Source organism: Micromys minutus (assembly GCF_963924665.1).
Source record: "Micromys minutus genome assembly, chromosome: 1".
Lineage (NCBI taxonomy): Eukaryota > Metazoa > Chordata > Mammalia > Rodentia > Muridae > Micromys > Micromys minutus.
In genome coordinates, this window is record NC_137969.1 from 122,255,031 (window position 1) to 122,504,463 (window position 249,433).

At 45.0% G+C, this 249,433-nt stretch overlaps 2 protein-coding genes and 2 pseudogenes across 4 annotated transcripts; 1 reads left to right on the plus strand and 3 right to left on the minus strand.

Moving 5' to 3' along the window:
- Positions 1 to 2,938: 2,938 nt before the first annotated feature.
- Positions 2,939 to 3,748, minus strand: LOC308440163 (HAUS augmin-like complex subunit 8; annotated as a pseudogene). The gene has a single exon. The product of its transcript is annotated as an HAUS augmin-like complex subunit 8 (transcript).
- Positions 3,749 to 52,481: 48,733 nt separating this feature from the next.
- On the plus strand, positions 52,482 to 64,347 carry CHRNA9 (cholinergic receptor nicotinic alpha 9 subunit; the record flags this gene model as incomplete). The annotated part of the gene is made up of 5 exons (XM_080933782.1): positions 52,482 to 52,545; positions 52,818 to 52,963; positions 54,274 to 54,428; positions 59,462 to 59,994; positions 63,806 to 64,347. 5 exons carry the CDS (start codon positions 52,482 to 52,484, stop codon positions 64,345 to 64,347), a joined length of 1,440 nt encoding a protein of 479 aa, XP_080789908.1.
- A 298-nt stretch (positions 64,348 to 64,645) lies between these two features.
- On the minus strand, positions 64,646 to 64,911 carry LOC308426056 (small nuclear ribonucleoprotein E-like; annotated as a pseudogene). Its single transcript has one exon. The product of its transcript is annotated as a small nuclear ribonucleoprotein E-like (transcript).
- A 40,760-nt stretch (positions 64,912 to 105,671) lies between these two features.
- Positions 105,672 to 226,949, minus strand: RBM47 (RNA binding motif protein 47). Its single transcript, XM_080939324.1, has 7 exons — positions 226,577 to 226,949; positions 174,575 to 174,656; positions 128,709 to 128,835; positions 112,290 to 113,449; positions 111,302 to 111,508; positions 109,206 to 109,411; positions 105,672 to 106,518 (listed from the first exon to the last, which is right to left on the minus strand). The coding sequence occupies exons 4-7, from the start codon at positions 113,416 to 113,418 to the stop codon at positions 106,288 to 106,290; spliced, it is 1,773 nt and encodes a 590-aa protein (XP_080795450.1). The 5' UTR covers positions 113,419 to 113,449; positions 128,709 to 128,835; positions 174,575 to 174,656; positions 226,577 to 226,949; the 3' UTR covers positions 105,672 to 106,287.
- Between the last annotated feature and the right edge of the window lie 22,484 nt (positions 226,950 to 249,433).

A 249,433-nucleotide genomic window follows, 5' to 3' on the forward strand; every position in this document is an offset into this window, starting at 1 on the left:
AAAGAAAACTCCCATCCTGCCACAACAGAGTTTTGGATTGTCTCTGCTTTGATGCTGAGGTCTTTGATTCTCGCTGGTTGTTTTCAAGTTGGGGTGGGGTAAGGAGAGCTTGTGAATGTCCTGTTCTAAGACCTGACATGGAGCAGTCTACCTGAGGTGAGGAAGTGCAGGCCTACATACAAGCATTAATATATAGCAAGCAGGTTCTGTTTAGGAATGTAATTGTATGTATATGCACATATTGTATGCTCGAAATACAATGAAAGACACCATGACATTGAAGGATAAGAAGGGTGTATGTGGGAGGGTGTGGAGAAAGGAAAATGAGGAAAGAGAAGTTATGTCATAATCTTCAAAAGGAAAGAGACTACAGCTACTATCGGGACAGAAGTTTGCTTGTCGGTTCTGTGATCATTTGGTTTAACTGTGAAGGACCATCCTTTTTAAACTTACAGTCATGGCAGGTGGGTGCTGTTGAAAACCACACTACCGGGAGCCTCCCAGTCTGGAGAGGGTAGTGGCAGGGAGCGGGACTCTGGTGTGGCTTTAAAGTCTGAGGGTCTCCAGACATTCTAGCTCTGTAGCTGTACGGAAATGCTGGTGGTAACTTCTAAAAAGTCCTAAACTTTCTTGCTCTTTCTGAGGGCAAAAAGCTGCTGGCTTAGGCGATTGACACCTGTAGCCTAATATGGGGGGGGAGTGGGGGGTGTTGTTGGGGGATGGGAGATGGTATTAAGGTGACCTTTGTTCTAAATTGGCAGGGACTGGGCAGCTTTAGTTTTCAGCCTGCTAGTGGGAAGTCACAGGAAAAGGAACACTTTGAGAAGTGATTGCAGCAGCTGTTACTAAGTTGTAAAGAGTCTCCCATGAAAGCTATCTTAAAGGAAAAGTGGAAAGATCCTAAGTGTGGGAAGGGCAAAATTCTACTCTAAGCAGGAAAAGGGGGAAAACGTTTTTTTTTTTTTTTTTCTTATCTTTGTCCTCAGTACTTACACAGCTTTCAGAATACATGTTAAACTCATCAGTTTCACACCAAAAATTAAGTCATAAGTTGAAATACAAGTTTACAACAGAATGTTTACATGCATATCCATTAGGAGTAATTACCTGGCTAAAACATCCACCACCTGTCTCAGCTCCACAGGTTCACTGAGGGTTTAAAACCATAACTAAGTTACTAAGTTATTAGTGAAGTTTTGTGTAGATAAACCTAGTCAATATTTTATCCTGTCTTGGCACCTTTGTTTCCTTTTTATGACCTTTGGTTAATTGTTTTACAACCTCTTGGAGTGTGCTGAGTAGGAGAAAGCCTGGTTACTAAGGAGTGTAACTAACTGGTGATACTTGGGACACTGACACTTGCAGTTTTGACTGTCAGAAATGACCTAATAGCAGTCCACTATAAAAGATCTTAATCACTGGTATAATTTCAGGAATTCTTATGGGATCATTAAGACTTAAGAAGTCGTATGTCTATATAGCATCACTGTAAGACCGTACATCTTCGTACATCTGCAGAGATCTGCTCAGAGGGTGGGCTAATACCTAGTGGTGGTTACATATGTTTAATAGTAACAGGGAAAGCATATTAATAGCATGAATCTTTCCTAAAATGAATTATCTTAGGCCTTACCTATAAGAGCAAATATGTGGCCAATTAATCTGAAGCAGAACATCTCGGGAAGATCACCTGCTAGTTACTAGCTTGTCCTGTTATGGCTCCTGACCACTGACTTGCGAAAGGAAAAGAGGACTAAGAATAGGAATGGGAGAAAAGACAAGTCAGTTTTCAAAGATTGTTAAATTCAATAGATGGTATTTTGCTGCTGCTAATCATTTGGAATGTGCTGCATTCTTCCTGTCTGGGCTCCACACACTCTGCCATAGTCCTTCTGTGCAGACTGCTGAACAGGACCATCCTCAGTCTAGCTAGACCTGCTCACCAATGATGGTTGTAGCTGGGCTTTTTGACCACTGAGTTTCTTCTTGGATAGAAGCACAGAGGGTAGGGGAAAGAGTGTTGGTCCATCTAATTACTGAGTGTTGCGTTTTCATTGAATGGGTTTATTTGGGTTGAAGTGGAAAATGCAACAAATTGGTGATTGGGTTAAAGGATATTGCAACAATACCTCCTATGGACCACGGTGGGATGGCTGAGTCACAGACCAGGCCAGCAGCAGCAGGGATGTGTTCTAGAGGCCCACCAAGCCTGCCCACCACCTGCAGCAGTGGGGAAGGCAGAACCCACTTACGGTTTTGACTCTGCAGCTGTGGCTCAGGTATAGTTCTGGGCTGTCCTTTGAGCCTGAGACTGGGGTTGAAGTAGGAGTGGGGAAGGAGGCCACCATATTCTGCCTGGGCTGGTCTCTTTTTGCACAGGAGACACTTATAGAACATTAGAAAATGCCACCCACTCTGGGTACCTTGGCCAGTGAGGGTGTGTGCACAGAGCTTGGCCGATTTGGCACAGGCATGGTTTCAGTCTGTACTGCCCTTTCTGCCTGGAGTCCTGTTGAGGGAGCAGCCTGCACAGTGGTGACTGGTAGCCCTGATGACTGGTCTCGACACTAAGAAAAAGGCGTACGTGAAGAGCTAAGCCAAGGGGGGGATATGTCCTCTTGGCTATGGCTGTAGTATCCGATGGATGAAGGTAAAGATAACGCCGGGAGGTGTTGGCTGTTAGACTTATTTCTGTTCAGCTTTCTTTACTCACTCTAGGACCCAAACCCAAGGGATGGTGCTGCCAAGACTGTGTCTTCCCACCTCAGTGGCACAGTCAAGACAAACCCAGAGCAAACCAAAAAGGTGCACACGCTTTTCAGAGGACCGACCACCAAACTTCAGTCCACGAGGAGGCCTGAGACGTAAATGGGTAGAAAAGGCACCTGAGGCAATCAAGGGTCAGGCCTGCTGTAATACATCCTGTCCTGGGCGGGGACTATGGTTCCTGCTGGCATCTAGACTGAAGAATCCCTGGCTGCACAAGGGAGACATGTGCCTCTTCCCAGACTTCCTGGTTTGTCAGTGCTGCCTCTTTGCTGGCCTGGGAGGAAAGTTCCACCACCTAGCTGCCAAGCATGTTGTAACTCCAGGTCTTTCTCAGTGACCAAGCCCTGCAGTTTCTGCAATAGACAATGCAACTATGAACTGGCTCCAGGCTCCTGTGTACTGTCATCTTGAGAGCAGATGCTCAGCTTGCCCGGGAGCTGCAGGGTGACCTTCAGGGCTGACTCCAGCTCCTCTAAGGAGCTTTCCTTCCACGTGGACAGCCTGCATGGGCAGCTCGTGTCACGTGGTGTTCAGGGCTCTGAACAGTGTCTTGGCTTTGCTCTGTGAAGCGCTCAAACGCTGAAGAGGACATAACCTCCATCTGGGCATCAAGGGCGGTGGCGAGCTCCTGATGTTTCTGTTGGAGAAGCAGCTGCTGCCTCCGCACGTCTGCAGCCTCGCTTCCTGATGGCACATGGCTGCCAATTCCTTCTCCACCTTCTCTAGCAGAGCCACGTGGTTCTCCATCTTCAGACAGCAGGCTCAGCAGCAACACCCGTCCAAGGTCTCCTTCAGATCCCTTCTCTTCTTTCGAAGGATTCTCTTTGCCGCGGCTGGCCAAGGATATGCGGGCTTAGCTTCGTCTGTTTTCCTATCTAGCTGGGGAACCTTCCTGGAGATGCTTTTGTCATTGACTGTGGCAAGGTGGAGCCATGCCATGCCGGTTCAGCATGGTGGACCGAAGGTTGCCTGTCCCCATCATTTGGCTCTTCTCCGCTCCTAGGCCTTCTTCCCTCGCGTGTCTTCTCTCCTTTGGCTGCTGCAGAAACCTTTTTTGTTTTTGTCATACTTAAGGTACTGAGACTCGACCACTCCTCGCACCTTCCTTCCCTTGGTCTTGGGAATAGCACCTGTACCAGTGGCTGCGGGTTTCCCTGCGCCCCGGCTCTGAGAACAGAATAGGTATCTTTCTCCCTCGAACATTGTGATCTGCAGCTGGAGATGTTGGAATTCTATTGTGTCCCGTTTGGCTTTTGACAAGAAGGAGGGAAGAACGTGGATGCGGGAATGGAAGATTTAAGAGGGAACATTATCATACCCTGTCCTTAACGACTCTCACTAAATGGGAAAGTGTATAAAAGGGTCGCAGCATTAGGAAAGTTGAGAAACGGGATGTAGATTGCCCTCTCACGGAGAAACGCTGGAAGCCGAGCACACTAGCAATATCCTACTGTGATGTTCTCTCAATGTGTTAACTTAAATGTAATATTTTACTGACCTTTATCAATACATTTTAACTCTGTCCTGAAAACACATCTTAAGACAATGTTTTTCAAATTTTAAATCATAGTTTTATATTCTGATCATTTAAATATATTTTATACATATATATACAATATAGTATGTTAATGTTATACATGTATGCCTATGTTTCCATAGCATTATTTTTAAAATACTTTTCACATTTCTCCATGGTGATATATTTTAGATGCCTTGTCACAAGATGTGTATACTTTGACCAGAAGGTAATGTTTCTAATTCTCAAAGTTATTTCATATTAAACTGGTTTTGGTTCCCATGAAAGATCTTGGTTTTGTTCTTTGAGACAGGGTCTTGCTATATGTAGCCTTGGCTAGCTGAAAACTTGATATAGATGAAACTAGCTTCAAAAACTCGGATCCATCTGCCTCTGCCTCCTGAGTGCTGGGATTAAAAGCCACCTTGCCCAGCTCAAATACACATCTTGGGACCAAGGCTTCGAGGCCTCCATGTTGAAATCCTCTGGTTTTATGTGCACAGGCAAGTGCTCACAGACCACTACATCCAGAGACCTCAAGGAGAGTCCTGTCCACTGGACCCCGTAACATGCTTCCTCCCAAAACTCAGCCTTGAACTTGTAGGCACCTGGATGGGGATTTATGCATACCACTCAAAAAAAGGACATAAAAGCATTTTCAGCCTAATGGAAGCTGTGGTGAGGCGCTTCCTGCTGAGATGGCTTTTTCTTTTAGAAGTATCTAGAAAACTTTCCTTTGGGTCCACCCTACCACCTGTTTCCACATTGAAACATCTTACTTTCTTAAACCCAGGATGTGTATCCCAGGAGAAAATGGACTTGGTTTCCCATAATTCCTCAGGCTTCCTAGGTGTCAGGGTTTCCTGGTTTATTCATGAGGCCTCCCAGAGCCATCTTGGGGTTGGCACTGTACTGGGTGCTAAGGCAACAATGTGGAGACACATTTGGGTCCTCATGCTACCAGAGCATGAGAAAGGTTCCCTGATGGTGGCTTCCTGTGTTTTCATTTTTTATTATGCTGAAGTTTGAACCCAAGTCTTCAGTCAAACTGGGCAAACCTTGTACTTCTGAGATATACCCCACTTCTGGTTGTTGAACATCAATTCTGTTCTGTTAAAAAAAAAATACAATTAGGTGGGATAACAAAAGTATCTTAAGGCTGTGAGGGTTAAGGGAGGTAATTCCTGAATAAGTTAGCAAAGAAATTAGAAAGCATAGACTTCTACCTCATAGAGCAGATGTCTTATGGGCTGTGAGGTTAGAGCTTCTAGACCGTGGCTCAGTACCTAACAGGCTTGGCAGAAACTGAGAATCGTTTTACAGTGCAGAGCAGGAAACGGGGAGGGCCTGGTGCCAGGCTCAGAAATTGCTTTTCTAGATAAACTGTTTTGTTTTTAATTAAACTTAAGGGTAGGAGATATGTCAGATTGCCTGCTTTAGTGACTTCCAGGCCCCATGGGCAGCAGGTCTTTCTGAAGCCTTGGGCCTGTTTTATGGTGGGAAATTTTCTTTATTACTTGTGATATACTTGGCTGGACCAAAGGAGAACTCTACCAAGTTTATCTGTTTCAGATGTCATCAGTCTTATAGGGGACAATGTAATAAAGGTGGTTGGAAGATGAATCACTGTCTAAAATGAGATTGCCACACAAAATACTTGGTCCTCTGGGTACTAAGTGGTTTTGTTTTACCCAGTGAGGTCTCTTTGAGGGGGAAAGGTCTTTGCAGGCCCAAGGCACAGACAATGGTGTCTTTTCTCATCTCAGAAGCAGCAGATTGGAGGTAGGGGCTCCAGCTGTGCCAACATCTGGATGAGGCAGGAAGATATGATGTAAAACAGATGATGTCCCAGGGTTTCTGTTGCTTCAAAGATACATTATGACCATGGCAAGTCCTCTAAAGGAAACATTTCATTGGGGCTGGCTGACAGTTCAGAGGTTCAGTCCACTGTCATGGCAGGAAGCATGGCAGTGTGCAGCCATGGTGCTGGAGGAGTGAGTTCTCCATCTTTATCTGCAGGCAGCAGGAAGGGACACTGAACAATTAGGCCTGGCTTGAGCTTCTAACACCTCAAAAGCTGCCCTCTAATGATGCACTCCCTCCAGCAAAGCCACACCAACTCTAAAAAGGCTACATCCCCTAACGATGCCACTCCCTACGAACCCATGAGGGACCAAAGGAAAGGAAGTCCTTGGTTTTTGTCTTCTGGGCAAAGTCAGTCAAGAGACACAAAGTCAAGAAATTTATCTAGCAAAGCAAAGTGAAACAAAGTTGTCCAAAAAAGGGGGTGCAACCCCCAAGCAGGATGGCCACACCGTGGGTTCAGTGTTATGGATTTGAGATGTTTTCTCATGAATATGAGGTATGTTACATATTCATGGATAAAGTGAGTCTTTTACCTCTTCCAAATCAGATTTGGACCAGATATTTTTATTTTTAAGGTACTTCTCATGTTCTTACAGAAAAACCCACAAAGGGAAATTTGTGTCAAAACCATAATCTAAAGGATATTATAATAAAACCGACATATACATACACACATACACACGCACATACACATATACAAACATTCACGCACACACGCAGGCATGCACAGAAAAATGCATCCTTTGAGACTGCTCTGTCTTCAGCAGAGAGGCCGTCTGTCCACAGATGTTCTGACTGCAGCTCTTTGGTTGAGTCTCCTCCTGTTTGAGATTGCTCAAAGTCCCATGGCTTATCTCATGACTGTCATGCTATTTTGTTATTTTAAAAACTGAAGCTTCAAGCTGGTGGTGGTGGTGGCCGTGGCAGCAGCCGTGACAGAGGGGCAAAGGAGCAGACCAAAAAAAAAAAAAAACAAAAAAACAAAACACAAAACCATGGAGCTTCATCATGAAATCTGGGGCTGAGGGTTTGACAAAGCTTGCCAGGTGGAGGGAACTGAAGCAGGGCTCCGCCCTCCCTCCTCTACTGCTCATGCCTGTTAACAAGGAGTGCGTCCTTGAGGGGAAGGTGCCAAGGTCAGGAGACAAAGACGAGCAAAATAGAAAACCGAAGGAACAGGAAGCTGGAAGTCCCCTGCCCTAGCCCCAGTTTCCAGGCTTCTGTCTGGGGGCCTGGTTAGGCTGGTGAGGATGCTTGATCCCTTAGGAAAAGGACAGGCCCCAGAAGGTCCTGGATAAAACACCCACTCTAACAGGACTGAGCCCCAGTGGGGTGGCAGAGAGCTGAGGGAGTGCGGCTTGCTTTTAGCACCTCAGGGTGCAGGAGAACACGGTCAGCCTCTCACAGAGAAAAAGAGCACCTCCTCTAACCCCCCCCCCCCATTTAGGCTCATTTTCAGAATTGGTCTCTTTAGTAGGAGCCCTGGGACTGGGTTGCCATGGTTACACTGTTTTTAACAGTGAGGGTAAGTGGCTTCCCTTAGGCCATGAAGCTTTTAGCTACTGATTTCCAATTTTAATTTCTCCTCCTTGGAGACTGGTCTGTAGAGGGCGAGAAACATGGATGGGTGTGTCCTGGGAGGAAGGTGAATTTAATTTGAAATTATACTTTATCTACAGATCAAGGCAGAAGAAGTACAGTGAAGGGGCTTAGAGAGGCTGCACGTGAGGACATTTACCTACACTCCCACTACCCAGGAGATGGAGACGGGGGATCACAAGTTTGAGGCCAGCTGAGTCTATTAAAAAGGGAAGATTGGCTGACTTCAAACCTTAGTCTGAATCTTGGCCTCATCATGTATGACTTGTGTGACTGCAAGTAGGTAGTCTCCTCACAGAAATGGAGACCCTCACAGTGAAGTCCAGAGGATACTGAGCAGGAATGGCCCCACGGAGAGCTCTAGGTAGCCTGGGCTTACTGATTCTTTTATTTCTTTTTTAAAAAATTATATATATATATATATATATATATATATATATATATATACTGTAGCTGTACACACACACACACACACACACACACACACACACACACACACACACATACTGTTGCTGTCTTCAGACACACCAGAAGAGGGCATCAGATCCCATTACAGATGGTTGTGAGCCACCATGTGGTTGCTGGGATTTGAACTCAGGACCTCTGGAAGAGAGCAGTCAGTGATCTTAACCGCTGAGCCCATTAGATTCTTTCTATCCTGCTTTTAGCCAAGAAGCTGAAAACCAAGAAGGTCCCTTTGCTCACAGTATCTCTGCTCCATACAAAGGTGTAGCGGTGGATGGGGGGCATCAAGCGGACTGTGGTTGCCACAGTTTCCTGCCTGCTTTGGCTCAGGTCGGGTCTCCCTTTCCACCGCCAAGGACCGGTAGAGCTGTTGTCCTAACAAAGAAACTTAATCCTTGAATTAGAAGTCTGTTGTCAGCCCTTGAGATTTTTTTTCTTTTTCTTTTTTTTTTTTGTATTGTCATGTGCTTAAAAAAAAAAAGGCACATTGTCATCTTAAGATACTTTGCCACCAAAACACTGAGTGGAGATTCAGTGAAATCCATTGATCTGTAACGTAAACACCCCAACTCGCAAGCAGAGGCACAGGCTGCTCACTGCTGAAAATGAACTGATTTCACACTACGGCCAAGTGTAAAATCTGGATTTCCAAGAAAAATTTTCTTAAGGGGCAGCTGTTACTCCCAGGACTTGAATAACAGAAAGAACTCCGTGGGAGAGATCTCCATGAGAGAGTTTTCCGTGGGAGAGTTCTCCGTGGGAGAGTTCTCCGTGCTCACCTCACCAGGGGCCACCTACTCTCAGCTCAGGACGGCACAAGCGAGTCTCTGCCAAGATGGCTGCCTGACTGCATGCTATTGGGCCAAACAAGTTATGTGGACCAGCCCCAAGCCAACAGAGCAGCAATCAATACCCTCTTCTTGGGTGCGGGGATGCTGTGCGTGTCACAGGCAGGTGTACGTGTACGATCTCATCCTGGGAAGGGAGTAAAGGTTTTAGGACAGTGATATACTTCTCAGAGACCAGTAACAGAGGCTGAATGGCGGGCACACCGATCTCTGAGTGCCAGGCTTTATACAACTGGGACTTTATTGGAAAGACGTGGAGAATTCTTCGAGCACAAGGGTGATGTCGTCAGAGCTGAGCTTCCGGGACTCCCATGGCCATCAGTGCCTGCTCCTCTCCCTGATCCCTCCCACCGTGGAGGATGTAAAGTGGAGTGGAACGGGAAAGCCTTAGCACCCACCCTTTCCTTACCCCTCCTCCTCTTTCCCCAGCTAAGTGGGCCGAGGAGCAAGCGACCCCATTAGTGTTCTCTAGAGAAGCAGAGCCAATGGGGCAGCGACCTACCCATCTACCTTCTTCTCTGTCTGGAGGTGTTTACGTCGCAGACTTGGCCACAGGACTGAGGACGTCAGTATTTTCAGGTAGACAAGCTGTCTGGAGATCCCAGCAAGGCCCGCCACCGAAGTGTGAGCCAGAGGCCTCTGAAGGCCTTGTTATTATTTTCATTTTGGAGATGAGAAAATTGAGACGCACTTGGAAATAAAGTAATTTATTCAACACAGGAGAGTAGAGTCCTGTGCACACGTGTGTCTTCCGTGTTTGTACGTATACTGATATTTACACCACTCATCTGCAGACGTGAGGATGAGGTCAGCCCCTGCAGGCAACAAACACTATGTAGCAGGCAGACGTTTGTAGATCTAAGTGCTTTGTTAGTTTGCAGCTTGTGTGTGGGAACAGGCAGGGATCAAGGCTCTGCCTCTCTCTTAGCTCGGTCCTGCTTCCAGAGACCTTTGAGGGAAAATAATGAAGCATCGAATTGTGCATGGCTTAGAGGTCTAAATTACACTTCTCAGGCTTCAGGAAAATTCATGGAGAGACTCATATATTTTAGTTCTATTATGGGGTTAATTTTAAATAAATTAATAAAAATGATTATTGTGAACCCTAAAAATATCTGATAAGCTTTTGACAAAAATTATACTTCCTAAAAATAAGGGCCAGACTGCTAGTTCTTAAGAATCAAAAGTCATCCAGAGATGGTGGCACACAACTTTAATCCGCTGTTGGGAGGCTGAGGCAGACAGGTCTCTGTGAGTGTGAAGCCAGCCTGGTCTACAGAGAGAGTTCCAGGATAGCCAGGGCTACACAGCGAATCCCTATCTCAACAAACAAACAATGAAACAAAATTGTAAGTATAAACATGAAGCTCATAGAGACCCGTAAGCAGACTGGCTGCGAAGTGTGCCCTGCTATTCTGTTCTATGGCGTATTTAATGTCATAGTGACGTAAGGTAGTGTACAGATCCTCACTGGAGACAAAAACTTGTCTTGTTGACTGGGCTCAGGAAGCACTGATCTTGAGGTGTCTCTCATGATGTTAGTGAATGAAGCTGGGATCGTTCTCAAAGTGTGTGTTCACTAGGACTCTGGGCTTCTTCTGTCCTCATTAGTGAGAAGTGAGAAGCAAGTATCCCACCTTTGTAGTGTGGCTTTGGGAGTCACATGGTTTCATAAGTCTATCTCACAATGGAGGGTAAGGGAATTAGACTCAGCCTCTTTTTTTTTCTTCATGTGATACGTATATATTTATTTCCTTTGATCACAGTCCCCATTAGCCTCGTTCCTTCCTAGAAACCTCTTCTTCACAATAGTCCCCTTACTTCTTCGTGTCTTGTTTTAGTTTTTGGCAGCGACTGCATTTGATCGGGGTTGTTAGCATTAGCACTCGTAGCTGGGTATTTACTTGAGCGAGGACATCTTGCCATTGGCTACACCCCCTTAATCTCCCAGCAGCTTGTTAACCGCTATAGCTCTTTAGGGAGGGGTATGGCTTTGTGAGCCTATAATGGATTATTGAGGGGTCCAGTCTTGTGCAGGCACACATGAGACTAGCAGCCCCATCATGTCTAAGAGGTAGTATTTCCCAGCATTCCTTCCCTCCCTCTTCTATTCATCCTCTCTTCCAGAATGTTCCTGGAGCTTTGTGAAGAAGGGTGTCTGTCGCATTTAGGGCTCACTGCTCCACAGTCATGTTTGTCTCAGCACTTTGACCAGTTATGAGACTCTTCATTACCCATCATCCATTGCAAACAAAAGCCTTTCTCCCCAAGGCTGAGCGAGGGCAGCACTAGGAATGGCTGGCCTATGTCCGATCCAGTCAGCCTCTGCACAAGAGCTGTGATGGGGCTGGGGGTGTAGCTCATAGGCTGAGCTCTTGCTCAGGACAGCGTCAAAGGGTTTGGCAAACTGTTTCAAAAGCATCTACATTAGTTACTCTGCATTTCCATGACCTGGCAAGAGGCAACATAAGGGAGGAAGGCTGGATTACGGCTCACAGTTTAGGAAGGGATATCATCCGTTACAGTGAGGAGCATGAAGCAGGAGTCTGGATCAGTCACATTGTCATCTCTGAGAGGTCAAAGACTGGACTGGAAGTAGGTCCAGCTCTAAAACTCCAAGGCCCATGCCACCAGTAAGGCTCTGCCTCCAAAAGGTTTTCCCACCTTCTAAAATAGTGCCACCAGCTGGCCAACAAGTGTTGAAACACATGAGCCTACTGTGGACATTTCACATTCAAACCACTCCACCTCCAAAAGAACTTTGGAAGACTTACTGTTTCTCACCAAAGAATAGAGATTCCACCGTTTACTCTTCACTGGGGGACCTACTCTTTGTGTGTGTGTCAAGACACACACGGATCTGCACACTCTGGCTTGCTCTAGGAGGTTTCAGGTCCATACCATTTGATAGAAACAGCGCTGGAAGGTCACCTACCTCTTGCACATACACACACACACACATATAAATATATGTATAATATATATGTATGTATGCATGCATGTATGAATAGCCATTGTCTTCCACACTCTAGGAAGGTTCTGAAGGTGCTCTTCGGTGCCTGCTATGGCTTCCTGTGCAGCTCAGAAGGGTATCAGCTATGAAAGAGGATGAAACTATTGTCCTGAGAGCCTTCTCTCCTGGGGATGTCACAGAGGGAAGGCTGGGGTAAAATGTGAAGCTTTTACACAGCTCAGCAGCAGGCTGTAGCTGAACAGAAAAGAGGTGAGGAAAAGGGTCCCTTTTGGATGCCATAATGAGGTTGATAGTCACTCCATTTGTTTGGCTCCTGCCATACTTCAGATCCCATGCCAGATGTGCGTGTTTGTTCCCTTATTTAACAACTCTGTTTCGCCAGCCCCGAGTGCTGGGAGGTGTCTTCATCCTTACTCACGAACTTCTTATAAATAAGAAAACAGCTGGGTGTGGTGGCATACATCTTTAATCAGCATTTGGGAGGCAGAGGCAGGCAAATGAAGCCAGCCAGGGAAACGTAGTAAGACCCTATGTCCGATGAATAAGTAAAACTAATTCATTAAAGAAAACAGGGATGAAAAGACAGCTCAACAGTTGAGGGTGTGTACGGGAGCCCTGAAGCCTGTTCCCTGCGCTCATGTTAGGCAGATCACGGTCACTCTTGCTCAGGGGGGCACCTATACTCACGTGCCTCCTGATGTGCACATAATTAAAAATGAAGCTAATTGTAAACAAAAGAACGAAAGAAAACGGGGGCTAGAGAGATGGCTCAAATGTATAGTCTTTGCCACTCTTCCAGAGGCTGGAGCTCAGATTCCAGTGCCTGTACTGAGTAGTTCACAACCACTTGTGTACACCCACCCACCCACCCACACACACACACACACACACACACACACCACTAAAATTTTTCACAGTGGTCAGGTGACTTTTCTAAAGCCATCCACCAGTAGCCAGAGGCTGGATTTGAACTTAGACATGTCTGACTCCAAAGGCTATAAAGTGGTGGTGAGTTGGTCACAGGAGCTTCGCTATTTCCTTGGGGCGAACTTTGGAAATCAAAACTTCTATATACAGGGCAGGTACTCTACCAGCTAGCTCTACCTCTATCGCCTGCCCATTAAATAATTTACTTCGAGGCAGGGTCTTGCTAAGTTGTCCAAGCTGGGGCAGACCTTGTGAACCTCCTGCCTCAGACTCTCAAATAGTAGGGTTACAGGGTGGGCCCAGCCATTGAAGTGTGTAGCACCCAATAAATGTTGATTGCATCTCCTCTAGTGCTTAAATGTGATGGAGAGGGGGATTTACTCTAAAGAATAATACTGTCAGAAACTCAGAAGTCTAAGAAGGTGCAGGGTGAGAAATCTGCTAGCCGTCTGCATTCAGCCACTCGGAGGTACAGATGTACAGACATCCCTAACTACGTCAATTCTGTCCTTCCAGGACCTTAGGCCGACTTTCACCAAACCCAGAACAAATGATAGCTTATGGGAACTGAATGAGGAGCCCCAATGTGGGAGGGTTGGGGACGACTGTCTGCCTTCCATTCTCTTGCTGGGCTCAATGTACTGTGCAGAGAGGGTTTGGTGAAGTGGCCCGCTGGGTATCATGCTTGTAAAAGGCTGACTACCAAAACCCATGTAAAGGTGGAAAGAGATACTCCACAACGTTGTTCTCTGACCTACATACACATGCCAAGGCATGTACCTGCCTTGCTATCTTATGCATGTGTGAACACACACACATACACGCACGCACGTACACGCACGCACGCATGCACGCACACACGCTACTGGTCGATTCGGAAAGGGGCCAGCCTTTTTATTAATCTTTTCTTCTGAGTCATTTATTCCCTGGACAGAGGAGGTATGACTTACGTCCTTGAGTGTATCTCTTGCTTCTAAACCGATCAATTGCAGCAGGATTTTGGGATGCAGCCCAAGGCAGGGCCTGACAAGAGAGAGGACATATGCTGCTCTACCCAGGTCACCTAGGCCAGATCAAAACTGGCCTCCAAACCAAGAGAGTCTGGCAAGTTTTGAGGAAGGCCCCATTGCACTGATGTGTGTGGTTGAGCCCCCCCCCCAAGGGTTGGTTTGTGAATGTGCCGAACCCTGCTCACCTAACCACAGAGCTGTGTTTTCTTTCTTCACCGGATACACCTGCCCGAAGGCAGGGTTCACTGGGGCTGCAGGCTCTGCTTGGTTTGACTTGTAAGAAGATTGTACCCTCTAGATAAACCAGCTCATGCTACGGTGCACCGAGGCCTGCAAGGCTGAAGAGCAGAGAGCTGATTTCCTTTTATTTTTCTCTTGGGGGTGCAGGATGGCTAATTGCATCTCCCCCTATTTGAAAGGCCATTTGCCACTCCCATATAGTTCCCTGTTTACTAATGTGTGCCATCCATGAGGATCTTACAGACATGCACACAGTGCTGAGCATCCCACAAACACTCACTCTAATCTGCCTACACATATCAATGTGAAAATAAAATTTAGGCTTCAGATCCTGGTTCTTGTGTTAGATACAATGGCCTGTCGAAATGCCATGGTACTCACGTGGACATGGTGATTCGTACCTATAATCCCAACACTCAGGAGGCAGAAGCAGTAAGGTCAGGAACTGAAGGCCTAGCCTTGGCCGTAGAGTGTGTTTGAGGCCAGGCTAGGCTACAAAACACCTTGTCTTAAAAACAAAACTAAATGAAAAAAGTTATAATATTTTGTAAATAAGGTTTGATTATATTATTTTTATTACAAGTACTGTTAGGCTTGTCCTTAATTTATGGCGAGGGATAGAAATCTACCATTTATTTTAAGAATATCATGTATCCTTTTAAAATAAACATTCAAAAATTTAAAATTCAGTTCATTTGTCTCCTTTTTCTCTTTCTGGTCCAATACATTAGGTAAGCTGAAGTCCTATTATGGCCTTCCAGCTTTGCCACCAGGCTGAAGGATGACAAAAAGTCGAGAAAGTTGGCCAAGAAAGACAGAGAGGCTCAGTAAACAAGACTGGAGCAGGACCCAAAGGACGTGGTCCAAAAGCAAAGCTTGAGACAAGCCCAACAGCCTTGTTCCATCTGACAAATTCAGTAAGATGTTCTGTAAGCATCTTAGCCCAGCTGTGGTCTGCAGGAGGCTGAGGATGCAGTTCTCCGGCCAAGGCGATTTTGTAAAGGTTCCTCCTACTAGTTCAACGTGCCAGGCTCAGTGATTTATTCCAGAAAAACTAAGCGAAGTTTCCCCAGCTGCCGGAGAAGGGCACGGACAGGTTCGACCAACTGTGCTTGCTATGTAGTGAGTTCAGAGTTACAAAAAACGATGAGTATAAGTAGGGTGTGGTGACTCCTGTCCATAATCCCCGTGCTAGAAAAATGGAAGCAGTGGGTTCATTGTGAGTTCAAAGCCATCCCGGGATCCAGAGTAAACCCTGTGCAAGAAAACAAAGAAAGGATAACAGCAACGAATCTAGCAGAGACCAGCTGAGATGGGAAACATGATTGTCTCAGTGCTGTCCACAGACAGTCAGGAAGACAGCACGTGGCAACACTTGACCGTTGTGGAGCTGGGAAGTGAGTACATAAGTAGTCAGTGGTGAACCTCTGCAGCTGAGCACATTAGGGTTGGAATCATTGCCTCTTGGAGGATCCCTTTGGATGAGCTTGTTCATACACACGAACTCTAGGGAACTATGTCCTGTTACCTTAAGGGCTGAAAGGCTGTGCTATGTGGTTCTTGAACATAGTAGGTGATCAGTAAAACGCGCCATCTGTTCTTATCATGCTCGCACACGCAATCAGCATTTCGCTCCTGCATACCTCGTTACCGTTTTCGTCATGGCGGAAGAGTGCTGAGGAGACGTAGATGCCGAGATGGTTTTAGGTGTGTTGCGAAGAGGAGGAAGAGGCAGGAGGATGCGGTTTAAACAGTTCTGACTTCTGAGCTGCAGCGGACCAGGAAAGTGATTATCGGCTGTCTCAGGACTAAGGGAAATGCTTGGCCTGACCCAGGAGAGACTGTGTTTTCTGTTTAGTCTCTTGTTGGCCAGGGGACGTGAAGATAGCAGTGGGTCTGGAAGACCAGAGCCAGGTGGCAGTTATACCCCCAACTGCAGGAGACAAAGGGACACCTTTGCATGGTGGCACCCTTTCTATATGTTTTCTCCAATTCAGGCATCATTAGCGAGCTACTCTGCCATTTTGACCCAGACTGAGGTTTGTATTGCTTCACACCTGAAGGTGAAGTTTAATATCTGGAGGATGGAATCATGTTTAATCCACGATTTTCTTTTGTTCCAGTGCCCGACTCGCAAGCCAAGCAAATGACTCGCTGTGGAAGGCTGGTCGGGCTCACAGCGCTTTACTGACCCTGTTTGCCTCGTAGCTCTAATTTTGTAGTTCAGAACTTTGCATTTCAGGCGAGATTTAAGCACAGTTGGCACTTCTGTGCAAATTAAATCTAATACAGAGCCCCAAATGGGAACTCTTGGGCTATGTCCAGTCCACAAATATTAGCTTTTATGGTGCTCTAAAAATACTTTTAAAACATTGTTATAAAATTAGGAGATCTCATTTGGTGGAAGGCTGGTTTTCAACTATTTTGATAAGTTGAGTCTTTGTTGATATTTTGATAAGTTGAGTCTCAACTTTTGCATAATAGTATTACCTAGGCTGAAGGAGGTACTCCTTAAAATGGAGTCCCTAGGGACCAGCAAGGTGTCTCAGTGAATAAAAGAACATATACTGCCAGATGTAATGTCCTGAGTTTGAGTTCCATGTTCCAGATGGTGGAATGAAGGAGCCAACTCTCACAAATTGTCCCCTGACCTATACACATGCCATGGTATGAAATGCCCTAACACACACACACACACACACACACACACACACACACACACACACAATAAGTACATGGATAAATAGATAGATACATAAATACATGTAATTTTAAAAACAGTGCTCTCCAAAGCTTTACAGTTCACCACTATGTAGGGCATGATTCTTTCTTCATACTTTGTAGGATACTGACTTACCTTCTTGTCTTGTCTTTTGGGCAGAGAATGTTTCCTGTTCCCCAACAGTACATTTTTTCCTTCTATTAGTACAACAATAGTTTTAGACTTATGACTTCCCAGATGGGACGACACTTCGAAGACTCCCTTGCAGCTAGGTGTGGACATATGACTAATTTTTGGTTAGTGGAATTCATGTGTGGAACTTTTAGACAATGTTTTTAAAGAAAGGTATGATGACACCTCTTGACCCCTTTCTTCTTGCCAGATGAGATACAGAAACAGTCGTGGAATCTAGAGGAGCCATTTGTCATCTCATGATAAACGCTGTACATTGAGACTTACAGAGCCAAAAGATGGTAGAAACTGGTTCTGCATCACCCTGGATCATCATCTTCATTACCAGATCTGTAAAAAGTTTGTTTAGATTCTCACATCAGAAAAATGAACTCTGGGTCTAGGGTGGTGGTGTTTCAATTGGTAAAGGGCTTGCCTGATATGTATGAAGCCTTGGGTTTGATCCCAGTAAACCGAGCACAGTGGTACATTCTGAAGTTCCAGACCAGAGAGGTAAAGACAGGGACTCATCCTCAGGTACATAGTGGGTTTGGAGTCAGCCTGAGATACTTAAGAAAGAAAAGACTCCACTTATGCATAACCTCAATTGCATCTGTTTATAAAGATTTATTTTTATTCGGGTGTGTGTGTGTGTGTGTGTGATCGAGAGGGGGAGAGAGAAGGAGGGAGGGAAAGGAGGGAGGGAAAGGAGTAGAGGGAAGAGGGGAAGGAGAGGGAGAGGGGAGAGGAAAAGGAAGAGGAAGAAAGTATGTGTGTGTGTGTGTGTGTGTGAGAGAGAGAGAGAAAGAGAGAGAGAGAGAGAGAGAGAGAGTGTGTGTGTGAGAGAGAGAGAGAGAGAGAGAGAGAAGGAGGGAGGGAAAGGAGTAGAGGTAAGTAGGGAAGGTGAGGGAAGGGGAGAGGAAGAAAGTGTGTGTGTGTGTGTGTGTGTGTGTGTGTGTGTGTGTGTGTGTGATCTAGAGAGAAAGAGAGAAGGAAGCAGGGAAAGGAGTAGAGGGAAGGGGGAAAGGAGAGGAAGAGAGAATGTGTGTGTGCGCGCGCACACACACACACACACGCCACATGGGTGGTGGTACCTGCATAGGCCAGAAGAGGGCATCAGATCCCCTGGAGCTGACGTCGTGAGATGACTGGAGGGAGCTGGGAACCCAATCTGAGTTCTCTAGAAGAACAGTAAATGGTCATAAACACTGAACCATCTCTCCAGCCCTTTCATTTGTATTTTAACTAATATATTCCTGTACGTGGAGTCACGGTCCGTGCACTAGACCAAGAAACTTCGGAAATGGTTCACAAAGGAAAAGACACTTCATGGTTCTTCAGATTGTTTCTGCTTCTTAAGGAGACATGGGTGGGCAGCATCAATTGCACAGGGAGCTGAGGTGAGTGTACTTCTCAATAAACGTAGATTGGAACACTCTGCCTTGGAAGCTCTGCTTGATGCCAGCCTATGGCAGCTGGCTATAAACTGGTTTGTGCAAGCGTCACCTAGGTTGCTGTTCCTCACAGCCACATGTCTGAGGTTAGCGGGCCACTGGACCACACACAGTCTCATTTATCTCTTCTTCCACACCTTGTCTTGACAAGCCACACTTGAACGGGCAGCCCTCCTACTGCTTGGAAGTGGGAGGGAGGTAGAAAGTTCTGGGTTGGTACTTTCTGATTCTCAGGGGGTTCAAATGGGAACCCCTGAGGATCCTGACAGTTTCGATCTGAGAGGACCTTGTGCATTGTGGGACAAGTGTTACACTAACACAGAGAGCCAGTCCTAAAAAAAAAAAAAAAAAAAAAAGTGTTACTGTGTCCCCAGAGGCAAGCGCTCAAAGTGACATGTTAGCAATTCCTTAGAGGAATAAGCAGAAGTATAGGCTCCATCGCTAATGTCAGACTATTAAGTATAGTCAAAGGGTTGTCTAAGCCAAGACTACCTGGGAGAAAGAGACTTATCTAGTAAACACTGGGTGTGCTGTAGAGTTTATGTACATTGTCCTATTTAGTTGTGTCAAAAGCTCTATGTGGAAGGACTTCGTAAATGCCTTTTAAGTTACATTTATTTATTTATTTATTCATTCATTCATTCATTCATTTATTCATTCAAACAAACTCTCACAAGGGTGGAAGTAACTGGCTGAAGACAGTTTGTAATAGAAGCAGCAGCAGACTAAAAAAAGAAAGAGAGAGAGAAAGAAAGAAAGAGAGAGAGAGAAAGTAAGAGGAGGGACTTTGAGAACCCCAAACAACTGCCTGAGGCCACCCCGAGTCCCACAGTGCACAGAGGGCTCGCAGGCTGCAGCTGCAGTCTCTGAGGAGAAGGAAGGGATAATGTACGTGGCAGATACAGACTTGCATGGGAGGTCCCACTGACCTCAAGATGAATCAAGCCAGTCAGGTGGCCTCTTCTCACCAGAGCTTTCCCGGGAGACTGTGGAAGCGATACAATGTAGAGAAGGGTTGTAATGTTAGGGAGAAGAATCGACAATTCTGTGTCCTTAGGTAAGTGTGGTTAATGGTTCCTGGAAAAGTCCTTTTGATTCACCCAGGCCTTTCTTTTCTGTAAACAGGGATGATATCCATTCCTAGCATGCCAAAAGGTCAAAGGAGAAACTAATTCCCAAAGCAGGGATTGGAGACACTGAGAGCCATCAAACAGAAAGAAATGTTGTCACCCACCCCCCTTTCATCAGTTCCCCTGAGGGCATCTTTTACCTTTTCCCTCTTTATTTTCATTTAGTGATAAAATAGCTCCTAAGTCCATCAGCACAATCCCATCCCAAATCAATGACCTTCAGATGAGCTAAACTCCGGCTTTGCTGGCCCCTGGGTGACCATTAACCTTTAGCATTCTTTCTACCTCTCTCAGCCACAGACAGCATCTCACAGCTCTTGACGCCCCCATCACTACCCCGAGGAGCTAGACAACACAGCAGACTGTGGCTGTTGGTGACACAGCCTGCTAGGGGTGAGCTGGACAACCCAGGGGCCTGCATTTGAGTGCTAGTTGAGCAAACATCCCCTCCCTCCAAAGGATTAAGCTATTTCTGCAGAGAGAGTCTGGGAAGATTGGATGGAGTCTTTGAGCATAAGGAAGGTAGATATTTGCTGGGAACTGATGGAGCAAATCCTCCAGAGGCTCCTGGACCATGATGAAGTCTGTCCTTGGGTTGGAGGAGGCAGCCTGGAGACAAAGCAGGCATTACAGGAGTTGCCAGTGGTTATGAGGACAGGAGGTGTCGTGTTTTTCTTTTCTTTCCTTTTGTAAAAACGATGTGTATGAGCATTTCGCCTGCATGTTTGTCTGTGCATAAATCTGTGCTCGGTGCCCATGGATGCCAGAAAGGGGTATTAGATCCCCTGAGACTGAAGTTTCAGACGTCTGTGACCTTCCACATGGGAGTTGAATCCTGGTAAAGCAGCCAGTGCTCTTAACCACTAGGCCATCTTACCAGCCCAATACCAGGTATTTAGAAGGCTTCCGCTAGCTGATTCCATTGCACCTACTTTTTTTCTTTTAGAAATAGCCTGTGGCTCAAGATGTTTGGTTTTCCTGATCACAACCCACTTCTTATCCCATAGCTAACATCACATCTTGTGGCGGCCAGTGCGGGCAGTGGAATGGTAGCCACGTGGCTCATGAGAGCGTGGCTGTGTGCTCCACAGGGGCTTAGAAAGATGTTGAGGAACCATCACATGGATGCCAGACAGTGGATGACAAGACACAAGTCTCCTCGGGTGCTCCAATGTAGCGGATGGAAGCAGAGCGTAACCCCTTAGTGCTGTGGCCAACACCTCTCCAGTGCATGGGAGGAAGGGGAATCCATTTGCACCAAGAGCATCCACACCTCTAGCTTGTTTTTCTTGTAAGTCCTGGGATGCTTATGCATGTTAGGGAGTGAGGAATCAGGACTCAGGGATACAGTTCAGGGATACAGGGAGTTGGTCCAGCAGTTTCTTCTTGTCTTTAGAATGAGTCTTTCGCCTTATCTTTTTTCTTTAACCGTCGGGTGAAAAACAACTTACCTAAGTTGACTGGATTCTTAGTATAAATGTTCCTTTTGCTTTCACAGTAGTTTAGAAAATACTGGGGGGCTAGGGAGCTGGCTAAGAAGGTTCGGCAGTTAAGTACAGACCACTCTTGCAGAGAGCTTGAGTTCTGTTCCTCGTACCTACGCCACACACACCTCCATTCCACCTCCATATAATTTTAAAGGTACATTTACACTAGTTTATACTCACATGGGTTGCTGAGACAGGATTGCTGTTCTCCCACAGACGGGGAAGTTAAGAGTGGAGACAGCTCACCCAAGGTCACGTGGGAGCAAGTGGTCGAGTTTAGGGTTTCTCTTTCCCTGGCACCTGCTACCATTATTCTTAGAGATGAGAAGTCACTTTGGCACATAGCACAGGGTCCGGTTTAGCTTGCCAGCCTTCCTCCGGGTTTTTTCCGACAGGTGCTTTGTGATCCTCTGGGCATTTAAGTCATGGTTAACTCCCCGACCCTTTGACATATTTCTGTCCTGGAATTTGCAGCCTTGGCTCATAAGGAATGCCTTTGGGAGTGTTCTTTCTGGTTTAGTGAGACAGACATTCTTCTTCAGCGACAGAAGAGGAAGAAAAGGACGCAGTAGTGAGAGCTCAGCTTTCAGCGAGGAATGTTCTAGCAGGAGTGGGAGTCAGATCCATTTTCCTCTGACCCTGAAAAGCTGGGCACCCCCCTGCCTCCTGCCTTGAGTCATAGTGGATCTGCAAGGCAACCAGTTGAAATATTGGCTTTTGGGAAAATTTTCATGAAATCCATCTAATTTGTTTGAGTATTACTTTCCTGTCTGGAAAATGGAGATGCTAATGTTGTTTTCTGCACTGGATCAATGGGGGATTTAACAGAGTAATTAGCTAGTTGTGGCAATTTAATTTTCTACTGAGAGGTGTTTTCAATATGATAATTTATACATGTATAAATGATCACACATAAGTGATATACATACAATTATATACATGATATATACAAATTATATATACATGATATATACAATGATACATACAAATTATTACTGATTTTAAATCATCGATGACATATCAATTGTCAATATATATCTATTATATATAAATGGTAATAAAATATCAGTCATAACTTCAAAGATCTTGGTGATTAGCACAGAGCTCTAAGAAAACATTGAATATGTTGCAGCTATGACAAGACAGGAAGGAATGTCTGAGACCAGCACATAAAAGCAGTAGACACAGCCTCTTTTGCTCAGGAAGTGACTCCATTTTGACAAAGTCTTGGCAAAATGACTTTAGAGTCAGAAACCCAGGAGACCTGAATCCAGACTCTGAGATCTGAAGTCATGTGCTTAGGAAGATACCTGGACTTTCATCTCCTGCTGCCCTCTGCTGGTCATGGGTGGTTCCTGCATCTTGAGAACAGGTTAGAGAGAAGCTTCCTGGCCCTCTCTTCCTCTTTTTTTTTTTTTCCATCCCCAGGGGTCCCACTTTGTCTTGGCCTACAGCCTTCCAAGTGTCACTTTGTCTGCAGCATTTCTGAAGGTCTCCCACTTCTCCCTCAGTTCTTATAAAGCAGCAGAGGATGCTGGGATGTTCAGGAGTAAAGAACCAACGAGAAAGCTTTTCTGTAGAGTATTTGTTTTAAAGAGCAAACATTTGTTTTAAAGATTTAACCAAGCAAGTGAAGTTTGGCTTAGCAGTGCATGCCTGTAATCCCAGAATTTGGAAAATTGGTCAAACTGTAGGAGTTAGGGCCTAGCTAGGGGAAGGCCCCTGGAGTGGCCACACTCTTAAAAGGTATGCCTTGTTCCTGGCCCCTTAATCATGTTCAGACTCTGCTTCCTGGCCACCACAAAGCGAGTTGCTTTCTTCTGCCATATTCTCCTACCCTGATGGACCGACTTATCACTGTTCCTAAAGCAACAGGGTAAGAGCGACAAACTCAGTGAATCTATAAAACCACGAGTCCAAATCAACCATTCCATGGTTTGTTACAGCCACGGAAAGCTGACTAACATCCCTTATAACTTAACAAAACACTGTGTTGCTATTGTTCACTAAGCAGTCAAACAGGGGATGAACAGACTGCTGTCCCTTCTCTTGTGTGCTGTTTTTCTCTCACTCGAGTAGCCTGAAGTCAGCTGTAGCCCCAAAATATCAAATGCTGTTACAGGACATAGAGAAGTCAAGTCGGAACTGACCTGAAAATTTTCTCCCTGGTGCCTGGCTTTCGTGGTGCTGGAATCTGTGCAGGCTGTGGAGGAGAAAGGCCATCAGTGGTACTGTGATACTGACCTGCCAGGAAAGATGTGCCCACCGGGTCAGTGGCATGCAGGTTAAAGGAGGCAACCAACTGCTTTCTGATTGGATTCAAGACCTGCTCTACCGTAGGGAATTCATGTATGGGATCGTAAATCTGGCCCAAAGCACATGGCTGTGAAGATTATAGACTTTTGGTGGGGCTGAGGTGGGGGTGGGGTGTTTTCGTAGTTTAGTGCTGTGTCCGAACCTGGCTACAGGACCTTCTGGCAGCGTTTGATGCAGAGGCTCATGGTTGGTGAAAGGGCTGAGAAAACGTGGCTTTGGAACGCTCAGTCTTAAGTGGGATCTGTATCAACAGCTCCAAGGCCCAGAGATCGTCACAGCAGAGGGGTTGGGAAGACAGAGAGCTGAGATGCGGTCTTCTGGCGGAACATCATAAACTCAAAACTCAGACGGCATAGTCACTGTGCTCTTAGCTCACTGCAGTCATCGCTACCTGCCTAAGATCAAGCCAACAATGCTCTAGCAGGTGATACTAATTGCACTAGTGGGTCCAAACCTTTAAAAAGGGAGAAGGCATGAAGGTGGGTAGGAGGGACATGTGGGTTGCCTGAGAGAGGACAGCTGGGGGTAGGTATGGCCAGTATCTATTTCATATGTAAGTAAAGTTGTCAATAATGAATAAAAGATAAAAATACTGAATAAAAAAATAGAGAAGATTCACAAATTTCAAATTGACACTGTTCTTAGTATCATAAGAAAATCTCATGCTGGCCCGCCACCCAGGAAGAGAAATGCTTCTTTGTCCAGTGAATCTGCTGTATGTTTCCTGCCCACTGGATACATAGTAGCCATCTTGGTCCCATTATGCATCCTTTTAAGTATTTCTTGCACAATAGCCTAAAGCTATGCTAATGTGATCATTAGGTAGTGTATCCTTTCACATTGCTAGAAGAGTGAATACCAACTAGATTCAGTCATCAGGGCTTGGTGGCTCACTCCTGTAATCTCAATACTCAGGTGGCAGAGGTAGGGGGACCATTCTGAGTCAAGGCTGTAGAGTGAAACCTTGTCACAGAATGGCAAGAACTGTTTGTTTTCCCCAGAAAGAAACTTTATTTTATACTTTTTATTATTGCAGTGAATTGTCTCAGCTGTTCTATTTTACTACCATTATTATGAATTCTTTTGTACTTGATTATAAATTATTCTTTAAAAAATATATGTGTGTTTATCTTTTTAAATTATGCATGGGTATGTGCATGTAAGTGTGTAGACTGCAAAGTTCAGAAGAGGGCATCATCCCCTGGTGCTGGAATTACGAGCAGTTGTGAATCACCCTATGTGGGGACTGGGGACCAGGTTTTCTGGAAGAACTCCGTGTCTCAGCATTTCACTGGAGGGTTAGGGAGAATCGCCTACAGGTAGGAGCGACTGCCGTGTCTGCTTCCTTCTCTTGTGGATGTTAAAGGCTGTGGATACTTAAGAACAGATGAGGGGTGTGTGCTCTCTATTATCCTTTTACCTTGGCATCTTCAATGGCTCATTAACCTCCTGCAGGAGCTGGTTAGACATGTGGATCTGTCTTAGTCAGGGTTTCTATTCCTGCACAAAACATTATGACCAAGAAGCAAGTTGGGGAGGAAAGGGTTTATTCAGCTTACACTTTCACATTGCTGTTCATCACCAAAAGAAGTTAGGACTGGCCTTTGCCACCTGGACCAGCAGAGATCCAGGGACTCAGGCCTGGTAAGATTGCACTGTGAGAAACCAAAGTGCAGAGAAGGCTAGGCGGTGCTTGTGGAAAATGTGCTCCTCTGGCCTACAGTAAGGACCGGCCTTTGGCAGAGGGACTCAGGATTTGCCTGAAAAGCCCATGCTCACGGACTAAACACAAAGGCTCTCTTCCACCTGGACCAGCAGAGATCCGGGGGCACAGGCTTGGTGAGATTGCACTGTGAGTAACCAGAGCACAGAGAGTGCTTGACAGTACTTGTGGAAAAGGTTCCTTTCCAGCCCACAGTAAGTTGTCAGTGGGAACCGGGGTCTGCCTTGGAAAGGCAGTGCTTGAAGATCAGCTCCAACAGACCAACAGACTACAAGAGATGGAAGAAAGAACCTCAGGGACTGAAGACAACATAGAAAACATAGACAAAACAGTCAGAGAAGATGCAAAAACCATAAAGCTTCTAACCCAAAATGTACAGAAGATCCAGGACACAATGAGAAGACCAAACCTGAGAATAATAGGAATAGAAGAGGGCGAAGAATATCAACTAAGAGGCACAGTAAATATCTTCAACAAAATCATGGAAGAAAACTTCCCTACCCTTAAGAAGGAGATGACCATGAGCACAAAAGAAGACTACAGAACTCCAAATAGAGTGGACCAGAAGGCTGGGAAAAACCTTCCGAGCAAACGGCCCCAAGAAACAAGCTGGAGTAGCCGATCTAATATCAAATAAAGTAGATTTTCAACCAAAAGTTATCAAAAAAGATAAAGAAGGACACTTACTCATTACAGAAAAAATTTATCAGGATGAATTCTCAATCCTTAACATATATATTCCAAATACAAGAACACTCATATTCATAGAAGAAACCCTACTAAAGCTCAAAATATTTATTGTATCACACACAGTAATAGTGGGAGACTTCAACACCCCACTCTCATCAATGGACAGATCATGGAAACAGAAACTGAACAGAGACACAGTGAAACTAGCAGAGGTTATGAACCAATTGGAATTAACAGACATCTACAGAACATTTCATCCTAAAACAAAAGAATACACCTTCTTCTCAGCACCTCATGGCACCTTTCCCAAAATTGACCATATAGTCGGCCACAAAACAAGCCTCAATAGGTATAAGAAGATTGAAATACTCCCATGCATCCTATCAGATCACCATGGACTAAGGCTGGTCTTTAATAACAACAAAGACAACAAAAATCCCACATACACATGGAAGCTGAACAATGCTCTACTCAATGATAGCATGGTCAAAGAAGAAATAAAGAAAAAAATTAAGGATTTTCTAAAATTTAATGAAAATGAAAACACAACATACCCAAACCTATGGGATGCAATGAAAGCAGTACTAAGAGGAAAACTCATAGCTCTGAGTGCCTCCAAAAAGAAACTGGAGAGAGCATATACTAGCAACTTGACAGCATAGTTGAAAGCTCTAGAACAAAAAGAAGCAGATACACCCAAGAGGAGTAGACAGCAGAAAGCAATCAAACTCAGAGCAGAAATTAACCAAGTAAAAACAAAAAGAACCATTCAAAGAATCAACAAAACCAAAAGCTGGTTCTTTGAGAAAATTAACAAGATTAATAAACCCTTAGCCAGACTAACTAGAGGGCAAAGAGAGAGTATCCAAATTAACAAAATCAGAAAGGAAAGTGGAGACATAACAACTGAAACTGAGGAAATTCAAGAAATCATCAGATCCTACTACAAAAGCCTATACTCAACAAAACTGGAAAATCTGGAGGAAATGGATGAATTCCTAGACAGATGCCAGATACCAAAGTTAAACCAGGACCAGATAAACATCTAAATAATCCCATAACACCTAAAAAAATAGAAGCAGTCATCAAAAACCTTCCAACCAAAAAAAGCCCAGGACTAGATGGGTTCAGTGCAGAATTCTATCAGGCATTTATTGATGACCTAATACTAATACTCTCCAAACTATTCCACAAAATAGTCAGATGGAACACTACCCAACTCATTCTTCGAAGCCACAATCACTCTCATTCCTAAACCACACAAAAACCCTACAAAGAAAGAACTTCAGACAAATCTCCCTATGAACATTGATGCAAAAATACTCAATAAAATACTTGCAAACCGAATCCAAGAATACATCAAAATGATCATTCACCATGATCAAGTAGGCTTCATCCCTGGGATGCAGGAATAGTTTAATATACGGAATTCATCAATGTAATCCACGATATAAACAAACTCAAAGAAAAAAAAACCACATGGCCATCTCACTAGATGCTAAGAAAGCATTTGACAAAATTCAACACCCCTTCATGTTAAAAGTCTTGGAAAAAACAGGAATCCAAGGCTCATACCTAAACATAATAAAAGCAATATACAGCAAACCAATAGCCAACATCAAACTAAACGGTGAGAAACACAAAGCAATCCCACTAAAATCAGGGACACGACAAGGCTGTCCACTATCCTCCTTTGTATTCAACATAGTACTGGAAGTCCTGGCTGGAGCAATTAGACAGCCAAAGGAAATCCAAAAGGAAGAAGTAAAAATATCACTATTTGTAGATGACATGATAGTATACTTAAGTGACCCAAAAAATTCCACCAGAGAACTTTTACAGCTGATAAACAGCTTCAGCAAAGTGACTGGATATAAAAATTAACTCAAACAAATCAGTAGCCTTCCTCTACTCAAAGGACAAACATGCTGAGAAAGAAATTATGGAAAAGATACCCTTCACAACAGTCACAAACAATACCTTGGTGTGACTCTAACTAAGCAAGTGAAGGACCTGTATGACAAGAATTTCAAATTTCTGAAGAAGGAAATTGAAGAAGATCTCAGAAGATGGAAAAATCTCCCATGGTCATGGATTGGAAGAATCAACATTGTAAAAATGGCCATTTTACCAAAAGCAATCTATAGATTCAGTGCAATCCCCATCAAAATTCCAACTCAATTCTTCATAGGGTTAGAAAGAGAAATTTGCAAATTCATCTGAAATAACAAAAAACCTAGAATATCAAAATTTATTCTCAACAACAAGAAAACATCTATGGGAATCACTATCCCTGTCCTCAAGCTATATTACAAGGCAGTTGTGTTAAAAACCACATGGTATTGGTACAGAAGTAGGCAGGTAGATCAATGGAACAGAATAGAAGATCCAGAAATGAACTCTCACCCATATGGTTACTTGATCTTTGACAAAGGAGCTGTAAACATTCAATGGAAAAAGAACAGCCTCTTCAACAAATGGTGTTGGCTTAACTGGCACTCAGCATACAGAAGAATGAAAATAGACCCTTTCTTATCTCCTTGTACAAAGCTCCAGTGCAAGTGGATCAAAGATCTCCACATTAAACCAGGTACACTGACACTATTAGAAGAGAAAGTTGAGAAAACCTTAGAACATATAGGCACAGGGGAAAATTTCCTGAACAGAACACCAATGGCTTGTGCTCTAAGATCAAGGATCGAGAAATGGGACTTAATGAGATTGCAAAGTTTCTGTAAGGCTAAGGATACCGTCAAGAAAACAAAATGGCAGCCAACAGATTGGGAAAAGATCTTTACCAATACCACATCTGATGGAGGTCTAATAACCAATATATACAAAGAACTCAGGAAGTTAGACTCCAGAGAATCAAACAATCCTATTAACAAATGAGGTACAGAGCTAAAGAAAGAATTCTCAGTTGAGGAATATCGAATGGCTGAGAAGCATCTAAGGAAGTGCTTGACATCCGTAGTCATCAGGGAAATGCAAATCAAAACAACCCTGAGATTCCACCTCACACCAGTCAGAATGTCTAAGATCAAATACTCAGATGACAGCAGATGCTGGCGAGGATGCGGAGAAAGAGGAACACTTCTCCATTGTTGGTGGGGTTGTAAGCTGATACAACCACTCTGGAAATCAGTGTGGCAGTTCCTCAGAAAATTGGACATAGTCCTACCTGAATACCCAGTTATTCCACTTCTGAGCATATACCCCAAAGATGCTCCAACATACAATAAAGACACATGCTTCACCATATTCATACAGCCTTATTTATAATATCCAGAATCTGGAAACATCCCAGATGTCCTTCAGTAGAAAAATAGATACAAAAATTGTGGTATATTTACACAATGGAGTACTACTCAGCTACTAGAAACAATGACTTTATGAAATTTCTAGGAAAAATGGATGCATCTGGAGAATATCATTCTGATAGAGGTAACCCAGTCACAAAAGAACAGACATAATATGCAGTCACTGATAATTGAATACTAGCCCCAGAAAGCTCTGAATACCCAAGAAACAACTCACAGATCATATGAGGCTCAAAAAAAGAAAGAAAGATCAAAAGATAGGAGCCTCAGTCATTCTTAGGGGAAAAGAAAAGCAACAACAAGTGTATAGCACCCACTCAGAGTGGGGTACACCTAGACGTTATATCATTAATAACTCAAGAGCTAAGAAGATAGCCTTGTAGCAATTTTTGATATTTTAAAAATCATTATATTAAACCTATACACACCAAGAAAACTTTGACTATTTTCATGTTATGTTTAGTTTTACTTGTACTTTATGCTTATGGTAACTAGTAAGATTTCAATGCACATTATCAAACTTATAAAAAATCAAGTACTGATAAAAAATATGGTCATATAGTTTTATTCCAAAATGCTCTTAAAATTCTGTACATGTATCTCTTTTCTTTAAATAAAGTTGTAAGGGAAAAATGTCGGGACTGGAACTCAAGCAGGTCAGGAAGCAGGAGCTGATGCAGAGGCCATGAAAGAATGGTGCTTACTGGCTTGCTCAGCCTGCTTTCTTATAGAACCCAGGTCTACCAGCCTAGGGATGGCTCCACCCACAATGGGCTGGGCCCTCCCTCCTTGATCACTAGTTAAGAAAATGCCTTACAGCTGGATCTCATGGAGGCATTTGCTCAACTGAGGCTCCTTTCTCTGTGATAACTCCAGCTTGTGTCAAGTTGACACAAAACCAGCCAGTACAGGATTCTTGGCCAGGACATCCTCTTTGTTTTACCACTGACCCTTTGAAACAGACAGTGTGGAGCAACTGATGAAACCCTCATGGCGGCAGAACCCCTGTTTATATCTGGTGGTAGTGGCTGTGATCATTCATCTCAGACCCTGCGGCCAGCAAGCATCTGCAACTGGTTGGTAAAGAGAGCACCTGCCAGGAGCTCATTGATCTTAAGGAGCTGGGAATCTCAGGGCACCTGGATTGACCAGGGTGAAGGAGCATTTTAGAACTCCTTTCAGCTGCTCACTTACTCAGACTAGCTGTGTTTGCAAAAACGTCTACCGCACCAAGGTGAGAAAGCTTTACCCGCCCAAGTTGCTCAACTTCCTTGAACACAACTCTCCCAGCCACTGAACTTGTAAGAAATGGCTAGGCTGCAAACAAAAGCTATTCTGTGCTTCCTGGGGTCAGTGCGGGAACCTATTGGTGAGTGGTTGCTATGGCAACGAGATGCTGCCTTTTTGCCTCTGTGTCACAGAGGATAGCTGAGCGACAGGAATGGCGGCTGTTCAATACAGGTAGACAGAGCTGGATGACACCGTCCTTCCAGTAGGATATACCTAAGGGTCAAGAAGACCAAGCCTGATTAAAGGAGAAAAGAGCCGAGAAAGTTCTAGAACAAGGCAGAGTCTATCAGAAAACCTGGTAAAACCCTATCTGGCTTCGGGTAAGTGACAGCAGTTTCCTTCCTGGGGGCTGCCCAGTATCTGGCTTCTTGCTTGACAAGTAATATGGATTCTCCGTGTCAGCCAGCTTTGGCAAGGGCCCACCCCTGGCCCGGCCCTCTGACACACCACTACATTAAATTCTAGATCAGTTCAACCACTGGTATTTACTTGGGATTCATAGGTGTCGAGCATATGCTTTTTCTTCTTTCTTATTATTTTCTGTAATTGTGTCTTAGTTTGAGTTACTCTTCTGATGAAACACCATTACCAAAAGCAACTTGGGGAGGAAAGGGTTTGTTTCACCCCCAGTTCCATTGGGCAGTTCGCCATCAGAAGCACAGAGGGCAGGAATCTGGAGGCGGGAGCTGACACAGAGGCCATGGAGGAGGGCAGCTTGTCTCCTATGGCTTGCTCAGCCTGCTTTCTTATAGCACCCAGGACCTCTGTTCCAGGAACACCACCACCCACAATGGATTGGGCCCTCACGTATCAATCACTAATTAAGGAAATGCCTTACAGTGAGAAGTATTTTCTCAGTTGAGGGTCCCTCCTTTAAGATAACTCTAACTTGTGTCAAGTTGGCATAAAGCTAGCCAGCACAAACTGTTTGACAGTGATGGGAATTGAACCCCAAGTCACCACTGCACTACATCTCCAACTCTTAACTTTTGAGAGAATGTTGGCCGGGGTTGGCCCAGAGTAGCCCAGGTTAGCCCCAAACTAATGATATTCCTTGTATCTTTGTATGTAATACTCAGTGTGTTTGTTTTATTTAATCTCATGATTACAATTACTGCTACTTTACAGATCAGGTGACTGACCCAGACTCTCAGTGGCTTTCTTAAGGTCACACAGGCAGATCATCAAACAGCCTATTACTGCCTGGCGCCCATTTTGGTTCCAGAGTCCAGGCTGCCCACCATAGTTTCCTGATGCTTAGGCCTAGAAGGAATCAGGACACACTTGGTGAGAAGTTTGAAGCCTATGGAGGTGAGGTGGAGGTGGGCAGTGAGTCACTCCTGGCCAGGATGAAGTAAGGTTTTGAAGATGTGTATGTTGTGAAATCTTGTCAAGATGTCATGGGGGATGGAAAACAAGAAGTTGGGGGAGAAATACAAAGTCAAAACAGAAAGCATTCTTAGAATAGATGGCAATGTTCCTGTATGGGAAGAACTCACTGAGTGTCCAACAGTGACTTAAATACTTGTATGAACTCATTCGAACATTGCACGCAGTCAGACAGCAGCACCATGGGCGTCCTTGGTGTATAGATGGAGACACAGCTACTTCAGGTAACTTGCTAGAGCCACACTATGAGTGGGAAGAGCTGGGTTCTGATCCAGCTGGTGAGGCGGGGAGTCTGTGCTCTGGATGCTCTTGTGGTGTTCATTCACCATTGGCAGTGTGTCTGTCCCTCTCTTCCTCAGTGCTGAGGCCGGGTGCACAGGCCTGGCCCTCAAACAGATTCAGTAGCTGCACACTCGATCACTGTTCCTCCTTAGAGTCTTCTAGCACAGTGAATCTCATCCTCGAGGGAAGCATGCAAACACTTCCGGAGAGTTCCCCGAAACCAGAGCTAAGAATGGGCCTTTCATTTGGATCCAAACTTTTGAACAATTAAAAGCAAGTACTCGAAAGCCACTGTGAGGAGATTACCAACCAAACACGGCTCAATTTGGTAGCAAAATACTTGAAGATAACAGAGGCCTATGGATTGACTGTCCCAGTATAAGAACCCCCTCGAACATTCCAACTGCAAACAGTTTACAAGGATGGGAGGGACCCTGATTATGACGGAATGTGGGGTGCTGGTTGGCAAATGTGCTAGGACTGTGACATCAGCAATCATCTGAATAAAAACCAACTTATGCAGGACTTAGTTACCACTGACTCCGAGCCGACTTTTGTTCTTCTGGTGACAGAACCCAGGGCCTGGTGCACGGTGCACCACTGAGCCCTGTCTAGCTGTATGGTCCAGAGATCGATCTAAGACAGCCATACTTTAGCCACAAGGATGCCTTATGTGGGTGCTGGGAAATGGACTCAGGTTCTCTGGATGAGCTGTAAGCTGTCTTCCCAGCCCGGTCTTTTTGAATGAATGGGTTTGTTAAGTACACAGGAAGCTGACATAAAAGAATAAGTACCAACAGCAGATGGATGGAGAGCAATACACCACCGTCAAACAAGCATCCAGTGGAAGCCAGCTGAAGATCTCTACTGAGAGTCTCAATGTCCTCTCCCTCCAGTGAGGCCATGGAGAACAAAAGGCAGCGGATGGAGATGACATCACCCAATCCCACTCTCACAACACCCAGCAGAAACACGCTGCGCTGCAGAAGGTGAGGCAATCCCCTGGAGTTCCCACAAGTGAACGTCCTGTCGTAAGGTTTCCACTGCTGTGAGGAGACACCATGACCAAGGCAACTCTTAGAAAGGAAAGCCTTTAACTAACCCTGGCTTACACTTTGAAAGATTCAGTCTGCTATCACCATGGTGGGAAGCATGGCAGAGTTACAGGCAGATGTAGTGGTGGGGAAGGAGCCTAGAATTCAAAGGAATCCAAAGGCAGCCAGGAGGGAACTGAAATTCCACACTGGGCAGAGCCTGAGTTTAGGAAACATCAAAGCCTGTCCCCAAAGCAACACACTTTCTCCAGCAAGCCACACCTACTCCAACAAGGCCACACTTACTTCAATAAGGCCACACCTATTCCAACAAGGCCACACTCACACCAACAAGGCCACACCTCCTGATAGTGCCACGCCCTGTGAGCCAAGCATTCAAACCCATGAGTCATATTCAAACCACCACATTTTCCACAGCTGAACTTGAAGTTTCTCTTTGCTCCTGCAGGAACTTTTGTATCACGAGGTGAACAGTAGTAACCTCCCTTGGAAAGTATTTACCTTCTTTTACCTGTTTTCCAGGACACAATGCTTTGTTTTTCCCTCCTCTGCCCGTCAGAGTTAGAGGCCTACCCCATCCTCCAATAAGGTGTTTCCAAAGACAAAATGAAGGCCAGTACCATTTCCAGAGCCCACTTCTCAGTGAGCCCCCCCAAAATACATGACAATTTACTAATATAACATCGTACCCTACTAAGTGGGAAATTGTGTGCCTGTGTTTACTACATGTATAACCAGGCAGCTCTTATAAAAGAAAGCATTTGATTGGGGGCTGGCTAACAGTTTCAGAGGTTTAGTCCATTATCATCAGAGCAGGAAGAATGGCAGCATCCGGGCAGACATGGAGAAGTAGCTGAGAGTTCTACATCCGGATCCATCAGCAGCAAGAAGAGAGACACTGAGACACTCATGGGCTTTTGAAACCCTAAAGTTCACCCCAAGTGACACACTTTCTTCAACAAAGTCATGCCTATTCCAACAAGCCCACAATTCCTAGGCCCTCTAAAGTAATGCCACTCCCCGATGACCAAGCATTCAAACCTGTGAGCCTAAGGAGGCCATTTTTATTCAAACCACCACAGAGACCCTGCCTTAAAAACACATACCAAGGCTGAGCTCTGGTCTTCATGGGTATGCACACATACACGCACATTCACTTGCATACACACACACACACACACACACACACACACACACACACACATACATACACACACACACACACACACACACACAGAAAGACAAGAGAGAAGGCATTAACATTCTCCAAAAATAGAAGAATTGAGAAAGATACATACAGAACAGAGTGTTTCAAATCAAAGGACACAAAAGTCATGACAGCTAAATGCTGTACCAGACTCTGACCTTAGACCTGCTTCTGTACTAAAAGCAATCAGATGACATTGGGATGTCATTGGGACAATTGGAAATCTAGGGGGAAAAAACAGGTATTTGGTAGCTATTCTATCAATAATCCATCAAGTGAGGCTGCAGACTATATGTCAGTAGTCTTTTTTATGCAGAAAGCAGGGATACTCTCAGAGAATACACACCGGGGGAAATATGAGTGAAGGGGCAGGACATATACCAGCCAGAGAGTTGGCCAACAGACAGGCAGGTGGATGAGGGATGAACAGATAGGTAGACAGTAGAAGAAGGAAATATGTACTACTGTTGTTCCTTTAAGCCTATGAATTCCATTTCTGTGTGTTCAATAAATCACAAATCAAAGTATCGAGGGGGGAATAACCACCCTTGTCTTTTCTGATACTAATATCTTTGGAGAATTCTAATCTTCTTTCTTTGATTTATACGGAACACGCGAAAGGCCTTTTTCTTGTTATGGCTTCCTAAACAACCCATACCGGCTGTTTACACAGCATCCAATTAAATATTATAATCACTCCAGAGATGGTACAGCATGTGGGAGGATTTGTGCATGTGATAGTCAAACACTCTACCGTGTAATTTCAGAGACGTGAACATTCTAAGAGTTTTCTAGACGTGGTGATCCTGGCATCAGTCTCCTACGGATACCAGAGGACAACTGCACTGGGTGTTCAATTACTAGTCCTATTCTTGCTGTTCTATACACTTGGATTTACTCCAAACAAAAGCTCTTAGGGAATAAAACTGCTCAGGAGCTCCAGCATGCTTCAGGGATGCAGAGACTATGGGGGGTAAAGGTCAAAGGTCAGGTGTCACTAAAACAGCACAGGCCAAGGAAAGCAGTGGCTTAGACCAGGTGACAAGATATCAGGCAGAAAGTCGTGAGGTTCTGTGGGTTGTCCTGCAGGTAAGCTGAGGGGGGCATGTTCATAAATTCCAGGTAGGGCCAGGAGGCGGGGGTACACACAGCCTCCACCCGTGAACCTGGAGTTGGTACTATTGAGACGGAAAAGAGGTGGGAGGGAGAGTTTGGGTGGGGGCGATTGGGAGTCAGGCTTTGTACATGGGCCTGATGAATTAAACAGTGTCTAATTTAATTAAGCTAAAGCTCATAGCATGGATAATTAGCTTTAAAAGATTCCTGCAGAGTAACCACAGATCAATAGTATACTTAGTGCAAGCACCAGAATAGTGTGGATTTTATGGATAAGACTCTAAATGTGGTTGAAGACATTCTCCTTCCAATAGGTCTTACATCTTTGGGAGGGGTCTCTTCCTATGGTGACAACCTGCAAGCTCAGTAGCCAAATACACTTAATGTCGGTTCAAACTCCAGGACTATTATGTGGCCAGTGACCACCCTCACACCAAAGAGAAGTGAGTCTCTCTCTTAGCTGTCAGCATCAGCTCTTTAGCTGGGCTTGGGGACTCAGTAACACCTCCCTCATCTTTAACTGTCTTGATCGTGTGCATATGTTGCACGGTGTCACAGCTGCTGTCCACATGTTCAGCAGCGTGTCATGGCTAGAACACAGCCTCTCACGGCGCTCCTCCCCCGTCCTCCAGCTCTAACGTCCTTTCTGACCCCTTTCTTTGCTGTTCCCTGAGTCTGAGCAGAGGTGGGAGTGGGGTTTCAACAGAGATGCCCGTCTACAGAGCACAGTCAATTGCAATGTCTGTCTCAAATATACACACTAAAGACACTTCTCTCTGTAGCCCTGGGTGTCCTGTAACTATCTCTGTAAGCAGGCTGATCTCAAACTCACAGAGGATCTGCCTGTCTCTGTCTCCTGAGTGCTGGGATCAAAGGCATGAACCACCACCACCTGACTTACTAATATTATTCTTATTATATTTTATATAATGTATTGTCAAGGAAATAAATTATTTTAATGTTTCTCTTTTTATCTCTAACTCTGTTTCTTAAGATGCCTTTTTGGGTTTTGTTGTTTTAAAACAAGATTTTCTTATGCAGCTCAGAGTGGTCTGAAACTCACAGCTTTCTTGCTTCAGACTTCAAAGTGCTGGGATTATGGGTATATTCTTCCGTGGCTGGTGATTGTGCCTGCTTTGATGTATTTTTGTCATGTGCATAATATACTTAAAAAATTATGGACGAGTAGAATTCATGAATGAAAAATGTACATGCCTGGGAGTATTTGCTGAAATTTCTAATCAAGAAATACAGAGAATGATTCTCTATGAAGCCTACAGCTCTGTGTATGTGCACATGTGTTGTGTGGATATGTGTGTACATGTGTGTGCACACATTTGTGTGTGTGTAATTATGTATGTAAGTTAATCTTGCCCTAATCATCTTTCTCTGATAACTCATGTGCTTCAATCTATGCTTTAAAAAAAAACTCTTTAATAACCTTCAACTCTCAACTTGGCTTTCAAAACAGAAATGAACAGAGAGGTCAGAAAAGCGTTGACGATCCCTAGGTTAGATCATAATGCTACCTCCAACCAGGTAAGGTTGTTAGCTTTGACACACTCTTCCCCCAGCAAAGGTGTGGCATAGAATGAGAGATGTATTTATTCTATGTAGGTCAGACACACCAGACACACGCATCAGATCCCATTATAGATGGTTGTGAGCCACCACTTGGTTGCTGGGAGCTCAGGACCTTTGGAAGAGCAGTTAGTTCTCTTAACTGCTGAGCCATCTCTCTGGCCCCAGAAGGAACTATGTAAAGCCAGCTCCATGCTTGGCAAGCCACTCGCTGAAAGTAGATCTTGCGTCTCTAGAGTCCTATCTAGAACAAATAAATGGCAGAGCATCGCCCTATGGAATGTTCTATCGCTGTGAAAAAGAACAGGTCTGTTGGGAAATATGCCTGAGACAGAGCAACTGAAAGAAACACAAGGTGGAACCGGGTATGTTGTCAAACAAAGCACATGTGCATGCTTCTATGATCACAGAGAGCCTGTGGTGGCCGTGGTCACCTCAAGGGAGCTGTGCTAGCCAGGGGAAGATGGGGGCTCACTCTTGACTGTGCTGTTGAGACAACTCTTACACATGGGGCTGGAGAGATGGCTCGGTGTGTAAAGTACTACTGACCACACAGATGTGAGGACCTGAGTCTGGGTCTCTAGAAACCACACAGAACAGGGAATCGTATCCCATCTCGGGCCTGCAATCCTCATGCTACTGCAGTGAGGTGGGAGGTAGACACAGGGGGATGCCCAGAAACCTGCTGGCCAGCTAGCTTGGCGCATGCAGAACCGAGTACCTGTCTCAAAGCACACGGACGGGACAGACTGACTCCTGAGGTCCTTCTCTGATCTTCACACGAATGTATCTCATGTAAGTCCCCCTACTCACATATAGGAACTCAGGCTAGTGAGATGGCTTAACAGGTACAGATGAGATGAGTCTGATCCTGGTGAAAAAGGAGAAAACTGACTGCCACAAGCTGTCCTCTGATCTCCACACCTGCCATGACACGACCAGGTGTCCCTACACTGCATATACAGTAAATAAACAAGTGCAGGAGTCACCTCACTCTTCCCTGTACTCGACAAGGGCAGATAAGCCAGGGAGACTGGACACACAGCTCGTGGTAGAGCACTTACCTGCCTGCTGAGCTGGAGGCGTGCTTGTGTCCTCAGTGCTCCTCCCACTCACCACATAGAGTCACAGACACGGACTAGTTTAATATTGCTAAAATGGCTATATAACCCTCGGAGTCTTTGAAATTCTGTGTGTGTGTGTGTGTGTGTGTGTGTGTGTGTGTGTGTGTGTGTGTGTGTTTGACAGTCAGTCATGGTAGCACAAGCCCACACTCCCAATACTAAGGAAGCCCTGCTTCATCCAGAAGGATGACAAGTTCAAGACCAGCCTGGCTACATAGCAGAAGTCTCTTAAAAAAAAAAAAAAAGAACAAAAACTACTTTGTATTTAAAATGATTATGACAGCACTTTCAGCGGCAATAGATTAAAAATATCCAAAACAGCGCTAGCCTTCAGAGATCAGCAGGCAAATAAATAGGCTAGCTATATGTAGATTTTAGGGAACAGGTGGAAAATTTTGTCAGACAGGTAAATTCAGTATTAATCTTAATGTAAATGCCAGAATTATTCTTAAGAATGTTCAAAATTTGGAGGAAGAAAGTATTTCCGGGCCAGAGAGAGGGCACAGAGGTGCTGGGTACAGATGGAAGGGGAGGTGTGACTAGACATGTCTCACTGTCAAATGTCAGCTACATGATGTCCAATCTCTCCCTCCCCATCACGCACATAATCATAACGAAAGACTTGTTTAAAAGAGAGTACCCCCAAAAGGCTGGAAAGATGGCTCAACAGTTCAGAGCACTGGCTGCTTTTGTATAATATTGGGGTTTGGTTTTCAGCACCCACACATTGGCTCTCCTCTGTCTATAACTTCAGGGGGCCCAACATCCTCTTTTGGCCTCTGAGGGCACCAGGAACACATATGGTTCACATACATGCATGCAGACAAAAACAAACAAACAAAAAACAAGAAAAGTCAAAATAAAGAGAAAATGTCCCCAAGAGACAGACAGGGGTTGTCTCTGATAATGAGATTATAGGAGACTTCTTTTTATACTTCTAGATCATTCGTCTGTTTTTATATTTTTCTCATTTTTTTTTTCTAGACTAGGCATGTATTATTTTGTGATGTGAAAGAAGAAAGAAAGAAAGAAAAAAAAAAAAAAAAAAAAAAAAAAAAGCAAAACACAGAGGAAACCATCCCTGCATGGCTGGCCTTAGTTTGTTTAAATTAGTTTCAGAAACAAGGAGTGGTTTCTAGGCAACGGGCTGGAGAAATCGTGGTCATTGCCATTGCTGCTACAGCATGCGTCTGCGAGAACAGGAGAAACGGCAAGGGTGCAGTGTGAGCAGACTCCCGCTGAGGACAAACGAGCTTTGCCACCCAGCTTTGGTCATGGGGACTTAAGTTACTGTGACCCTAGGGGCAGACAGGAGCCAGAGGATTTTATTTTTAAATGCATTACTGATGAATGGCTGACTTAATAAGGATTGCCATGGGCGAGATACCTGACGGAAATCTAAGCCATTACAGAAGGTGTGGGAAACGGAGGGGGCGGGGTAGAAGGGAGCCAAGCAAACGCCCCCACGCACACCACAATAGCTTTGCTGTGAACTCTGGCCGTCAGGGACTGTGCAAGACAGATCGCATCTTAAGACGTGAAAAGATTGCCTCATACTCTCAGGAGTCATTTACTGTCATTATCGGCAATCGGGCAGCCAGAGGGCTTTTAATCAAGAGGAAACACTAAAAACTGGAGCCAGGGTAAAGAAAGCCTTGGCCCTCCCAGCTGACTCTGGAAGGGGGTGGAGCCAAGAGCCTTTCTCGGTCTCTAGGGACTCCGTGTTCTTCCCAAGTGCCTGCAGAAGGCGTTCTTCAGCACAGGAAGTGTATTTTGTTGACCTTGGCTATATTTTCAGCAAGAAAAGATGATGGCCTGGAACTCTCTATGTAGCTGGGAGGTGGGGTGGTGGTGTTGGCCTTAGCTCACTCTATTGCTTCCTTACGCACACATAGTCCCTATTCTTTCTCTTTCTCTCACTGTATGATGCCATCTGCCATGTTATGACACAACATGAGGCTCTCATGAGATGCAGCTGCTTAAGATTCCGGAACTGTGAGCTACATAAACCTTTTTCCTTTATAACTTACGCTGCCCTAAGTATTTTGTTATGGCAAATCAGACAAACAGAAGGACTGGTATTTATCACCTTTCCTTATGTGGTAATTCTTCAAGACAGGCACTTTTCCATCTTGGTAAACAGGGTTTATTGTAAGTGGATCCTACATAGGTTTGTGTTTATCTACTACTATTCTTTTGTTGTTTTTGGTTAGTGATGGAGATCAAGCCCAGGGCCTTCCATATGCTGGGCAAATACTGTATCTCTGAGCTACATCTTCATAGCTTTGAGTGATAAATGCAGCCTGCTACAGTTTGAATGTGGTTTGAGTGTTTCCTAAAGGTTTATGTCAGCAGCTTGGCAGTGAAAGATGGCACAGAACATTTGAAAATAGTGTCATGGGTTGGGGGAGCCATTGATTTACTAGGAGTGATTCACTTGGAGGAGATTGAGGTCACTCTTAAGGTCCCCTTCAGTGGTTTGTGGTAAAAGTCTAGGCCTGACTCCTAAGTCTCTCTCTGGCTTCTTGTCTGGCAGTATATTTGCCTCTGCCATGAGGTCTCTCTAGAACCCAACAGATACACATAGCCTTGAATCTCTAGAACCAGAGAGCTATGATCTCTGTCTCCAGTAACCTCCCAGCCTGGAGTATCATGAACTCCTCCTTCTCCTAGCCTCTCATCTGGAAGATAAATCAACCCCATTTCCCTGTGGTGTGTTCCCACAGCAATACTTAACTCATTTATTATTACTTAGCTTACAAGTATGTCGTTTTTTCCAGACAGCCGTGAGCACATTGACAAAGTAAGGATTCTCTCAGGACGTTGTGCTCTGCTTCCAATAAACATGTTCGGTACAGATGTCATGGCAGAGTTTTGTTTTTGTTTTTGGAGACAGACTCCTACCATGTAGCCCAGGCTGGTCTAGAACTCACAATCTCCTGGCCTCAACCTCTCAAATAAGGGGATTACAGGCCTCTGCCACAAAGTCTGGTTTAGTCTCAGAATTCTTACAGAACTAACTTCCTAGGTCTGTTCACACTGTAAACATCCTGAACCACCTGTCCTGCGACAAACATTTATTCTTATTTAAAAAGGGTCACCACAACCCTTGGTTCCTGTGGTGTGCCAGTTGAAAGAATGCAAATCTAGATCTTCTGCCCAGGAAGTGTATATATTACCCTTACAGTCTAGTGTATATATTATACCTACAGTCTAGTGTATATATTACACTTACAATCTAGTGTATATATTACCCTCACAGTCTAGTGTATATATTATACCTACAGTCTAGTGTATATATTACACTTACAGTCTAGTGTATATATTATACCTACAGTCTAGTGCATATATTACACTTACAATCTAGTATATATATTACCCTCACAGTCTAGTGTATATATTATACCTACAGTCTAGTGTATATATTACACTTACAATCTAGTGTATATATTATACTTACAGTCTAGTGTATATATTACACTTACAGTCTAGTGTATATATTACACTTACAATCTAGTGTATATATCATACTTACAGTCTAGTGTATATATTACACTTACAGTCTAGTGTATATATTACCCTCATAGTCTAGTGTATATATTTCACTTACAGTCTAGTGTATATATTACATTTATAGTCTAGTGTATATATTAACTTGGCTGTTTTTCAGGATTTGATCTAGGGTGGAGCCCAAATCCGTTTAGCTTCTTCCTTTCTGACTGGAACCTGTCAGCTCCGGGGCCAAGCGGGGATCTGCTCTGACAGGCTGTGACACTAATGGGAACAGAACAAGTACCTGGAATCTCTACCAGAGCCTTTACGTGTTTGCACACCTGGCCTCTCATGGCTGCCCTTTAGGGAGCAGGCTCACCACAGATACATGTACAATAGAGTTTAAGTCCTGACGGACAGCTGCTGTGCCCTCCATGGTGGACACAGGGCGGCACCCCTGTTCACAGGACGCCAACCAAGACTGCCTGAGGAGGTGTGCTGTGGGAAAGGCTCTCTGTTGGCACTCTGGTAATCCATAGCTGCGGAGAGAGGAAGAATCAGTTTTCTTTGAGGGTATGGCCCCTGGTTGGTCCACCATGTTCCGGTGGATGACCTTACAGCTAAGAGTATGTGTGTAGGGCAGATTGGACTTGATGAGTTAAAAAAAAAAAAACAAACCAAAACAACAACAAAACAGACTAAAGTTAGCCATGTAAGGAAAAGAGGCTTGAATCTGGGAGGAGTTGGGAGAGAGTAGTAAATATGTTCAAAATACATTGTATACAAAAAATATCTTTTTAAAAAATGGGGGATTAAAAAAAGACAGCATGAAAAATGAGGGTAATATTAAAAGAAGAGAAGAGATGGGGGAAGGGGAGGGAGCAGAAGCAGAAGCAGGGGTGGGTGGGGCCAAAAATGTTCAGAGAATGTACAAAATGGTCAAAAGGAAACCCTAGGTTCTGCATAGCTAATGTGACCCTTTGTGGTAGCAGCTCTCAAACTGTGGGTTTCGAGCCTTTCACGGGGGTCAGTGCTACTTCAAAACTAGTCTAGCTACATTGTGGAATCATAGAAGCAGCAAAGGTAAAATTCTTAAGCTGCAATGGACATTATTCTATGGTTGGGGTCACCACATATGAGGAGCTGTGGTAAAGGGTAGCATTAGGAAGGTTGAGAACCACTGCTCTCTGATTTGAAATGTCTCCCACAGACTCATGCCTTTAATACCTGATCTCCAGTTCGTGATGTTATTTGGGAGATTGTGGCACCTTTGGGAGGCAGGTTTTTGCCGGTCTATCATATCTGGTTCCTTCCTACACACACACACACACACACACACATACCATACATATACACATACACACACCATACACACACACACACACACACACACATACACACACACACAGAGACCACACACACACATACACACACAAACACCACATTGCCACAGAGCCTTTGCCTTCCCTGCTAATGATAGACTTCACACTCTAAATCTTCTCAAGTCCTTTCAGGCACTGTCACAGCAATGGGAAGAGTAATGAATAGATGTTCTAACAACAACACCAACACCAACAAAGTCTATGCAATGAGGGTGTGGGGGAGGGCACAGAGGAGGGAGATGCAGAAAAGCTGTCTGTTCCACAGTGATGCCCCACAGCCGGGGACACACAGCGGTGTCCCACAACCCACCCGGGACGCACAGCGGTCCCCACAGCCCGGGACACACAGCGATGCCCACAGCCCGGGACACACAGCGATGCCCACATCCCGGGACACACAGTGATGCCCTACAGCCCGGGACATACTATCCTCATCCTCCGAGGACTTCAGGAGGTTGGGACTGGATAATGCTGACTCTATCCACGAAAAGATGGGGCAGGAAAAGACAGGCTAGGGTGAGTTAGATTTTGGCCCGTATCTAAAGTGGGGATGTCCAAGTACAGCTGTGCTGGTCTGTGGGGACTGGAGTTCAGGGAAGACACTGAAATGCTGGACCGAGCTTCTCTCTTCCCCGACATTCAATGAACATTGTTTTAAGCCGCTAATGAATGATTCCAGGGCACCGGGGAAGCGGAGCAGGACTGCCTGTTAAGTGTGGATGCTCTGAGTAATGGGATGACGGCTGCAGAAAAGATCGAGCCGAATAACACTAATTTTTCAGCTATGAATAAACCTGCCTCTACAGTCAGGGCTTTTGACATCAACAGAGAAGAGGAATGGTCGCCATGGAAACGAGAAAGAGGGCTCTGGAGAGGCCATATTGTGCCTGCAGGGCAAACATGCTCTCCTGTGTGAGCAGCACTGTGGCGGTCTGGCAGAAAAGACGCATCTGACGCATTGGGTTCAAGTGCAAGCCCCGCGTCTGATAGGGTACCGGGGACGTACAGCGAATGGATGCTTGTCTGGTTTAGAGACACTGTCGCTGTTTAAGATCTTTATGTATGTTCGTGCATTCAGTCTTCAGAACTACCTCAGTGTGTCTTTTACTGAGTCCTTTAGAGGCATGTAAGCTGAACCCGGGTTCCTCTCAGTGTCTCTTAATCACTGTTATTAGCGTCACTTTTTAGAGGGCTTTTGTTTTTCTTACCAGCCCACGGGTTTCAGGATGGGCAGCAGCAGTGTGGCTGACACTGAAGCTCAGTTATAGGTGTATCTGTCCCCTCAAGTCCCTCTCCTGGTTGGTCCTTCAAAGAAACAGCATGCAAAGGCTTGTCCCAATCCTTCTTAGTCCTGTGAGGTGCTGTCCTGCAGAGGGCAGCAGAGGTCGTCAGCGTACCAGACGCCTCCCGGAATTCCTCGCTACTGCTTTTATGGGCTTCGCAAGAAGAGATACCCTGCCCCGCCCCTGTAGTGTGGACATGTTACAGCTCTCTGCGCCTGCTTCCTGCAACTGCTACAACCCTGGAAACCCCACCGTGGTAGGAAGATTACGGTGGAAAACTGTCCCCCCCATTGAAAGTCGTCATCAGAGTCTGGGGACGAGCATTTTAGGAAAAAGGAACTTAAATTTTGAACTGGCAGGAAATGACGTCTCTGCTACAACTCAGCTTTCTCATAAATTTATTAAGCAATTGCATTCCTTTAAGCAGTATTTTTCCACGTACACAGTACGTATATAACCAGGAAAGTGAAATTTGAAGATTAAAAAAAATTTTTTTTAAAAATTTTTCCCTTAGACATTGAGGCCTCCCATTCTATTTGGCTAAAATGGCAACATGTGCACCCTGAACCTTAAATGAATGAGAAATTATAAAAGGCCGAGAGAAGACACCACCTATCATAACTGCGGAAATAATGGTATAAAATTAGTTCTTAAAGGGCTACTGTCAAGGGCTGCAAATCTTGCCGTTGATCTGCCACCTTGAAGCTTGTTCTCTTCCCTCTGCCCCCCCAACCCCGACCCCGGTCCCCTCACAACCGCTAAGAGTTTCCCTGAGTGAACATTGACAGGAGAGCCCAGGACTCAGCCCTGAGAAGCCCAACCCAAGAGAGCGTGAAGACGGGGAAGATTTGCTTGAAAAGTTAGGGGAACAAACAAAAACAGAAGAGATTTTACTGCTATGGAAACCCAGAAAAATGGCCATGCAAGGATACTTTCTGTCAGGTTCTCTTAGTAGGCTTAGGAAGCCCTTGCAGTAGTCTGTGGCCAGGGCCAGTCATTGCTCCGTGGTTCACTTGAAACGGGAATTTCTAAAGCAAGAAGAGACACTGGCTCGGGCAAGCTGGAGAAACAGCCCCGGTGAGGAAGGGTTGCCTTAGTTACTTTTCTATAGCTGTGAAGAGGGCACCATGATGGAGAAAGCATTTAACTGGGGCTCACAGTTCCAGAGGTATGGGTTCATGACCATTTTGGAGGGAACATGGTGTCAGAGCCGTAGCCAAGAACTCACCTCTTGGAAGACAGACGCTAGGAATGGCGTGAGGCTTTTGAAACCCCAAAGTCCCCCTTCCAGTGACACATCTCTCCAACACAGTTCTGCTAATTGGGGACAAAGAGTTCAGACGTGTGAGCCTATAGGGGTCATTCTCAACCAACCACAAGGGTGTTGACCAAGGAAGGGCGTACTCACAGAATGAATTCGGGAAAACGTCAGGCCAGGGAAACAGTGTTAGCCGGACTGGTGTATCTTGTAGGGGCTGGATGACACTGTGAGAGGAGAGGATGAGGAGCCTGCTTGTAGTCAGGTGAGTGTCAGCACAACTTCCCCAGCATCTTGTGTTCAGTCCTTTGCAGAACCAAGTCATACATGTTACCAAGCAAATGCTTTTCATAGCACTCCCATCCTAGAGCTGGTAAATGAATGGCTTAGTGGGTAAAGGCATTTACTGGGTAAGCCCAGAGACCTGAGTTCAACCCCCGGAACCCACTGTTTTGTGAGACAGTTTCCTTGGGGTGTCCAACACACAGACACACACACACACACACACACACACTCACACACACTCATGTTTACTCACCATACAAAGGGAAACCAGGACAGGTGAACTAATGAGTTTTTACTGAGGTGGTTCACAGGAGTATGGCCAAGGGGTTTCTTAAAGAAGCAGAGGTGATTCCAACAAGCAGCAGACCACTGAAGAGCCCACCCCAGAAAGACTGATGACTCATAAAAGCTGCAAGGCTGGATGCCACTCAGCTTGCAGACAGCTTGACAGGCCCGAGACACCCTCTGTAGCTCGGTTGCATGGTCAGCATCTTCTCCCCTAGCAGTTTCTTACCATGTCAATAACCTGGGGGGAGCTCTTCCAAGTTCCTATGTTACCGGATATGTTGAAGTGTTTGTTTCAATCTCCGGAGTCTCAGGAAGCTTCCTCTCTCTTCTGAAGAGAATATTTCAATTCAGAGGAATCTGCTAGGCCACACCTACCTAAAAGTGGACACACACAATACATATGCACACACACACACACACTACAATGCACATATAATACACACATGCAACACACACATAATACACATATGTAATACACACACATCATACACACACAATACACATGCACACACATATCATACATACACACTACACACATAATGCACACATGCAACAAACACACATGCATCACACACACTATACACCTAATACACATATGTAATACACATACACCACACACACACACACACACACACACACACACACACACACACACTACATTTAAATTCCACCTTAAGAAAGTGGTTGAGATACAGTCCTCTAAGCAAAGAATAATAACTGTTCCTCGGATGCTCTTTTAGAATATTCTGAATAGCCTGTTCCAGTCTAACAAAATTGTGTTTTTGTAGGCATTGATCTGGCTGAGGATGAGGAAAGAGAAAGCAGGAATATTCTAGAAAATCTTAGCTTAAATCAATGGATAGATTGTATTGCCATAAGCATTTGACTATTAGCCAGAGATCCTAGATAAATAGATGGATTGCTGTAGACATATTTCAAGAGATTACGTGGCAGGTTTTTGTAGTTTTAACAGCAGGAAGCCTGCAGGGTGTGTACAGCGACACCTGGTGGCTGACCAGGAGAAGTACCTTCGGTCTGTTAGAACATCATGAATTTGAATTCTCAAATTTGGTTTGTTTTGCTTGAGAATTACATCTCTTCCAACTCCTTTATATTATATATTTAAAACAAATGGACTTTGATTCTTTTAGACTATTCCTAGATGGTCTAAACTTAAAAAAAAAGACCATTCATCAGGTGAATGAGCCAGGTCTATATTGAACCAACTAAATCTTATCAGGGTCAGAATCAAAGAAAGACCTGAAGTGGAAATCTAAGGGGTGCAAGAAACCCCTCAGCCATGAATAAAGATGATGATGATGTGATGAACATTTACGATGGCATTTGGTTAGGGTTTTGCTATGTACCCCTAGCTGGCCTGGCCCTTACTATGTTAAACAGGGTAGCCACCAATGCTCAGCAACCTCTCGGCCTCTGCCTCCCAAGGGCTGGAATTACAAGTGTGCCACCACACAGCTTTGCATATCATTTGAGAGGAATTTCTCTCCCTCTCATTCTCCCTCCTTTTCAAGATAGGAACTCTTTACATTACCCAGGCTGGTCTGGACTTTGTGTCCTCAATTAATCCATCCTCCTGCCTCAGCCTTCCATGTAGCCTGGTGAGTGAAGGGCAGCACAGACCTGGGACCCAGTTTCCAACTCTCAGTGGTACACAGCGACCCTGCGTACACAGGAGACGGGACCACGGCAATTGTCCCAGACTCTGCGGTTCCCCACTCCGGGAAAACACAGACTGAGGAACACCCCCCCCCCCATTACAGACAGTGTTTTGTCTCCCCTGAGCGGTGTGCTGGCACTCCAGCACCCCAGTGAGGCAGATGGCAGCCAGGCAAAACACCATGATTGTGGCAACTCTTAGGAAGGAAAACATTTAATTGCGTCTGGCTTACATGACCGTGGGCTAACAGAGGCAGTGAGATAATTGAGAGATTTACATGAGGCTCTGTAGGCAGCAAGGGTCACTGGGCCTGGTTAGGGCTCTTTTTTTTATATAGATTTATTTATTTATTATGTATACAGCATTCTGCCTGCATATATGCCAGTAGGCCCAGAAGAGGACACCAGATCTCATTACAGATGGTTGTGAACCACCATGTGGGTGCTGGGAATTGAACGCAGCCCCTGGCTTGGGCTCTTGAAATCTCAAAGCCACACCTCCTCCAATACTTCCCCCAAGAAGACCACACCTACCCCAACAAGGACACACCTCCTAATCCTTCTAAGCAGTGTTATTCCGAAAAGACTAAGTATTCGAATCTATGATGAGCCTATGGGGCCATTCTTACTCAAACCACCACCTTAGGGAATATACAGTTGAGAGAGTGATTGGGAGCTGGTCACAAACTATCAGGGGAGTTTGGTTTGCCTAATGCTCTCTTGTGTTTCCTTATTTCCCCCCCATGGATTAATAACTTTGGAGTAGGCTGGTCCTGAGAACAAGTGGGGTGGGGAAGTGTCCTCCAGACTTGCCATCTACCCAATGGCTGTACTGTCATCAGAGAGATGGTAATGGCAAACAACGGAGCTATGGGGCAATTGTGACCACACGGTCTGCTGCGTAAGAGGAAATAGATCCAATGGGCTCTCTGCAAGAACACCTGCAACCTGACGAGGTGTCGAGGGTGCGTCCAAGGAGAACCTCTCAGCCTATGATGAGAGACCCCAGACTGTAAAGGGGAGACAGAGGCACTCAACCTACACAACTCTATTCCCTGAGGGCTGCAGGGGAACGGTGTGTGTCTTTTGGCAAAGCATGGCCATTGGATACTGCTGCAGATCACCTGGACAGATCTCAAGCGGGGATCATGTATCCACTGCCCTCCTGACCAGAAACTGCACGGCCCCTAGCAGCTGCTCAGGTCTGTTCATGAACTCGGCTCTTTGGTTGGCAACTCAACTTAGTGTTTGTGGACTCCTGGAGCCTGTGTGGCCTAGCAGGGGATATCAGATTAGCTTCTGTTGACAGCCTGCCATATGCCAAGTGTGTGCTCGGCAATCTGTTTCTCTTGAATCCTCACAATAAACACTGTAGGTGAGCTTGCACTCCTGCATTTGCATTCCTGCAAATGTAAAAACCAAACTTGGGAGTTACTACACACAGATGAGCCTATGACTTGAACATGGACCAGAAGATCTCTACTGTGTCCTAGGGCTCTTTCTCTTGCGTGAGGGCCAGCTCATGCTATGAGATATGGGGAAGCTGCCTCTGGGCCCAACTGTGCACTAATAGCATTGTCCTTGGTGGCGCTTCTTGAGGTGAGACATTTATGATACATGGCTACTACACACAGAACAGTAAAATGTATGTTTATATTCAATTTGCCTTGGCATAGGTCAAACTGTATCACAGCAGTACACTGAGAGTGTGCGGCTAAACAACACCTTAGTGTAAGTGGGAAACAGAAGTGGAGAGAAGAAGGTGGAGGAGGAAGAGAATGAGGGGGAGGAGGAGAAGAAAGGGTTGTTATCTGGTAATCTTATAAATCATAAGGTGGCTCCTGTTTTCCACGTTCCCCCAGTTTTTAATCCCTTAGCTTTCTCTTCCTACTCTACACATGTCTCCTCTGCATAAGTGTAAGCTGGGCAGCACAGAACATGGCATGGTCACTTGGAGACAAATGGTAAGCACATGGATGTGACATACATGTCCTAGGCGTGATGGAAAGGAAAGGCAGGAAATGAGAGACGGGCTGGGGTGCTGCTCAGCAGGGACCAGGACAGGGCTTGGCAGCATGGCAGCTGGCTCAAGAAGGCAGAGGGAGAGGGAGACAGGAGGGTCTGGCCCCTCACAGAGGAGACAGAAAGCCAAACCTGCAACACAAACTCCAGAGCATGTTTGTGGGGCAGCAAAGACGCCACTGAGATGAATGGAGTAGGTGTGTGTGCGTGTTCATGTGTGTGTGTGTGTGTGTGTGTGTGTGTGTAAGGGGGGGAGCAATGGAGCAAGATTAAGTGCTCTTAACCACTGAGCTGTTGTGGTGGTTTCAATATGCTCAGGAAATGACACTATTAGAAGGTGTGACCTTGTTGGAGGAAGTGTGTCACTATGGGGGTGACCTTTGAGACCTTCCTCCTAGCTTCCTGGAAATCAGTTTTCTGTTTGCTTGCAGAACAAAATGTAGAGCTCTCAGCTCCTCCTGCACTATGCCTGCCTGGATACTGCCATGTTCCCACCTTGATGATAGTGGACTGAACCTCTGAACCTGTGAGCCAGCCCCAATTAAATGTTGTCCTTATAAGAGTTGCTTTGGTCATGATCTTTGTTCACAGCAATGGAGACCCTAAGACAGCCACCTCCCCAGCGCTGCCCCAGTCCAACCTGACCATGAACCTCTAGCTCTGGGTACTGTGCCTCTACTTTGAGATGGGTCTCTTTGTTCTTCACCAGAGGCCTATGGGCTCCAGGGAGTCCTCCAAAGGGCACCTCCTAAGAGTACAGAATGACAGATGCTCTTCATGTGGGTGCTAGAGATCTGAAGTCTCCCTGTGCTTGAGGCTAATGCACCACCTGCTGAGCCATTTCTCCAGCCCCCCCATAGTGATTCTTGGAAAGAATTTGCACTTGATCTTAGCCAAGAGACCAGAAACAACATCGGAACTTAAAAGTTTAGTTTGTATTTGTTAGCAGCTTAACCTCAAGACACAACCCCCCCCCATTAAAGAAAAAACAAACCCATTGGCTTAATTAGCATTTTGTTAGCAATAGGAAGTGCCCATCAGCTTTCATCACCATTATTTCTTTTTAATTCTAAGTGACCCACAGAATGAACTGAGTTGACCACAAGTAACCAAAAGCAGCCACGAGGGCTGTTAGTACCAAGTGTTCTCTGAGAGCCCCTTACCAGAGCCTGCTCCAACTGCTGTGGGAAATAAAAGGAACAGGAGGCAAGGCAGAGAGCCTTGTCCTGCAAACAAAATATTGCTTTTGTGCATCCAAAGCCTTACTGTTGAAAACCAAGACAGGCATGTTCCTGTTGTGAGCATAATGGTTTAGGGTAGTTGGCCTGAATCCCAACGCTGGTCACCAGCTGAAAGTAAGCCAGCGTAAGTCTCAGGACCCCGGCTTCCCCACAGAAAAACAAGGTTTTAAACACTGCTCCAAAAGCACTCGAAGCCTTGGAGATCAGAAAGCAGTTGTTTGTCGAAGGAAGAATGATGCTGGGGCCTATATCATTCTTCCTTCAGGGTTTGTATCACTGATGGCCGAGATTGGGGAGTGAGGGAAACAATGTCTTTTTAAAGAACAGATGTGGTTGGATGATAAGAACCCCACTTTGCTGACAGCTTGGATGTTTTTTCCATGTGGAGGATATATTCCTGAAGAGAAATGGGGTGGCTCATTAGCTGCCTGTAACCTGATCAAATAGAGCTATCTGATTTCCTTGCTCTGATCCTAGGCAGCCAAATTATCTTAATTCAGTTTCCGAGGGAGCTTCCCCAGGCAGGAGAAGCATGGCTGCCAGTTCCTAGACTACAGATGCAATTGGAAATTGACGTTTCTGAGTCTGCAAAGCCGAGCAAAGGTAAAAATCACTAGTATGTCCTGGTGCTGTTCCGTTTGCATGGATGTTGACTGGTAGCTTTGGAGAACAGGATTCTCTTTCCCTGGTCAGTCTTGTCCTTCAGGGACACTAAGGATGGCCAGAAAGCTCAAACTTCTCTTCCCATTCAACATACCCTCTCGCACGCGTATTCCCACCCATTTATTCTGCAAGATTCATGTCCGGTGGGAGAAGTAGTCAGAAACAGGGAGTGAAGAAACTCAGCCATCTACAGCCGTTCCCCCTCCCCCCTTCAAATGCTGCTAGAAAGGCAGGGGTGGTCTCTGGTGTCAGCTGTTTCTAGAGTCATTCAGCTTTCCTTGGGTGCTGCCCCCAAGCCAAACCCAATTGTGGGGAGTGTGGCAAGCTCCTCTTCTGCTTACATGGAGGCTCTGGGTGTCCGGTATGCTCTTGGCTCCTGTGTCTACCTTCCCTCCTTTGGTCTAGATGGAGGGTAGCCATTCACTAAGATACCTCCCCAAGAGCGCCCCCCGCCCCCCCATCACGGTTACTGGAGCCACAGTCTCAGCTTACCAGAGGGGAGGGCAGGCAGTCTCCATCTGGTTTGTGACTGTGGCAGTGAGTGTGCTTTGTGTCTCCTTCACAGACAGAAGTGGGAGTCCTCGCTCTCCGGCTGGGACGGTCTGTATGTTGGGAAAAGATGAACCGGCCCCGTTCCTGCATCTCCTTTTGCTGGATGTATTTTGCTGCTTCTGGAATCAGAGGTGAGAGGCTGAGCACAGCGCTCCACACGGGCTTCTCTAGAGCCTTTTCCTTTGGTGAGAAAGGCAGGGCTGACGCGCGTGGCCCTGCCCACACCTCTTTCTGACTCTTGATCCTCAGGATAGGTGAGACCAGCCCTCTCCCCGCAAAAAATAGAGCTCATCCGCTCCTTCCAAAGTTATCCCTAGCTGGTGGGGAGCCACCCCCCCCCATTTATTAATACCGGAGATGGTCTTGTTTTGAAATGCTGATCCAGGTGCTTCTCTCTAAACAGCCGTGGAGACAGCAAACGGAAAGTATGCTCAGAAATTGTTCAGTGATCTCTTTGAAGATTACTCCAATGCTCTGCGTCCGGTAGAAGATACGGATGCGGTGCTGAACGTCACGCTGCAGGTCACGCTCTCCCAGATAAAGGACATGGTGAGTGACATTCGATGGTGACAACTTGGGGAAAGGGTGACAATGAAGCATTTGCTTCTTAAGGGGATGTCTTAATGGATAGGACCTTGGGAGAGAGTGAAGCGGGCAGTCCTGGGTACCAGCTAGCAGGAGCAGGAAGAACCAAGGAAAGGAAGCGCTCTACAGAATGAGTTCTTTCTTGTCACTAAGTGCTCCTTACGCTCACTCCTGTTACTGTCCCCTACAGTTCTGGCCATAAACACTAGTAGTCTAAAACAATGGAAGGAGGACGGTGTTGCATGTGGCATGATTCTAGTCATAAAATGTCCAAAAGAGGTCTGTTCATTCAGACAGAAAACAAAGCATTGGCTTCCAGGGGCTTCTGGAAGAACCAGTGACTGCTTAATGCCTGTAGCCATTCTTGCAAGTGACAGAAATGTCCTCGAGTTAGACAGTTGAGATGATTTTGCAGTGTGGTAGGTGACTGGACTTTATTTTTTAATTCTGTGTACATGTCTGTGTGTTTGAGGGCGTTAGTGCAGTGACCGCAGAGGCCAGAAGAGGGCGTCAGAGCTCCTGAGCTAGAATTACAAGCTGTGGGGAGCTGCCTGACATTGGTGCTGGGCCCTGATACTCTGAAAGAACAGGACACACTTTTAACTCCCGTCCCCTAAAATAGTACTTTGAGTCTATGTGGATTTAATCACAATGTTTTAAAAAAGATTTTTACATATTTATTATGTATACAGCATTCTGCCTACATGTATGCTTGCAGGCCAGAAGAGGGCACCCAATCTCATTAGAGATGGTTGTGAGCCACCATGTGTTTGCTGGGAATTGAACTCGGGACCTATGTGTTCAACTCTGGGGACTGAACTCAGACAGAGCTCTTAACCTCTGGGCTATACCTCCAGCCCTTAATCACAATTTTTAAAAAGGAAGGTAGTATTTTAAAACGACATGGTTGGGTCCCTCCATATACGTGTTTAATTACAAGAGCTATTAGATTTGAACGATATTTTCTTTGGCACCTGGTAGATGTTTCCCAACTCCTGGTTCAAATAAGTATATCATTAGTTGAACCACTTTCAGAGAAAACTGAGCAGTTGGCCCAAGGAAAGATATAGGTAAATGCTGGATTCCTTTACATTTTGTACAAAGACATTAAATGTGGCCTTGATAATCAATCAATCAATCAGATAGAATTTTAAAAGGTCTCATTTTGGGGTCGAAAATAAGTGGGCACTCTTGAGATTCCTGCTATCAAGAATAAGTTGTCCCAAAGCCGGAAGTGTATACTGGATAAAGTGACATCTGGATTCGTTTCTTAGGACGAGAGAAATCAGATTCTCACAGCCTATCTGTGGATCCGCCAAACCTGGCATGATGCATACCTCACGTGGGATCGAGACCAGTACGACGGGCTGGACTCTGTCAGGATTCCCAGCGATCTGGTATGGCGGCCGGACATCGTCCTGTACAACAAGTAAGCACTACCCAAATGAACCTACTGATTTAGTAGAAACTTAACCATCATGGCAAGGGGACATTTAAAACACACGTGGAGTGTGAACCTGTGTCCTTACTCAAATCTCAGATGTTCAGAGCGTCAGGTCCTAAAAAGCCCAGAGTTGGAAGGAGACCATCAGATGCAAAATTGGAGGCAGTTTTGGTAAGCAACATGCACAGACTGGCTGGCTTGAAGAAGAGACACTTGTCAGCTCACATTTTTGGAGGCTTAAAACATATATATTTAAGTGTAAGACTTTGGAAAATTAAAGCATAGATTTGTTTCCACCCGTGTGCTGTCAGAGGAACCTGTTCCGTGCCCCTCCCCCAGCTTCTACTGTTGGGGTCCTCTGTGTCTCTGGAGTTCTAGAAGCATCATTTTGAACTTTGCCTTCATCTTCACACGAGGGTGAGTCCTGAGTCAGAACCCCCTCTCTCGTGAGTAGAGTCCCGATCCAGGCTGAAGTCTCCACCCTGTTCCATCGTGAGCTACGTCTTCACTCACTGTATCTAACCTTTCTCTTCCCTCTCTCCTCCTCTTCCTCTTACACGGTTTTATTTGTTGTTGCTCCTTTGTTTTGAAAGGCGGGATCTTTCTGTTAAGCTCAAGCTCCCCTGGACCTGACAGTCTTCAGTCAGCCTCCCACAGTCTCCACCACTCTAACAGCTCTGTTCCTCAGTAAGTCAGCACGCTAGGACTTCACCGTGAGAATCTTCTAGAGATGCGATTTAATCTGCTCATGATCCAGAGACTGTATAATGTTGCGGTAGATGTTGAAAAAATGGAAAGGTTTATCTCTATATCGGCCCAAGAGGTCTCACCCCCACGGGCGCTGCTTTGGACTCAGTCCAAACCAGCCCCTCCTCCATCTCACTCCTCCCCCAAGACTTCCTTCCCTGGGGATTTACTCCGTCTGCCCTATTGTCTCCATCCCGTTTACCCAAATCCCAACACAAACACAACTCTAAGGCCTGATAGCATTTCATACAGGTTTATATATCAAACTCTCAATCCACAAACCCTCTCCACAAGATTCCATCAAATGGACAAAGATACAAACTGCCCTTCTATATGAGATATTAGACCTATAAAATCCTTAAATGATCATAGCTACTTAAAGCCCACCTGGATCTGTTGTAAGAGTCTTAGCTTAGGATCGCGACCCACAGAACACAATTAGATGATAGACCGCTGTAATAACAAGAGGTTTTTTTCCATGTACATGGGGTTGCTCATCCTCGCAGGGAGAGTCAACTCCGAACTTAAAAAGCACACATCTTTTATTCTTCACACCAGGCAGATTTCAGCAACAGATTAATTGGTTTATTCTCATTGGTAGATCTTAGGACAAAGGATGAGGCATTGGCTAGCCCCCGCTCAAGGGGCTGTTCTTGGATCAGTTAGTCATTTTCTCATCTAATCTATCCCTGTGGTTTGGCCTTGGAAAAGGGCTGGCTTGGAAGGTCCCCCTCAAGGGGGGAGAAACTGGGTGGCAGGGTCAGGCTGACTCCTGGTGGGTTTTTTTGTTTTGTTTTGTTTTCTTCTTCTTCTTCTTCTTCTTCTTCTTCTTCTTCTTCTTCTTCTTCTTCTTCTTCTTCTTCTTCTTCTTCTTCTTTCTTTTTTTTTTTTTAGGAATTTATCACCGGGAGGGGTAGAGGGTATTTTTCTGAGAATAGTCTTAACTCAGCTTAATCAGCATAGCCTGACCTGTCTACTAAAATTTTATTTTTACATTTTCAGAACCTTGTTTATATATTTCAAAACTTTGAGGGGTTTAGGCTGATGATGTTGTATATTCGGACTTTTCTATGAGAACTTGTGGCTGTCAGCCAGATATTCTGTGGGGTTTTGTCCTTGTTTTGGTTCTCAGAATTGGGTGATTAGAGCATGAGTTAATTATGACGTGTCAGGACCCTATCTAGGGCTTTCTAGAGGGTCAGGTGGCTATCAGTCAGTATATTCCGTGGTTTTTCTGAGAATCACTCTGGGTCATTATTTTTATTTGTCAGGCACAGGTGGGATCTCATAGCCTTGGGATGACAGGAAAGTCTCTGAGTCTGACTTTAGTCATTTCTGTGTCTTTAGGGTCTCATATTCTAGTAAATTCTGTCTTTGCCTACTTTCTCAAAAATGGATGTTTTGAAAAAGTCTTAGAGCCCCTAAAAACTTTATTTTTTATATCTCAGATCCAATTCGCCCTTCTCAACCTCCATCTTGGAGCTTCTTCTCCACCTCCCTTCCCCTGCCCAATCACTGGCTCCTTCCTTTACTTATTAATTAAAATGGACAGGTTCTGATGAAGCCACCTGAGTACCTGACTAGGCAGCCCTTTTTGGGGAAGTGGAATTAACATCAAGATACAAATGGCTGCAGGACAATCTACAGTATAACAGAAATGCTTCTGTGGATGGGTAGGATGGGCCACCCGGAATCTGTCCTGTGGGATTCAGACTCAAGATGGAGGGGAGATGCATCTTGGGACTGTTTGGGTTCTTCTCAGAGCAAAGGGCCTTGCACACATTCGCACGGTTCATGTTTCTTGGACTGTAAATCCAAGTCTATGGGAATCACCTAGAGATCTTGGAAAAAAAACCTCAGATTTGAATTCAGTAGCCATAGCATGGGTCTGTATCCCTGAAGCTCCAGAGAGTGGTGGATGTCCCTGGCCTACTGGCTGTGCTCCGGAAGGAGCCAGGTCTCTTGACTAACTCATGCTCAATGTTCCACCTCCTTCCGGAGGTCATGGGAGCTCCTCTGTCTTCATTCTGGAACCTAAACTCCTGTGGATTGAGAGGGGGTGGTTCTTCTATTGTTCAGATAAAAATGGGACCTACTAGGGATGGTTTTCCTGGGCAGAGTCTCCTGGTGGTTACAAAGAGCCCTTGAAAAGGCAACAGCGGTAGATGGCAACCTTGAGTGTGCCAGGCCTTACTCAGAGCCCACCTAAAGGTCTTGACTGCTCTCCATCCTCATTCTTAGTGAGTAGGAGAAATGTTCCATGGGCCTTCCAAGCAAGCTATCATTTAAGATCTAGGCTTTATTACTCTATTTATTATATATAAGTTCACTGTAGCTGTCTTCAGACACACCAGAAGAGGGCATAGATCCCTTGATAAATAGTTGTGAGCTACCATGTGGTTGCTGGGATTTAAACTTGGGACCACTGGAAGGGTAGTCAGTGCTCTTAAACACTGAACCATCTCTCCAGCCCGGCTTTATTACTCTTATCTACCCTTTCTCCTCCTCTTCCTCCTCCTCTTTTTTCTCCTTCTCCTCTTTTCTTCCTCCTAACCTTTACTGTTCTCCCTCCCTCCCCTCTCTCCAACAAGACGAGTCAGGAGATTTATCACCACTAGCATCCACAGAGTGTGTTAGAATAAGATCTGACATTAAGGTTAGAGTTAAGGTTAAGGTTAAGGTTAGGGTTAGGGTTAGGGTTGACATAGATGAGCTCTTTAAGGATTAGGGTTAGGGTTGACATAGATGAGCTCTTTAGGGATTAGGGTTAGGGTTGGCATAGATGAGATCATTAAGGTTTAGGGTTGACATAGATGAGATCTTTAAGGGTTAGGGTTGACATAGATGAGCTCTTTAAGGATTAGGGTTAGGGTTGAAATAGATGAGATCATTAAGGTTTAGGGTTGACATAGATGAGATCTTTAAGGGTTAGGATTGACTTAGATGAGATCTTTAAGGGTTAGGGTTGACATAGATGAGATCTTTAAGGGTTAGGGTTAGGGTTGACATAGATGTGCTCTTTTAGGGTTAGGGTTAGGGTTGACATAGATGAGCTCTTTTAGGGTAAGGGTTAGGGTTGACATAGATAAGATCTTTTAGGGTTAGGGTTAGAGTTGACATAGATGAGATCGTTAAGGGTTAGGGTTGGCATAGATGAGATCTTTAAGGGTTAGGGTTGACATAGATGAGATCATTAAGGGTTAGGGTTGACATAGATGAGATCTTTAAGGGTTAGGGTTGACATAGATGAGATCTTTAAGGGTTAGGGTTGACATAGATGAGCTCTTTTAGGGTTAGGGTTAGGGTTGACATAGATGAGATCCTTAAGGGTTAGGGTTCTCATAGATGAGCTCTTTAAGGATTAGGGTTGACATAGATGAGCTCTTTAAGCTTTGCGTAGCTTCCACCCATTCTCCCCAAGAACAAACAGTATAAACATGGCTCCTGCTTCCTTTAGGCACTGGGGTGAGCAGCATCACCGACCAGTTCTTTGCAGGCAGGCATGCACAGCCTCTCAGTTAAATCTGCTCCAGTGGCTGTGTGCTAGAGAAGCTATGTTCTCATGAGCTCATGGCGACAGTACCTCATGGAGGAAGACTAATTCCCAAGAGGAAAATGGAGTCCTCATACTTAGAAACAGCAGGAAGGGGCTGGAGAGATGGCTCAGTGGTTAGAGCACTGACTGCTCTTCCGGAGGTCCTGAGTTCAATTCCCAGCAACTACATGGTGGCTCACAACCATCTGTAATGGAATCCGATGCCCTCTTCCAGTGTGTCTGAAGACAGCTACAGTGTACTTATATGTAATAAATAAATAAATCTTAAAAAGAAAGAAAAGAAACAGCAGGGACAGATGCTGACCAAGAAAGAGACGATGTCCTGAAAAATAGTGAGCATCTGTAAGATTACAGATGAATGCCTTTTCCCTCTGTTTTTCAAATGAACATTCACACTTCTGATGACAACAATGGGGTCAGAAATGCAGATTTTAGCCTTGACAGGCTCCCCTCATTTCTGATGTTCTGATCATTACTATCATCGAATATAAAGGTTGGAGGGAACACAGAGCAGAGGTGCTTTAAGGGTGTTGTGGGAAATGGTCCAGACCAGTTGCAGAAGCTGGAGGAGAAGGGTGCATGGGAAGTAATCCCAAACTCACAGAGAATGGGGACCCATGGCAAAGATGCTGAAGTGACCGACACAGCTCGCGGTCCAGGGCTGAAGTCAGTAAGGTTCCTCAGCAAGTGCCCACCAGTGTCATTTGTTCCCCAGGGCCGATGATGAGTCCTCGGAGCCTGTGAACACCAATGTGGTCCTGCGGTATGATGGGCTCATCACCTGGGACTCACCGGCCATCACCAAAAGCTCCTGTGTGGTGGACGTCACCTATTTTCCCTTCGACAGCCAGCAGTGCAATCTGACCTTTGGTTCCTGGACCTACAATGGCAACCAGGTGGACATTTTTAATGCCCTGGACAGTGGTGACCTCTCTGACTTCATTGAAGATGTGGAATGGGAGGTCCATGGTATGCCTGCTGTGAAGAACGTCATCTCCTACGGCTGCTGCTCGGAGCCTTACCCAGATGTGACCTTCACTCTCCTTCTGAAGAGGAGGTCCTCCTTCTACATCGTCAATCTCCTCATCCCTTGTGTCCTCATATCGTTCCTGGCTCCGCTGAGTTTCTATCTCCCAGCAGCCTCTGGGGAGAAGGTCTCTCTGGGGGTGACCATCCTGTTGGCCATGACTGTATTTCAGCTGATGGTGGCAGAGATCATGCCAGCCTCCGAAAATGTCCCTCTGATAGGTGAGTGTATACTTGGAGCTTAGCTTTTTAGCAGTTGTGATGGTGCGTGTGTGAACATTGGCCAGGATCTGAGATTCCAATCATTCTAAAGCAGATGCATTTTCTCATATTTCCGTTTAGAATCCGCTAACAGCTGAGCCATCTCTCCAGTCCACAGAATACATTTTAAAAAGTCTACAATAATGTAGCCTGCAGCCAAGGGTTGCAGCTGAGATCCGTCTGCCACCTCTAACACCTCCTGCTATTGCCACCAAGGAGACACCTCTGATCCAACACCTTGGCTTGCTGCTATAGCAGATGCTTGCCAGTGCCAAAGTAAACCTTAGCCCTTTAAGATAGAACACAGAGAAAAATGTCACAGCTCAGGAACAAAGAGAACAACAGTCACCAGGAGCTTGTGGCCCTGTGTGCTCTATGGATTACAGTTAGCCAGTATTCAGACACCACTTTTTATGGAGACAGCCTTTTGTCTTGTTTTTGCTTTTTGAGGAGAGAGGATCACACGTGATCCAAGCTGGTTCTATAACTGAGGTTGGCCTTGAACTTCTGATCCTTCTGCATCCATCCACCTCCCAAGTACTCTGGGGGTTTTCCCTTTTCAAGAAAACTCAAGACACACACACACACACATGCACACACACCTGCACACACACACACATGCACACACATGCTTACATACATGTACACACACATGCACACACATGTGCACACACACATGCATACACATACATATGCACACACATGCACACACATGTACACACATGCACACACACGTGAACACATGCACACACTTTCCCTCTAAAATAAGCACAGGTCTTCTTCCCTGATAGAGAGGCATTGGGACCTTGGCACTTTTATCCTCTAGTTACCTCTCTGGGAACAGAAGGGAGACGCAGCAGTCAGGCCTGGAGGTGTGTGCCTGTCACCCAGCACTCAGGGGTGAAGGGAGGAAGGTCAGGAGTTCAAGGCCTGCCTCTGTACCCCAACAAAAACCAAAACCCAGCCAGAAACAATGGTCTGAAGTGGGATGAGCGACAGATCCCTATGTGTGAGATGACTCATAAAAGTTTGAGAAGCAGTAATCATTCTGGTTCAAAGAAGTGTAATTTTTTTATTTAAAATGTATATACAAGGATTTGGGGAACATTAGTTTTTTTTTAAAAATCACAGCATTTTATTTGTAGCACCTATGAAATGTGCTTCCTGCCTCTGGTTGTCATTGTTATTAGGGACAGCATCTCACAGCACAACCAGGCTGGCCTTGAACTTAGCCTTCTAATTCTCCTGTCTCCGCTTCCTAAGTCCTGGGAAACACAACACCTAGTGGTTTCTCTCTCTGTCTCTGCTTCTCTCTCTTTCCTCAGCCCGTAAGTGGAGACTGTACCCAGGACCTCATGCACATTAGGCAAGAGCAAAAACCACAGCCCCTTTGCTCTCACGTATACAGAAACATGTTTACGTTGTCTCTATGACAAGTTAATCTGGACTTTTAAAACTGAGTAATAAGTGAATGTTAGTCGTGATTATGAATGTTGTTCCGGGACAGATAGCTGGGCTGAACCATCCTAACCGTAGAACAGGGCTGTTTTTACTTTAGATCAACCTGGACTGGCAGCCAGGTCCTGCTGCCCCCCCAGAGGGACTGTCACCTCACCAGGGAGAATAAACTACAACAAGCCACAGCTGCAAACTCTGGGCACTGGCTTACATTTTAAGATGGGAGGCCACACCAAGCCATTTCTGACTCAGTCACTACTTCAAGGCCAGGCTGTTACCAACCATAATAAACCCAGGGACTCCATGACACTGAATGACTCTCTGACTGTCCCCTCAGCTCCCCACTGCATAAAAGCCACCCCTCACCTATTTCTGGTTGCTTCTCTCTCTACCATCTTGCGACTGTGTCTGCATCACAGTAGGGCTAACACACTCTAGTCTGCCTGTCTTCAATGAATTCATTCACGGCTCTGCTGTCACTGGCCTGTCACTGGCCTGAAAATGCTGTCCGGGCCAAGGCAATTACCAAGTGTCTTGTCTCCACTTATAAGATAACTATATACATTTTCTCTTTCACCCGTTAATGCCGTGAATTGCATCACTAGGCTTTCTGGTCTCAAATTTTGTTTTCCTCAACCCAAGCCTACTTTTTTATGATCTATCAAGACACTCTGGGGAGCGGGGGTATATATCAATGAAAGAGCACTGGCCTAATGTGTAGGGAGTCCTAAATTCATTGGAAAATAAATAAATAAAAAGTCACCATGAAGTTGAGGATGTAGTTCAGTTGGTAGGGCTCTTACCTAACATAAAAGAAGACCTGGGTTCACTCCCCACCACCACATATAGCCAATCATGATAATGCATGCCCATAATTAGAGGATTAGAGGCTTATGATCAATCTCAGCGAAGTGAAATATTCAAGGTCACCCTGAGCTAACCAGAAACTTTATCTAAAAAAATGATAAATCAAAAGATGTTAAGGAATTCAATTACATAAAACTTTCCCAAACACATCTGTAAGAGAAACGAGTCACTATCTCTTTTCTTATCAGTTTTTAGGATTAAAGTTTCTACTTTCCTCTCCCATGAGTGACCTTACTAAAGATTTATCAGTTTGCTGGACATGGTGGTATGTGTCTTTAATGCTAAAACTTGGGAGGCAGAGGCAGGCAGATCTCTGAGTTCAAGGCCAGCCTGGTCTACAAAGTGAGTTCCAGGACAACTAGAGTTACATAAAGAAACCCTGTCTCAAAACAAAACAAACAGAAAAAAAAAAAAATGTCAATTTTATTAGTTTCTTTTTTTGAAAGTGGCTCCGTGTTGCCTAAGCTAACCCTTACCTCCTGGGCACAAGCGTCCACATTCTGAGAAACAGACTGCAGATGTAAATCTCTGTGCCAGTCTTATTCCTCTTTTCAAAAGCCTGCCCTTGGCTTTGTTTGTGGAGAGTGAGGGCCAACCCATTCACTCATGTCTGAGGTCATGCCGAGGCAAGAGCAGACCTCCCCATTGCTCTCCATTTTACTGAGTTGTGGCAGGAGCTCTCCCTGAAATGAAGTTCTCCCTCTCAGCTAGGCTGGCTGGTCTGTGAGCCTCCGGGCTCACCACTGCTGGGAGTATAGGCAAGAGGAACCATTTGTGCTTGTTTACTTGGATGCTGGGGGACTCAAACTCAGGTGCCCATGCTTACAGAACATGTGATCTCACCCACAGAATCATTCTCGTCCTTTGGCTTTAATGGCTAGTTTGTTTCCCCTGTTGTTCGGTATTTACTTCATTAACTTGTACCTTCCCAGTGTCTTTCCTTCTCCACTTTTCATGAACATTTGCCTTATGTAACCAAGTCACATTTAAAGACTGTGGTGCTGTCTCCTTTCCTAGGCACTGGTGATTGTTTTCCATAACAATCACACCTGGTGGGATTCTAAGAACCCATGAGAGGAGATTAGTCTGTTCTTTGAGACTGGACTGGTTTTTCATATGCTGGTAAACATTTGTGAACCATTACAGTCCAGGGTGGTATGGAGAACTTGACGGCTTCATTTCTGCTATACCGAACTACACCTCTGTAAGTTGGACACTTGCTACACTTGTTTTATAGAGCACAAAGTCCAACATGATTTTATACTTTGCTTTGGTTCTGAGTCTAGTCGGGGTAATGATGCTGGATTTCAAACTTAGGAAGTCAGATTCAAAAGCCTGACTGGTGACCACCAGGGTAGACAGTTTTCTTCAGAATGGTGTTGGATTCTTTTTCATTGACTATGAAGAGATATAAAAATAAACTTAGCTGGTGTTCTTTTCATTCCAGGAAAATACTACATAGCTACCATGGCCTTGATCACTGCCTCCACGGCCCTCACCATCATGGTGATGAATATCCACTTCTGTGGGGCTGAGGCACGGCCAGTGCCACACTGGGCCAAGGTAGTCATCCTGAAATATATGTCCAGGATCTTGTTTGTCTACGATGTGGGTGAGAGCTGCCTCAGCCCCCGCCACAGCCAGGAGCCGGAAAAAATCACAAAGATTTATAGCAAACTCCCAGGGTCCAACCTGAAAACATCCAGAAACAAAGACCTTCCCAGAAAAAAGGACATGAGCAAACTCTTAAAGAATGACTTGGGGTACCAGGGTGGGATCCCCCAGAATACTGACAGTTACTGTGCACGTTATGAAGTACTGACAAAAAATATTGAATACATTGCCAAGTGCCTCAAAGACCACAAGGCCACCAACTCCAAGGGCAGCGAGTGGAAGAAGGTCGCCAAAGTCATAGATCGTTTCTTCATGTGGATTTTCTTTGCTATGGTGTTTGTCATGACTGTCTTGATCATAGCAAGAGCAGATTAGAAGGGAAGGGGAAGAGTGGGTGGGTAGGCATTAGATATTTGGAGAAAAATCAATAAGTTTACCTATGATCTGCTCCAATGTCTGAGTCCAATTGCTGTTCATACATAATTTAGGGGATAGGTTGCATGTGCTTTTATTCTTTCTTTCTTTCTTTTTTTTAACAAAACAACCTCACAACATTTATTGTCATCTAATGATAATGTGCAAGTAAAATAAGATGAGTAAATGTAGCTCCCAGCAGAAGACATCTTTAAAAACACCAAACAGCTTTCTCAACTTCTCCCATGTTTGACCACTGTTAGTTGGAAACACTCTGGAGCAGAGTAATATTATCTCCTTTTAGCATGAACCGACCCAGTTGGTTTCTTGACTTTGTTTTCAAATGAATTTCTTCTGCATCATCTAATACGAGGTTCATGTACTCATCAAAGCCGATATCCGCATATTCACTCGCTCATACAGCCACACCTGAATTCGAGATCTATTTTGCAAGTATCTGAAGATAAGGTTGATGGGCTACACCATCACCTTCTGTACTTTCTGGCCCTGGCCGCGGTATGCCATGGTGGAAGTCACAACGACCACACGAGTAGGAAGGCTGTGCTTTTATTCTTAACTTCAACCATTATCATAGCTACACATCAAGTTAAATCAAACAGAAGATCCAAGCATTCAAGGGTAAAGGGATGAAGGAAGAAAGTGAGGAAGGACCCTTTTCACAGCCTCCCGTGTGGGGAGTGGTGGGCCTCAGTTGATGTACTTCTCTCTCCCTTTATTATTGCAGACAACAAAACACGGTGTGTTCCTGCTTACAATTTAAAGCAAGAAAAGACAAAACAAATTCATTTCCTCTTAGTCCCTAGTAAAACCTTTTTTTTTTAAACAAAAAGAAATGAATTCTGTAGACTCAGCATGATAGGCACCTCAGGGTGCGCTGTAACCCAAGTATCATGTGGCAAATTCAAGATTTTGTCCTGGCCAGTTTATGGTGACTACATCACACCTGTAATTCTCCACTGGGAAGGTGGAGGCAGGAGAATAACCACAAGGCCAGCCTGGTCTATCTGAAGAGTATAGAAAGATCTTATCTCAAGAAAAATTAAATGCAACAAGAAAGTTGTTTTGTTGTTTTTTGTTTGTTTGGTTGGTTTGGTTTTTGTCCCACAGAAAGCCCAATTTCAGACATTAAAGGGAAAGATTTTATTTTTCCTATTGGGGACAGCACCCTTGTTGGTTCCTTTGTACTCTAAGGATGAGGTCCTTGCTATATTAAGACTCTAATTAAAACAGAATAGCTGGGACTGTACTTGCATTGGGTCTTTTATTCATACTACAGCATCAGCAAGCTGCACTCACTGATCCATCTCCTCTAACCACGGGTGTCAGAGCAGTGCTCGTGCCTGGCCGGTTCTGACCGGTTCTGATGCTGACAGTGCTGTGAGCTAGGCAGTCACTCTTCCTTTTTAGAGAAAGAAACTGGGTCTCTCAGGAGAAGCAAGTGTCAGTGACCTGCCTCTTCAGTGTTCAGCTAAGTGATCCGTGGGCTAGAGTTCCACTCTTAGTACTTTGGTCCAAGTAGGACCAGGCCTGCTAAGGCCATAAAATATTATAATTTAAAATTAAGAAAAGACTAAAAAAATTCCTATTTTCTTTTAATTTGTTGGTTTTTGTTTTGTGTTTCTGGGACAGGGTCTTATGTAGTCCAGGCTAGCCTCAATTTTACTTTGTAGACAGTGCTGACTTTGAACTCCGGATTCTCAAGTGCCGAGTTTGTAGGCATGAATGCCACAGCAATTTCTCACTCTTAACTTTCTGGCCGAATTCACTTTCCTTAAAAACAACACCCCCCCACACACACTTTTAAAACTTTTTGTTTAAAAAACAAAATAAAACAATAGGCCCACAAAAACCTCATGAGGCTTGGCAGCAAGAATTCGTTTACTTTTTTACACGGCGCAGCAGCTTCTCCTTTAATCAAATGTGACTTCGAAGATGGCTGTTCTCTGATCCTAAGAACCTACCAGCTACTTGACAATGGGGAATCAAGATCACTAACTGAGCAACCCTAGGACAGATTTTCTTGGGTTATCCAAATGGTCCCAATAGAATCATCAAGATCATTTTAAATGGAAGAGCATGCAAAGAGAACGACCAGAGGAGATGGTATCCAAAGACACAGACATTGCTGCAGGTCCGGAGAACCAGTAGCCACAGGGTAACAATGTTGAGAAGCCACGGACACAGATTGTCTGACCTGTTTGTTGACCATCACTATTAGCACACCGAGACTTATTCCAAACGTCTGGCCCTCCACAACTCTAGGATAACCTGTGTATCTAAGTGTATGTGTGTGATAATTTATCACAGCAGATATAGGAAACTAATAGTCTGTCTGTGAGGACCACCCCTGTACTCTGGCTTAGATGTGGATTAAATGTGTTCATTTGTGCACGTTTGGCTCCCGGGGTGGTGGTGACACTGGGAAAAGATGGAACCTTTAAAAGGTGTGGCTTACACGGGGATCCTTAATCCAGTTGGGGGCAATACCGGGAAAGGAATTGTGAGACTGCGGTCTCCCTCCAGTCTTGTGCTCGGACATGTGTTCTCGATCTCCTCAGGCTCTCACCGCGGCGTGTGCCGTGAGGTCATGTGGCCAGGGGTCTCTCACCAGAACCTATGTCATGGTTTTTTGTTTTGTAAGCCTTAAAACCCTGAGCTAAATAAACTCTTTATAAAATTTGTCTGCTTTAGGTGTTCTATTGGACTAACACGAAACAACTACACTGAGTTCTTTTTCTGGACATTACATTATTTAGTTGGGATAGACTTGTCTATAGCCAGATTGAGGAGGTCTTGTCAAATCACGTCCTTTTTTTTTTTTTTTTTTTTTTTTTTTTTTTCTTTTTTTAAACAACTTTATCTGAGAAATACTGAAGACCAAAAAAAAAAAAAAAAAAAAAAAAAAACCTTTTAAGCAAGGGGTCGGATGTGTGTTGTGTGATCAAGTGGGCGTTTTGGGAGTAACCTCAAGGTCACAATCAAAAGGAAGAGAGGAAGCAGGGACAGCTGTCGGAACTGTCATTTCCAGGTCAGAGAAGTCATAATGATGGCTTTGGCAACCAGAGAGAAGAGACAAGAAAAAAGAAAGATTGCAGATCACAAAATAATGTTAGCAAGTGTACTGGCTGGTTTTGTGTCAACTTGACACAAGCTGGAGTTATCACAGAGAAAGGAGCCTCAGTTGGGGAAATGTCTCCATGAGATCCAGCTGTAAGGCATTTTCTCAACTAGTGATCAAGAGGGGAGGGCCCAGCCCATTGTGGGTGGAGCCATCCCTGGGCTGGTAGACCTGGGTTCTATAAGAAATCAGGCTGAGCAAGCCAGGGGAAGCAAGCCAGTAAGTGACATTCCTCCATGGGCTCTGCCTCAGCTCCAGCTTCCTGACCTGCTTGAGTTCCAGTCCCGACTTCCTCTGGTGATGAACAGCAATATGGAAGTGTAAGGTGGATAAACCCTTTCCTCCCCAACTTGTTTCTTGGTCATGATGTTTGTGCAGGAATAGAAACCCTGACTAGGACACCAAGAATACACAGATTTGGTGACCGGACTGCCTAAGAGATGTTGTTTGAAGGAGATCGAGGGTGAGAAGAAATGAGTCCAGTCGGGTGCTGAGAAAACTGCTCAATAGTCGCTGGAACTCAGGCTCAAAGGGAGAGAGACCAGGGTAGCATGTAGTTTTACACGGCCACCCTTTCACCTTCTTGGGGGTGCTCTCAGCTGGGCTCCAAGAACAAGCTGTTGCTGGTCCCAATCCAGACACAGCTCCAGCTCCGCCCCCTGGGAGCTGTTATCACTCCTCCAACCCCTCAAGGCTCTCTCTAACCTCTGAGGACCGCCCCACTGTGCCCTTTCTCCTGTCCACCTGATTTGCCGTGGATGAAAAACACCAGACAGCCTTAAAATTGTAAAGCCAGCCAGAGAACACAACAGCTGGGCACAGCATCTATTGCTCTAAACTCACCAGCTATCTTACATTAGAATTCTGCCAGTGCCGAGGCCACCAGCCCTAGCCCCAGGCCTTACATGGCTCATGCTCCTCTCTCCAAAGCCTGGCTGAAAAGCCTGTTTTCTCTCTCCCTCTTCCTCCTGGGACCCGGAAAACCCACCTCTTTGCCCCTTGATTAGCTTCTGCTGTCTTTTTTGACATAATCAAGAAACAAGTAGGGAACCAGATTTCAGTATCAGCCTCTCCCCTACAGGCCGGGCACATTTTAGAAGAAGATGGTAGGGGTGGCTCACACCTTAAATCCCAGAGGCAGAGACAAGTGGATCTCTATGAGTTTGAGGCCAGCCTGGTCTGGGACAGCAAGGGTTACATAGAGAAACCCTGTCTTGAAAAACAAAACAACAGAGGGGGGGTGCTGGGGGGGTTGGGAAATGAGGGAGGGAGAGAAGGAGGGAGGGAGGGAGTGCCACCAGCTACATTGCCAATCACCGTGGTGAGATGCACCAGGGCCTTCTGAGGTCCTGATCTTGGTCTTTCTCCCCTGCTGTCCCCGTGTCTGCTTTTCTATCCACCCAAGGCTCTGACCAACCCTTGCCAACACAGCCATGGGCAAACCTGGCGCGAGGACTGTCTTAGGCAAACTGGAAACACAAGTTCTAAGCAATGGAAGTGAGGCCACTTATAATGTCACAGGAGGACCATCAAGGAGCAGTGTGCCTTTCTTCCTTCTCAGGCTACACCTTTGAAATCGGACCCAGGCGTTAGAGGTTTAGGAGTTTCTCAATAGACCGGATCCTCCCCAGTCCTTGAACAATAAAAGCTAGGACAAAGGTTCCCTGGCCTTTGTGTATCTTTCTCTTCCTCCTTAGCTAAGCTTCCCCTAAGCACATAGGGTTCCAGGGGACAGATGTCATGTTCCGGATAGTATAACATAAAGGGAGTTGAACAAAGGAGAATATCTGCGGAGGTAGAGACACAAAGGGCAGAAGGAATCACAGGCCTGGCAAAGCAGAGCCATGGCCAGGAGGGCCGAGGGGTGGGGGCGTGGCCACCTGGAGGCGGGACTGTGAGCCAAGAGTTCTGATTGAGCGCAAGCTCCTGACCCCATACGAAAGGACTCCGCATCCCCGCTGCAAGCTCCTTTCAAGGCTTGCTGGGGTGGAAAGTTACAGTCCTTAAGCCTGTGGACTTTGCCACTACGTCCTTGGGACAGAGAACTGAGCAAGGGTAGGCAGTGTGTGAGAGATTACACCAAGCATCAGCACCCCCCCACCCCCGCCTTTACTGTACATTTAAGACTTGACTCTTCTCCCTACTCAAGTTTACAATGGGCTGCCTAGTTCCTTCTCAGAACACTTCCCTCTCAGCTTAGAGCGGGCTGATTTCTAAAGTGGCCGGTTTCCCTTGGCTGCCTCCAGCTCTTTGCAGCCAGTGGTGAGCCCCTTCAGTGTTCGGTCCTTGGCTCTCCTCCCCTAGGGTTCTGACCAGCACATCTCTCCTGCTGATTCTAAAACTCTTTGTCCAGCCTTGCTCTCTTGTTCTACTCCAGACACTCCTTATGGCATCTTTATGACCACCCCACACGCGAACAGAGTCTTCAAACTCGACGCATCCCAAATGAGGCTCATAATCTAGACTGCACCCCAAGTCTATCCTTCCTCCTCAATTTTCCGTGTTCAGTGCTCGAGGAGGTGGGGGGAGTGTCTTCTGAAGGCAGGACAGAGAGCCCACGTCCCTGACGACATATGAAAGGACTTGGGGTGATACACACCCCCCTCACCCTTCCTGTACCAACTCCATTATCCAGGCTACAGGACTGGGGCCAAGTCTTCTGGATTCTTATCCAACTAACATCTGACTGATCACTCCGCCTGACTGTACGCCTCTGACAACACCTCATTTCAGGTCTTCACAGTCTTTGTCTCAAAGGTTACACTGTTTTGTTTTGGGTTTTTTTTTTTTTTTTTTTTTTTTTTTTTTTTTAACCCCGTTCTCCGTCCACTTCATCTTCCCCACTCCTGCCAAACTTATCTTGGGATTCTTCCACTTAAAACTTTCAAATGGCAAACTAAGTGCTTACAAGGATAAAAGCCAACTTCCTTAAAGGGACAGTGATTAAAACTGTGGGCTTTGTTTTCTGCGACTCTAAGAAGTATCTTTGAGTTCATCTCAGGGGAGTAGACGGTCTTCTTGGCATAGAAAGTGCCTACCTTCTTACTGTTTCCTCCTACCCTCTGGAGTTCTGAGATGTGGCCGGGAGCAGTCAGGGGCTTTGTAGCTCTGGCTGTTTGCTGGTGGAAGAGAAACAAGAAAACTAGTTTCCCAATCTAGGTTTGTAACTCAAGTTGAGATAGGCACATATGCTTGGCCGTGTGTGGACAAAGGAGTATCAAAGACGGACAAGAATGGGATGGACATATCACAGCCTCTTGCTTGAGAAGAAAGTGGAAGTGATAGAGGGAAAATCAAATTTTTATCAAGGCCAGGCTGGGTGGCTCACATCTATATTCTAGCACTGAGAAATTGAACTGAAGCAGGAGAATAGCTGTGAGTTGGAGGCCAGCCTGGGCTACAGTGAGGCCTTGTCTCAAAGAAAAGTGGGGGGTGGGGGGGGCTGGAGAGATGGCTCAGTGGTTAGAGCACCGACTGCTCTTTCAGAGGTCCTGAGTTCAAATCCAGAAACCACACGGTGGCTCACAACCATCTGGAGTCTGGTGCCCTCTTCTGGTGAAGACAACCACGGTATACTTGTATACAATAAATACATAAATCTTTAAAAAAAGAAAGGAAAAAGAAAAGAAACAAAAAATTGGAATTGGGCTACAAATATACGGCTACCCTAAACTCTGTAAAAACGAAGAGAGAAAGCTAAAAGAAATCTATGTAAGCATTTAACTATGAAAATGAGAGTAATTTAAACCAGTGAAGGGAGGTTAGCTATCAGAAAAGAAAGGAAAGCCAGGACATCGTTTACATTATACACAAAAATTAACTTGAGTGTCTCCCTTCTTAATGCTGTGACCCTTTAATTCAGTTCTTTGTATCACAGTGACCCCCCAACCATAAAATTATGTTCATTGCTACATCATAACTGTAATTTTGCTACTGCTGTGAGTTGTAATGTTAATATCTGATATGCAGCAATCCCCAAAGGGGTCAAGACCATGAGAACAATGGCTCTAAAGCCTCAACTGTGAAAATCAAAACTTTGGGAGCTGGGGAGTGGGTCTTCCTGAAAACTTCCTGCCACACAAGCATGACGAGTTGACTCAGGTCCCCAGCCCCAGGTAAAAGCTGCAGCGGTGGCTCTGGGAGGGGCAGGAGTTACAGAGACAGATACTTTGTTCCTGAATGCAGCCAGCCTAGCTCAGTAATGTGCTGCGGGTGCAGCAAGGGGCTTCTTACTTTAGAGACAACAGCAAGACAGAAGAGACACACGGCCAAAGTTGTCTGCTGAAGCAAAGCTTATAGTATAGGAAATGGCTGACTGAACTACATTAGAGTCACGGCAGGGCATGATCATTGTCGCCCGAAGAAATGTCGAAGAATCTACCGACTGAAGTGGAGGGAGTTCTATAAACCTTTGTTGGAAAAGAAAAATAGTATGACAGGATTTTTGTAAAGTAATTAATAACTACACATACATGCATATCTATAAATATAAGACAGTTTTCTAGAAAAATACGGACTAGGTTATTATAGTTAATGGGTAGAGGGGATATGGACTGCCATGGGTTAGACAGGAGCTAACACAGGGACCCAAGCGAAACGGGGAGAAAGAAATCATTTAACAAAGGCTGGAGTTTTTGTCCAGAAAAAAAAAGTAAGAAATTTAAAAATTCACTTTTTTTGGACAAAGCAGCTGCACGGTACTTCCAGGAGATTTCGTGCAGCACGATCTCAGTGTTCATACTTGGAACATACTTCTGGTCATTTTAAAGTGTCCACCACTGTGTCTTACACTGTGGCCACTTTGCTGAGAGGGATTGGAAGGTTTGGGATTTTTTTGTTGTTGTTGTTTTTGGTTTTTTGTCTGAACTTTGTCTGATGGTTGCTATGACCAAGTACCACCAACCAGTGGCTTAGAGAAACTATAATTTATTTCCTCATGGTTCAGACAAAAGTTGCTGGCACGAGACGGCTGTCTGACATTCCCAGGGGAGAGCCCTTGCTTTGTCTAGCTCCCAACCGTTTCCCATAATCCTTTGTATTCCTTGGTTTTCAGCTTTCACATTCTGGTCTCTCCCTCATTTTTCATACAGTGTGCCCCTTAACACACACACTCTCTCTCTCTCTCTCTCTCTCTCTCTCTCTCTCTCTCTCTCTTTCTCTCTCTCTCTCTCTCTCTTTTTACAAAATTCTCTTCTTATAAGAACACCAGTCTCTAGAAGCAGACTTCATCGTGACTTTATTCTAACTTGGCTGCATCCCAAAAGACCCCATTTCTAAATAAAACCACACTCAAGTTTTAGAGCCTGGAGCCTTCAACATATCTTTTGTATTTTTCTAATAATTTCAAGTTTCATTCCTGTTGCTGTGATAAAAGACTGACGAAAAGCAATTTTATTTTAGCTCAACCTTCCAGGGTATGGTCTTTTACTTCAGGCAGGAGGTTGACATAGTGGATCAGATCACATCCACAGCCCAGAGCGGGGAAACGAACTCATGCATTCCCGCCTGCTTGTGCTCAGCTTGATTTCTCCACTCTCACACAGATCAGGACCCTCTGCTTTAGGTAATGATGCCACCCACAGTGGGCTGGGTCTTCCAGACATGCCCACCCAAATGTACACCACCCTTCATCGATAGTGTACATTCCCAGTAATCCTAGGTTCTCTCAAGTTGACGGTTAAAGGTGATCATCACAGGGGACACAGTTCAGTTTGTATTAGATATACATTGAATGATGAAGTGATTTAAAAAAAATATTTATTTTACGTATGTGAGTACACTGTTGCTGTTTTCCGACACACCAGAGGAGGGCGTCAGATTCCATTACAGATGGTTGTGAGCCACCATGTGGTTGCTTGGAATTGAACTCAGGACCTCTGGAAGAGCACTCAGTGCTCTTAACCTCTGATCCATCTCTCCAGCCTGAAATGATTTTTAAAATGTAATTGAAATCACAGATTCTTCACTAGAAGGAAAAAAGCACAGAAGTTTGAGCAAACAATGAAATCTTTATGATCTGAATAAAAATGTATTAACAAAGCAAAATATAATTATCCACAGCCAGTAATTCAATTGGAATAGTATAATGATGTTAGTAATAATAATTAATAATAATAACAACAACAACAATAATAATAGAGCTGAGTTTGCCAAGCTGGATGTGCCCAGTCTTGCAACAGTGAAAGTCTGTTGCAGGAGTAGTAAATTAATTTCTGATGTGATCTGAGCATTGCTTCTCAGGAGGGATTCACACCCAATATTGCAAAGCTGGTCAGAAGGTCGTGACTGGGGCAGTCATAGGACCTAGTGGGGAAACTATTACAGTTGTTTTGTAAAATGGACACGATGTGCCCATCAAATTGCTTTTGAAATAAATGCATTTATATCCAAGACTAGTGCTGCTGCCGGCTTTGGCCAAAGAGCTCCTGTTTTGCAATGAGCAGTGGTAACCACAGAAACTCATAACTCATCAAAGAGATGCAAATAAGTGACCGCTGAATGGTTAGCCATAGAGGAAGATCGTGGGAAGAATCTAAGAGCCAGAGGAAGGAGCGTGCGACTGTGAAACCCTGTCTTCTGCATGACGTGGCTGTTGCACCTTTGAATTCACAATGGCTCACGATCACCTTCTCAGGACCTACAGTAACCTGGGACCATCAACAGTGTATTAGTGAGCAGGGAGGGGTCATGAGGCCCCATCCTTCCCTGGGGCTCTGTAGGCAATGAGTGGTTGACAGAAGACTGGAGAGAGGGTTTCTTCAGTGATGTAGCTGCCTGCAAGGTGTCTAAGTTCCTGTAAATAACCAACCCCTCACTCATGCTCATGTAAGCAACTCCAATGAAACCTGCTGGGCCACTGGAGGAAAAGACAGGGAGATAGAAGAGAAATCTGAGAACGGGGAGTCAGTAGGAAGATAAGCTAGGGCCATGGGAGATAAATATGGTCAAAATACATTATATGCATGTATGACAGTGTCAGCAGTGAGCCCATTATTATGTTCAGTCACTGTCTCAGTTAGGGTTTTACTGCTATGAACAGATGCCATGACCAAGGCAGCTCTTACAAGGACAACATTTAATTGGGGCTGGCTTACAGGTTCAGAGGTTCAGTCCGTTGTCATCAAGGCAGGAAGCATGGCAGCAACCAGGCAGCCATGGTGCAGGAGCTGAAAGTTCTACACCTTCATCTGAAGGTTGCCAGTAGACTGGCTCCTAGAAGGAGGAGGATTTTAAAGGCCACGCCCAAAGTGATACACTTCCTCTGACAAGGCCACACCTCCAAATAGCGCCACTCCCTGGACCAAATATATTTAAGCTGCCACATTAACACATGATTTTTTTTTTTAAGTATAAGGCTGGAGAGACGGCTCAGCAGTTAAGAGCACTGACTGCTCTTCTAGAGCTCCTGAGTTCAAATCCCAGCAACCACATGGTGGCTCACAACCATCTGTAATGAGATCTGATGCCCTCTTCTGGTGTGTCTGAAGATAGCTACAGTGTACTCAGATATAATAAATAAATACATCTTTTAAAAAAGTATGAGGGATGTAAGGATGGGATAATGAGAGAAATAATAGAAAATGTCTCCTCTTTTTATTAAGAAACAAATAACTCACCACATGTTGAAAGGGCAAAGGTTAGTGAAGGACCTTAGGGGCTTTCACCAGCCCTACACCCACCGCCTCAGGTCAAGACAAGACCAAGCCCCATTCTCCACCCACAGCTCAAGGGAGGAGTAGGAACGTTCTGGAAAAACTGCAGAATGTACTGAGAGTCACCTGACCCTCTGGTCCCAGGTAGAGTTCAAGTGCCTGTCACATGCTTGCTAACCAACAGATTCAAAGGCCAAAATGCTTAGCCAATAAGTTTAAACTGTAACCTTGCGGATGTAACCTATACCCCTAAAAAGTATAAAAACTGCCTTTTGGGGTCGACTCGCCTCTGGATGTGGGCTACCCTGGTGCACTGAACTAATAAACCTCTTGCTTTTGCATTGATCCTCAATGTCTCCTCTCATTCGTGGGAGCCTCAGATAGATAAGACTCAATTTGGGTCTTATAGTTAGGATTATCAGGACGTCAACATTCTCAAGTCAAAAGAGACCCATCAGATAGAGGAATTGACTTTGGTTTAGAAAAGCATATTCCATATTGCTATGATTTTCATTAATCAGACTCTGGTTGGTAAAAATACAGAATCCAGAGTGTGAGAACCTTGGTGAGAGCTGGAATCGAAATGGAATGAAGGAGGAACAGAAGGAGAAGAGAGAAGAGCAAAACATTGGGCAGAGAGAAGGAATGAGGCCGTGACTTAAACATGTGAACTGTGAGCAGTTGAGGATTTTCATGGACACAGTGGAAGACTTTCTTTGTGTTTGGAGAACAGGAGTTAGACGGTCTCTGCCTGGCGACTTCCATTTCTGGCCGAGTCTGTGCTGTGTCTGTCCCGAAGAGTGTGGCTTGAGCCTCCTTACCCTGGATCCCATCTGTAGACTAGGACACTGCAGGTCCCAAGGTGAGAAGGTTGATGAGAAGCCCAAAGCAACTGCCACCTTGTTTGAAATCTTGGGCCTCTGACGTGTGATATGTGACTCTGGAGGCCTGTACCCTGAGAGTCCTGGGCCAAGGTGGATGTCACCATCTCTGTTCTCTTAACTAATTGGATTAATAAGTAGTCCACTGTGTGGCCATGGACTGTGAAAGGCATCCTGGTTCCTGGTTGAGAGAGGCTTGAGACTCTGGTGACCCTAAGGGACAGTAAGAGTCTTGCTTTACTCCCGAAACCAGGCGCCCATCACTAGCCACAGCCCTCCATATGTTTGTGGCCATCAGTCACATAGGGCAATGCCCAAAAGCTCTCCACAGGCAAGGACGTGACCACAGGTCATGTAGGTTCAAGACAGATCTTCATTATAATGAGGAACCTAAAGGCCTGGGGGTTTAGCCAATTAGCCTTTCTTCCCAAACACTCTGCCCTGCAAAGGTATTTAATCTGAGACCCACCCTGAGAAGTCGGGTACGATTTTACTCATCTACTTTCCTCCTTGACAATAAACATCTTAAACCCATGGAGAAGGGCTTCGCCTCCAGAGCCACAGCCCAATCTCCAGTAGACGGCCTCCCTGTTCTGGCTACGGCTGACACCAAACCAAGCGTACAGTCAACTGCCACAAGACAAGGACCCTCCCCCAAGGGACCAGCCAGATCTCTTTTTTCCCCCTCAGCCCCAGGCTAGATCCCACCTTCAGCCCCCCTCTCCGTTCTCAGCTCTTCTTTGGCATCCAATGGTGCTTGGGTGTCCAAGAGCCTGGGAACCAGACGGCCCTTCAACCCGCCTCCCCGAGCGGCCCAAGCCCTGTGATGGAACAGAAGCACACACGATCTGCCCCACGTTTAACCCAACAGTGCACAGTTGAACAATGGCAGGGGTTCAGATATAGCCCATAGAATGTTTTCCCAAATGCAGAAAACCTGCGTGCAGAAAGGGAGGTTTTTTGCTCTTTGCCAACTATCTTGAACTATTTTTTCATTTTTTCTGCCTGCCTGCCTGCCTATCTATCTATCTATCTATCTATCTATCTATCTATCTATCTATCTATCTATCTATCTATGGTTTTGTTTTGTTCTTTAAGACAGGGTTCCTCTGCACAACAAGCTCTGGCTGTTCTGGACTCCCTCTGTAGGCCAGGCTGGCCTCAAACTCACAGAGATATGCCTGCCTCTGCCTCCCGAATGCTGGATTAATGATATGTGCCACTGCACCCAGACAATGTTGAATTCTTCAATCAAACACTCTTTCAACTGAGCTGTTTTGACCATCTGTGTTTGGTTTAGAGGGAAGTAATTTAAACCACAGCATTCTGAGTCTTCAAACCCAATCTGGCTTTAGAAAAGGCAGCAGTTGAGATCTTCACCTCAGAATATTCAGGGCCTAGCAAGGGAGATTGCCTACACCCAAGTATTCCTTAACCCTCCCCTCCCCCAGTGGACTCTGAACAATCTTATTCCTGGTTGGGCAACAGTTATGGCACCAAAGTTACAGAACCCCAGGAGTCCTGTCTTTCTGCAAAAACCAGCCTAACATTTAGCTCAACATTCTTAAAGACAATTATTCAGAAATATTCTGCAAGTCCTATTTTAAAAAATCGTGGGTCAGGGAAACGACTCCTCCTAGCTACATAAGCAGAGTCCCAAGTACAAGGCCTGGAACATAGCAAGACACTTGTGTCAGAATGCAGCTGTGATCCCAGGACTCCTACAGTGACCCAGGAGATGGAGATGAGGGAATCTGGAAACCCAAGGGCCAGCTGGTCGGGAGGATGCACAGCCATGGAGAAACAATGCAAGCCTGCCCAGTGAGGTGACAGGTGAGGGCCGAGTCCTAAAGCTTGTAAATAAATATTCCATAAGTAAGCACACAACTGAAAAATAAAATTGAGAAGTGTCTTCAAGCAGGGGTGGCACACACCTGTAATTGCAGCACTCCAGAAGTAGAGGCATGGAGTCCTACGTCTGAGGTCAGTCTGGTTTACAAAGTGAGACCCTCCCTGTCTTAAAAAAATAATAATAAAGTTGTTATATGAAGAAGTATACAAATGCTTCCTACTTTAGTCAAGAAACAAAATTTATCCCAGAAATTCCATTGGTATTACTTTTATATCTCTTCAGCTAGTGTTTGGTCACATACACTTCTAGGCCAATCACGTCCTTCCTTAGTTAGCATCCCTGGGGCTGATGGAGAGTGTTCTTTCCCTTATCTGGACAACATGAGCCATGGGAGATATACACTGACTGACCTCATTGGGAAAGAATCAAAGAGCCATGTTACCCCGTCCTTTCAGGTAACAGTGCTTGCAGAACACTCTCCCTGTCTTACCAAAGGAGATACAACTCTTGAGTGAGAAGCAAAAGTCTTCTCTGGGTTCATGTATGTTACAAGAAGCCCAGTCACAGGCCTGAACACCAGCTCTGAGATCAGCCAGCCAGTAAAGCAAGCTGTTTCCTGGGGCAGACTGAGAGCCACAAACTTAACTCGTTTTCAGTTTTCCTCCATAAAGTCTCCGGTTTAAAATGTATAAATGGGTTTAAAGGGGAGAAAAACATAAATTTAAATGCAAAGAAACACAGAAATTTGAATAGAAAGAGCAAAGCAAACTTAAGAAAGGTTGAAGAGGGCTTTGAGATGACGCATAATCGCCGCGGATGACTGTGCATGATCAAATACTCAAGAGAGACAAAAATAAGATGGACGTCACTCCTGCAGAGACTGAAATGTTGACCTGTGCGTAATGTGGGGGGTTCACTCTCAGTTTGAAGAGAAGTAGGTATGTGGATGATTGTGTCATTTTAGTCATAGAAAAGTCCATTGGTCTAGGCCCGGTGGAATGTGCCTGTAATCCCAGCACTGGGGAAGCTGGGGCAGGAAGGCTGAGGTCGGCCAACACTACATAGAGACTGTCTCAAAAACAAAATTTCCATTTCTTTTGCTCCCACCACATAAATAAATACCTACTGAACAGTGCTTTTAAAAGGTGCCTAGCGTCTGCTCGGGGAAAGCCCCTGTGCTTGGACTGTCAGAGAGATGGAGGTGAACATGACAGAGGTGCTGGAGTTAAGACTCTGGCCTTGACCACAAGCTCAGCCCTTCTCCCCACTGTGAACTTGACTGACCTCCTTACTCTCAGCTCCTCTCTTATACATGCTCGGTTACAAATGGAAACCACCTCTCCTAGATTATCTGTGCTTAGTCATAGATACAGAGTGTGGTGGTTCGAATAGGAATGGCCCCCATAGACTCAAGTTCAAATGCTTGAACCATAGGGTGTGGCACTATTAGGAGGTGTGGCTTTATTGGAATAGGTGTGGCCTTGTTGGAGGAAGAGTGTCGCTGTGGGGTTGGCTTTGAAGTTATATATACTTCAGCTACACTCAGTGAGGAACAGTCTCCTTCTGTTGCCTGTGGATTGAGATAGAGAACTGTCAGCTCCATATTGAGGGTCCCAGTCAAAGGCAGAGAGCAACTGAGGAACACACTCAGCATTGATTTCTGCTCCCCTCCTCTAGAACCACAGGATCTATCCATACACATGTACACAGCAAAACCAAAACCAAAAGACATTGAAATGTTACCCTCATAGCTGGTGATGTCATGCTTGTAACCCCTGCACAGGGGGAGCTGAGGTAGGAGGACTATTCTGAATTTCAGACCAGCCCCAACCCCCCCAAATTAATTTTAGGGTATGTATATTTTACTACAATAAAAATAAAGGGGAACAGAACTGGAAAGATGGCTCAGTGGTTAAGAGCAATTGATGTTCTTGCAGAGGACCAGAGTTTGGTTTCCAGCAACCATATAGTGGTTTACAACTGTAATTCTAGTTCTAAGGAGTCTGGTGTCCTCTTCCAGTCTCCAGAGTGCCAGACACACATGTGATGTATATACATGCTTACAGGCACAGATGTATATGCATAGAATAACATTTTAAAAATCTAAAAATTAGACCCGGGATAGATGGCCTGGCATAGTGGTGCAGGCATGCCTTTAAACCTGGAACTTGAGACACAGAGTCAGGCGAATCTCTGAGTTTGAGGCTGAAGGACCCTTTCTCCACCTCAGATCAAGACTAGACCAAGAATTAGCTTCATGCTAGGTCAAAGCTAGGCCAAGTTCCATTCTCCACCCGCAGTTCATGGGAGGAGCAGGAACATTCTTGAAAAACTGCAGAATGTACTGACTAATTAATAATCACCTGACCCTCTGGTCCCAGATAGAGTTTGAATGTGTGTCATACGGTTGCTAGCCAATAGATTCAAAGGTCAATATGCTTAGCCAATAAGTTTAAACTGTAACCTTGCTGATATAACCTGTATCCCTAAAAAGTAAAAAAATTTCTTATAGCTATCTGGGTCACCTTGCAGACACTCGATAGGAGGGGCTTGACTGAGGGTCGACCCTGACGCACCAGAAAATAAACCTCTTGCGTTTGCATCAAATTCTGTTCCCGTGTCTCAGTTAGGGGGGTCTCCTGGTAGTTAAGATTCACTTCAAGTCTTACAAGGCCAACCTGATCTATGTAGCAAGTTTCATGCTAATCAGGGATAACAGTAAAATCCAGTCCCAATAATAGTAACAGCAATACTAATGTTAGTAGTGGTAATAAAGTATAAGAAGTAATGAATATCATGGTGTATAGATTGGACCTGGCTGGAAAGGATATACAAAAAACAAATGTTTAAAAAAAAAAATCTCCCTGGGGGCCAAGGATATAGCTCCATGTGAAGTCTGATTACCATGTACGCGCTCCAGGTTTGAGTGTGATCATAATATTAGGAAGGAAGGGCGTAGAGATGGCTCCATGGTTAAGAACACTTCCTGTTCTTCCAGATGACCAGAGTTCAGTTCCTAGCATCCATATCAGGTGACTCACAATCACAGCTTTAGGGGCTCCAATGCCTCTGGCAGCCTCTCCAGGTACCACCCCACAATATGCTACACAGCCATCCATATTTTTAAAAGGTAAACTATTTTTTTATCTTTAAAAAAAAAAAATCCCTTACTTGTCAGTGCAGACAACAGTCTAATCCTTGTCCTGGGTGTTGATCGTTGATCCAGTTAAAGCTGGATTTATAATATATAAATATTATATATATATATATATATATATATATATATATATATATATAAAGCTCCTCATTTACACACCTTTATTACTTCAATATATATGTCCCAATAAAAGAAGCCAAGACAATATGTTGGATAATGAACACTTAAAATTAATCACCCACAGGCTATACACCTTCCTCAGAATAATCACTATCAATTTTAGATATTTTTTTCTTTTCTCCTTTGCATATACATAATTGTGTGCATATGTATTATTTATTCTTCTGGGTTTGTTTTATAAGACAGATCTTTGTCTTGTATGTAACTCCACCTGGTCTTGAATTTGCTTCATAGCCAAAACTGGTCTTAATCCTCCTGCCTTAGACTTCCCAAGCTCTGGATTCAGAGGCATGCTCTACATCTGGCTTATTCAGCATTTACATAGTGTGATTTTAGGAGCTGGACTATGTATTGCTCAATAGAAAATTACCCTGTAAACTTAGGGCTTAACAGGGCGAACACGTTTGCTTGTTTGTTTGTTTTTTAATCAGTTTCTGCAGGTCAGGGATGCACAACTTGCCTCGGTGCCTCTGACTCTCGGACTCTCAGGAAGTTTCGGTCAGAGTAGACTGCAGCCTCAGTCATCTGAAGCCTCGGAACGATGAAGACCAACTTCCAAGCTCCCCGGCCGGCACTGTCCTGAGGACCTTTCTCCTACGTTGGCTGTTGTCTGGAAGCCTTCAGTTGTTTGGTATATGGTATTTCCAGGAGACTTACTGGTCTCTACCCTTAAAAAATCTAGAATCTATTCTTTTTTAAAAAAAGATTTATTATATATAAAAGTACAGAGTAGCTGCCTTCAGACACACCAGGAGAGGTTGTGAGCTACCATGTGGTTGCTGGGATTTGACCTCAGGTCCTCTGGAAGATTAGTCAGTGCTCTTAACCACTGAGCCACCTCTCCAGCCCTAGAACCTATTTGTAAGTCAGCAGTGTGATTGCTGCTGGCTGTGATCTCAATTGTGCCCCCACCCCACCAATGTCACTGCACTAAGAGGTAGAATATTTGAAGAGGAAGTCAGGCTCGATAATGCCATCAGCAGGGTAAGTCTAGTCTACTACCGTTTGCATATTTATAAAAAGGGGAAACAGGCTGGATATTGTGGCGTATACCTTTCATCCCAAAACTTGGGGGGCAGAGGCAGGCGATCTCTGGGAGTTCAAAGCAAGCCTGGTCTTCAGAATGAGTTCCAGGGGAGCCAAACCTACATAGTGAGACCATGTCTCAAAATGATAAAACCAGCCAACCAACCCAAATCCCCCCAAAAGTGTGTGATATCTGGGGTATGACTCAGGGGTAGAACACTGGTGGAGCTTGCCCGAGGCCCCAGGTTTCAGCCCTGGCACTAGTAAAAGAAACTAAGGATTCAGGAATGTACAGGAAAGACCATGCAGAGCCGGCACACCTAGGAGTGCCCTTTGTAACATCCTGGTCTGGGGGGTGGGGGAAACAGCAAGGCCTGCCTGGGGAAACACTGTCAAACTTAGAGTGTATCTCAATCGGTCACATTTTATCTTTTACTAGGAAATTTGAGGTGGTGCTTGATTCCTACCTTTCTTTATTTCATTTTTCCTTCCTTTTTTCCTTCCTTCCTCCCTCCCTCCCTCTCTCCCTCCCTTCCTTCCTTTTTTAAGATAAGATCTCATCTTGTAGCCCAGGCTGGCCTCAAACTCAGGATCTTTTTGCCTTAGCCTCCTGAGTGCTGAGATTATAAGCTTGGACCATGTCTGGCTGATGTCATCGTCTTATGCAGTGTCAAAGCATTTTCTAGGTGACTTTGTCCAGCACTGAGGGGGGGTTTAGGAGACATGAGCATTGTGTACAAATGGGATCTCTTTTGAGAGCAACAAGGTACTGTCTTCAAAGTACCTTCAAAACAGTCATCCATTTGGGTGCACATTTTGTTGTCTTGAGGGATGGGGTGGGAAGTGTTGCTTTTTTAAGACAAGATATTATGCTGTGGCCCAAGCTGGCCTAGAACTCAGCATGTAGTAGAGGTTGGCCTTGAGCTCAAGGTCATCCCCCTGTCTTAGTGTCCTGAGTGCTGAGATTGTGGGTATGAGCCACCACCGCCAGCTCAGTTTTTCCTTTTTGAGATAGGGTCTTATATAAAAACCAGACTGGCTTTAGAGGCTCATGGAAGTTCTGCTGCTCTATCCTCAGTGCTGGGATTAAAGGTCTGCACCACCATGCCCAGCTATCCTACGGAAATGATTGGAAATTCAGCCAATCAAAGGGAGGCCACTGTTTTTATTTATGTGGGTGACAAAAAGCACCCAAAAGGCCTATAAGGAAGAGTTAAGGTTGTAGCTCAGTTGTAGCTAAGAGGGTTTGCCTGGTATTCATAAAGCCCTTGGCTCCCTTCCCAGTCCTGGTGTCATGATACATTCCTATAATCCTAGCACATGGGATATAGGTACAGGAGAATCTCAAGGTTGTCCATGAATACTGTGTAAAGTGGAGGTCAGCCTTAGCTACAACAATCCCTGTTTCAGTTAGGAAGGAAGGCTGTAAGGAAACTAGTATATACTTATGTATGTGTGTATATGTCTCAATAGGTCTAAGTTCATTTTTAATAAATGTGTGTGTGTGTGTGTGTGTGTGTGTGTGTGTGTGTGTTTGAAATTGCAAACTAAATACAACATGACTTTTAAGGTCCTCTGGGTAAGCCTGGCCCCAGACCATTGACCTATCTGACTCTGTTGCAGCCCACAAGCTACACAAGCTCTTTAGTGTTGCTTGCATACATGTATTTTCACAGCTGACCACTTGGCATTGGAAAACCAATTTAAGAGCTCATCTCTGGGGAAGACTAATTCTATCTCTCTTGGCAGTCATTAATTGCCCACAGATCTTCTTTTAGGCACTGGGTCCCCTGAGATTTCCCCTTCGAAACATGAACCTTACACCAAATATTCTGACATGTGTTTATAATCCTTTACTCAGGAGGCTGGGACTGGAGGACCACAGGTTTGAGGCCAGCCTGGGCTACACAGAGAGTTCCAGATAATACTGAGTTATATAATGTGACTGTTTCTCTTGAAGAGCTTCAATAGTTTTACAAGATTATTAGCAGAGGTAGGACTGAGTCCCCATGACAAGCTGGTGTAGAACCAACAACATGAGATGTCAAGTTCCACCTTGTGTACTGCTACTCTGATGCCTTTGTGATTCTAGGCAATGTTTCCATTATCTGATTCTAGACACACCACAGGAGCATCAGTGGCCAGAGGTTAGCTTTACTGATTTCTTTCCACATATAAATGGTGTGATACTTAGTTTCAAATGTCAGCTTGTCACCACTCCCTTAATTTGTTTATCTCTGTGAAGGAAGGATTCAGCTCCATTCTACTTCCTGGTGTCCTTTTATTATTTGAACCACACATTTTGTATTTTTCCTTTCTAAGCTTGCCACACTGGATTAAAATGCTCTTCATGAGAGTAAACTCTTTATGGGAGTAAAACATATCACAGAGTCTAAACTGGGTTGCTCTGAGACCTCCTTGGTCAATGCAGTTAATCTGGGTCTCTTCACCTTAGCCTGAAGGCAGGCTTTTCAGACAAAGGCAAAAAGCAGCCATGTTCTTCACCAAAATATCACAAAAACAGTCTCAAGGCCACATACTAAAAATCTCTGAAATCTCTAGAGCCAGGCTTCCACAGTTGAAGTCATCACCTACCAATGCCTTCAATATTCCTATATTTCTGCTAGGATGGCCCGTTACACATCACTTAAAACATCCCAATGCTTTCTAAAGTCCTGAAATCCACATTCCTCCAAACAAAACAAAACATGGTCAGACTTAGGTGATCATTTGCAGAAATCAGAGATCATGACTCTGTATCTTTCTCAGCAGAGTTTATAGATCCCAGGGTGGCTTGTTTCCCACACTTCCATCAGGAAGAATCTTCAAGCTCCAGCCCTCAGTGCATGACAGGGGCTTATGGGACTGAGAATGTTCTTGGTGCAGATTTTATAATCAAAGCAAGACCTTTAGCATCTTGGGCACTGTCCCAAAAGCTCCTTCCCTTCTCAAAATTTTAAAACCCAATCTCCAGCACTTCTGGACACTTGCTCCCTGGCTAAGCAGGTGACCCTGGCCTTGACTTGAAACTTCTGAGCACAGTTCTGAGCTCCATGGCACACAGCAACCTAGGACTGCAGCCATTTGGTACCTGTTTGTCCAAATCTCCCTCCCAGCATTGCAGAAGCCATTCTAGCAATTGTGACAAATGGTTTTGTAAATGTGTTCCTGCACATGGGACGTGTGAGCTTTTTCACCTTTCATTGAGTGTGTTTTCCTCCATGGTGAGGCCTTGGCTTCTCTTGCTGCAGGTAAGACTGAGCCCTTGTCAACCGTGCTGGCTACTGGTCAATAATGATAGAATAGGAATTTATTCAAGGCTCGCCCTCAGAATCAGTAAAGAAACATAGAAGCAACTTAGAAACCAAAAGAGGAAGAGGGCAGACATGACATGTTCAAGATACTGCCACCATCACCAACCATGGACACCATCTTCGTTCAAGAGCTTACTTTTTTACTTTTGACACAGGCTCTTGCTGGGTATCTAATGCCAGTGGCCACTGATCTTCGAGACAGAACACTCCAGACTTACATGATTTCTGCCATTTTGCAAGGATTTCTGCCTTTTACCTTCTGAACTGTTTATGTACTGGGAGACAGAGAAGTGTGTAAGTGTGGGGTCTCTAGCCTCATTCCTGAGATCCTGATGCAGGAACAAAGCTCAAGCTCAAGTTAGAGAAGGGTTGAGATCCTGGCCAGCTTTTCCAAACAAGCCCTTAGCTCTCCAGCTGGGGTTAGGCCTGCCTGAATTCCGCCATGCTTGAGTACATGGGCAGGTGTACCTGGTCCCTTGCAGCACCTGGAGGGCTGCCACGCTTGCTCAACGTCACCTCTTCCACCCCCAAGGCTTCTCCTGGCCGCAGTTCTTGGAGTCAGGTTTCTCTCCATTTCGTGGATCACCTCAGGGTTAGCTAAGCCAATTGAGCTCTTGAGATGTGGACAGAGATGACCTTTTTTCTTTTTCTTCCTGCTGGACTCTTTCTCTGAGGTTCTCCTTCCTCGTCCCTGGGTATAGAAAGAGGGTTTAATTGGAGGTGGGCCATCTAGCCTCATCAGCTGTGGACCTAGGCAGGACTCTGCCTTCACCATCCACTGGGTCTGTGTCTGGAAGGAGGAAGGGTATTTCAGTTAAGATTTACCCAGCTGCAGTGATCAGGACTTCGACGCCATTGTCTTTTTCCCATTCTGCTTCCCTGTCCCATGGCTGTCTAATTTCTGATTCTGGCCTGTCTTACTCTGTCCCAGACATACTTGTGAGGAAGCTGAGGCAAGAATGGAACATTTCTACTCTGACCAACCAGGGCTCTTCCAATCACAGACATGGTCATAAATCACTCAGACCAAAGCTGGACACTTCTGGATCAGGGGAGCCCAATAGAGGGGCTTTGATCCTCAGCATACAGTGGGAAGCCAAAAGGTTCTTGCCATGTTTAGTAGGAACCAGGATCCAGTCAGCATATGTTCCCTTCTGACAGTGTGGGTTGCAACACTAGAACTGTATCTTTACTTCCTCTTTTACCCAGAAGGAGGAAAAAGGCCACACAAAGCCATCTTTTGTTTAGGTTATATACCAAAAGGTCCACTCACTGGTTTTTCTGCTTTGCTTTCCCTGGGTGGTTTTATCCCTTTGGGGCTTTTGGTTTTAAGATGGAGCTCATAAAATGGGCACAATTTATCCCTAAGCTGCCAGGTGGCAGGATTTATGTTAGACTTGTGCAATGCCCCCTCCCCCAAGTAAACCCAGGAGGGAGGTACTGAGAGTCTCTGTCCACTGCAGAGGAAAATGAGGCTTGAAGAAACCTATTGGCCATTTTCTTTAGAAATCTAACAGGCCCAGGAAATGACCAGCAGCCCCTTGGTAGGCACAGTCCACTCTAGGAGATGTCCCTTCAGCTTTCAGAGCTCCTGAATCACCAGAGGCTGAGGAATATCATAGTGTCAGCAGCCCGTCTGTTGGCAGCCTCTCTGAGAAGGCTGGAGTTATAGAGGAACCAGGGAAGCCCTGGCACCATAGTATTATGTTGATCACAGAGACCACAAACCAAGTGCAGCCTCAAGGGAGGCAGGCTCATGAGCTGTTGACCACAAGCTCAGACCAGACTCCAGAAAGAGGGCTTCATGGTCATAGCTGGCCTTTTTGGGGCAGCCTAGGAGCAGGCGGTAGAAGAGATATGTAGAACACCCCGACTTCACCTCTTCATCTTTGATATGGCTACGGTCCTTCTTCACACACACACATGCCCACACCGCTCAAAACATTCCCCATTTCTTTCTTTTTCTTTTTTTGTGTTTAAATGTGTGTCTCACTGTGTGGACCTGCAACTCACCACTGCAAAGAACACACTGGCGTTGAATTTGGAGTAATCCTCAGACATAGCTTCCCAAGTGCCTTACCATACACAGCTCCGTTTCAATTAAACTGAGTCTTCTTTTCTCTACACAGAAGAATAAAAGGTAACTGATTTTTTTCCTTTGGGTATTAAGTTTCTTTTTTTCTTTTCTTTTCTTAAAATAGGTTAAATAATTGTTTTAGAGATTTGACCTTGTGTGTGTATGTATATATGTATGTATATGTGTGTGCATGTGTATGTGTATGTATGTATGTATGTGTGCATGTATGTGTATGAGTGCATATGTGTGCATATGTGTATATATGTATGTGTGTTTTGTATATGTGTGTTTCTTTCCCCTGTATTGGCTAGATGACCAATCTGCTGATGGGATCACAGTGGTTGATGACAAGCACCAAAAGTGAATTAGTATTCTTTTTTTTTTTAACACTATAAACAAGGCTTCAGAGGAAAACAACTTGAACATAGATTTGCTGAAGGAGAAGCAGGGAATTGTTTGTACACATGAGGGTTGGTGTAAATGAAAAAAAATACAATCTTGGTTTATTACAGGACAAGCTATGTGGTGGAAAATGCCATGAGGTTGGTCATTTAGCAGAGACGTTCTGGCTGGGAAGGGGACCCAAACCTCATGAATTGCCATTTAAAAGCCTGGGTCTCAGACCCTTCTTATTGAGCTCTCTCAGCTGCAGAGTAGAGCCTTGACTGACAGAAAACAAATTACAGTGGGATGTCAAGGGTATGCCCAAATAAGTCAAGAAAAACTGAAAAACAAAACAAAAAAACCCACAAAAAAATCAACCAACCAACCAAACCAAAAACCCCACCACACATCATAGAAAATGAGCCCTACACATAGTCCCAATTTTTCCAATTAAAAAAAAATCTTTTGTACAGCTGCATTGGCCTAAGATGTTCCAGAGCCTTGGATGATGCTGCACTAGTGAGGCCCAGGCAGGTGGATCTGTTTGAATTCAAGGCCATCCTGATCTACATAGTGAGTTCCAGGACAGCCTGAGCTTCATACTAAGACCCTGCCTCAAAAAGAAAAGAGAAGGGAAGAGAGAGAGAGAGAGAGAGAGAGAGAGAGAGAGAGAGAGAGAGAGAGAGAGAGGCAGAGAGAGACAGAGACAGAGAGAGAGAGAGAGACAGAGAGAAAGAGAGAGAGACAGACAGAGAGAGACAGAGATTAATTCTGGTGATGATTCAGCCTTCCTCAGGGACAGTCGGAAAGAATCTCCCCAGGCTTTTAGCTAAGGTCTAGTGTAGTATACTCAGTGTTCAGACTGCATTCCATTGCTGAGTTAGGGACGTCAGGGCAACCTGGAGAATTACTCCCATCAGCTTTCAGTCTATCCCTTCATCTCCTCTAGCCAGAAATCCTAAGCATTGTTTTGAACCACCCATCTCTCACTTTAGAACAACCATTTACAGTATCTCTTTCCTTTTTAAGAAAAAGTGTTCAGAAAAAAAAGTTATCTAGGGGGCTGGAGAGATGGCTCAGTGGTTAACAGCACCGACTGTTCTTCCAGAGGTCCTGAGTTCAATTCCCAGCAACCACATGGTGGCTCACAACCATCTGTAATGGGATCTGATGCCTTCTTCTGGTGTGTCTGAAGACAGTGACAGTGTACTCACACAAAATAAATAAACCTTAAAAAAAAGTCATCTTCTGAAACTGGTGTGTGTGTGTGTGTGTGTGTGTGTGTGTGTGTGTGTGTGTTTTCACCACACCCAGCTCTTGCTGCCTGGAACTCTGCCTTCTTTTCTAAACCTGTGCTTGTCCTACAGCTTTGAAATTCAGGTCACGGGGTGGGAATGACGAAGTCTTCTCAGCTGTCAAAGGTCTTTGCTATCTGAGCATTGCAAAAGCAAACTGTCTAATCTCCGTGTAGATAGGGACACAGCGCAGGGCAGAGAATCATGTTTATCATGGAAGAACAGAATGATCGAACCGGATGCCTCTGAGATCTTCCAGCCCAAGATACACAAAGGAGGAAACTAAGATCCAGAGAGATGAGTCCAATGTCACACAGGCCTGTGCAATACCTGCAAGTTACTTAGCTATTAAATAATTAAGCAATGCAACAATCTTGCAGGATACCAGGATTCACAAACAAGAAGTGGAAGCCAGGTGCCTAACCCTGGTATCCCCTAGCTAAGCAGGAAGCCAGGGTTCGGAACATACTCTTAGCTACCCCTCCGGTAATCATGAGCCTACCTCACACGAGTTGTGAGCAGACCGGATTGTCTGTGTCTAAGGCACGATTGGCAGTCAGCAACTGGTGTGATCAATACACTGGGTGCCTGGGCAGGGCGGAAGGGAGGGGGTTGGGGACGGGAACGACACCCGGGCTCCCCAGAGCAAGAGGATTGTGTTGCTGGACTATCTTTCCACGGGCCTCTCCAAGGGGGCTGGGAAATGTTGACAAACGAGTTGGGGTTGGATCAAGTGCCAGTCACCTGGCGTTTACTTCCCGATTCACCATATCCCTGGCATTTGCGGTGGAGGACACAAAAGAGCGAGGGTGTGAACATTCTCACAAAATGGTATAAAATCCGAGCTCCAGAGCTCCGAGGAGTAGGATAGAAGAGGGGTCCGGGTCCTCAGCCCCTCTCCCTAATGCCTGCCATGTCTTTCCCTCTTTTTCCAGCAAAACGGTTGCCAGGTCTTAACTTCCTTCCGTCCCATTAAACGTTCTTTTCTGCAGACCGCTCCCTGCCCCAGAGGCTACCTGATTAGCTGATTCCTGTACAGCGCTAACAGGAAACCCTTAAAGGTCAAATCATCACGTTTCCAAGCAGTCTCAGGACACGTGTGGGAAGCCAGGCAAGGGGTCGCACAAACCAAGGCCGGTTTCCCAGTTCCTAGGGTTGTCGGGAGTCTGCTCCTCCTCCGAAGCCCTGAGGAGTTCAGCCCATGCAAAGTATATATAAAGTGAAACTTATTTGCATCTGGTTCTCAAACAAAAGCCATACCTGCAGGACACCGGATAATTCCCAGCCCCCCCCCCCCAACCCGGAAAGACTGAGGTCAGGATTAAAGCTGCGGTGCTATAGGTTGGGTGGGGGTGGGGTGAGGACTCAGGATTGAATGTTTCCAGGTTCTTTTGTTCTATGACATACAAGGCAAAGTAGTAGGAACAGAAGCCTTCGATCAAGAAAGGCAAAGCAGTCCTAAGAATGGGAGTGGGTTAGTGAACATAAAACCAGCTCTGTGCCAAGAGGACCCTCCTCCCCTAGGAGACTCTTGGACCTTCAGAGGGCATTTGCTTAGCACCCAGATTTCCCATCTTTGTGCACTGGGCTCTTCTCACACTTACTCGGGTTGTAATGTGCAGTTCAGACGAGGACAGGGTCCCAGTCTCTTGTCAATTAGCTCCTTTTATGTTAATTTTTCTTTATTATAAAACCAGATTTTGTGTGTGTGTTCTTTCCATCTACCATATGGATTCTAGGGGTTGAACTCAAGTACCTCACTAGCCCCTGATGTTAAATGACGCCACCCCCTATTCCCGTCTGCAAAAACACCTGGAGAGATTGCTAACCCCATTTCAGGACACTGGTGAAGGAACTGAGCAGCCAGCCTGCCTGAGATCTCACACAGGAAGTCAGAGAGAGAGGGGAGAGAGGTCCGGCTGACCCACTGCCTCCGCTCTGCCTTTCTCACAGCCCCAGCTCCCAGTCTGCCGCTGGCCCACACGAGGCATGCTAGTTGAACTTTCGGAAGTCATCAGATTAGTTATTAAACATATGGACGATTAATACAAACAAAGTCATGAGGATGGAGAGGGTTGGACGGCTTGGTGTTTAAAAGTGTCTGATGCTGTTGCAGAGAATGGGGGGGGGGGAGGTGGGTTGTCAGCACCCGTTTGGATAAGCCCAGTTCCAGCGGCTCTGATAGCCTCTTCTGGCTTCTGAGAGCAACATGTCCACACACACACAGTCAACATACCGACATAGATTAAAATAAATCTTTTATAAAAAACGTTCTGCCTGGCAGTGGTGGCGCATGTCTTTAATCCCAGCACCCCAGAGACAGGCAGGCAGATCTCTGAGTTCAAGGCCAGCCTGATCTACAAACATGAGTTCCAAGACAGCCAGGACTACACAGAGATATCCTGTCTCAAAAAAACCCAACAACCCCCCCCCACCAACCCCTCCTTCACCGAAACAAAGAAACGAAACAATGACACAAGCTATATAAACTTTAAACAAGGTGAAATATATTTAAAATAATGTAATAAATACTTACGACTCACCAGTATGATTTATATAATTAAATAACTAAGGTCATTTCATCTGCTTGCTAGAAGTTCAGTTCTGTGACAGACCACTGCATATATCCACGCGTGTGTCATGAGCTCTCCACGTGTGTGTCATGAGCTTTCCATGAGTGTGTCATGAGCTCTCCATGCGTGTGTCATGGAGTTAGCTGTGAGGAAGCATTGCAGTACAGAAATTAAGAACTGCTCAAGAATCAGGGTTTACCTCCACAGAAGCTACTTGTTAAGGCACTACCGGAGAGGTAGTGGTTCTCAACCTGTGGGTCACGACCCCTTTGAGGTTGGACATCCAACAGTGACATCACGATTCATGACAGTAGCAAAATTAGTTATGAAGTAGCAATGGAATAATTTTATGGTTGGGGGTCACCGCCACATGAGCAGATGTATGACCTTGGCTATTCTGGCTGGACTCACTCTGTAGACGACGTTGGACTCGAAGTCACAGAGATCCACCTGCCTCTGCCTCCTCATTGATTGCTGGAACTGAAGGCCTGCACCTGGCAACCCCTTTATGTATGTATGTATGTATGTATATATTCATTCATTCATTCATTCATTTACTTATTTTTGAGTAAGCTGACAAATGAAATGAACTTTAAATGGATACTCCAAGCATACAGAAACCAGATGCGTTCCTTTTACCTTAGGAATGGATGATTCAAACCAGAAGTTTACAATTACATTTATAACCACACCAGGAAGAAAAAAAAAAAAAAAAAGGACCGAACCTAAGCAAACAGCGCTGGTGCGAAGGCCTGGGTATCAAAGACGTGGAGTTCTGACAGGGTGCAAGCCTTGCGGCCAAGCAGTACAGCGCCTCACCGAGATGCTGTATAAATAGAGTATGTGAGACCACACCAACTTCATCTTGGGTCAGGGCTTCATCTTAGAGAACCTGACCTAATGTTGAACTCGAGTTACACCCCAACAAGCCTACACCCAGGACTGGTTACCCTCTAACAAGCCTGGCCCCGGCACCTCACCACCAACCAGGAGGAAAGCAGAAGTTAGGGTTAGGGTTCAGCTCCCAGCACCAGCCAATTCTTTTAAAGGGCAACAAAATTCTATAACAGCCCCCCAGTCAGATGTGTGCCAGGATAGAAACCCCTTGCTTGTTTGCTTGCCTCTATAAATGCTTGCTTGAAACTGGGTTCAGGGCTTCAACTTTCTGTCCTACTGAGCATCAGGGTTGGCCGTCAAGCTGGAGCTCGAATAAAAAAACCCTAAGGAGACAGTATCGGAGGTGGCTCCTTGGTGGTCTTTTGGGGTTCTTGAATGGGCACAACAGCAAATGCTTAGGAAAGTCTTCATAGCCTTTTCTACAGTAAGAAAGCTGATCCTACATCCCATGTGGCCTTGCAGAGCACTCCGTGCGAACAGCTCTGTAAAAGGACAGTTGTGAGCAGGACTGTAGCGATAAAGGCCAGAGAACTGAAACCAGCCTGGTTCTGTGGCCACTCAGTCAGAGGAAAGGGGGACTAGACCATTCGGTGTAGGGGGTTCAGGGGGAGAATAATCTTCAGCACAATGTGTTGAGGCAGTGGAAATGCTTCAAGGATGAAGCTGAGGCCTCCTGAGTTTACTGTCAGCAGCAGAGGCTGAGTTTAATCCCCAGCAACGAGACATCGTGAAGTGGAAACTCAATCTCGCTGCACTGTAAAGAAGAGGGACATTTGAGGTTTGATTGGGATTAAATAAAATCTTCAGGGTGCGCCCCACCTGGTAGCTTTGTAAGAATGCCAGAGACCAGACCTAGACGTGTGTACTTACTGTCATGGGGTGCCCCAACTGTCTTGGGGCTCTGCCTGCAAGAAGGCGATGGGGAAGGTTTGGCTTCTTCATCATGGGCCAGAACTGTGAGCCTAAAAAAACTTCTTTATAATTTACATAGTCTGTGATACGGTGTTATTCACAGCAGAAAACAGGCTCAAGCAGGCATCGATCTCACACCATATGTGAAAAGTAGTTCAAATAGGAATATGGTTCAGATGTCCAAGGTTTGTGTAGCATGTGCAAGATGCCGGGTTCCGGGCTGGAGAGACGGCTCAGCGGTTAAGAGCACTGAATAAAACCCAGCAGATCAAAGATCAAAGAGTTGAACTCTTAAAACTCTAAGAGTAAAATATAATCTTAAAATCAAGCATGAATTTTCAGCATGATGCCATCAAAACTAAGATCTTTCATGAGTCAGGGGTCACAAATGAAGAATGGAAAAAGACAACCGAGGAGACAGAGAGTATACGTGTCTGAGATGTGTTTGCTGTCCAGATCATATGAATGACTTCTGCAAAGCCAGGAATGGTACAGCACCTTTGTAATCCTAGTGCTTGGAAAGTTTGGACAGAAGACCAGAGTTCAAGGTTATGTTTGACTACAGAGTTCCTCTGGGGCTAGCCTGAGCACTAGAAGAACCAAGGTCCTAAATAGAGAGATAAATAGATAATTACATGATAGATAAATGAAGATAGATGGCATATAGGTAGATAGATAAAGATGGATAAGTAGATAAATAGATGATAGATAGGTAAATAAAGATAGATTAATGTAAATAACTTTTATGCATCACAAGAAGACAATCCAATAAAAAAAATAGACAAAGGATGTAAACAGATTTATCTCCAAAGTACAAAATTACCAACAAAATTCTAAATGCAAATAGGGCCTGTGTGACTTTGTGGCTCAGGGCTTGCCTAGCACATCATTAGTGACTTAGTCAGGGTTTTACTGCTGTGAAGAGACACCATAACCATGGGAACTCTTATAAGAGACATTTAATTCGAGCTGGCTTACAGGTTCAGAGGTTCAATTCATTATCAAGGGGGGAACATGGCAGCCTGTAGGCAGGCCTGGTACAGAAGGAGCTGAGAGTTCTACATCTTCATCCAAAGAAAGCCAGGAGCAGACTGGCTCCCAAGTAGCTAGAAGGAAAGTCTCAAAGCCCATACCAACAGTGACACACTTTCTCCAACAAGGCCACACCTCCTCCAATGAGGCCACACCTCCTAAAAGTACCACTCCCTGGCCCAAGCATATTCAAACCACTACAACTGGTCAGAAGAGACATAGACCAAACCCACAATCAAATGCCACTTTCTAGTAGCACTAAGAAGACGAAATTCAGGAGAAGCATTAAAAAGAGAACACAGACTGAGAAGGAGGTGGAGAAACCAGAAGGCTTCTGTACCAAATGGAGCAGCTAGTTAGTAAAATATGTTGTCAGTTCCCTGGAAGCCAAACAGAGAACTTTTAGATCACCCCACAAACTACCCTCCAATAGAAAAAAAAGCACGTGTTTAAATAAAAACTTGTACAGGAATATTGATAGCAACGGTATTCACAAAAGTGGAAGCAATATAGATTTCTATCAACCATAAGTTAGATATATAAAATGGGCTACCATGCAATAGAATACGGTTAGCCATAACTATTAGTGAAGAAGCAGACACATGCAGCAGATGAACCCTGAGAGCCTCCAATAAGGGAAAAATCTGCTCAAACATGCTTGCACACTTAGACTATTTACACGGATGCCTTGATAGACAAGTGCATACAAACGGAACATGAAATAGCAGGCACCAGCAGCCACGGCTAGAGGATCTAGGAGGGCTTAACGGATGTGAGGTTTCCTTTGGGAATGGATGATGAAAATGTTGGGCAAGTATATGATGATGATAGCTAGACAGAAGAATAAATAAAAATGAACTGTGTGCATTCAATAAAGTAGTAAGATTTATGTCAATTCTATTTCAATTAAAAAGGAAGCTATGGCGCTACCGATGGGGGAGATTGGGAGGAGTTGGGGGTTGGTCAGCACAGTGGGGAAGTGAGCTCCAAGAATAGGCAGTTACTCCACTTTGTCACAGAACACACGGGACCTAGGAAGACTTAAGAGGGAGAACTGAGAAAAACCAACCCACTGTGAGGCTTCCTCTCAAAGGCAAGGATGCCCAGTGACAGGCTAAATCTTCTCAGTCTGACTACATTTGGAATCACAGGGATGAACATCCCCAGCTATATCCCTGAGGGCATTTCCAGAGAGGGTTAACTGAAGAGGGCGGGCCTGCCCAGCGCGTGGACAGTATTACCATCAATCCGGTGGGGGCCTGGACCAAATACAAAGGAAAAAGTGAGCCAGCCAGGGACTAGCTCATGCCCGCCCCCTTCCTAACTGTAGGCACAATGTGACTGGTTCCCTCACACGGAATTTTTAAAGATCTATTTATTTTATGTGAGTACAGCATCGCTGTCATCAAACACACCAGACGAGGGCATCAGATCTCATTACAGATGGTTGTGAGCCACCATGTGGTTGTTGGGAATTGAACTCAGAACCTCTGGAAGAGTAGTCAGTGCTCCTAACCACTGAGCCATCTCTCCACCCCCCCCCCTCACGCTCTTGACACCACACCTTCAAGATCATCATGGCCTGTGACCCAAAATAAGCTCCCCTCTTCTTAAGAAGTTCTGATCTTGAGTTTTTGTCAGTGATGGGAAGGTGACCATTAGGGTATCCCCAAATGCATCCATCAGGGTGGCACATTAGGGGGGGGAGTGGGAAAGTAACAGAGGTTTGGAATCCTCCTTACTTTGCCACAAAAGGAGTTCTTGCATAAAGGAGAGCATTTCCTCACTGATCAGAGGTAAAGTCAGGTGTGAGCCAGAATAGTCCCTTCTGTTTACATGGATGGGTGCATTGCTTGTGGAAATCATGAAGCTATATGTGATCTGTATACTATTTTGGATTTTTTTTAAAAAAACATTTTATGTTGTATGTGTATTGTGCATGCATGTGTATCAAACCCAGGTCCTGTGAAAGAGCAGCCAATGCCCTTAATTGCTGACACATCTTTCCAATCTCTCAATTTCTTATTTCTCAATATAAAGAAGTTAAAACAAAACAAAACAAAAAACAAAACAAAACAAAACAAAAAACAAAACAAAACAAAACAAAAAACCCAGGACCAGCGAGGAAAGCAAAGTGCTTGGAATTAAGTCTGAAGACTTGACTTGGTTTGGTTTTGATTCACATGAGGAAAAGAAGCAATTCCTAAAAGTTGTCTGTTAATATTTGCATGTGCAGACAGATAGACAGACAGATGGACACACACACACACACACACAAGTACATTTTTTTTAAGTTTAAAAATTATTCATATGGGCTGGAGAGACAGCACAGTGGTTAAGAGCACTGACTGCTCTTCAGAGGTCCTGAGTTCAAATCCTAGCAACCACATGGTGGCTCACAACCATCTGTAATGAGCTCTGATACCCTCTTCTGGTGTGTCTGAAGACAGCTACAGTGTACTTATATATAATAAATAAATCTTTAAAAATAATTCATATAAAATACTGTTGTAAGTATCCTATCACATAGTAGGTACTGTGAACCGAGAAGTATTGTTTGGTGAGTGGACCACCTTCAGATTTTTAACATTATTCTAAACGTCCAGGGAAAAGGGGACAAGATAAGGAAATGTTCAAGGGAACCCTTGACTAAGCCTCCTGATCCCTTGGATAGCTGTACTGAAGGGCTGGGAAGTTATGCTAAATAAATTATTTTTGTCCATGTATCTTATTTTCAGACAATGTTCCTCTTCTGTAAAGGCTAGACCATGTTTAGAATCAAGTTTCATCTCCCTCCCTCCTTCCCTCCCTCCCTCCCTCCCTCTCTCTCTCTCTTTCTCTCTTCAGTGTAGCCTGTTATATACAATTAAGGAGGTGTCAAATGGACAGATATTAACTGGGCTAGAGATGCTGGAGTTAATGGGAATGAGAGCTTTGTCTCACGGTGCCACCAGATTTTCAATAAAAGTGCCAGGAAAGAGTAAGAAAAGTTCCAGCCAAACAGAACTGGCAAGACCTTATGTTCTAATCCCAGAGTTCAATGCATGCTGACCTCCGCAGCCTCCAGTGGCGTCCTTTCGGGAACAATTAGTCTTGAGACACGTCCTTCCTGCCTCAGAACGACGAAGGCAGAGTTAAACCTCATGGCTGGTTAATCAGTAACGAGATTTTTTTTTTTTTTGGACAAAGTAAGGCAAGCCTAGAAATAAGGTGGCTTAAAAATTAGCTGGGGAAGGTGGTATTTCTTGCAAATACAGGATCTGGTACTGCTTTTAGGTGTGATGTGTGTGATGGGGAACTCATGAGCCAGTACCGAGGAAGCCTGAGGGTCTCCTCAGGACTCTCTTCCTCCAAGTCATGTGAGGGACAAAGGACTTTATTACCCATGCGAAGGGTGCACTCCTGTGCCATAGTTGAGGTCCGAGGCGTGTGTATCTAAGTGTAGTGAGGATGTACTGTCAGGTGCAAGCAGCTGCTATGGACCCCGGAGAGAAGACACTGGAAGATCCCAGAGGCTGGAATCTGGATCAGAAAGAGGTCTCCCAGAGTTTTGGCTAGGCTTAAAAACTCTACAGCGGGGTCCAGGTTGGCTGATGTTCCACTGGTACTTGGAATCACCAATCGAGGTACAGCCTTCCAAGGAGAGTGCCTAGGTGTACCATGCTAAAAAAGACACACCCGCAGGTTCGTGAATGTGGATAAATCCAGTTTTATTTTGGGGGTGAGGGTGGGACACAGTGAGAGACTCTCAGTACATTCCAGGCTGACCTTGAACAACTTAGAGCTCTACCCACTTTATTACTGGGACCCAGGCTCCCTGTGATAGCAGTCAGAGAGTTTCCTCCTACAGTGAACGGGACAAAAATCACTCTTCTTCCTCAGAGGCAACACTGCTGAAACTCTCAAGGAAACTGACCATGTGGTTTCCTCAGCCCCTGCTCATCTGGTATATTGCCAACAGATCTGCTTCCTGTCCAAGCCTGGGGGTACCGGTGCCCCAACTTTCAGAGTACATGGGAGTGATGGGAGACTGATGGTTCATTCTGTTGGCCCCGTCTTTTCTGCTGTGCTGACAGAGACGACACTCAAATGTTTGAGTAAACAGTAAAGAATCAGAGGCCGAGGCTAGGGTTTGACTCGGAGATGAAGTATTTTTAGAGCATGTGTGAGGGGCTAGCCCAAAACAAAACAAAAACAAGAAGCAATTCGAGCTCCAGATGGAAAGGCCTGAGGGATTACAGACAGAAGAATTTGTTCATATTAGGGCCCAGACCTGTAAGGGAGTCTGTAACCCTAGCTACTGGGGAGGCTGAGGCAGGGGGATTGAAAAATCCAAGACTTGTCTGGAATATTGATGGAGTTCAAGGTCAGCTTGTGTAACCTAGAAACTGTCTTCTTAAAAAGAGGAGAGTTTAAAACAATTCTCAGTGATGTAGTACTTAGTACTAGTTTCCAGTGTGAGGCCCTAGGTTCTGGGGGTGCGGTGTGTGCATGGGGGTGGGGAGAGATGGTGTCAAAGATGAAAAATCATGTGGAAACATGCCCACAATATTATCAGGCTTTTAAGACTCTTGAACTCATTATAACCTTGAGGTCAGATGACCTTGTTTTTTCAAGATCACATGACTGGAAGGCTTCTTCCAGGTCATGTGACTGCTAAGAAGCAAAGCTGGATGTTCCCCCAGGCGTTCCGAGGGACACTCAGCCTGCGTGTAGAGGGAAGTGTCTGAGAAATCATTCTTTTCTATGCTTAGTAGTGTGAGGAATTAAAAAAATGGAGCAATCCTGGGCACTAGCCAGAGTAGGGTAGGAGAAAGGAGGAGAAAGGATAATGTGCAGTGAACCAGTGTTTCTCTACCTTTCCAAGGCTGCGACCCTTCAGTACAGTTCCTCTTGTGGTGCTGGACCCCAACCATAGAAGTGTTTTTGTTGTTACTTCACAAACTGTAGTTTTGCTTCTGTTATGAATCATAATAGAAGTTTGCCAAAGGGGTCAAACCCCATAGGTTGAGTGTTGGCACTTTGTCTAGGCTTTGCCCCAGTTTCCTGGCAACAGTCAAGTGTGCCTGACTCACCATAAAAGGGGCTGCTTGACTTCTCCTCAGTCTCTTCTTGCTCCTTTACCCTATCCCCTCCCCCATTCCATGTGCTCATGGCCGGCCATCCTCTCCCATCTGCCTTTCTCTGACTCTACTACCTCAATTCCCCTCCTGGCTCCCTAAATAAACTATTCTATACTAAACCATCTGTGGCTGGTCCCTCAGGAGGAAGGGATGCTTCAGCATGGGCCTGCAGAGGCACACCCTCTCCCCATATCAAACTGTGCCTCCATCAAACATATGCCCATATTCTCTTTCTTTTTATAAAATACTACATGAGAAGCTCTGCCTTAGCCTTTGGAAGAGAAGGCAAGCAATCTGTAGATATTGGAAGCCGTTTCCTTGTTAAGCCTGAACTTCCCTTATTTTTGAGGCTCAGAAAGGGGACATGTCAAAAGTAGGGCGCAGTGGGTATGCCTGGGTCCTCTTATTTGGTGAGCCCACAAAAAGTTGAAAATATGACTTTTTTTTTTTTTAACAAAAGAGGTGACAAGTGTCAAAATGTCATTTCCTGAGGCTGGGGAGATAGGCTGGGAAAAGCAGATAAGATCACCACTTTCCTGAGGACCCAGGTTCAGTTCCAAGCTCCCACATGGAGCTTATGACCAGGGGGTCCAATGCTCTCCTTGGCATCAAGCGTGTGTACAGTGTGCATACATACGCACACATACTTATACACATATAGGTAAAGTTTTTTATCTTTTTAATGCCATTTTAGGCTACAGACTTGGCTCAGCAGTTTAGAGAACTGGCTGCTCCTCTAGAGGATCTGGGTCCAATTCCCAGCACCCACATGGCTGATCATATTGCTTATAACGTCAGCTCTAGATGATCTGACATCCTTTTCTGCTCTCCACAGGCACCAGGCATGAGAATGGATCCATGTAGGCAGAACACCATACACAAGAAATAAAATAAAATAAAATAAAATAAAAATTTAAGATGCCATTTCACTGAACCAGCCATGCCCAAAATATCACCTTTCCCACCATCACAGAAAATAAAATAACGGGGATGGAGAGATGGTTAAGAGCACTGACTGCTCTTCCAGAGGTCCTGAGTTCAAATCCCAGCAACCACATGGTGGCTCACAACCATCTGTAATGAGATCTGATGCCCTGCTCTGGTTGTGTCTGAAGACAGCTAGAGTGTACTTATATACAATGAATAAATTTTTTAAAAAAAAAGAAAATAAAATGACATTATCTGGGCAGTGATGGCACAAGCCTTAATCCCAGCATCGGGGAGGCAGAAGCAGGTGTGTTTGAGTTAGAGGCCAGCCTGGTCTATAGAGCAAGTTCTGGGACAGCCAGGACTACAGAGAATCCTGTCTCAACATCCTCCCTCCCCCAAATAAAATAAAATTTTGATAAAAAAAATTTTACAATAAAAATACTATCACATAGCAGTTGAGGTTATGTATAAGAAAAACCAGCCAATTGTAATTATCCTGACTAAATAAGTACTTGTGTATATTGTTTGACACATATTCATATAATATTTATTCTTTTAAAAAAGATTTATTTATGTTCCTAAGCACTAAATTGTCACTCCAGCTTTCTATTTTAAAAATATTTTTATGTGTCCGTGTGAATGTATGTCACCTCTGTGTGGGTACCTTCAGAGGCCAGAGAGGGACACCAGATCCCTGAGAGCTGGAGTTAGAGGCAGTTGTGAGGTACCAAACATGGCTGCTGAGAACTGACCTTGGGTCCTCTGGAAGAGCAGCAGGAGAACCTCTGAACCCCGCCTCCAGCCCCTAGAACAGTTACTCTATTGAGGAGGCAGAGAGGAGCAGAGGTGGTCTTCCTGTGATCCCAGCACGCTGGAGGCTGAAGCAGACTAATAAAGCCTGAGGCCAGCCTTGGCTTATGCAGGTCAGCTTGGTCTGTCTACTTTTTGAGACTCTATCGTGAATAACATCTGCACAGTGTCTCCCAAAAGCCAAAAACCAAACCAACCCAACCAACCAAACAAAAAACACCACCACCACCACCAACAAAAACCCCCAACAACATAAAAAAGTCCCAAGCAAAAAACAAAACAAAGCACCTAAAAAATTAAACAAAGCAAAGGCAGGGTTGCAAAGGTGGAGGGTGTGCTTAGTGTGTGTGAGGGGCCCTGGGTTTTCTCCCTGTTATCAGATAATCTGACTCACAAGAGGACAGCCCCACTTTACTGTGGTGAATCTCCACCATAATCTTTGGAATGGCTTGCCGCAGAGTTCCTCGAATCTTATAAACAGTTTTATCAGTTTTTTTCTAGAGAAACAGGAACTTCCAAACATCCCATCATCTATTCTGACTCCCCTGGCTGTGCATGGAAACGTTTTTCTTTTTCCAGTAGACTAAATGGGCTCATTTCTAATGTGCTGTCAGCGAGAACCTGGGCCTAGAGTGGAGTTCTGTGAGTTTGGCTAGTCCCTATCTGTCCCACCTAAATGTTTATCATGAAGACAATGGGGCTGAAGCCTGGGGCACTCAGTCACGGCTATTCTCCCGGATGTACTCCAGGTCCTGGGTTCTCCCCATCTAGGAAGGGCAGCCCCACCCTTGTAAGGGAACAAGGGTGAGGCTGCTCCAGTCCAGCCTGTGGCTAGGAGAGGTCCTGATCTGTACGGATCTGAGCTGTTTCTAGCTGAACTTGAGTGTGATTGAGAATAAGGCACTTTTCTCCTGGAACAAGAACAGGGTGGGTCTTAAAAAACAAAAACAAACAAACAAACAAACAAACAAAAAAACCCTGCTTAAACCAAACACGATGTTAATCCCAACTCCAAGGGAGCAGAAGAAAGAGCATCAGGGTTCAAGCCCAGCTTTGCCTACACAAGAGCCTGTCTTAAAACAACCAAACAAAAGAATTTCTAGCTAATAGTAGTAAGGGGCTCAGTGGTTAAGAGCACGGTGCGTTTGCTGAGGACCTGAGTTCAGTCCCCAGCACCCACAGCTCACAACTGCCCATCACTACAGCTCCAGTGGACAAGATGGTCTCTTCTAGCTTCTGTGGACACCCACACACTAGTGACATATGTGGCCTACACCTACACAGATCTCCAGAAGAGGAAACAAAAGCAGAATTCTGTATTGCCTAATGGTGTGTTTTCTTGAGAAGGGTCCAACCCTGGTTACTCCCTTTTTCTTTTTTTAAAGATTTATTTAGTGTTTGTGAATACACTGTCGCTGTCTTCAGACACACCAGAAGACAGCATTAGATCCCATGACAGATGGTTGTGAGCCACCATGTGGGTGCTGGGAACTGGCAGCTCACAACTGTCTGTAACTCCAAGATGCAATTCCCTCTTACAGACAGACATACATGCAGGCAAAACACCAGTGCATATAAAATGAAATTACTAAAACACACAAGCAATTATTAACATTACCACAGAGCCAGGTGGAGCAGTTCTGAGAAGTATGACAATTCTGACAACTTGTTATTTTTCTCTAGTTACCTGCTAAGCTTTGCTGGCAGCTATTGTTTGAATTTAGTGTTTTGATAACATTCCTGAGGATTGCTGAAAGGAGAAACACGAGACTTTGCTTTCTATGCGGTGCCCAACATGGAGGTCAGCCAGGGGTTTTGTGAACTCACTGATAATTACACAGCACAGCTGCATTCAAGTCTCCTTCAGACCGGGAAAGCATCACGTATCACCACTGGAAGCAGTGACAGGCTCTGTTCCTCCCACTTGAATCCAAATGTAGGGGCGTGTTTGAGGGCACTGAGCTGAAGTTCTGAGGGTACCGATAGACAATTCAATGTTAACCACCTTCTTCGGCATTTCCCACAAGTGGCCATTTTCAACTGCAAATACTGCCAATTTTGTCAACCTCTCCAATGTTGTAAAAGCTTACTAATTGCATTGTTAAAGAAAAGAGAGTCTTGAACTGCTTTAAAGAAAGCTTTATTTACCACATACATCTTAAGAATGTACTGTATGTAAATGCAGCAAGATCTAAAAAGCTTTTCAAAAAATGAAGCTAAAAACTAAACTAGTAGCATGTCTAAAACCCAGATTCTAAAACTTTTAAAAACATTTATATTAGTTTGTTCTTAATCCTAAAAAAAAAAAAAGTTCACATTTCAAGTTATAAACTTACCTCAGTAGTGTACGTGAAATGGTTGAGAAACAAGGGGAACAGATAAGACCACAGACAGCAGGACCACTGGTGCTTAACTGGCTGCCACCAACGCCTGTTGTTAAGGTAGTTGCCATGTTAAATTAGTGCATATTTCTTCCTTTTATTATTATTAATATTATTTTTGAAAACATTTTCCCAGGCACTTGTAAAATACAGTAAGAACATGGGGTCAGTGTTCCATCTGAAGCCTTCTGGGTCAGTCCGTGGCTGGAAGAAAAACACGCTTTCCTCACACAAGTCAAGGGATGAGGACCTCATACCTTTAACGAGCTCACATCCCAACAGGCCCGTGTAGGGGCAGCTTCTGGGTGAATCCTCAGACCACTGCACAGCCGCTTTAGGCCACTCAACAAGGATGGAGGGATGCTTAACGGCCTTAGTAGGCACTCGATGATTTTATAGAACAGTTAAATAAATATTTCTTATATATAAAAATCCATCCCATTAAGATGAGGGGAAACAAAAAACAGACATTTGGGAATCTCTTAATTTAAAAACAGAAAGCATTTGCTAATATCCTACTATTAGTCCAGAAATGAGAGTTAAGCCTATTAGCAAAACTCTGCTGGTAAGAGAGATTGGGTGTCTTCTGCTATGCCATAAAATACGACTGTGTTCTGATATTGCACACCTCAAGTCCTGGACTGAGCCTTTTAAAAAGATGCAAGGTGATATGATTCATAAAAGAGATGACAATATTATCCTTTTACTGTATTTTACATTCACTCTGCCAAAGAAAAGCCTTAAAACAGGCACAAAACCCTGCATCTATGTATTTACTTCCAAAAAATAAAATAAAATAAAAAGCAAACACTTTTAATAACATTGAAATAAAATGGCTGCATTTCGCCTTACACTACAGGTCATGAACTCTGGCAACACAGAAGGTCTAGAAGCAAGCATCGGAAGTTATTTACAAACTACCCTTAAAGTCCTGCAGGGTCTCCTGGATGTGTGCTCCGAATGCAGAGCAACTGAAGAAACTGAAAGAACACAGTGCTCCCAACATCCCTGATGACAACAGACATTCTGTAGGAAACACAGAAAGGCAGCGAGAAGCTTAGCTTCCTGCTGTCAAGTCTTGAAGGTCTTGTCTATAATCACATACATTCTTGGTCTCTAAAAACTCAGACTTCAAAAAAAATTCAAAGAGTTAGAAAGCTAAAGTTTCATACTGAACAATGCCATGCAAAGATGCCTTAGGCAAACATGGTAAGATCTTGTCTTCTGCTACTGAAAACATTTAGAAGAAGACATCTCCCTAAACAAACCAAAACTAAATAAAAAGACCCCGACACAATCCCAGGAAGCAGTATGAAAGGTTTCAGTTGTCTTCTCTATTTGAATGATCCATTTTTCTTAGATATGCTAGACTTCGAAGTTGGAAGAAACTAGGGGAGGAGGCAGAAGAAAAAAGGGTGAGGAAGGGGCACAGCTAACAATAGATAGGTGTGGGGGGGAGGGGAGGGGGGAGAGGGGAGGAGGGGGGTGAGCCCCAAGGTACCCAGGGCAGGCCGGAGCTTTCCAGTGTTGGGACTCTGGGTGTGAGGAGTCTATTCCATGTTGGCTTAAGAACAGACTGTTATTAAAAAAAAAAAAAAAAACAAAAAAAAAAAAAAAAAACAAAAACAAAACAAACCCAAACCAAACCAAAAACCCCCATAAACCCAGAAACTATGACAAGAATACATGGTAATAAAGTCTGCCAGTGGAGATATTAGCAGAGACTTTTTCTCTCATTTTAAAATTGCACTTTCCAGCATCACTGTAAAAATAAAATGTTTTATGTAGCATTTCAGGGTACTACAGTTTGTGTCTTTAAATATCAAATATAGTTTTAAAAATAGTTCCCTAGATGCTCGGGCGTGCTTTTTTTTTTTGATATATATATCTGATATATTTTGAAAGGTTCTACAAAATAGAAAACTCTGGAGTGCAGAAGTTAAGAAAATAACCTTCATACTGAAAATATATCCTTAAAAAAACAAAGCCAAACCTCTGTACAAATGCAGCGGAGCAATACACATTTTAAAAGATGTCATTAAGGCGTGAGGTGTCACTAGTCTCTTAGAAATGTATGAACTCGGGCCTGCTAAGTTGAAAAGTCATTTTCAAAAAAACGCGAGTGAAAACTTCACGGATATAAAATATTTCAGTGTGCTATTTGATAACATTCTTCTTCACTTGCAGGTTTTGCACGTGTTCTAACCCGACACGTTCTTTCTTCATAAATAATAAAGTGTTCCTTCAGCGGGGTTTGGTGGCTTGCCTTGGCTCCGGTCCCCGGTTTCAGTAAGTCTGGTAGACGTCGTGTATAGGTACCTGAAGAGTCGCGGGGAAGGCCTGAGGTATGTAGCCGGCATAGCCCCCATACATGGCGGCTGCAGCATTCTTCTGTAGTGTGGCAATTGTGGCAGTGGCCGGAGCAGCAAAGGGGACGTAGCTGGCCCCATAGATGCCGGCGGTGGGGATTCTCTGAACATTTGGTGCCACGGTGTACACAGGAGTTATTGGACGACCCTGAGAGACAACAGACAAACAAAAGTCTTTCCTGAGCATGTGTGCAGGCTCATCATCTATTCGAAATATGAGCACCCCGTGGGGAAGGAGAGAGGACATCTAGGAAGGGAGACAGGTGAGTGACAGTATGGAGCAAAATGTCACCCTCGAAGGGGATGCGCTGAAATTCAGTGTTCAGACTTGTGTTAAGAGTGAGGCAGAGCCAGAGGTGTTATACACTGGAATCTTTGAATGGTCATTCTGTTCGGTCAGTTAAAGCCACAAAGAGAGGAAGCAAGAGAGACTGGGAATCTGCTTAAGAACATTAGTTTTTAAACCGTCCTGGCAGGTGTGCTTGAAAGGGAAGCATACCAAGTTCCCATAACAAATGGGGCATGGGGGTGGGGGTGAGGTAAGACTGTGAGGGCCCACACCTCTAAGAACCATGGGTTTAGTTTTGGATTTGGGACAAAAATAAAACATCACACAAGGAATAATAATAAAGAATGGCCTGAAACTAAATGCTGGTTATCTTTTCTGTACCTTACTCTAACTTTAGAATAAGTAATCTAAGATATATGAAGTGGAAAACTATATTTAAAAAGCAAGGTCTTCATAGGTTGTTTTTTTTTTTTTCTTTGCAATGTTGTGAACTGAACCTAGAATACCTCATACATACTAGGGAAATGCTTCAGTGCCTGAACTTTATAATGATATTATTAATTACTATTATTGTTGTTGTTATATTTAACCTTGTATCTTGACATAGGCTCTAAGTTGCCCAGACTAGCTTTGAACTTGCTCTGCTCACCAGACAAACCTTCAACTTTCCACCCTCCTTCTTTGGTCTCTCAAGTTAACTAGGATTACAGGGCTGTGTCACAAATGTGTCTGCTTCCTAAAGTTTTGTTCCCCCATTGCTGTTTTGGGGCAGCCTCTCATGTTGCACAGTCAGGCCTCCAGTGAACTAAATCTCAGTGACGATCCTCAAGTCCTGATCTTTCTGCCTCTATCTCCCCAATACTGGGATTCCGAGATCCTAGTCAAAGATCAGGTCATCTCTGTTACGAAGTCTAGAAAGCAGATTCACAAAACTATGCTCAAAAGAACTTCTATCTAACTTAATAACCATGGCAACGATGATCACACATATAACTGAGAGACTGGTCTTCCAGGCACTGTTCTTAGAGCCTTATTTGTAGGATTTTATTACGTCATCAGAACTCTTAACCAAGGCCCAGCGATAGTGGCGCACACTTTTAATCCAGCACTCAGGACGAGGCAGGCAGATCTCTGTGAATTTCAGCCTGGTCTACATAGCTCAATTGAGGCCAACCAGGGCTACAAGGACTCTGTCTCAACCTGGAGCTGGAGTTACAGACAGTTGTGGGTTCTGGGAAGTAAACCTGGGTCCTCTGAGAGAGCAGTACATGCTTTTAACTGTTGAGCCATCTCTCCAACCTTCTAAACTTAAATCTTACACAGCGTGGGACATTCAAAAAATTATTTTGTAAGAGATATTGAGTTGTGGGGTGTGTCTGGGCTACATATCTAGACCAAATCTCAAAAGTAAAAGATAACAAACTAAAGGCCCTGAACAGAAGAGAAAAAAATTTACTTAGTAACATGTTGATATGTGAACAATTCCAAATGGTTTAACCCTTTCTGAATAAAGCGGTTGAGGCTTGGTATAGAGAAGAAAATCGAGGTGAATAGCCATGACAATTTAGATGCCTGGCCACCATCGCCCGAGACACCTGTACACAACAGCATTCCAGAAGCCGGCCCAGCCCAAATGACGTGCAATCCTCAGGACTCTAGCCTAGGCAGGAATTCCTGCTTTTCAATGACACACATTCTAGATAATTCTTGTTCAATGAGTTGAGAGACCTGGGCCATTTGTAATTAGGAGTCAACTCACTCGTTCGGAGAGAAACAGTTTTAAGATTTTTTTTTTTCTTCCGCTCAACAGATGCCTTCCCCGCGTGCTACACAATGAAGGTGCAGCTTTCCAGGACGGAACAGGCCTGAGCCACAGCTTGGTGTGCAGCGGGAGGTCTAGGCCGGGGTGTCTGCGCAGGTGCAGGGCAGACAGAGAGACGAGGGAAGAGTCAGAGCCTCAGAGCTAACCGGCATGAGCATGCCACAAGAGAAGACGAATCTGGAAAGACGGGGCGACCACAGTCTGAGTCGTAGCTGGAGGGCAGGAGGAGTCTCTGTATCTACTCCATTAAAAAAATACTTTCATGAATTACATGTTCATACAGACGTATTTTGGGCCCCTGTGTGTGCATGTGTGTGTGTGTGTGTGTGTGTGTGTGTGTATATGTGTGTGTGTATGTATGTGTGTGTGTGTGAGTGTGTGTGCGCGCACGCACACACACACACACACACTTAAAAATAATGAACTTACACAATCTTCATAGAGCTAACATTTCTTTCTTGCTATTTCATAGTCAGTATTTTTTTTTAAGAACTAGGAGGCCATCACAGTGGGGGGATACTTGCCTAACATGTATAACACCCTAAGTTTTATCTCCTGCCCTGAAAAAAAAAACACCCACACATTTTAAAATGTCATTGCACCAAGTACATTCTCAGTGCTGAATACTAAATGAGCCTATGATGGAGAGAGGCTCTGTATATATATGACAGCAGCCACAGCAAGAACTCTGACGGGCTCCATACATAAATGCCAAGAACTCTACCTGGAAAGGTGGCGGTGTGGATACCGCAGGTATGACAGCGGCGGCGGCAGCGGCGGCGGCGGCAGCAGCAGCGGTGGCCGGGTCAGGCTGCACCGCAATGGGACTGATCATGTGTTCCATTGCGTGGATCTTGCCATCTTCAATTATTTTAGGGGCTGGGGCTGCCTGGAACATGGAGTACTGGGCACCGATGGCAGGGATGGCCACTGCAAGAGAAGCAGGAATAAGACAGATGCATCACTCACCACCGCTAAGGAGGATTCTTCATGTGCTGGTCATGCTTTAAAATCTAGGTCAGCCGCCCTGCACTTCTGCACATCCACATGGCTCCCTGCCATCTTGGAACGGAGCTTCCCCACAATGCACTGTGGCAGGAGCTTTTCCAGTGAGGAGTCTGCACTGACACGTGCGTGAGCTCTGCTTATTCTCACATTACTCACCACCGATGATGCTCTTTGCACATTCACAATGTATTAAGAAGCAGGTTGAGCAAGGTATCATTCTGACAGCTTGGAGATGTGAGTACATCATCCCCACCTTGTATTTCATGTTAGTATTACTGATCCAACTGGGTGTGTGTTGTGTGCGTGCGTGCGTGTGTGTGTGTGTGTGTGTGTGTGTGTGTGTGTTGGGGGGTTGAGTAGAGAATGGAAAAGCCTCCCGTGTGCTAACATCCATTTATAGTAGTGGAACAGTGGGTGATTGGCTTTTCACTCAAACCCGCCAACTCAAATAATTTCTGTGAGTAGAGTCCAAAGGAACAGTTTCAAGCAGAGATTCAAACAGATAGAGTTACTAGCGTCAATGCGCAATATCGAGAGATCAAAAGGAAGAGATGTTCGACCCAATTTGGGGGAGCTCGTGCTTGTGCGTGCTGTGTGTGCGGACAGGATGACAGGAACATGAGAAATGCACACCAAGAGTCTTCGTTTGTTTTCTCAACTGTAAGCACGCTTCTTCTACAGAGATGGATATGACCAAAGGCGAACAAAGTGGTCATAAGGTAAACAGTGGCTTGGACATTCAGTTAAAAAAAAAAAATCTAAAACCATAGCCAAATACCGTTTCCTTTCTTCCCAACCAAATCTTCCACTAGCCCTGTGTCCAAATTCTTTAGGACTGCCCTTGTATCTCTCTCAGATACAAGGACAAAGTTGTAATGATCAGAAAAGGCTGAGGTCCAGATTGGGCTGCTAGTTAAGCCACAGGCTCTGACTTCCAGCCCACAGGACTCTCTACCCACTGCACAGGACTTGGCTAAAGACTGTTCTGTGCCAAAGGCATTTATAAGACACCTGAGTACCAGAAGCCACAGTGTTTTAGAGATGGTAGGGCTTTAAAACTATGCTCTAAACATACCAATTCCTCTTCTATTCCCTAGGGGGAAAAGTGCAACCAGGAAGGGAGCCGGTGCCCTTCAAAAGCTCTCTCTCCTACCCTCAGTGAGGCCAAGATGCCAGGGAGGGAATCTTCTGGTGGGTCAGTTTGTGGGGCCTGGCAGTAAAAATCCAAGTTTTAGGGCCTTGGTTCAGAGGCTTTCACATCTCTATTCTAAGTCTATGGGATGTAGAATCCAGTTGTAAAAACCTCAGTTGTCTGCACCATGAATCACAGGAAAACTGACTCCGTTTTCTCCAGAAAAGAAGCTTTCACTTTCTATCAAAACTGGCGACCCCTGTGCCCGCTGAGCCCAGTGATAGTGTGCCCACCTATACTCGAAAGGAAAAGACAGCTTCTAGATGTCAGGAGAGCCAGAGAGTCTCATATCCTTCTACCCCTTCCTCACTCTCCTCTCTGTCTGCTTAGTCACAGGCAGAGAAATAGCCTGGCGACTGGTGGGTGACACCTGTCTGAAAAAAAAAAAAAAAAAAAAAACCTGCCCTGACAGTCTAACACAAACAGGGCTCAAACCACACCGTTCCCCTAAATTCTAGATGATAAGGTCAGGGTCTTTTTGGGGGGTGGGGTGGGGTTCTTTTTTACAGAAGGGCAGAAGAATCTGTGGGAGATCAAAGACCCATTGAGACCGAGCCTCATTCGAAAGAGAGGGTTTGAGGTTGAGGACCAAATGAAGCATTCACCTGGTTTGTACTGACCTGTGCCAGGTTTAATGGCAACCGGATTGACAGTAGAGATTTCCAAATTGGGCACAAGTTCATATCCTTTCTCTTGCTGCTTGCCTTTGCCTTCGTGGTATCGGCTGTATATACCACGACCGGCAGAATATCCTCCGAGGTAGGACCCCCTGGGCCCTGGGGTTCTGTTTCCAGCTGCGCCTCGCCCTCGGCCTCTTATGCTGCCTGCTTAAAAAAATAACACAAAAAAAAGGGTGAGCCAGCAACAGGGATGGTCCAAGGCCTGGAGTTTGTCCTCTGTCTAAGTGGCCACAACTCCTGCCATTAGTGGGCTAATATGATGCTTCTGATGACCCATTTTGGCCTACTTTAACATGCTAATCTGCCAGCTTAATTCAAGTTGAGTTCCAAGGATCAAAATTGGAACTTCAGTTCTAGAGTTTAAAAAAGTTAGTTCTGGAAAGGAATGGGCCCATCTTCCTTCCTCATTTTGTGCTTAAAAAAAAAAAAAAAAAAAAAAGAAAGAAAGAAAGAAAGAGAAAGGCAGAGGGTTTTAACTCAGACTCAGTGAACAGGATAGTGTTTTTGAACCTATGTTATATTTTCTAGTATCATGCTTGGTCTTACGTCCTTAGTGACTGTAAGAAACCACGACTTCACTAACCAACACCGTAAGATTTAACTTCAGAAGTGGTAACCCAGGCTGGCCTCAAACTAGGACTCTTCCAGCCTCGGCCTTTAGAATGTTGGGATTTCAGGCATGGCTCAGATTCATTCAGATGGTAATGGAACCTCAAAAGGATAAGCAGGCCTGTTCTTATGGGTTAGGTCCTGTGATTGGACTGCTCACCCAGAGGACGTTTCTCTCCATACTGAAATTGTGACTATGAGTTAGAGCTCAGAACCTCAACCAAAATGGGTAGGGCCTAGTAAATTGCAGCCACGCTCAACCTAACAGTCCAGGGGGCTGGACACCCATGGGGCCCTCAAGAGAAGAGTCTCCACTAACTTTTCACGAAGTAGTCCCGGTTGGGTCCGATGAGCGCGTTGTAGGGGTAGCCATAGTAGGCCAGCGCGTAGGGGTCACAGGAATACACGTAGCTGGGCTGCTGTGCTACGGCCTCAGCTGAGCCGCCACCACCCTTGGCTGCCTTCTGGTAGCGAGAGTACTGCTCCTTGTCCACGGGCTTGGCCAGTGTGACTTCTAAGCAGGATCCCTCCAGCTCCGTGCCATTGAGGTTGTTCATGGCGTGCACAGCGTCCTCGCGGCTAGTGAAGTGCACGAAGGCGTAGTCACGGATCTTCTTGACTCTTTCCACGCAGCCTGGGTTGAACTGGCCAAAGCTCCTCTTGATGGTCTCCTCGGTGGTCTCGATCATGAGGTTGCGCACGTAGAGGATCTTCACTGTCTGCATCACGTCTTCATCCACATCAATCTCTGGCTCGGCCCAGTCCACAGCTATCTGGTGGCCCCACAGTTGGATACGACCCGGCATGAGCTTGCGACGTGCCATCGCTGCGGCTCGATGGCTCTCGTACTCCACAAAGGCGAAACCTCGGTTTTTCATCTTGTCTGCCGCACTGGCATACACGATCACGTTGAGCACGCCCTCGGTGACCTTGGCGATCTCCTCCAGGATCTCCCCACGCTTCTTCATCTTGGGGATGCCGCCGATGAAGAGGCGGCAGTTGTCCACACTGCAGCAGACACCCAGCAGGCGGCCCGGACGGATCTCGTAGTTGTTGAGCTCACAGACAGCTCGCTTGGCCTCGTGCTTGTGGCAGTACATCACGAAGGCGTAGCCGCGGTTCTTGCCATCGAAATCCATCATGAGGCGCAGCTCATAGATGCGACCCACGGTCTCAAACACAGGCACCAGCTCGTCTTCATACACATCGCGCGGGATCTTGCCTACGAAGACCTCACAGCCACGCTGGGGATGTGGGCCCTCCCAGCCGGGCGGGGGTCCACCATACTTGCGTTGCCCATTTTCCTGTACCATGTTGTAGCCAGTGCGCTCCATCAGGGCCAACAGGGCAGCCTCATTGGGCGCGCCCGCTACCCCCTCGGGTACCTTGGTGGAGGACCCCACGGTGGGATCGCTGTTCATGGCTGTGTTGGAATCTTCTGCAGTCATAATGGCAACGGCATCCACAGCTGGTGGAAACCTGCGAAAGAGAAATTACGAGTGTGAGTGGGGAACCCTGAGCTCACTTCCTGCTCACTCTGCTGATGGTGTTCTCGGGAACAGCTAGGTTGCTGAATTGAGGTGACCCCTGTGGAGAGGCAGATGACCTTAGAATAGTCGAGCTGTGAGAGCCTGCTGTCTGTCTGTCAACTTTGAGGAAAATCTTAGTTCTTGTAGCAAACAGTAACTTCTGTTTCATTCCTGCACTTTCGTCTCTAGTCTCATTTCACTACAGCACGTTGTAAATGTATTTCTCTGGCACACACAGTTTATTTTGTTTTTTAAAGGTAGACTTTTCCATTACACTAATAGAAAGTGAAGAATGTAATTGCTTCCCACTGTGGTGTGTGAGTTGTTGGGGGTGGAACCTAGGGCATTGTGCGTGCTAGGCAAGCATTCTACCACTAAGTTATATCTCCAGACCTACAGCAAGCAGTGTGTTTATCAGAGTAAACATCAAAGAGGTGTTTTCCTACAAGGTGGCTACTGAGCTGTTCAGTGACGTTTTCAACAGGAAATGGGATTGTCTCAACTGGTGTGGAGTTGTCCTACTAACGAATTAGGTGAAATTTTGTGAACCACTCAGATTTGGACTTAGTCCACATAAAGAGCCAAGTTAACTCGGGGGAGCTGTGAAGTAATATTTCTGTGGGGGAGAAAAGACACCACAGGTTTCCAAGAAATGTCAGCTGCATTCTTAGGACACCTTCGTAGACTTTGTCACATGCAACTCAGCTTGCTTGTAGGGAAAGAGACTCGGAATTTGTGCAAATTGCCCCAGTTCACATAGGAACCTAGGCTTTGGCTTCACAATTCCATTTTTTTTTTTTTTCAGAATAGTGCAGTGCAAAACATCTATTTATTTATTCAGGTGGGGTCTTGATCATGCTAATCATAGATCACCCAGAACCCAGGTCTATTTTTTATCTCAGGGTAATTCTCCTACTCCAGCTTCCTGAGTGCTGGGATTTCAGATGTGAGCCACCAACCAAGTCCAACTCTTTGTTGATTTTGTTCTGTTTAAAGACTAGTTTTTTGTAAGTAACTTAGTGTGGCCTTGAACTCACATAACTTTCCTGCCCAAGAGTTACCACACCTGGCTCATTTTGGAGGAGGTGTTAGGAAAGGTGTCACAAGGCAGAGGCAAGAGAATTGTGGGTTTGAGGTTAACATATGCAATGAGAGCTGGTCTCAAAGAAAAGAACCACCTCAAATCTGTACTGACACACAAAACAGAGATATGTGCGTGCCGCTCAGACAAAGCAGGCCTCTTCTGGCCCATTTGCTGTAGCAAGAGCAATAGAGTGCTCAGAGTTAGAGAGGGCTGCTGAAGCCAGACAGCATGGCAGTCTGAGTCCTAGTTAACCCTCCCTAGCTGTATGACTGAGAAGGACACTTAGCTATTATATGAATCAGTTTTCCTACCCGTAAATAGAAATCCTAATGATAGTATTAATTTTAGCACAACAAACAAGCTAAAAACTGCCCTCTTTGCTTAATGCCTGTGATTCAAGATGTGAGCTCTCAGCTGTCTGCTCCAGCCTCGTAGGCTGCTGCCTGCTGCCACCTGCTCTGGCAATTGTGGATTCCAGCCCCTAGGATATGTAAGGCTTCGTTTTTTACAAGTTGCCTGGTAATGTTATCGTATCACAGGAACAGAAAAGTAACGAATATAGACATTCCAACTTGGAGTCCAGGCTGGTTTTGAACTCATATTCCTCCTGCCTAAGCCTCCTCCATGCGGAGATTACTTACGTGGACTTACACACACACACACACACACACACACACACACACATGCCTGCTCCCCTACCTACACAAATACATGGAATAAAAAGTTAAAAGTGTATCTTTGGATAGGGTTTCCTTCTATGTATTTATCTGTTTTCTGTGTGCTTCAGTGCTTGCAAGTCAGCTTGACAAAGCTCCGTACAGAGCTCCCTTAGCGTGTGTTTGCAATGATGCATTGGTTCCTCTGACTTCAGTGTCAGCGTGTGAATGTCCATCTCCTTCTCAATGGCAGGTGAGTCCGTGTAGTTTAGGAGACAGTTTAAAATCAGTGGACTGTAATGGATGATAGTGAATACATATACAAACATATGTGTGATCCAGGGAGACTCCGTGTTATGGTACAGTAAACGTGATGTCCTGTATAGGCACTGATGGGCGGTCACAGGAACAGAACTTAAAAATGTGTTTATTCTCTTCTTTATGTGTATGTATGTGCGCTTGCATGCGAGTGCCTGCGGAGGCCAGACGAGGAACCAGAGCAGTAGTTCTTGAGTAACCTACACCTGTGTGTCCTGTGCTAGCTGCAGGTAGGTCTCGTCCTTGTGCTCACCTCCCAGATGGCTGAGTTAAGCTTAGATACGACGAAGATGAAGCTGGGTTCTTCACATGCATGCTTACATGTGTGCTTACTGACCAGGAACTGCTTCAAAAGGGTCAGGCTTTCATTCTTAACAATTTGTTTCTAATAAGGTTACAGTCCCCCAGGTCAACGCCCAGCCATCTCAGAATCTAAAACTCTATCTTGAATTTGGGGGAGAACAAGGAGGGCTGGGTACATGGGAGGGATTGGAAGGAGAGAAGGAAAGAGGGGGAGATGGTGGAATTATATCTTAATTAAAAATTATATTTAAGAAAGAAAAACATGGTCCTGTGGTGGGGAAGAAAAAAAAAATAGCCCCAGGGAGCTAGAGAGATGGCTCCACGGTTAAGGTGCTGCTGCACAACCGTGTGAACTGGAGTTTAGATCCAAACACCCACACAACAAGCTAGGTATACTGTAAACATTTATAACCCCAGGTCCAAGGAAGCCCACCTCTTCACCTGGCCTATGTGGATATGTGGATATCCCCTCACACAGACACACAGACACTCAAGACAGACACACGCTCACATACACACACACAGACTCACAGAAATAAGCAAGCAAATAAACAAACAGACATCAAGTTAGCCTTGGAGGCTCAGTGTGACATCACAAGCTGGTCACCCTAGCTTTTAGGGAAGCAGATGCCAAAGGATCAGGGGTTTGACGTCATGCTCAGCCATGTATCAAGTTCCAGGCTAGCCTTTATCTTGAGAAAGCAAAACTCCTAAGGAATGTAGTTCAGTGGTGGAATACTTGTCTAGCTAGACCCTGAGATCAGACAGGTGGTGCTGAGGCAGACAAAATCCAAGGCCAGCCTGGTCTACACAGCTAATTCCAGGACAGCCAGGGAAGGCTACAAGGAACCCACAACCGCATGTCTGTGACAAATACCAAATACTGAACATCAAGATCCCTGCTTCAGGTAGGTGTGCACCAAGTTGATCCTTGGCTATGAGTAAAACAAGAACCTGTATACATGGCATAGAGTTTCTCCAATTCATTTCCATGGCAGGAAACAATCCTTTAGAGGACCGGGCTGAGCACCTCAGATTTCAGAGCTAAATAAGTGTAGACAGCAAGGGTGGTCTTGACTCCTCCACTGTTGAACCATGGGAAATCCTGTAAACTCTCTGAGGTTTCACAGACTCATCTACAAAGACGGTTGTGTAACAAGCAGGGCAGTGCTGTGTATCTGGATGTGTACTATAGGGAAGGGGTATTATTAGGGTCCCCACCTTACAGAGAAACAGCAATAGAAGCTCAGGGAATGAGCATAAGAAAGTGTCAGCCTGACTAAGAGTTCACACCACAGCAGCTGCAAATGATCCTCCTCACAGGGTTAGGATTTGAGGAAATGACATGTGAGGCTCCTGGGGCAAAACCTCAAAGTAAGGGATCAAGGAATGTCACCATAAGAAACTTAAACTTGAGGCAAGAGCGCTGGCCCTGTGCAAGATTCTTGTGTTTATGGGAAAGCAAGCAAATGGTTCTCAGGACCAGCTTTAAACCTGTCAGCACAGAAGCCTGGCCGGTGAGTTCTGGTGGAGACTGGTGTAGCAGCTTCCCAGGTCCCATGGCACAGGAAAGCTGGCTGACTCTGTCATTCTTCTCTGGTGCTGTGGCTCAGGCATCCAAGTATAAATCCGACCCTTGGCTTGAGCACTTTGCAGAGGCTGTTCCAGAAAGAACCTGAAGAGACTTGCCACACAATGCCAGATTCCTGAGGAGGCAGGACCCTCCCAATACACGCTCTCTTTGTGCATGCTGAGTATTCGTTACTCCTCACGGAGGGCTGCCAACACTTGGGACCATGGCAGGGCATATGAAGGAATTCATTTTTTCTGCTTAGCATATGCTACTGTATGAAAAATATGCTTTCAAATAAATTGAACGGCAGTCTGGATTCTGGTAGAATTTGTGTTCTGGGTTACATTTGCACTTACAATGTAAGCTTACAGCACAAATCCTCGGATTTGAATTCTGGTTTTAGTGTGGTTCAAGATATCTTTTATTCAGATTTTTAGCTTTTAACTGGTCCAGCAAAGGCTACCAATATACTTATATTTCTAGTGGTTTTTTTTTTTAAAGTCTTTATCAAAGGCAAGAATAAGTTTATTCTAGAATTAGTTGGACTGTCAGTTAACTTTGGTTCATAGTTCTGAAGTATCCCTGTCCCATGAGTTCTGACTTGCACTCCCACCATGCTACTAAACCTGCTTAGTCAGCAGCTGCCTGGGAGGATTCAGTGACACTTGGAGACACCCGACTCAAAGAGCTAGAAAGGTTAGCAACTGCTATTGTTGTTTTAAAGAATGTTACTTACACTGGATTAAGTGGTTCATGCTTATAAACCCAGCACTCAGAGGCTGAGAAAGAAAAACTGTTAATTTGGATGGCAGAGATAAGCTTTGGGGGAGGGGAAAGAGAAAAGGAAAGGGGGATTGCTTTAAAGGCCAGAGTTCACATTTTAGGGAGAGCTCTGTCACTAAGGCAGTGAATAACCTCATGGGTTACAGAGATATCCTGTGTGAAGAAAGAGCTCACCACAAATCAGGATGAAACCAGGAGAGAAAGATTAGCCTCTGCAGAGGGCTTCTAACATGTGTCATTTAGCTTTTTGCCCAGTGCCAAGGGTACCACCACCCACTGGAATAAACATCAGGGAGGCCGCTCCTGTTCTTGGGGCTCTGGCATCGGGGCATGTCTGTCAGTCCTAAGACTGAAAGAGTACAAGAATTCCCACTCAAAGACAGGCCACAGGACTAGGAATTTACCAAGGAGCCCAAACAAGCAGGGGAAGGGAGCACCGCTCATCCCGCACCCTTCACCCCTCCCTCATCCCACCTCTGGAAACATAAGACACTTCTTTCTGTGAGTCTCCTTGCTACAAGCAAAATCTTAAAGAGATAGGAGCCATGACATTCTGAGGAATAAATAGTTCCTGTAGGAAGGCTCCGCTGTATTGATGCTGGTAACACCGTCTGGTATGGCAAAGGACGGCTGTGTTTGATAAACAGAAGCAAGGCCAGGAGGCTCAGCTTTCTCAGGCAATTCTATCAACAGGATCCTGGAAAAGAGGCTTTGCTGTGGGTTCCCAGGGACACCAGCTGTATGTCCCAAGAGGGGTGAAACTACTTGCCAGAAAGCAGAGGGGTTTTCTGCCCCGGAGTCTGACAGAGCCAGTCTCCTGTCCCTTTTATAAGCACCTCGGCCCGTAATGTGTATTCTTAAGTTCATCAGTGCTGGAGACGAAACCCCACTATCAGCATACAGTAGGAAGGTTTTATCGTTTCCCTCCTTGTTCTGGCTCTGCTGGCCCTGAGCCACAGAGAGATCCAGACAGAATGGAAAGAAGGCGCTGCAGTTTCTATCACATGCCGTGGCTTGAAGAGATGCAGTGGTTTTGCATGTCAGAGGGTTCATTCATTCATTCATTCATTCATTTCACAGAGTTCCGGACTCTGGGCTGCATGGGGACCTGAGGTAGCATTTAACACAGGGTTTTGAACCTTCTTTAGCTCTGTCAGCATTCTGGCTGCTCTGAGGAGATGCCCTTAGCACTGTAGGCAGTTCGGAAACATCCCTGCCCCTCTCCCCACGAGATGCACAAACACGCAATCCTACAATGTTGTGACAAGCAAAGATGGCTTCAGACGGTGCAGCTTGTGGGGTGGGATGGGGTGTGTACAGAGTGGCTTTTTGTGGACAACCACGGATGGAACCTTCCGGAGCTGCCAAGACTGTATACAATAAGCAAACAGTAGACACTGTTATTTCATATCTCCTGTCATCATAAGTCTGGTGTCTTTATTCCTTCTTTTGAACTCTTCCCTATGCCCCCTCCCCAGGTCCCCGGTGAAACTGCAAAGGCTCTGTCGTCCAAGCCAGCCTAGAACTCACTAATCTTCCTCCCTCCATCTCCTGAGCATTAAGATTGTAGGCCTGAACCACCCAGCCAGGCCAGTGTCTGAGATCCTAGACACCTCCCTTAATAATGGGGCACAAATGCTATTGGTTTTATTTTTCATGTGCAACAATTACCATCACATATTACTATCCCATTTTCTGGTCTGACGACTAATCTGCACCACAGGCTGATTGACAGGCCACAGCTAAGACTTCTGAAGTCAGCTGATGCCCTGCTCAGCCATCACTGTTTCTGCTTCCGGGATACAAGAGAACCTCTGGCAATCTGGTTTTCAAGACATGGGCCATTTTTAAATGACCACCACTGGCTTCTGTCATAACACAATAAGCCTCACCTCCCAAGAGTCACATTATTTAAGGCATACTATGAACCTTCACTGAAAATGTGGTCTTGGAACAGTCAATTCTTCATTGGTACTGAAGTCAACTCCTGCCTCCAATGGCAAAGCTATGACATAGATGAGGAAAATGGTCACACATTCATTCGGTCACTCCCTGGGTACTTTCTGTGTCCTAGGCTGTGCTAAGTGCTTCAGCATGTGTAGTGTTTATAGTCTAGCAAGAAAGAGGACAGAGCAGAGGGAGCAGAGGGAGCACCGTAAGCAGAGAGGAGCATCTGAATAGATGCTCCTGAATAATAATAGCATCTGAATAATAGAGCAGCTGAAATGCAAGAGGTGTAAAAGGTGTAGAAGAGGCTCAGGACGCAGACGGAGCTGGAAGGTGGCTGGACTGCAACACACTCATCCCCTGTGCTAGGAGGGCTCAGATGAATCTAAGTGAAAGGATGCCTAGGTTTTGCACAGTGGCTCTGCTCAGGATTTGATCGACACATTTAGGAAGTACGAAGGTGGAAGAGCCACGTGCCCAGGTCATGTGAGTAGCATTTAAGAAGACAGGAAATCTAGACCCTAGGAATGGACAGCACAAGAGAAGCCCAAGGCTCTCTGTCTTGCCAGCCATGGTTAGTGTCAGACAGTCCAAACCTATGGCTCGCTGTCATTGTCCCCTTTTGGGGACAATGGGGATGGCTGCAGCCACCATCATTTCCCTTCAGTCTTTCTCCAACTCCAAGGGGACAGAGTCTGTGCCTGTTCCTGACCCTCAAAGTTTGGAAAGTACAAGACAATGCATATTTGTTAAAGGGATGGGTTGTAATTTCCAACTTAACAAGATAACCATTAGCGATCAACATGTGTCTTTGCACCAAGCGCTGAGCTGGGGACAGTGCAGCAGGGTGGGGTGCGCTTAGTCACAAAGGTACAAGAACACTCAGGGCTAGGAGGTCATGTACACCCACTGAGTAAACAGTTATTGTGTTGGAAGCAAAGACTAGCTCTATCATGGAGGTAGTCAACAGTGGGCCGTAAGTCAAATCCAAGGAATGATCCAGCTACAACAAGCAGAAAGGCCCAGAACTTTCCATACCTCCTCTGGCTGACTATGGAGACAGACGCCTTCCTTGTCCTGTTATCCTCAGAGCTAACTACGTTATCATAGATTATATTACTATAAATGTCTTTGCAAGAACTTTATAGAATTCATTAAACTCATGGAAAGCAACTCCTATTTTATGACCAAATGATTTAGCCCTATGAGAAACCCTTAGAGTGCCGCATTTCCTTAAAGAATTATTTTAAAAGCAAACTGGCCAAGCGCTGTGGCCAGTGAGCTTACAGCTCTGAGATTCACGAGTACAAGACATCTCATGGAAATTCCTTAATTCTTATGACATTTCCATAATGCAGTAGTCTAAAAGGTGTGCCCTAGAGAAGAAGACATCAAACCAGGGCCAGGGCAGACAAGGCTAACTTTGCCTTTCTGGATATTTTTATAGCGTTACTGCAACAGAGCCATGAACATGGGCGTTAGCACTGTCTATGGCTGCTTTCTGCAGCAACGGTTAAATTACTGTAGCAGAGACTCTAAGAGTTGTGAAGCCAAAATGACTGACAGCCTGGTCCTGTAGACACAATTCCTTATAACCATGACCTGTCAATAAAAAAGCCAACGGCCAATGAGCTCAGGTAGGAAATAGAAGGTGGGACACTGGCAGGAAGAGAAGATTCTGGGAAACAGTGAGAGAATAAAAGAATATACAGGGAGAGATGGTGAGAGATTTGAGATAGATGTTGAGGAAGTCGCAAAGGAAGAAGTGGGCTGAGACCGAAGGAGAGGCAATCAACCACATGGAGCACATAGAATTGTTTAAGTTCCAAGCTAGTCAGGGAATGGAGCCAAAGCTTATGGCCTACGATTTTTAACAATTAGTCTCAGAGCTGTCATTCTGGGAGTAGGGGCTAGGAGGAAATAAAGCAATTTAATTTTTCTTAACATGGTCTGGCAAACTCTAAAAACATGGATTCCCTGAATTTGAGACCTCTCCCCCCTCCTACCATATAGCATTGTTATATGATGTCATATCTAGATGTCATAACATATCCAGAGTCTTGGCTCCTCATTACCCTCACGTACAAAGTGAGCAGTGCCTGCAGTGATCAATAGCTTAAAGAAAATGGAGACAATGTGTGCCAAGGGCCTACGCCCGAGCCAAGTCTGATAAGCATGATATTAGTGCGCTCTCCTTTTTGAAAGATGGAAGATGGGCTGAGGGGTCAGAGAGCCTGCCCAGGGACTCCCACAGATGTGAGGTCTGCTCTCTCTAATGGGATATTTTTCTTTTGCTCCTTTCTCACATATGCTGTTAGTTCTGGTCAGTGTAAATGTCATAAAATCATGATCAGTGGGGAATGGACCTAGATCAACACAGATAAAAGACAATAAAACCACAGCTCCATGATAAAGTGTTCTGGAAACCATCCCCCTAAAATTCCCCACTTTGCTTTCCAGACCCGAGAGTTCAGCACAATTTACCACAGCTACTTCCAACCTTATGTAAAGTAGTCAATGTATCCAAGCTCTATTCTTAAGTCAATGATGGAGTTAGCTTTTCTTTTTTTTTAATGGCAGGGTCTCAAGTAGCCCAGGTTAGCCTCGAACTCACTATGTAACCAAGGGTGGTCTTGAACTCCGGATCTACATTCCTTTACTTCCAGAATGCCAGGACACAGATGTCACCAACCATCTGGCTTAAGTGGAATCCATTTCTATGACCTAACTTTTAGAGTGGGGGTACGAGATGCATATCCGGTAGTGGGGTGGGGGCTGCACATCTGGGTGAGTTCTGTGCCTTTCTCACCTTGCTCCACCCTTGAGAAACAAATAATACCCCACATCCCAACTTCAGTTTTGCTATAAAACAGTGATGATACTATTATTAATTAAAGAAGTCAAGGAATAGAAGTGTTATCACAAGCTTAGTGCAAAGTAATGATGAATTGTGATTAATTTGGAAAAACATTTTTTTTTTTTTTAACATGGTGTTGTGGGTGGAACCTAGGCTCTTAAGTATGGCAGTCATATTTAATACTCTCCTACTGAGCTACACAACTAAATAGGGGATTATAGTTCAATACAGTCGAGTAATTTTTTGGAGGTAATATAATTTTATATTTGTAAAACCATCCAGTCCATAAGTAACAGACTCACATGCTTTAAAAAGTCTAAAACTGAAGCTGGGTAATGGTGACGCAGAGGCAGAGGCAGGTGGATCTCTGTGAGTTCAAGGCCAGCCTGGTCTACAAAGGGAGCTCCAGGGCAGCCAGGGCTTATTAGACAGAGAAACCCTGTCTCAGGGAAAAAAAAAAAAAAAAAAAAAAAACAAACAAATCACTTTAAAATTCTAAAATTAGGGAGATGGCTCAGTGGTTAAGAGCACTGACTGCTTCTTCCAGAGTTCCCAGGTTCAATTCCCAGACCCTACATGGCAGCTCACAACCATCTGTAACTCCTGTCTAGGATATCTGACTCCCTCACAAAAGCAGGCAAAACACCAATGTACATAAAAACAACAACAAATTATTTTAAAAAAACCTTCTAAAACTGGTGTGCAAAATGAATTTAAAGAATACACAGGAAAGAAAAAAAAAAAGAATGCTTTTAAAGTTTTTTGAATTAATCTCTCGAGAGATGAAGAAAGAGAACTTCCCCTAATATAAACTGTGGTGTGCACCAGGGGTGTCCTGTCCTCCTACTTCCAACTACATTACTAGGCTGCAAAAAGCAGTTACACTGTGAAGCCATGGGCCACTGATAGAGTCCCATGGTCCATGAACACATGCTCACTGGGGCTTGTCCTAGGATGACCTTGTGGTGGGACATGTGAAATAGTAGTTTACAAGAATCTCACAGGTCTCTTGGTAAGGAACATGGCCGTTTGCCTGTCCTGAAACAAAGGCTCTGGACTGGATCGACACAGTCAAACATTAGCTTCAGTTCTGGGTGTGACCTGATTTTGTTTGGTTAACATTAGTCATTCCAGTTATAACTACAAAACAAGATCTGCTCATTGGAGCAGGGGTGACATAGATCCTGTTCAGTGTGGATGCCCTAGAATCTCAACAACCTTATGGAGAGCATCCCAGGGAAAGAGAATTTGCCCCAGGAACTCTCCACGCTCCAGGGGAATAAGTCAGGGGTAATCTTTGTGTGGAGATAACTGGCCAAAATGCAAAGAGATGGTGAGGATTCTATACCACAATCCCGACACATAAGGCTCAGAGAAATGCACAAAGGGGAAGAAATATAGTGATAGTCAGGACCAGGATGTCTGCTGCTAGATAATGCCACCTTCTCACGCCCGGGAAGCTATCCGTACCCATGGAATCTCAACAAAATGTCTGCCTAAACAACGCCTACAGAATGAAAACAGCAGTCAATGCCAGTGTGGACGAGGGAAATCTCACAAGGCTCCACCCAAACTAGAGGTGATCGATGGCTGCCAATAGGTCATCCAATCCCAAGTGGTCTGACCTAACACATGTGTGTTGAACAACACAGCCTGGACTCAGGTCTTACATATATGTAATAATAATTAAGGAAGAGGTCGTAAATTTGGGAAGAAGTAGGAGGGGTCATAGGAGGCATTTGAGGCAGAGAGGGATAAGTAGAAATGATGTAAATACAGTAATTATATGTGAAATTCTCGAAAAAAAATCTTTTAAAGTTGTGTTTAAACTGAACGTGAATTATTTTTGAAGTTAAAAATATTTTCTTGGGCTGGAAAGATGGCTCAGTAGTTAAGGTCACTTATTGCTCTTGTAGAAGACACAGGTTCAAATCCCAGCACCCACATGTCTGCTCAGGGCTCTGTAACTCCAGCTCTAGAGGATTCAATGCCTTCAGCCAGAATGCTGGAGAATATGTAAATTAATTACTAGGCATGCATGCAGTGTGTATACATATGCACGTGCGCGCACACACACACACACACACACTCAGGTAAAACACACCCACATATAAACTAATAAAATAAATACATTTTAAAAATTAAAAGCAGTTTTTGAAGGCCCTAGAGAGATGGCCCAAGGAATAAGTACTTACAGCTATGCAGAAAGTCCAGGTTTGGTTCCAACACCCACATGATCTCTATGGGCACCATACACACATGCAGGCAGAACACGGGTGCGCATAAAGTAAATTTAACAGCATCTACTTTCTGATGCTACTGCTGTATTAAAGAGCAAATACAACTATAGCCTCTGCACAAAAGAAAAGAAAAAAGAAAAAAATGGGAAAAGAATGTTCTAGTGAAAGACAATGGGGACGTCCTGGTAGGGGGTCGTCATCCCAACCTTCCCTGGGAATCCTGCAGCAGCTGGAAGGTCTATGCCACATAGTGGGGGGTCCTTTTGAAAGGAGCTCTCTTGGGTTAATCTGGTACTAACTAGGTGACTCAGAAGCTCACAAATGTCTCTGTAGGAGCACACAAACCCAAGGTCCTCAGCCTCACATTAGTCACATGGCCCTTGCTCCTTACAGGAGAGATCACTCCAGGCAAAGCTGAGGGAAGCCAGGTTGGAACAACCACTTCCTCCTGCAGCCCTTCATCTTCCCTCCTCCTTTGCCCTTGCTTTCCTTTCTTGTGAATGTGCTTTTCTCTGCCTTCAACTCTCATTTGCTATCTCTGACTCGCAACTGTAATCGCCTTAGTTAATAAGTACCCACAGTAACAAGTGGGGATCAAGCTATGCAGCTATCTGATTGCTACTTGCTTTTAGAGCCTGTTCAGATAATTTCCTCATACACGGCTCAGAATCAAGAAAGGGAGGGAGAGCTTGGCTATGAGAAACTGAAATGTTCGTTGGTCTATGAATGAGTCTTGAAGGCGAAACAAGCCTGTTATTCGGAACAAATGACTCGCTTTGTTTACTTCGGAGGAAATGGACGTTCTGAGGAAGAGGAGAAAAGGGCAGGGGGGCCAACCAGAGCCATTTGCCAGCCTCTACAACTTGGCTAGGCCATCAAAGTTGCTTGGGTTGACAACTGACCATATTAACAGTTCTAGAAAGCAAAGCAGTATTTAAGAATTTCATGAAATGTACTCTTAGGATATCGGTGGAAGTAAACAGAAAATATCAAGAAGTATGTGGTCTGTCAGGGATGTTAAACTCTGGGGATGGGTGGTGGGGTTGAATTGATGCCATTTCTTGTATGCTCTCTGCTTTCACCATATACACTTGGAGTTAATATTTCAGTTGAGCCCTAATACATGGATAAAAACAGCCCCAATTCGAGCTAATCATTTATTTATTCTCAGGTTCATACGGACAGAGTGGGTGCTCTGAGGTCATCACGAGAGAAATGCACTACACTAACCTCACAAATTATTTTTAAAAAGCACAGGCAATCCTAAGTCAGAAAATGTGATTCACTTAGTTTATTTCTTCTTTTTTCAAAATACCCATTTATGGAAAATCGAGAATGGCAATGGCCCACAATGGCCAACAGAATTTCTCCTTATAAAACATCCCCAGTGTAAATCAGGAGAGGAGGGGACCTGGTAAACTCTGTCCCCAAGACTATGCTAACAGATTTAGCACTAACCGATTTGGAATTTGGACACTGACTCCCCATGCCAAGTGTTCTGATGTTGAAAGTCTAACTGAATCTTGTTCTGACAGAAAATCCTGTAACTATGGGTTGCATAAATGTAACCCTGCTGTTATCTCAGGCCCAACCAAGAGCAGTCGGCTCACTGTAGACCTTTGATACTAGGAGGGGCAGTGTATACAGCCGGGAGTTTCTTCCTCCTTCTCAAAATTCTGCCAGGAAGGGTGCTGGAAAGATTTCACATTTTATATTGGAAGCATACAAAGGTTCTGACCACAAAAAAAAAAAAAAAAAACAGGACTAGGGAAACTTCCGGGAAAGCTCATAGTATTGTGGGTAGGCTAGTTTAGTTTCTCCAATGCAGCCGGAGGAACAATTGATTTTTCTGTGAATGGTGCAGTCATCTACCTAAAACTCTCAATTCCCAACCACAATGAGTCTGTCCTCTCTCATTCCCTGTTTCCAAATAAATATTCTTATAACCCACGTGCACAGATGTGCACAAGCTTAAAATACCATCAGCTTCTGGTGTTCTCATGTTGGGGATTTCATCAAGCCAAACTGCTTGCCGATCTCACTGCTGATGCTAGTTACATGAGCTGTTTCCCCAAACTCTCTCTCTCAACTATCTGTGGGACAAGCAACTGAAGCTTACAAGAATAACAGCGCAGACAAATGTTGTGCATGTGGCATTCATGCCGTCTTAGTGACTTCTGCCTGGGATATGCCTTCCCTCAAGATGAAGACCCAATGTGCCCAGAATCCATAAAGAACTTCGAACTCAGCCGCAAAGCAGGACAGCAACTTGATTAATATGGCTGGGGGATTTGAACACCCATTTCTTCAAGAGATACACAAGAAGACGTTGAGCATCATTAATCCTTAGGGACCAGAAAAACCAAAGCCAGTTTGATATACCATTTTACCCTCATTATAATGATGACTGTCAAGACAAGTAGCTAGTTAGGTGGACAACCTAGATCTCTTTGTACAATGATGGCATCAATGTAAAACAAAAAATATGGTGGAAAACAATCTGTTTGATACTTCAGGAAAAAAAAAAAAAGAAAGAAAACCTTTCTGTAAATACTTTGATTTGCTAACTCCCACTGCCAGATGTAAATCTAAAATAAAAGCAGGACTCAGGTGCTCTTGGGCATATTATTCACAGGGAACAACGCTGATGTCTGCTGATGAAGAATTAACCAATCCTGGGATACAATCCAGTCCTACAGTTAAGTGGACATTCTATGAACCCTGAAGACATGCTTTGTGAAGCAAGCTGGTTGTGAAAGACAGGACAAAGTGTCATGAATTGTCTGAAGTGACAGTTACTTCTGCTTTAAATAGCAACAAGAAGGCCAGTTTGCAGAATGTGTAGAGACAGCTCCCAAATCAAACACCGTCACATCAAATCTTTTGTCTGTCTTGTGCAGAGAACCTTCCCATGTACCATGCATTGAAAGTTGTCAAAATGCTAATGACTATAGTTCATGGTGGTGCCTTCCCATAATTTGCTGGATGGAGGCTGGAAGACCAAAAGTTCAAAGCTACCTTGGACTACAAGAGACTCTGTCTTAAAAACATAACAGTGGGAGGGGGAGGAGTTGTGGGGGGGGGGAGGAGATTGGGATATAGTGATACATTAAAAGAAAAAAAAAACAAAAGAAGAAAAAAGAAAGGAAAGACAGACAGACAGACAGACTAATGTTCTCTGAGAAGCAGACCGTAAGCAGCCCAGGTTACTCCAGTCTCTTTCTACAGAAAGAGACACGTCCTTTCAAGCCACAATGATGTGGTGTGTACAGATAAATAAGGATTTGTAGCACAAGCTCAAAGAAAATCATCATCCCATGTAACATCCCACTAATTCACCGTGTGAACACGCCAGGCACGCATCACCTCCCAGATGTCCTGTTTGACAGGAAGGGGAATGATGTTCTTACTGAAGTAGGGGAGAAAGTATTCTGAGAGGTGCACTCACCAGAGGTCACCGACTGGATTGGTCCTGGTTCTTTATATGGAAGATAGAACAAGAGAATTTGCCAAGACTCGGGCAGCTTGCTTGGGATTTCTCTGTTCAGTTCGTGAAGTGTCCTTTGAGGCAAACCCTAAAGCAGTGAAGAAAACGTTAGAAATGTTTTTGTTTTCCTTTATTTCAATATAAGTTTCACATGGGCCTAGAAACTGAATGACTCATTCCCCAACTGAACTATCATTACACCGGTCACTCAAGAAACCAAGAAATGCAACTCCCTCTCTTATCCTTGATTTGAGCCAGGAACAGGAACATTTTCTTTCATTTGGTGTGTTTTGATCTTTTGAACAGTCATGACTTAGAGATTCGCATACTGCTTAGGAAAAATACAGTTGCAGCCAGAGACTCACGAAAGACCTACCTCCTTATACAGAGATAAACATATTGAGCTTGAGATCTCCTACATGGCTCGTGGTGTTATGTGACATCACTAATAAGTCATTACTAGTGCCGGACCACATCCAAAGCCTGTCCCCAAGACCACAGGAACAAGGCTCAGCAGTCCACCTGCAACTAACCAGAGTTCGCTCGAGAGTGACCAGCTGCCCTGAAATCACAGTCAAGATGTCTTGAGAATTTTTTTCAAGGAGAGAGTTATGAAAAGAAAAGTATTGGTTCAGGTCTTCAGTTAATGTTAGAAATCCTAAGAGTACAAAATACTCAGATGAAGGGGATGTAAGATTCAAGTTCAAATGTTCAAGACAAACAGACACATTAGATAAAGTATGGCAGTATATTCTACCTTCAGTCCATATATGGAGACATACTCTGCCCAGCCTTCACAACTATCAACAGACCCCATCAGACCACCTGAACACAAGGAGGAACCCTAGCCAGGCCATGTATAAAAAAACAATATATCCAAAATGCCTCAGAAAATTTCTTAAAAAAAAAAAAAAAAAGTTCTCAAAGGGGGAAAAAAAAAAAGGACACAGGCTTAGAGAGCTGCAGCCAATAAACGTGAGCTCTTGATACACACATACAGTCTTTACCCAGCACTGAGAAATAGCTGTGTGTCATCTGCCACCCATCCAACACCAAAGTTTGATAAACCTTAGACATTAAAGTGCAAATTATAAGCTGTGACTTGAAATCAATTGCAGCGTCACGGCCACAGAATAAAATGTAGGCTCCTGGGCGCCCTCCGTGAGGGGAGATATTCCGTAGAAATATCACAAACCTCATAGCATTAGCACAGAACTTTGAGGCTCCCCACTGTGTATGTGAGTAAATGTTCCCCCTTAGCGATGCAATATCTCGGCACATTGCTAATACGCCGAGGGGGTAGTCAGAGCTATGTAAGTAACAAAATTCCTTCAAGTATAACATGTAGGCTCAATACTTCAATATTTGCTATTCTTTTTGTTCACAAAAAAATAAAAAGAAAACTCAGAATGAAACTCATAAGCTTGGATCTATCTACTTATCTTTTTTTTTTCTCTTTCAAGAAGTAAATCTTATAGTTGTTCCTGGCTCCCAGCAAATGTTGGGAAAGTTGATGTGGTGGTGCAGGCCTTTAATCCCAGCACTCAGGAGACAGAGGCAGGTGGATCTGGGAGTTCAAGGCCAGCCTGGTCTACAAAGTGAATCTCAGGACAGACAAGAATATCCAAAATAAAACAAAGCAAAAACCCCAGCATAGTAGGGTCAGCTGTTGTAGGATGTGTCCATTTATATTGTCTACCCTTGTCTTATTTTGGCTCCTATTCTTTCTGAATTTTGTCAGAGTGCATATAGTCCTTGTTGGCTTTAGTGGGAATACTCGGTTGGAATTTGTTTTTTGAGACAGGCTACCACACTGGAATCCCACACCTGGAATTCATGGCAAACTTCCTGCCTCAGACTCACACGAATGTGAAGACTATAGATGTAAGTCAGTGTGTCAGGTTGCCACACTTGGTTTCTTTTTTGAATTATTATTGCTATTATTATTAGTGTGTGTGTGGTATGTGTGATTATTATTATTATTATTATTATTATTATTATTATTATTATTATTATTATTATTATTATTATTATTATTGTGTGTGTGTGTGTGTGTGTGTGTGTGTGATGTGTGCATGTATGGTGCTGGTGCTTTGTGGAATTCTCTCCTCCCACCTCCATACGGGCTCTATGAGTTGAAATCAGGTGACAGCTGTGCATTGTCAGGCAGGAAGAACAGTTACCAGCTGAGGCAGTGCACACAGCCCACCCATTTAAGAAGCAAAAGCTTTACAATTGCTCTTTTCTTTTAAAATAAAAGCTTCCTTTTAAAAGACTTAATTCTCTTTCTTTTTCATCTTATGTGTATGAGTGTTTTGCTGCAGGAATAATTTTTATTGGAAACAGATTCTTAGGATAAACCTGTTGCCCACTCTCAAGGAGGAAGCACACGGGCTACCCGAGCTACCAGGAAACTGCGGCTGGGAGTCGGACTGCTAGTTGCCACTTGGTCCTGCGCATGCTCTGAACTGCCAAGGCCTCAGCTCTATCACTCACGTCCTTGTTCCGTGAATTAAAGAGCCCACATTTGGAGTAGGCTGTAAGCCGCCAGCCTGTAGCTTCGGTAGCGTCCTGGACTACCATCCCAGTCACTCCTGCCCACGACAATGAATCCAAAGTGGTCTTTAAAATCCTACGATTGGGTCCTATCAGCTTATTGTTGGATCTTGCCACTGTCGTTAGTGTAAAGTCAGCATCCTCATAAGACCTGAAGTTCTCATCCAGCTTCATCTCCTGACATCTTCTCCTACAGGTCATTCCTGGTATATCAGATCCTCCCATATCCCTTGTATGGGCTAGCCTGAGCTCAGCCATACATTTCATCCTTCTGTGAAGCAGTGTGGGGGGACACAGGGACATGTGTCATCTAACACTCTTTGTGACACTAGGTTGAGCCCCAGGAAGTTGCCATATTGAAGGACAAGCATGGCAGAATTTTGACCTATGGTCTGAGCTTATAGTAACTGTTAGGACTGAGCTTATGCTCAGCCAAATTAAAACTTTACCAGGGCAGAATCTGGTCTGATCACCATCCAGACCCCAACCCAGTCCTGAGCCAGATCCAGTGCTTAACATTAATGCGAGACATCACTGTGACTTTTCTTAATACCAAGTATTGAATCTTAATATTGTCACTGGCCATTCAAGTCATATCTATTCCCAAGAATTTAAAAAGAATAAAGAAATGGGATGAATAAGCCAAAGGTAATATTTTCACATCTGACATTTTTGCAAATTTTCTCAGGACTGGCTCCTGACCTAGGACAGAAACGAGAACTTGATTTTGAAATCAGTAAATATAACAACGTGATGTATATTTTCCCAAGGATAGGACTCAGCTTATCCGAAAGACATCACATATGGACTTATTTTAAATCTCATGTGTTTCTCACTGCTTGTCAGCAAGGGAAACCAGAAAAGTTGGAGTTATTTCCCTTAAAGCTTTCCCTACGTGACAGAACTCAGCTAAGGAAACACAGCATTCAAAGTTTGCTTGGATGGACCTTTTAGAAGCATGCTTCAGCCTTATATTCAAAGAACGATTCCTGAAATCTCCTCCGTATTTCTGTGTCTCCCCCTCCTCATCACTTCTGTGTCTCCCCCTCCTCAAATGAAGAAACCAAGGGGAGGCCATGCCAGGGTGAAGTGTAGGATGGGCAAGGCTAAGGCCTCAGCTTGGAGCCAGTGACAGCAGCAGCAGTTCAGTCCTTGCTTGAATCCTCGCTGTACATCAGGCATAGTGCTAATGTACGTGACTTGAGTGACATCATCGACTTAATTCACTGGAGGCAAGAACTATAATCCTGCTCATGTGAGAGATAAGAAAACAGCACAGAGAGACTGACCGGAGACTAAGGTCTGTTAATTGAATATGGTGAAGCGGAAATCCAAACCCAGAGGGACTGAGAATCTTAGCTCTAAATTAGTATGCCTATAAGAGAGTCCAGTAGGTCCAGTTTTGGGAGAGTTGAAAATTCCAATTGTGCTATTAGAGGGAGGAAGAGGAGGAGCAGGAGGAAAGAAGGAGGAGAAGAAGGAGAAAAGAAGGAGGAGAAAAGGAGGAAAAAAGAAGAAGGAGAAGGAAGAGGAAAGGAGGAGAAGAAGGAGAAAAGAAGGAGAAGGATAAAAGGAGGAAAAGGAGAAATAGAGGAGAGAAGAAGAAAGAAAAAAGACAAACTGCTATAGATCTTCAGAAACCATCCAAAGGCCTATGTTTCAAAAGGCTTGGGGACAGTAAGAGGTGGGACCTCAGGAAATCTGAGGTCATTGCTTGAGAGTGACGGAGATGTGGGGCCCCAGGCCTGATTTTTATACTTCTTGGTTATGAGGGAAACAGCTTGGCTCCATCATGCACCACGCTGTGTCCTTGCCACAGGCCCAAAGCAACAGAGCCAATCAATTGTGACCTGTAACTTCTAAAGGACCAAGGCAACACAGTCCATTCCTATGAGGCAGAGCATCACCCTGTAGCCCAGGTTAACCCCAAACTCAGCAATCTTCCTTCCCCACCTTTTCTCGTGCTAGAATCGAATAGCCTGAGTCACTACCTCTTAGTCCCTAAATTCTTAAAAGGCCATCCCATTTCGGAAAGTTTTTGAGACATCAAAGATCCTGTGAAATGATGAAGTGAAGTCTGCAGCTTTGGTTTCTATTTTGTGGCTAAACGATACCTAGTCCGGCAGCTCTTTCTTACTAACGTTTCACAAAAGGACTCATCTCTTCAGACCAGGAAAATGAGTATGTTAAAATTCACACCATAGGAATATGAACTAAGCAGACCACTGTGTCTTTATGAAGAGCCATGAGAAGGCCACTCCTCACCGTCTTTGCACGTTGACATCTGACCCTTTTTATAACGTGCACCTTGTACCAGTGAAACCTAAGGCGCCAGCTGGTTACTTATTAAACTTGGGTGCCAAAGGCTGACTTGTACAAGTGACACTGTTAACTGCCCGGCCTGGCCTGTGTGCAGGAGTGGATCGGGCAAACCTTATAGCTGTGAATTTTTGTCATATCGGCAGAATTCAACAACAAATTGCAGCAATTCGTGTCTGACCTCTGATCCCCAAGGATCATCTGAACCTTTGAACCTCAGCTTGGAATTGAGAAACAGCGAGGAGATGGTTAGTAATCATTCTCCCAAGTCAGGTAAATAGTTAACACCGTGGCCATTGCTCGGCCCGAAAGCCCAACCCGCAGAGATCAGGGAGAGCGAGAGACACTGGAAGGCGCCATTGAGAGCAAACTTCAGGAAGGAAAAGAGGTATTTTGGGCAAATCTAGTAAAAAGCAGAATATTTCAGGATGAAAACCCTCTTTAAATAAATACATCAAACTATGAAAAGGGGAATGGTACCAGAAAGAAGGCTCGGTCAGCTAAGTGCTCACTCTGCGCCATTCTGACCAACTGACTGGATCCCCACAGCCCAGATAAAGGCAGGAGAGAACCAGCTTCATTATAAGTTGTCCTCTGACCTAGTCAGTGAACCATGGCGTGAACACACACACACACACACACACACACACACACACACACACACACCACATAAGTGTGCGCGTACCTTTAATATCCAGTGACAACCACACTAACATTCTCTTTACAAATTAGATAAAAATAACAAATACTAGACGCTTTTTGATGTAATGTTTTTATCCAACAGTACCATGTCTCAGCCCTTAAATAAATGTCCAGACTATTCTGTTACAAGATGCAAACCCACACTCAGCCACTCTCAGACCAAAGTGGAAAACTAGTGTCAGACGTTACAGATACGTTTACCTTTGATACTGACAAGAGAATCCTCGGGTGAGTACAGGCTGACCAGTGGACCGACAGGAGCATCTGATGCTCTGTGCCAGTGCAGACCGATGGCGGTGAGGGGTCCTCCACGATGGCGGAGGGCTCCTATGACTAGAGAGGTGCCTCACCTGATGATCAGCTTTTACTGAGCACTATGCAAGTCGCTTCATTTTTAGGTAGATAGGTGAAAGAGACATTCTGCTTTCTGGTCGTTGTGGGATGTAGAGCAGACCCCAGGTATCACAGTTAAAACGCATAGAGCCTACGGTTAAATTCACTTCTTAAAATTATTGTCTGTTTGAAAAAGAATGTCTCAAAGTAGAGTACCCAAGAGGAAATACCAGGGCTACGGTTTTATGGATTGGCATACTGCTAATTCCTGATTCATTTTTAGTTATCGAATTTCTCTGAAGACAGCCGATGCGGCATCATCGACAAACCCTCGCTTATACCCCCTATATTTGTAACGATCTAGACTTTTTTCAAGTGGAAAGCCGTAAGACTAAACAAGGTCTTTAAAAAAAATCCCACCCACAACCAGAGAACTGGTGGCAGGGCAAACAGAGCAGTGTTTAAAATTCTCAAGAACTTACAGATGCATACACCACGTTTAATTAAAACAAAACCAAAACAGATTGTTCGATAGACCGGCACTAAATCGCCTTAACCAAACACAACCACCATCTCCACACCTCAATGAAAATAAAGAAGGTCTCCCTACCTTTCCCGGCTTGAACCTTGATGCACAGGCTTACTGTGACCACAGCCCGGCTTGGCTTAGGCAACCTTTGCCCCTAACCCCAGGAACAGCGTGATTGCCCTACGTGGCTCCTGGCTCTGCATTGGCCAATGGCTTTTAGCCTTGGGAGTCATTCGCTAAGGACACCTGGAGTGAGTTTGAAGGCGTGGCTCAGAAAGCAGGGAGGGGCCACAGCTATCCTGGGGAAATGCTTAGTAGCTGTACAAAGATTAGTGTAAAACCTACTCAGAGATGACTGGGGAAATCCCAAGAAAACACTGGCATTGCGCAGAGAGAAAATCTGAAGGAAATAATTTAATAGTGAATAGAAGGAAATCAATGATTTTCTTTCCAATCATCTTGGAGAATCCTGTGGGTGCCTACTGCTCTTGTACCCCTGAATATAAGAAAAATAGTAATTCCTACTTCGTGTGGGGTGTTCTGGGGGTTAAATAAACATATTTAATCGAGCAAAATGTTGTTTGGCAAATAGAAAATACTAAAAAGCAGCACTGTGTGGTATTAGCCACGGTAACAGTTCTAATCCCAGAATTTGGGGGAATGCACTTGGAGGCTCAACAGGTCAAGGCCAGCATAATCTTCCAAGTAAGACTGCCTCAAAAGTCTTGAAGAAAAACGAGGTATTACCATGATTTCTTGGAAATGCTGAATTTTTTGCAAATGTTACTTTTTCCCTTCCCCACCTTCATCGTATCTAGGGTAGATAACTTGGATTATTGGGTACTCTCTCATCCAAACGCTACCAAAAATCATATTTATAAATACAATAAAAATATGCAAAAGTCCCACATGAGCATGATTGTTAACAAAGCTGAAATAGATTCACCTGTAAGAAGCTGAGACAAGTTTGGTAAACTGAGCTTCATGGTAATAACAGCACATGGGGAAGATCCCAAGCATTTTGGAGTAAATGCACTCCATCTCACCTGAGCTGGAGCCTCCTCCAAGATCCCTCTGGAAACAGAGTTAGGAAATCAGAGGAGGGGAAGAGAAACTGGGGTGGGGGGTTAGGTCTTGCCATCAAGTGACTCCCAGTACTCTCTGAACTCCACTTTCTGGGTATGAAAGTGAGCTACACAGCCTAAAAAGAAATGAAAACCTGTCAGTCTTCCTAAGGTAACATTTCAGACTGGGCACAGGGCAGTGTACTGTGTGTGCCTAGCATGTGCAAAGGCCCTGGATTGAACCCCAAGATGGGAGTAGGAAAGCTAGGTTTGCTGATGCACCTGCAATCCCAGTGCTGGGGAGGTGGTCAGGAGTTCAAAGTCATCTTGGCCTACATAGCCGGTTCAAGGCCAGCCCGAATTACACAAAGTCAAAAAATTATCAATACTGAGAAAGATTAGTAACCTAATAAAGGACAGAAATTTAAAAAAAAATCTAAGATTATAAGCCGCTAAATATTACATAAAACCAAACTCCTAGGCTAACTGAAGGAAAATAAAAAGAATTCATAGTGACTAAGCCACTAGTTTAAAATATACATATTTTAAGCTTGGGGGCTGTGGTGGTATACCTTTAAGTCCAGCACTTGGGAGGCAGAGGCAGGCAGATCTTTGAGTTCGAGGCCAGCCTGGTCTACATATAATTTTTAGAAACAAATTTAAAGTCCTTAACTACAAATAGAACCCATAAACGTTTTAAAAAATATCTGTGTAATCAGGGTGTCTCGTGCCTCAGTGAGTACATGATCCAAGGACAGGGATTATTTCCTTCACCAGGTGGGTCCCAAGAGTCAAATTCAGGTTAGCAGGTTTGGTGGCAGGAGCCTTTACCTGCTAAGTGCTCTTCTCTGGCCCAGAAGGTAAGGTACACGCTATCCTTGCTGAAGACCAGGGTTAAATTCTCTGCCTCCACACGGAGGCTCAACCCTGCATAATTCCTAGCACCAGAAGATCTTATGCCCCCTTCTGGCTTCAGTGGGCATTGCAAGCACATGGTGCAAAAGACATACAAGCAGGTAAAACACAGAAATGAGACTAAACACACCGTTAAAAATTAGTATAAGAAAAAAAAATCACTGCATTTACAGCATGTTTTGAACATTAGCATTTCAGGTCTGGGGGCTTTTCATAAGAATGCGTGTATGTGTGTGAGTTCTTATAATAAATACGTGTTCTTATAATAAGCACTGCCCTAAAGTGCAAAGTAGAGCCCTTCAAGGGGCAGAGTGTAGGAGTGCTTAGTCAGCATGTGCAGAACCCTGGGTCTAAAAAATCACAAGATTTGGGAGCTAAGAGCAACTAGCTTTTCAGATAAGACTTAAAAGCAGTAATTATGACGACAATTATAGCCTGCCTTCAACATGAAAATAAAGTGAAACCTTCACGCTGTGGCTTTGAACAAAGTTGGCTTTAATAAACTCAAGAAATATAGAGAAGAAAAAAAGAAGAAAAAGCCAGAAGTTACCTCCCTCACCCACATAGACGTTTATCCACCCCCACAACTCCTCACAGCCCCCTCTGTGAGCATACAAAGGTGATGTAAGCCACTTCAGATCCAACTGGCTTGAAGCAAGCAGTTAAATCCTGTCTGAAGAACTGGTCCCCAGTCTTCACAAAGCTCCTTTGTTTTAGAGTCCCAGGTGGTGGCTCAGAGGGTAAGGAGATAGAACAAAGTGTGGAAGCCCTAAGGTAGACTTGGTTGTGTAAAGGAAAGAAACAAACCTGAGACTAGTGGGGGAGGGAAGGTGTAGACATTATGAAGTTGTATCAACCATTTTTACTTATTTCTAGTGTTTTGTTTTACTATGGGGTGTATATGTATGACATTTTAGTGAGGGTATGAGCCACATGGGGGCAGAGATCTGAGGACATATTTGCTGAGTCTATTCTCTGTCGATATTTGTGTGGGTCCTGGGGGCTTGAACTTGGGTCAGCGGGCTTGGATGGCAAGCATTTTACTCTTTGCTGTTTTTCTGAGACTGAATCTAATACATCCAAAGCTGGCTTCAGACTTGCTATGCACCCGAAGATGACCTTGAACTCCTGATCCTCCTCTCTCTGTCTTCCACGTGCTGGGACGTAGAGTGAACCACAATGTGCAGTTGCCAGTGTGAACCATAGTGATCGCGGGGTCTTTTCCTTTGCTTGCCAGACAAGCCCTCTACTGACTGGCCTGTGTTCCCAGCCCTTTATAGGCTATCTTAAGTACAGGGGATATCTGATCAGGCCAAATCAAACCTTACTAAAGTAGTATTTTTAAATTGTAATTCATGTACATGTTAAAATAGAACCAATGTAAAGACTATGCCAATGTGTATTTGTTTTTTTTTTTTTTTTTTTTTACATATAATACACTGTTTCTAGAAATACATTTGATAACATTTAATTGTTTGTGGAAGGGTGGGCATAAATGTGTGGGGATCAGAGGCCAACTTGCAGAAGTCAGTTCTCTCCCTCCACCACGAGGTTTCCAGGGAGCTGAGTCATGTCATCAGGCTTGGTGGCAAGCACATCCTCTAAGCCACCTCAGCATCTCATTTGGTGCTATTCTGAATTCCAAAGGCTTTGCCAAAATTACTGTTTGCATCAGTGCATGACTAACTTATAAGAGATTGTTCATATGCACGCATGCACGCACACACAGCACAGAAAACATTGGTACCAAAGCCACATAGCTGTGTTAACAGTGTTAGCAACAGTTGTCCATGACAATTACAACTAATTACACCTCCCTGGAAAGGAGCTGGGACATACAGAAGTTCCCACAGACAGACCTGAATGAACAAAGGCACCGTAGTATTATTTTCCTCGTTAGACTGTCAAACACCCCATTATAGCACTTTATAGCACTTAGCATAGGTTATAGTATATATTGGGGGTAAAGTATAAATAAACTCTAAGGTATTTCATCTTCAAATTTAAAAATGGGGTCAGGAGTTAGTCCAGTGGCTAGCGCTTGGCTAGTCTGATCAAAACCCTGGTTTAGACCTTCTGCATACCAGACAGGCAATGGGAGCTTTGATCCCAAAGGTGATCCTCGAAACCATTACACCACACGGTGGATTTATATAAAATCTAAACCTTAGCCAGGTGGGCTAGCTGTTCTATTTTGTCTTTTTGCTGCTGTGATAAACACCAACATTAACTAGGGGAGGAGAAGGGTTTATTGGGCTTACATGTCTACATCATAGTCTATTACTCAGGGGTGTCAGGACAAGAACTCGAGTAGAATCTGGAATTCTTATACAATTCAGGACCACCAGCCCAGAAGTGACACCACCACACTGGGCTGGGCCTTCTACATTATTGTGGTGGTTTGAATGAGAACCGTCCCCATAGGCCATTTGAATGCTCAGTCCCTAGTTGGTGGAACTGTTTAGGAAGGATTAGGTGTGGTCTTGGCAGGTAGCAGTCACTTCAGAGTAGATTTTGAGGTTTCAAAAGCCCATGCCATGCCCAGTTAGCTCCCTTCTGGCTGCATAAACACCGGGTGCTATCACTTCCCAGCCTTCCCGTGTCTCAGCAGTCCCGTTATTTCCCTTGCCGGGCTATTCAGCTACTACAGGCCAAAGGCTGAGAGCGGTGAGTGCCTGCTCTGCCTTGTGCTTGTGGATCCGGTGTAAACTCTCAGCTCCTTCTCCAGCACCATGCCTGCTGGCCTGCCTGCTGCCACACTCCTGCCATGATGATCGTGAACTGAAAACCCTCAGGAACAGTAAGCAAGCCCCCAATTCGATGCTTTCTTTAATAAGTAGCTTTGGTCACAATGTCTCTTCAGAGCAATAAAAGCATACCTTAAAATAGTCAATCAAGGAAAAAAAAAAAAAAAAAAAACCTCCAACCGACGTGTTCTCAGGCCAATCCGATGGGGCAATTCCTACATCCAGGTAACACTGTTTTGTGTCAACTTGACGAAATTTAGTGAACACAGTAGTGTATGTCTAGAATCTAAGTACCTGGAAAGTGAAGGCAGGAGGATCAGAAGTTCAAAGCCAAGCTGGGGTACAACGGGAGTCAAGGCTAGCCTGGGCTACATGAGGTACAATGGGAGTTGGGAGTTAAAGCTAGCCTGGGCTACATGAGATTTTATCTTAAAATAGACCCAAACAAAACCTGTCATCCAACTGAAAAGTCTCCAAACTTAAGACTGATTTTTAAAGGTGTGTGTGTGTGTGTGTGTGTGTGTGTGTGTGTAACAAAGATATTCAATGCTTTAAAGGGTAAGACAGTAATTAATAACAACTACCATTTGCAAAGTTCATTTATATATAACTGGCAGGAACAGTTCTAGGTAAGGGGGCTACAGTAGCGTCATACAAAACACCAAATCTCACCCTTATGAGCCTTATAATCTCTTAGGGGAAAACAGACGGCGAATGAGGCATCCAACAGGCATAATCGTCATGCTAGACTGCAATGTCTGCAGAGGAGAGCAACTTGGGGACCAGAGCGTGTCACCAGGTCCTCAGACTCACTCAGGAAAAAATATATACAAATTACTAGTTATACAAATTAGGTGACGTGCCAGGCCTATTGTTGTGCCTGGAGTCCCAGTGCTTTGAAGGCAAGAGAACGGTTACACGTTTCAGGGAAGCCTGGGCTGTACGGCGTGACAAAGCCGTAACTAAAGTGTGAGACCCTGTTTCAAAAACACCAGCAATAGCTGAGTGGTGGCGGCGCACGTCTTTAATCCCAGCACTTGGGAAGCAGAGGCAGGTGGATCTCTGAGAGTTCAAGGTCAGCCTGGTCCACAGTGTGAGTTCTAGGACAGCCAGGGCTGTTACACAGAGAAACCTCCTCTTGAAATACCAACCAAACAACCAACCAAAATCAAAATAAAGCAAACCCAAACCCACAGCCTGAAGCATCTACAGTGAATATATCGCATGCATTTATCTTCTCATGAAATATGCTATTTATCTAAGCATGTTAAGATTTATTTAACTCACAAGTACTTGATGTTTACATAGGAGTAGCTATCGAACATGAACCTAGGTCAGGCTGCAGCCACCTTAAGCAAAGAGCAGACGGCAGGTCTGTTACTGGGAGATGAAATCCGGGAGGGTGGAGAGATGACTCTTGCAGAAGACCTCAGTTCAGTTCCCAGAATCCACTTTTAGCTATTTACTCTGAATTTGAGCAAGAGGGGGGCGGGGACAAGCAGCCCCTTTTATAGTGTCAGGTAACTGGGTGGGAGCACACCTAGCTATTGCTAGGTTAACTGAGGGGTGGGGTATACCTGGCTGTTGCTAGGTAACTGAGGGGTGGGGTTTACAGAATCCCAACATGGGTTGCATGTGCACATATGAAACCTAGGCACATTTAAATTCTAAAGGAGGTTTTCTGAAGGTCTCATAATAAGGAATAATCCAGATACCTTCTTTTCCTTGTTGCAATATTATGACTGTCGTTTAGCTGCAGGGTGAGAATAAAACTGTATGCATTTTTTGAGCAATTCCTCAAAAGCACAGAATGGTTCCAGCCACATACCCTCACACAACAGAGTTTCAATGCCATCTGCCTGGAGCGTTCAGAAGGGCATTACCATCCTTCTCAGGAAAGGAACTCCGGGCACATAAATTAGAATTTTTTTAAATGCACCATTTTCATAATGGACCTTGGCCCTCAGCCTGGACCAAACCCTCCAGATTTGTTTAGGGAAATCCATCTCCTGCTTCGTTCCATCAGCACCACACTATGAATGAGCTGCAGTTATCGCGGATGGTGACAGAGATGTGGAGACCAATGGGATCATGACCCCAGACTCGGTAGGTTCCTGTCAGCTCACAGTGACAGTAAGCAAGTGATGGTAGGCAAGGGAGGTGCCAGCCAAAACTAAATATTCAGCTTTGTGCCAACGTTGGGCTCAATGTATGGAAGCCCAATGTGTTAGTCTTATGTAACCCTTACAATGACGTAGTGAGTACCTTATTCCACACATATGAAAAATGTGGCTCCAAGGACTTAAATACGCTGCTCAATGTCTCACGGCAAAGAGAAAAGTCACACCTAGTCAGAGAGACCCCACAACCTATGCCTTAGCCCGTAGGCCGACCAAGCGGCATGGACTTCATCACAGAGGGGTAAGAGACCAATGGGCCAGTTTCTCTGTGTGGTGTGTGAAGGGGAGTCTGCAGGTGCTTGGCGCTGGCACCTGCTGTTCACACACAGTGTGAACGATGGGGTTTGGAGAGCAGAGACGGCAGTGGGGTGCGTAATGATCTAACAGAAAGGAGCTACTAGAGAACCAAAAGGCACTAGGCTCTGAGGTACCCAGGAGGTGATGGCAAGAACGCTGTTGGGGCGTTCAAGGACACCCCAGGCAAAACAGCAAGTACCAGGCCAGCCAAGGGCACATAGTAAGGCCTTATTGTAAAACAGAACATCAAACTCCAGGCAAAGACCATGTGGCCAAGAATTCAGGGGAAGATCAGATTGGACTTAATGAGTGGGAAAACGAATGCACAAGGTTGGTGGGAAGGAAAGGACGGGTCTGGGAGGGGCTGGGGGAGAGAGTAAATAGTAAATATTTAGGGAGTAAATGAATGAAAACTCATTATGCCAAATTTTCAAACAACTAAAAATTACAAAAATGGAAAAACAATAAAATTAACAAAAGCCAAGAAAGTTAGGCTCTTGTTTGTTTTTAAGGAAAATAACATTGACAAACCTGTAGCAAAAGGGCAAGGAGGACAGAAAACTCATCTTACTAAACTCAGGAGAACGGGAGACATCACAAACAACACAAAGAAACAGAAGGGTCACAAAGAAATGCCATGAACAGTGTGGGCTAAGACAAGTGTGAGCTAGGAACAGTGTGTGCACTATGAACAGTGTGAGCTATGAAAAACATGTGCACTATGAACAGTGTGTACACTATGAACAGTGTGAGCTATGAACAGTGTGTGCACTATGACCAGTGTGAGCTATGAAAAGCATGTACACTATGAACAGTGTGTGCACTATGAACAGTGTGTGCACTATGAACAGTGTGCACTATGAACAGTGTGAGCTATGAACAGTGTGTGCACTATGAACAGTGTGCACTATGAACAGTGTGAGCTATGAACAGTGTGTGCACTATGAACAGTGTGCACCAGTTAGCCCATAACCCCATATTTCTGGGGGAAATAAGCTCCAAAAATAAGCAACAGGAAATCTAGAGCTACAGAGATGGCTCAGCAGGTAGGGTCACTTGGTGCTATCTCAGAGGACTTAAGTTCTGTTCCTGCATCAAGCAGCTCACAGGCCCCACTCCAGCTCCAGGTCTGATGCCCTCATGTGACAGCCTCAGGCACCCGTGATCAGCCAGCATCCGGCTCTGGCCACCTGCTATCATCCCTCCCTCGCCACTACGGACCCTCCTTCTCTTAGAACCATAAGCCATAATAAACTCTTTCTTAAGTTGCTTTTGGTTGTGATATTTTACCATTTACAAGCCAGGCAGATCAAGAGTCCAAGTTGGCATAAGCCACATGAGACCACTGTGTCTCAAACCAGCGACAACAGGAAAGGGGGCTGTACGGGTAAAAGATGAGAACATGGGTAAAGGCCCGAAACTTTGCACTTGTTCCCCAGAACCCATATGTAGAAAGAGTAAACTGACAGTTTCAGGTTATCCACTGACTTCCATGGCAACACACACACACACACACACACACACATGCACACACACACACACACACACACACACATCACATTTTTTAAAAATTCAAAGTCAAACCAATTTTAAAAAGTATTATAAACTGTGATTGAGCATGACTTATCCCATGGGCTTACCACATAAAAATCAGCCAGTAAAACACACAATAGTAACAAAACCAGAATCACACAAGTATCTGAACCATCGTGGAAATGCATGACACAATCAACAAACTCTCATAATTCTAACAATCAGCAAATAAAACAGAAGAAACTCCTCCCGCCTGGTTGCCTTTAACTTCTCAAACAAAACCAACAGCACCTTACAACCAATTGTAAAAGACTCAGCACCTCCCCTCCCCCGGGTCGGGAACAAGGACAAATTGCCTTTTATTCAACGCTGTACTAGAGGCTCCAACCATAGCAATTAGGCAAAGGAAAGAAACATAGGTTGTCCACACAGGAAGCCCAGAAGTAAAACGAGATACAGACGAAGTATCAATGCAGAGAAGGACGCAGCACACACAACACAGCCCCCATCGCATGTGCACACACTTAGTAAGCAATCTACAGTAAGAAATTACAAGAACCAAGAGATCAGAGAGGACACACATCTCCTGCAAGTTGTCTTCTGACCTCCAAGCGAATGAGGGGATGTGTACCCGTCCCATAAATACACACAGATAAAAACTATGGGTTGGGGTTGTGCTGAAGGCAAAAACAAAACAAACAAACAAAACACAGATAATTAATTAAAATGGGAGATCATAAAATGGGAGAAAACATTTGCAAAGCACATTTCTGCTAATACCTTTTATCTGGAATACATAAAAAAAAAACCCACCATAAATAATAAAAAAGATAAACAATTTAAAAATAGATGAAGGAACTGAATAAGTATTTCTCCAAAGACCCATCCATGGCCAGGAAGCACACAAGGCTGGATAAGCACGTGCGGTCATTGGTCATCGGAAAATGCACAGCAGTATCACAGTGCAAGTCACCCTACATTCACGGGAATGGCTACCACTAAAAGACAACACACAGAGAGATAGAGATACAGGAGAGGGTGGGAACTGGGAGAGCAGGGGCTGATAAAAGGGAATAAGTAAATTAATTACTTTTTTAAAAGGACAAACAGCATATGTTAATTGAGACAAGAAATCAGAACCTCCTTCCCACACTGCTGCTGGAACTGTCAGATGGTACAGCCATTCAAGCTGACCACAGCTCCTGTGATGTTACCACACGATTCAGAATCTCCATCATAAACATGCATCCAAGAGAGATAAAGAGCCACGACTTCACGAAAATTTGAGAACGGGGTTTGGGTAGGCAGCTTGTGAATTTGTGAAGTCCTGAGTTCAGATCCTCAGCACCATAGTAAAAGCCCGACACAGGGCATGCACCTGGGGGTGGGAGGCTGAGGCAGGCCAGTTATGGGGTGTTCCCCGTCCAGCCAGTCTAGCAGAAAGGGAAAGCTCAACGAGAGGTCTCAAAGTAAGGCAGAGAGTAAGAGGAAGATATCAATGCTGACTTCTGGCCTTTGCACACACCTACATGACGAAGGAGTGAGAACACACACACACACACACACACACATTCACACATTCACACACACACATTCAAAAAACTTGTAAAGTCATAGCAGCATTACGATATCCAAAACGCAGGGGGGAAACCCCTCAAATGTAAGCAAACAAATTAAGTGGGCTATCGTCACACAGCAGAACACTGCTTTACAATAAAGAGTCATGCACTACTGATGCATGCTGTAATACACACGGGTCTTGGAAACGCTGTTCTAGGGACTGGAGAGACGGCCATTGTTTCCAGAGCAGCTGTTGCTAGTCTCAGTTCAGTTCCCAGCACCCACATCCAGCGGCAGGGGATTTGCTCTGGCCTCCATGCTCCTGTCCCTGGTCCCCCCATGCAATCATCGGATTACTCCAGGTAATAGAAAACTAAAACGTGGGATGGAAAGGAGGTGGGGGAGGGGAAAGAATATGATCAATATATGTAAGAAAAATTGTGATAGGTTTAAAATCCATGTTTGCAATTTATTTATTTTTATTGTCTGTTACTAATTCACTTTACATCCTGTTCGCTGCCCTCCCACAATCCTTCCCCCCATCTCCCCTTCTCCTCTAAGCAGGTGGGGGACCCCGGGGGTAAATCATACTCCTCTTTTTTTTTTTTTAAAGATAGTATACTAAGTGAAAGGAGGCATCATGATATAAATCCATATTATAAAATAGCCATACTGCTATGAAACCCAGCAGGTAGGTGGGTGAGAAAACAGGAGTGATTGTTAACAGACACTGGGGGGTTTAAGGTGTTGACCGTGCCCTGAATGTAGCTGTCCTGGTGGTTACTCAGCAGTGAGAACCTCTGAGAGCCATTAAATAGGTGTACCATGTCCCGGGAAAGCCGTTACATTAAAAAGTTACGGCTGTCTCCTCTCACCACCTAACCTCCAAAGGGAGCTTTGCAGAACTGTGTCCGGACTGCCCCTTCCCACGAGTCCCTTTCTGTTCTTTTTTAAGGAATAAAACTTCCGTATGCTGCTCTGCAAGCCGGAAGGCTCAGGTTATATGTTTCTCTCCCAATCTCATTTTAGACTCAAACACTTCTAAGAAAACGCTTACCATGTAGAAGAACACCAGAGACACCTCCATTCTGACCTCTGGGTGAGTGACTAAGTGTCCCACCTCTGTCCTCCTCATAGTGGACAAAAGTGCAACAAAAGGCTGTCTCCAGTCGGCCTGCTGTGTTCACTCAGCAGCCCCGTGTGACCTTTCCTTCACAGTGTTCCTCACGGTGCCTGTGCCTCTGTGTGTGTGCTAAGGGTGAGGATGGGAGCCCAGGGCCAGGCACTGCTACAGTAATTAATCTCTCACTTGAGCCTTACTCAGCAGCCAGTTATTCCTCCATCTTCTGATCCCCACAGCAATGATGCTCTCTGATATTTGCAAGAGACCAACTACACACGGACAACGCAGGGAAAAAACGGGCTTTGGAGTATGGTAAACAGTGAGTTCAAAACCTAACTCTGTCCCTTGCCACTTAGCTACCTTGGGCAAACTTCTGATGTCAGATGTATCCAAAGATCGCACAAGCCCCCAGACAATTCTCGAGCTACTGGTACAAGCTGAATACTGAGGGCCACCCCTGACTCACACATGCACTGACATGGTGGTTGGAGACAGGAAGATGGAACCAAGTAGTGAAGAGGACACCATGACACCATGACACCACAGAGGAAGTACAGGCTCTCCTGAGATGAGAGGCCTCAAGGTGTCCCCAGGATGCCTTTGGTTGACAACTAATTACTGACCCTCCTTTATGTGCCCCGAGGTTACAGCCATACAGAACTACACTCAGCACACACAAGCTTACAATGGACCAGGCTGTACAAGGACCAGTCCTCACTAACTACACTGCTAGGGAGATTAGAATGGTCACTGCTGGAGGTTTGGGGGTTTTGTTGTTGCTTTGTTTTGTTAGGTTTTTGAGACAGGAGCTCAGATGGCTCAGGCTGGCCTAAATCCACTGACCACGTGCTGGGACTACACTCTTCGCTGTATTCAGAGAGAATCGGTGTGTAACCTTGATTTTTTTTCCTGACCAGCTTTCTCTAGGACTCTCTGGTTTATTTCAAGAGATATTTATAAATGTGGCTTCCCCCCCCCCCCCCATGAGAGTAAGAAATGACAGTTTCTCAGGAGAGACTAGTCAAACACACCGTCCTCAGAGCACAAACTTAACTCAAGCTACAGCCTCTTCCCTCAAAAAAAAAAAAAAAAAAGAAAAACTTAGCTGTACACACAGAATTCTGGAGCCAGCACCGCCCAGATAGGGCAAGGACCAAGGTGGTACATGATAAGATTTCTAAACCAGAGAGCAACAGTGTCTGCACAGAGGAACCTCCAGGGGGCAGCTTACACCTGCTATCTCCCCATCCTCCAGGTCCCCAGCCCTCTCCCCAGGCCTGGAAACCACAAACACGTCAACGTGTACAGTACCAAGTAAGCAAGCAAGCATGTACACGTTCTGGGCTGGTGCACAGGCTTGTAGCCCTGCTTACCCACAATGCAGCGGGAGAGCGAGCTTCAAGTTGTCATCTGACCTTCATGAGCATTTATTGACCATGGTTGGTGTGTTGGTTATTTTTCTGGTTGCTTTGACCAAATAACATGGGGCAAGAAGCTACTTAAGACAGGAAAGGTTTATGTTGGCTCACAGTTTGAGACCACACACACACACACACACACACACACACACACACACACCACAAATAAAATGTAATAAAATTAAAAAAAAAAAAAAAAAAAAGGCTTTATGGTAAGTATTGACTAATCTGTAAAAGTAATTCTAGAAAGTACCTTCAATCAAATCTAAGCTAGTTTTGCTTAGTGTGGTAATATACAATGGATTGGGGGCCGCAACAATCAAAAGTTAACACTCTATTAAATCATATCCAAGGATACAAGCTCCCTAAAGTCGATGAAGATCCTGAGACTACCAGCAAGCCTGAGCTTCCTTTTGGTGCCCCAGCCAGTGAGCCCGAGTACAATATTCTACAGATACTCTGGGCAGTGCTGGGTACTTGATAAGTCCTTATTTAGCTACTCGGGAGGCTGAGGCAGGAAAATGGGGGTTCACAGGCTGCCTGCGTAATACAGTTAAACTATTTTAAAAGCAATGGTCAGGTCCAGCCATTTAGCACACTATTAGAATAGGTGGCTTTTACAGTTCAATCAGTGGAAACTAGACAGGTGGATCAGTAGTTGGGAGTGCGGTGCATTCTGCTCTTTCAAAGACCCGGGGTTAGTTCCTGTACCCACATAAGCAGCTCACTGCCGTCTCTAACTCCGGCTCCAGTGGGGATCTGACGGCCTCTTCTAAGCCACTCAGGGCAGCTACACTCAGAGGCTCAAAAACATGCGTGGAATCAAATATACAGTCTTTTCAACATGTTTTAAAAGATCCAATTAATGGTCAGATGAGGGCTGGAGAGACGGCTCAGTGGTTAAGCGCACTGGCTGCTCTTCCAGAGGTCCTGAGTTCAAATCCCAGCAACCACATGGTGGCTCACAACCATCTGTAATAAGATCTGACGCCCTCTTCTGGTGTGTCTGAAGACAGCTACAGTGTACTCATATATAATAAATAAATCTTTAAAAAAAAAAAAAAAAAGACTCAACTGAAGCTCAGTAGCTACTGTGGCCTTTTTTCAGCCATTGAGCTCTTCCTCTCCAGGGACAACGGGCACTTTCAGATTTTCTCATTACTCAGCCAGAGTCGCCCCCAGCTGCCACACCAGCCCCCAGCTGCCACACCAATGCTCCATCAATGCAAACTGATGAGGGCTTAGAGTGAAGGAGCGGGGAGGGGGGTGTTCTCTCTCCTTCCCCCTTCTCTCTCCTTCCTCCTTCTCTCTGTCAGACCCCATGCTTCCTCCACTTCGGTTTCATCTGTCCAGAGTTCAGCCTGTAAAGCCCTGACTCCGTGCGGCCGGCTCGCTGTTCCACCGTTCACCCCAAGGTCACATGTGTCTTATAGGTGGTCCGATACCACGGGGAGGAGTATTGGGTTACAGGGGTGAACACGCCAGATTGGGCACGCCACCTGTTGCGCTGTAGTCACTCCAACACATTTCCCACGGCAAATCTGATATACCCTTGCTGCTTTGTCCAGAGAAAGGAGTACAGAACTTCACTGGATGAATCAAGCCTGCTCTGAATTAAAGGAAGTCAAGCATGAGGAGGAAGTGATCTGAACCCCACCCCCTGCGTTGCTTAAGAAATGTTTGACCCAGCTAAGCCTGTGCTTTTCCCAGTGGCTGGCTGGGAAGGTGGAGAGAGGAGAGAGAAGCCGAGGGCTGCACCTGAGGAAGAAACGCTCTGGTGGCACAGACCTTGACAACCGTCAGCTCTGTTAAGCCTGGACATACCTTTTATCCGATTTGGAGCCAGTGACTAATGTCTGGCATCCCCCCTTCCTCTATCATCACTTTTTGAAATATGAACTATAAATAACTAAAAACCAGGGAGGGGAGAACAAAGATGGTACAGTAAAGTGGCTTCTTCTAGGCCAGGAGATCTTTCCTCAAAGGTGGTCTCAAGGCAGAAGGTAGTCACAGACCTACGGTTGCCGACCTAAGGCTGGTGCTCGCGGTTATGGGTGCAGTGAAAAGACAACATTCTTCTAAAGGAGGATGAGATGGGGCTTACTCGGTGAACAGTGACTTACAGGTTTGCCTTTGAAGGACGGGAGAGCCCAGGGCAGCGGTGAGTAATACCAGCCTAGAAAAGCTAAAGAGAATTCAGGGGCTTGAAGATTCCCACCAGTGAGCTACAACTTGGAAGTCAAAAGTCTTCCCTGTGGGTGGGAGAGAAATGGCTCAGCAGTTAAAAGTATCTGTTCTTCCAGGCGACCCAAATTCTATTTCCAGCACCCACCTGACAGCTTACAACCATCTGTAATTTGTTTTAGGAGTTCTGATGCCCTCTTCTGCCTTCCAAGGGGACAGACCTGCATGTGGTCCAGACATACAGGCAGGCAAAACATCAGCGCAAAGAAACACTCTTCCCTGTCCTTCAGCTTGCACTTGGTGACTATCTTACAGGTTTACAAGCAGGAGCATTTTAGTAATGTTGGAAATGTGACTTACATTATAATGCACGCACACCCACCATGGCCGGCAGCTTCTTATAGACTACCACTGGATATTGAAAGAGATGGCATCGGGAGGTTCGAGAACCACACATCTGTGATCCAGCTTGTGGTGGGTGGGAATTCAGGTGTTCAGATTCTCCGAAGATGCTCTGTGATTTTGCATCCTGTCTTCCGAACACACCCCCATCGTTCTTGGGTTAAGCACCGGCAGTCTTTTCTCACTTAATCTCACTTTTTGCTTTATTCTTATGTGTAAGGGTGTTGTGCCTGTGTGTGTGGGGGGGGGCATCACTTTCCTGCCTGGTGTCCACAGAGGACAAAAGTGGGCATCGAGATACCTCAAATGTGGTTTTGAGCTGCCATATGGGTGCTGGAATTGAACTAGAATCCTTTGCTCTTAACTGCTGAAGCCATCCTAGCCCCCGTTTTAAAGGTTTTGACATTCACTGCCTCACGTACGCATGTGCAAGGTGACAAGGCGTAGAAAACGTAAAACGAACTGGGTTCGCCTGCAGCAGGAACTAGGTTATTTGTGGCCATTTTCTCCCTTCAGTTGTAACCCACAAGTCTTCTTTAGTGGATTAGACTGTTTACACTTCCTCCTCAGCTTCTCCCCCTCCAGTTTTGTGATAAGGTCTTGGCAGAAATCAGACTGGGTGGGGCATGGTGGTGCAAACCAGCACTTGGGCAGCAGAGGTAGGCAGCCTTCTGTGGGTTTGAGGTTAGCCTGGTCTACGAAAGAGTCAGTCCAGGCCACCCACAATGAGTGCTTGTCTCAAAATCAAATAAAACTGACAAAAACAAAACCCTTAACAAATGAACAGGATAAGATTACTAAATCAATTGTATGGAAAATCTCCCCTAGCCCAAATACTGACACTCCTTTAACTGGTACACATTTCGCTCGAATCCTTAATTTCCTTAAAGACTGGTTTATTTTTATTTTATGTGTATGTGCGAGTGCCTATGGATCTCAGTTGTGTGCCTATTAACCACAGATGCCAGGATATCATCAGATATCTAATCTAAGTCCATTAATCACAACTTTTATATGACTAAAAAAAAGATTATTTTTGAATTGTCAACAGTAATTTCTTATCCAAAAACTCTGCTTAGGAATAAGCAAATCAAAATTGTGAAGATGATTTGTGTGTTTGTGTTTAAGAACAAAACAAAACCTCCTTTCCTTCCCCTTGTCTTTCTTTCTTGCTTTCTCTCGTTTTCTTGAAGAGACATCTCGATTTTTAGCCCAGGCTAGCCTTGATCTTACAGTAGCCACTTCAGTATCCCAGGTGCTAGAATTACAGGCTTGAAGCCAGCGCCTGGCTAAGACTGTATTTTTAAACAATGCTAGACTTCAGGTGAAGTGACACATATCTTTATTTCCAGCACTGAGGAGAGGCAGAGGCAGATGGATCTCTGTGCGTTTGAGGCCAGCCTGGGCTACGTAGAGAGACCCTGTCTAAAGGGGAGGAAGTAATGCTCCACTACCATTCATAAGCCAGCATCTCCACATACCTAATTTCTCTATTTAAAATACACTATCCAAATCTGTTTCCTACTTAAAACAAATCTCTTTATTTTTCCTGCGGCAAACAGGCGCGCTCTTGAGAAGTGTAACCAGCACACCAGCTCAGAGAGCAGGCAAGAATGGGTAGAGGTTTCTCTATATCACCAGGCCTGGAAAAATATGAAGGGCCAGAGGTGAGTAGGGTCCCTCATCCAGATATGTGTTCCTTCAACAGAAGCCACTGCCCGGCCCTTTCTACGTTCAAATTCTTATGCAGCACAAACAGTCCTTATCATACAAGTGGGATTCTAGTCATAGGAGAGTGCCCTTCAGTCTGCTATCTTTGAAAAGGGATATTTATTGCTTTCTTAGACAAACACATCAAAAAACAGCAAAAAAATGTAGGCAAATTGCTCTAATTTTCTTATTAAATGATGAAAGACATCAATCCCTAACACTTGGGAGGCTAAGGCAGGAGGATTGTGAGTTTGAAGCCATCCTGGGCAATATCTAAGTTAGTTGTTGAGTTACAGAGTGAGTGAAATTCTTCATTAAACAACTACAGCGTGGGCAAGCAGGTGTTTCCTAAGTTCTTTATAATGAAAAGTCATCATTGGAAAAGCAGAATGAGATCTTTGTTTGGCTGCTTCCGGAGTTTGCATATACAGCGAGCAAACACACAGGCGGGACAGTCATTTAAACAACGGTTGATTTAAATGTTGGGCTTTCACAATCCTTAAGTCAGGGGAGGGGGGCCGAACAGGGCGTTTAGTCAGTCTCTTGAACTCAGGAGTCCAGGTTCATTCGTGGGCCCAAAATTCCATCTAGGAATTCCATAGGAAAGGAAGGCCAGGCAAAATCACTGGGTTCCAGTGGTGTGCCAGACTCTGACACACCAAACATTACCTCAGCGATGGCACTCAGAACCCACCTGGTGTTGGCATACCATGGAAGAAGCTTAGGGTCAAACAGAAAGGCCACAGAGCCAAACCAGTAACCATTTGGATGTGTCTCTGCAATTTCCTTCACAAGAATACGGGGAGTAGAGCTCTTGGCAATCAGGCCTGGGGGTGCATACTTGCAATCCCAGCTTTCGGGAGGCAGGAAGAGGTAGGCTTGTTGCAAGCTCAAGGTCAGCCTCAATTACACAGCAGCTTCTAGGCCAGCTGGAGCTTACATAGCGAAAACTTGTCTCCGTTCAACAAAACAAGGGGCTGGAGCGATGACTCAACAATTAAGAGCATTGGATGCTCTCGGGGCTCTTAGGAGTCTGTATTCAGCACTCGACTGCAACTCACCCCTGCCTGTGAGCTCAGTTCCAGAGACCCTGATGACCTCTTTCTGGCCTCCTCTGGTACCAAGCATAAACGGTGCACAGACATTCGTGCAGGCAAAACAATCGTGCCTATAAGGTAAAAATAAATAAATCTTTCAAACAAAACCAAACAAGGCACGGGCAGACGGCTCTGTAAAATGCTGCTGTTCTTGCATGAGCTCAAGGACCGTAGTGGAGAGTATATTTGTAATCCTTCCCCTGGAGAAGCAGGAGGGTCCCTGGGGCTCTACAAAGCCTAGCATTTTCAGCAAGAGCCAGAAGCCCCATGTGGTGGGTTGAATAGAAATGTCACCCATTGGTTCATGTGTTTGACCACTTGCTTCCTAGTTGGCAGCTCTGTGAAACTTTGAAGAGGAAGTGTGTCACTGGGGTTGGGCTTTGAGGTTGGCCCCCAGATTGTCCCCCGATTTGTTTATATGCATGCTTTGCCTGAATATGTATGTGTGCCACTAGAGCACCCGGTGTCTGTAGAGACTGGAAAGGGCGTGGGATCCCCTGGAACTAGAGTTATGCACCCTTGTGAGCTGCCGTACGGGTGCAGAGTCCTCTGCAAGAACAGCAAGTGCTCTGAAGAACTCTTCAGCATGGTTTTGAGGTTTTAGAGCCAGGTCCCACTTCCTGTCCCTTTCCCCTCTCTGCTTCCTGTGTGAGGAGAAAGTGAGCAGGCAGCTTCCTGCTTCTGCCACCATAACTGCCTGTTGCCATGCCTGCTCCACTATACTCCTGGGCCTTTATACTACCTACACACACACACACACACACACACACACACACACACACATACATACACACACACATACATACATACATACCTACACACATACACACACATACATACACACACATACACATACACACATACATACACATACATACACATACATACATACATACACATACACACATACACACACATACACATACATACACACACATACATACACACATACACATACATACATACACACATACACACATACACACACATACACATACATACACACACATACATACACACATACACATACATACATACACACACATACACACATACACACACATACACATACATACACATACATACACACACATACACATACATACACATACATACATACACACACATACATACACATACACATACATACACATACATACATACACATACATACATACACATACATACATACACACACATACACATACATACACATACATACACACACATACATACATACACATACATACATACACACACATACACATACATACACATACATACACACACATACATACACACATACATACACATACATACATACATACACACATACATACACACATACATACACATACATACATACATACACACACATACATATACATACACACATACACATACAGGCCTGTGGACAATATGTGTTCTTGGGAGTCATCTGACTAATTTTCTGCCCAGGGAACTGCCTTTTCCAGGATTCCCCCTAAAGAGGTCACCAATCCTAGCGATGAGCAGGCCCTCTGACCTCATAGCCCCTGACCCTGGTTTTCTTTCTTTTTTAAAGACTTATTTATTTTTATGAATTTGAATACATTGTGGCTGTCTTCAGACACACCAGAAAAGGGCATCAGATCCCATTACAGATGGTAGTGAGCCAACATGTGGTTGGTAGGATTTGAACTCACGACCTCTGGAAGAGCAGTCAGTGCCCTTATCAGCTGAGCCATCTCTCCAGCCCGACCCTGGTTTTTTTTCTTACAGCTCTGAAAGTTAAAGGCTAATTTTAAGATTAAATCTCACCTACATCTATGTCTAGTTACAAAGACAGCATCTATTCATTAGGAGGGTGTGGTGTGGATTTTATCCATAAGTCAAGACTTATGAATAAAAAACATTGTTTCAGACGTCCCGTACACAGTGAAAGCAGGAGCCCATGCAAGCATATGGCTTTATGCAAATTATCTAACTGCTCGGTACCTTGGTTTCTCTTTTGTGAGAAGGGTGAAGGATTCGGAGCTAGCAGAGTTTCTGTGGCAACTGGGAATGTAACAACAAATCATCTGGGACAGTGTCTCACAGGTGGAAGGCCGGCCATGAAGCCGGTGTTCTGAGAAGCCCCTGTAAACCAAAGGTGATGCTGACAGGGTCACCACACACTGTGCAGGTGGCAGGAACGGGGCCAGAGAGAAGAGCTAGGCTCCAGGAGGTAGAAAGTCCACACGTCATTTAACATGGCAAGACTAAAGCTAATGGACGGAGATTATTCCAGAAAGGATTCTTTAAAGGTGTGTCTGTTCACATGTGCCTGGGGTGGGGGTGGTGCACCAGAGTCAAGGTGCCCGTGGAGGCCAGAAGAGGATGCCCTGGAGCTGGAATTACAGCCAGTGGTGAGCCCCCAAGACCGTGCTGTCAACTGAACTTGGGTCTTTAAAACCACCACTAAACAATCTCTCCGGGCCAAGAAAATGTTTTTTTTTTTCCTTTTTTCTTTTTAACTGTACAATTACAAGATGTTTCTCTGCTTATTCATAAAGTTACAGAGGATTTCTTCAAGGCAGGTTGATAATTGTTTTCTAAAGTAGTATCCTATGAAAGGCTCTCTACTAGAAGTGAGAAAAACAAATTCTGGCTGCACAGAAAGCAGGAACCCTTTCTTTCTAGAGGTGACTTGAAATGTCCAATTGAGGCGTTCTCAGGGTGCTTTCAGAGGCCACTGGAGAGACAGTGGCCTATGCTGCCACCAGGCCTCACTGAAAAGATCGCTGTCACTCGGTTCCTTTTTAAAACACACTGGCTAGTATTCACAGCTAGAAGGAAGTACTGGGAGGGCGCATCCTGCCTTTCATTATCCTAAGAAAGGACATATGGAACAAGAGTCCAGTACTTTTTTTCCCCAGAAGGTTCACTTCCTTGAACTCTTCTCCCTAAGAAAGTTCCCTGGAGCCAGAGCCAAGCCTTTCCTGAGCTACTGTTGTAAGAACTTTCTGATTCCTCCTTAGAACACGGGGCCTCTGACTCCCAGGAAATCAGTGAAACTTTCACTTAGCTCTCTTATGTTCTTTACCCAAGCATACCAAAGCTTGAATTTAGGAAAAAACCTTTAAAGCTGCTGAATACAGGGTTTAGAATCTATATACGGAGTATGAAAAGGTTCCAAGCAAGGCCTATCGAAATGACTCAGTGCTTAAAGGTTCTAAGAGTCAACCCCGATGACCAGAGATCAATTCCTTGAGACCCATGTAGAGAAAGAAGTAAACCAACTGAAGTTGCCCTCTGACCTTCACACACACACAGGTGCTTTGACGTGTGCCTGCCCGGCCCCCACCCCCCAAAATAAACAAATAGAGTAAAAAAAAAAATCTTAATGAAAAATTTATAAGCAAAACAAGTTAAAACCCAGAAAGTCTTATCTTCAAAACAAATAAATTACAAAAGTAAAGAGAAAAGGCTCCAGCCGATGGCTGGCTCTCTAACAGAGGCCCCGCCTGCTCCCAGTACTCTGTAAAGGCTGGCTTGGGCCGGGATAGACAGCTCAGAAGCTGCATACCTTGCCAAGCATGAAAGAAGGATTCAACCACTTGCAATGAAGCGGGTGAGGGAGGGAGTCTTAGGAAATAGTGGTGGCAGAGACCCAACGGTCTTCTCCGAGACAAGATTGCTTCCTAGTGTGGTAAGAGATTTTCACCTTGAGTTAGGCACCACTGTAAACTCATGAAGCTTCTCAAGCTGGGCTCCTCATATAAAACAACCGCAGTTGTTCCTGAGACAACTGCTTCCGTTGAATACATGGCCCACGTAGAGCGCTTAGCAAACACACTCCCTGAAACAGGCCTTCCTTCTGCCCTCTCAGGTGATAACATTTCTATCCCATCCTTTATGAGGTCACCCAACTTTGAAGAGCTGACACACAGAGGCATGGTCTTTTAGCTCACACTGATAGTTTTAACTCCAGAAATAATTTTTAAAATTGCAGTCTATTCCAACAAAGCAAAACTAGGTAGCAAATGAGCAAATACATCAGAGCTACACGGAACCACATGGGCAGATTGGACAGTGCCAAGCAAAGCCAGGCAGAAGAGCACAGAGTTCCACAACAGCCAAAGCTGGACCATGGTGACGGATAATGGTTCATGAGGGGCTGGGAGGGGGAAGTACAAGAAATAATGTTGAAGAACGGAAAAGTGAAACCAGACAAAGGGCAAACACCTGGAGTCTTGGGGCTAGGGACTGGGGAAGATGGCCACAAGTTCAAAGCCAGCCTGTGTACACAGTGTGACCCTGCCTCAAAAAACAAAGCAAAATGGAACTGAAATGAGTCACATCCCAGAATGAGCTTTTAATAAACAGTTAAAGGATAGACGGATGGGTAAATGGAAGGACGGATGGATACATGGATGGATAGATGGATGGATGGGTCTGACAATCAGAGATGTTATTGAAAACTAACTACAAGACAATATTAAGCGATGCCAGTTTAATGATGCTCTGATCTATGGGAATAGCAACTCATTATAGGGTCCTATGTTCCTTTAGCAGAATAATTGTAGGTTTTCTCCTACTGATCACGGCCCATCTAATCTCAGGTTCTTAACTACAGTTTCCAGTATGTAGTATGGGTTCCATCTCATGGAATTGGGACTAAATACAACCCAAAAGTGGTTGGTTACTCATTCCTGTAATCCCAGTACTTGGGAGGCTAAGGCAGGAGGATTAATGGAGTTGGAGGTGAGCCTGAACAGTAATTTCTAGGCCAACTAGAGCTTTGGTGTGCTAAACTCTCTCAAAACAAACGGCAGGGTGTGGTGGTGCACACTTCTAATGCCATCATTTCAGAGGCTGAGGCAGGTGGGTCTCTGTGAGTTCCAGGCCAGCCTTATCTATAGGTCAGCCAAAGATGTATATGAAATAACACTTCAAAAAGGAAGGTACCAGCCCAGGTGGGAGGCACACCCGGAAGATTCTAGCGTTCCAGAGGCAGATGCAGGTCAAGGTCAGCCTTGACCTACACAGAGAGAGGCTTTCTCAAAAGAACAAAACAAAGAAAAATCCAAACACTATCAGTCTTTTGTAAAAGAGCGGGTACCCAAAGCCAACTTGATAAGAACACATTCTCACTCCATTTAATAAAAGCAACATTTGTCAATCAGCAAATCAACAAACTACAGTAAAACAGTAAGGACCACCTAATGGGGTGAAAAATAACCTCTGGTGCTCTTACACCTACACATCTGGGGGATTGAAATTCAGAAAAAATTGAAAGGAAGACACTAATCCCCTGAGACAAGGGCAAAGAAAAAAATCTCAAAGTCTCTAGAAATGGAAGACCCTTTCCCAGAGCCTTTCTGTTCCCCTGGTCACATTTCAGATTTGACTAATACTCACTACCTCCTTCAAAGAGTCTGGTGTGAGTACACAGACTCTCACCTAACTAAAGTCTAAGTGTACATGTGCAATCTTGTGCACCTGTGTGATAGGCCAAATTTTTGGAAAAAAAATTTTTTTTCAAAACAGGACTTGGTTGTCCTGGAACTTGCTCTATAGAGACCAGACTGGCCTTGAGCTCAGAGGACTGTCTTTACTGCATAAAAGGCACGTGCCTAGCTAGTCTTGCAATCTTCAGGGGATAAGAAAAGTTAGCTTACTTTTTGGAAATAATCACTAAGTTCTTAGTGGTCAGAGCAGTGAATGGACTGGCTATTCTGCCCCATTTACTATGATTCCCCAGAGACAGCTATCCTTTCCTGAAGCTGGGGCTCCTAGACTCCAGTTGTTAGATGGAGTCTCATCCCTCCAGACACGGAAGCTTTAGCAGAGAAGACGCTTCCTCCAACATCTCTGCTAGCCCCTTTACCGTGACTAGAAACTGTTCGAAGACGCAGAAACTGATGCGGATCCCCTTTGGCAGCCTCGATGGCATTCTCAAGCATTAAAGCCAACCTCACACTTTTGTCTCCTACCCACTTCTTGCAGCTTGCACTTTTTTTTTTTTTTCAGAATTTCTGATTTCCTGTTTGGATTTTAGCCACAATCCAGTATAATCACCATGACAACTGGTGATGATTGATCAAAAATAAAGAGTTCAGGTTCCCCTCTTGATTCCATGAGCTCAAATTCTCTACCAAGGGGAAGGGGTGGGGGATAAAGACTCAATATTCCCAAAGCATATTAACCCAGCAATCATCCAAGGTCATGGCCAAGGATACAGAAACTGAAATTGCTGTGCCCAAAAGTCTAGATCTGAAGATAACACCCTGCTTTCAGGAGGACCTTCAACTTCTACCCATCTTGTCTAAACTTAATACAAGAGGGATGGGAGTAGGGAGGAGAGAAACTTCAAGAAATCAGAGCCACCTTTTAGCAAAGCCTTCAACTGAATGAGTCACTGGGTACAAGGCACAAAGTGACACTTGGTTGGCCTCAGGATCCACAGGCCTGGCTCCTTGCTGAAGTCCACATACTCAGCAGTGTCTGGCCACCTCTCCCCTCTCCGAGACAGGCTCAGCCCTCCAGCATAACTGAAAACAGCGGAGGGTTACAAGTCTTTTGGGACTTCCAGAAACTAAGATTTACCAAGAAATTCTTTCTGCCGGCTCACCCCACATATTTCTCCGGTTACCGCCCCCACCCCTTGCAGAAGGGTGGGGGGAGCAAGGCCTATGCCATCCACAGTTTTAAATATTAATAAATACCAAAGTATGAAACCAGTACCTGCCAAACACCTGGTGCTCGCCTTCCCCTGCCTGTCCTCGCCTCCCACGCTCTGGCAACGGAATGCCCTTCAAAACCATGGCTCAGTGCTTTTGGTAAATGTTTTACGAGACACTGAACAGCCTTTCGACCCACCCTCAGAGCAAACACCATTGAGAGAACACAATGTGGTAGCAAGGCGATCCTGGGATGTACAATAATGTCATTGAACTAGCAACTTTCCCACTTCCCTGTAAGAGAGGGCAACAAACCCAAATCCGAAGAGTTGGGAGTCAGTGGGAAAAGCTTCTAGAAATAGAACCTGACGCCAGGGGCCTTAGAGGTTTTTCTGTTTTGTTTTGAAGGTGGCCTTATGATCACCTGGTTCTAATCCCCAAACAAGTCTTGACTTGTCAGACTGAAAAGGTGTCTAAATTAAGAGTTAATAAAGGGAGATAAGGGGTAGAATTTCCCGGCATACCTGCAGACACAGCAGCACCCACGTATTTACGGGGCACTTATTCCTAGTTATTGTGGAAACGGTGCCTGGAAAAGGTAGCTTCCGCAATAACAGAACACACTCCCTGTTTTCCAGAGCCCCAAAGTTAGTCACAGTTAAACAGCAACTTGCTCCAAACCAGAAGTTTGGCATTCCATTCAGGTTAACAATTACAACCGAAGGACAACAGAAACTTGCTGGCACCAAGTGATCAGTACCCACAGCGTGTCAGGTGCTTTTTAGAAGCAGGGTTAACCAAACAGAAGACGGACCGAGAGGTCCTTGGGCGGCCTGGTCCAGAGAACCTCTGCCCCAAGCCCATGCGGTCAACACACACGTACCTGCTCTTGGCTCTCTGGCTTGGACAGTGAGGGAGGATTGGGTATTTCACTACTCACAAGCCTAAAAGAAGAGCAAACCCGTCTAGAGAAGCAAGTTTGCTTTGGCAGACAGGTTAGGCAAATAAAACACTCTCCTCCTCTTTGTCCCCCACATCCGCCTCGGTCCCCAAGAGTGCTCAAAATTCCACACTTATAGAAGTGTGGCAAACTGATTGCAGGGCCCAGAGCCTGCTTTTTCTTTCTATACTCTGGTTGTTTGACCTTGGGCTACTATCTCTACATTTCGGACACTGTTTCTTGATGCATATCTAACAAACAAACAACCTAATAGAGAGCCAGGGGAGATATCTCAACAGGGACAGCTCACTGATCAAACATTTCTTTAGGTCTTCAGAGCGTGGTCTGTCTCCTCACACCTTATGTGTCCGAACCCTGTCTTATTTCCCATTTCACTCAGTTACAGAGGCTTCAGTTCAGCAATAAGTTTCCCTTCTCTGGGGTTGGAATGACTAATCGGTTCTGGGTGGGTTTCACAAATGACCCTTTATCTGACTGCTCAGAGACGTGGTGACAGGGCTGGCCAGTCTCCTCTAGCTTACACAACAGTCTGTGCACACTGCCCTCTAACACAATTAGCCAACCAGACCTGCACAACAACTTCAGTCCTGCCTCTCTGGCCCTAACTAAGCACAGGGATTCTTTAGCCCAGGAAGGCCTTGAACTTGTGATCACAGCCTCCTGCTGTGCTCCCCCCCCCCCATCTCCTGCGCCATTTTCCTCCACTGGTCAGTCTTCTCTATTCTTCATTCTGGGTTGTCAGCCTCAGTTTCCTACTTTCTCTCATCATGTAAGACCCTTCTCTGGACATTCACTCTTCAGGCACCCCAGTGACATTAAATGTGGAAAAAGGCCAAGCCTCACCATGTGGGAATGTTTTTCCCTTCCCTGGGGCCTTTTCTACATAACCCTATCTAGGGTACCCCTTTCCACTCTGTCGTTCATGGATTCTAGCAGACCATGTACCACTGCACCCCTAGCATGGAGCCGGTCCTAGGTGACTGTGTGGGAATATTCTTGAACTTCTGGTGGTATTTGTTTTAACCCACACTGGCCTAGAATTCAGTTATATGGACAGGCTGGATTAACTGAAATTCTCAGCAATCCTCCTAACCTCAGCCGCCCAAGTGTGTGACTGTTAAAACTGAATGAGGAGTAAAATGTGAAAAATGTCTAAATACAAACAAACAAACAAATACTTTGTTGGTTAAATCCTAGTAGTATAAAAAACGGCCACACTTGGCAAGGATGTCATTTCATTTCACATTTTGATCTTATAAGCATAGTACAATATCAAAAGTAAACTGTGAAGAAATGATAGCAAATGAAACAACCATCAAAAGCAAGCATCCAGCCAGGTTCAGGAGGTTGATGTAGGAGAATCGTTGCCAAGGTTGGGACTAGCCTGGGCTTTGGGATTTGTCTCAAAAACCAAAAAAAGCAAATACCCAAAGTTAAGTATAGTGATTTATGTCTGCAACCCCAGCTTCCGGGAAGCTGAAGCAGTGGGGTTGCTAGGAGCTAAAACCAGACTAACCGAGACTCTGTGTCAAAGAAACCAAAACCAAAACCAAGCTTCATCTCATGGGAGATTTTCCTATCATGTGTCATGGGCACCGTGCGTGTACGTGCAGTGCCTGAGATGACCAGAGAAGGTGTCTGTGAGCTAGAACTGGAATTACATGGTTTTGAGCAATCCTGTGGGTACTGGGATCAAGTCCAGGCCCTGTCTCTAGAGAAAAAGTTTGCTTTGGCAGACAGGATAGGCAAAAAAAAAAAAAAAAATCCCCATCCTCTTTGTCCCCCACATCCCAGCTTCTACAAATTATTTAAGACACAGTCTTATGCTGGAGAGATGGCTCAGGAGACTAAAGGTGCTTGCCACCAAGCCTGACTTGAGTTTTAATCCCCAGGACTCAAACAGTGAAAAGAGGGAGAGCTGACTCCCAAGTGTTCTCATCTCCACATGTGGGCTGTGGCACACGCATGCAAACACATACATGTGCAAACTAATCCACAATAGTAGTTAATTTAAGAAGACACAATATGGCTGCGTAGCCCTCCACTCTTCTACCACGGCATCTCCAGTGCTGAGATTTGCCACCAACACCAGGTCCAAGCAGTACTTACTACCGTCTACAGTTCCACATGAAATCTCCCTTGGTTCAGACGGCATGGGAGCATACCACTGTACTGACGGCTGAGAACCACCAGTCTCCATATGAGCCATTGACCCCCGAGTGCCACGTACACCATAGTCTCCCTCATAGCATGCCTACGGCTTACATGCCACTCCACCTCCTCTAGTTTTGGCCCCCTTATAATCAGAGCCCATTAGACTCCCTTCTTCATCCTTCTCTACTTCTTCACTCCTCTTTCTCCTCTTCCACGCCCTGACACCTTTAGATCATTAGTACTATCCAAAACCCATTGAAAAACTACGATGGGGAGGGGGGTCCTCATTTGACCATGAAACCCAACCAAATCATACAGATTCCCTCGTTTCCACTCCCCACCCCCGTGTTTACAAAATTGATACTGAAGCCCTGCGAGCTGGCTGCTGAGAAACATGGATTTTATCTAGCGCTTGGCATGTTATGATTTAAATATGCTGTCTCATTCTGGTCACAGATTGACTTGTGTCCCTGAGGAAGGTCAGTGCTTTCTGAACAGTACAGTACTTGTTTGGTTGGCTCTGTGATTTGTTGAGGTAGGGTCCCACTCTGTATCCCTAGCTAGCCCACACATCCCATCGTCCCATTCCAAACCCCCATTTCTAATAATCCCAGGCCAAGGTTTTGCTCTCTGGCCCACAGTACTCTAGTACAACAGGGGCCTTGGCTAGTTTTTTTTTGTTTTTAAAGACCTGACCTGGTTATGTAGACCCGGCTGGCCTTGGAGCTTCAGAGCCCTGGTTCCTCTCCTTCTGAAGAGCTCACCCTGGAAACTTTTGTAGAATTCTGAAAGGGCAGAAGAGCCCATACTGAGAGATTGCTTGTTCCCAAAACACCTGTGCACTTTGGAGGCCTAGTTCTGCCCCGATAACTGTGACCCTTATGTATATTTAGCCTGTAGAATGCTTTCAGGTTTTTGAAAGTAGTTTTGAGTTCTGAAACATGAGGTACGAAGGAAAAAGGAGAGGTGGGTAGGGCTTATTAATATGGAAGGTCGGATTCACCGTGTCATTCCGACTTTTTTAAATCTCAGAAGAGGGTGTCAAGAAGTTTGGTGCCTGTGGCTTTGGAAACTGCCTATCAACCACGCCGGCCTCAACCTATACCCTAAGGATTTCCTGGGTAGCTTTTGATATTTTCCCAAATTATCCAGGAAATGGGAGGCCACCATGGGAGAATGGGCACAGGACAATCTCAAAGTGAAGTTCTGGGAACGCCGGAGAGCTCACCCAGAAGAATGCATGTTTTTGGGTACCTAGTTGTCACGCCTGTCACAAGGGGACTCTCTTGTGTGACAGAGCTTCACGAGGGACTTGCCACTTCCCTCCTAGAAAGCCATTTGTATGGGAGAGGATCAAGGACAGCTCCTCAGCTTTGGGCTTTTGGCAGATGCTTTCTAGCAAATGAAAGGGGTGTTCCTGTCACTTCAAAGGCCACAGCTGTTTCTAATTCTAGCTGTCAAAGTAAAGTTAAAATTGTGAGGAACTCGCATCTGCTAACACAGACTTGACACCTTGCCAATAATCAAAGGCTGCTTCGGGAATATCAGTTGTGACAGTAACAAATCTCAATGCGGACTGTATAATGAAAACACATGCCAATGTTTTACAGATAAGTGAACCAATATTTTCCGGATGACCATGATGACTTAGCATCATCCCGTGAAAGTTTGTGCGTTCGTGCTAGTCCAAGAACTTCAATGTAACAAAGCATAAAGTTTTCATGAATGTGTTTAGAAATTCTGTAATGTAACTAGCTTTAGAAAACTACCCCTTTCAGGCTGAGAATGTAGGTCAATGGTGGAGCACTTGTCCAGCTAGGAAAAATCTCTGGGTTTGAGTCCTAGGAACACACACATACACACACACATACACACACATACACACACACACACACACACACACACACACACAAATGGAACTGGTCATTATTGATTTTGAATTTAGTATCAACTAAAATGCTTGGGGACATGGGGTGGTGTGTGTCTGTATATGTGTGTCTGTGGCTAAAATTCAAGCCTGAGGATCTGAGTTTGGATCCCCAGAACCTATGAAAAGAACCAGGCATGTGCCACACCAGTGCTGAGGAATGGACAGTTAGAGCCCAGGGATTCCCTGGCCAGAGTGCCAGGGTGAGTGAGAGATCCTGTATAAAGTGAAAAGACAGCCTAAGATGTTTGACCTCTGACCTCCACATGTACATGATGTACATCTACAAACATATAATGCTCACACACACACACATACACACACACACACACAACACACACACAAAACACACACACACACACACACACCTCGTGACAGATGCTCATAAACAAGATTTACAATCCCAACTATTCAGGAGGGTCAGAAGATAACAAATTTTGAGCCATTCTGAGCTATAGTGACTTCAAAGCCAGTGACTTAGCAAGACTGGAGAGATGGTTCAGGGTTTAAGAGCACGCATTGCTCTTCCACAGTTCCAAAGTTTGGTTCCCAAAACCCTGTAACTCCAGCTCCAGGGAACCTAACGTCCTCTTCCAGCCTCTATAGGCACCTGCCCTCATGGGGAAATACTTGACTAGTCCAAAGATGCAGAAAAACACAAGTAAAAATGAGTCTTCTAAAAAGAAAAAGAAAAACTGTGTCAAATGAGGGTTCAGACTGTAGCTCGGTGGTTGAGCGTCTGCCTAGTGCTGAATCCTGAATCATGACACAGCAAAAACAGAACAAAAATCTTCAGATTTCCGGAAAGTCTGAGCTTTACAGCAAGACACCACCTCAAAAAATAAACAAAAATAAAAGCATGTTTGGTTCTCACAATTTTAGAGAACATAAAGTTAACAGATTTATCAAATAAAAAGATATTTTAGTATAATACAATACATTCTGTGCAATATTTGAGACATATTTATACAAAAAAAAAAAAAAAAAAAAAAAAAAAAAAAAAAAACCTTTTTAACTATGTGAGCTCCCTAAGGAATTGGGCATCCTGTTACACTTTATCTGCTTTTAAGATGTGCAAAGACAGAGCTGGAGAGATGGCTCAGTGGTTAAGAGCACTGACTGTTCTTCCAGGGGTCCTGAGTTCAAATCCCAGCAATCACATGGTGGCTCACAACCATCTGTAATGCGATCTGATGTCCTCTTCTGGTGTATCTAAAAACAGCAACAGTGTATTTATATATAAAAATTAAATCTTAAAAAAGATGTGCAAAGACAAAAACACTGAGAAATGCCAACCTAAACTATGCCTCTCACAACTGTGCTAAACACTAACACCTTTTTTGTTCAGGCAGGGTTTCATGTAGTCCAGGATGGTCTAGAACTTGCTACTTAGCAAAGGATGACCCTCCAGCCTCCACCTACCGAGAGCTGGGATTACAGAGATGCTGGCTGGTAAAGAAAGACTTGAAACCGATTATCCACTCAGATGTGGAAATCAGCTTGTAGCCACTAGGCTTCTCTGGTCTTTTGGATGACGCAGTGTCATTTCAGTGAAACAACCTCTATTGCCCACATGCTGTCTCACAGCTGTGCTTTCTGATATGAGCAACAGTAAAACCCAAAAGTGTGAGTGCATTCGAGTGTGTATGTAACTAGTCATCAAAGCTACCAGGCTGCCACAAGCACTTAGACTCTGGGCAGACTTTGCTTCCCTGGGCATGACGATTGTCTTGTTCTGGTAGGGAATCCCATGCAGGAAAGCCATAGTACGATGCTCTGCTTGATGGGAACCTCAGCTGAGCCTAGTATCAGCCTTGGGAGTGAGTTGGGGATTTTTCTAAATGGGTACAGGCAAACCAAAGCAAACACGAGCACTGTTATAAACCAAAGTCCTGTTTCCACATCAGCATGGCCCTGGCCCCTGGGTATTCTTAATAAGCTTAGACTCCATAGTAAACAAATTAGGGAAAGGCATTTTTTTTTGTTTGTTTTGCTTTTTAATGATCCAGTAGGAGGGAAAGATACACATGCCGCTCTTTCATGATCAGCAAAATCCAAAAAAATAGATTGGCCAGAGGCCACGGAGAGGGGGCTACCTCCTGCTTCCAACCACTGCAACAGAATGCAGAAAACAGCACCCAGGGAGAGGAGCCCCCTCTTTCACTTGGGAAATATTTCCTTTAACAAGGGCACAACAACTTTCTTTTTCTTTTTTTTTTTTTTTTTCAGGCTTGTTTTGTGCATAAGAGCATTTTGCCTACAGGTAGGTACTAGGTAGGGTGCCTAGTGCCTAAAGAGCTCAGAAAAAGATGTCAGAGCTTCTAGAACTGAAGTGGTTTGTGAGCCACCACGTGTGTGCTGGGACCGGAACTTGGGTCCTCTACAAGAGCAACAGGCTCTTAAGTACTGAGCAGCACCTCCAGTCCCAACCCCTCCACTTCATCTTTTTTTTTTTCTTTCTAACTTTCCTCCTGCTTGTATTTTCTTTCTTCCGTGTGTGTGTGTGTGTGTGTGTGTGTGTGTGTGTGTGTGTGTGTGTGTGTGTGTGGTTTATTGTGACTGTGGAGCTTTATCAGAGGTAAGCTCCGTGTGTGGGCTGGATTACGCTAATGGTGGTTGTGGACACAGAACTATAGATGGATGCTGCAAAGGTGAGAGAAAGAAGCATAGGGGAAGACGAAGCCCAAACTGGAGTCTTAAAGAAGAACATTTTAGAAGGGGACATTTGGTACCACAGGAGAAAACAAGTATAGGAAGAAAGAAGTCTGGGGACACCCAAGGGCTTTACACCTGGCTTACTGGTACCAAGAGAGGGGACACTCCAGGCACCAGAGAAAAGTGCAAGTCATTAAGAGAAACTACCTGGGCCAAACTGGCAGTGTTGCTGAGTGCAGACCCCAGTTCAGCACTGCCCTTGTGCCTGGCCTCCCCAGAGAGGCCCCTATCTGCTCACTCAATCAAGATCCTCCAGTGTTGAAAGGCATGGGACAGGCTGAACTCCCTCTTTGGTTGGCTTTATACAACCAGGGGATATTTCTTGTCTTTCTCCTTCAACGTGCCTTTAGAATCGATTCTTGGGACTGCCAGAAACTGTGACTCATCAAGTTCTCAAGCCAGGAGCACAGTGATAGTCTCTGGCCTCACGTTCCAGCCCCAGCCTGCTTCCTAGTATTCACATACTGAGGTGACACGTCCCCATGTTCCTGTTCTCACCAGCCAGGCTGGTTGCAGTCATCTGCTGTCAGTATTGTCTAAAGCACAGAGAACACAACACAGAGCTTTAACTGTGGGTTAGTGTCACCGTCCTTACACCAACCCCACCCCCTGCCGCCACCACCTTTACCACAAAATAGATCTGTCCTGGAAAGTGTCCTGTATTGGTTTAGTGTGGTAGCCACAACTCTAGTACTCAGGAAGCAGAGGCAGGAGTACTTGTGACAAGTTTGAGGCCAACCTGGGCTACATAATGAATTCCGAGCTCTACAAAATGAGACCCTTGTCCCAAAACAACCACAATAGCAACAAGGGTATCAATGTAGGCTATGTGATAGCAAATGTCTTCTCCACCAAGAGGCAAATGGTAACTAGTTTAGGGTTTTGCAGGTCACCCAGTTTCCCCTACATAATTTTCTTCCTTTTCTCCGGTCTCAACAAAAATGTAAAACAGGCTGGGGAGGTAGATAGTTCCGTGCACGAAGGCTTCGGGACACGAATGTTAGAATTTGAGTTCAAAGCCCCAGAATATCTGGGTAAAGCTGGGCATAGTAACACCCTCTAGAACCCCAGAACTCCTACAGCCATAGGGGGCAGGGTAGAAGAGTCCCTGAAAGCTTGAGGGTCAGCTAACTGCACACAACCAAAACAGAGCCTGGCTCAAAGTGGAAGATGAAAATCAATACAGAGTGTGACGTCTATACGTACACTGTGGCTCACACATGTGTGCACTCATCGTGTGTGTGTGTGTGTGTGTGTGTGTGTGTGTGTGTGTGTGGTCTAGGAAGATGGCTCAGTGGTTGAAAGTGTTTGATGGACAACCATGAAGACCTGTGCTATGCTCGTTAACCCCAATGCTGTATGGGTAGAGACAGGAGGACCACTGGGATTTGCCGACCAACAGCCTACTTAGACCCCAAGCTCCAGTTTCTGTCTCAAAGGAATAAAGTGGAAAGTTATAGAGAGGGAGCTGAACAGCCTCCCTTGGACTTCACTCACCTGTGCACACAGGTATGCACAGCCATGTGTGTAGACACACACAATAATGATAAACCAAACACACACATAGATATTGAGGCGAGATGACTACCATCCAACCCACCATATGTTGACATTTAGAGGCATCCTCTTTTAGTTCTTTTCCTCTTTCATGGCTATTTTAGCAATGTGAGATTAAAACTATAAATTGGGCTAGGAGGGTGATTATAGATAGTATCAAATGACCTGAGTTCAAAGCTTGGCTAGTCCATTGGGTCTTGACCTTAGTTTCTTTATTTCCGAATCAATGAGCTGGTCTAGGAAAAGGTGTTCACTTTCCCTCCTATTCAGTCTAATATAAGATGGACTCTAGAGGATGTCTCCTCCCCCAAACCCAACTGAAACTCAACACAAATTTGTATAGGTCTTTGTGGGATCTTGCAGGGAAAGGGAGGAAGATATGGCTTTTTCAATGTATTTCATTTATATGAGTACACTGTAGCTGTCTTTAGTCACACCAGAAGATGGCACTGGAACCCATTACAGAGGGTTGTTTCATATAGCTCAGGCTGATCTTGAAATCCTAAGTAGCCAAGGCTGGCCATGAACTCCTGTTTCACCTGCCTCTACCCTCAGAGTGTTGGACTCACAGACAGATGGCAGCAAACCTGGAGTTTGTTTATTTTGCTTTGCTGAGATGTGGTCTCACTGCATAAGCTCAGGTAGGCTTTCAATTCCTAGTCCTCTGCCTCCAGAACCCTAGGCTTGGCCTTATAGGCATGTGCCATCATGACCAGGCTCCTTACTCTCTGAGTGAGATTAATATAAATATGAAATGACTCTATCCAAGTATAAGTGCAAATATTATGTATATAAACCCTTTATATATACATGTATATATAAATGTATATTTTGTGCCTAGCACACAATAAGCACTCAATGAATACTGATTTCAGTTAGTCTCTAGGGTTCCTTCCAACTCCAACACTTCAGGACTTAATCACTTGGTAATGAACTATGTATGCGAAGAGGAAGTGCCAACAGTGCTAGGTCCGAGGTCCTGACTGGATGGAACAGCCATTCCCTCCAGGCACCTGAGGCCGACCCGCTTACTCTTTGCTTCAGGTGCCTTGGATGCTGATGACTTTGGCCTCAGTTTCAACAATATCTAGATACAGAAGTTTTTACATTGCTGTCTTTTCCCCTGTCTTCTTCTTCTTCTTCTTCTTCTTCTTCTTCCTCTTCTTCTTCTTCTTCTTCTTCATCTTCTTCCTCTTCTTCTTCTTCTTCCTCTTCTTCTTCCTCTTCTTCTTCGCCTCCTCCTCCTTCTGCATCTGATCTTAGAACAGATACCATTGAGTGTGGCTGAAGTGAAGGTCAGGTATTGCTTGTCTGTCCTTGGTGTAGCAGCTATGAACACATCTGGGGGTGACCTGCTTTTGGCAGCATAAAGCCTTGCAAGAAGTATTGACTTCAATACATCTACTGTCTGTCTCAAAGACATCCTGGTAGCTTCAGGGCTGACATTGGTGGTGGGGGGGCTTGAACCCAGAGCCTGGTTCATTCTAGGCAACTTCTCTAGCACTTAGGGAACATCTGAATGCCACCTACAAGACGTGCCTAAAGGTTTCATGCTGACCTTTGCCAATAATTCAGCCTCAGAACTTGGGCGTAGTTTCCTACTTTCCAAACCATTAAATGCCTTTTACAAAGCATGAAGCCACCACTGAGCTGCTACTCTGCCAAAGGACACACGTTTCGTTGGTGCCCAGCTTTCATTTTCCTTGTGCAGGGTTGGAGTAAACCTCTTCCTTGTAGTAGCCAGATCTCCTTTGTAGGCAAACATAGACTTGTCTGCCACATTACTGGTTAAGCCATGACTCGAGTCTACCTTCTACCTTTTTCATTTTGAAAATGGGTTATCTCACATGGAGGCAAGAGGTGGTCCAACGAGCTGTGGAAACTATGACACTTCTGTGGATGGATAACTTTTTAACAAAATAGACTTTATATGCCCCAAGCTGGTCTCAAACTTCATATGTGCCAAGGATGACAATGGGCTTCTGATTCTCTTGTTTTTACCATCCATGTGCTGGGATTATAGACAATGTACCAACACATCCAGTTTTTTGAGATACTAGGGATGTGTCTTAGTTAGGGTCTTATTGCTGTGATACTATGACCACATCAATTCTTATAAAGGACAACATTTAACTGAGGATAGCTTACAATTTTAGGGAGTTAGTCCATTATTGTCATGGCAGGAAGGATGGAGGTATACTGCAGACATGGTGCTAGAGAAGAAGCTGAGAGTTCTACATCTTGATCCGCAGGCAGCAGGAGACTGTGGTCCACCCTGAGTGTAGCTTGAGCAAAGGAGATCTCAAAGCCCTCCCTAACAGTGACACACTTCCTCCAACAAGGCCAAACCTCCTCCAACAAGGCCACACCCACTCCAACAAGGCCACACCCACTCCATTAAGGTCACACCTCCTCATAGGGCCACTCCCTGTGGCGAAGCATTCAATACATGAGTCTGTGAGAGCCATTCCTATTCAAACCACCACAGGATGGAACCTTCATTTGTGCCAAGCAAGCACTTTGCCAATGGAGGTACAGCCTTACCCAAAGAACAGTATATGAACACTATTAATACTTATTTGGTGGAGCTACCAGTTTTAATGTCAGTATTTCCTATTAACTGTGGTTCCATTCTTGGACTCTGCTGTAGAGACCTTGATGTACTAGGATGATTTTTTTTTGCAGCCTTCATGCACAGCCCCTAGAATCTTTCTTACAGTGACCCTGGGCAACTTTAAAGTTGAACTTTGACTGTCTTCCTTGCTTTCTTTTTACTAATTTTATACTGTCTAGAGTAAATATCACTAATGTGTATTAAGAAAACAACTATTCTGTTAAAAACAGAAGAGGACAAAAGGCTGCTTCTAGACCTTCTGGGATTGTTTTGAGCAAGCTAAGGTCATTTTGTGATACCTACTAGTGCATGACTCAAGAAAAGACAGTCTGCTCGGCTTATCTGTCTGACCTTTGGCTGTATTTGCTCTTTGCTAGTTTCCCTCATACAGGCCGACCAGTTGTGCAACTCCAAGGCTCTTACCTCCAGCTGCCTTGGGAGGAGAAGAATAGAGAGCTGTTTCTAAAAACTTGTTCTCCACCAAATTTTTGGGGAGCCTGGAAAGGTCTTCCTGACTTCCAGTTTCATTTGCTGGGCTTTTAGTTCAGGAACAGGGCCAGTCACTTAACAACAGCCACTACACCAACAGAAATCCTCCTCTCTGACCTGGCTGGCCACCAAACCGGAGAACCTGAGTCTGATCCCTGAGACCCAAATGGTAGGAGAGAGCAACCCTCCAAAGTTGTTCTCTGACTTTCATACATATAACGTGGTGTGTCCATCATCCTATAAATGTGTGCAAACATTAAATAAATAGATGAACTCTGAATCGGTGTTCTTATTTAAAAAACAAAAAACCTGATTCACATGCTCACTTTTTCTTTTATCTCAAACACAATTTCTATTTTCTGTTTCCATTTAGTAGATCACCCACTACCTAATCCATGAAATTCCTTGAAATGGAGTATAAAGGACAGTTAGTTGGAAAGGACCAGGAGACACACACACACACACACACACAGGCACACATGTAGGGTTTCACACAGCTCACACTGGCTATGTAGTTGAAGATGGTCTTGAATTCTTGGTCCTCCTGCCTCCACCTCTGAAGTGTGGGATCGCAGGCATACACAACACTGACTTTAACATCACACTTGATGGACTGTATCAACACAGAGCACTGAGGCTGAAAACCAGCCTAAAAGGCAGATGCGAAGTCAAGGGGCTGAGGGAAGCTGCTTCACGCCACAGTTTACATACAGCCTCTGGTGGGGGATGCATGGCCTAAGCTAGTAAGAACCCTTGCCTGGTTACACCCAGAAGGAGTAAGACCAAAAGTGAGCATGCGGTTGGTAGGCAGACCTCTTACCAGAAGCTCCTCGCAACAGCCACCAATCTGATCATCCGCTTGAGTGCTACCTCCTCGAGAATGCCAAAGGTTCTTCCAGAACTGTAACTAAGTCCTTGTTGTACATACAAAGCCAGTCTCCACCTGGACCTGTCAGGTCTGAGCTATTGTTTGCTGCTGACACTTGCAGATTATCCTGGAGCCCTCAAATGGCTGTCCCCAGTACTACCACTGTCCACAGCCCCTTTCTGCTAATTTATTATTTTGCCTCTGAGATCATAATGCTACCCAAGTTCCAGGCTTTCCCTGATGGTTAATGCTTGGCTCTGGACAACATCTGAGCCTCTTTTTCTTTTTCCTTTCTCCATTTCGGAGTGTCTTTGTGTGTGTGTGTGTGTGTGTGTGTGTGTGTGTGCGCGTATGTGTGTTACATGTGTACAAGGCCATGTGATTTGGAAGGGGCACTTGGCCTACAGCATTAATTCAGCTGTGGCACAAGTAACTTTAACACAGGTTTTTCTTTCTAGGAGCTTAAATTGTTCTCTGGGTAAACACAGGGTTTCTATTAGTTCACACAGGACATGTTTGTCTCCTCTTAAAAATTCAATATTCTACCCCCCAAAAGGAAGCTCACTGTACTCTGCGAACATTTCATGTCGGTTATTTAAGGATTATCAGAATCCAAGTCTCCATGAGATACACCCCAATTGCAGGCCCCTTAAATCACTATTGGTGGGTAGGTGCAGAAGGTGGTATTACAGAGGTTCAACTAATCCAATGAAAGCCAAATACTAACGGACCATCAAATACAATAAAGTACTAAAACAACAACAGCAAAAACAGAACAAAATAAAAACATAAACAAGACACATTTTTTTCCATTCTTATGGGAACCTGGTGCTCACACACAGGGCACTCTGTCTAGTTTGTTAAACAAAAAAACACAACGAGGTAGTATTGTTTTTAGAGGGGAGGTGTTTGCTTGTTTCTTAATAATAATAATGGATTGGAGAGCTGGCTCAGAGGTTAGGAGCACTTGCCGCTCTCTCAGAGGACCAACACCCAGACAAGGTGGCTCTGTAACTATGGGTCCAGCAGCTCTGAGTCCTATCCTGGGCAGCGACATACACATGGCATACACATGATATATGGGCATGTACATAAAACCAGACAGGAGCAACAATCTTTAAGATGGAAGTAATAATGAGGAAGGGTAGAGATTTGCGCGTGGAGCTTGCTCAGAATGTCTGCACAGTGCTCCTCTGAGCAGTGGTCAGGATGAAGCCGCCTTAACTTACCGAACTTCAGTGAGACAGGGGCTGCTGACTGAGGCTGGGCGGCAGGGACCGAGCTGGTCTTCTAACTTGAGTGTCAGCTGAGCTGTGAAACGGAAAAGAGGCCATTAGTAACCCAAAAAATGCTAACGAGGAGTCTGCCATTAGGAAGCACTGATAGGTTGGTTGGGTGGTGGCAGCACGTGCCTTTAGTCCAAGCACCTGGGAGGCAGAGGCAGGCGCATCTCTGTGAGTTTGAGGTCAGCCTGGTCTACTGATCGAGACTAGGACAGCCCGGGCTCCGATAAGTAGAGAAACCATGTTTCAAACAAACAAACAAACAAAAAAACAAACAAACCAGAAAAAACTACTGACAGACGCCAGCAAGACGGTCAGCCAGTAAACTCTGAGAGTAGAGGCACCCGCCATCAACCGTGACAATTGCAGTCAGTCCTCAGGACTGATGGGGTGGAAGGAGAGAACCGACACCTACAAACTGTCCTCTGACCTCCCTTTATGCCATGGTAAACACACTCGAAGCAGCTCTACCCACACTGACACACATCCGCGCAAGATAAATAAATAAATGTTTTTGTTTTGTTTTAAAAAGAACGACTAATCAGAGCAGCAGAGAGATGGGAAGAGAAGCGTGGTGCTGTCATTCCTACAAAGGTAGGTAAGCAATCATCATGAGAAATCTCCACTGGCACATAGAGCGGGCATCCTTGACGGCTTCACAGTACTACCCAGATTAGCGGTACGCAGTGCGACCAGAAAACAATCTCACTCTGGCTAGGAGAGGAGGAAGACTGGAGAGCAAAACCTTATAGACTCAGCAATGTGACAAAACACAGATCTACTGCCTGCACGTTGGGTCACCTCCGGCATGACTTCTTTTTACTTTGCTTTGCTTTGTGACCTGGTCGCGTGTAGCACAGGCAAGCCTCAGAGATCCTGTGTGTTGAGGCTGGCCTTGAACTCCCGATCTTCTTGCCTCCTGCTCCCCAGTGAGAGACACCATTATAAAGAATGTTAAGGACATATTCCTTCAACACTGGGTGCCTTTCCCAGCTGTCCTTTCTGCCCACATAGCCAGGTCTCCTTAACTCTTGGGCTTTATGGTCACTAAAACACTTTTGAGTAGCCAGGCTCTGTACAGCAGATTTTATTATATAATGACACTCCACGGAGAATGACTCAAACTGTGACAAGAGCCTCCTCCTCCCTCCCTCTGCTACCAAGACAGACCACAGCCTTCCTCTTGAGAAGGATTGGGTTGTGATAGCCCCTGGTGTCCAACTCAGTTAGCATTTGTCCCAAAGTTCTCCCCAGTGAGACGGCCAGGCTAACTAAGCTTGTACTTCTGGTTAGCATACGGTGCTTGAAGGAACTTAGACCCGCAGACACCTGGCATTGCCCCGCTTCTCTGAGTCCAACCTGCGTCAGGAGCGCTGATTTCAAGGGTAATAAAGAGCCCGACTGTTTGCTTACTGCAAACGGAGGTGGTGCCATGTCACTACTTGACCCCTCTCCCTGTCCACCAAACCCTCAACAAAGGAAGTGTGCAGCCCACAGGGCAGCTTTCCAAATGATCGAATCGGAGGGGAAAGATTTCTAGACAGAAGAACACCATAGGTCTACCTGGCATTCTGAAGTACCAGTTACCTAAGATACATGCAGTAATCCCAAGATCCAAGCACTTGGAGTAGAGACCATTTGACTGGGAGACACTGTGTTCTCCCTGAAGGTTCCCAGGCTCCTTTTTATTGACATGTTATAAAACAGGACCTGGATACAAGGAAGAAATCAGGTGCTGAGAGCCCACGCCCCTGCCTTGTACAGGACACATAGTCCGGCTACCTTCATTTGCTAAAGTAATAGCCCCTGGGGGCTCAGAATGAGAGTGAATTTAGAGATCACTTCAGAGCAGTGATCCAAGTTACACAAGACCACAGGGTTAGGTCCTGATGGGTCCTGCCATGGTATGTTTAGAGTCCTTACAAGAGGGGTTATGAGGACATAGACAAGGATGGCACAGCAAGGAGAGAGTAATCTTGAGCCATCTAGATGACTCATCAAGGGCCTTGCCACCAGACCTTAGTCCCCGGAAGCCACAGAGTGGAAGGACGGCACTGACTCCCACAGGTTATCCTCTAACCTCCATGAGTGCCCTGCCATCCAGCAATAAATACCTATTAAAACTGTTAAAAAGGGAGCCATGGCAGAAACCCTGATCTTGAACCCCAGCTTCTGCAACTACAGTGACATCAACTTACACTGCAGAAGCTGCTGATCCGTGGTATTCTCTCATGCTACCCCAACGAAAGCATCCCAACACCATGCCTCAGGGCCAGCGTGCCAAAGATGAGCAGAGGTGGCTATGTGCAGTGAAGGGCAAGAATAAACAGTGGGATGTAGAAGAGCACACACGCTCTACCCAACCACTACATTTAGAAACTCTACAACACCATAAGCTCATAGAAAATACGACCTAATGATTATGGAGATGGCTTTTGGCGTAAGCCAGTATGGGACATTTAAAAACATCCACCATCCACGCTTTCAACACATATTCAACGAACACCATTTATGTACACTTATATAATACCAGGCCCTTTTGCCAAATGCAGGGAACAGCCATGTGCCTCAAATGAATATATTTTCTGTAGCAGTGGTAATTATGATCCAGGCACTTAGGCTAGAAACACTAGGTTAAGAAGACAAAAGCCACTGCCTTCTGAGGATCAACAGGACACGGGATTGCAGGGTGACCATCACAAAACACTGGGATGCCAGCTAGTGTGTGCAAGGAGCAATGGGAACCAGGAAGGCAGAGATTTCTCCAACTAGACTAATCAAGGAAGATGAGAACCAAGGGATGAGGGATGAGTCCATGTGTCCAACAGAGATGGAGGAGACATGTTCCAGAGTCCATGGGGCAAAAAAGAGACACAAAAAGTTTGGCAAGCGAGACTGAGAGTAGGCAGGACCTGAGTAGAGGAACCGGAATTCATCTCTGATGGCCCAGGGAACCACGAAGGACTTCTAGTCAGGAAGGCACTGAATGGAGGAGCACCCTAACCAGGACACGAAGGAGGGCTGAGAGCTGAGGGAAATGGGCACAGGGGTCAAAGTTAGAGACTCGGAACTAGTACAGTCAGGGTGTCTAGCCAAGGCCAATGCAGACATTGCCCAAGGGCATCATATACAGAGGTGGGAACATCACATTCTAGAAGAGGGAAGAAAAGAAGGAAGAAAGGGAGGAAGAGAGAGAAGGAAACAAACATGGGAACTACTTTGGTCATTAGACCAGGCAAGCATAGAACTATATAGTTAAGGATGACCTTGAACATATCATCTCGCTGCCTGGGGTGATTCCCCCTCTTAAGTGCTGAGAGATTTTAGTCATTTACCCATGTGAGAAAATGTGTCTCTTTAAAAACTGGAGCCATCAGAAAGCCTTCCTGTCACTGAATCATGGCTGCCCATTTTCCTCAGGGTGCAGGGCTGAGCAGCACTTCCTGTTAGAGGAGAGATCCTGGAGATAATTAGTCTAAATGTGTAAGTGCTATGAATGCTAATTCAAGCAGAAATAAACATTAAGAGACAAATGAGAAACTAATGATTGTGTAATTAAAGATTGTGCTCCCTCTCAAGTGAACATGAGCCAGACTAAAACAGCAAACAGGAATATAGGGTTAAAAACCTATATACTTGTCTGGAGATGGGCTGGGTCTGGTTTCCTTGGCTCTTTCCCAGACTCTCACACAGGAAAGGGCCACAATAAATGCCCTCTCAGCATTTTGGCTAAGATCAAGTGTAGAAAAATAGTATTTAGGAATGAACATAGAATTCAGACTGAAGAGAAGCCAGGCATCTGGCTTGAAACCTGCATCTATCAGTCAAGCATTTAGAAGGCTGAGTCAGGAAGGAAACAGTGAATTTAAGAGCAGCCTGGGCTACATGAAAAGCTCCGAGCAAATTTTAACTCCCAGCACTTACATAAAAGCCACACATACACTAGGAACCCTAAAACATGGGGGGAGGGGTAAAAGGGACTCGGGAGAGCAGGCAAAGCTAGACAGGTTCCTGGAGAACACTAGTCAGTCTCGTCAACAGAAAGCTCTGCTGCATACAGTAAGAGAGCTGTCTCCAAAAATGCGACATACGCACTTATAAAAACACACATACACACTCACATATACACATGTACATTCCCTCACATACACACATACACTCACACATACAAACTCACACATACACACATACACTCACATACACACATACCAACATACATATGCACACTCACATACACATATATACACACACTTACACACATACACTCATACACTCACATACACTCACTCACATACTCACACACACTCACATACACATACATATACACTCACTCACATACACACATAAACACATATGCACACTCACATACACACTCACGCATACATATATACACTTACACAGATATACTCACACATACATACACACTCACATACTCACACATACACACACTCACACATATACACATATTCACGTACATATACACACACACTCACTCACACACACACACACACACACATACACACACAAATGTATAAAGTGGAATGATACTACAGTAAGCACTGGAGGCAGATAAAGGAGAGAAAGTCATATGAGGGAATGGATACTTATATTTCAAAGAACCAGGGAAATATTTCCAGGAAACTCTCCTAAAAATTATACTGAACATATCCCCTCTTTGCGTGGATGAAGCTTGAGATGTAAAGCGGCTTCTTTCTTTATGCAAGAAAGTTTTGAAAACGTCCAAAGTTTCCACCCTCCAAGAACAGTACTTTCTTACCTAAGTTCCCCGGACAAGCTGCCCTCTTGTGGTTCCTGAACACACAAGCAGACGGAGAACCCAGCCCGTCCACCAATGCCCATCAGGAAATGGTATGACACAAGCCTCTATGTGAGTGGAGACAAGACCATCACAGGTTAGGGGCACAGCTTTATGTCACTATGAATGATGGGTTGCCACAGAATAATATGGTTTGAGGCTGACAAATCCAATGGGTGATTTAATCTCAATGTTAACTGCTAATTAATTTGAATACCCTAGCACCTACTCACACTTGGCAAGGAGAAGCCAGCCAGCCCATCAGAAGCAAGCAGATACCTCACACAAGTCAGTGCCAACAAGTTCACATTCTGCCACCTGTGAGTGTGACTCGAGAGTCCCATGGCATCTTTGCACCAACATAGAAGTTACCAAAAGGTACTTAACTTTGTTCTTGAAATAACATTGACACGGGAAATCCAAGTGCCAAGAAATACTTAGCATTTGTTTAGGAAGGAAAAGATGGAAGCCCTTTGGTGTACCAAACCTAATGGCCAACTTTTAGAAGGGAGAAGGTGATCAGAGCTTGAGACCGGCATGGGCTACAGGAGACCAGGTTCCTAAAACAAACTAAAATAAGTACACACAAGTGGAAAGAGCTGGAAAGGCAGGAGGAGGGGTCAAATTGCTCATCTTTCTGAAAACTGCACCCTAAACAAACCAACCCCACAAAAATAAGACAAAAGATACACCCAAAATAAAAGGTCTAGTGTGCGTATCCTAGGCTGGTCTTGGGTTGGCTATGTGGCTGAAGATCATCCAAAACTCTTGACCCTTTTGCCTCTACCCATGTACTGAGATGACAGGTATGCCCCAGCAAGGCCAGCTGAACGACTTTTTAAAAGGTTTTCTTAGGGCTGGAGAGATGGCTCAGCAGTTAAGAGCACTGATTGATCTTGAGAGCAATTCCCAGCAACCACATGGTAGCTCACAGCCATCTATAATGTGATGTGATGCCCTCTTCTGGTGTGTCTGAAGACAGCAACAATGTATTCACATACATGAAATAAATAAAAAAATAAATAAAAGGTTTAATAAAAAGGTTTTGTTAATTTTTATTTTTATGTGTACTTTGCCTGTATGTATGTAGGTACACAATATGCATGTCTGGTACCCAGGGAAGCCAGAAGAGAATATCAGTTTCCCTGAGACTGGAGTTACAGATGGGTGCTGAGAATCAAACCCAGGGCCTCTGGAAGAGCAGCCAGAGGTCTTCATCTCTGCATCCCCTTAACAATTTCTCTATTACAAAATATACATACTGAGTATAAACTGCTCAGCCTGCATTCTCAGCAGTGGAGGGAAGTGGCCTGAAGCAGAGGGTCCTGAATGGAAGGCCTGTTTCATAAGGAAAGGACAGAGGGAAGGCTCCAAGGGTAAAACTGCTTGCTGTGCAAAACCGAAGGCCTTATCTGGATTCCCAGAGCCCACGGCCGAAAGGCGAGCTCTATCCACTGACTTCACATGTAAGTGTGAGCCACCATGCTGGCTTCTGACTACTGTTTAAAAGAACCCGCTAATCACCAGCCGTAAACATCCTTTCCTTTCTTCTCTTCACTTCTCACACAGAAATACAGAAACATGAGTGCACATTCATCCATGGCCCTTTCTGCCTATTCATTCATCTACCTGTCTGCCTCCTTCAACACATCCACCCTGAAGACTCTCACTGCGTCAGACAATGATCCTTTAATCAAATTAGTTTCAACAACATCCTCAAGTCCTTCCTTAGGTCTACCTCAAGTCCTTCTTCTACAAAAAAAGCCAATGTTTGCTCAAATCCTAGAGCGATGTGGTAGGCAAACAACCTTCACAAGCAAGTTGTCGAGACCAGAACCTCGTGGTGAATGGGGGGTGTGCGTGGAAGGGGGCTGTTCTGAAGCTGAGGATGCAGGTGTTTGAGGGATCTGGTGTCTCTGGGTTTACTCAGAAACAATGGATTTCACCAGAGCTGTGTCAAAAGCTTAAAGACTAGTTTCTGCGCAGACGCAGTGATACACAATATGGGCTGCGGAAGGCTCAGTTGGGAAAAGTGCAGAGTTGGAGGCCAGGCTCCACCACCAGAGCTTGTGTCAAAACAAGATAACGGTGCATCTACACAAACCAAAGACCTGGCAAGGGTTATGCTGCAAAGAATGATCTTGTAAGAAATGTGCTGGGCTTTCAGTCCCACCCTGAGTGACGCCCCCTCCCATCATTATTCGATGGATAACAGCCTAACAATCTGACAGGCACTACCAGGCACCAGTTCCTACCTTTCTCCTCTTTCTCATTGGTGAGTGGTGGTGTATGTTTTATTTTTTGGAGTAACATTGATCACGTAAGCAAGACTGGCCTCTAACTTGGTATGTAGCGGGGTGATCTCAAATTTCCAATCCTTCTGTCTTGACTGGCGAAGGACTGCAATTGTAGGCACCAGCTGTCAAGTCTAGCTTGCAACCTCTTCCTTTTAAGTACAATTTGACCACATGTTGGGCACACCTGTATCCTGTTGGTGTTCTGTTCTGACATGATTCAAATACCCCACATAGAAAGTCCTGGGGAAAATACCAGGTCTTGTGGTGCATGCCTGTAATCCCAACACTTGGGAGGTGGAGGCAGGAGGATTGAGAGTTTGAGGATGAACTAGAAAGCCTCTGATCAAAAGAAGGGAGAGATGGGGAGGGAAGAGGGGAAGATGCTTTCCACTACTGCCAGAAAGGTAGAGAAATGCCAAGTTGTGACTCATCTATTATTTATTTATTTTTATTTCTCTCCTCTTAGCTAATCAGTAGTAGAAATGAAAGATGCTGCTTAAGTGGGGGCCAGAAGAATTGTTTCACCAGCAGCCAGAGCCAACTCCAGTCTGCCAGTCTCAGTCCAATTCCAATTCCTCCACGATGCCTTTACTCCCGTTCCCACAGTGCCTATCACAGGTTGCAATTAAATACTGGCCAAGTTTGGTTGGTGCTCAGTTATCCCCAGATGTAGTCTCCATGGACACAGGGTTGTTGTCTCTGTTCAACCCTGCATCCGAGGTGGAGCACAGCACTTGACCCAACCTAGTAGCTCCGGGTCACAATAGAAAGCCAACGGGAATGTAAAGTGTTGTGGCCGCTGTGTAAAGCAGAAAGACCATACGATCCTCAGGGAACAGGCTTAGCTATCCAGAAGCAGCTACGTCAACATGCTATAGAGATTCTTGCACATACGTTTGTAATGCCACTGCTCATAACAACCAAAATATAGAATCAGCCTAGATGCCAGGCAACAGACAAATCCATAAGGGAAAGGACATACATAGACTCAGTAGAGAAAGAACCAAACGCCATTTGCAGAAGAACGGGTGGAACTGGGGATAATGATGTTAATGAAAATGAGCCAGACTCAAAGACAAATACTTCATTTTCTCTAGAATGTAATACTCCATTCCATATAGAATATAAGTCACATGCAAGCCAAAAGACCAAGAGCATCTGGGGAAAGAGAGGGGCTATGAGCAGAAGGTGAGGAAGGACAGCGACATGTATTTGATAAAAATGTTGCATGAATCCTCTATTGCCACCCCTGTAATCCTGCCATTCAAGGGTAGAGGCAGGAAGATCAAAAGTTCAAGTCCAGCCTGGGTTAGAGGAGATTCTATCTACAGAAAGGAAAGTGACATTGTTTTGGACACTAAAGAAAAAAAAACAAAACAAAAGCAAAATCAAAACTAGAATTCATGCAATGAAATTTAATTGCAATAGTCTATTAAAAAAAAAAAAAAAAAAAAAGAAAAGGGAAGGATAGCCAGGGGTTGGGCCAGGCCAGCTTACCCCGGGTCACAAACATCTCCCAGCCCTGAGCTGAAAGGAGTGACCAGCCAATCCTATTTGGCAGTTCACCATGGGTGACCAGCACCAGCGCAGACAAAGTCTTGACTCAGCAGAATTCTTCTTATCACCTTAACCATCGTTCAGGGCCCTACCCAGATCAGGAAGACTCTGGCATAAAGGGAGGGTTTGTGTTGTTTGCTAAAGCAGCCTTGATGCTAGGGTAGAAAGAACACTCGCTTGTGATTGCTGAGTTCCTAGTTCTGTTTGCTGGCATGAAGTATGCCCCAGTCTGATGCCTGTGCACAACAGACCACAAATTTAAATAGGCAACCTTGTATTCTTTCTGATTTTAAGCAAATTTTGATATTGATCTTTCTTTTTCCCCTCCAATTTACTTATAACTGGACAGCCTTGAGAAGAAGACCTGTAAAATCACTCACCCACAACCACACACTTACTTCGTGTACACTACCTACCCACTAGCTCATAACCACACACTTACTTTGGGTACACTACCTACCCACTAGCTCACAACCACACACTTACTTTGGGTACACTACCTACCCACTAGCTCACAACCACACACTTACTTTGGGAACACTGCCCACCCACTAGCTCACAACCACACACTTACTTTGGGTACACTACCTACCCACTAGCTCACAACCACACACTTACTTTGGGTACACTACCTACCCACTAGCTCACAACCACATACTTACTTTGGGAACACTGCCCACCCACTAGCTCACAACCTCACACTTACTTTGGGTATACTACCTACCCACTAGCTCACAACCACACACTTACTTTGGGAACACTACCCACTCACTAGCTCACAACCACACACTTTGCAAACATTACCTTCTCTCTAATTTTCCTCCAGACTCCCATAGAGCCACAACAGTTACAGACATGGTGAGTCAGCCAAAATACTGCTGTCCAAACAGCCAAAGCACTCATGGAGTTTGCACAATCACCAGGAATTTCCTAACAGGGCCAGAGTCTGACGGTTATACATTTCACCAGCATTGGACAGAATCTGCATTCACCACACAGAAAACGCACAGCTGGGTTGAGAATGCAGCTCAACCTGGAGAGTGATTAAAGCCTTGGGTTCCAACCGCAGCACTACACAGAACCTAGTATGGATGCAGAGTTAGTGAGTTCAAAGCCAGCTTGAGGGGGTGAGGAGGAAAGAAGAGGAGGGAGGAGAATGGGAGGAAGAGAAAGTGCAGAACCCCGTTCTCCCTCTAAATGCATCCAGAGCTTCCTAAGATTGACTTTTAAAATCCAAGAGCAATGCAGCCAGGCCTGGTGGTACAAACCTAATTCTAGCATATTGCACCATGAGGGGAGATGATCAGTCAGCACGGGCTAAAGAAGAAGATGGAAAATGCAGATGTTCTAAGCTGCAGTCAGCTTCCCTTCCCCAGTACAGATGTTTCTAGAGAGTGAGGATCCATACCGCCTGGAGACTTTATCTCCTCTCAGATACCAGCAGAATCCCAACCACCCTCTCCAAGCTTCATCTAAAATGCAAGCTACCCAGAACTCCGAGTGCGGTGTATGTTGTCCCTGTTCTCCCAAGGATGGCCTGACAGCCCAGTGCCGTGTGTGTGTGTGTGTGTGTGTGTGTGTGTGTGTGTGTGTGTGTGTGTGCTGAAGCTCAGTGCTGGGTACCATTTCCCACTCTGTACCTTTTTGGTTTTGGGTTTCTCAGTGAGCCTGAAGTTTATTGGTTCAGACAGGCTGGCTGGACATTAAGCACCAATGATCTGCCTATCTCTGCCTCTCCACCTCCCAAGGCTAGGGACAGAGGGACATGCCAGCATACCTGGTGTCTAGGTATCATCGGGGGTTGATTCAAGGGATTCAAATTTGCCTTTCATACTTTATGAACAGAGCCATCTCCGCTGAGTGTATCTGCTCACTGTTCCCCTGAGAGGCAGACCAGCTCCAGGATCCCATATTTTAAGACAATGGGATAATGCAAAAGCATTTAAGTGCAGCCTACCTCTAAGAATCCTCCTCTTTTTTTTTTTTTTTTTTGCCATGACATTAAATAAATAAAAATTAAATAAATTTATTTTTTTGTACTCTAGAATACCCTTTTACACATTTTAACATTTATCAAATAACCCAAGTGCCTGTTGATTGTTTTAAAAGCTATCGTTAAATCTCCAGCATGTTTTACAGTCTGTGACGAACTCCCTTCAAAGGTAATGTGCAAAACGCAGATATGCTAAATCAATAGAAAGGTCACCTTGTCTACCTGGCTCAAGGACCAGAGGCAAAGAAGGAAGACTGGTCTGTGGGATTAAAGAAAAGAGGGGCAATCCCACCTGAGAAGCAGAATGGGGAGATGGCCCTGCAAGAACACAGACAGGAGAAGTCTCCAGAAGACTCCATGCCAAAACCAAGATCTCTCTACTGTGAAGTACTGGGCTAGCTCAGGCTACTGAGGCAGGTACCATTGCACTATAGGGCCCTTCTGTCCACCAGGACAAATTCTGTTTTCACCCAGTCAGATTCTCGGCTCTCCCCATCTGTCTTAGTTAAGCTCATTACTGCTGTGATAAGACATCATGACCAAAAGCAACTTGGAGGTGATGGCGTTTATTTGACTTACTTGTCTGGAGTAACAACAGCAGCACACTGAGGGAAACCAAGGCAGGGATTCTGACTGGGCAGGAACCTGGAGACAGGAGCTGAGGCCCTGGAGGGGTGCTGCTTACTGGCTTGTTCCCCATGCTTGTTCAGCCTGCTTTCTTATAGAACCCAGGAGCACCAGCCCAGCTGTGACACCACCCACAGTTGCCTGGGCCCTTCCCATCAACCACTAGACCTGCCTAAAGCCCAATCTTATAGAGACACTTTCTCAATTAAGGTTCTCCCCTCTCAGATGGCTTTAGCTTGTGTCAAGTTGACAGAAAACTAGCCTGCACACCGTCCAAGGCTGCCTCTAGGGAGATAACATGTTGATTTCCCCAAAGTGAGTTTCTTCCCCCTTTTGTTTTGTATTATGTTGGGTCTCATGTAGCTCAGGCTAGCCTCAAACTTACTTTACATCTGACTCTGCGATCGAACTTCTGATTCTCCAAGACCACCTCCAAGGTGGCCAGGGGGATGACGGAGGGAGGAAGGGCAGGAGATCAAAGTTATTCTCAGTTACATAGCTAGTTCAGGCCAGCCTGGGCTAAGTGAGACCTGGTTCCCAGCACAAATAAAGACAGACAAAACAGAACCCACCAAGTAAAGTCACAGAGCCTCAAAACCTGCCTCATCGACACCTCATATGGCACAGAATTTCACAAGTTCAATTAATGTCTGGAACCAAGTCAAATGATGATAATTAAATATTAAACAATCCTTGCTTTAATGAGTATCTTAAGTGAATCAGCATGCAGTTTTCCAACAGTTTGTCTTGGGTCTTTCCCTGCCAGGGTCTATAGATATGTTTGAGCAAAATGCACTGTTTTTGAATGAATCGGTTCTGAATAAGAGCTGGACGTGGTGTGATTAGTCAAACTCTATCCCAGAAGGCTCAGGGTAACTGGACAGCTGCCTAGACTTAGCCAGGGGCTGGGGTCATGGCTCGGGGCATAAACTCCTGGGTTTGAGCCCCAATACCACAGTAAAAGTGAACATATAAATAAATAAAATAATTCAACATCATCCATATCACAGCCGAGTGACATATTTTAAGCCTTTTTAAAAACCAGAAGTGCATTTTAGTGTAGCCAGCAACCTCTACATTGCTCACCAGCAAACTAAACTGATACCATAGAAACTGCCTATTTCTTTTTTCTTTTCTTTCTTGGACATGGTGGCACAGGTCTATCTCTGTGAATTGAAGGCCATCCTGGTCTATGTAGGAAGTTCCAGCCTAGTCAGGATGACCTTGTCTAAAAAATAAATGTGTGTGTGTGTGTGTGTGTTGTGTATACATACTTGTTACTGTGGGTTATGTGTGCAGGTGTCTTTTCCTTACTCTCTAGAAACCTCTAAGGTTTCCTCTTAAAATTGAAAAAGAATTGAAAAAGAAATTTCATGGGCACACCCTTCAGAAAGGCATTATTGTGGAAGGACAAATGCCCAAAATATTTGGAAACTGTGGGGGAAAAGAGGCATAGAGGTCACCTCTTTGGTGGTCCAGCTAGACCACAGCTTCTACATCCCAGCCAAGATGAGAGTTTGCTCTTGCAGTGGAGAGGAGGGAATAACGCACATCACTATGAAGGATGTAAAACTCCGTGCACTCTCCTCTCAGTTGCTTTCTCTAGTCTGCACAACAGTCTTTTGACAGACATGATGAAAGAAAATAGGACAAAGCTGAGTTTCGTGTGTAATTCAGCACTCAAGAGACTGAGGCAGGAGGATTGCACATCTGAGGCCAGCTTGAGATACAGAACATGATTTCAGGGAAAAAAAATGAGTTGCGTATGGTGTGTGGTGACACGTGCTTGTATGTGAGAGGTGGCATCCAGACTGCTGCTGGCAGGACCACGGGCAACCTATGGAGCAAGTGTCTAAGGGGGACAAAGGATTTTCATATTTTCACAACCAGCTGTTGTTAAACCGGGCTGCGCCATGTATAAAACCATTTATAAGGCTTTGTGAGTTGTCCAAGATTTGCAAACAGATTTAGGTTTAAATCTTTCTTAGTGCTAGCTGCACAAATATAAGGACCCAAGTTCCAATTTCTACCCGGCACCCATGTGAAAATCTAGAGAGGACCGCTGCACTCCAGTGGGCGGAGGCAGGAGGACATGTGGCAGTTTGCTGACCACCACACGAGGCTTCGGTGAGACACAAGCAACACGCAAGAAACCACTGTGTATTTACAGAAAAGTTCTTAATGCCGCTAATATAAATTACCATCCAAAACTAGGTCTGTAGGTCAAGTGGAGCACTCACTCTTGACCTACGGAAAGTCTGCGTTTGTTGTGTTGGAAAAACCGTGGCGGCGGCAGTGAGGACATTGCAGAGATTTTCTGTCCCTTTCTGAGTTTTCCAGATTTTCATTTGACGATCACGCCCTGAGCTAGCACATCTTCATGACTTACTATTTGCCGAGGTTTAGCACTGAAGAGACACATGAAGCCTCTTGGTCATGTGAAGAGACACAACTAGTTCCTTCCTGCTTTTCTCTGCTTTGCTCATACCAAGTTCCTGAAGTCCTATTCCAGGAGGGAAAGGAACAGCGGAGCTCCCAGACACCATGTGAGCTGAAACAGGACAGGCTGCTGGCCTCCTCTGACCAACACTCCCTGGGAAGTGAGCTGTACCTCTGGAAAGTGTGTTGTCGATACCTTATCTTTTCAGGTTCCCGTACTGGGCCCTAGTATAAGGAGTGGGGGGGGGGGGCATCTGATGAGAGGCTGAGCCTCCTAGGAGGCAGTCATAGCAAGAGTGAAGGACGGCCTTCTTTCAGAGGGCCTGGGCCTTAACCTGTGTCTCTATTTTTTTGTCAGATTACATCCTTTGCTCATTACATATACAAAACTCTCAAAGGCCTTTCTATCCCCTGAACGGCTAACATAACAGACAGGAATTCATTTCCCAACAGTAAAGTGCCCCCAAAGTGTCACCATAGTAACATAATGAGAATGCTGTGTCTCTGAGGCTAGCAATTATTTATTTAACCTCTTTAGCTGATGCTAGGATGGAATTCGGTGCTTGGAGCCCAGGGCTCAGCCCTGACCTCACTTTGCTAAACACTGGTGATTGCCACACATCAGGCATTATCTTATACGTTTAAATTGTGTTATCACATGGTGTCCACACCCTTTGAAGGGGTCAGTAAAATGACTCAGCAAATAAAGGCATTTGCCACAAAGGCCCAGTGATCAGAGTTTAATCCCTGGCGCTCATGTAAAGGTGGAATAAACTCCACGAAAGCAGTCCCCTGATCTCCACATGCACGCAGTAGCATGTGTCCTCACATGCACACACAATAATGTTGACGGTGATGAGTAAAAAGTATTAATCCTAGTACAGAACATGGTATCCGTTTACAGAAGGAGAAACTGAGGCAGACAGCCATGAAATAAGAGCTGGTGGCTATTAGGCTCAGGCAGTCGACACTAGATTTTACCAGGAGGAAAAAAAAATAGGAGTTGCTCAAATAAGTCCCCTTGGAAAGGTCGTGAATCTCTGACTCCCAGCCCAGAACACATCTGGTGGCCTGAGGGTCACATGACAGGGAAGAAGCCTTAAGTAACTTGCTCATGACCACATGACTGCTCAGTTCCTTATGGCTCACTTTCCGAAACAGCTTCCTCGAACAGAACTGAGCCAAAGACCCACAGCAGCTTCCGTTCTGGGAGGAGGCAGAGTCCCTGGCTCCCTGGCTCCAGATCCCATAGTCAGCTCCCTCCCTCCATACCCTGAGCAAACATAGCAGATGGTACTTCCTCAAATAACCCCCGCTCACGAGGGTTCTCCTCAACATCTGTGTGCAGACTCAACAGGAGCCAGTCACTCTGGAAACGGGGCTTCTAGAAAACAGTCTGAGAACAGTGGCAGACAATTTTTTATACTTATTTATTCAACCAAACAGCCATCCATTTCTGAGACAGGTTCTCACCCTGCACCTCTGGGTGGGAACATTCTATGTTACATGTGGGAACCCCTAGTTAGGAATCTCTATGTAGGTACAAGTCTATGTATGACTTGTTAAAATAATGTGCCTTAAGACCTGGCTTATCAAACTTCAGATACCTGAGGTAAACAGACCCCTTTCTCCTAAAGACTGTCCACACCAGAGCACCCGACTCCCACGCATAAAACCCATTGCCACAAAGAGCTCTGCCAGCAACCTACAAAGCATCCATCTTGGAGCTATGGCTTGGACTTGGGAACGTGGACTTAGGGTTAATTTTTGGCTCCTTTTACTGGATTCTCTCTCACCAGCACCAACACCTTAGTTGCAGCTCTTTAGCTAGGCTTTAATAGCTTTCTTGGAGCTGGAATCCCTGGCTACAGTCCTTGAGGCTAGAGGGATCATTTCCACACCGAGATCTGGTACAGCATTAGTCCTCTGAGCTCTCCAGTCTGTCTCTTGTCAGCTTGGCCCTAATTCCTGCTGTCAGGCCGTGGTACCATTCTTCTTAAACATATTCTCCTGGCTTCAATCCCTTCCGGGTGTCTACACTGGGGTCTACCAACATCTTCTTCAGCTGTGCCCTATTCACAGGGCTGACTCATTCATGGAAGCAGTTCAGTTGTGGCAGCCTCTACAGTCTTCTTGCCTCCCTAGTAGAGTCCCCTGCTTCCTTTCTGTGGATGTCCACAGGGTCCTGTGCTCTCTCCCCCAATCCTGAGACGGAACCTTGACATTGAAGTACCTTAATTACAGACTCCTTTCTGGTTGGAGCCCCTGGAAAGTGGGGGTTTTATTATTCATCTTTACATTCCTAGTGCCTATCAGAGATCCGGGTATATAACAGGTCACACATACACACACACACACACACTGATAAATGAGGAAAAGCAAACTCAGAATTGTAGGCTAATGGTGGAATGGAATAAAGAATGGCAAAGGAGATTGAAGCAAGGTAAATAATGCAGGTCATCAGGCTTGCCCATGAGAAGGACATGTACTAGTATGAAAAGCTTTTTTCCCCTTAAAATGTATGAGCGTGTGAGAAGCGTGTACCAGAAGGGTGTGTCCCATCCACAGGAGTTGGAGTTAGAGGCAATTGTTAGCTACCTGACATGCTAGCTGGGATCAGAACTCCCAGCCTCTACCAGAGCAGCAGACATTCTTAAACCACGGAGCCATTTCTCCAACCTTTGACACGAACCACAAACTGCAAACGGCCACTCTGATGAAGCCCCTTGAGAACAAACAGAAGATGGCAGAGGAGGCATTTGAGAACACCACCGAGTTCTTAAACTGCCAAGAGTACCAATAGTGGCGTGAGCGAGAGGTGCTCAGTGGTAGAAGATGTGCGAGGCCCAGAATTCAATCCCCGGGACTATACAGACAAACAAACTACAGCGACAGACCCTACATCATTTGGAACAATCATGGAAACCGAATGATTCTGTGTGCTGGGCATTTTACATGTTATAAACTCTAGTCTTCATGCAAACATTATAAACTGAAGCTTATTTACTCTATCATTTCTTTTCTTTTTCATTTTTTTAAAAATGTGTATGGGCATTTTTGTCCACGTATATGTCATGTGCCTAAAGCCCACAGAAGTCAGGAGAAGGCGTCAGATTCACTGGAACTGGACTTACAGACCGTGTGACCTGCCCGGGTGCGCTGAGAACCACACCTGGGCATCGCCTCATCCCCTACACAGGCAAGAAAAACAAAGCTTAACAAATTTAAAACATTGCTCCAAGGTGAAATATAGAAAACAGAAGGCCTGGCATTTAAGGACAACTGTGCTTGACTCTAATCCTAGCTGTTAAAGGTAAGTATGGGGTGCTAATAGCATGAAGTAGTTAGACACGTCTTATGGTTTGTTTCTTATTTCTTGAGACAAGGCCTTACTGTGTAGCTCTAGCTATCCTGGTTCTCTCTATGTAGACCAGGCTGGCCTAGAATTCAGAGGTATGCCCGCCTCTGACTCCAGTTGTATGCCACCAAACATAGACCACTGCTTCTGCTTTTTTTAAATTGAAATTAACATAAATTGGGGCTGGAGAGATGTCGCATCAGTTAAGAGCACTGGCTGCTCTTCCAGAGGCTCCAAGTCCAATTCCCAGCACCCACATGGCAGCTCACACTGTCTGTAACTCCAGTCCCAGGGCTCTGACACATTTACACAGATACACGAGCAGGCAAAACAAGGAGAACAACAATAAATTATATATTTAAAAACAAAGAAGATGATTTATTGCTGGGTATTGGTGGCGCTGGGCAATAGAGTCACATGGCTTTAACCCCAGTACTTAGGAGGCCGAAATATCTCTGAGTTCGAAGCCAGCCTGGTCTACACAGTGGGTTCCAAGACAGCTAGAGCCACACAGAAAACCAGAACAAAAAACAAATGCAAGAAAGGAAGACAGAAAGGGAAAGAAAAAAGAAATTAATAACTTTAAACTGCCCCGGTTGCTAGCCGGGTTTCAGTAGTTACAATGATGTGTGGTTATTGTGCTGGACAGTCTATGGGTTTTTGGGTTTATTTTCTCTCACAGGCTAAAAATAGGGGATCTGAAAGCTGAGTGGGGTATTAGGTAATAACGTGAAGGGCCTGTTCCCTCCGAACTCGGATTGTCTGCATTCACTGTTTTCATTAAAGTTGCTCAACCTGTAGCTGAAGATTAGCCAAGCAAACCCGTGTGGGAGACAGTCTTAAGCCACTGATTGGCTGTTCTAGCAGATTTCACTTGAGGGCCACTACATGGATACCTGGTCCACATGACTGGCTGCTTAAAGACTTTCATCCCAACAAGCCTTTGTTTGCAAAATCAAGAAAAGAAAGAGGATTAGGCGTCTCCATGTTAGTTAAACTGGGAAAACCAGAGTTTCTCATGTTTACTTAAAAACTTAGCTTCGTACGGGAGAGGTAGTTAGTATGGTAGGGAACTCGAGTGTCAGATGACAGAGAGTGGAGGTCAGACCAAATTCCTCTTGGACCCATTTCAGAACAGAGCAGGCCTGCAATTATCAGGAACTATGAGTTTTACTGCCAACTTAGAAAGTAACACAATTAGTCCATTTTCATTTCTAATTGTTTCATTAGACTCTAATAAACTGCTCTTTAAAGACCTGTGTAAAGAAAATGCCTGTACACCCCCCCCCCCACATGTGATTACCTCGCCTCATGTGGCAGTCATGCTTAAGCAGCGAAACCACAATACTGTTGCTTTTCAGGCCCAAACTTGCCTCAGCATCCACACTCCCCATCAAAACCAATCTCAGGCTCCTCCAGGAGAGCGCAGCATCACAGCCGAGGCTCACCCCAAAGCATCAGCTGCCTCCTCTGACAGCTGAGATTCTGACAGTCATCATCCAAGCAGGACTCAGGGAGGGCACATGCTTGCTGGTCGCCAGTGTCCAAAACCAAATAAGACACCCGGCAAACAGCAGGCGCTGAGACCATGTTTCCGATGAGTACAGGGACACGTTTCAGGGAGAAACACAGTGGGTGCTCTTTGCTGGGTTGGGGAAGGACAGGCAAGGTGACATTCTTGTCTTCCCACACAAAAGGAGGCCTGTGCTACATGCCTAAGAGAGGTGAACTTCTAAGAAATTAACATGTTTAAGAGGCCAGGGAGGCCTCAATTGCTCTCCTCTGAAGTTCATGTTGAATGGGAGACAGCAGTACTGTTTTCTGGAAGGCTTCACTTCTGGAGTCTTGGTGTTAAAAAAACACAGAATCACCACATATGTATAATCTTTTTCCACTCATCCATATATGTGTGTATTTGTGTTTGTATGTGTGTGTATGTACATGTATATATTATGTATACAGTCTGTATACATGTATATATGTATATATGTATATATAATATGTGTGTTATATATGTTTGTATATGTGTAAGTTTATGTACATATACATGTACGTATATTTGTGCATGCACACACATACAAAGAAGTATTTATTATTCCACTCTCAAGGACAAAATTTTGCCATTTTCAAAAAAAATAGATGAAGCTGGAGTTCATGTTAAATGAAATAAGCCAGATTTCAAACGTTCAAAATATTACATTCTTTCTATCACATTCAGATTCTAGATTTTTAAAAGAAAAGAGGGAATCTCTGGAAGGGACCCAGTGGATGGGAGACACATCATACACCTATATGAAACTGTCATGCTAAAACCAGTTATTACACGGTTTATATGCACTGAAAAGAACCTCACTGAGCTGCCCAGTGCTACGTGTCTTTCTCAAAGATGTCTCCCTGCTGTTACCGGTACCATGTGCTCAGAAAGGATGCTCCTCAAACAGGAAGGAATTTCAGAAGATGTGCCTTTGGCCAGTAGACACAGAACCTCCAGCTATTTGGAGTCTTCCCCTGGGTGCGGCATCAGACTCTGTAGAAAGATAACATACTAAGGGGTGTTTCTAGACAGTGTGGGGGACGGCTAATGGAAACCTTCTTCACATGCAAGGGAGAGAGGCAGACTGAGAACAGAAACCCAATACAAGCGAAGCTGAAAGGGCTCGTGCTAGCCAATCTCTAGCTCAGACCTCTAGCTTCAGCTCTGCCACTTATCTCCCCAGGTGTCCCGAAGCATCATTCCCGGAACAGGCAAGCGGCGCAGGGAGAGTCATCAAGGGAGACTGGGCCTTTAAGAAACAAGGGTGGCTGCTCACAGAGCAGGCGCCACACTGGTGACTCTCTCCACTCCCAACCTTTTAGGGCAGATGCCACATGATGAGATAAGCAGCGAGGGTTTGGATGACTGTGTGCAAGCAAGAGGCACATATTCCAGATGACATCATGCATAATCCTGTGCTGATCACATGACTTCCTTGGAGTTTAGTTTCTTGATCTAGGAAGTAGGGGATCCAAGCTGGAAAGTGGTGCCGTTCGCCTTTGATTCCGGCACTCGGGAGGCAGAGGCAGGCGGATCTCTGAGCTCGAGGCCAGCCTGGTCAACACAGTGAGTTCCAGGACATCCAGGGCTACACACAGAGAACACATCCCCCCAAAAAAGGGAGAGGGATGGAATCTGTGTACTTTTAGAGGTGCTGGGAACTGAACCCAGAACCCATACCTACTTGACATATTCAACGCTCTACACAGCCTAGCTTTAGCCCCAGCCCCAGGAGGAGATTTGGAATAGATGTTAGCAAGAATTTCTGCTCTGCCAACAGCTATCAACCTAAGTATTCAAATCTGTGATACACTCAAAGAAGGAGTCTACCCGTAGAGGCAGCTAGAAGGGGCCTCCTGGGGAGGAGGAAGAAGACATAGAGGCTGGGATTTAGAAGTCCATGTGACATGTTTGGGAGACCTCCATTGCTAATTGGAAGGGTAGAGTTAGGGTGGTAGGGACTAACTCTGATGCTGAGGCCAGGGTCACAGGCAGGACCTCCAGGAGGACTTATGGGGGCAGGGATGGTGGGTAACATTGAGAAGGAGACTAGAAGATCCCATCTCTTCTCAACTTTCCCCATGGCCCACTCATCCATTCAATAACCATTTATCTATACTTTCTGACTGGCATTGGATGCTAGAGAGGTAGGAGAGACATACAGGAACAGGTCGAAACACACTAGAATTATGAAGTCAGTCCATGAAGCTATCCTTTCCTTCCAAGCATGTTTTAGGGTTTATCTTCAACACATAACAAATGGGGTAGGATGGAGCGTTCTCTATTCCTTCAGACTTAAAGACCTTCTGATACTATTGTTGAGAGAGTCCAATGCAACCCAGACTTCTCTCCGATTCAGTGTAGATTCATCAAAGGATGGCCTTGAACTCCTGCCTTAATCCCTACCCACCAGTGCTGATACAGCAATGCAGCGGCAGGCCCACACTTTCAGCACTGCCTATAAACCCCTGGGCGCTGGTCTCTCTCTCTCTGTATAATGAGCAAGATACCCTGTGTGAAAGTCAGTGACTTGCTGAGGAGGGGACCTCATTAATTTAGACGGACAGATCTGACAGCCTCATAGGTGGCGCCACAGACTATCTATACTGTTCTACTTTCCAGAATCTTCTTTGCTGGGCCAGTTCCTGGGACCTGGCTAAGCTGTATCAATGGGAAAGGAAGTGATCAGAAGCCCCGTTGAATTCCCACGTCTTTGGACCATGTGCCCAGGTCTCCTAGACCTGCATCTGAGAACCTGAAACTCCAAGGAGCAAAGGCACAGCATGCACAGAGTCACGCAATGTACTGGAGGCCAAAGAAAGTTGCCACGCAAAATGTAAAATCTCGGCTATAGGTACGTTTCAAGACAGCCTACCCTATAAAGTGAGAGTCCGTCCTAATAAGAACAGTAACAACAATAATAACAATAGCAATAATAATATAATTTGATATATAATAACATGCCATTTATAATTATAGTTTACTATAACACTATAATTATAAAGCATATTAATTTACTTAATATATTTATTTACTTATAATAATAAATATATTATTAAATTATTTTGTGTATGGATAATATGTAGTGTTATCTATAAATATATTATTACATGTTATATATAATAATGTTATTATTATTATTATTATAAATGGCACTAGACATGGCAATACTAAAACTAAATAACTAAGCAACAAAAATCAATGAGGTAAAGTCAGATATGGTACACACCCACAGCTCCAGCATTTGAGAAGCTAACGTAGGATTGAGGGCCTAAGAGCAAGTTGGACTATGTCCAAAGAATGCCTCCTCATTCCCAAGATCATAGGGAGAAGAAGGCTGGAGGTGTCAGTGAGGGACTGGCCACGCCATAAAGATGACAAGATGCTGGGGTAAAGGGGGCAGGAACCAGGCTAGTGGGAAAGCTCAGGGGGGAAGGTGCTTGGTTCCAAGTCTGATGATCTGAGTTTGATCCCTCCAGGACCCATCCGGTAGACACAGAGAGCCAAGACCCACAGGCAGTCTCTGACCTCCACACATGCACAACTGCATGCACTGATAACCCAATAACTAAGTGAATTTTAAAGGTCCAACACACAAGGTCACCTATGTCATGATTCTACTAATATGGAATATCTACTGAAGTCAGAGAGCTTTTTAGTGCTTTCCAGAATCTAGAGGGGGGTGAAAATGAATGACTTTTTTGGACGTGGGTATAGAGGTTTCCTTTGTAAGTGATAGAAGTGTGTTAGCACCACTGGCCTTCGAGATGGCTCAGTGGGTAAGTAAGGGATCCAGACCTAAGCTCCAGTCAAGCTTGAGATTCACATGAGGAGAGAAGCGGCTCCCATGAGTTGTCCTCTGACCTCCACATATGCTTTGTGGCAGCACACAAGACTCCAGTCGCCACCAGCCAACACACACAACAGATACATCAGATGTCATTTTAAACAATTAAAAGTGAGCTGGACCGAAACAGAAGTGACAGCCACACAGTATCTCATATCTCCTCCTATTCCTACTCCTCACTCTCTTCTCCCTTCTCCTCCTCCTCCCCCTCCTCCCTCCCCCCCCCTCCAGATACTAGGTCTCACTCTGAAGACCAGGCTAGCATCAACTCAAAGATAAGCCACTACTAGCATCAACTCAGAGATAAGTCACTAAAGTACTGGAACTAAGGGCATGTGCCACCATGCCTGGCTTCACTCAAACTTAAAAAAAAAAAAAAAAAAAAAAAAAAAGTTAAAAAGCTATAGCCCCAGAGGTGCTTACTGTAGGAACTCATATGTTAAATTCAGGGTGATACAGAGAAAATTAGCCTGATCCTTTGCAAGGATGTCTGCAAACTTGTAAAGAGGTCTACATTTTGAGGGAGGAGGAGAAAGTAGAAAATGGAGGGGGGAAGGAAGAGGAGGAGGAAAAGGAGAAGGAGAAGGAGAAGGAGAAGGAGAAGGAGAAGGAGAAGAAGAAGAAGAAGAAGAAGAAGAAGAAGAAGAAGAAGAAGAAGAAGAAGAAAGAGAAGGAGGAGAAGAAGAAGAAAAAGAAGGAGGAGAAGAAGAAAGAAGAGGAAGAGGAGAAGGAGGAGGAGAAGGAGAAGGAGGGAGGGGAGAGGAGGATGGGAACCAAGAATGGTATGCACATAGGGACAATTTCACAGTCACCTTGGCACTTGGTTTTCTACTTCTACCATGTATGTCCTGGGGATCAAACTCAGATGGTCAAGCCTCACAAGTACTCAGTTCTTCTAGAACATTCTTCCCAAAGGATAAACCAGTTACAAAGGAAGAGCTGTTCCAGGAGAGGACCCAAGTCACACACTGTGAAAATACAGTGGAGAGAGCTTTTATCAAGCTTCCTATTTACAAAGACAAGTCAACCGTGTCAGTCCAAACCACAGAGAGCTATCATTCATGAAAGCCACTTGATGTGGGTAGAGGGCTATGTTGGCAAAGCTACCTAGAAATGGTCACTGCTGGGGTAATGCAAAGTAGCAGTCACTGAGGAAGACGGCATAGCATCTCAAAAACATTAAAAATTACAGCTGAAGTCAGTACAAGTGGAAGAAGAACCGTAGGGAGGCAAGCAGTACCAGTACTCACAGGCCTGTAATGCAGTCCAGAGGCAGAAAGAACAATCAATCATCAATGGATGGATGGAGACAAAATGTATTCTGCACACGGAGCGCAATGATGTTCTGCCTTAAGATGAATAAAATCAAAACACCAGGACACCTGCTATTTGAATAAACACTGAGGGCATTATGCTAAGTGAAATAAGCCAATCACAAACAGTCACACACACACACACACACACACACATACACACACAACTGAGCTCTGTGGCTCAAACCTGTAATCCCAACAGTTAAGAAACCAAACCAAAGCCAGCTTGAACTAGACAACCCGACAAGAAACAAGGGTTAGAAAGAGAAAAGCATAAACAAATAAATATGACTTCACTTACAAGATATCAGAGTTGTCAAACTCCTCAAGACAAAAAGCAGAGTGGTCCTTGCCCCGGGATGGTGAATGGGTTTAAGGAGCTTCGGTCTGAGAAACAAAGCCACTCTGGGGATGTACGGTGGTGATGGTTAGACAATACTGTGAACAAGGTTGCTATTATTGAACTTTACTTTTAAAAACGGTTAACACACAGAGGCAGCAAGATGGAGGTGTGGAAAGTGTGGAAAGGCAGCTGCCACTGAATCCGATGTCCCGGATTCAGTCCTGGAACCCACATGGTGGAAATAGATCACTCACTCCGTAAGCCATTCTTAAATCTCACAAGTGCATGACACTTGCCCACACACAAATAAAATTAAAGAATGCATAATTAATATACGTTGATTAAAAACATTAAATATGGCCAGAGAGTTGGGGAAGTACTTGCCTGGCATGTGCCTGATTCAATCCTAGAACTAGGATTCTATCCTGGCACTGGAAAGAGCAGCAAATAAAACACTGAGGTGATAGATGGTTTTTTTGTTATGTATATTTTATCACAATAGAAAAACTTTTACAAAAGTTTCTCCTTTGGGTGGCAGTCAAAGTGTTGATCCCCCTAGCCAGGTCTGGAGGCTGATGACTCGACTACTCTGAAAGTTGAGGCAGGGGGATCACGGAGTGTAGTGGTTTGAATAAAACTGCCCCCAAAGGGTCAGGTATTTGAACACTTGGTCCAGGTCGGTAGCACTGTTTGGGAGATGATGTGGCCTTGCTGGAGAAAGTGCATCACTGGGGGGTGGGCTTTGTGGGTTCATAGCCTGCCCTTGTTCAGCCCACTCTCTGAGGTTGAGGAATGTGACCCCAGCTGCCCTGCGGCTTCCACCACTATGGATTCTCCCTCTGAAACCTCTAAGCCAAAACCAAATAACAAAAAATCCTTCCTTCTAACAGCTGCCTTGATTGGGATTTATCACAGCAACAGAAAAGTAAATAATACTCTGAGCTACAGAAGTCCAAGGACAATCTGGGCAACTGAGTAAGACCCTGTCTCAAAATAAAATATAAAAAGATTGAGAGGTATAGCTAGCTCAGTGGTAGAATTTAAAAGCCACAAGGTTCAGTCCCTAGTCACATGTGTGAGAGTGTGCGCACATGCACACATATAGACATGCACACGCACACAGACGTACCCACACATACCCACATCACACACACATACACATCTACATGTATACACATACACTTAAACACACACATAAATATACACACATAGACATCACACACAAACATCCACATCACACACTCACAAATACACATACATATACACACACACACAGACTCATACATACAAACACACACTTACACACATACACACACACATATACACAAACACACACAGTTACACACATACACACACCACACACACACACACACTCATACACACAAATACACACACACATTTACACACATACACACACACACTCATACACATAAACACACATACACAGACACACGCAGACACACTCAATCAAACACACACACACACACACACACACACACACACACACACGGAGTTCCCAGGGCTTGCATTCAGATCCCTGGTCTGCAGGTCTGGGCTGAGAACTTGAAAGTTTAAGACCAGCCTGGTATGATTTTGATGCAGGAGTTTCTCGCCGTGACCTTCCTGCTCCTTCATACAGATTCCCAAATGGTGGACTCAACTGTAGCTGCTACAACTTAGTGTCAGTGAAAACAGTCTGGGGCATGCTTCACAAAACATTAGATAACTTCCAGCCTATAACAGAGCTTCACAAAGTATCAAACAGTACCTGGGTGAGGGAGGGCCCCACAGGAAGCCCCCCACCCCAGCTCACAACTCATCTAAGCTCAACAGCCAACAGTCCACGGAAAGCTTGGGAGGTCACCCTCCTCCTCCCTGCTCCCTGCTCACTACAGTCCTGAGTCTCTACTGGGGCCTCTCTCGCCCACCGAGTAAAACTCACGAGCACAGAAAAGAACACATTCTGCTAGTACATGGGACACTGCTCTTGATTTGGGATTGATAGAAGCTGGGGCACAGTGTGATTCTTTCTGCCTGTTTTGTAAGACATCTTTTGTAACGAGATAACACATCTGCCCGGAGGGACACTGAACGGCAGGAGCCAAGGTTTCTTTAACGCTGCAGTCTTGCAGAACTGAAGTCAGTGTTCCGCCAGACTGCAGGTCCATAAACACCCTTGCCAGACCTCAAAGCCCTCTCCATTTCTTCTCGCTCTTCCTTTCCCTTTGTTGGTGGCAAAGCAGCCTTTCTCCTCTCCGCTTCCTACATGCAGACTGATGCACCTCTGTCTGGGGCCGAGAAGATCCCTGTCACAAACATCACTGCATTCTAAATGTCTGTGGCTTTCTTGCTACCTTCTTCGGGGAGTCCTTCAGGGTGCCCCCGGCTTTGCCTCCATCCTAACGCCTTTCTATGTGACCTTTCCCACTCTCAACCTTGATTTTCTCCCATCTGTGTTCAGTCTGTTACTTTACAAATGCTTGTATGTAGGTTGAAGGTTGAAGACTGAGGATACTGTAATATCTCCCTCCCTCCTTCCCTCTCTCTCTCCCTCTCTTTCTGTCTCTCTCTCTCCCTCTCCCTCTCCCTCTCTCTCTCTCCAGCAATGGTCTATGCAAGAGCCATTGCCCTTTTCTTTGCTAACCCAACACCAAGGTCTCACTGCTCACAGATGTGCAGCCTGGCTCCGGAGCCCATGAACCTCACCGATGGCTCTCCCCCGGAGTTTATCTGTTAGCCTTGGAAGATGAACTCACCATAACCACAGCTGTGGAATTCTCATCCGAGAAAGCAGAGAACTCACAGCTAAGAGACAGAAGGAGGTATTATTACTTAGTCTGTGGTCTTACTCACTTACAACAGAAACGGAAATGGCCTCCTTCCTGCAGACCCCTGCAGGCAGACGGGGCCTCACTACGCTTGTAGCTCTAACTGTCCTAGAACCTATTGTGTAGAACTCATTGTGTAGATCAGGCTGGCCTCGAACTCACAAAGATTCTCCTGTCTCTAAGAGTGCTAAGAGATGACATTCTGGGAACAGATGCTGAGAGTGGTAAGCCCGGCTGTACAGCACTCACCTCTGCTTTAGCACTGCTTGTGTGAGTCCCTATGCTATGCTAGCAAGGGGTTGGTCGCAGCTAGCTTAGTCTGTTTTGAAACACACAGACACTGAAGTTGTAAATTTCGTATGATTTTTCAAGTCACAAAAGATTGCTCTTTTGACCTACTTCTTCAACTATTTAAGAGTGAAAAAGTCAAGCTCAGCAGTAGTAGAGGCTTGTATAACTGGCTCCTACCAGAGACTAGGACAGGTGGGGTACAAGTTCAAGTCTAGCCTGGGCTAGAGTAAGCTCAAGGCCAATGGGGAAACTGAGACCATGCATCAAAATAAAAGTAAAAAATGCAGTGGTGCCTATGGCTCAGTGATAGAGCTCACCTAGTCTTTTGGCAGCCCTGGGTTCAATCCCCAGAACCACAAAAATAAAAAGACTCTAGATGCCAATGACTTGTATGTGGGTGCAAATAAACGTAGTTCAAGCAAAACAGCAAGCCCGGGGATCAGTTGGCAAGGGTAGGGAGTGGCCACTCCTGTCCAAAGATGGCAATTTCCCATTAGCACACAGACTCCTGTTTTCTAAAACAGCACCTTGGGGGTCAGTGTACATACCAGAGCCGGGCTAAACTCCACAACATGGGTTTTAAGGCAGAGAGCTACATGGCGTCGCCAATGCTTTCTGAAAATTCTTTAGTGTATTACAGCAGAGCGCGGCAGTGTGACAAGGATCAAAAGATTAGAAACCGTTAACTCCTTCAGCTGATGCTGCCTCTGAGCTGAGCCTCAGCTTCTGAAGAGAAGTAAAGCATGCCTTCAGGAGATTTAGTACTGACTCAATCAGACTTGAAAAGGCCACATTAAGGAATCAAGGTCAAGCAGGCTGACCAAGCCCGAAATCCCAGCGATGGGGGGGGGGGGGGGGGCGGTAGGATTTGTACAAATTCAAGGCTATGCTGTTCTACATAGCAAGTTCCAAGTTAGCCAGGGCTGTAGAGATGTCCCAGAGAGAACCAACAAGATGGCACAGGAGGTAATGAGCCAGGGGACCTAAACTCCATCACAGAGATGCACACAGCGGGAAGAGAATCATTTCCTGAACGTCTTCAGACTCCACCCACAGACGCTGTGGCTGGAGGATGCGCACACACGTGCTATTAAAAGAACAAATGCATGTAATCAATAAGATCTTTTTTAAAAGGGGAAACAATTAAAGCATCACAAATGTTTTGCGATGATGAATAATTATAAAAGTAGCTCATTGATGTTGGGTATTTGTACTTTATATTTCACGGAATTCAACCACTCCCGCCTCCCTCACTCCCCTGGGTGGCCTGGGACTCACTGTAGTCCAGCTCCTTGGCTATGGGAGGCTGAGGGAAGGCCAGTAAGTTTAAAGACACCCAAAATCAAATTATCCAGACCCTATCTCAAACCAACTTTGAAAAGCCTGGAGACGTTTGCTCAGAGCTAGAGCTCTTGCCTAATTTAGGATACCCTGGGCGCAACAGTGGGAAACCTGCCCATCTTGGAAAATAGATTCATCACCCTTCTGCAAACAATTCACACTAACAAAAATTATAATTTTTTTAATCATATGAGGTGCTGTTGTTTTAAAGAAAGTCCAAATGCCCTTAAATAGTTCACTAAGAAGACTTTAAAAGACAAAATATTACAACCCAGGAAAGTGGGTTTAGCAAAGATGTGTTTAGTTTGACCCTTAGTGTGTGGCCAATCCTGCCATTCCTCCTGTGGATCCCGTTCCTCCTGTGGACCCTGTTCCTCCTGTGGACCCACTGGTAAACTGGGTGGACTGAGACTACTTTGAGCTGGAAATAACACTTATCTATTTTCTTCCTCTTTCTTTCTTTCTTTCTTTCTTTCTTTCTTTCTTTCTTTCTTTCTTTCTTTCTCTTTCCTTTCCTCTCCCTTCCCCTTCCCCTTCCCTTTTCTTTTCTTCCTTTCTTTCTTTCTCTCACACCTTTTTCCCTCTCTCTCTTTCTCTCTCTTTCTCTTTCTCTCTCTTTCTTTTCTTTTTCTTTTTTCCAGTTTTTTTGAGACAGGGTTTCTTTAGCTCTGGCTGTACTAGAACTCACAATGTAAGACTAGGCCATCCTGGAACTCACAGAGATCCTCTGCCCACTGTCTCCCAAGTGATGGAATTAAAAAGGGCTGTGCCTACATAACCAGCCTTAACATAAAATTGAATTAAGTTTATCTACCTTACAGGGAAGACATCATGGAGAGGCCACATCAAGAGACAATTGTCATTGTCCATTCTACCTAATAGGTGGTTTCTTGACACTAAGGATAACTGGAGCCCCAGAATCATCCTGGAAACTACACCAGTATAATCCTTTCCTTCCCAGAAGGGTGGCTTTCAACCCAAAAAAGGTCTGTGATGTTAACTTTGATTGCAGAACTAGGCTCCACTGATGAAAGCTATAAAGAAAATTCTAGCCAGGCATGATGGTGGCATGTTTGTAATCCCAAAATTTGGGAGGCTGGGAAGAAAGATCATTGAAAGCCAGTCTGGACTATAAAGCATGACTCTACTTCTTAAAGGGACACAAACCTTTAATACCAGCACTTGGGAGACAGAGGCAGATTCTTGTCTACATAGCTAGTTTCAGGCCAGAGAGGGCTACATAGTGAGACCCTGCTTATAAATAAATAAATGCATATCCCCAGAAACTGGGTCTGTAGGTATTTGTTTTAGGAAAAACTATTTCACTTTCTTTTGTCTACTCTCACTTTGTAAAAATAAAGTCATTAGAATAGCAGTGCCAGGGAGCTATGTACACAGGTACCAGATTTGCTACCACTAATGCTAGAGAGGCTTGTCTGCCCTGGATGAAATGTCAGATCAGAAATCCCCTATGGCCCTGTCCAACTACAAAACATGCCCTCTGACTCCACAGCTATTTGGGAAAGCTGGGGTTTACCCAAAACCGACAGCAACCCAAAGCACTTCCAACCACATCTTAATCAAGAGTCAACAGCATTCTCTTTTTGTTAACTCAATGTGGTCACTTAAGACCCTTAAGGGTCTAAGAAGGAAAAAAGAAGAAGCAAAAAGGAAAAGAAATGAAACAAAGTGTTGAGCTCATGCTAGGGGAGCTTCACCGGCTTGCATGTTGGTTATCTACTGGGCACACTGAGTTACAAACTTCTTCTGGGGTTCTCTGCCTCAAGTGACAGCCTCTGTCTACTGCTCTCAGTTCCCAGGATCAAATAATCCAAGTACAACTGTCCATCCAATGTGATCCTGAATTACCATGAACAATAGGACTTGGAGAACATTGTTTTAATTAGACATTACCTTAACTGGAGAAAATTAACTTTAATTTCCGCATCTAGAGAGTGAAGGTAAGAGTGAGCCACCAACTAACTTCATAGCGTCTTCTGGCACTGGGGTACTGTGCTTCTGAGGGAAGGTAGCAGCCAATAGCCCTGTCCAGCAGAACAGAGGTGCAACAGTGGCACTCATATGTTGGTGGCAACCAACCAATAGCTCTGTGATTGGACTGAAGATCTACCTAACAGGAGGGAAATCATGCCTGGTCCTGGAAACCGAGCCCACAGCCTGGGGCTACAGAGATCGTGGATCTTCAAGATTCTACTATGGCCACTTGACAAAACCAACATAAATCCCAGCTGCATCTAAATGCACATGCTTATGCACACCTAAGTGTAGTTCTTGTCCCTCATCAAAGAAATTTTTTCTTTGCAACAGACAGAAACCATTACAGAAAACCACAAACAATAAAAATAGAGAGAAAAAAAAAACTGATAGTGCATACGTAGCCCCAATGTACAGCTACAACACAACGCCTAAGGCTTGGGGAACATCGCAAAAGAGGGGGGCAGAAAGACTGTGAGAGCCAGAGCAAAGGAAATGTGCTGTGAAACTACACCTCCTAGAAATAACCAGAAACCTCCACCGGTGGTGTCAACAATACGGCGGCGGCCTAAATAAGACCTGAAAAAGTAGCACGGCAGAACACGGGCTAACATGGAAGGGGAGATCTCATGGGGCACCGTTGCTAAACAAAGAACTACAGGCAGCTAAGGAATGCTGAGAGTCGGAGAATGAGCCCTCAACAAGTCACCCAATGCCAAGTGATCAGCCCTGAAAGCCGGCATACATACAAGTAACATGAAACGAGCTGAGCAGGCTGTATTTATATAGTCAGAATACACACATACACTTGCATACTCGTACACGCACATTAATAAGAGAGGTGGGGCTGGAGAGACGGCTAAGCGCTTAAGAACACTGGCTGTTCTTCCAGAGGACTTGAGTTCGGTTCCTAGTCCCCACATGTTGGCTCACAACTGCCTGTAACTCCCCTTCCAAGAAATCTGACATCCTCACACACACGTACATGTAGGCAAAACACCAATACAGATAAAATAAAAAGATATAAATCAATTTTAAAGTTTATAAAAAGAGAAAGAAAGGGTTTTGAAAGGGAGCAAGGAGGTAGTATGGGAGGGATTAAAGGGAAGAAATGGAAGGGTGAAATGATGTAATTATATTTTATTTTGTTTTTAGAGACAGGGTTTCTCTGTGTAACCCTGGCTGGTCTTGAACTCAAAGATTCACCTGCCTCTGCCTCCCAAATGCTGGGATTAAAGGCAAGAACCACCACTGCCTGGCTAAATTAAAAAAAAAAAAAATGTATATAGTTGTCTCTCCATGTTTATCTGTGCATCAGGTAATGCAATGCCCTTGGAGGCCAGAAGACGTTCTATCCCCAGGACTGGAATTATAGAACGTTGTGAGCCTCCATGTAGGTGATGGAAATTGACCTCAGGTCCTCTGGAAGAGCCGCCACTGCTCTAAACTGCTTGACTATTTCTCTGTAATTGTATTATGATTAAAGAACAAGCAAACATTAAAAAAACTGAGCCTTCATAGTCAAACTTGGTGGTACAGTTCTGTAACCCAGTACTTAGGAGGCTGAGGTAGCAGGATCAGGGGTTTAAGGCCATCCTCAGATATCTCTATAGGGAGTTCAGGGCCAGACTGGTCTACCTGGACCCTGTGGTGGTTTAAATAAAAATGGTCTCCATACTCATGTATTTAAATGCTTAGTCATCGATGAGTGACATTACTTAAGAAGGATTAGAAGGTGTGGCCTTGTTGAAGTAGGTGTGGCCCCATTGGGGAAGTATGTCACTGGGGCCGGGCTTTTGGGTTTCAAAAGCCCAAGCCAAGCTCAGTGTCTCTTTCCGTATTGCCTATGGATCCAGATGTAGAACACTCAGCTCCTCCTCCAGCACCATGTCTATCTGCATGTCGCCATGCTTCCGGCCATGATAATGGACTGAACCTCTGAAACTGTAAGCCAGCCCCAATGAAATGCTCTCTTTAAGAAGAGTTGTGGTGGTCACTGTGTCTTTTTGTAGTAATGGAACCCTGACTAGGAAAAACTCCTGCCTCCAAAAACGTGACTGGGGAGATGGCTCAGTAATTATGGGTACTTGCTACTCTTCCAGAATACTTGGGTACCCACATCTCACTGCCTACAACTATGGATCTAGATCTGTCCTTAAGAGTTCATATGCATGGTATATGAGCAGAGAGACACACACAGAGAGAACATAAAATATAAATAAAGAATAATACCCCACCCCAAAAAAAGGATGATCTCTCACCTAAAGATGAAGTATAACAAAGCCACAGTGACCCAATGTTTCCACGAGGTAGTTATTACATTTACAATGGACACACGGCAGAAAAGACATCTCAACCAGGCATCGCGGTGCCTACTAATTAATGAACCCTGTAGTGGGAAGGTAGAAGCTGGAGAAGTTAAGAGACCAGCCTGGGCTATGAGGAGAACCCGTGAGACAGAGCTCACTATATACATTAGATCTGTGTGATCGTATGTGAAAGGGAGCTCACTATATACATTAGATCTGTGTGATTGTATGTGAAAGGGAGCTCACTATATACGTTAGATCTGTGTGATCGTATGTGAAAGGGAGCTCACTATATGCGTTAGATCTGTGTGATTGTATGTGAAAGGGAGCTCACTATATACGTTAGATCTGTGTGCTCTTACGAGCACTAAGATGTGAGTGTATGGGTGTAAGATCTTACACTCACACACTCACAGAGGTAACGCCAGTCATCTCATCTGGTTGGCATCTTTATAAAGCTCTTGTGTGTGTGTGTGTGTGTGTGTGTGTGTGTGTGTGTGTGTGTGTGCCTGCTGCACTGTCCTGGCTCCTTTTCCTGAGCATATTAGTGAGCGGTTCTGCATGAAGAGTTGTCCCATGCATCCTCAGTGTGTAAGAATCTGATGGGATGAATAAGCCACACGACTCCCCTCCTATGGGTGGCCATGTTTCTTCTGATTTTCCCGTGAGATCGTCAGAGCTCTGTTAGCTTTTTTTTTTTAACTCTATTTATTTATTATATACAGTGTTCTGCATATATATCTGCATGTCAGAAGAGGGCACCAGATCTTATTACAGATGGTTGTAAGCCACCATGTGGTTGCTGGGAATTGAACCTGGGTTCTTTGGATAGGCAGACAGTGTTCATAACCACTGAGCCATCTCTCTAGGCCTTGATATTTACACTTAAAATGATTATATATTATATATTAATATTATAATATAAGTATTTATATTACATTAAATAATGTATTCATTATATACAATATTGTTATGTTATATATTATATAATATGTTGTATATATCTATATCATACTTCATAGCATGTTATAATATATATCATAATATATACTAGTGTACAAAAACATCCATCTTAAAGAACATTTGGAACATATGGACTCAATTGTAAGCTCACTAAGACTTAAGCCTCAGCCTCCAGCAGTGGGGCTAGACGAGCCAGTGTAGGGAAACATCAGCTGTACAGAGCATTACAACAGGGCCCAGGGAAAAGCGTGTGAGCAGAGAATGAACGGACACACGGGCTCGTGACTCATGCCACAGTCCCAGCATATGGAGGCAGGAGGATCAGGAGCTCAAAGTCCCCCTCAGCCACACAGCAAGTTCATGGCTAGCGTGGCCTGCAGGAGGAGACCCTGCCACAAACGTGAAAACCAAAGAGCAAACATGGTCCTTTAGGAAGCTTGCACCAGCTTATCTTTCCTGATAATTTTTCAAAGCTTCCATTTTTCTCTTCTGTCTATGAAATGTTTTTTCCAAAATAAGAAATCTTTGCAATCACGTTTTTCCCAGTATCTCTAGGCTCATTGCTCTTCGAAGCTCGGGGATTCCCCACAGATGGCAGGGACTTTTTTCTTAGTAAACACATCTTGGAAAGTATTTCAAGACTCGCTCAAGAATCATATTGAATCCTGGTGCAAAACTGCCTGCATTAGAATCCTGACTCTGCCCTTTCTGGCTTTGTAGCTTTTTAACCTCTCGTATGTCTCTCTTGCCCTCTGTAATAAAGATAATAACTGTATGTACTCCATATTGTTCTCCAGCACATTAAATGAGACCATCTTTGTAAAGTGCTCGGATCAAAAGCAGGCGTGTAACAAATTAGATTAAACATTGTATCTTAAATAGGCCCCTCCAGGTCCTTCTCCCAGCTGGGTCTCTTCAGGTGAAGCCAAAGCTACAGGGTTCAAACAAATATTCCATAATAGTCAACCTCTCTGGAGTAGAATACAGCAACCATAAAAAGAGGGTATCTTCTTACTCCAAGAAGTAAATGTAGTCACAAAATAGAAGATTGACATGAAGTACTCTGGCACCGAAGGCACAAAGGAACGCCTGCTGCATAGTCTTGGTGCCTTTACATATCTTGGAGCATCTTTACACATTTTATATCTGTAATGCCTGGTCAGAACCTGTATCAACCCAACGAGAGTAGATGGCTGAAATGATCACTAGAGAGAGAATCTTCCAGAAGAGTTTGGGTGACAGACTTAAAAAGTCAGTATTCAAGACCCAGGCAAAACCACAGAGCAGCAGAGCATCCTAGATTTGTTGGGACAAAGTGTCACATCCTGTAGAAGGTATTAATGCTGTTTGTGGTGGCACACACCATTATTACAGCTCCCAGAAGGAGGTTCTGTGAGTTTGAGGACAGCCTGGCTTACACAGTCAAGTTTCAAGCTAGACACCACAAAAATAAAAATACAGACAGACAGAAGACATCATTATAGATACAGTTCATAGATATGAATGTAAATATCTCCAACAAGATACATGAGAAAAGCAACTCACGTTTAATCAGGTGTGAGTGTATATGTTCCACAGGAGACCCAGGGAAGGGAACAAGGCTTCTGCAATCCATATTTGACATTGAATTTTCATAGCTAAAGCCAGGTGATGGTGGCGTATGCGTTTAACCAGCACTTGAGAGGCAGAGGCAGGTGGATCTCTGTGAGTTCGTGGCCAGCCTGTTCTTCAGAGTGAGTTCCAGGACAGCCAGGGCTACATAGAGAAACCCTGTCCTGGGGGGAAAAAAAAGAACAAAAAGTTCCATAGCTAAACCCTCCATGAATGACAGCGTTTATACATACCCTGAACCCTGCCAGAGGCACGCAGCAGTCTGAGCACCTCTTTAATCTGATGCAATAAGGAGTCTGTAAAACTGCCCTGACCTTAAATGACTTGGCACAACACAAGAAGATCATGACAGGATGTCTCCGAGTCTCAGCACACACCGTTTTCCTACCTATTTGGGCTAAAGGGGCACCAGGAAGATGGCTCAGTCTGCCAGTGCCCTCCAGGCAAGCATGAGAATCTGTTTTTGTCCCCAGCACTGGGACCCAGCACATACCTGTAACCCCAGTGCTGGTGAGAACCCTGGAGCTCACTGACAGGCCAGGCAAGCCGAACGTAGCTCTAGGTTCAGGGGGAGACCCTGTCTCGAAACCTAAGGTGGCATTCCATGTAAAAAGACCAAAATCCCATCTCTTATCTCTGTATACATCTGTATCTGTAAACACATATATGTGCACACCCAAATGGATACATGCATACATGTACCCCCTACACACACACACACACACACACACACACACACACACACGGTATTTTATGCAGAGCAACATAAGACCTCATAGAGCTGTACTTCATTTCCAACACAAGGAAAGCAGACCGGAACCCATCATTCTCCGCAGACCCCTCACCCTCACTCATCCCCCACAATGCCCATCCCTCAGGCTTTGGGTTTCTCATCTCTGGTCATAACTAAATTTTTGTTACACTTTGTTTTGTCACACTTATTTTTTGTTGTGTGAATGAACATCTGTTCTATGGCCAAAGGACAGCTCGGAAAAGTCAGCTCTCTTCTACCACATGGACTCCATTCAGGTTTAGTGACAATGGTCCTTGATCCGATAGTCTCCTTTTGGTTTTTGAGGTAGGGGTCTCGTTACAGCCTTTAGCTGGTGTAGAAGAACTCCAAGTTTGTGTATTGAAAACTTGTTTCAAATCTGCCTCAGTCTTCCTGCTTGGAATGGGCACATGGCGGGGCTGGCTATCATTAGTTCTTTTTACAGGAACTAGGCCAACAGCCAGGATAAATGTATTTATCTCTCTGTGCCAAATGTACAGCACATCAAATATTGACCAAAAATGTTACTTCAAAGGGAAACGACCTGCCTAGTCCACAGAGTCCGTTTCTACCTATTCCTGAATGTTTGCTGTTTTCATAAAGATACTGAGAATCTATCCACTCCCGTGCTGGAGTTCCTCTCCCTCGGACTGCACAGTGCTGTGCAGATTTTACATGATGTCATTGTCAGCTTTGATAGGACAACTGCATCCTTCCTTACCAAGACCTTTAAGCTTCGAGTGTCTTTAAGTCTGAAAAGATCCTAACTCATTCAGGAAGCCTACCTCCATTTGGAATTTGTAAACAAATAATTAATAAAGTCTGTCATGGTGGCACGCAGCTTTAGTTCCAACATTTAGAAGACTGGGCCAGTCTGGTCTACAGGACAACCAGGGTTATAGAGAAAATATAGAGAAACTGTCTCAAAAAAATAAAACAAAACCAAACAGAAAAAAAAAGAAAAGAAAAGAAAGAAGGAAGGAAAGAAGAAAAAGAGAAGGAAACAAAGTATGAGAGAAAGAAAGGAAGGAAGGAAGGAAGAAAGGAAGGAAGCAAGGAAGGGAGAAAGGAAAAAAGAAAAATGGGATGGAGAGATGGCTTAGTGGTTAAGAGCACTGACTGTTCAAATCCCAGCAACCACATGTTGGCTCACAACCATCTGTAATGGGATCTGATGCCCTCTTCTGGTGTGTCTGAAGACAGCTACAGTGTACTTATATATAAATAAATAAATCTTAAGAAAAAATGGAAGGAGGGGGGAAATGGGGAAAGAGGGGGGTAGGAGGGAAGGAAGGAAGGAAGGAAGGAAGGAAGGAAGGAAGGAAGGAAGGAAGGAAGGAAGGACATTTTGGTAAGCACAAAATGAAGATGTTCTGCAGGAGGCAGAAGCTCAAGGCTACTGAGCTGCATAGTGAATAGAGAGGCCTGTCTGAGGATTGGGGCGGAGGAAATGAGGGGAAGAGGGAGAGAAAGGGGTAGAGGATTAAGGTGGGGACTAGGGCAGGAGTAACATATGTGATGCTCTCTGCGGTGTGAATAAATAAATATAAAACAGGCTGGAGAGACGGCTCAGTGGTCAACTCCACCTCCTGTTCTTGCACACCCATTTAAAAAACAATCCAAAAAATAAATAAGAAAAAATGGGGGAACAGCAGTGGCCCAAGTGGAGACTCGCCTGGAAGGCAGGCTGTCACCCTCAGCAGTACTGACCGAATAGGAGAATTCTTTGCAGGGAGCAGCTCTGCACTACAGAGCTGACATTGAGCAGCATGTCCAGCCTCTACCAACTCTATATAGAGACACCTCAGTCCTGGTACACCAGCAGCGTCACTGTCACATGTAGCACTTGGGTTTCAGTAACCAACCCTAAAGGAATTTGGTGAGACTTAGAACAAGCCAGTTGACCTCCCTGTTCCCTTACCCCATCCTTTCCTGTGCTCACCTTCCCCTTGAAGACCCACCAACAGCAAGCGTTCAAGCTTGTGGGGTAGGAAAGTTTTAGTGCTATGTGATTAACAGATCTGGTCTTGCTCCAAGGATCAAGTTTTCCCAAACCTGACCTGGTTTAGGCGGCCATACAAGGAGCCTGAGTTCTGGCCAGCATTTACAGTGGGCAAGTTACTCAATACATCACTGACTCGTTCCCACGCCTGACACATGGGCAGAAAAAGTATAAGCAACTCATTGGGAGTCACTTTGTTAATCGAGTTAGGAAAAGCCTGGTATACAATAGGTGCTAAACAAATGCAGGTCTGACTATTTATTCTTAGCTATTCTCTTTTTTTCTCAGGCACTCTTACTGTGCAACACAAGCTGGCCTCAAACTTCCCCAGACTCTTGGCCATGTGCTGACATTAGTTATGCATCCTTGAGCCCGCCCCCTCGTTTAATCTCCATACATCACTGGCCCCTGGTTGCACAGTTTCGACCTCCTTGCCTCTGCATGTGCTCGCTGTAGCTACTTACTGATCCATCTTTCTTACCAGAAACTGTCAGGAACAGACTTTCAACAGCTGTGAAAACTCCAAGCCCTACCGAGCCCTATGGAAACTGACCCATCTTAGACAAAAGCAAAACCCACACCACTTGACCCAATTAAGCAACAATAAACTCAATCATTACACAGGCCACACTGGCAATGACATGGGATATGCTGCAACTACCCACCCTTTCTATAGCCATGGTTGTAAAACCACGTCTGTCCCTGACCTCTCCCCCCCTCCCCAAGAGCTCTAACAGCTGGGGACATCTTAAAGCATCCCTTTTAAAAAGGGATATCTAATGCTTCACATAAACATTTAACATCTTTATCCCAATAGATTTGGAAACATAGTATCTCTTTTGCTGTTGTTCTTTTACAAGCAAGGTCTTGTTCAGTAGTACACACCAGTCTGAGAACTAGGTAAGCGACTTAGGAGATCAGCTTCAGCTACATAGTAAATTCAAGGCCAGCCTGGACTAAAATGATATCCTGACTTTTTAAAAACAACAACAAAACCTGGTATTGTCAGAGCCACCCACCAGTCTCTCATACCTGAGCATACTGGAGTAGCCAGTATGTGAACATGTGTGCAGATCCTTTATAAAGTTAGTAAAGACAACACATGTGTTTGCATGTCCCAAACGTACCTCCTATACAGTACAGCTTGCATGCCTTCAATGAATTGAAATTAACAAGGGGACTCACTGCTCCAGCCCACATCTTCTTCTTGCATCTTTTGAAATGTTGGATGAGTGTCTTCCTTATGTAACTATCCATATCTTAGCTTTCCCTGCTTTTTAAATGTTCTTTAATACCGTAAATTAAGTATATACTGAGCAATATAAAACAATGCGAATGCTGAAATAAAATCCAGTATTAAATACATATAAATTATACAAGCAAATAGATTTATATTACTACAAATTATACTATAAATACGTATTAATATAATTAAGTTTTATGAGGGGCTGGGAGATGGCTCCGTGGTTAAGAGCACTGACTGCTCTTCTCCAGGACCAGGGTTCTATTCCCTGCACTCACATCCAGAAAACCTTGACACTTTCTTCTGGTCTCTGAAGACACTTTTACTGACATACACATATCCGCATACATCTGTGAGTAATTAAAACTAAAATATCTAAAAAATTTTTTAAGTCTTATAGTTTCTGTTGCTGTACTGTAATAAAACACTCCGACAACAGGCAATTTAGGGGAGAAAGAGGTTTTAGACTTGTAGTTCCAGGCTAAGCCACCACTGAGGGGAAATCAAGGCAGGAGTTAGGAGCATGTCACATGACATCCACAGGTAAGAGCAACGAGAAACAAATGCATGAATCCTTGCTTCCTGCTTGCTAGCTCTCAACACATTGTTCAGCACCTCTGGGTAGGATTATCACATTGTGAGTGGCAGTGATGCCGCCAGCAGAGGCAGGCAGATGAGTTCAAGACCAGCCTGGCCTAGAACTCATCCTGTAGCCGAGGACCACCCTGAACTCCCGATGTCCCTACCGCCACCTCATTACTGGTGTGAGCCCCACTCCCAGTCTGCTTAGTGCTGGGATCTACCTCGGGGTTTTGTGCGTACTAAGTCAGCACACTAGCAACGATACCCCACTATCCTTTTGCTTAATGATTTATTTTTATCATTTTAATTATGTGGGTATGTGTGTGCCTGTGGGTGTGTGCACACAAGTACCGGATCCCTGGGAGCCCAAAATTACAGACTGTTGCGGGCCCCTGATATGGGTGCTGAGAAGTAAGCGTGGGTCCTCGGGAAGAGCAGCAAATGCTAACTGATGGCTGGGCCATCTCTCTGGCACTCCTCCATTTTGTTCTTATTGTTGAGACAAACCCATGCTCTTCCTGCCTCAGTCCCCCATGTACTGGTAGGACAGATGTGAGTCACCAGGCCCAGCTGGAACAGCCTCTTCAGACAACGGAAGCTGAGGATTCCCTGTCTCTTTTCAGGGATTGGCTGGTTCCATCAGCACTTCCTTCAAAGCAGACACCTCCCTGCCCCACTGCAGACCTGGTACCTGTAGGCAGCCTGACTTCCTGTCTCAAGTCCCAGAGCTTGGAAAGCGGAACAAGAGGACCAGAAGTTCAGGGCCAGCCTGAGCTACATGGGGACCCTACCTCAAAAAGGAAAACATTGGCAAAAAGCAGGTGCCTTCAATGTATCTAGTTTAAACTAGTTGGATACTGGTTTATTTATTGGCAAATCATTACAAGTTCCCTTTACATGGTATTTTAGCTCATTTTTTAAGGAGTCTTTACATAGAATTTTATTAAAAACAAATCTAATTCCACATTTGTATTTATATGCTATCCCATTCAATATATATGACAAGAAATAAAATGAGAGGCAGAAAAAAGTTGAAAATATAAGCCAGGTATAAAGATTGATGCTTATAATCCCAGCGCTGGAGAGCTGAGGCAGGAGGATTGCCAGTTTGGGGGACATAGCAAAACTCTGTCTCAAAACAATATCAACAAAACTCTACAAATATTAGTTGATAGCCACAGGAATTAGCTAGGAACCACAGGCTTCTACCAACCACTGGGGAAGCCCTTTTTCTTTGAGTTATGCATTAAACAAGGAAGGGAGAGAAAAGGGGACTGGACCGTCAAAAAGCAGAGAAAATAACCTTAGTAAAACCGTGTACTTAGATGAAGGGAGAGAGGGGCTAACAAAGGCCCAAGACAGACCAGGAAGATGACGTGTGCTGCTCGTCAGTAAAAGGCAAGGCCAAGGTCTCATGCAGAACTTCTCTGGCAATACTACAGATATCAACCCTTCTGTTGCATGCCAGGTCAAGGCAAGTGACTAACTAAAGGGCTGGGGGGGGGGGGCGTAGCTGTGGTGAAGTGCCTGCCTGGCATACACAGGTTCAACCCCCAGTACCACCATCCCCAGTTTAAAAAAAAAAATCATAATGAAAAAAAAATCCATTAGCAGCAGTTGGTATTTGGCAATGCCTCGGAGGTCCGAAGAGATAATGAAGAACACTGTCAACAGTTACTGAGAAAATCCATTAATTAAAACTAAGCCACAGAGAAAAGTGATAAATAGAGTTAACAAGAGGTAGCTGAGTACAATTTACTGCAGGACATGCAGTTCACAGGAACAGCTCAAAAGGGAGCTCTTCCACAGAAGTGGCAGGAAGCCCGCCAAGGAGGCGGGCGGCTTTGATTTGGAAATGGGGAAGTGCAGAAAGGGTTGTGACATCCCAGCTCTTGGCTCTGCCTAGGACGTCATTTAGTCATCGGGTTCTCTGAAAGGCTGGTGAGTGCAGAAAATAACGAGGTCACATGAAACATGGCAGCCCACAAGTGGCCTCGTAGAAACCCCACGCTTCTGTTCTGATCGCTGCACATAAGGTATAACACATCTGGGGTCATGTTTTATGCTGTGTAAAAGCCCGGCTGTTTAACACATTCGTTCAACAAATACCTGTGGAGATCATAAGGTGATTGGGATAGCCCAATGAATGAAGCAGGCATTAGTCGGGGAGAGTCTACATAACACACAATCATATAGTATGCTAAAGATCAATTAAGTAGAGGCTGGATAAAGAGCTCAGTGCTTAAGGATGTATACCACTCTTACAGAAGCCCCCCAACTTGGTCTCTAGCACCCACACCAGGCAGCTCATAACCACCTGTAACTCCAGCTCCTGGGGATACAATACCTCTAGAGCGCCTTCCTTCATGAGAACAGGGATCAGCACGCATACGCATACACACATATGTATACAATTAAAACAAAAACGTCGAAGCTGTACAAGGGAGCGTGCGGGAGGAGGAAGAGAGGGAGAACCAACAGGAAAGGCAGAACTGTTATTTTAGCCGGGGAATGTGGCCAGGCAAGGTGATAGGCTGAAGAACTGCTGGAACCTGGGAATTTGCAGCAAGCCTGAACACCACAGTGGGAATACGTCTCTCAAAACCAGACTGCAGCTCAGTGGTAGAGAGCCTTCCGCGCGTGCACAAGATCCTGGGCTCAATCCCTGGCATCACACTTGGTGGCACATACCTGTAATTCTCAGGAGCCTGAGGTGTTCTTGACAGATCAGGATGTCCCTGAGGAGGGGGGAGGGCAACACAGGAGGCATGGGAGGGGTTAACAGATTAGCTTCAGTCAGGGAAAGAGCCTGTCTGTGGGCTGTGTGAGATCATAGGCCACACCACTTCGCTTCAGGGTCCAGGTGCTACAGAAGGCTCCGACTGGCTCATTTCCTATAAGGCTCGTTAATACCAGCTGAGCTGCTGGATGCTGTTACGCACTGAAAAATCTCCATTTATCCCGAGATAGGTTCTGGAGTTCACAGTGGAGGAGAAAGCTAAGCAAAGGCCCATGGGCAGGCCTGCAGTTTGCACTGCTGGGAAGAGCTGGCTCAAACTGGTTTCTTTTGCACAGCCCATGTGACTAGAGGTAGCTCCCAGCACTTCCCAGCAACCTGCCCTCCTTCCTCATCTCCCAGAGAGTCACACCACAGGCCCACCAGAAAACCACAAGATACAAGGCTCCAGGGCAGGGAGGCACCTCACAGTGACCTTCCTCTTTGGGATTTTTTCTTTTCTCCATTTGTCAACTTGACTTTGAGAAAACATCTACCTTTCTCCTAATAACCATTTCAAAAGCATTTCTTAACCCTGAGGTGGGGGCTGGATGTGTGGAGGTTTAGTGGCCAGGCAGGCGCTGGGTGCTAAACAAAACCAAACCGAACAAACCTCAGTGATATTTTAAAAACTGCTACTAAGAAATGAGGTGATGGGCACCTGAGCTCCGTGACAGCCCCCACCCCATCATGCCAGGTTCTAGTGGCTCAGCTGCTACAGGTTCCTTCCGGCCTCAATTCACTGAAGCATCATCCTACGGGGTTCTCTGACAAATTTTGGTAAAACGCTTTTGGAAGAAAATAGAGGGCAGTGTCCGATTAAGTCTATATACTTACTTACATATAATATAACACATGCCTGAGAAATGCAAAAAATCTTATTTTAGATGCTAATGTATTTAGAGGAAGAACCTGCTTTTTGTATTAGGCCACTCAAAATACCTGGGGGATGTGAATATTACATAATCACAACGGCTTCCTGCTTCCGAGGAACTTACTCTATGTTCTGGGGAAAAGCACATAAGTAAAAGCAAAAGACGGCCTAAGCCTTAACCCCAGACTCTGAAGGGAAAGGCAAGCAGATCTCTTTGAGTTCAAGGTCAATCTGATCTATGTAGTGAGTTCTAGGCTACCCAGGGCTACACACTGACACCTTGTCCGAGAGAAAAGAAGGCAAGCTGTAATGTGATAGGCCAAGTCCTATAATGACTGTGATTAGTTAGTACTAGGCAATAAGACCCAGTGCAAACTGTACCAGTTTGATGTATTACAGTCTTATGTACCCACAACTTCTAATTCATATTAGACATCTCCAGAACGGAGTCCATTTTCAATAGTAACAGATAATCACTCTTTTCTTCATAAGGAGCACAACTACAATACCAAAACAATACACATAAAAAAATAAAAAAATTAAAAAATGGGGGAAAGATTTGTGGTACAATGTAACAATTCCCTCCAAGATTGAAACATTCCATCCATAGGAAGCTCCTGCTCCTTAAACAACTCAGAATAGCTTCAGGAAGTCCCTGAAACTTACCAGACACACCAGACACAACCCTGCCAGAATAAGCAGTACAAGCTGAGAGTCCCCTCAGACTGGAGGAGGCTGCAGTGCAAAGACTTGAGATTACACCAGATGCCTGAGAGAAAAGAAAGCAGCTGAGGCGTCTGGAAGAGGTTTAGACCAACTGAAGTACCTGGAAGGGACAGTCTCCAACCTATCTGAGCTGCCTGCAGGCTGTGTGATGTGCTCCAGGTTCTCAGCTTTGTGAGCTGTCTGTCACCCATGCCTTTGAGTCATTTCTGCCCCTGTCAGTAACCCCTCACCCATATTCCTGTAAGTAATCCCAATAAGACTCATTGCTCATCATGTTGAACTTCAGTGGTATTTATAGTCTGTTATGGGTCCCTATCTGGAGTGAAGAGAGGAGACACATTGCATCTCATAGGAAGTCTAATCATGCAACAACAGGGCCTACAGTGAGATTTGCATATGACTTTGGGAAGAATCATAGACTGAACTAGAAAAGACCACAAAAGAAAGTTCTTCCTTAGAGTAGGGTTCTTTGGAAATAACAATCCAAAGCCAGGCCTGTGGCATAGGCCTATGTTTTCAGCTTTTCATGAGGCTGAGGGAGTGGGATCTTAAATTAAAGCCCTTTGGTTTTTATCCTCTAGATAATCCCAAAGTGAATCAGCAACCAAGGACTTCTTCCCTAAGTAGGTCTAAAGCGGTAGACTGTGTAGAGAAATAGCTTACAAATATTAGCTGGTAGGCATACACAGAAAGATAACAGTAGGCAAGGGATCCTCTGCCAATATAGTTGCAGTGCCCCATTGAGTTTTCTGGGTTACCAAATTCTCCTAGTTGTGATTACACAAAGGTAACTCTGTCTTGAGAAGTTGGGCCTACCCTTGGCAAAGGCTTGCTGCCCTAAGAACCATGTCATTAGTTTTGAAAATAAAGAACAACAATAAGAAATATTTTAGCAGGAATCCAGCTGACCCAAGGGAAGTTTAAAAAAAAAAAAAGAAGAAAAAGGTCTTGCCTGGTGTGGTAGCACACTTGTAATCCCAGCACCTGACAGGTAGATCCCTGCTCGTTCAAGACTAGTCTGATATCCATAGCAAGTTCAAGCCAACCAAGATTAAAAATCTGTCTCAAAAAAAGAAAAAATCTGTTTCATTACTTAAGATTGTTTTGGTTTTGGTTTTATTTTGTTTGAGGCGGGGTCTTTCTGTGTAGCCCTGGCTGCTCCCAAACTGCGTAGAACAGATTAGCTTCTGATTTATAGCAACCCCTTGTGCCTCTGTCCCCTGAGTGCTGAGTCCTACTGCCATGCTCCATCATGCCTGACAACGTGTTTTCCTTCTTTCCTTTCTTTCTTTCTTTTAACCTGTGAAATGCTTTTTTAAATGGCTGAGCAAGAAGCTGAGAAAAACTCAGCTGGTGCATTACCAACCGTGTGAACACGAGGACCTGGGTTTGGATCCCTAACATCCACATAAAGACCCAGGAACAGCAGGAACTCTAGGAAGATGGATGCAAGAACGTCCCTGGAGTTGGCTGGCCAGCTAGTCTAGCCGGATCAGGTTCAGTGAAAGACCCTGTCTAAAAACATAAGGTGGGACTTGTTGGAATAAGGCATTTGACATCAAATCTCCACATGCATGCATAAAGACACACACACACACACCTGACACAGATCATTGTGGGCAGAAATGTAGACACCATTTGTGTGTCCGGATGTCTATATCCACATACAAGAGGATGGGACCCGGGCTTCCCACAAGCTAAGCACATGTTCTATACCCGCCCCCTATGCTCCAAGGAAGATAGCCACATCTTGTGACAATTTTAACAGGCTGGCATTTCCTTGTCAGGTGTAAGCACCCTGTCCCCATTTCAGTTGCACAATGTGCAGCATTCATTGCGCACTAGCACACACGCCCACATGCCTATTGGTACACATAGTTAACTCTTGCTCATCCGTGCGAGGATCACCCATCCTTTCCGGGAACAGATTGTCTTCTACCCAGACTTAGGGAGTATGACCAAAAGCGGCTGGAAGACAAAGAAAGGCTCCATTGAGAAGCTACAGCTGCCAGGGACCCCCCCACACACACACACACCACCATCCAAACATTCACCACACCCAGTGCTGTTTTAGTGCTGGGGCTTCATATTCACATTCATAAAAACTACACACAAATAGCAACCTCAGAGACAAACATCGTGAGCTGGCGAGACAGGATGGATTCTGTTTTCTTTATTAATGTGCCCAACTATAATTTTAAACAACACATATATTTTCAAAATAAAACGAAGGACCACTACATTCCCAATACACACAGGGTTTGGGGGAAGGGAGCACTTTATCTTCTAACGACAAGTACCTAGTCTTGAAGAGGCTCAACAAGTGATAGCACATCTGGTATCTAAAACCACTCAAAGACTCACTAGAGGCAGCCCCTTATAGCCTACCTGTATACTTACTGAATATTATTTCATAAATGTATTAGTCACATACATTTAAATACACCACAAGACGTTTTATACAATCTAAGTTCCTATAATGGGCATTTAAATGTAGTGGAAGGACTTGGGCTGTCTCTGGTTATATCCTGGACTCATTTAAAGCAGTGTGTGTGGCAGCAAGCTAGGAGCATTCAAATGGTAGGGATGGGGGGAAGACAGGTGTAGGATCTGGAGGCTGACACGGGAGCTTTGCGTGGATCTTAAGGCCAGTCTGGGCTACAGAGTGAGGCGCAGTCTCAAAAACCAAAGCAAAAGAAAAAGAAAAAAAGCAACACCATCACCAGACAAGAACAAGGAGAAGGGCAGACAGACGGACAGAAAAGCAGAGAGACAAATGGGAGAGAAGTCAGCCCAAATTTTCCACAGCAGTCAGCTAGCCTGCAGCAGATGGCATCGGTGGTCAAGCTAGGGGTATAGTTCCATGGTAGAGGGCTTGTCTGGTATAGGCAAGGCACCGGGCTTTCTATCCTGGACTGAAGGGGTCCCAGGGAAAGTTGTCTCCTGCCTTCCCCTCCACCTCTTCTGTGGCAGGGTACCATTTCCTCTCGAATCTCTCAGTCCGGTGACATCTGAACATCACTCTCATTTCCACACCAGTTTGGCTGTGGGGGTCCTCCCCAGCCCCAACCCCACTCCAGACCTCCTTCCTTGGAACCCAAGTCACGTATACATTGCTGTATGAAAAATCCTTAACTAGTTATTATCCGAAGCCATTTAGTTTCAGTAAGTGGTCGTTTTGACCAACACATACCTCATATGATATTAAACCAGGAAGTCCACACCATCATAAGACAGAGACTGCTCCTAAGTCTTAAGCTCTTGGTCCGGCCAGAAATCTAAGGGCTCCAACACAACATTTACCTTGGAATCTTTCTGACAAATCCTTCAAGCTGTGTTTAATGTTTCCATTGTTGATTCATAAAAGGCAGCCATGTGCATTTTTCCCCTTGTGATTATGTCCTATCATAGAAATATGAGCCTAGGTTCAAATTTAAGGAAAGCTCCTTTGCCCTCACCAACATCCAAATATTAACTCTTGGGCAATCCAGAAAAGTCAGGAGACTTGATTGGAGCTATCTCAAACAAGCAGATGTTTTCTGGTGCCAGTCAAATCTCAGTTATCATCTGGGCCATGAATTACTTTTAATCTTGAGCTTGAGAGTCTAATGTTAGGCTGGAGACATGGCTCAATGTTTAAGAGCACTGACTGCTCTTCCAGAGGTCCTGAGTTCAAATCCCAGCAACCACATGGTAGCTCACAACCATCTGTAATGAGATCTGATGCCCTCTTCCAGTGTGTCCGAGGACATTGACAGTGTACTTATATATATATATAATAAATAAGATCTTTTTTTAAAAAAAGAGTCTAATGTTGGGGAACTGGGCTGACAGCAGCTAAGAGGAGACTGACAAAAAACCTACATAGTGAGAACTTGTTTCAAAAGAAAAAAAAAAAAAAACACAGTAAAAGGCTGGAGGAAGTGGGGCTCAGTGGTAGTCATGTGCCTAGAGTCTATAGGGCCCTGGGTTGGAGCCCCAGCACCTACAGGTGAGGTTCATGGAACCTGGGTAATCATGAAAGAACAATTTCATTTCCATTAACCTTTTTAAAAAACCATCACTTAAAACAGGTTATACTAGTAAATGAAAGATGCTCTTATCATACGAGGAAATAAAAGTAGTCTTTTAATTTGTTTTGTTTTGGGACTACCATGTAGTCCAGACTGGAAGTCAGTACTAAGTCCTATCAAGTAAAGATACTAAGTATAGAGAACACAAATCTGAAAAACATTGTCTCCTTGATTTTTTTTTTAACCCTCAGTATCACAACAAATATCAGCAACAAAGCAGAACCCTGCATCCTAAACAAAGAAACAAACTGATAATTAAATAGTAAAGTTTTAAGAACTAAATGGCCCAGTGTGGTTGTACATGCCTGTAATTCTACCACTCGGGAGGGTGAGGCAGGGGAACCGGAAGTTGCAAGCTAGCATGGGTTAGACTGTGAGACCCTGTCCCAAAAAGTCAATCTGTTGACCATTAAAACCGCAGCAGGCGGGAGATGGCTCAGCAGTGACGCTCACTGTATAATCCCTTCCGTGTACTCACAAAACAGGGAAAGGAGAGAGTCAACTCGACAAGGTTGTCATCTGTGGATGACATCATCACACACGCACATGTGCACTCCAACACGTATGTCCACACACTTGGAAACAATAACATATTATTTTAAAGAACACGATTGAGGGTTCTGGAGAGACAGCTAAGGAGTCAAGAGCAGACCAGGACCCAATTTCCTTTCCTAGCACCCACACTGAGCTGGTCACCACTGCCTGTAACGTCAGCTCCAGAGAATCTGATTTCATTGTTCTGAGTACCTGCACTTTTGTGCCTATGCACACACAAGCACAGCAAAAGCAAAAACAAACAAACAAACAAAACTACATAAGCTGAAGAAAGAACTAGAGTTTAGACTAGACAGCTCACAAATCTCTCCTTCTGGCCTGCCTACACACATGCACAGGCACACTTGCACAGGCTCACACACATGCACACAATTAAGTCTTGGGGCTAGGGAAATTGTTGAGTGGTTAAGCATTGGCTGCTCTTCCAGACAAGCTGATTTCATTTCCCTGCACCCATATGGGGGTTCACAACCTTCTGTAACTCCAGTTCCAGGGGATCCAACTCCTTCTTCTAGCCTTAAAGGCACCAGAGTCACACGTGTACACTCAGGCAAAACCTCATACACATTAAAAAATGATTTTAATTAAAAAAAATGTCTTAGCCAAGTGAGTGGTGGTGTCAGACTTTAATCCCAGCACTCAGGAAGCAGAGGCCAGCCTGGTCTACAGAATGAGTTCTAGGACAGACATCCAGGGCTACACAGAGAAACCCTGACTCAAAAAAACCAAAATAACAACAATGATAATGATACTACTACTAATAATAATGTCTTTAAAAATCAATGGAGATTGTCATAAAATGATGTTACTTAAATTTGAATCCTAGACAATTCTGAAAAGGCAATAATGAACAGAAAGAGGAGTCTGGTTAAATTTGGATTTCAAAACAACTAGCTGGCACTTACACAGTTTTAAGTCCAGCTATTCAGAAAACTACTGCAGGAGGTTCACAGGTTTTAGGCCAGCCTAGACAATGTAAAGGAAGCCTATCTCAATAAATCTATGCTGACGTTAAAGGATCTGGGAGTATAGTGACAAAGCACAGGCCTAGCACACTCCTCTCCCTGACTTCGATCCTCAGGTAGGGACAGATGACAACCCCATCCATTTGTGAGGCTGGAGCTCATTTGAAGCTGGCACTACAAACATTCTGAAGAAATAGTGCGTCCTGCCTAGTGAGATGAAGGCATACTTGAGCCCTGGCTATGCCGGCCTGTCTTTATTTGAAGCTAATCATAAAGCTGGCACTACTGAAGTTTTTGATTCCCCATTTTCCCCAGGATGGAGCTTCCTGCAAAGTTGGAGGCTTCCAGCTTCTCCCTCACAACACGGGGAAGGTCAAGGTGGATGTGAAAATTACACAGGCTCCACCCCCTTCCTCCAGTTTCCCTCTGACAGCTGTGTTTTCTGGGCACCACCCCCGGAGTCATCACACAGGGCTGAGAGACTGTGTGACTGAACAGCAGCCTGAACCCCACAAAATGCTACCTTCCCCCTTTAGCTGGGAGCTTTGGTCCATCTGGAAGCTGTGCTCTATGCTGACAACTTTTTGCCATTTAGCTCTCAAACACTTCCGATTTAATGACCACGGATTTAACGATCAAAACTTCCATCCCTCCAGGTCGTTCCCCCCTTTTCATTCCTTAGTCTGACTCCACAGTAAGAATATTTACTATTTACTTATCTTGTTTGTTTGCTTGTTTGTTTTGGCAGAGTCTCTGCCCGTAGGTCCTAGCTGGCCTGGAATTTGCTATGTAGACCAGGCTGGCCTTGAACTCCTCCCACCCCTACATTTCAAGTGCTGGGATTAAAGATATGAGCCACCAAGCCCAGCTTTCCAGCTGCCCTTGACCCTCCTGTCCCCTGCTTTGACCTCTTGTAGAATACAAGGCATGAACCACCATGTCTGACCTAATCCAGCCCTTCTAATTAAGTCTAAGGACAACGTAGAGGATTATTTTCTCCTTCCACCTCCATGTGGGACGGCCAAAACTCAGGTCCTCAGGTTTGGTGGCAAGGCAAAGCCACCTCAGCAGCCTGAAGAACAGTTTTAATTTGTAATCCTCCTAAGGAAAAATCCTAAGTGAGTCATGAACATACACTCACTGGAGGGGAGAAAAGTTCAACTTTTAGCTCAAATAAGTAATAGGAAAAACAAAAGCATTTTTAAAAGATGGCTTGTAAATACCTAGAGGATATCTTTTCATCGATTTGATAAGACTTAATAAGGAAGCCACATCCCTAAGTGCCTTAGGACAGTATTAGAGTGCCAGTCAACTTTTACCTAATTAAGACAGAGAGTCCTTTATCCGAAATTTTCCATTTCCATTCATTTTAACTGATTTCTTAGACACCCAGTGACTGCAGGCATATCAGATGTTATATTTGCTGGACTCTACCCTTTTCTCCACATTAAATTCTCCCCTGGAAACAACCACCAAGCTTCCCAGAGAGTGGCCTTCAGAAGTAAACGTCTACAGGAAGGCCCCCCTCTGCCCGGGTTAACACTTAAGTGAGACACCCCAGCCGCCCAAACTTCCGAAATCTCTCGCTAACAATCCGCAGCTAGTCACCTGTGCCTCAAAGAGACCGATCGTGTTTTTTCAAGGGGGGAAAAAGGATCTTTCCCCCCTGTGGAAAAATACTCAAATCTGCAGGAAACATAATGCGGCTGACCGTAAATTATCTGCTCTTCCAAAAGCTGACGCTTAAAAAAAAATCTTCTTATAAACCCTTTAACTTCCCAGTAAAGAAGGGAGGCGGTCAAATGAGAGGTAAATACTGAGGGGGAAAGAAATAGAGAGAAAGAAAAAAAATTTTTTTTAAATCGGGACCCTATGGAAGATTGGGGACAGTAGTCGGAATTGCCAAAGTACACCTTACCTTCCTTAAGTACTTGGTGTCGCCCACTTCAGAAATTAATACCATTCACAGCCCGGTGGCAATCTACAAGGCTAGGAAGTCACCTACAACATATTCTCTGGCCGTCCTCTTTTTAAAAAATTAATAAGAAGAAATTAAAGAGTCTCCAAGCTACTTCCCACCGTGCGGCTTAACAGATCGCTCTCGGCTTTAACTCTCCCGGGCTCTGGGAATTCCGGTTTGTCACAATTTCTAAACCTGAGCAACCTGCGGAGAGAAACGTCCCCCCGGCCCAGAGCCTGGCTTCTCCGGGTCCGGGCGCTCGGCGACCGGCTGGGCTGGGTTGTACGAGCGGGCTGCGGGGCGGCTGCGGCCCGGGAGGAGCGGCACAGGGTCGGATCCCGCGGAGCCCGGCTGCAATCCGTGCCTCTGCAATCCCGGCTCTTCCCGGTTCCCTCCCTCCGCCTCCTGCCCTCCCCCAGACGAGGCCATTCGCCTCACAGTAGCAAGGTTGTCTCGTATACTCCCTTCCCTTAAACTCACCAAACCAGATTTCTACTCCCAACACCGGCAACTTCCCGTAAATCTGCACTGAAATTTTATCCTGCTCGCTGAGCCTCCGCTGGCCGAAGGCCAGTGCAACATTCCTGTTGTTTTAGGAGCGCGGATACCTTAGCTGAAGGTTTTTTTTTTTTAAGTTAAAAAAAAAACATCATATCGAACTGGCCCCCATAGAAGGACTTAGGAACTTTGGCCACTCCAAAAAAAAAAAAAAAATCACATTCATTTCAGGCATCCAGAAGGGACCCCAGAAGTGGCACCTGCCCCACCTGGGGACAACTAGGCTTCCGGCTGCCGGTGACTGTTCATAGTGAGCCACCCGGAGCCGACGCCGAGGACTACAGACCCCGCGCCTGACTCCCGGGCGAGCAGTGCCAGCGTCCCCGGCCTCTCGGGGCAGCAAGGCGCTGGAGCAGGTAGGAGGAAGCCAGGGCCTCCCGGGCTGTCCTTACCTGAGGCTCAGCATGGCTCGGAGAGCACCGGCAGCGCAGGCAGGTCACGGGGCCCGAGCTCTGACCTCTGCGGGGGCCTTCACAGCAGGGCCTGGGGCCTGGGCGCCGCTGGTTCAAAGTGGCTCATTCTTCATGCGCTCTGACCTGGTGTTACAGCTGGTTTCTAGAAAGGGAACAAAAACAGTGCATGGAGAAACTGCAGCCAAGCCCTCCTGTAACCTTGCCGCTGATCACTGGGGAACTGGCTCCGGCTCTGACCCTGTCCCCACTCCCAGGAAACCCACCCTAGGGCCGCGGTTCCCCGCCCCACCCCTCGGGTTACCTGTTTATACAAGAATTAAGGAGCCTCCCGCATTTCAATGGGGCGCTAAGCCTGTTTGCAGGCGCGGAGTCAGCCAACAGGAATCGAATTCTGTGACTAAACAAACTAGAAGAGGAAGCGGGCACCACAAGGAACCTAAAAGTTGTGATTTCGGGCTGCAATGTCATGCAACTGAGGGGAAAAAGAAAATACTGTTTTACAGTAGGCTACTTTAATTAAAAGAGTGATCCACACTAATCCCCCATCTAGTTAAAGGGAAGCTGGAAACAGTGTCGTCGTATAGCCACCATTGTTAGTGATATTATTATGTATTCCCAACGCTGGCTGCCTCCACTATCTGTGAGCCTCTGAGCAAGTTATTTAGCCACCAGCTCTGGGTTTCTGGGAGATTCTAAAGAATGGGGGTTTTGCATTCGCTGTGGACAGTCTCAAGAAGGAAAAACCGAAGTCTTTGTAAAGGGGGTGCAATTGATTTTCGTCTCGTGTAAAAGCTTCAAGGTGGACGAGGAGAGACGTTTGACCTGCTTTCCATGAAGTGACAATCAACCGTCTGGGTCACGTGTGTAATTCTGATTCAGATTTAGGCACTTGACCTGCCCTGTCACCCTGCGAGTTACTCCGTAGGTTAAACGTCAGAGCGAGATAACAATGAATCATGCAGTTTGGAAGACTGTGCAAGGCAGAGTGCGGGTGGGGTGAGGTTGAAAACTCATAAGTACTATAATACTATATCATCAATACTATAATCATCAATACTATAATAGAGAGGCTAAAAGGGAATTGGGGTCTGCCCTTTATCTTCCTTTTAGCTTGACATATAAATGAAGAAATCCTAATCTCTTTATGTTGAGGCCTTTTATTCCCCAGGAACCCTTTCACCCGTTTCCTTTATCTGATCCTCAGGTCTGTCCCAATTCTGGAGGTGGAGACACCGTCCCTTACAGAGGTTAAGGTGAGCACCTTTCCAGTCTAATCTAAAAGTCGAATCTCACCGCCATTGGTAAAAAGTAATTCCCGAAGCCAGTCAGGAATTCTGAAGTTCGCCATCCTTTTGATCTTTGATCTTTTATCTTTTAGGCAGCAAAAGTCAAGCCAGACCAGTTTAACCGTATTCTGGATTCTAAATGGAGTCCTTGCCCAGAGGTGCGCACGCGTCCTGAGAAGCACAGCCTGTAGAAGACTCCCAGGCTCCCGTGGTGGGGGGTGCGGGGGGGTCGATACAGTTAGGTAGCCAACCAAGACTCCACAGCTATAAACCGGCTTGGGAACCCAGTTTCCGAGAGATTTTCTGAGCTACGGGAGGCACAGTTCTGTTCTTCAAAATAGGTTTTTTCCATAGGAAGCTCTGGGCCCAGCCTTGAGAAGCGAGGACCTCGGAGGCAGACTTGTTTTAACGGAGTAAGGGGTCTGTTAAAGTCGGCAAGATGCACAGGAAACCCCGTGTCAGGAAAGAAAAGGGAAGGAGGGAGAGGGAGGGAGGGAAATGAAAGACTGGGCCTAGATGCATGCAAATGTGTAGAGTTAGCTGCACCTGGGAACTGAGCCCCTGAGAAAGGCGCAGGCGCCAGGAGGCTAGTCTTCCTGACCGCTTCCGAATCTGTTCCTTTGCCTCAGATGCTCAACTGCTGCGCTCCGGTGCCCTGTCCCCCTTCCACCCACGGGACACAGTGACCTGCGTGTGCTGCCGTTGCTGGTCTGCAGGCCAGTGCTGCGCAGTAGCCCAGGCTGTCGTGGAACTTGCTATCCCCCTGCTTCAGTTTCCAAGGGATGAGATTGCGGACGTGCACCGACGCACCCAGCTTCCGAGTGGGGATAATTCTTTTGTGAGTTGGTTTTTAGGAAGCGTAAAGGAGGTGAGAAAGGGGTTAAATATATTTCATATAGCCCAGGCCGGCCAAGCAGAACATGTATAATTATTTTCCCTCCTTTCCACTCCTCTTCCTCTGAGTATGGCAGAGCTAATAAAGAGCTCTATGTTGCCCAGGCTGGTCCTGAACTTAAATACTTAAGCCACCTTCCTGCTCCGGTACAACCACACCTGGCTAAAATAAACTTTTAAAATGACAAAAGATGAGTCTGGTGGTAAATTAGGACTTTAACCCCAGTACCCAGACAGATCTTTGTGAGTTTGAGGCCAGCCTGGTCTACAGCGCAAGTTTGAAGACAGCCAAGGCTACGAAAAGAAACTGTCTCGGAAAAAACAAAACAAACAAACAAACAACAACAACAACAAAAAAAAAAAAAAACAGAAGACAGACGATGGGAAAAATAAGTACAAGCTTATGTTATTTCTGTTTTGTCGATGACCCTCATGCCCACCAAGTCTCACTCCTAGTCATTTTAGCCCCTGAGCCCCATGACTTGGACTTTCTGCCTGTCTCTGCCTTCTAGGCAGTGTTCTGGAATCAACACAAAGAACATGAAGGTTTGGAACTCGGGATGGAGAGATTACTCAGTGGTCAACACTTGCTGCGTGAATGTGGGAGCCTGAGTTGGAACACAGGACACTCACATAGAACCCGTACTTCTCTGATGAGACAGGAGGCTGGACTAGAATCCCTGGAAGCTGATAGGCCAGCTGCCCTGCCACACACGCACAGCGGCAAACAATGAAGAGATTCTGTCTCAAGCAAGTTGGAAGGCAAGGCCGATCACCCAGACTTGTCTCTGACCCCTACACATGCTCGAGCACATGAATGCACACACATACGTGCTCAGTCATACGTACACACATTATACACACTCCCTGAGAGAGCCGATTTCAGTTTAACCTCTGGGATGAAAGATGCCACACAAACTACTCAGCTGCTCTGAGCTTCAGTTCCTGCCTCTGTGGAATAGCTTCTACTCCTCCGGATTTTTAGGAGTTAAATGCAAGGTGAGTTCTCAGCACAGTTCCTGGCACTTAGAAAATAGACAGGAAATACCATTTCCTGTGTATTGGTACCTGGAAAACACCTATCCCAAGGCTCCCAAAGAATTGCCTTTCCTATGTTTAAATCTTAGTTCACCGCTGGGCCAAGACGTTCTTGTTAATAAAAGAGGCAAGCCTCAGACCTTTGTAAAGAACCACAATACAGTAAGAACTACTCTCCTATGGGACATTTCCAGAGAAACATCCGTTATCGATGTGATCACAACTGTAAGGAGCAAGCTAGGTAAGGCACAAATCATTTGCATTACCCCAGAGCTCAGATTCAGGAACTGAATTCGTTGGCAATTTCTCTGAATGTCCAATCTGTGGCTTTCCGGTGTTCCATGCCACCCAGTTGAGGAACAGATGAAAGGAGCTTAAAAAAAAAAAAAAAAAAAAAAAAAAGATGGCTTCTGGCCAGGTATGGTGGCCAATATCTTTAATCCAGCATTTCGGAGGCTGAGGCAGGAGGATATTTACTAATTCAAGACTGGCCTGGTCTGCCTCGGTTACACACAGCCAAAGCGACATAGTTGAGTCCCTCTCTAGTGCATTAAAATTCCCTACTTCTCCAAGCCTCACCTTACTGCTGATGGCAGTACCTGTCTCCTCGAGGATTGAATCACAACACACACACACACTCACAGACACACAAAGACAGAGGCTTTTTTTTTTTCTCCCAGCAATATTTTCCCCCTTACTACTGAGAAATGAAACCCAGGGATCCCTACCTGCTAGACAAGCTGTCACAGCGCCACTCCCCTCAGCCGTACTACGTTTTCAATGCAGAGGAATTATTTCTCTTCAACAGCCCATGGGAGCTGGAAATGGATGTGAAAACTCTGCCTGGAACACGGCAGCGCTCACGTTTCTCCCCAGAACCGCTAGGATCGCGGTGAGGTTGGGACAAATGACTGAGTCTATTGGTTGGGGTGGGGAGGGGACACCTGTCATTTATTTCCTGTTAGAGCTCACAATGTCATTGTGATAATTTTATTTTCTTCTTCATTTCTTCTAATTTCATCTGGAGCCAGCATTGGTAGATGAGATAAAGCCACCCACTTGAGTCCCAAACTCTGGGGAGACTGATGATATTTCCCTCATCAGAAGTCCTTCAAACACCGAGTCCAACTTTAATTCAGAACATGCAAAGAGTCAGAGCCCTCTCCTCCCTTTCATTTCTACAGCCTCCTGTTTTCTTATCTGAGTACCCTGCCCGTAGAAGACCTCAAAACAAAACAAAACACTTTTCATTTCCAACTTTAATATTAAATCCCCACTGGATCTAATATGTGCAAATGCAAGACATGTTCCCCGCCCCAGGCCCCCCAAGTACTCTAATCCAAAGGATTAAACCCAGTTGCCAAACCCAGACCACAGTCACCGCCCACGGGTGAGGAGGGTCATTCAGAAATCTATTAGACAGAGTCTGGCTTGGCAGCTACCCTGCCACACTGTAGGGGGGCCTCTAACTGAATTTTAAAAATGTACTGAGTTCACAGAAAAGAGAATTAAGTATAGCAGGGGTTCCCTCTGAACATTAATCTCAGAAGCCAAATCCTTCATTTTGCGAAAGACCTTCAATACAGGAGTCCCTTGACCTTAGTCCCTCTTACACAAATAGCTGTGCCAAAGACTGCCCTGCTGAGTGGGAGGGAGTGCTAATGTAAATTATAGGCCCTTAAAGGCCCACTCAGGGCCAAGAACTGGTTTTCTTAGGGCAGCAAATGCTATTAATTCCTTTGTATCTCTTTAAGACTTATTCCCCACCCCAGATCTCTAGATTTCTGCTTGTTTTATAATGGTAAACAGCCTCACACAAAGAACTCAATCAGCCTGCGGCAAAACTTATCAGAAAAGACCGCTAACATGAAAGTTGCTAATATTTATTAACAGCTTATTAGAGTGTTTGCCAGCTGGTATCATGTGCCCCACACGTATTAACTGTGTAAACCTCACAGCAATGGCATGAGAGAGAGAGAAATCCCTGTCTTGTTCCTGTTATTGATGGAGAGACCAGCAGCCAAAGTAGCAGGAGACACAGCTAAGGACCCACTGGTAAAATGTGGCAGAGCCAGGCAGCTGGGCTTTATGATCCTCACCACGACATCCCATGGCCTCTCACAGGATGCCTTTTTTTTTTTTTTTCTTTTTTTGCCTAGAACTATCTGTGAGGCCATCCTTCTGGCTATCTCCAAATGGGCCCAAGAACAGTGTCCCAGGAGTTGTGGTAGCACTTACTTGTAATCCTAATTCTTATGAGGCTGAGGCAAGAGAATTTCCTTAAGTTCAGGGATAGCCTAGGCTACATTGCAAAGTCAAGTCCAGGTGCACAGCAAAGCCCTTGGAGGGGTGGAGAATGAAGGTAGTACCTATTGCTTAGTAGGCAGTGTGGACACACACCTAAATATTTGAATCCCAAATGTTCAGAAGAGTGTCAGGAGAAGTGGAGTCAGCTCAGCTGAGCTCGGGCTTAGGATCATATGTGGGAAGGACTCAAGGGGAATCACAGGGTACTGAATGTAACAGGATAAATGAAAAATGAAATGTGTACCTAGTGGTGCCGGTGTGAGCCCTTGGTTCAGTTTCTAACAACTCAAAAAAACTTCCAAAGTTTGAAAAGTGTGTTCTCAAAGGTTTTATTGTGAAACATACTGTAGGAAAAGAATTAACTGCAGATATGGCCATAAAAGCCATATTCAAACAAAGTAAACACTACCATGCATGGTATATACATGTATGCCTATAATTCCAGGGCTCACACACTAAGGCAGGGATGTTGGAAGTTCGAGGCCAGCCTTCTCTGTGAAACAGAGACTCCATATGTTTCAAAGTTCTAAAACCTGGAGCTACAGAGATGGCTCAGGTGGCGAAGAGTACTTTCTGTTCTTCCAGAGGAACCAAGTTCAGTTCCCAGCACCCACCGCACGCAGCTCACAACTGTGCAGCTTTAGCTCCAAGGGATCCAAGCTCCTCTTCTGGCTGTAGTGAGCATCTACATACATTCCTGCGTACACACCTGCATATGCATATCTGTAGATATACGTAAATGAACTATAAAATGAATTGCTTAAAAAAGAAACATTCTTAACATGGAGGTGTGGGACTTAGTTCTCTCCTTTCTCTACATGAGTCACAGAGATCAAACTTGGGTCATGGGGCTTAAGTACCTATTCCTTTACCCACAGAGTCATCTCACCAGCCCTGCAAGTGCACATTCTTATCTTTGCTTCTATTGTTTTCTGGCTTGGAATACCTTTGTTTTGATAGTCTATCCATCCAGCAGCAGGGTAGGTCTGCCAAGCATGGCATTACATCCCATTAGTTCCAGCTTTGGAGGCAGAGGCAGGACTATCTGGACTTCAAGCCAGCCCCGGCTACCTGAGACCCTTCCCACTGAAAGAAATCAATATGGAGGCAAAGGCCAAATCCCAAATCCTGTCCCACTAGCCTATGAGCAAGCATCTTGACCACTGCGGTCCTTAGAACTGCCCATTGCTACCCACCTCATTAGGGAGGTCCAGTTTATGACGTATGCAGGGGGATTGAGAGTTGGAGGCTAGGTTGGGCAGCAGATGTAGATCTCATCTCAAAAAACAAAAAGCACGTTACCCCTCTGAGAAATTCAGCTCACTTCCCTTTCACCCCCCCAGGCCGAATTAATGAATTCTTCCTGGCATTTTGTATCCACCACTATGATCTTCATACTTTGTATGACAGGTGTCTCATCATGAAGAAGGTGATCTTGCTTTTGTTTGTCTGTGTATCCCTAGTGCATAGCTCTCAGCAGATAACAAATGCACGCCAAATGAACAGATGGGGGGGGGGGGTTGCTCCGTGTCTTAGGGACAGCGGGTCTCGTTTTGTTTGAGACGAGATTGTACACAGCCCAGCCTGGCCTCCGGCTCCCTGTGTCAGGAAGATTGCTCTGAACTCTGAATTCCGCTTCCACCTCACAAGCACTAAGATCACCTGTGTGTGCCACCGAGCGTGGCTGGACTGGGTTTTTTTCCCCTTCTATTTATAAACTTTCTGAAGTTTAGAAATATGAATATAAGTATAAACTCACTTCAAAAATTACCCTATAGGCCGGGTGTTCTGGGTTATGCCTGTGATCATTGTACACGGGAAGTGAGGCAGGTCAGGGGTTCAAGTAAACCTCTACTGCATATCAAACTGTGTGAGGAAGACCAAGATAAAGAGGAGGAGGGAGGAGGAGGAACAAGGGGACAAGGAGGAGGAAAAGGGGAACATTAGGCAAGGAGAAAGGACAATATTGTGACTTAGAAACCAGAACTGTAAAGGAAGCCTCATCCATGGCTTTTACTCCCACCAGATACATCTTTGATCCTACGTTCTTCATCTAGTTTGACCCTGTGATGAACTCACACAGATATGCTTATTGTATTTTAGTTTGCTTCGGAGACAAGGTCTTACTATGTAGCCCAGGCTGGCTTCAAAGCCCACACCCTCTGGTTTGGCTTCCTGGGTCCTGGAATTGGTACTGTGCCCTGTACCCAGGAGGACATAAAAACCTAGGGGCTGGCTCCATTTGTAAAGTTCTTCCTGCCCAAGGGACTTGATTTCAGGTCCTTAGCACCCATGTTTAAAAAATGCCAGATGTGATCTGCATCTCTTTAAGTCCAACATGTGGGGAATGGGGGTGGGACAGGGTGGCAGTGAACTGGCTTCCAAGTATGCACTCATACATACATATACCATGCACATACATACACACATACAATCATACATACATATCACACACACACACACACACAAGAAACCTTTCTGTAGCTAGGCATGTTGTTATATATATACCAGTATCCCAGCTCCTGGGAGGCAGAGATGGAAGGATGACTGATTTGAGGGAAAGCCTGGGCTACAATAGGGAGACTCTGCCCTAAAACAATCCCTAAGCCATTCTGAATTTCTACCTTGTGACGGACAAGGTTTCTTATGACCACCAACCCATCAACTTTCAATCTGATGCTCTAGCCACAGGGATCTCTTTCTTACACTCACAGCTCCGTGTCTCTGGGGTTTCTTGGTGACTTACTCAGCTGAAGGGCATTTTCCCTTTTTTCTACCTGGCTAACTCCTAGGCAGCCTTTGAGCTTCTTAAGTGACTGGTCTGGACCAGGCTCAGTTAACTTCTGCTTTGTTCCAGACAAATGCTCTGCTTTCAGAGATGGATAAAGGCCACAAGGCAGCTGTAATTCAAGAGAGTAGAGGGACAGGCAAGATAACTCAGCAGGTGGAGGCACATGCTTCCAAGCCTCAGGACATGGGTTGGATCCCTGGCCCATAGGAAGGAAGGGGGGGGGGGACTTCCCCAACTTGTCCTCCATCTATTTCACTTTCCTTCTTCCCTTCAACGTGCCCAGCCATACTGTGAGACTAGACAACAAAAACTACATTTCCCAGAAGCCCTTTCAGTTGAAGTCCATGGCTTCTGAGGAACAGATTCGTTTGTTGAAGGTTTGGAAGATAAAACTGATAAAGAAATCAGGTTTCTGGATCCTTCTGCTACCTTGCTTGGAAAGTATAGTCACAAATACACAAAGTAACTGGGCATGGTGGCAAATGCCTTTAATCCCAGTGCTCTGGAGGCAGAAGCCTATGGGTCTTTGTGAGTTCAAGCCCAACCTGGTCTATGTAGAGCATTCCAAGCCAGCCATGCTTACAGAGTTCTTTTTTGTTTTTGTTTTCTTCTTATAGTTCTATATGACATCAGCCTGGTGTCTGTTTCTAAGGTTGCAGAAAGGGAAAAGAGCCTCAGTCTTCTTCTTAGAACTCTTTGGGGTGACATCTGACGCTGCCAGGAGTCACAAGCATTTTCTGGTTTCACAATAGAACCCAAGAACTCACATGATGTCATAATGTGCCGAATAGAAACCCAGAGTAGTAAGCAGAAGCCAGGAGCAGGAGGAGCGCTTGCAGTCTAAGTACTAGCACAGTCTTGTTGATGAGGATGCTGGGAATTAAACCCAGGGTATCATGTATGATATAGAGGCATTTTACACTAAGGTTCAACCCCAGCCCTAGTGCCTTATTCATTTCATTTATTTATTTGGTTGTTTGGGGGTGGGGGAATATGGCCCTAGGCCTTCAAGATACATTTGAACACTTCATACATTTGCATGGCTTCCTTGTGCAGGGGTCATGCTAATCTCAGTATGGTTCCAATTCTAGTTTGTGTGTGGCCGAATCAGATGCTGAAGATGCATTTGAATATGCCTTTATTGTGTCATTGGTGACAATGGGTTCTAGTTAATTAAATGGCTGTATTTCTGCACCTCTGGATTAAGGCCCTTGCTAGGGAAACAGACGTTGCCTTATTAAAGTTGTTTCTCTCCTACTCTAAGCAATGGTCTTTGGGTGTGTGATGGATGACCAAGGGAAGTTTACCAACAGAGAGTCTAGTGTTTGAGTACTGACTCTGATTCAGTTTCCTCAGCTGTGAAGTTGTCCGGGATATATAGTCTGTTATTTCCAAGGAAGACATTTGAATAGTATAGCTATCTGATGAGTCATTTGGTTGTCCCCACAGTAACGAGGTGGGAGTGAATGACCCCCACCCAACTCCCGCCAGGGACAACCTTCAAGGACTTTGAGACTGTAAAATTCAGTTATCAGATCCCCTTGACCTTGAACCACTGGGTGCAGCTCTGTTCAAGAAAGGATTTGGGCTCTTGGAGATTTCTTTTTTCCCTTGTTTACCATTAGGATATTTCCTTTTTCCGTGGGGGATTTTCTGGAAAGGCGACACAACCAGTTCATAAAGCTCTCCTGTTGTCGAATGACAGGGATAAGTTTCTTATGCTTGTTGGCAACCAGAGCAACCGCTCTGTCTACAGAGAGAGAGGGCTAGGCTGCTCAGTTGGCGAAGGCCAAAGGGAAAGTCCGGCACCTCTGATGATGCCAAAACTACAGTACAAGGCCTTGCAGGGGGCTGGTGGTTAGGCAGAGTTACTCTGGGGGCTTGCTGGGGCTACACAAGGGGAAGGAAGTATCCTCTGTGTCCAGCTTTGGGTACAACTAAGGAACAGGAACTACAAAACATGTCAGCATGTCCTCCCTGCCCTGCCCTGCTCTTCCAGTGAGGGACTCCAAGTAGGGTAGAGCTGAGTATGAATCTGTCTTTTAGCTATTTCCCCTTCAACACAGACTGAGCTCAAGAAAACAACACTACAATCCAAGTTAGGTGTGATGATGATACCAACCCTTAGGAGTCAGGAGAAGTTTGGGGAGGTAAAGACCAGTGTGGCCTGTCTCAAGGAGGAGGTGGAGGGGGAGGAGAAGTTAAAATTAAAACCAAGAAAAGGCTGAGAATCATGGCACATACTTTTATTTCCAGCCCATGAGAGACAAAGGCAGGCATATCTCTGTGAGTTCAAGGCCAGCCTGATCTACATAGAGTTTTAGGCTAGTTGGAGCTCCACCACGAGACTCCACTCAAGATCAAGAAATACTAAAAAATAAGTAAATACAAAAAATAATGGGAGGGTGACCGACAACCCAGAAATCACAGTTTACAAACTGTTGTTCTGGTTGGATAAGCATAGGCTTGTAGTAGCACCTGTGGTTTCAGACTTCTAATGAATTTACTTGCAAATGCTGCTGGTTGGTCCATCCTGGGTTGGTGGGGCTGGTGTGTGGCGGTCTTTTGCATTCCCAGACAGAGCTGTGTGTGTCTGACCTTGGCACTCTGTTGCACTGATCCCTTACTAACAACCTTCTGCTGTCTGCTATTCAGTGCCTTAGCAAGCCCCACAGCTTGGTTCACATGACCCTTTAAAGTTTCCTCTCTTGGCATGTCAGTGGTCAGCCCATAATATACAGTGCCCTCTCTAGTCTTCAGGTCTTTTGTTTTCCATAGTAGCAGTCCATGGGGAAGCTGCTCTGATATCTGGCTGCATTTACTGGAAACTATGCTTGGTGGGGAGGGGGCGTGGCTTACTGGGTAAGTACTTCCTGTATAAGTATGAGATCCTGAGTTCAGATCCTCAGCAACTACATGAAAGTCAGGAATGGCTATATGTGTTACTCTAATGATGGAACCTCGAAAGAGACAGGAGGACGCCAGAGACATGCTAGGCAGCCAATCTAGCCCAACAGCAAAGCCTAGACTCAGTAAGAGAGCCTGTCTCAATAAACAAACAAATGAACAAAGTAAAGAGAGAGACAGGGCTCTTTGCTTTATATTGCTGCATGCTTTTGCAAAGGATCTGGATTTACTTCCTAGGAACCATAGTCACCTTTGAGGTCTAGGGGATTCAGTACTCTCTGGACTGGTAATGTGCATATAAACTCAGCATATAGTCATACACATAAAAATAAATTAATCTGAACAAAGAAAATAAGGTGGAGGAGCATAGGAGGCGACTCCTGGCTGCCACTCACACACATGTGCACACATTCCCTCCACACCCACAAAGACAAAAAGGAAGGTAAAAGCTGTGAGAGCCCATGTGCTCTTCCTGTGGTTTTTCTTTGTCCTGGGCAGGGTGATGTAGAAGCATCTTGGGAGCAAGTCCATTCCCTGCTTCTTTGCCCTTCTGGTGATCCTTAGACTATGTGCTCTATAATGATTCCCCAGTATGCCTGATGACTGTGACCTCCTGTAACCTCCCTAATGGCAACTGCTGCTTCCTGGGACAGTCACCAAAGGAGCCACTTCACTCAAATACTTGTTCTCAGACCCGATTCTGGGGATCCAAATCAATATCTCTTTTCTCCCCAGCCTGGCCCTTAGACTTTTTGCCTCCATGGCTGAACTTCTCCTGCTGGAAGAAGATCTCACCTTTCCCGTGACCTCATGTCCCACCCACCAAGTTCTACCATCTGTGGCATAGGGGCCTCCCTCTGCTGAGGTCCTGAGCCTTCACACAGACTTCCAGCTGTGACTGTACGTGGGCGTATTTGAGTTTGCCCTCACTAGAAACTATGACTTACTCATCTTTGTAAACCAAAGCCCCAGCAGGATGCTTTATACAGAATAGAAGCCCCATAAATATTTGATGAATGAGCAAAGGACTCCCCTGACATCACTAGTTTCCTGAAGAATTCTTAACGCTCTCAGAAAAGAGTCAGAAGCCCTATTCCAGACCCACAGTCCTGGGCCAGGGAAATTCTCAAGCCTGGAGGAGAGCTTAGGAGAGCTCTTCAGCTCTGCCTGCAGGGCATGCCACCACTTTCTTATAGGACAGGGACCCACCCCTTCCTTCTGGGGCTGGTCTCCAAGCTGACTTGAGGAATCCAGGGAGTAAATAGCAAGGGTGTGGAAGAAGCTAGGCCTGAGGGCTAGTCCAAATCCAGGGGCCGCATTCTGAAAAGACAGAAGATAAGATTTAGGCATTTAAAGAAGTCATCAGGCCTTTAGGGAGCTGCCTTATTTTTTCATTTTTATCTCTGGAGAATGGTAAAACCCAGCCCTGCTGTCAGCTGAGGGCTGAGCAAATAGCTCCAAGGGATGTAGTTCTGTAGAGGAATCCAAAGCACTTGGTGAACAGCAGCCTGGGTTGGGGTTCACACACTGGTTCAGTTGGCTGTCTGAAGTCTGCTGAGGGTGGTTTTAAACCACCAGGGAAGACCTGGTGCCCTCTACCAACTTCCTTCCAGCCAGTAGGAATGGACTTCGCAGGCCTATCCCTGCAATGTGAGACTTCAAACAAACAAACAAAACCCATGCTTCTAGAGCCGGGAGAAGAAAAGTACGCCTTCCCTGCTGGGCAGAAACGGATATGAACAAACAACTTGGAGCTTATGAAATGGGGGATTGGCAGAGCAAAGTGACCAGAGTTCAGCCATGCTGGTGATGGAAATGAAGAGACCACCAGAAAGGGCTAAAGGCAGGAGAGAAAGGAAGTGGGGGAGAGGGGCAATCATACAAAGTATTGTGAAGGAAAGGGAGGGTTGGCATTAAGGTGCTGTCTTGGGACAAGCATGTGGCACCCATCTGTCCCATGTATCAACCTTTTGAGCTCTTGAAGTTATCCTACGAATGAATAGAGGCTCAGAGAGGCTAAATGACCTGTCCCAGGCCTCCCAGCAAGGAAGGAATGAAGCAAAGGTCAAATCAGTTCATAGGCGGTTCAAATTACATGATAGCGCTCTCTCTCACTCTGTTTGATTTAGGTCGTGAGACCAAAGTCAGTTCAACACTTAGTGGGTTTATAGTGAGAGGGGAGGCAGGGTTCGAATCCAGCCTCTAGCCAAAACATTATATTTTCTCCCTTTGAATTTGTAAGTTCTCTGCCCGTGAGTGCATCGAGAGGTGGGTGCCTCAACCGTGGAGGAAGAGGGTCTGTCAGCCAAGTTTAGGGCAGGACATAGGTCAGTGGCAGAAGTGCCCACCCTGCTTGCTTAAGGCCTTGGGTTCCTGCCCTAGAATCAGTCACACAGGCACTCAAGAAGAGTGTTTAGAGAGACTTACCTTTTTGGGAAATTGCCAGCATGAAGAGAGGAAGGAAATGGGGTGGGGTAAGGGGTGAGAGGGAAGGGCAGGCTAAGGATGGTTCACACATCTTGGTTAGGAGCAGGAAGACACAAGGAGAGGCAGAGGGGTTCCAAGGGTCACCTTATGTGACCTGCTGCTATTAAAAATGATTAGCAAGACCCTGTCTCAAACAAACAAGGGGGAAGGTATAGCTCAGCTAATAAAGAGCTTGCCCTGGGTTCAATCCCCAGCGCTCTATAATTCTAAAATGGTGCACCATGCCTGCAACCTTAGCATTCTGGAAGCAGAGGCAGGAGGATCAGGAATTGGAGTTTGAAGCTAGCCTGAGATCTATAATAAAAAACAAAGACCAGAATGTAATTCTTGCATTTATCCCATTGGATCTGAACCAGATGTGGGCTAACTGCACTGGACTTCCCAGAGTGCCTTGTCTGCCAGGCACTGAACTGGGCTCTTAGCATACTGCCTGTAGATTCATCCCCCACAATGTGAATTACACATGGCTATTCCTACCTTATAGACAGGGACATTGAGGCTTGAAGGTTCACCAAGAAGATCAGAGCTCCATTTTAATCCAACTTGGTATATATTCATCACCATCACCACGATATAGCTAATGCTGGCCTTAAACTTGATAGATATCTGAAGCTAGACTTGAATGCTACCTCCCATCTCAATATAAAACCACTGCAATTACAGATATGCATGAGTTGTAGAAAAGATTGGCTTCAAGTTTGAGGCCAGCCTAGTCTACATAGTGAGTTTTAAGCCAACCAGGGCTATGAGTGAGACCCTTTCTTACCCTCCTGCCCACAAAATGTAAGCAAGCATTGCTATGTACAATTCCAACTGTCTGTTTAAACGGGCTCTACATTCTGATTCTAGGCTACTCCAATGGTAGTTTTTATCATACAATGTTTCTAGGATTTAAAAAAAAAAAAGTGTTCACAGGTGGAAATGTTCATATCTGAGAAACAGTAGAGAGAAAAATATAGAAATCGCTTCGCACAATTTTATCACCGAAAGTGCCATCTGGCTGGGCCCATGAGAGAACTACAGGAGATTGGCAGCTGCAAGTTTGACTTCAGAAACTCAAGCAATGTTCTGACTTACCCACCAGTGCAACCTAAGTTGTGGTCAAAGGAAAAAAAAAAACAGTAAACTGTTCTTCTGAGTCACCAAGGCTGACAAAGCCTCCTGCCCCAACCCCTGTCTAGTTACTTTGTTCTTGAGATATAGTCTACATAGCTGGCCTAGAACTCACAGAGATCCTCTTGCCTCTGCTTCCTGAGAGCTGGGATTCAAGGTGTGTACCTCCACACTCGGCCTTCCTGGCCTTTCAGGAAGTGACCTTGCTCATTTGCTATTGTCAGCGCAGAGGGAGCAGGGTGGCCTCTTTAAGATGCAAGGAGCACAAGACAACCCTGTCAGTAAAGGTATTAACAACTTGAATCTCATCAGCAGACTCCTCATGGTAGGAGAGAACTGACTCACAGAAGTTGTCCTTTGACCTCCAAGTACCCTAGGAAAAAACAAACAAACAAACAACGGAGGCGAGTATGAAATGTGATATTACTCAGCTGGTAAAGACTCCAGCTGCCAAGTCTAATGACCTGTGTTCATTCTCCGAATCCCACATCTCTCCGGTGAAGGAAATACAATGAGTTTGAAGGCAGCCCGGGCTACACAGGACACTGTCTGAAAACAAAACAAGGATGTAGGAAATTGACTCAAACAGGTAGTCCAGACAGCCTGGGGAGTTTGGTCCAGGGAGGTATCACTGAATGGCTAATGAGCTCTCCCTCCCCCACTGACTACACCAACTTTCATTTACTTTTTTGGATTCTGATGATGAAGAAAATGCCTGTATAAGATAAGGTTGGAGGCAAGTTTTTTTTTTTTTTTTTTTTTTTTTCTTTTTCTTTTTTTAGTGACTAATGGGGAAGGCCTTAACCCATTATGATGACACAGTGGGTGGTGTCATCTCCTGGGCTAGTGGTTCCATCTCTAAGCAAGCAGGCTGAGCAAACCATGAGGAATAAGCCAGTAAGAAGCACCCCTCCATGGCCTCTGCCTCAGCGCTTGCCTCCAGGGTGCTGACCTGTGTAAGTTCCTGTCCTGACTTCCTTCTGAGATGCTGTGCCGCGAAAATGTGAGGCGAATTAACCCTTTCCTCCCCAGCTTGCTTTTAGTTCATGAAATTTCCTTACAGCAACAGAAACTAAGACAGGAACATAGCCCAGCGGTAGAGCACTTGCCTGGCATTCACACTAGATTGCCCTAGATTGCATCTTAAGATGCACAACTATCACATGGATGTCTTTACATGCTGAGGCAGAAAAGACTGAAAGCACAGTGAGAGAGGAAAGGTGAGTAGGGGGAAAACCTAAACTTTTCAGAACAGCTAGAGACAGAGAAACATAACCCCATCTGTACCCCATAGTGGAATATGTAAAAGTGAGGAGGCAAGGCTGAGACCCTGTGATGTGTCCAATGCTCCTCACTGGAGGAGAGAGACAGAAAGGAAGAGAGAGAGGTCAACAAAACTGCAGGTTTATCTTTAGCTGAATATGATCGTCTACAACCAGTGCCAGTAACTCAATATTTGTTCCTTTTTCCTTTTCCTTCTAGAGCTCAGAGTACAGGCATATGCCACTCTATCTGGAGGAGAGAGACAGAAAGGAAGAGAGAGAGGTCAACAAAACTGCAGGTTTATCTTTAGCTGAATATGATCGTCTACAACCAGTGCCAGTAATTCAATTTTTGTTCCTTTTTCCTTTTCCTTCTGGAGCTCAGAGTACAAGCATATGCCACTGTATCTGGTCTGTCCCAGCGGTTTTACATCTGTGCAACCTGAGTCCCAGTGACATCAGGTAGCTTAACCAGATTCACAGTCAGGCCACCTGACTCTAGAGTTTCCACTTGTAATGGCCTTGAGATAGATTTAGAAAGCTTCCCTGTTTATTAATCAAGGACCAAGGCTTTCGAAAAAAGTCACAAGGCTAAGATTGGAATCCTCTGACGCTCAGTCCCGCCCACTCGTACCAGCTGCAGGCTGTTTCCACCTGATTTCGGCCATTTGTCCACTAAGTCCGATTATTTTTTTTCTGATGTTCTATTTTCTCATACTTAACTGGAAACAAAAAGTATCTGCCAATCTTTCTTCTTCATCCTCCTGGTTTCTCTGTCCTGGAACTTGCTCTGTAGACCAGGCTGACTTTGAACTCATAAAGATTAAGCCCAGATCTTTCTGCAAAAATAAGGGTTGTTAACCCCTGACCCATACCTTTCTTTCCTCCTCCCCCTCTTCCCTTTCCTCCTCTCCCTCCTCCCCTCCCCTCTTCCCCTTCCTTCTCCTCTCCCTCTTCCTCTTCCTTCTCCTCTCCCTCCTCCCCCTCCTCCTCTCCCTCCTCCACCTCCTCTTCTTCCTTCTGTTCACTTTATCATTTTATTAATATTGTTTTGCCTCAGGTCAAAGCATGGATAGAGGTTTGTTTGTTTTTAATTTTTATTGATTCTTTGTGAGTTTCACAACGTGCACCCCAGTCCCACCCATCTTCCTGCCCCTTCATGTCCACCCTCTGCCCTTGCAACAAACCCCTCGGCTTCACTGTCTTTCCCATCTCTCCATCATGTTTGCCCACTGTAGTGGTGCCTTCGGCAGGTGCCTGGGTCTCTTTCTTTAGCTGCCCTCCTTTGTGTGTGTGTATTTGTTTATTTTACGTATGTCAGTACACTGTAGCTGTCTTCAGACACTCCAGAAGAGGGCATCTGATCTTATTACAGATGGTTGTGAGCCACTGTGTGGTTGCTGGGAATTGAACTCAGGACCTCTGGAAGAGCAATCAGTGCTCTCAACTGCTGAGCCATTTCTCCAGCCCCTCAATTCTTCTTAATGAATCTACATTATAAATACTTTTTTTGTTTAAAAAAATGGTGGTGCACTTCTTTAATCCCAGCAATTTAAAGTCAGAGCCATGCAGATCTTTGTGAGATCGGGGCTAGCCTGGTCTACATAGTGAGTTCCAGGCTTGTTAGCCAGGACTACATAGTTGAGACCCTGACTTAAAACAGAGAAATGAACAAAAACCACAACAGAAAACACTGTCTCTGCTCCATTCAAAAAGAAAAAAAAAGTATATGAAAAAGTTATTTTCCTTTTAAGGCTATTATTATGTATTTTTTAATGCTTCTGTATATGAGTGTTTTGATCTCATGCATGTCTGTGCATTGTGGGGAGTGTCTGGTGCCCTTATTCAACCCTGCTGACTAAATCATAACGGTTGTGAGCCTCCATGTGGGTGTTGGGAATGGAACACCAAATGCTACTAACCACTGAGGCATCTCACCACCCTTACCTTCACCCCCACCCCAGGAATGATTTTCTCTTGATACTTACTTTCTTTTCAAAATACAAAATTACATTCTATGTTCCAGACTGGCCTCAAACCCTCTGTCCTCCTGCCTCAGCCTGGCTAGTCCTAGAATCGCAGGTATAGAAGAACACATTGGTCAAAGGGATTTTTTTTAAAGATTGTATTTGAACATACAATGCATGCATATGGTGAGGTCCAATTTTATATATATATATATAACCATCTTCTTCCCACTGCAGTCCTCTGGGCTTCTAGAACTAAGTAACTATGGCCAGGGAAGGGACACGTATGTTCCTTTCGAACTGTTCAGCAAACACTAACCTTTTTCTCTTTTTGAATAAGCAATGAAGTACATCACATCCAGCTGTCCTTGTATCTCTTCATTTACAGTAGAACTTGAAGGTATAACTTGATTCTCTGTGTCCACATGGGGCTGTTTCAAGTCCTCAAAAGGGTGTTGATATCCATTTGTGAATTCGTTAGTTTGTTCAACTCTGTTCCCTCCTGTTGGCCATGTGTGCTGTTTCTGGATGCTAGGTTTAAGTGGGGCATCAAGCATGTTTGAATATACTCTGTATAGGTACTTTGAACCCCATCTTTAGGGTATTATGATATATACAAACAATTAATCATGAGCATATGGTACACCATTCCATTTAGGAAAAGGGACAAAGGGTAACTAACTGTGTTTGTTCTGGTCAGGTTGCCTGGATCCGGATGTGTCTGCTTTCAAGGTCATATAGAAATCCTGTGGGAAGCCCCTGGTTCATTCCTGATCAATTCTCCAGAGCTTTAAAGTGCATGTGTGATATAAATACAGTACATATTATAAGTGTGTATATGTGCTGGAGATCGAACCCAGGGCCTCAGTGCATGCTTGGTAAGCACTTAACCACTAAGTAGAATATCCTCAGCTTCCAAAAATTACTTAGTTAATTTATTCACGTGGTATAGGTGATGGAACCCAGGACTTCAAGTTTTCTACCAGTGAGCTACACCAGATATATTTGTTTTGAGTCAAAGCCTCATTATGTTACACAGACTGGCCTTGAACTCACTATGCTAACCTCAAACTTTCTGCAATCTTCTTGTGTTAGCCACCTAAGATGAGTCTGCGAGCATGCATTACCATGTACAGCTAAACTTTTATTTCCCGAAAATGAAATGGATTAGTTCCCGAAAATGAAAATGATTAGCTTTAAATCACTGACTCTTTTTCTGTGAATTAGGTTCTTGGTTTTGGTTTGTTTTTGAGACAGGATCTGGGTATCCTATCTAAAACAACTGGCTTAGCACCGACTCTGAGGCCCAGGTTGATTTTAAATTCACCATCTCTTGCCTCCCCGTCTCAAGTACTAGAATTACTGCCTCGTATCGCCAGACCCAGCTTTAAATTTTTTTCTTTTTCTTTTTAAATATTTTACTTATTTCATGTATGTGAGTTCACTGTTGCTGTCTTCAGACACACACAGAAGAGGGCATCAGATCCCATTACAGATGGCTGTGAGCCACCATGTGGTTGCTGGGAATTGAACTCAGGACCTCTCAAGTACAACCAGTAGCTCTTAACCGCTGAGCCATCTCTCCAATACTTAATTTCTTTCAACAGTTGTTCCTGGAGAGCTGGGACATGTGTGTCTGGCACATTGCCCTCTGAAGACTTCCCACAAACTTCGACATGAGCTACAAACCACACATGTCATGGTCACCACATGTTGAATATCAGCATTTGGGCAAACTGCCAGAATCCCCACATTGCTGTCTTTGTGGAAATAAAATCAGAAAATGATTTGAAGCAGTGTGTGTGCAGAGTTCCTTGTGTCTAAAATGAGAATGTTAGGGCTAAGAACCTCAGTTGTTAAAATGGTCCCCTAACATGTACAACACCCTGGGTTTGTACGCAGCACTGAATAAATGGGGCATGGTAGCAAAAGATGGTGTGGAAGTCCAGTGCTGGAGAGGTAGAGGCAGAAGGGTTACCAAACCAAACCAAACCAAACCAAACTAAACTAAACAACACAACAGTGAATTTAAGGCCAGTCTGAGCCGTATAAGGACCTATTTGGGAAAACAAACAAAGAATCTCCACAGGACCGGAGAGATGCTCTCCCAGAGTTCAGTTCCCAGCAACCATGTTCATCAGTTTACAACCTCCTGTATCTCCAGCTCCATCTTCTCTACCAACATCCCCCCTGTTACTTGATAAAAACACCCTATGAAATGCAACTGAAGGGAAGAATAGGTTTATGTGAATTACACTTTCATGTCATAGTCCATCACCGAGAGAAGTCTGGGCAGGAACCTGGAGGCTGAGCTGCTTGAGATTCTATGCTTTATTACGACCTCAGATCAAGGAATTTGTGACCAAGAACGCACAGCAGAAACCAAGGGGAATGCTGCTTGCCAGCTGGATCTCTGGTTCATGCTCAACTACTTTCCTTTAAGAGATTAGGACCGCCTGCCCAGGGAATGGTACCACCTGGAGCGGGCTGTCCTCCTGCATCAATTGATAAGACAATTCCCTAAAGACATGCACATTGGCTAGCCTAGTCCCTGAAATTCTCCATCAAGGCTTTCCTCTCCAGTGACTCTAGGCTGTGTGAAGACAATTAAGGTTAAAGGGGACACAGGTGAGTCTAAATGCAGTCAAGAGTCAATGAGATTCACTGTCACTAGCACCTCAGGAGCTGCAGACAGTGAGGAAGGACTACTACACACCAGCTGTTGAATCTCACAAAAACCCTGTGCACGTGAGCTATTATTAGTCTCATTTGTTTTCCCTAAAAAAATATTTTTATTATGTTTATGTGTTTGTGGGTACATATGTTTATGTATTTATGTGGCTACAGATATCCAAGGCATGTCACGAAAGTTTAACTGAGCAGGAAGGTCACACCCTTAATGTAGGTGACAACATTTTATGGAGTGGGGACCTATACAGGAAAAACAGAATGCCACCATGCACCTCCTCTATGATGGTACTGTGATGGGCTGACTGTATCCTCACAGTGAATCAAAATAAACCTTCCTCTTTCAAGTTTCTTCTCATCTGATATTTTATCATAGCAGAGAGAAAAATCACTAGCACACAGGGTCTCACTGTTTCTCTGGCTGGCCTGGAACTTGCTATGTGTTAAGAGCTCAAGATGATCTCGGACTTGTCATTCTCTGGGATTATAACCACACATAGTGACTCTATACCAGGCTGCTATCCACTTCAACAGACCGTGAAAAGCTGGTTCTTACATTCCCCCCACCCCAGGAATCTGATGAGCCAGTAGTTAAAATGCAGTAATGCAAAAAAATAAAATGATGTAAACTTTAATTAGATAAATTACATTTAAAATGAGGTGAAAAGTAGTTCATTGTTTTCCTATTATTTCACCACAGTTATCTGTTTTTTTCTGGCATTGATATTGTATTTGAGTGGTGGGTATTGTGTGAAATAGTGTGCCAAGGTGGTGGGTGAAACCTAGAAATGGCCAACGGTGGGAGGAGAGTAATAGACAGAAACCTACAAACATTGCAAAACATCAGCTTTCCCCAAGCTGCTGGTTTAATGTTTGGCATCACACTACCAGCTAGGATGGCATGTGCCATCCCTATGGGTCTCTAGAGAAACTTCCCTTTGCTCACCAATGGAAAATGCACAATTGTCATCTCATGGTGTTTCAGTCAGTGTGACTGACCCATGAAGTACGAGGGTAGTCGATGTGGCCCCTTCTCCTCCTTCCCTTCACCAAGATAAAATAAGTAACTGAATGCTTGGCCAGTAGCCAAGGAAGCTCCTCAGG

What these genes read in the sequence shown, in the direction of transcription:
- RBM47 (XM_080939324.1), bottom strand. Translation starts at nt 113,418, where the DNA reads ATGACTGCAGAAGATTCCAACACAGCCATGAACAGCGATCCCACCGTG. An exon ending in CCGGGACTACTTCGTGAAAA is followed by an intron (nt 111,509 to 112,289) that starts GTTAGTGGAGAC and finishes TATTTTTTTAAG; the next exon opens with CAGGCAGCATAAGAGGCCGA. An exon ending in CCACACCGCCACCTTTCCAG is followed by an intron (nt 106,519 to 109,205) that starts GTAGAGTTCTTG and finishes GTTGTCTCTCAG; the next exon opens with GGTCGTCCAATAACTCCTGT.